Source organism: Passer montanus, unplaced genomic scaffold (genome assembly GCF_014805655.1).
Source record: "Passer montanus isolate IOZ18808 unplaced genomic scaffold, ASM1480565v1 scaffold18, whole genome shotgun sequence".
NCBI lineage: Eukaryota > Metazoa > Chordata > Aves > Passeriformes > Passeridae > Passer > Passer montanus.
The window spans coordinates 8,780,676-9,014,944 of record NW_024365381.1 but is presented as its reverse complement, the minus strand read 5'-3'; the positions used below and the strand labels follow the sequence as shown (position 1 = coordinate 9,014,944).

The 234,269-nt window shown below is 41.8% G+C and overlaps 6 protein-coding genes across 9 annotated transcripts; 5 read left to right on the top strand and 1 right to left on the bottom strand.

Annotated features, from left to right (window-relative positions):
* Nucleotides 1-18,197: 18,197 nt before the first annotated feature.
* TTC9 (tetratricopeptide repeat domain 9) lies at nt 18,198-47,096 on the bottom strand. The gene is made up of 4 exons (XM_039704921.1): nt 47,048-47,096; nt 46,503-46,853; nt 24,895-25,077; nt 18,198-19,354 (listed from the first exon to the last, which is right to left on the bottom strand). The coding sequence occupies exons 1-4, from the start codon at nt 47,094-47,096 to the stop codon at nt 19,275-19,277; spliced, it is 663 nt and encodes a 220-aa protein (XP_039560855.1). The 3' UTR covers nt 18,198-19,274.
* A 16,341-nt stretch (nt 47,097-63,437) lies between these two features.
* On the top strand, nt 63,438-75,543 carry MED6 (mediator complex subunit 6). The gene is made up of 8 exons (XM_039705209.1): nt 63,438-63,560; nt 68,956-69,115; nt 70,132-70,223; nt 72,431-72,513; nt 73,205-73,313; nt 73,771-73,886; nt 74,623-74,650; nt 75,029-75,543. The coding sequence occupies exons 1-8, from the start codon at nt 63,539-63,541 to the stop codon at nt 75,154-75,156; spliced, it is 738 nt and encodes a 245-aa protein (XP_039561143.1). The 5' UTR covers nt 63,438-63,538; the 3' UTR covers nt 75,157-75,543.
* A 171-nt stretch (nt 75,544-75,714) lies between these two features.
* Nucleotides 75,715-84,849, top strand: LOC120500394 (disintegrin and metalloproteinase domain-containing protein 20-like). Its single transcript, XM_039705208.1, has 3 exons — nt 75,715-78,411; nt 79,655-79,945; nt 80,615-84,849. The coding sequence occupies exon 3, from the start codon at nt 81,287-81,289 to the stop codon at nt 83,492-83,494; it is 2,208 nt and encodes a 735-aa protein (XP_039561142.1). The 5' UTR covers nt 75,715-78,411; nt 79,655-79,945; nt 80,615-81,286; the 3' UTR covers nt 83,495-84,849.
* Nucleotides 84,850-88,237: 3,388 nt separating this feature from the next.
* On the top strand, nt 88,238-97,030 carry LOC120500235 (synaptojanin 2 binding protein). 2 transcript variants are annotated; one of them, XM_039704812.1, is made up of 5 exons: nt 88,632-88,768; nt 89,849-89,939; nt 92,352-92,488; nt 94,012-94,107; nt 95,546-97,030. In XM_039704812.1, exons 2-5 carry the CDS (start codon nt 89,873-89,875, stop codon nt 95,684-95,686), a joined length of 441 nt encoding a protein of 146 aa, XP_039560746.1. In that variant the 5' UTR covers nt 88,632-88,768; nt 89,849-89,872; the 3' UTR covers nt 95,687-97,030. The 2 variants fall into 2 exon arrangements, with proteins under 2 accessions (XP_039560745.1, XP_039560746.1); XM_039704811.1 differs by lacking the exons at nt 88,632-88,768; nt 89,849-89,939 and adding an exon at nt 88,238-88,473.
* Nucleotides 97,031-105,986: 8,956 nt separating this feature from the next.
* Nucleotides 105,987-179,936, top strand: LOC120500234 (deubiquitinase DESI2-like). 3 transcript variants are annotated; one of them, XM_039704808.1, is made up of 6 exons: nt 106,207-106,252; nt 125,753-127,047; nt 157,798-157,870; nt 159,141-159,234; nt 160,232-160,373; nt 176,851-179,936. In XM_039704808.1, the coding sequence occupies exons 2-6, from the start codon at nt 127,009-127,011 to the stop codon at nt 177,091-177,093; spliced, it is 591 nt and encodes a 196-aa protein (XP_039560742.1). In that variant the 5' UTR covers nt 106,207-106,252; nt 125,753-127,008; the 3' UTR covers nt 177,094-179,936. The 3 variants fall into 3 exon arrangements, with proteins under 3 accessions (XP_039560741.1, XP_039560742.1, XP_039560744.1); XM_039704807.1 differs by lacking the exon at nt 125,753-127,047 and having other exon boundaries at nt 105,987-106,252; XM_039704810.1 differs by lacking the exons at nt 106,207-106,252; nt 125,753-127,047 and adding an exon at nt 140,120-140,152.
* A 1,819-nt stretch (nt 179,937-181,755) lies between these two features.
* On the top strand, nt 181,756-227,280 carry LOC120500236 (cytochrome c oxidase assembly protein COX16 homolog, mitochondrial). The gene is made up of 4 exons (XM_039704813.1): nt 181,756-181,884; nt 194,244-194,321; nt 212,644-212,706; nt 226,902-227,280. Exons 1-4 carry the CDS (start codon nt 181,825-181,827, stop codon nt 227,016-227,018), a joined length of 318 nt encoding a protein of 105 aa, XP_039560747.1. The 5' UTR covers nt 181,756-181,824; the 3' UTR covers nt 227,019-227,280.
* Nucleotides 227,281-234,269: the final 6,989 nt, after the last annotated feature.

Sequence of the window (234,269 nt, the reverse complement as noted above, 5' to 3'; positions counted from 1 at the left end):
GGGAGAAATCGTAATCCCACGGAAGGAAAATTTATAAGAAGGATGAGTTGAGGATGGAGAAAGGAAGAAGGAGATGGGTAGAATTGCCAATTTACATGTTGAAAGTGGTGTGATTAAGGGGCACGGGAAGTGTGGACCACCTTTTTTTGAGTGCACTTAGTACCTTAAATCCAGGTCTTCATGGATCATTCAACAGTTTGGAACTTGAGGCAAAAGGAGGTTAAAAAACATCTTTCCAGATGTGTAAGCTCTAAGCAGAACTGGAAGTAGGTCCTAGGAGTCCTGCCTCTTAATTCCCTTCTCTGGCCACAGCTCTCTTTGATTTTCTGCAAGTGTTTTTCACTGTAGCTGTACATTAGCTTGCTCTCTTGGACAATTGCATTCAGCTGTTAGCAAGGATAATAATATTAAAACAAAATGGCTGAATGTCTCTAGAGGTCTACAGAGCTCTAATAAGAGCAGCACTAGCAGGAAAGAGATGAATACAGCACAAGAATGAGCCTTTTAATGGCCCATTAAGAAGAAAAATTGCATAAAGAAGTTGAGGCTATTTTTTTTCATTTTGGTAATTGTTTCCTAAGATATTATGTTGCATTCTACGCAGAGGATCAGTCAAATGTTTTGTTGAGTTTTGCAGGCTTTAGTTAATAAAGGAAGGTTACTGGTGTGTGAATGAATAATGCTAAAGCATTTCTCTTGATCAAAACTTAAAACACACAGTGAGTGTCAGCATCCCTCAGCAGTGGGGTATGTTACACAAAGCGTTGCTCAGCAGCAGTGCTGAGCCCACACAGTCCAAGCCATGGGTCCCCTTATGCATGCCACCAGAGATGATCCCTGAGCTGTGTTTCTGTCTGCTGACCTGTTGGGGTGGCAGGGTCTCCCAGCCCTTCAGATAAATGCATCAGGCTTCCTGAGTCTCCCAGGTGCAGGGATGCAGGCAGGTGCTGACAGTGGTTATCTGCCACACAATCCAGCAGGCAGGACAAGCATCATTAACACCAGTGAGTCCTGAGGGGAACCAAATCATTTGGGCATCAGAGCACATGGGGTCTTTGCTGCTTCTACTTTTCACTCTATGTGCTAATACTTTTTAATCCCTGTTCCCATTCTGGTCATATAAAAACAAATAAGTCTTAATGACAGTCTTCTTTCCTCCCATTTTGCCCCTTATTTTGCTGACATTTCAGGGGGACAATCCTCAGCTTACAGAAGATGCCTCTGCAGAAGTCAGTATTGGTAGCCCTGCATCAGTGGGTATGGAGACAGTGAGACAGGTTGGGAGGTTGCCATAGGATGTATACGGAGAGAATATAGAAAGTCTAAAACTTTGCTGGGAAAGAGCTGTCATTTTCCCTTTTAGTGCCCACCAGAAGGCCACCTATATCCTCTCATCCTCTTTGTGCTACAGGATAGCTTTCTGTTTGATGAGATCTTGAAAAGCCTGGGCTCAAAGTGTCCTTCTCAGGGCAGGTACAAGTCCTTCAGTGTATGCTACTGGGTACTTCTTACAGTAGCGTGCTGTGCTGGTGTCCTGGGGTCAGCACCCAGAACCTCTTCTGAATAAGCACTACGTTCAATAACTTAGGTAGAGCTAATGAGATTGGATATTCTGGGAGGTAAGGAGCTATCTAGCTGGGCATCTCAAATGCCCATTGCAAATACAGGCTGGGCACATATTTCAATTGAGAACATCTTCCTTCCTGAGGATTTGATGTGGTTGTTATCAGAGCTGCATAAAGGACAAAGTAGGGAAACACCAGCCTTTGAGGGGAGGGGAAAAGTATGCAGATGTGAAATCTCTAAGATACAGAAAAGGTGAGGAATTGATGACATCAGGTTTGGTGAAACTAAGTGTGATTGAATGTTTTGACTCCGTGCAATATTTACCACTTGCAGTACTTTGTCCCAGATATAGGCCATGGTCTGGAGTTCTTCACAGGCATTTCAGAATACAGTTTCTATGAAAGATGCCATCCTAAATAAAGCTGTATTGATCCAAAGAAAAGGAATAAACTTTACATGACATGAAAGAGAGAAAGGAAATGCTGGTTGAGAATCAGGACCTCAGAAAACAATTTGAGGCTGGAAATAGAGTTACCTGTGGATTAACATCAAATGCGAACATAAAAACAAAAATGGCAAAATAACTTCTGGTGGGGAAAGGAACAGAACTTTCCTCATAACTAAAGGAAGAAAAGTCCTGGTGCTTTCTCTACCCCTTAGGACCCAGCATAGCAACTAAAGGATGTGAATGATGGAGGAGACATGAAGTCCCAAGCTGTCATTGTATGTTACTGTCCTCCACTGAGGGGGAAATGAGTGAGGGGACAGGAGCCCAGAGAACTAGAGGTGCTTTTGCCTTTGTGTGTAAAATATCCTGGAATTGCCCTTACCCTGGGAGTTTGATGCTCTTCCACTCATTTCACTTTGTGAAGTACCAGGTGTTCCTAACAGCTACTTGGTGCTAATTTCTTAGTCCCATTTAATGGCCCTCGATTGGCATTGTGGGCTGAATACATCTTTCTCATACCCAGTCTTTGCTGTTCTAGCTCCAGTGGCAGACAAGGAAAGGAAAGTAATTTCTGACCTCCCCTAAGGTAGGTGATACAGATGACATACTCTCCTGTCCAGGTAAGAAGAGGCAAGTCAAGACCTTGACACAACTTTAAATTCCTTCTCTCCTTATGCTCCTGCCATTTCCTACCTATGTGTGCTCGAGACAAATTATATTCTGGGCATCACTCCAATTAACAACCTCTTTGTACCAAAGAACAGCAAAATGTATGAGCTTTCACATGCAAGTCATATTGCCTGGGGTAACACTGAGAGCATTGGGAATAGCTGAGCTGATGAAGAATAGCCAAAGAAGGATGTGATTTGCTGAGCTGACACCAGGAATCTCTTGGTGTCAGGGGGTCACCTATGTCAAAACAAAAGTTGATGAAGTTAATCTGCATGAGGAGAAGTCTGATGTAGAATTAAAATCTGTTTCAGTGAGGGAGAAAACAGCCAGGGAAGGGCTGGAATAGCTACGCACTGAGCTTCAGAGACTATTATTCAACAATCTCCTTTGGCAAGTGGGATACAGTTGAGGGGAATATAAAATACCCCTAAAGTGTGTATGTGCCTGTGCATTCATGTCCTTTCTTACACATGCACCCAAATAGGTGTGATCTGGGGGAGGCACCCAAACCCTGCTCAGAAGAGGACATCCATTCTTTGTAGTTTCCAAGAGGGTGTTACAGCTGGCATTGCAGCAGTCACTGGAGTACAGCACAGAACAACTGTGATGTGCTTCTCAGCATCATGAAATCAGGAATTTAAAACCAAAACATCTCCTCACTCCTAATGATCTTAGCACTTCTACTAACATTTGCTTGTTATTGAATATAGTTCTAAAAAAGGCATTTTACTTGTGCTGAATTACCTGCAGTTCTAAGGAATATCCGGTTTTAGGCTGTAAAACTTGATTTAGATTAAACGTGGCGACAAATGAGAAAAATAGAAGTAAAATATTTACTGCTGTCTGATGCAGAGGCATCTCCTGTAAGCTGGACCATACTGCAGTAGATTGCTTTCATGAGATGGCAGATCCTCCTATAGCTGAGAAGGTGCAGAGAGGATATGACACAAGCTAAGACAAATTCACCACATCTCCCTTGCTCCTGCTAAGTCAGTAGGGTTCAGGCTAAGCATGAAATAAAAACTGCTGTCTATTTTTTTGTTCAACTGTGGATATAATACAGAGCATGAAATCTGGGAAGGAGGTTACAAACCTGATAGAAAGCCCAAGGTACCCTTCCCTGTAAGAAATACTCCAGCAGTGGAAGGAGAGCTTGAAGGCTTTTGCTTTAGAAAGGAAAGGGCTTTGGCACTATAGGCAAAATGTGCAAGGGGCCCAGAACATTTCTGTATGAATGAAGGGTGCTCTGAGAAGGAACATGTCAGGCTTTCTGCCCTAAAGGCTGTGGGCTGCAGCACTTCAGGGAGCACAACCAAGCTATGATCAAACATATTCCTTTTATTGCAACAGATCACAAGATGGTTTTTAGCAGACATTCAATTATTGCACAAAATAGATGGTTGAGCATAACGGGAAGGTTCTTTTTTTAGACAAAGCTACTCTTGCCTTGGAACTCCTGTAATCAGAGAACATATTTGTAGCAGCTGGCTACTCCTGCCTCTGCAGGCTTTTTGAATCTACGTCAGGCTTTCAAAGGTACAGGTTTATTGAAGTGTGTCTGAGATACTGGACTCTAATGTGAGACTAAAGTATGTAAGGTATTGCAGTGCAGGTAAATAATAAATAGTGCCTTTCCAATGCTGTCACCTTCTTAAGAGGAGCACTAAAATAATGGTGTTCCTTTCTTTCTAAATTTATTGTCCATCAGTGACTGCCAGGTGAAATCCATTGGTTATACAAGGAGTGACAATTTTCACTCCCACTACCCCTTCCTCCTTCCCCCCTGCTACTCCAGCTGCCGCTGCCAGCTCTGGGCTCTCTGCCCTGGGAGCAGCCACCATCCTGGGGACTTCTCTCCAGTGCTGGAGCTGCCACAGTAGAGCAGCACACCCTCTGTTGCTCTTGACACTTCGCACTTTGGCACAGTCTGTGCGCTCGTCAGTCACTTTCAGGCTTCTCTTAAAATTTGGCAGTGGCTCTTTTTCCCATGCTGAAGCCTCTGACTCAGGGAGCCATGTCCCTGTGCTTTGAAGGTCACACTGGGATTGCCTGCCTGTGCTGCTCCAAGGGCTCATCTGCTAACCCATCTCTGCCCTGGAAGAAGAACCCTGTTTTCTATGGTTAGAAAAATGAAAGAATTAACCTTTTCTTGGTAATTCAGTTTTGTGCACCTTCCTTTCTTCAAATATGTAGTTGGGACACGGGGGATGTCCAAAAGCTTCATGTCCCATAAAATGGCCCATTAACTTCACGACAAACCTCCAGGGATATGGCAAATCCAGGACTAAATGCAAGTGGGCATCAGGATGAACAAGTACAATGACAGTGCTAAGCAAGGCAGATGAATGTTGATCCAAGAAAGCAAGGGACCTGCGAGGTTCCTGTGTTAAACAGTGAGGTGTTTTAAGTAAAAGTCTCCAAAAAGAAGTAACTGAAAGAGAACTAATGCAAAATCTTTCCAGTGATGGAAAATACAGAGGTTCTTGAATTTGCTCTATTGTTTGTTGAATTCAGCAGTAGAAACTGGTGTAGAGTTCGCATGGAATTGAAGTAAAAAGATGTTTAAAGTTTTTCCTGCAAGCCAAATCAAACCAGATTATTCATTATAGTTATCATGCAAGTATATGTGTGTGTGTGTGTGCCTATCTCAGAACATACTGATAATATCTGGAATGTTAACATGAAAAAATATCATTGCAAAAGAAACCTCACTGCAAAGTCAATGTTTGTGTTCAACCTGAAATATTTTGCTCTGCTGATAGACTCAACATGGGCTGAGTAGGCAGTTCTACAGCTGCTACTCCATGTCTGCATAGCTTCAGTTGTGCCACAACATAGGTACAAAATGTCTCATCTGCAGCCATCCTGAAAGACACGTTGGGAAGTTAACTTGGGTTCAAGTGTCAAGGAAATAAAACCATCACTGTTTTCTGAGGCAGGGGCATTACAGGCAATGGTGTGATAAGATAATTTTCTGTTGTCTCAAAGGTGACTATAAAAATGCTATCAGAGGGTTTCTGGCTTACTCTTTCTCACTTTGTATCTCAGGAGGTGAAAAGTTGTTCAATCTGTCTCTGTCATCAACAATACAATTTCTGCTGACATTTCTTATGTGACCATATAATGGAGCTAAATCAGGATGTTGGAGATCTAAGAGTCAATTTACTGTGTTACTGACTCTACTTCTGTTTATTGCTACTGTACTGATTCCTCCAGGTAGAATCTCATCGAGGGTTGTTTGGATTTTTTCCTATTTAAACACATACACAGGTAAGAGTAAATGGAATGGATTTTCATCCTGCTGAGTAAACCCATGCCTGCAGAAGGGCCTTTTCTTTCTCTTATATCTAATCCTTTCCTTTGGCAAAGTAAATAATGAGACACTTCTACAGATCTGATTAGGCCCTGAGACCCTTTTTAAACGACAGAAGATCAATACCATTACTAGATCCGTTAAACAGTTCTTCACATTTCAGCTGTGCTCTCTAGGATATATGAGAAGGAACAGAAGGGTATTTTGGCTGTTATATAGGAAACGCATGATAAAGCCTCTTCTCGTGTTCCACTTTCTCTCCCTGGCTCCAAGCCATCCATATCTTCCTAGCTCCCCATCCCTTGAATCTGGCTCACAGGTCAGAAATAGCGAGAGACCTGGGATACAGGAGGGATTTTGTCTTTCAGTCTCCCATGCCAGGCTTGAATCTGTCAGTAGTATCTGGAAGTTCTGGTTGTTTGTTTAATTCTGATGACAAATTGGCTGAAGTAGGTCTCAGTTTCTGGTTTAGTTTTTGATTTAGTGCCTGTTTTTTTTGCTGATGCTCCAGCCTTCTGGTCATCTTCATGGTCCTCCTCTGGAGCTGCTCCAAGACATCCATGTCCTTCTTATACTGGGGACTCCAGAGCTGGATGCAGTACTCTAGGTGGGGTAGTAAAGAAAGCAGAGTAGAGAGGAATTCATTTTCTTCCCAAGCCTAGGCAGAGAAAGCTTTTCCTGTGTGATTTGATGAAAAGCAGAGACAGCTCTAAAGCTCCCACACTGCAGGCTGGGCTCTGTGAATCCTGCTATCTTTCTTCAAGCAGCAATCTGAGGCACAGAATCTCCTTCCAATTTTTTTAATTTGCTGCAGAAAGTTTTGGTGTCCAAACATCTGTGGGGAATTAGCAGCCCTGCCCATTCCTTCTGTCAAGAAAACCAGTATAGATGTGACAAGATAGTGCCTCCCTGTCAGCAGTAATTACTACTTCTAGAACCTTATCAGTAATGGTTGAGTACTAAAAAACTGAGAATACTGAATCCTCTTTCTCCATCAGAAATGGTCCCTCCAAATGAGGCAGTCCTCAAAAGGCAATCTCAAAAATTAAAGGCAAAGTGACACAATCATTCAGAAAATGAAGTATGCAACCCAACACGCATCTGTGCTTGTCCATGCTCTGATGTCACCAGCAACCAACCTGAGAGCTCCATCTGCATCCTGCTCTCCTCAACCACTCTGTAATTATGTCTCATTATACATCATTTTTGTTCAACAACTTGCTGGCTGTTTTTCACATCAAATGAATTATTCAGCAGCAGACTCTGTTCTTAATCCTAACAACAGCAGCAGTAATACTTCATGCTCATAGGGTCCTTTCAAAAGTGTGCTGGAACTGTTATTTGTTGAGTTCTTCCATGCTCTGCAACAGAAGATGGGGCTTGTTCAATGAAGTAAGAAGTGAGGCTCTCACAGCTCTCTGACATGGGCTAAGTGAGAGTGCAGAACTAGGAAACAAGTCCAGCCTCTACTACCCTACACAACTTTTCTTCCCCTCTGATCCACTTTCAACGCTGTACCAAATCTGCCAGATCCTCAGCTAGTCTAATTAGCATTATTTCCTTCAATGCCTTGAGGAGATACCGATATTTGTTTCTTACATGTTGATTAAAGACAGAAGCACTGGAATCTGTGCATTCCAACCCATGACCTACCAAGCCAAGTCCTTAGCTGCACACACTTTGTCTTGCTAGGAAAGAGCAAACAGCAAATCAGACATTCAGAATGTCTTTCTGGATGTCACTGAGTGACTCACGACCCATAAGTAAAGAATAAAAAATTATAAAGAGAAGCCAAGCCATAATCTTTGCTGAAATCAGTGCAAACTTCCATTAACTTCCATTAGTATTTTCTTCCTTTTTTCTTCTTTTTTTTTTCTCCATCTTTCATCCTCAGTTTTCATTTCTGTTGAGCATCACCTGGCTTTCTGTTCATGGTCAGGTGCATGAGCTGCTAAAAACCCAAGACACACAGAAGATTTGGAAATTCAAATCTGTGGGCTGCACTGCCTGTGGCCTTTGCTTAGAAGGTTTTGAAAGAAACATGAATCTTCTGCCTGACTGGGATATGTTGGGGAAAGGGCTTGCAAGGTGTGGTGAATAACACTTGATTTTTGTGCCATTGGTTCTTCAATGTTCCAGTCTCGCTCAGGCATTATTAATCCTGCTTATTTTGGAAGATCTGAATGTGGCTGACTCTGCAACTTAATTTAGAGGAGCGAGGAGTTGCTTTGCATGATGAAAGACACTGTGAGTGATGATCCCAACAGCCTGTGACTCTCAGCTCTAAGTGTTTTTTGTAGCTGCTAAAAGCACTGCTGAGCTTGTGCAGCAGAACTTGTTAACAATGGTACAGAAGTGGAACAGGTATAATGATTTTTCCCCACCCAAAACCTGGTACTTTATGCTGAATCTTACTTTTGCTTCTTAAAATTTGGCCACATGCATCCTTTAAAAAGCAGAGATGCAGATCTGTTCTTTCAATGGAAAAGGAATTGTGATGTCTGATTTTGCAGAATCTGACTGTTTCTCAGTCACATGGGATGCAATTCAGTAAGGAATATTGGCTGCAGAAATACAAAAGGACATGACGACAACATAGAAGAAAAACTGGAGTGAGTCAAAGCAGCCTGGGGTGAGACTTGAATGTGAGTCAATAATGTCTTGATAGTACAGCAGATATGGAAGGTGGCCTATCATATATCAGAAATGATTATCTGAGAAAATGCTTCCACTCTGTCTTGTGCAGGAAGGCCAGAGCTAGAGAAATGTCCTGCTTTCAGCACTGCACTCCAATAAACATGTAAACCACCTGGAAGAACTCCAGAGGAGAATGAGTAGAACAAGCAAGGAGCCAAAAAACTTGCTGAGTGTAAGAAATCTGATGAAAGCTGAAAGATCAGTCCTAGAGAAGAACCTTTCACAAACATAATGACTTACTGGAAAGACAGAGACTTTTTGATAATATCTGCTGCAGCTGAAACAAGAAGTAATTAGTTTAAATCACTGCAAAGGAGACAATTAAGGCTGTAGTAAGAAGTCTCTTAACTTTTCATCTATGAAGGCAATGATATTCTGTCATAGGAGGCTTTTGAGAACAGGTTAGATAAACTAAACTCAGGAGCTGTTTAACTTGATCTGACCTAATTGCCTTAAGGTAGTGGGGTGATGTACATGCTCTCTTGAGGATCTTTTCAAGTCCTATTTTCAGAGCTGGTACTTCCTCAGATTTATAGTATGAGATGACATGGCTTGGTTTGGCTTGCTCATTATGAACAGAGCTGTGAAGTCCCTGCAGGGACTTTGTGTTTATACTGCTGCTGAGTGAAAAGATCTTATCTTTTATTAGACAGCCATCTTTCATTAGTGAAGTGAGTCCATCTGACATCACAAAGATGTAAACATCTGGGATCCCTAGAGCTCCACATCAGTCTGTAGACTAACAACAGGTGAAGTGGGACATGGCTATCCCAGAACACAGAAAATAAGAAGGATATCTCTCAAGAACAGCATATGTCTTAGAAGGAGATTCATTGCTTGAGAAGAAAAATGAAGCTCATGTTATAATCAGAACCAGTACTGTTGCTACTGTGGGGTACTTAATTTTTCTGTTGATTTGAATTTTGACTGTGTGTCATGGTTTAACCCCAGCCAGCAGCCAAGCCCCATGCAGCCGCTCGCTCACTCCCCCATCAGCAGGATTGGGAAGAGATTTGGAAGGGTAAAAGGTAGAAAACCCCTGGACTGAGATAAAGACAGTTTAATAGGGAAAGCAGAAGCTGTTCACACAAGCAGAGCATAACAGGGAATTAACTGAGTGCTTGCCATGGGCAGGCAGGTGTTCAGCCATCTCCAGGAGGGATGGGGCTCTGTTAAGCCCCATCACATGCAGCGGTGACTTGGGAAGACAAACACCATCACTTCAAATGTCCCCCTCTTCCTCCTTCTTCCCCCAACTTTATATACCGAGCATGATGTCATATGGTCTGGAATGTCCCTTTGGTCAGTTGGGGTCACCTGCCCTTGGCTGTGTCCCCTCCCAACCTCCCATGCACCCCAAACTTCCTTGCCAGTGTGGCTGTACATAAAGCAGAAAATGCCTTGCCTCTGTGTAAGCCCTGCTCAGCAATAACAAAAATATCTCTATATCATCAACCCACTGTTCAACACAAATCCAAAACACATCCCCATACCAGCCACTATGAAGAAAATTAACTCTACCCCCACTAAAACCAGCACACTGTGTATTGCTGTAAGTTTCAGGACTTTCCAAACTGAGAGTGTTGCATTCCCAACCCCTGATCCGAGAGTCAAGCTATACACTTACCTGTAAACTGCAGATTCAGATTCTATTCCTGTGTACAGCTTTTTGTCTTCTGTCATATGGAAATAATTTTCCAGACATCATTCAAATCTCCCAGACTGACAGCCTGTGGAACAGCAACTTGAGCTTGCCAGGTTGAGGTGATAACTTGAGTTTCGGTTGCTGTGACATGCTGGTTTGTGATGCTCAAGGCATGGTTTTCTCTTGCTCAGCTCTTCCATTTTGCTGGGCCACTGACAAAATAACTGTTTTTCTATGTTTATATGGAAGCCCAGGCCTGTGTGACACAACAGCAGGCAGGACTGCCTGCCACAAACATTAAGAACTGATAACCTGAGCCATTCTGAGCTGCAAAAAACTTCATGGACTTTTACAGTTTATTTGCTGATGCTTGAAGTCCTTAATACTGAGGTTTTAAAGTGCTTTTAGAGAGTCCTCAGGGTGACAGTGTAGACCCAGCACCAAAGACTGGGATAGTCAAAGCCCGTGAGGGTTGTTAGCAGTCATGATGTGCCAGCTAGCTGTCAGCCCTGGCTTTGTGACACCGCCCTGCAGCTTGGGGAGCTGATGTGAGGGCCTGGCCTCTGGACCACGAAAGGGTCACACATCTGCTCTGCACAGCTGAGGCCAAGATCTTGTTTTTGTGAGCACCCGGGCTCATCCCCCGTATCCTGCTCAGCTAAAGGCCATCCAAAGGACCCCATGAAAGGGCTGGCATCTTGGCTTGTGTCCTTGGGCTCATATGCTCTCCCTGAGTCAATGCTCAGAGCCTGCCAAGAGGCAGCTGAGCCTCAAAGACAACCTACTGAATTCAGCAACTGTTACTTTGGATCTAATTCAGCCCCAACAAAATGCGGGAGACCACCTCTGAGTGAGGAATATGACATTTGTATGTGGCCATTTCTCTAACCAGAAGTTTGTAGGAGGTAATATGAAACAGCTTGGGGTTTATCTGTTGCCAAAAGTTCTGCTGCAACCCTGTACTGCTGCTGTGTGAAGTGGAGGAAGCCTGTAGAGGCTGTAGCTCTATCACCTGCTCTTTTCAGGGAGCCAAAAAATACGGTCCATCCTGCACATGGCTTTCCCTGGGGGCTGTTACAGGCCATGCTAAGCTGCTTTCTTTGGGCTGCCATCACAAAATAACACTGGCAGCTAGACTGGCTGCCAACCATCCATTGCTGGATAAGAGAAAATCCTTTGTTCCCAACTGTAAATTCCCCACGTGTCTTTGCTAAGCAAAATCAGGGAAACAGTACATCTGTTTCATCCTGGATAATTTGAATATGTACTTTTTTCTTGTGGCCATTAAAACACACTTTAATTTTAGTATCACATGCTGAGCAACATTTAGAACATGAGTCAAAGATGCTGCTGCAGGAAGAACCAGGTGCAACTACATCTGAGTTTGGACCAGTGCTGAAGCAGAAGCATTGACAGCAATAGCTCCCCCTACCAAACTGGAACAGCAGCCTGATTTTATGGACAACTTTGGTATAAGGGCTGGAAATCGAAGTTATCAAGAAAATACCAGCCTTGGAAAAAAGCTGTCATTTGCTTTGTTTCAGGGCTCAGAATAACTCTGTCATCAAAAACATAATGAAGGTGGCTTACCATTTCCAGCTAGTATAGGTCTTAAAATTATGACCCTGCTACCCCTGTTCCCCCAGCCCTGATGCTGCTGTCATGTGTTAATAAATACATCAGGATAAGGCATTTGGGCTGTTCACGACATTGAAAGCAATACAAAGGCAAAAGAAAGGGATCAGGATTTAAAGATCTAGCAGACAGCCACTCCTGAGGTCTCCTCCTTGTGTCCCCAGGATGATACTGTCCTGTCCCCAGGATGATACTCTTCCTCCCTCTGCCTCCAGAGTCAGAGCTATGGTAGGGTCTGGTTACCCAGATGCCAAAATCCTACTGGGGTCGGAAGATTTGCTATCAACTCTATCTTTTAATTTTTCTACCACATTCTGTTTTTCTATTTCCTCTTGCATTTTATTCCTTGTGTCTCCCACTCCAAAAACCCCTCTTCTGCCCTGGAGTCAGAGCTTCTGACCTGAAGTCAGGCCCTTCAGACTTTCAGATATGGGTATTGATGTCTCTTTCTCCTGTTCCTTTTCCCACCTAAACTGTCCTTTGAGATACTCTCATTCTGCTTTCTTGCTCAAACAGGATCCCAGACTCTGAATTGCATGTGCTTTTATTGATTTGTCATGAGAGTTTTAACTCAGGCTGGCTTTCACATTCAATGAAGCTCTCACTTCCCTTGGAATACCTTCTCCTTCCTCTCTCTCCATGGGGAGCATGTGTAAGCCACTATGTTCACGGCAGATTCATGGCCAGAGAAAATTCTGCAGAACGAGTAACTGGTAACAACAGCAATTGGCAACCAAGCATTTGCCCTGATCTCATTTCAAAAGAGTCAAGTAGTTGGGAAGAACAAGCCAGGACTGGTTGACTGGTCCTGCTGTGGGATGGACTGGGCAGCAGGATGTGGTCAGGGTCAGCTTTGCCTTGTACATTTCTCCCCCTAGGGCTGCACCCCATGACACCCTTGTGCACCCACCCACATGCACATTGACATATGCAGAGACTGAGGAATGCCTCCATAAATGTTGGGAAAAAAATTACTGGTTGAGATGATTTAATATTAAATAGCACTTCTGTTATTAGTAAATAGGTATTTTTCCTTTTGTTTTGAAATTATTTTTTCTTGGCAGAATTCTTTATAGAAAGCTGTTCTGTCATCTTCAGTGATAATATTTTGCATTTTAGATGTCAATATTACACAAAGTTAACAAAATCTTTGCAGTACCGAGGTAAACTGGATCTAATACCAAAAATGTACAGTTTCAGATTAATCACAGTTTTGATTTGAAGCTCTGACAATAGACAAGAGGATATATGCTCATATGCTTCTGATAGCTCAGCTCTGAGGAGAAAATAGTACAATGCAGAGAGTACATGGGTGATTCACCCTTCCTCTGAGCTCATCTGCAATCTCCTCTGTAGGCTGCGGAGCACAACGGGGAGCTCTGAGTCCTTGTGGATGGATATATGCTGATCCCGGGCATTCTGCACCTGGGCATGTGGAATCACTGAAGATCTGGTGGCAGTACTTGTATGAGAATCTGTGGTGGTCCCAAAGCCCCAGCCAAATTCCTTTTCTTATTTCCTGATGCCCTTGCCAGTTCCACCTGGCTGCATTACAAATTATTTCCTAAGCAGTGATGGGGAGCTGCCAGAGGTAGCTACCAGCTGGCACAGGCTCATGTTCCCTCCAGACAAAATGTGGTGAAGGGGAGCCCTGTGGAAGGAAAAGCTGTGGAAGTAGGTTTTGCAGAGCTGCTGCTGTGTATAAGACTTGGCTGGCAGTAAAGGAAAAAAGGAGGCTGTGGTAGGGCCTGTGAAGCCTCTCTTGGAGAGCAGCTTCATTCACCATGGCTATGGCTGACTATTGCCATATATGCCCCCTTGTTTGTCATGTAACAACAGATGCTTTCCAAAGGACAAGGAGTGAGCATGAAGGTAGAGTAAGAAGGTAATTTCTTGGGTACTACACAGTCTATTTATTTCTGATTTCAACCACAACTGCTACTGGAAAGAGTTTCTGTAGGCACAGTTCTCTGGGCTGAACAGTTTGAGCTGGCCTGTGCTGTGACAGGTGGAGCACCTGTGTCTGGGAAGCAAAGGAGAGGGAAGGTTTTCCCTTCCCTACATCTCTGGGACCACCTATATGCCCTTCCATCTCACAAGCTGCTAACTGCCTCAAAGTTACATACTGCCACGGGTTTCTTCTTATGTTCTTATCATGAATACATGAATTTGCCTTCCTTCAGTTGCAGCTGTGGGAGGAGCCACGACAGTGCCTTGTCTTTTTGTCACCTTCACTGAGGCAGCATCAAAGCTGTTGTTGGCAGGGGAGGGTGGTACAGCCTGCAGTACCTTAGTAACCTAGGAACTCCTCAAGAACAATCTCTGGAATCCACTTCTTACCAGCTGCAGTGATCTTAGTAATTGGTTATGCAAATACATGGATAGTATTAAGAAACGTGATCATTTACTGCACCCTCCCAAGCATCCCACCTGGGGGGCATGTTAGCTCACCACTGTTCCTCCTTATTTAAGTAACTCCTGCCCAATACTTTAAAATACTGTTCAGATCAAGACACTTCACCATAGAAACTTGGGAAGAGCATCACTGTCATTCAGGGTGCAGAAGAAAAGGTGAATGAAGAACCAGAGAAGATGGATAGTCAGCAGGACCTGCGTGAATTTAGTTTGATTTCACCTTCACCCAATATATACCCTCTCCTTTCCCTTCTCCTGCTCCTAGGAAAAAGGTAAATCAAAAAGGTATCATAATGGGACTGAGCATAAAGAAAACAGTGCAGATAAACCCTCTGGAGATGTGCTGTGAAGAATGACAACACAGCCACTCCTGGGTCTAGTCAATGTATTTTGGGGATAACATTTACACAGATGAGGCTTGCAGAGGAATTCTGGGGAAGCTAAATGGAGATGTACAACTAAAGGAGTTGCTCTGCACTCAGGACTCTCCTTTTCATCTTAGAGGCTCCTGGATTTCACTAGTAAGCAAGAACATCCAGACCTTTGTTTCCCATCTGTTCCAGAAAGTAGTCATACCCTTTCCCTAGTTTAAACAAAGATTTCTCCACCCTGTTCAAGCCACCTTTACCAACAGCAACTGCTAACACATATTTGGAAAATTTCCACAGCCAGCATCTGTTTGTCCTCTCTTTGCACTTTCAAAAATGATTGTGCAGCAGGAAGGAAGCCTCCGCCTCTTTTGCCCCCTCCAAGTGGAAAAATCACATCTAATCTTGCTGTCTTTTTTCCCTGCTGTATATCCTGCCAAAACTGGGTCCTGTTATGAACTGCAAATAGTGTGTCTAAGCCTTTGGTCACTTTTTTCCAGTTCAATTATCATTTTGCCCATGAACCTGGGTTTGGCTCATATTTTGCATCCCGTGATCATCTCATCCTTCTCTTTTCAACCTCATTTCCTGCTTGCTGTCCTACTGCTCTGCATGGCACCTGCCATTTTGTTCCTGCTGTTTTACCATGAGGTGGATGAATGGGCTCACTTCTCATTGCACTGTGGACATTTTAGCCCTGCTGGGTATAGGTAGAGGTCTGTGTTCATTTCCCTGTGTACTGCATGTTGACATACAGTTCACCACCTGGCTGAGCTAAAGCTTTGTTTACTTTTTTGGGGTTCCATGATGTGTATCTTCCCATTGCTACTTGACTGCTCTGCAGAAACATACCATCAACTTGTAGTGGACATGGCTACCTCCAACAATGTGGCTCCAACTCCCTACAACAAGGTCTTTGTAACTTGGGTTACAAAGAGGGTGTAAAAAGGGTGTACAGAGAGGTTACCCAGGGTGGCTTCTGCCCACACCTCCACATCTGGCTAAGGACCACTCACTGGAAAAGGTATGTCCATAATTCTCTCAAACTCAGTGTCACTGCATGAAACAGTCCCCAACCCTGTTCCCTCTATGGTGACATCCTTCTTCCAGCCTCTGATGCGAGTGTCACTGTTTACAGGTGCCCTGGCTATGTGTCAGTGTATGTAAGGACAACAGTTTTCTGAAAGAAAACAGGTTGTTGTGTAGGGTCTCTGAAATATTTTTCTTATGCACATTCAAAAACTTCCCTCTTTCCTCTACCCTTTGCAGTGCTTCTGGAGGGAAAGATGCTTAAAACTGTGGAGATTGGAGACTGCTGTGCCCTTTTTATATTACTATACACATGGCACTGATGCAGTGACAGTACGTCAGTGAAGCCACTGTGAGGGCTAAAATTGTTCCCAGAAAAATGACAGTCATGGCCCTACATCTCCAGTGGCTGGAGAATGCCCTTTCTCTTACATTAAGGTCATGAGTAACAAGCCTGCCTCTGCTTGCATGAGCTTTCCTGGGGCAGAGACTGTTTGCTTAGGTGGTGTCCTCTTCTGCATTGCCTGCAGGATGAATCCTCATTTCACTCCTAGTGAAGAGACACATGCAGCTGCAGGATGAACTGTCATCAGCAACATAAAGTAGGGGAGAGTCACCTCTATTTGAATTTTTTTGTGTGCTGTGATATATTTAGGAGATAGAAGACTGCATGTGCCTGAGAACCAGAACCTTACTAAAGCTGCCTTTTAAGCAATACTAGGTACATCTTAACTTGCACCCAAGCACATCTCTGCCTAACCTTTATTTTCTGGTCTGGTTAACAACAGAATTTCCCGCATTTATCCTCTCTGTCTTTAAATCATCTTCGTAGCAGCTGTAGTTCCATTTATTGTTTAGATATCTGTAGTGATGGGCAGGGGTGCCTGCTGTTTGTGACCCAGATGTGTGAACCAAGGGCCATCTGAAGAAGGTGGCAGTGCTGTCTCCAGCAACCCTTTCCTTTACAGTAGCTGCACACTGTTCCTGATTTTGGGAAGCAGATGCTCTCCATCTCCCACCTGAGTAACATGAACTTCTGGTGCCATCTCAGTTGATCTTAAGTTCTACACAACTGAGGTAAGTCTGTTTTATTTCAGGGACTTATATGTGACTTTTAGATGGTCTCTTCCCCACCACCAATGTGAGCTGAATGTGTTCCTGTACTAAATAATACAACTGAAGTTTTTTTCAGAGACAATGACAGAGATTTTATAAAATTGTAGAATCATAAACATCCTGAGCTAGAATGCACCCATAAACATCATCAAGTCCAACTCCTGGCCCAACAGAAGGCAACTCCAAGAGTTACACCAAGTGCCTGAGAGCATTGTCCAAAAGCTTCTTAAACTGTGTCAGGCTTGGTGCTGTGACCACTTCCCTGGGGAGCCTCTTCCAGTGCCCAACCACACTCTAGGTGAAGAACCTTTTCCTAATATCCAACTTAAACCTCACTTGACACAGCTTCATGCTGTTGTCTTGGGTCCTGTCATTGGTTACTAGAGAAAAGAGATCAGTGCCTGCCTTTCTGCTTCATGTTGTGAGGATGTTAAAGGCAACAACGAGGTCCCCCCTCAGTCTCCTCCAGGCTGAACAGACCAAGTGATCTCAGCTACTCCTTATAGAGCTTCCCCTCAAGGCCCTTGACCATCTTTGTAGCCCTCCTTTGGACACTCTCTAGTAGCTTTGTACCATCTTTTTATTGTGGTGCCCAAAACTGCCCCCAGCACTCAAGGTGAGGCTGCCCCAGTGCAGAGCGGAGTGGGACAATCCCCTCCCTTGCCCAGTTGGCAATGCTGTGCCTGATACACCCCAGGACATAGTTGGCTCTCCTGGCTGCTAGGGCATACTCTTGGCTTATATTCAATTTCCCTTTTCTCTTGATGTTTCTCTAACAACTCCCTTGAATTTTGGCTGGAGAAAAATATGGCCAGATACCACAGCTGGAATGTGAGATGCCACAGCCAATTGTCTGCAGATACCATGTCTGCTGGAACCAAAGCACACAGCACTTGGCCAAACTTTGTCTGTTTAGCTTTGTTTCAGTTTCTGTGTTTCAGCTGAGGGCCAAGTGAAATAACTCTGGCTACACTCACTTGACACTGACCACCATGGGATGAAACCACTCATGTATATCCTGCAACTGGGAACATGTCCCTTTGGGCCACTGTTGGGGCAAGTCACACTGAGAATATGTTTGTGGCACTTACTGATCCCATTATTGGCAGTTTCAGAAAAGGACCTTTGAGCCAAGGAGACAGAGCTCTCAGAGAAGATCAAACTGCTGGAGAAGGTCTAAACAGGCCCTCTGGGCTGCCAAAATAGGCTCCAAAGCTGTTGGTCCTGCCCTGTTGTCAGCACCACACTCTCCTACAAAAGAAAAAAACAGGACACAGGAAGAACCAACACAAGGTGGGAGAATCAAGACCTCAATCCAATGTACTAATAATACTTAGCACTGTACATCACTGTACTGTTACTTACAAACATTAACTGATACATCCTCACAACACCCCTGCGAGGTAGGGAAGTATTATTATCCCTAGTGTACAGATAGGGAAACCGAGGCACCAAGAGGCTAAAAGTGACTTGCCCAAGATCACACAGCAAGGCATTGGTAGAGCCAAGGTAAGAATGGAGACGTCCCTTGTTCCCCACCCCATGCTGCCCCTCCCTACATAATGTTGCCTGTCTGGACATGGGGAACCGAAGAGGCTCCTTTGAAAAGCAATGCCCAGACTTGTTGCCTATGAATAATTTTTATTTGCCTTTAATGAATTATTTCACAGTTTTTCCCTCACACTGTACACCATGCTTTCACAGTCCATTCAGCGCTCTGTGGTGGCCCACAGCCTTCTCCTCTGGCACCGGGACAGCTCTGCAGGGGGTTCATAGGGTGCTCTGTGCTTTCATCAAGAGGATGTTTAGAAACAGTTTTCACTGACATTAGACTGGGAGCATGTGAGCTCTCACTGAAGACCAATAACACACACTGGAGAAGCAGGCAGAGGGAACTGATGGTAAAAAGGCATTTGCTGTTCCCTGTGGAATGACCAGTGGCTCTCTTGGTTTCTTAGCTCTTCCAAGCTCCAGTGATCACTCAGAGCAGAAACCCTCTGTCTTCAACTTGCCTGGTCAGGAAGTCGTTGTTCTGGGGGTTGTTTCCCTAATAGGTAATAGGCAGTCAGTTCAGGACCAGACAGGTCCCCCAGCATTGCCTACTCCAGGTGTGTGACACTGTCTGGGAACAAGGCTGGCTGTAGTTGTTGTGCTCTTTTGCCACGGGGAAGGGGTATTACCATGGCTGGCAAGCAGCCATATCCAGCGTCCAAGTCTCTTTCATTTCAAAACTGGTATTCAATGAAGAGCAAGGGAGAGTGGATGGATGAGGAGATGAGGATGAGGCAGAGCAAATGGGAAAATCCACCAAATGAGCTTCTAGGAAGGAAATGTTCCCCCTTGGGCACTTCAGCTGAAGTGGCTTCATTTTCACAAGGTTTCCTTCTCTCTCTGGGAACATCTGCTGAGCTTCATCTCTGTCAGCTGGATGTATCGTATGACATTGGTATCTGCAGGGAAAGAACACACAGAGGTATGGTGGTTACACAACTCCCTGTGGCAGACAGACAGAATGCACCTTCATCCCTGGTACATCACAGGGGAGCAGCATGGCTCCAGTGCTGTGTGCTGGACAGCACCATTTGGAAGGGGCACTGAACCAAAGCCGGAACCTCTGGTTTTGGAGAGCGTGGTCTGAGTTGCACTCACCATCCCTGTTGCTCACAGTATTGCCTCAGCTAGTTTGTACTTTCTGCCAGATTATGCTTGGTCAGCACAGTTGAACTCACACAGCTGGAACTATCCAGGTCATCCTTGCCTTTATTTGTGGAATGACACACCTCTATTGCTTCTCTTCCCTGCAGTACCTGCATGCAAGCCCCTAAAGGCATTTTGTGTACAGTTACACTATGCCTTTTCACTCTCCCCCTCTGTTACAGCCTGTTCCACTCTTTTCACATTTTTCCATGATGAATAGAATTGGGAAGAGCATCCTTCATATAGTCTTATACCCCTTCTTCCCTTAAATTTTCTGCTTGGATATCCTTCCACCATTACACTCTTTCTGCAATTTCTGTCATATGCTATATGGTGCATACTGCCTTGTCTAATGAAGTTCCTAGAGGTATTAGAGGTACAGAACCACTGATCCATCCTAGTAGAAAGCTGTGATATCCCAGCAGCATGCAGGTGATATCTTTCTGCAATTTCTGTCATATGCTATATGGTGCATACTGCCTTGTCTGTCTTGTCTAATGAAGTTCCTAGAGGTATAGAACCACTGATCCATCCTAGTAGAAAGCTGTGATATCTCAGCAGCCTGCAGCTGAGCCTTCTTGTTCCTTCCAGAATTTCAGAGCATCAACACACCACGCAGACTATGTGTGGCCTCAGCCCTAAGGGAACCTGATTCACCCTGAATCACAGGTAGATCTAAATGAGTACATGTCTCCAGACAGAGCCAGTGATTCTGAACTCATGGTCAATCCTCTCTTAAATCAAGCAGATAGAAATATCACGAGGGTAACTTCACACACTCATGGAACCCACCAAGTGGCAAAAGCCATGTAGTACCAGAACCAAGCAAGTAAAAACACAGCCACTTTCACTTTTATATTGACTAAAAAATGGTTCTTTGCTCAGAGCCTTGCTCTGACAGCCAACCAGGGTCAGTTTGGTCCACTGAAGTTATTAGATCCTCAGACACCAATCAGAAGTGCAATGCAGTCCAGAGGACAATCTTGTCTCCTCCCCATTCAAACTGCAATGTGTTCCACACCAGCTATGGAAATGAGAAGTGCTTCAGCTTTCAAAGTGATGAGCAAATTACTGGCAACATGTCCAGCACTAGTGAGGGTGAGTATTGTACCCCCCAAAGCAGTTGTGGGTGCAAAGCTTCCTTTAAAGATGAGGACATCTCTGTTGTGCTCTCTGCCAGTGCTGAATTAGTGCCAGACAGATCAGTTTTCTGCCAGACAGAGCTATCCACAAACATGCCATGGGGCATCTGAGGGCCATGGCCATGTTGTTATGACTTTTCAAGTTGTCTCTGGTGAGGTGGGTCTCCCTGCTGAGTTTTCTGCAGGTTCAAGTACATCATCCTAGGCACTCCAGAGGGTGGGATTTGATGACTAAGCTCCTTGACCCATTTGGCACATTTTTAATGAGCTAAGAATTCTGTTGTTGCTTCTGTCAAACAAGATGCACCAGCATCCTGGACTGTTTATGCATTAGCACTTTTTACCAGCCTAGCAAATTTTAAAGCAGCTTTTTAAAAAACAGAATTATTTCAGTTGTGCCACCTCCTGGAATGAAGAAATTCAGTTGAGGGGGTAGTCCTGAATTTTACACTTAAAATGAAATTACTGCAGTTGGCTGACTTAAAATGAAATGAATGCTGGGCAGTACACACAGCCTGAGCAGGGTTCTGCCATGCTGCCTGCATTTCACTGTGACCTCTGCTCTGTGGTCTTCTAGGCTCTGATGGGCTGTGCTCTGGGTACACATCCCTACCGCTGACACACGTTTGGAATGCCTGCCTGGTGCAGGTGAGAAGGGATAACTGTGGGCATGTCAGGAGATCCCATCTGCCTGGGCCCGCAGAGACCCAGCATCTCACTGAGGGGGCAGAAGTGGGCTCATAACTGGGAAAAGTGGCACCCTCCTTTGGCTTTCAGGTAAGGTAGTGACTGCTGATGGCACAGCTTCACTCACCTGGGAGATTTCGACATACCTGGCAAGCCATTGTGGGTAGATTAAATGTAGGAGAATAGAGATAATGGTGAAGGTAATCTGGCCCCTAAGGAGTTCCAGCTGTGCCAATTATCAAGCATTAAGAACAAGCCTGCCCTTAATAGGCCACAGCTGGATCAAATTAAGAGGGGTATTGTAAAAGAGCAGGTTGGCTGGTTGAGATGTGGCATGGAGTTGGCTGTGCTCAGAAGAAGGAGTCAGTGCTGTGAGGAGCTGCCCATGAGAAATCACCAAGAAGGTTTGAAACCTTTGCAGCAAGATGGCAACAAGCCATGGGCAAAATAATTTGTAGCCCAAAAGAGGGTGGGAGACGCTCCCCTTACAAGCTATTTACAGATTTCTCAGGCTGGTTTTGGCATGTTTTACTTCCTTTGTGAGGACCATTATTTTACTAAGGAAGAATAATGAGAGCAGCACTCTGTTTACAGGAGTGGAGCCCTGTCTTTGTCAAGTATTTTTTACTAAATAGTATTGCACCATACTAGCTCTGCCTGCAGAAGTATTTCAAAGTTATGTGGAAATGTTAATGAGAAGACAGATCCACTGATCTCTCAGTGGAGAAAAAGTGATGCCCATTGGCTGATGTGGAAATAAGTAAGAACAACTCAGGTAAGGGGTCACACCTATGCAAAGAGGTACTCCTAGAGCTCCAATGGGAATGTGTTTCCTGGCTCTTAGGACTGTGCCTGTATCTCTCTGCAGAGTGGCCTAAGGCTATTTCAAAGGTAATTTCTGCTTCCCCTGTGGGTTCAGAGCCCAGTTGCTTTTCTGCTGTGCAGACACCATGGTCTGGGTTATGTTCCTAGGATTTCTGAGCCGTAGGGGTGCAGGAAGGCAGTGCCTGAGTGCAGCTGTGAGCCCGCGCTGCACAGCACAAAAAACATCTGGTCCAGGCAGCCCACAGGATGTCTGAACGGGGGCTCCCAGTGCAGGGACAGCAGGGACCACTGTTTGACATTACTAGGCCATTCCCAGCTGATGGTCTGGTCTCAATCCCAGTCAGTCCCTGCCGTGACAATGCAGCCCCAGAGGGAAAAGGCTGAACAAGGCTTGCAGCAAGGTGCATGTTTGGCTGCCTATGCTGCCCCAACATCTGGACACAGAGCTCATGGAGGGTCCATGCATGCTGTACGTGACTTAACAGCAGCTTCCCTCTCCCTTAGCAGGAGGGTTATACAACTATCTTGTGTTATTTCGATCTGCTTTTGTGATTTTTGTTTGGAGGTGCACAAGAAATCAGTCCAGATCCAACCTTCCTTCACCCTGGGCAGATAGTGAATAGCCAAAAGGGATCTGCTGTTCTGACAGCCCTTTAGAACACTAAACCCCTTTGCTAACTAATTCCTCTTTACCATTCAAAAGCTCTCCCATCAAAGAGAATAACTGCCAGTGATTTGTGCCAAAAACATTCCTTATTAGAAAAAAAAAACCACACAGAACATGACTGCAATAATAACCAGTGAGCCTGGTGAAACCTCAGATAAAGGAAAACAATCACACTTCACAGATGGAGACATTTAAAATGGAGACACTGACTTATTCCAGGTCACATAATAATTCTTGATAGTGCTGCCTAATTCCTATTACTGCATTTTAACAGACACATCCTTTTTTACTGTGCATATTCAATTCTTTCCCCCTGAATGCCCTTCAAGTTTTCCATAATAATAAATAAAACAGTGGAACAACAGCCTTGAATGGTCTGCAAATAACAGGAAAGAGTCTGATGCAGAGCTGAAGGCCAGAACTGGGTTTTGTATATGTTAAGGGCCTTTAGGGACACTTTCTGGTATGTTTTTGTAGCAAGTGGTATTTGAAGTTGTTGCTCTTGAATAAATTAGTATGTATTTCAAGAAGCAATGAGGAATACCAAATAAATAGTATCACGAGGAGGGGGGTGGTAAGGGAGCACAGAAACCTATTTAAAAAATGGAAGCTAGGCTGTTCAGCTAAAAGAAATTTTTCACATCTAAATCTAGTCAAAACTTCAAGGTTAGGATAACTTATTTTCCACTGACTACTTTTCTCTTGCATATGCTTCTCCATTTCCTGGCTCTGGCAAGGGCTGAAAGCAGAAGGGCACACTGTAAACTAAAATAGGCTAAACTGAGCTTTGAAACACATTTGCTCTGGGAGTGTGGGGTGCACAGCTGTGCTGTCAGACTGCATGGAGCCCATGGCCAAGCACGGCAGATGGGACCAAGCACCCTTAGGGGAAGTGGAAGAGGAAGGAGATCCCAGCACACTCCCAAGCACACCCTCCCTGATGGTCCCCCAGGGCACAGCCACTGCAGGAGCCCTGCAGGGCCAGTGCCTGTAGGACATCAAGCACAGCCAGCTTCAACAGCCTCCCTTCCCTCCTCTAGTTCAATAATTATCAGTTCCACCATGCTCCACCAGGACCCAGGCTTGCCCCTCTTTCCCATCCAGTTCTCACTCCTCTCAGATTCATATGAAGAGCTGCTCTGTAGGATTTTCTTTGCACATGGCTTCCATTTTACTTTCTTGAAATTCTTTAATGTTGAGTTCTGCAAAATTCCTTTCTATTTAAAACCACAGTGTTGTTTTATCTCCCTATGATTTCTGAAAAATAAAAGCATCAGCTCTGCCTCACCCTCATCTCTGGCCTTTCACCCACCTTCTGAAGCTGGGCAAGTTAGCATTGGAGATGGTTGCTCTGGCAAGGCTCAGTTGTTTGGATATATAATTTTATTGCTGTCCCCAAATGAACTGTATGGTTTTGACAGATGGATGACAGATAGTTAACAAGGAACTGGCTGATTTCATGGCAGAAGCTGAAGCATCCTGATGAATGCTTTGTGGGTAAATGTCTGTCTCTTTGATTAAAGTAGAATACTAACCCTTTACTGAGATGCCAGAAGGCTACTGAGGATAACAAGTAGTCTCCTGGCATTGCTAAGGGGAAAAAGTTTTTTCTCAGAGAGTCAGAAGATGTAATGGTTGGGGTACACTCTTTCCCTGCCCTGCTTTCTTCTTCAAAAATAAGTTAGTGAGGAAAAGAGAGGCAGGATCCCTTCCACACCTCAGCATTCCAGCAATACTGTCTTCTTCCAGGTCATGCTGCAGCCTTGGCAGCAGTTAATCATTGGGCACTGTGACCTTGCTGCACTACCCACGAGTGCTTGAAGGGGAGTCCAGGCAGGACATACAGTGAGTCATGCATGCTCATCCCTGTGGAAATCAATGCAATCAAGTCAGGGGCAGATGACATCTCATGGAAGAAATACAAAAGCACAGCACTCAGTGAAAAGCCACATCCCTGCTCCCTTCCCCATACCTGTTGGCTGGCGGGATCTTGCTTCTTTCAGGTAGTAGAGTGCCTTGTTGAAGTCACCCAGGTGGTAAAATGCCACTCCCGATCGATAGAGCGCCTTGAAGTTCTCACCTTCCTTCTGCAGCACTTTGAGGCAGTACTCCTTGACCCGCTCGTAATTCACCAGCTCGGCCTGGAGCAGGCAGGCTGCAGGGCATGGGGAGGACGGCAGACAGACAGACAGGAAAACATTAGTGCTGGAGTTTCCCCTGCTCTTGCAATGTTCACCGGAGAGCAGCTTAGGTGAGGGAAATGACTCAGCCCCGTGATGCAGAAAGGGATTGTTTGCCAAACCCGATTGTTCGCAATTTAAATACCAATGCTTCTATTTTTGGTATTCCAAAGCAAAGGGATTGTGTTTACTCCCGGGTGACATAGGCACGTGAAACACCGGGGGAGAGAGGGAGAACATAAACACCCCTCCACAGCTCTGGAACGCCACAGTCTCGTGGCAGTGGCTGGCTTCATTTGTTGTGAAATCACTCCCGGACTGAGCGCTGGAGCTCTGAAAAGTACAAAAAGGTGGACTAACAGTTATCCGACAAGGAAAAAGGGGATAAATTGGATCAGATTTCGTATTTGGCTTCATCCAGGGCTCTTAGGCTTAAAAATAATATGTAATTGCCTTTTATCCATGAGATCCTGTACAGAGTTCTGCTATAGGAAATGGCAAGGGGTTCTGCCCTGCTGGAATGTGCTGTCAGCAATGCAGAGACACCTGGAGCTGTAGTACAGGGAATAAATGTGCTATGCTGCCTGCTTTCTGCTAAGCAGAAAGTTACAAGTTCATTCCCAGAGGTGAGTTCTACCGACTTCCTAAAAGAAAAGGCAAACAGTAAATAAACAACATGCTGAGGGTTCTGTGTGCTGAAGGACAGTTGCTGCATAAATGTCTAGGAGCTGAAGAAAGTGGCCGTTGTGAGTTTCCCACAACTAGGAGTGAAATAAAGAGGAAAGGGGAAGATCCCTGAGCCACACTTTACAGCCGTGCTCATGGTTTTCTGTAGGGCCCACTCCAGTGGGCTAAACCTCATACAGGTGACCTGAGCATTAAGAATGGCTTGGGGAACACTGACAAAAACAGGAATGGTGCTGTCACAGTTCCAGGGTGCTGCAACACAAGCCCATCTAGTGCTGCAATCCAAGGCAACTTCGAGAATTACACAATTTGGGGAAGGAAGGCAGAATGCCACTGCAAGGATCAGTTCAGAGGCTGGCAGTGTCAAGTGCCAGGGCATGGGGAGAAATTTCCCATGGCAGGTGGTGTTACTCAGTGTGTCTCTGGCAAGGAGGAGACTTCAGTGCTCCTGAAAATCCAAGTCATCACAGGTCAGGTGCCACCAATGAACAGCCAGACTTCATTTCTTACATGGTAACTGCAGCTGAGAGGATGTGGTGCTGGGTCAGAAATGTGATGCACTCCTTCATCCCCTTTCCCCATACCCCTAGAGTAAGCCCTACGACCCTTTCTGTATCACACTTTGCTTTATGAGGAGGCTGGCTAGATGACTTCCAGAGATTCCTTACTAACCTAAATTAGTCCAAATCCACAATTACTTAATGTGGACAAAATACATTTCTAGCACAAGGTACACCTTCAAAACTTAAAACAGCCTACTGGGAACAATCATAAACAGAGCACTGATGCTAGAGACTAATTTAACAAGGACTGCAGAAGCAGTTCCACTGCAGGTAGGTTGTTTAATGACAGAGCCATTACTAACAAGAGCTGTGTCCCATTTGCTTTAATAATGGAATGTCAATATATTCTAACAGCTCCTGCCATTTTGTGCATAGGTATTTTGAAAGATTCTGATTTTTTATTTGATTGCCAGTTAAAAAACATATATTTCTAAAACCTTAGTGGCATTTCCTTATCCAGAGTTTGTCCCTTCCTATTTGTCACACATTGATTTTTCTCACTCTGTTTCTAATGGAGCTTGAAATGACTGTGCCTTGTTTTTCTTTATTTTTTAAATCTATTGAAAAGATGGCTGTGTAAATTTACTGCTGGCTTCATTGCCCCAGAAACAGGATTGCTTTGTTTATCTGCTGGCCAGTAACATGTACAGCAGTGGCAGTAGCTTTCTGCACACTGCCAATCTGAGCCAGCTTTTCACGTTCTGCCTTTCAGAGCAGCTAGGGGCTGGATTTCAGTTTCTCTGTTCATTTGCTTCTTGGTATTTCCAGTGAGAGTCACAGAAACGACTCTGGGAAAAATGACAGGTGGTCTATTCACGTATATTAACTCAGTAATTCCATACTGTACTTGCTTCACGTATTCATTGAAAAGGGAAGAAAAACTCTCCCACATCCTGCTATTTCATAAACCCAAATGGATTTCCAGATATCCAGCTGGGTTCTTTCTGTGACTCATACTCACAGTAAAGCTTCTGCAGGGCATTCCCGCTAACTGTGCACGTGGCGGGGAGAAGTCAGCACCACATGGCCAGCAGGAGAGACGTGTGTGTATCTGAACAAACAGAGCAGATGGATGTGCAGGAAGCAGTTCTGCTGGAAGAGCTGGCCACTTGGAGAGCCAGTGTTGGAAGCGGCTGTTGGAAATGAACCTGAAGGGAGTATCTCCCTTATAAATATTTAGACATGCGTGCTTCCGGTTCTTGGTGGCCTGAAATGATCTTAATCTACTGTGATCCAACAAAAATATTGAGGCTGTTAGTAATTCAGCTTTCAGAAATGGAGGAGACATGGACTCTTTGTACTTCTTACCTAATTCAGTCAGGGGAAAATTGTTTTGAAAATGTGTTGTTTTCCTAAACAGATGTGTAACTCTGGCTGGGAGTGTTTCTTTACCACATCAAACACCTTTTCACACTCCTTCTAATTTCATAATAGGTCCCCGGTGAATCCTGCTGAGGAACAGAGCTCACTCAGAGAAACCAAATCTAGAGGTTTATCCAGACCATCCTTCTGCTTTCTTGAAACTGAATGGGCTGGATCCTGTACAGCACCAGCTCTAGTAACTCTCTGGTGATTAGAAGGGTGCTCTTTACTTGCAGAGGCAAACTACAGTTGCCCATTCCCTGCAGGTCTTGTTGTCATTGTAATACAGCACCTGGTGATTACATCTCCCCCACTCAGAAAGGCTGCTTACCCTGCTTCCAGCAACATGTGACACTTATCCATCATATTTGGTTATCGTTCTCAATTTGGCAGCTAATTCATAGTGTCAGCTTAAGCAATAAGTAATTCTTAACTTTTAAGCCTATGTATGTCACATAGTGATGAAGAATCCCCATCTGCTGTAAAAAAAAATCAAATAAAAGCCATCTTGAAACTACTGGGTGTAATGTGCCTTGGGAACAGGGAGAAGGCTAATACTATTAGCTCCAGAGGAGGGGCCCTGTCCATCACACTTCCCAACTGCCTGCTGATGTTTAAGCAAGCAAATAGAAAATTTGGCTGTTTTTCTTCTCAAGAGTAATGTTAAGCCTAGATTTGTACATTTTAATTAGTGGATTCAAATCTATGCCATCCAGCTCCATTTTAGAGGTGCAGTACAGATCTGGTACCAGTAGATAAGTGAGCTAGTTTGTATAGCCCTATTCAGCACAAGGTTGAGCAAAACAAAGATTAAAGCACCTGTGGAGCCAAAATACATCTACAACTTTAACATTTACCAACAGCTGTTGTGAGCAATGATGGGAAGTTATAACTAAAATCCTGGCAGTTGAGGGGTTTGGATTCTCCTTTATTCCACCCTGAAACAATTTTGAATTTCAGAGTATCTTTCAGGACATTTTCTAGGCTTGACAGGTACCAGTGAGAAGGGATCCTTGACAGCTTTTTTATTTCTAAGGCTAATAACTTTGTTTAGGAAACATCACTACATTTCTATACTGATTTTTGTTTAGCTTCAATTTGGTAGCTACATGTTACCTTGAAAAGCCTAGGTAGCTTGTTGTGTTGGTACTTTGAGACCCTGATCAAGTCCTTCATCTTCTCTTTATTAGCTTGTATAAAGTTGCATCTGGAATCTCCTACTAAAAAAAAAAAACCAAAAAAAACCAAAAACCTTTTCAGCTTTCCTAACTTCTATAGCATTCTCTGAACCCTCAAAATGAAGTTCAACTGAAAGTGCTGTCAGTTAGCATCTTAGTACAGAAATCTCTTCTGTGAGAATACCTCTGCAGGTTATGCAAAACACTCAGTTTGGCCCTAACTTTTGGCTTCTAATTTTGGCTGAGCTAAAAACTAACTCTGGGAGTAGCATGTCCAGGCTTTAACATGGACATTTTGAACAACAATATTAAGAGACTTGCTTAGCTGGGAATGTTCACCAAAGGGCAAATCTTCATTCCAGAACAATTGTCCAGACACATTTTATACAGGCTAAATTCCCACTGTAGGTAAAGCTCAAGGCCTATCCATGGTACAGAATGCTTAAGAGAGTGGGCTGAATTGCTGTGCAAGCAGTATTAGGGCTGTGCAAGCATCCCTACTCTGTGGCATGTTCCTTGGGCTCAGCACACTGGCATGAAAATGCCTTTGCCTTACAGGAAAATATTGGATTGCAAACTCATGTTTCACAAACTCCTGTTTTGTTTGCTTTCACTCAGGTAAGCTGGTTGCATTGCCTATTTTTAGGATTTTCTTGTGCCTTTCACTGAGAGAGTAATCTGCTTATAACTTTGCTGGTCTTTTAAGTTTATGACCTAAAATATTCCATATGTGGTATCCACCTTTGATATCTGCTTTTGGAAAATGTTGGACAAGACTGTTCAGGCATTTTTGAAAAAACAGGCTAGGGAAACATAGCTTATTTTTCCCTTGTTAAAGATCTCTGGTGACTGCCTCTTTGAATGCATCTCATGCCCTCTCGTTTGGCTTTGCAAACAGAAATCTGGCAGATATCCTTTGTGTCAAGCAACTGCCTTCTGTTATCCCCAAGGTAATCTTGAGCTGACCAACTGGTAACCTTCTGAAAATAAAAACAGTATGGTACTGCATATAGTACTCTGTAGAGGTATGCTTTAGAATCTGGTACCCAAATCCTTTGAATATTCAGTCCATCCTGGGCACAATCTGACCTAGAAAAATGTTGTGATCTGAAAACTTTGAGATCATAAAAATCCTCTTTTTGGCTCACTGGTCACGGGAATAAAGAGCAGAAAGTGGAAACCAAGCTAAGAGGCATTGCTTCAGTTATGACAGAAAGATGGAGGAGCAGAGGCACAGAAAGGGATTTCTGGTGAAAGCAGTGTATGAGTGAGAACTGAGGTCTATTGGGGAGGTAAAGTCTGGGTGGAGATGTGAAGTTAAGAGTTTGGGGCATTGTGCTAAGGACATAGTACACAGTGCAGCCAGCCTGGAGACCAAGAGGAGCATATATAGCAGTGAAATCCAGACAGAAACCAGTCTTCCTAGCTGTGTATGACAGCAGCATCTCTAGCACATCACTGAACCACATTCCTGCTCTGAATCACCTTTTTCTCTGATGTGATATCACCAAGGGACACTAACCAGCACTGCTGACAGGCTGCCCTTGCAAGGAGTAGGTGTCCTGCACAAGAGTTAATAAGTCATGTGGTTGAACCACTCTTAGATACCTGTGCAGAAAGGTCTGAATCCAAATGACCTTTCTTTTCAACCCTTAGAAGGAAAAAACAGCCTGTATTGATTTGTTTAGTTGCAATGCAGAGAGAAGTAGCTAAACTAATCACTGCTTAAACCTGAAGTGGATCTTCCCTCTTTACTGTATTTATTCTTGATTCCACCACTAGAATTTAACAACATACGTGGATTGTTCCTCTTTAGCAAGTGCTAGGTACTCCAGCCACTACAAACTCAACCTGTATTTCAGAAATTGCCAGTGTCATTCCCAGAAATAACCACAGTTAAACTCTGCAAAATACTTCACTTTCGGATATGATCTCACCTTAGGTATAGCAGCCAACAGTTCACTTAAAATCTATTTAATTGCAGGAAGATGGTTCCTATTCTTGCTCTGGGGTTCTACTTTGGGAAACATGATTGATACTTTAATATAATTCCTTCAGGGTTTTATTCAGACATTTGATTAAGACCTTCATATATCATTGAACAGGCTTTATTCTCACATCTCTCTAAAGCTCGAAATAACAGGGCAGACTAAGAGAGTCCTGTATTTCAGAAGGCTTGGTGATGCTTTCCCTCAGAAAAGAGAAAACATGGTAGTGGTAAGTTCTAGTTTAAGCATTTGGGAAGAGAAATCATTGGAATATAACAACAATAATAACAATAACAAAACCCAAATCAAACAGGAGGCAGCGGGGGGGATAGGGGATATGGAAAGAAAAAATATTTGTCTTGGATTAGACAGTAACCTGCTAACCATGCCACTAATGCATGTATCATTAATCTCTGTTTGCTGCAGACTGTGTAAATGGTGTTGACAAAAAGCACATGGAGTTTATAATGTTCACTGGAAGAATTAAAATGGATACCATTAATATATGAGACTGAAAATGTCAGTCATGTATTCGTAATTTGAATATAATTAACTTCTAAAATAAATCAGGTAACATGTGACTCACAAGATGATGCTGAAAATGTAAAGGGTTATTTTAGATTTAAAGTCACCTTGGACTTAAATACTGTAATTTTAATATACAACATAAAAAGAACTGGCTACTGGAATGCTTATCCAAATTTCTCTGGATTTATTGATCCTGAGTTTATAAACTGCACAGGCTACATGTAGAAGGCACAGCCCAAGCTTTAACCTATGTTTTAACTTGTGTTAAATTTTCAATAGATTGGCACTAAAAGAAACCATATAACGTGTGAATGTAAGAAGCCTGTAGTAGAGGAACTGAGAAAAGCATCCATATCTCCACAGAGCTCCATGTGTGCTGTGCCTTTCAAGAATGCAAACCAGCATTCCTCAAAAGAGGATGCTTAAAATATCTATTTTTTTTCCCGAGAAATGCTGCATGCAGTTTCCCTACTAGACTGAGAAACTAATTAGGATCTACAGTTTCCAAACAATCTCTTCCATTAAATATTTCTCTTCTTTCTCTATAGTCCAAGCTTGCAAACAAAGAGAATTTTCTGGCTTCTCACCAATAAAAAGCTAATTATAGACAGCTTGATAATGTCTGACAATAATCTGATCAGCTGACTCCTAGTTCCCAAACAACCTTAATGGGATGAAAAGGGAATATCACAATGGCAGTACAACTTTCCAGCCAGTGGCTCTCATTTACTCTTCTCTAGATACCAAAAAGCCCTAAACATACCCGTATGTTTCTGCTTGCAGGGAAATGGGTGGAAAATTAAAATCCAAACTGTATGACAGGTTGCCTCTCTCCATAGGGAGGGATTAATGCTAAATGAAGTGTGGATCCACAAATGTTTGTAGAGCCCAAAGTGAGCCACCTCTTCCAAACAGCCTTCCCCTTCTTCTCAGCCTGACTCAATTTGTGAACAGATACCAACTGTTCCTCCCCCTCCTGCCATCCTGGCAATGCTTTCCTGTCCAATACATAGCATGGTCTCTTTCAGTTGTCTGCTGCTCCTGAGTTCTTCATACCCCTTCAAGAAGAAAGATCCCAACTTCATCATTCCAATTAGCTCTTCTAGGAGAGAGACAGGCAGTAGCAGTGACTGAAGTATGCTGGTGCTTCCACCATGGTACACATTAAAAGGTATTTAGTAGTTCTCAAAGGAGCTGCTGAGTCTGTGTGTCAGGCTTTTTGTGGCTGGCAGCCTACCTTAGGACTAATATGAGCTGTCAGAACTGATCAGTTAACTTCAATCTGTGATAGGATGATCAATCTTGATGATAAAGGAAAAACAGTAGCTATCTTGGCTTTTACGCTAGTCAAATGACAAATTTTAGTACATTTTCTTAAGCAAGTTGAAGGAGCGTAGTCTAAATGAATAGACTTAATTCTGTTAACAAAATGAAAGGCAACGTTAAGTAGTTTGCACTGATGTGTCCTAGGCCCCATGGCATTTGGTATTGTCAATACAGACCTAAATGACAGACTGCAGACTGTCTTGTCAATTTGCAGATCACTTCTGGATGTGAGAAGCTAGTATCTGTTGGAAGGTAGGGGCAGAATTCCAAAGGATCCCCACAAATTGGTGGTGGTGTTCTAACAAAACAGGATGTAATTCGATAGCAGCAAGTTAAAGGTCCTACAGATATGCAGGAAAAGACCCAACTATGTCCCAACTATGTAAGTCAAGCAGAGGAACAGATAGTTGGAAAGCAATTCTGCTGAAAATCCACAGGAGGATCCTGACAATAACAAGTGGTCCAGAGAGGACAGAGCCTCACCAAGACAGTGAGGGAAGAGAGGCTAACCCTATTCATCCACATAAAAAGAAAAAAAGCAACTCAAATAACCAGGAAACTATCTGTTCTCATTGTACTCTAAAAAGAAAAAAAGCAACTCAAATAACCAGGAAACTATCTGTTCTCCTTGTACTCAGAAAGTAAGAAGAGGGCTTGCATTTCAGCTAGGAAAAGCTCTATAGCAGTGAAAAGAGTAAACCTTTGAAAGAGACTGCTTGGGAAAATTGTGAAGGTTCATAGCTTTGCAAATACTTAAGAACAGGTTAAGCAAATGTTACTTGAGATATGTCTTATCTGTACGCTTGTACCACCCATGGGTATGGACAGAAGATTCTTGACAGCTCGTCAGTCCCATTCTTGATTGTCCTGAACACTCAGAGCATGAACATCCTGGGCTGCCCTTGACAGCTGCCATTTAGTTCTAATTCCTATCTGAAGGTCCTGTTGGAGGATGTCAGAGCAACATCCTGGCCAGACACTGGGACAGGTAAGCATCTAAGAACAGCTGGCATGACTGCCAGCCTTTGCTATGTGATTATATGCCACAGTCTCATACTTGTGTAGGTTTGAAGAGCCTATTTAAAAGTGTTCATTAGTTCTGTATGATGATTCTTAAGCTACTTTAAGATAAGTCTGTGGTGCTTTTTGCTTCCTTTTTGTCATAAATTCAGTGATGTAATACTGCAGTTTTCCTTCAAACAGCCAAAGGCTTTGAGAAGCAAGGGATTTCAGCCAACTTTTCATCTGATCCCCATAGCTTCTGTTTTGTAAGAGTATTTTGGCCTGCCACTTCCTGTAGTTACTAGTCCTTCAAATCAACACCAGAGGCTTACTGAAAAATCTTGGCAGTGGTAATATTAAAGCAGTAGTTAAAATCTAGATTTTAAGCAAACAAGAACTATCTGAAGCCAAAATCTGCCTCTAGTTATGTACCAGCAAATCTTTATTTTACCAAAATAAAGAGCTTCACATGGAGATGATCTTCATGTTGCACTTTCATTTTTCTCAGCCAGGAGAGGTAGGAGCAAAGTCCTATCAAAGCACTGACAGAACAAGAGATTTAGTCAGGTTTTAACTACTATGACATTTTGATTCTATAAATTCTAAATTCTATAATTATATAAATTCAATAAATAAATTCTATTCTATAATAGCTCCCACTGCAGCACATTAGAAGAGATGGAAGTTCCTTCTGTTTGTTTTTGCTGAGGCTGTTATTGTTGATCTGCCAGTTTAAACACCCTGAAGGTTTCCTCCACCATGACTGTCTAGTAATCTTTATCTTTATCTTTGTCTTTATCTTTTAGAATCAGTGTTCATCTAATCCAGTCTAGTCCAGTCAACTAGACATGCTTGTCCTTCAGATCTGTTCCAGTTGCTATTTATTCCACAGCCTCTTTGGTGCTGTTTGCTTTTGCTCATGTTGTGTTGCTTTACTTTCTCAGTGTGGCACCTTCTCTACACTGTACACTTTCCTCCTCTGGCCTCCTGTTGCTACTGACACCCACTGAAGGAATCTTGTCTCTTGACTTGTTTTCAAAAAGGAAAAGTACACAGAATTTTACCAAAGATCAGCTACAGCAGACAACCATCTAGTAAATGTCTGGTGTTCAGCAGCAATCAACTCCAACAACTGCTATCAAATATTTATAATTCTTACTGTAATATATTAAACACTGAAATTAAGGTCTTAATGGAATTATGGTATTTTTTTCAAAACCCATATGAGACAAGAAGGGTCTTCTGTAAATAGGGAAGCACTTTGGAGGACATGAGGGATTTCAAGCTGCTTTCTCTGCTGAAGAGAAATGCATCCTTTTCTCATAGTAGGTCAAACAACTGACAGCACTACTGTGAAATGCAGCTGGAATAGCATGAAGGCTCTCCAATGAAGTCACAGACAGTTGTGCATGCCATGATGGCCTCAAGCCTGGCTTACTGCAGCATGCTCAGTTTGGGATGAAAGCTAACACTTTATGCTGTACCATGAACAAGGCATGACGACGTGGCTGGATAACATCTGTGTGCTGTGCCCTGTGCTGCCTCATGGTTCACCTCCCAGGACACATGAAAGAGCTGACCATAGAGTCTGCTGAGGAGTGGAGGGCAGGTAAAATTGATTGGGACTGAAATGATTTTGGATTTTCCTTGAACTCTCCCTAGCTGAAAAGATTCATCTGGCAAGATGGAGATGTCAAATGAGGAGGAATATTTCCTTCATTAAATTAATTACTCATTCATATGTTTTATCCAGATCCGGTGTAGCCTAAAGCTTTTCCATTTTAATGATGTTTTGAAACAGAGAGAAACCTTTATGCTTTGTGGGAGGCACGGAGAAAACAACTGACAGAATCAAAGAGGCAAATCAAAAGTTAACTGTTTTCTAACTGCAGAGAGGTGTAAAACAAAGTTCTCAACCTAATTTTCCTTAAAAATGCATTAAACAAACTTACTGAGAAGAGTGATTTGTCAGCAACAGCGAACTAACCCTGCCTGTACCAGGCTGTCACCTGCCTGAGCTTTGACAGGCCACGTAGAGGCAGTTAAAGCATCACCCTGTCATGCAGTGGAGCCTCTAGTGTCCCTGCTTCTTCCCTATCTTCCATTTATATCATATTAGTTTAGTATCATTGATACATCTCTCTTCCTATCAAATTGAGCTGGCCAACAGGTTTGAAAGTTACTGAGAGGGGACTGACAGGCAGACAGCAGAAAACATATGTACTTATGACTCATTTCCTTTGGAAATCAGGCTGAAAACAAATAAACTAAAGACCAGGGGGATGATTCAGAATATTATTTTCTTGAAAAAGTCAGGGTTTGAACTATGCAAAAGCATAAGCCAGTCCTCTAATAAGATGTTTGCTCTTTAATATAAGCTGTGCCAAAGTGCTTCAGGTGAAAATCTCAGATCACTCCCAAAGCCTTCATAAAGCACATCTATGTAATAATTGCCGGCTGTGGAAGAATGAGGCAGGAGTGCACCTCTGACTGGGGGTGACTTCCACTCCAGTAGCCGCTGTGTTCAGGCACCAGGAACACCAAAATCATTGTACTGAACCAATACAATTCTCTGTCTTGACTGTGCCTTTTGGATTAAGCTAAGGAAGCAGAAGAGACAATGTAACAATTATGTGGTGAATGGGTTCTGCTGAGGAGGACACTGGTCTGAAAAGAGATCACTAGTAGAATATCTCAGGAATAATTTCAGAATGGAGCTTGTTTAGCGCTTTATTAATAGCCTTATGCCAAAGTTAGTGTGACCTACTGACTGTCAAGTTCAAACATACGGTCAAAAGGGGTGAGAATGACAATGTCATATATAAAGAACTACATGACCTGACACACAGAAGTAAATTTATTTGCAATAGAATTTGGTGATACAAACTTTAAAACCATACTAAGAATTTTTTGCTAAAATTTTTGAGCTCATGAGTTGGAAAAAAATGAAAAGGATGTGAATACACCAGATGATCAAAGAATGACTGAGTCACTTATGTGACATGGCCATAGATGGGGAAATTAAAATCTTAGAGAAGTTTATTCAAAAATTCAAACCAGTTAGCAGTGGTTCTCAAGCATGAAAATGTAATATTTGCTTTTCAATTTTTATCCTATTTAATAGGGCAGTGAGTGTTCTGATTAGCTATATGTTTAAGCCTTCTTTTCTAACTGTATTAGGTTCTTTAACTCCATGATACCTTCTGGCACTTTACTCCCAAGTTAATCAGACCTGGAGCTTAAAAATTATTTTGTATTAATCTATTAATTTAATTTACTACCCCACCCCATGAACTGCCTCAGTTTGAGCTCCATCACAGTAGTTAGGGAATGTAAAAAGGAAAATTGATCCATTTGCTTTGTACTTCCAGTATAGGTGAGGATCTTACACTGTTCTGGTTTCCTTGCAACACGTATACTCTACTGTGTCTTAAGCAAGCAATCATTGCAAAGCATTTAAGAGGACAGTAATCTAGGATTTGAATTATGTTAGTATTAAAAATACATGGTGACTAAATGAGTTGAGGCTTAACTTTCCACCACATTGTTTGATAAAAGAATGATTGTTTCAGGTATGGTACAGAGATTCTGATTTGATCCTTTTTGAATCACTAGACAGCAAAAAAGGTGCCTTTGCAGAACAACAGCTAGGACTGACTTAGGATGGTTTTCCAGAGCACCCTAAGATACTCCTCTCATTCTTTCAGCTGATCTTGCAGTTCTGCTTCTTTATGATCAGCTAGGTGGTGTGATGTTCTCCCTGGGAAGCTCCTGTTTGCTTGGATTTATTCTCTGAAAGTGTGGACGAAATAAAATCTTTCTGCCCTCTTCCTCTCTGGAAGCAGGAGTGAGCAGAGGAATGTGAATTCTCACAGCTTCTTCCCTGCAGCTGGTTGAAAGATTCTTAGATTGTCCTTTATATCATAAAGATGCTTTTCATACCACAGTACATTTCTGGATTTCATGGTGACTGCAGGGATAACACAGCACACCAGGGGTAGATGTTTGTTAGTCACATTGGTCCAGGAATAGACAAAGGAAGCACTAAAGGTCTGACACAAATTTTCAAGTCCCACACATGTCCTCAGCTTTTAATTTACTTCCAGAAGTAAATTTCCTCTCCCATACACTAGGGAATCTGTGGGGTAAAGGATACCCCACTTCTTGTTTTCTATTCTCATCTTCTGCTTCAGGTAGAAGTAAACAGCTTTGCTGTCTAGAGTGGAGTCTTTCAAACTGGAAAAGGCTGAAGATAAGCAGCATCCAACCGAGCTGATCTGAAAGCAGTCTTTATATATTAGGCTAAACCTTACAAACACATCAGATGGGTAGCAAATTTTCACCATTGCCTGATTGGGTTCTACCAAGAGGGACCTGAATACACTTGCTTTACTGAATAAGGTGACTAATAGCAAGAATAAGGTCACTTGCACTCAAGGTAACTCATCTGAGTTTCATCAGATAGGAAATGAGCTTTCTGTCAGATGTCTCTAATGTGGCCAGGCCAGAACAATGCCAGGGGCGTGGAAACTGACAATTGTAATCAGGGCATCAAAGGAGCTTTGAAATCAAAATTTGAGGAACACTAGTTTGGTGGCTCTTTGCTTCCTGACCCAGCTGTTTCTTTCCAGCAGCTCCCAGGCAACTGGATCGACAGCCAGATTATCAGAGTTTTGCTGTCTGCCACTCTGATATGAAAGGAGTTGCTGTTGCCATCGATGTAGAACAATCTACATGACAGCCCCCTAAACTGGCAGCACGTAAATGCAGTGGGCAGTGTTCCCACTGAAGAAAGAAAGGGAATACTGAGCAGTGGCTATAAAAGTAGTTGCTTTAGTAGGGCAGAGATTTGATCTGTCAAACACAGATGTGCTGGAGAAGGGAAAATGCTGTAGCCTTGCAAGCAACAATCAGTGTTCTAGGTTCTGAAAAGCTTATGTAGCAATGTAGGGATGGTTGTTTTCTGCACCCAAGGACATGTACAGGGTTGCAGTTCCTGCCTTGTTGGTGGTACGTGTGAGTGAAAAGGACTGAGATATCACCATAATCAGGACCCTGAGACACAGGACTTGTCAGGCAATTATGTTTTCTGGAAAACATCCACAACTACTAAAGGTGCAAACAGCATGGGATTGCTTTTTTCCCCCACACTTCTGGTGGGAAACTATTGCAGAACTATTCAGTGATGGTGACTTACACTGCCTAAGGCTTTCAAGTTAAGTATGTGTTACTGTGATGGACAGAGTTGTGGTCATGGCCACACAGGACAAGCCTGTGTTAGAATTTGTGGCCCTGATTGGAGGAGTTGGTCATTTTATCAAGGTGAGTGACACAGCATGTAAAGATAGGGAATAGAGTCTCATGCTTGCACACATACAGTCTGTTGTAGAGAGGTCACACAAAAACTGGTGACCAGCACCAAGTGACTGGCTTCCTGTAAATGTCACATCACCCATCGAGGGGATGAGAGGACCTCACTGGCATAACAGAGATGGGGGGTGTCTGACAGGGAACAAAGCTTTGTGTGGGTGGTCAAAAAGTCTGACATAGCTGTGTTGCAACTGGGACAGCAAGCAAAGGAATTCAAAGGGTAGGGGCATGGACTGTGCAAGCAGTCCCGACTTCTGTGCTGAGACGTATGATGGGAGAACAAGGGACAAAGACAAGGAGAAGCAGATGGTGCTATCCAGCCTATGAGCCTCAAGGCAATGGCATTTCAAGAATTTTGGGAAGTGGGGAAAATGGAGCAGATTTTGAAGTTAAGATCAGTTATTGCCTATGCATAGTAATAGATGAATTCTGGCATGTCAAGCTATGACAATTAAAGACCACTGCTTCCAGCTGCCACTTTTGCCATAGGTTATCAGAGAAAAAACATGACTGTGCCTAAACCATTTCCATGAACTGTCTTAGTGCTGTTGCTGGCAGTGTCCTAAACTCCAAATGGCTATCCTGAGATGGATTTTTCTGCTCCAGCCTCACATTCAATGGTTATCATTTTCAGCTGCCTAGGCAAGTGTAGAAAAGCAATACTACCACCTCTCAGCTTCACTCAAGCAAGTGCCCCAGCTGTATTTATGTTCAGCAATTCCAGCAAAGCTTCCACAAACTGCACTGACTCTACAATTTTTGTTAGAGAGAACAGAATAGTAGCACTCCATGCCACCACAAGATTTTCCTGCATTCATCCATCAATGTCCCGAGCCTACTGTTTCCCATCCAAGATGCAGTGCAGAAATGAACAAAAGGAGAGAGATTCCTGAGCAGCCATTACTAACACCTTTCTAGTTAATGATAGTTAATTCTGACTTATTTTCAAAGCATTTTTAACCCTCAATATTAGTCACTGGTGTGGTCATTGGAGTAAGGTGAAACCAGAATTAATAGCAGTTGTCTCCCTTCTCTATCAATTTCTCATCCATGAAGCAAGAGAAAAAATAAATAGCCAGTAATTTTTCTCAAAAGTTTATTAAGTATTTTCTCCCTTTCTTCATTTTGTTTCTTCTATCCACAGTCCTTTGTATGTTACTTTCTGAGACACAACACAATGTCAAGAAGCTGGCAACATTTAGACCTCCCCTTTCATTTACACGGTTTAGTTTTGTTGTTCCTTTCTTCACAGCAGCTCCTTTACCATCCTAAAATCCTAATGTGTGAATTCCTGATCATCATATTCCATTCTTGGAATATCTGTTGCAATGCCAGAGGACAGTGACAAGGAACTTGGGATGTGCTGCTGAACTGATAAGCAGTTCTAAGAGAAAGGCTGGAGAAAGGGGCCTGGAGCTGGGTTAAACATTCCTGGGCCTGAGCCCAAGTGAACAGCAAGAATAGAAGGATGTTCCACCTGCTGAACCATTCAGAAATGGCCCAGCTCACAGAAAAGGTGGTAACTATGGAGCTCATGGGTATATTTGCCAATTGACTGGGACCCAGCTTTAACACCAGGTTTTACTGAACCAGCTGAACCATCTTCAGCACAGCACTGATGGAAACCTGTGGAGGTGTAAGAGGCTGTGACTCATTGCATAACTCTTCCTGAAGGAAACTCTTGGACAACATTTCAGAAGAGGATGGAGTAAAGCTGGAAAGATGTGCTACTACAGAACTCAGAAAACAGCAGCTTTCTCATGGTGGAAAACAAGCAGTAATCTTAGGTAAACAAATTACCACTCTGTTCTTGGAGAGCTTTGTGATTTTCAGTATCTCCTGTTTCATCTCCCATAGCAAGCCATAGCTAAACTTTGAGGGCTCTCAGGTCATCAAGACTGCAGCTCCTCTGGACAGTCTGGCTAGGGGACACACACCTTCTCAGTTCTCTGTTTCAGGCAAATGCTGACAGGGTCAGCTGGGATAGGCTTCTCCTCATGCAAAGGGAATTAAACTTGTGGTAGAAGTGACTGCAAAAAGCCTGCAACCCACAGAGCCTTAAGTTTTGAAAAGGCTTGGGATGAATAGTGACATATATGGAGAAAAACACATCTTCTGCCTTAGCAAGAGACGGTCTCAGACACGTATCACTTAAACCAAGGTTGGTGGCAGCTTGCTATCCTTTCTCTTCCCTCCCTCATGCCCCCCTGGCATCTGGATGTATTTCCAGACCGCCCTTTCAATGCACAATAAACTCTGTGAACAGGGGAGATCTTCATTATCCTAAATAAAAAGGAATAGGTGAATACTGAGTATTTCTAAAGAGCAATTCATGACAATAGCTTTAAATTCTACATCTTACTTAAATACATGTCAGAATTTGGGTCTATCACTAAAAAACCACACACAGTCATTGGTGCTTATTCTCTGCTGCAGTTGCCCCTCCCTCCTCCCGGAGCAGTAATTGCATCAGTCCTGTAAAACAAGGAGTTTCCAAGCATTTCAGGCTGGTCAGATGCATCTAAAACAAGAGTGTCAGGAAACACCCCGTGCCAAGAAGTGAAAATGCAGACCACATCCTGCTGCTCTGTTCGCTGCTGCCCCTCTTTCCCACTGTATGACATGCTTGTAGAGGGTGTTTTTGTTGATGCAGTACATTTAAAAAAACCATCACATCAAGCAACAATCCAAGACTGCTTTAACACCCACAGCACCATGTGTCCTGGTAGAGTCTGTACTTGCTAACGGCTATATACTTGGATGGGCTTTTAGCAGAAACTCCTTTTGACGTCTCCTAGTGGGTGGTCAGTGGAAAGTTTTACCAGCTTTTCTCGAGCTTAGTTACATTTTTACTTGGATTACATATCATAAGTATTTGTATTTGGATTTCTCACTGGAACTACTCACAGAAGACCACACAACTGACGGTAATTGGAAGTAGTACCTACACCACAGCTTGAGGATGCTAGAAGGTTCCAATGCTGCTGGACGTGTCATGTTCTGTGGGACTGTCATTGTGACCTTCACATAGCCATTGGAATGGTACCAGTGCAAATTTCTGCCAGTGTAAGAAGCCAAACATCATTTTCCAGACTGAGATGTATCTAGGAGAGCTAAGTTTTTAATACTCTCTCCAGGCATTGGTGCTCTTCTGCCAAGACTCCTATAGTAAACTACAAGTACCTGAATGGGAATATAAACACTCTACATCTATTTTACATTCATGTAATTAACAGCTTTACAGTACTCCCAGGAGGTCAAAAATGCAGACGGATACAATGAAGTTTACGTAAGATTTGGTGAAGATAATACAGCTGGTTAGCACAGAGAGGGAGGATTAGCAATCAGATCCCCCAGTGCCACTCATCATCCCCAGATCTCTCTCTGGTTCTGTTTCTCCTGTCAGAATTAGCTCTAAAATTTCTCCATGCTTAGGAAAATCAGCAGAGGTTTGCTTATCACACTGCAACATTCCCTCACCAGAAAAGCTTAGAACTATGCTTACCCTTAGCATTTTGCTGCTTTGGAATGACTAGGACTTGTTTCTCTCTGCAGAGCAGACATAGTGCTTTTAATCCTGTAAACTTTTAGGCAGTAATGGTGGCATAAAATAATCATTGCATTTAATGGTTGCATTTGTAGTTGATAAATGACCCCCATCTGCATGCAGTACGTAAAGCATTTGAGCTTCTTCTAAATATGCTGTATGAGCGGAAAGGAGATCAAGACCTGAGGTGTGTTTGGCCCGTTCACTTTTCCACAAGCATTCTTTGTACATCTATCTGTTTTTTAAAAGAACATAAACCACTAACTTGTAGAAAACTCAATCAGCTGAATCATCAGGATGAGATTGTGGTCCTTGTTCTTTATGTTTCAGCAGGCTGAGAGAGGCAAAAAGAGGTCAAATGACTTCCTCAAGGTCAGAGACGGCCAGTGAGTCATAAAGAAAGGACTGTTTGCATTACAACCCTGCATTCATTCCGCAAGGCTCTCCGCTGCTGGTAGGCTTTTGTCTTTGCCTACCCTAGCACTTTCTGGGAGCCTTGGCCATGCTGCTGCCCTTGCCTCTGGTGACATTCATCAGAATGACTTGTGGTAAAATGATGGGGTATTGGCAGGCCCCTGCAAGAATGCAGCAGCACAGTTGTGAAGGGCAGTCCCTTTACAGCAAAACTCTTGGAGCTTAAAATGAAGCCCAGCTAGCAGCTTAGTGAAAGAAACATGAGCAAATCTGCCAATGGCAAGTTCTGAAAATCCTTGGCTGATTTAAAATAGCAATTTTTTAAAAATCACAAGAACTTAAGATCCAGAAGATCTGGGATCCTTTGAAATGGGCTAAATAATTTAGGCTGTGGGTGTGCCACGCAGCTCTACAACGGCAGACCTTGGAAAACACACTAAATATTGGGGGGCTTTTAATAAATATGTGAGCTGGCCACCCCATCTTACAGTAGAATTGCCTGTTGAAGGTGCTCTACAAAACAAGTGGACCTAAACAAGAATCTGTATGCACATCTCTGCCTAAATTTACCTTCAGCAGGCAATGACAGGCACTGAAAACCGTTTAGTATTTGCCCACACGTGCCTACTCATGCAATTGGTCAGATTTAAAAAAAAACAAACTAACAACCCCTGCCTTTACCCATGAGATCACACAAAATCCCCTCTGGGTTTATTTCTCACCTATGTGTATATTACCTATAGTTGATGCTCTCCTCTAACTCTCATGCTGCATCTAAACAAGTCAATGTGTGTGTGCATCTGTAGCTGTGATGCAAAGCATCTCTGACAGGTGGATGTGTGGTGCCCACATGAAAAACGACAGTGCAAAAGCAAGGTGGGCTTCTCAAATGCCAGGCTTAGAGAGTCAGCGGAGGTGCTAAAAGAACTTGATAATAAGGACACTCAGATGACAGCTGGTAATGCTACTGGCTATACTTCAGAGCTAAGTGAAAAGCTGCCTTCTCCAGAGTTAACATGTACTGCTGTTATGCCTTCTGCACTATGCACATTTATTTATTTTAGAAACAGCTCTAGGCAGCCAACAGTGCTCAGAAGCAAAACTCCCTGCATCTCCTCTGCTCCCCATGTCAAGTAACACTGATTTCAGCTGTAACAGTACGTGCTGGTGCCTCTGCTAGAGCCCACAGTGTAAAGAAACTGATGTCTTCTGCTGCATCACACTTAGAAAATTAAGTCTCACTGCTGCACGTCTTGAAGCTGCTATGAGAAACATATAATTACTGTTACATTTCTGGGGAAACTCCCTTTCCTCTCTTTTTTTCTCTTTCAACATGAATTCACTGACCCTCCTGCTAGAACGGGAGATCTGTGACTGGGCTAGGAATAAAAACAGTGCAATTCCAGCTTAACTGCACGCTCCCCTCTCCAGCATGCAGGGAATTTCTTTAAAATTGCTTGCAGATCGCTCAGCAGACAAACACAAAGCTATGCATTTCTGAGACAAATGCTGTTCTCTGCTCTGTGCATGCCATCTACTGAAAACATGTGACAACCGCCTGTGCAAAATGACAGCTTGACCTGCTGTGAGGTTATCCCAGGAAAAGTACTGCTTGTAAGTCCAGGGTTAATTATACTCACCTCCTCCTGTGTTCATACTGGTTAAATTTAGGGAAAAATCTGTTCATATCTAGGATAAAGATGGAGAATGTTTCTCACACCAATTGCTACTGCTGACAAGATCAAATACAACCAACAGCGACAAAAATTCCCTGCACAAACATGAAACTGTAAAAAAGTGAGCTGGACAATGATAATGACATAGGACAACTCCATCAGCAGGAGTCAAGACATTTCTAGCAAGTGGAACTTGTGTACTGGCAGAAAGTGCCTCAGAAGCAAATTCCATTTCTCTCTCCCACTTCATTTACTGTCTACCTACCACGTCTCATTTGTATCTAACAGAGATAGTGCCTGTGAGCCCTTTTTCAAGCCCAGGAACTCACCAAGCTATATTGTTCAGAGTATTACGGGCTCTTTGTGTAACCCTGCCAATCTAAGTGATCCTTGCCAAATACAATCAATGGATTTTAATAAACCTGTGAACAGAAATTTGTAGAGAGACAAAATTACATCTGTGCAATTATGGTATCACTCTCAAATCTCACTTGCCTCTCCACCTACGAGATTTCAATAGGCTTTCAAAAGAAGAGTATTTGGAAACATGATGAAAAGGAGCTAAATCGTGCTCCCCATGACATCCCAAAGGCATGTTGAATGTAAGAGATTGGCATGCATTATGATAAGAGGATGGTGGCTTCAAACCATTCACTTTTCACTTCATACTGCATCTTTTCCAGTACTAGAGAACAGGAAACAAAGCTAACCAACTGTGTCTAGAATGCCAAAAGCTAATGTCCTGATTTGTGCCATTTTTTAACCCCAAGGATATAAAGGGTGATGAGTGACCCTTCAATCTTCTGGAAAACAGCAGAGCTTTTTAATGCTGTTATTTTGTGTATCTTGTCCAAGTTATGACTGCTCTCTTCCTTGTACGTACCTAGGCACAAGTTATTGTTGTAGAGATGCTTTCAGCTTTGAAAATTAAAAAACCATGTGCTGCTGGGGACCAAAAATAACATCTGATCCTGCACTTGTTTGGATAAAGCTTCTTGAAGTCAACAGGATTTCTGTTTCTGTAAGGACTTCAGAATCAGACTACAAAGTAGTTAAACCCCTCACCACTCCTCTCCATCTTCCTGCAGCACTTCTAAACAGATGGCAAGGAGCAAAGGGAGGCACGATCAAATGTCTACTGACCACAGTGATGACTGGAAGCTAGCGAAAAGCCAGGACTGTATTGGCTTTCAACTTTCAGTGCTAAGAAGCCAAAAAATTGTTTTTATATCTGGTAGAACTATTTGGAGGTACTGCAGTTGCACCCAAACCCTTTCTCTTCCTTACATCAAATGTGGTAGTAGTCCGTCTCTCTGTAATACCATTAATTACAGGCTCCAGAGCCGGAGCTGTGGCGAAGGGACTGAAGGACATCGCGGGCTGAGGGTACAGCGCAGCAGGCAATCTTGGCCATTTCACGATCCACGATTTCTGTCAGCCGGAGCGCCCCACGCACGCACTGCCGCCCTGCCACCTGTCTCCCGGGGGAGGAGGGCACGGATTCATCGGGGGCGGATGGAGCCGCCCGGGAAAAGGGCTGGGGGTCGCGGCAGAGCCCGAGCGCCAGGAGCGGCGGTGCGCCCCCTCCCCAGCGCTGCCCGGAGCAACACGGCTGTGCCCAGCGGGAGCGCGAACGCGAAAATGGAAGCCAGCGGAAGGGAAGGAGATGCGGCGAGCGGAGCGCTGCTCTGCGGAGGGGGAGGGAGGTGTGCGCGGCGCAGGTGGGGACCCGCCGCCCCCCGCCCGCGGCCCCGCTGACCTGCCAGGCTGTTGTAGCAATCGACCTCGATGGCCTCCACCGCCTGCCGCTGCTCCTCGCTCAGCCCCGCCGCGGCGGCGGCGGCGGGAGGGCGCTGCCCGGCCGGCTCCTGGCTCAGCAGCAGCAGCAGCGCCTTCAGCTCCAGCAGGGCGCGGTGGTACTTGCCGATGGCCTCCCGGAATTTCTTGTCCTTGTAGCACTGCGCCCCTTCGCTCTTGAAATCCAGCGCCCGTCCGATGAGCTCGCCCGGCTCGGCGCTGCCCGCCGCCCGCCGCGGGCACCGCCGCCTCCCGCTCCGCTGAGACCCCCGCCCAGCGCGGGGCGGCGGGGGCGAGTCCCGGCAGTGGGGCACTTCCGGCTCCGCTCACCGCTCACCGCTCACCGCGCCGGCCCGGCAAGGGGCGAGCATACGCCGGGACACTGAGCTCCCCGGACTGGCTGACCCCACAGCCCCCCGCCCGCCGTCCTGCTCTCCCTGCGCCTGAGCTCACTCCAGCCGCCACAGTCGCGTCCCTTCTGCTCCCCTGTGCCTTGCCCTCCCGTACCTGAGGGTATCGCCTCCCTGTCGGCAGGCTGGGATTCCACCTCCTCCATTCCCCTCCTCATTCCAGTTTACCGGTTCCATCTCTCCTCTCCCAGATCCCACCAGTGGCCATCCACCATCAACACCTGTTCATGGTCCCTCGAAGAGTCTCGGTGTGTACACTCTGTATCACTGGGCAAAGAAGTGCCCAATCATGAAATCTCCTGTGTGCTCTGCATCAGGGCAGCAGAAGCCAAGGGCCAGTAATTGCCCTGGCATCAGTAACTCAGGGACTTTGATTTTCCTGAAACAGATTTTCCTATGTGCTGCTGAAAAATGGGTCAATGCTCACTGATGCCTACAACATGTCCTGGTCTGGGCGTATCAGTGGTGAGTGACTCTCCTGCTGCAGACCAACGGCAGAAAAACTGTATGGAGCATGAGGCATTGTTTTGTTAGGCCCAACACCATGTCTGCATTGATGCACATTGGATGTATTTGCATGCATTGTTGTGCCAAGATATTTTGTAGGTCTTACCACATGCTTAAAAACTAGAGGATGGATGAAAAAAACCACAGTGATTTTTTTTTCTCAATAATATATGGGCATGCATCTTTTCATTACCCATGCAACTCTTACATGGTAAGGCTGCAGCTGTGGTGCAATGTGTTCAAGCTTCTCTCTGCAACCATGAGAACATTTTAAAATGGAGACTTGAGTTTCTCTTTGGAGTATGTACAGCCTACCGTGGTGGCATGTGGTGTTGCAGTGCTGGGCAAACTGGGATAGCTGTGTGGCATAGCTCCATGTAAAGGTATTAATGCAGGTCTGCATTAATAATTCTTGTTAGCAGGGCCAATGAGTTGTGTTTTATGCATTGGTAATGTTAGTCCCTGCTGCTAAGTTTCTGGACCTTGTTGAGGTTATGGTCACAGTGTGGGACAGACACTCACTTGAATTCAAAAGTCAGAGCCACAAGGAGAAGCAAATAGTATCATGCTGATTGTGATAGAAGTACAATTTTGAAAATGCTTTCACAAGAGAAATTATACCTAAGGTATTCAACAGTGATTACATGATTTCAAGTGCTTTCATTTTCAGGTGCCCTACTAGCTACATCTTCAAGAAATCTTACTTTATGAAAATGGATGCTCAGCATTTTCAGGAACCTCAAGCCAAGAGTGAGATAAATTACTTACAAATCTTGCTCCAAGTACATGTGATCTAAAATCAGGAAATCCTGGGGGGCGGGTGTGGCGGTGGTGGATATTAGTCACAGTAGCTAGAGTGGAATTGATGTGTGGAACCTAAATATTAAGGAAGGAAAATTCCTGTTGGGATATTGTTTTAATCTGCTAGTCATATTACACAAAGTACGTTTAAGTAATTTCAGAGGTTTCATTGTACCATTATTGATTGCTGCTTGGGAGAATTCACAGGGACAACATATATCTCTTGTGCTGGAACGCTGACTTTGCCAGAGGAAAGGAGATTGCCACAAAGGATTAATTGCTGAGATCTGAGCAGCTGCAGAAGCTATTGAAGAAGGAGCTGTTTTCTTGGAGGGTGATGTAGCAAAGTGACATTGGGAGTAGTTGCTTCCCTTTTTCAGCATTTGCCTGAGCCCATGGAGTTACATGGCATAGGGGGCACTGAGACATACGTGACTTTTTCTCCTCTCCCACCCCCTCTACTTAAGGGATCTTTGCGATTTCTTCCTTTGGTTACTGATCAACAGTGGTAGACTGAAACAAGCTATGAAAAGTATAAAAGAGTTTGGTAGTGGCCACTGGCATTATGGTGGCCACTGGTCAGAAGTGGTCACAAAATAATGATATTGCATTATGAACTATACTGAACATACCAAACTGTGGCTTAGTCCCAAATGTTGCTTAAGCACCCAAATGAGTTTTCCACCTTGTAGTTCTTCCAGAAGTGTCCAAAATCTCTTCCTGACATTGCTTAGTGCCTATGAGGATGAATGCCCCAACCTTGTAAATCCCAAAACATACCACAACAGGAATGTCTGAATGATTGCTGTTATTGGCCAACTTAGACCGTTTGTTGATAGCAAAGAGTATCCCTCAGCTGAGAGCTGGATCTCTCAGCCAGAGAATTCAAACCTGCCACAAGATGTGCAGGATGACTGGCAAGGTCAGTTTAGTCCACCAGATCTTTCTTCCTGGAGAGAAGTAGTGTTGGCTGTACTAAAATATTTAGGAAACATCACACCAGACATAGGATCACCACACTGACCACAGCATAAGAGACTGCTTTTGTTTGTTTGTTTGCTTTTCAGGAGGAATATGCTTGGAGGAAAACATGAGAAGCTGTAACCTTTCCAAGTCAGACAAGATTTGTGCTTGGGAGGTACCTCACATTTCATTTAACATATGGCGTGATATTCAGGTCTAGATTTCAGCTGTCTCAGGCCTACTAGACTCCTCATACAGGCTTGCCAGTGGTCAATACCTTTAGTGATACTCAGCTTGAAAACATGACAGGAACCTGAAAGCATCAGGAAGAGTAAGTTTATATATTATATTGATGCACTGAACTGTGAAATAAAGCATACATACATTCAGATAAAATTAAGCCAGTTTGCAGTCATTGCCTGTGTGCCATGAGATGAGGTCATGGTATTGGTCAGTATTAGCTATTGTGTCTGTCTTTAGCCCGATGGTGAGGGATTTTCTGACCATAGAAGCAGAACATGCTTATCTCTCCCATTCTGTAATAGATGAGGTGTACCTGTCTATCTGGATGCCCCCAGGTGCTGTGAGTATCCAAAACTGCCTGAGTGTGCCTGTCTCTCCTCCTCCGCACTGAGCTTTCCTTAGCATGTTCCAAAAGCATACACTTACATTGCTTAATTATTATTAATAGTAGTATTATGCAGAGGTCACATGCTTCATAGGATATTTTAGGATCTGTGACTCACTAAACCATAATTTCCTGTTCACAAATTACCTGAAGAAAAAAGTCTTTTTGGAGTCCTATTCTTGGCTGGAAGATGTGTGGGAAATGGAAAATATTGTGAAAAATACTGGATCTTACATATCTGTGAGCTGTCCCAGCCTTCCTCCAGGTACAATTGTTTCTGCCTGCACATAAGACAATTAATTTACAGGCATATGGAACAGATTATCTGCATTTCAGGATATTGCTGTAAGGAAATTGGAAAGGCTCCTGAGACAGTTGAGGAAGCTGGGCATTTGGGCTCTAGTGAGACATTGAAGGTCTGGAGAATCTTTCCTATGAAGACAGACTGAAGGAGTTGGGGTTGTTCAGCCTGAAGAAAAGAAGGCTTGGAGGGGGGGACCTTATTGTAGCCTTTCAGTACCTAAAGGAGGCTAGAAAAGAGCTGGAGAGGGACTTTTAACAAGGGCAGGTAGTGTTATGATATGGAGGGATGGCTTCAAACTGAAAGAGATAGATTTATTGGACATAAAGAAGACATTTGTCTTTGGTGAGAAGGGGTGAGGCACAAGAACAGGTTGCCCAGAGAACCTTCTAGAGAACACATTCCTAGGAGTGTTCAAGGCCAAGCTGGATGGGGCTTTGAGCAATTCTGGCTAGTGGAAGTTGCCCGTGCCCATGGCAGATAGGTTGGAACATGGTGATCTTTAAGGTTGCTTCCAACCCAAACCATTCTATGATTCTTCTAGATGGATATGAATCCACTGTAGCATTTATGCTGTTAGGTGAGCTTTTTATAAATTGGAACTCTAAAGGCTGCTATGAGGAAGCAAGTTTATATATATTGAAAACCAGGTATCAATTTGGAAAGCAGTATAGCATATAAGGCTTCAGTCCAGTTCTTGTGCATTCATTCATGTTGATGGGACTGCTGACTATGTGAGAGTTGTTTCATCAAATCCTTCCTTCCTGCCAAAGCACAAGCCTCACCTATTTCCTATTGTGATGAAAATGGTGTCAATTCCCTGTGAACAGAAGAGATCCCTCATTGCCTTAATTCAACTGCAGAATTCCCAAACAGCAGCAAGCCTCCAGCATACACAGCTGCTGCTGCTGCTGCTACAGTCTGTCACCAGCTTAGTCAATCATCCATTATTTATTTCTAAACTGTATGTAAAGCTCTGCAGCATAGCCTTTTATGTCCATATACAGGGAAAAGAAGAGAAAGAACTTCTGAAAGGCTAGGAGAACAAAAATAGAGAAGCCTCTGAAATCCTTTGTTGGGGAAATTGTTTTATGTAGTTATACCCAAGGACGAGAGGAAAGGGAAATAAAATGACATTTAACAGAAGGTAACACCTTGGTACAAATTTCTTTGATCTCTCTGTATCGTTTGTTGCAGTCAAAAATTCCTTTTTAAAGATAAGATCCTTTGTTTACAAGTGTCCATCAAATGCAATGCACTTGGAGAGCATTGTGCATGTCTTCTTCCACAGTCTGTGTTCTGTGTTGGGTCAGTTCATCCTGCAGGCTCTTTGATGCCTGCTGACCACCTGGTTGAGAATGGCTAATCAGGACTACAATGAATCTCCCAGGAATAGTATACAATCAAGGAAGAATAGCCCACAGAAATGTTTGCAGGCAAATAAGAGAGTCTCCATGACAAGCCGTTGCACGTGTGCGTATATAAGCAGCATCTTTGTCACAAAAAATGCTTGCTGACAATACTAAGAGGTGGATGGTTATACAGAGCAGCTGTTCAGAATTAAAACAACTGTTCCAAATTCTGGTTTTAGCATTCTGGATTCTTTCCTTCTTTTTCATAAATGCGGTAACAAATTGCTTACTAAGAGGTTTACCCATGAACCCAGGACAGGTCAAATCACAACAATTTAACATCATTCCCAGTGTTTCTTTTTGCACTTTAATTAAAAGTGCCATAAGTAAAAAAAATTATTTAATTAAATTTAATTAAAAGTGCAAAAGTGCAAAAAGTCTCTGATTTGCAGAACAGTCATAATGGAAGGAAATGCTGCAAAAAAATAAAAGTTTGAAAAACACTTTTAACCTCTTAAAATCGGCTGTTGACATGAGGCTACAGCTATAATCTCTCAAGTAAACTCCAGTGTCCTGGGTAGCTCTTGCACTTTACTCAGTCTGGACTAAAGAGCAGAAAGGTTGATTCCTCTGCTGTGTGTGAAAAGAGTAGATTGGGAAAAAATCACATCCAGATCTTGCTTATCAGATGGATATTAAGAGCCACAAAACAGGCACTCCTATATCTTTCAGCCCTCATTCTTCCTCTATCTTATCTTCTAGCATCCAAAGATGTCCTGATTCTGGAGGCACATCTACAATGAGCAAAGGGGTGTAGTGTGAGGTTTTTTACTTAGCAGTGACCTAGATCTGACTTGAGAACAATGCTTTTTGAGACCCTAAGGAAGCAGACCTTCGCTCCACTGTCAGTTGGTACTGCCCCAGGAAGACCTACAGAGCTGCCTAATGCTGCACCACAGCATTACGGGCTCAAGTTACTGCACATCAGCTCTTCCACCAGGCTGGCAGCGTGCCTGTTCCAATCCTCCATGGAGGTGAAGGCACTCGTTCCCGTAATGCTGAAAGACTGCATATTGAGCAGCATTAGTGGGGAATAAGAGACTTCACAGAAGCAGTTACTGCAGATCTGTTCATCGCTGGCATCCTCCTACTGCCCAGGTAAATGGGCACATAGTTCAACGTTAGTAAAGATCACTTAACTCCAAGAGTGACCAGGTGACACCAGGTGCTCAGATCTGTATGGGAGTACAAAGTGAGTCACTTGGGTTCCAGTCTAATGAGACAATATGTGAGTGTAACTGGAAACTGAATTACTGAAAAACACAAAAAAGGATCCTAAAATGCACTGACTCTCCATGAACTTTGAATTGCTGGTACCCTGAAGAGAAACGCCATCCAATGGTCACCAGTAGTAAAGCATGCTCACTTTATGTTTCTACATAAGGACTATTGCCTAGTCTTTACACCATGCTTACATCTTCAGAACCAAGCAGTGATTGCAACTGCATTGCAAGATAAATGCATATTTATCATTACTTGCCCATTACCTGAAGAGCTCACACCAGCAACCTTGGGTTCACGTTGCACATACAGCTGTAACTCACACAGCTGAATTCTTCCATGGTGTCATAAAGGCACACATCAAAAGTGCATCTAACTACCTCTAACCATCCTTCTCTTAGTTTTGTGGCTTAGTCTTTTTTATGAGATTAAAAATGACACATGGGAGCAAATGGAAATGCTTATGCTTCTAATTGCTTGCTTTGTGTGAGACATAGCTATTCCCAACTTCAGCTGAACTGCAAGAGGAAAACTACGAGCAGTAATTTTACAGAGAAAGCAGACCTGCTAGAGAAGTGTCTGCTTTTTTAATATCTGGCCTGGCAGTGTGAGGAGGAGTTAAGATCTCACAACAAGCAGAGTTATCTGGCAAGTTCCTAGCTTGGCAATGTCTTTGAAAACCAGGACTTACAAGAATTGTCTTGCATATCCCATCCATTTTCATTGTCTTATGTCATGGCACAATCTTCACTAAGGTTCAATGCCTACTAACTTTGTCATCCTGAGGGGTACCAAACCCTGGCCTCTTGGAAGTCTCTTGCTATACTAGACATACTTGATTGGGCTGATGTCAGAGAGTTTGTGCTGTTTTCCTGTCTGGTCTCAAAAGTTCCTGCAAGTTGTTCATGGTGATTAGAGTGGCCTCTGAGGAGAAACAGGCTATTTCAGGAAGTGTGGTTCACAATACAGTAAATGGTACTGTCCCCTCAGAGAGCACTTAGCCACTCTGTCGGCAGACTGGCAGGCCCTGCAGCTTAGATAGCTCTGCTATCCTTGGAAGAGAGGTGAGACAAAGGTGTTTTATGGTCCTGACCTTTAACATGCCTGTGCTGTTATTGAGTTTGAAGGGTAAACTGCACGGCCTGTGTCAAATTTCAGTGTAAATGCATTTGTACTTGCTTTTCCAGTTGGATGTAGTTATTCTGCTTGCTTTTCTCTCTCTCTCCTAATATGCTGAGGGTGCTGCAGTGCACAGCTAAGCAGATGGCTCACTTCATCCTAGAGACAGATCCATTTCTGAGCATGGGGATACTTGTATCTAAAGTGCTCAAATGAAACCATTTGAGTATTTGAGTAAAAGCTGCATGGAGATAGTTAAGCTCATTTACCATATATATGGGTGATTTGCTTACAAGAAAAGGGAAGAAGAACTATTAAAGAGGAATGCTTCTTGCTGTGTCTCCAACACTTGTCCTGCAGCATATGGGGTTTTCTTGAGGACGTGCATTCCCAGATTTCCTACAAACAAATTTGTGAGGTCTGGTGAGCACAAAGCCTCAGGCAGTGTGGTCACAGACTTACCATCTGTGTGTGATCCCAGTAGCATCAGCCCTGCAGTTTACGTGAGGTTCTCATCTTTCAAATTTTATTGCAAAAATGGTTCTGTTTCCCATCCAGACAGCTTTTCAGGCTAGGCCTCATCTTCCAGGACACTGCAGTGATGGAAGGTGGCCAGCATTGCATGGTTTCAGTATAAACTGTGTGTACTGAGAGCTTAAATGAACTTTGAGTGAGGAAACATCATTGCTTCATCCTACAAAGAGAAGAGAAATTCGAATGGATCTTGATGTGTGAAAGACTTTCAAACTCATTTAGTTGGTCCACATAATATTGCCAGTGTAAGGTCTCAAGTGTGGACATGTAGATATTAGTACTATCCCTATTTAATTGAAGCTCACTGAGGATTTCACTGCAGAAAATGTATTTAGTGGTTCTTGCAACACACTGTTATTGCATTGCTAGGCTGTTTGAAAGGTATTTCTTTCCCCATAAGCTGTCATGCACAGCTTACATTAACAATATTGCCCTGAGGAGAGTCAGATGAGCAGTCCTTATGGACCTACTTGTTTGTGCACACCTGTCACAATAATTTCTTAGCCCTGAGCAGGAATGTCGTGGCAGCTCAGCAAATAAAGATTTCCTTGTGTTGAAGAGACTGAATAGAATCAAAATGGACTATTTTCCTCCAAAATGAAAATATCTGTATTAATGTAGATTTTTGAAAATTACTCATTGACTGTGCCTCTACTTGATTCTCTGATTGCATGTCCTGTCAACTAACTACCTAATGACTGCAGTATCCACACTTCATTTAATTCTTAACCCACTGGTTTTCAAGTAAGTATGGTTTGCTTATGAGGATCAGCCTAGGTTAATCTCTCATTGAGCTGTTTCCTTCCTTTGTAAAGTTGTAGAATTATTTAACTGCTTGCATCACAGTTCTAGGCTTAGAATACCAGTGCTAAAAAATGCAGAGTAGTTAGAAGAATAAGCTATGCTTGACCTTATTAGCAAGACTGCTTATTCTGTACTGGAAGGGTTTGGGAATTTTGTAAATTGTACTGAATAAATTTGATTAAAGAGAACTATGAAACAGATAAACATGTGCATTTTAAAAAATGAAATTTCATATAGAAAGAGAAATATGGGATGAATGCAGCTTTCTATGCCCACTTTCATAAATGTTCAAAGACAGAGGAGAATTTTATCTGCCATAAAATCCAGTATGGATGAGAAAGTAGAAAACCCATGAACAACACAAAAATTTGGGCTACTGCTTCTGTGTCCTTGATATTCACCTGAGAATCAGTTTGAAGTGATCAATTATTCTGCCCAGAATAGAGTCCAAGGTTTCATCTCAAAGGCTAGTAAGTCATTGGCCATATAAAGTTCCTCTCCATTCACCTTTCCTTTTTAAGAAGGAAAAACAACAGTGAGTTGAATAGATGGATAATATGGATAGAAAATATACTCCAGTAATCCTGGAGCTAAAATCTGGAAGATATTGATTTCACCACTGGTCTGATAGTAGATCTACAAAGGCAAGAAAACTCATTTAACCTACCCTTCCTTAAATCCAAATCTTGTTATGACTTGGGGAAAAAAAAATAGAGAGAGACTTGGTAAAGTGTCAGACACCAAACTAGGATTATTTTGGGGCTGTACAGCTGTATAAGACTGCATAGCTCAGTAATGCTCAAGCTGTCCTGTCTCAGTACAGAGCCCCAGCTGATTATATAAGGACATTTCCTGCTGGGCAGAAATGCAATTTCCCACAGACGCAATTTTTTACAGATGCAGCACTCTATAGGTGAAAGAAACATTTTGCTGCTGATTTGTCCCATACTGGGGAAGCCCATCCTGGAGAAACAGCCCTTTTGATGAAGGGTGATCATTGCCCTGCCTTATGGTTTTTTCCCTTGGACAACAGTATACGCTTCATGGCACTGAATCAAGCTGTGAAGGACAGTCATGTGGTGTATGCTGATGGCAAATGTAAATTTTTGATTTCTAGGTCATACATTTTGTCTGTATTCATCTACTGATGTTCCTATTATCATTATTTATCACTGCATTATGATAGCTTCTGAGTCCCAGTGCACCCCACTGTGCTAAGTACTATAGAAACACATTCCTGGCTTTGCTGGTTTGGCTTCACTCCAGTAGATCAGCTCTATTAATGTATCTCCTGCCTTGCTACTCTAATTTTTTCCTGTTCAACAAAAAGAATGTTTAAAACACTGGGTAGGAGAGACTGGGGGGAATGATCAAATAAGATAATTTGATTTTTAATCCATTAGTGTCCTTGCTCTAATGTCTATTGCACTGATAGGAAAAACATGACTAGTTCTTTGCTGGATGTGCAAATACCCCAGCAAGTATCATGTTCTGTAAGTTGCCACATACCTGCTGACTTCAGTATGATCTGCAAAGTAAAGGGGTGCTATGGCTCTTTCCATTGTACAGATGAGGCTCTGGTATGTGTGAGTTCATCACTTGTTTGGAGCAGATGCTGAATCCCTGTGATGTGAGCTTAATTAATTTAACCTATTCTTTCCTACCAAAGCCTAGTGTAAAGTATTTACAGCTGGCTCACTCTTGGCTGATGTGGTTGAGAGAATATCCCAGATGGAGGATTCTCACATGAGCAAAATGTACTGGGCAGTGCCCTCCTGCTAAGCTACTTTGTCCCAGCTTTGTACATCCTGAGCTCAGGGTCTCAAGTATGGGCTCGGGAAGTTTCTGTGAAGTGGCATAGCAGCTCTGATCTCAGTCTCTGATGATGGACAGTGCAGCACCAGCATGACGGGCTGATACTGTTCTGATACCCAAGGGATCTACCTTGCTTCTTTGGGACCCTACTGAAACAAAGTATAAGATAACCTCTATTTGGGTAGGGGAATCTGGAATTTTTTTAATGTAGCCTGTGATAGGAATTTTGTTAGTCCTGCAGAAGAAAGGATAGGTTCTCCTGAGAGTGGGATTTCTCTGTAAACTGTAGATATCAAAGCCCATGCTGATCACCAATTTACTAGTAATTTCCCATAGAGGACTTTGCACCTTAGAGGTTATAGGGCCACAAAGTGAAGTCTATAATGACACTCTCTGCAGCCACTTCTGAAGGCAAAGGAACACACATCTTCTCAGCCATATTTGCAGTGACCAAGGAAATCCTCTCTCTGAAAATACCTTGATCAGACTAAGCAGTTAAAAGGCCATGTAGCTGTTGAGATGAAAGGCCCCATAAACTCATGCCACCTCTACTAAACTGGGTATGTTGCCTTTCCTCTCTCCAGAACAGTGTCCAATTACCTTTGATATATGCAGTATTATCCAGCAGGGAAGAAACACTTTGTTATAGATCATTTTTCACAGGCCCAGCAAATAGGCCAGGTTGCCCAACTCAGATATTAGTGTCAAATTCCTGCTCCTCCCTGGACTCAGGGATGAGCAGCCCTGGCTATGCAGACATTACCTGGGCTCAACGCTTGGGCCACTCGCCTGTGTTCAACTTTGGATAGTGTGGAGGCACAGATGAAGAAGAACAGTGCAGCCAGGATGGAAATAATATGGTTGTTTCCACTACCTGTTGTGGGGGAGACATGTAAAATTCCTCTGAAGGAAACAAAGGTATTAGAGTTAACAGGCAACCAACACCAGTAAAAAATGATGCAAAAGGAGAGAAGTAAAAAAGACCTCCAATTAAGGACCTGTCTGGCCCATTAGGTAGCTGAGACAAATGATGAATTGTTCACACTAAGATTTAATGGTAGGTGAGGATATCTGTTTTAGAGAGATGGAAGGTGTAGAGAAAAAGCATTTGTGACTCAATGGACAGAGCAGAAATGAAAATTTTTCAGTGAAGTGAAATAGACCCCTTTTAGCTTTACGAGGCCTGCAGTTGTTGAAGCAGAGATATTGCTAGACAGTTTTGTTAATGTTCTGCCACCATTACTGCTTGCTGGATTTTGTAGCTCTCTCCAATCGTGAAATATAGAAATTAAGTCTTTCTTTTCACTTCCTGATCTGGTCAGCCTGTCCATGTTTTGCATCCTCCCACTGGAAAGCACAGGGCTCACTGCCAAACTGAAGCCCTCTGTTTTTCAATAGAAAATAGAGTAAATCAGGAAAATAAATCTTGATTTCTTCATCAGACTAGAGAGACTCTATTTTATTAAAGAGCTTTTTCAGATCAGTTAAGTGCCTGACTTAAAGGCATAAAAATCAAGGTCTTTGCAATTTGGCCATATTTGGGGTTACAATGCACAGTAAAATGATAGCATTCAAAGCTTGCTGAGAGGTATCCACCAAATGCCAAGGCTGTGGTGCAGCCCAGAGATTGGGAATATTAGATTGCTAGACATGTGCAATAAATAGGATGTATGGTGAGAAGATTGTTTTGCTTTTTCCCCCTTCCCTGTCCTGGGCAAGCCTTCATTGTCAGCAGACAGTGTTTGCTTGCTGGCAGCAAGTGGGCCACGGCTGTACTCCAGGGCCCTGATCTGCCCTTTGGAAACTGGGGGGAAATAAAACATTGGTTGACTTCCAATCCAGCTGACAAATGCACACAAGTAGAGCTGTATGGGATAGAGGCTGTGCTCCAGAATTGCCTGACAGCTTCATCTGCCTCTATGGATATTGGCCTGTATGTGACCTGTGAAGCTCTGGGGACATGGGACATTTCCACTTCTCCCACCAGTCCCCTCTGGGTGATCCAACACCTGTAGATTGTTCTTGCTGCGTCCTTCTTTGTCATGGGCTTTTACACTGACAAAGCCAATGCAGCAGCAGAGATGCTAAGGTCAGAGATGTCTGCAGAGACACAAAAGTCAGCATCTGCAGTTGCTGGTTTTAATACACGATCATATGCAAGATGACATTGTTTGTGCTTCTTTGCTTGGAAACTCATTTCCCCTCTTGCCTGCAGTTGTTAGCAGCCATGTGGCATCCTGACATTTCATCTTTATTAACTTCTTGACAGATAGCCTTTTGGGGCTTACTGGGAGATTAATTGTTTTCAGGAAGCTTTTAGACTGTTAGCAGGGTTTCATCTTTTCTTTCCCCATTCTTTCAAACAGGAGACTCTAATAAAGCACTATGAGATTTATTAAAATGCTCTGAGGATGCCAGGGACATTACTCCTAGTGTCCCCCAGTTCCTCTGCTCTTTGCAGCCCAGAGCTGAGAGCAACAAGGGGCGGTGGGGGGACACAGTTTTGAGAAGGGCACTGGCTGCAGCCATCATTGCAGCCACTTCTGTTAGATTTTCCCAGTGGCATTTTTCCATGGGAAAAAAAAAGCTTACAAGCCTGGCTATTTTTTTTTATAGTCAATGCATGTGATTAGCAGTATTTATAAAAACTGTGCAGAAAACAGCATCTCAGGAAAAGGAAAAGAACACGCAGATGCACTGAGCGAAAGGAGAAATTAACAGACTTTGAAGTCAGCAAAAGTGCCTGATTAAGGATTTAAAAATCAGAATTTTGCAATTTGGCTGTGCTGTGGGTTTCTAAAGCATAATTCAGTGACGGCATTTGAGGCCTATGGAAGCTATTTTGTAATTGATTGCATGTGTAATGCCATCTGAAGATACCAGCAACATAAGTGTTTTCAGGGTGGAAAGAGAGAAACTTCACAAGCAAAAATGTTCAAACAGAATATGGGTGATAAACTCACGGCAGCTCCCTCAAACATTTCCTTTCCCTCCTTACACATTTTGTGATTTCAGCATTTTCTTTGCATTGCCCATACATTTCTCTCTCTGGTTTGTTTACATGTCTTTCTCTCAAACCATGAGATAAGGACTTAAAAGAATATTTTCCCATTCCTATTCATTATAAACAAATAGCAAATTGCTCATTTCATAAGTAATTCAAGCCCAGCAATTTTTCATTAGCATAAGAATTTAAATTTCCCTTGTGCTTCATTGCAGAGCTAGATTTAACGGAACATAGAATGGGACTTGGAGATATTTACTATTGATCTGTGAGTTCAAATGCCGGTGGGCAGAATCTGAGGTGCTGCGATGATATCCTTGTTCAGGAGCCTCTACTATGTTTTGGAAACCACCCAGAGTTTAATGATAAGTATTCCTAAACAATACTTTTCACCCGATGGCATATAGCTAGCTTATTTGTTCAGTCTCTGCAGACTGTTAAAAATGTGCACAGAGATGGTTTTCCATCCTTTTTTAGATGTAGTAGTCTCAGTTTAGCTGTGCTTATTTGTAACTATAAAGGGACTCCTTGGTAGTCTCCCTGCTGTACCCATAATGTGGTTTGGAGCACTCAGCGCTAACAATCCTGCATCCACTGGAAATAACAAACACTGTAAATCAGAGACAGTCTGTTACACCCAGGGGAACGTAGTAACATGAGACTCCTCATTAGCTCTGACCATAGAAATACAGAAAAATAATTCCACTGCAGGGAGAGTGACACCAAATGACATCTGAACACCAGGACTTGAAAAGGTGTCAGCTTTTATCCAAGTGTTTTATGCATTTTTAAAGCACACAAATGGAACAAATATGTCTAAATATTCATTGCTTAAGGTGCCTTTCTCTGACATCAAAAGCTGTGTACATAAATTCCCCATTTTATATGATAGCTTTCATTATCTCTCCATCTGTAATCCATATCTCCTGCTAAGAGGGACAGAACTCCAGTGCTCATTAGGACTCTCCCTTTAGAGGAAGCCAGGTGAAAAAGCCCTCATCTTTTATGCTATAGCAGAAGGTGAAAATGTTACCAGATTAACAATTCTTTCCAGCAGTGCTTTGGCTAGTCTCACCATGTAATTGAAAATTCATTGTCAGCAATCAAGTCCCATTATTTCCCACCCAGGAATCTTTACTTTTCAGCCCCTTGCTCATCTGAAGACATACTTGCTAAGGAGAGGTGCAGAGTCAGCAGGAAAGATGGGCAACATGAATAATTAAAATAGAGGTCACATTTACATTTGCTACTGAAAAGAAATGGTTTGCACAAAAATAGAATGAAATAGGGCATCAGAGATGCACCAGAATGATGACTGTTATGTCTGGTGCCATTTTTCCCTCCAGGAGGATTGTTCATGACAGGATCATAGAGGTATTTGGTTTAGAATGGGAACCTATCATAGTATTATTTCATAGTATTATTTTGAAACATTCTGGTGTGGATAGCACTAGAGAGATGTGTTTGGCAAAGGTAGAAACTGCTAACCAGTAGCAGCTAAATAATGAATGGGGATCTGCAGTGTGCACACATGAGAATTACCCCATGGAAAAGCACATATTACACAAAATATTATCTAAGTGACAAAGATATGAACCCAGGAATCATGAAATTGAAAAATTAAGGTTAGATTTGATTTTTAATCTAGTTGTGCTATTAAATGATACCAAGTACTGTGTTTTCATGTCTTCTTCTGAATTCAGTATTACAGTTGGACAGTGCACTTCTGTTCAGTACTTTTTCTTTCACTGTTCAATCTTTTTTACTTATTTTTACTTACTTTGACAATTAAACAAATCTTCTTTTGAAAATAAGATTAATTTTCTCAGAACACTTACCATCCCAGCCTCATATTTTTGCAGATATTATTAAATTTCTTTTCATGAACCACTCAGAGCCAAGGGGCCTGTTATCACCTCCCTTGTAGAGATGCAGCTGTGAGACACTGAGATTACAAAAATCTTATTTTGAATAATAAACTGTGAGAGATTTTACAGACCTTAACTTCTCAGTGTCCAGGGAATTACAAAACACACAAAGCATAACCAGCATTACTTTATTTGTATCGAGGGTTCAGCACATCTATAAATCCGAGTCTGAAAAAACTTCATTAATCTAATGCATGACTATACTACTGACAAGACTAGAGTCCAGTTTTCCAAACCAGCATTTTTCTGTCTGACCTTGTCACTTTCTGTAACCTTCACTTGGTACCTTCACATCTTTCAACACCCAAAACATGTAAAGCAAATGTTTTGCAGGCACCTCTTCTTCACAGAAAACAAGCCCAGAATATTCTCAAACGATACAGTGACTTTAATACATTGAACGAGATAGGAATCCTGGGAAGAAAAGAATAAAAGACTATGTGGTTTTGCAATTACAGTCTGTCTCCTAATGCATTAGTATGAGAGGATTGAATAGAGAGCAAATAAGCAGCATGATCTCTCTTTTGCTCTAACTTCTTGATTGCTCTCGGGATTGAATAGAGAGCAAATAAGCAGCATGATCTTTTGCTCTAACTTCTTGATTGCTCTCATACAGTAATAATATCCCTTTCCAGTACTTCATACACAGTAAAGTACTTCCTATATTTTTTTCACACAGGCCTCTAATGGAAGAGCAGTTATGATCACGTGCCATCAGCAAGGTGGTAATGCCAGGCTGTCTTAGACTCTGCTACTGCCAGCAAGGGGACGGCTGATCTTGGCAGCAAAGGCTCAGGCATGTGAGTCCCTGGAGGTACAGCTAACATGACACAGGGATATTGGACACTCTGTACAACACACTGGTAAACTGTAGTTGTCAATCTAATTATGGAGCTTATTAATCTACAGTTTATGTACATTCCTCCACCCACTGAGTGTTGTTCTTCACTCTATGAATGACTGATGACTGATGATTTCACTTAAGAGCCAAAATGGCAAGGACCATACCTCAGGACAGGAGGTCATATCATCAAAACACAATACAGTGTTTTCATGATGTGACCTCAAAACATCTATTATTCCCCCATGGCTAACTAAATTAGGGCTATCCCAGCCACTCAAGCTGAATGGATGTGATGCTGAGCAGCAACCGGTGACCGACATCTATTTCACTTTGAAAGTGACCGGCAAATACCAGCGGGCCAAGGTCAGGTGAGAACGACTGCAAAACCTGGTATCTCCCCTTTTGAGCAAACAGCTCCGAATGAGCGTGTCGATTTTCGGCACTGGCGCCGTCGTTCTGGTTATGCACCACTCAAGCGAAGAGCAGCTCACTTTACTTGCGGTGGGACGCTGGGGCAGCACAACCCTTCGCTTCAGGAAGGTGTTTCCCGGGCCAGCGACGGCGTGTCGGGACGAGGGGCGTTCTCCCTGCACACGGATCCCGCCCGGCCCCCTCGGCCGCCCGGCCCCCTCGGCCGCCCCGCCTCCCCGCTCCCAGGCCGCTTCCTGCGCGCCGCCCCGCCCGCTCCGGATGTGCGCGGCGCGGCCATGGCAGCTGTGGATATCCGAGGTAGGCCCGGGGCGAGGGCAGTGCTCGGGGCTCTCTCCCCGCGGTTTCAGGGCTCGCTCCCCGCGGTTTCGGGGCTCTGCCCGCTGACCTGGGCTCGGCTCCGCCCGCGGGCAGAGCCCTCCGCAGGACGGCCGCAGGAGGGGTCGGTGTGGTGCTGTGACGGTCCTTGGAAGCTGGAATGGGCGGGCGGAAGAGCTGCCCAAAAAGCAGCTTTCTTGCTTGTGCGGCAGGCTGCGAGCGTGTGCTCAGGGCCGCCTGGGGAAAGCAAGCTTCCTTCTGGTAGATTCTGCCTTTTCAGGGGGAATAAAGAGGTGCTGCAATGAGATGGCGACCTAAGGGAGCGGCTAAAAAAGAGTTCCAGCTCTGAAGTGTGGGGGAAAGTGGGAAGCGCTGGCGTGTGTGTGGGACTTGCACGGGACCGGAGCAGCGAGTGAGGCTGGTAACCTTAAGAGCACTTTAGGTGGATGTGGTGAGGCTGGCCAGGTGTTAGGAAAGCTGAAGTAACAAAAACCATTTGGATGTGGAGTCAGGGATATTAATAAAAAGAGAAGAAGAAGTGATATTTGACTAACGTGTTAAATAATATTTATGTTGTAAACAAAGTAGAAGTTAAATTGTTGTGAAGAGGTGGAGCTTTGAGAGAAGAAGTGGGGGTTCAGAGGCCACAGGAAAGGAAGTTATTTTTCTCCATGAGAGTGTCTGAACGGAATAACATCAGAAGCCTGTGTGGTGGAGTCCCAGAGTGAACAAGAGCAGGTATTTAAGGAAATCTCATTAAGGGTTAGTTTTCATAATGCCACAGAGGTTCTCTCCTTTTTTGTCTTCAAATTCTTAATGATTATGTGTAGTCCTGTGTTTTTCTGACTGCCTTGTTTGAGATTGCACAAAAGAACTAGGTAGACAGTTGATGAAGGAGTGCTGTATTAAGTTATTAACTGATGTGAGAACCTTCTGTCTTACTCCAGATAATTTAAGCTCGCTCCCTCAAAGTCTTTAATATAGTTCAATATATTAAGTAGATTTTGAGGCATACTTCTATTTTTAATGTATCTGCAGTGGATTAACTGGGTGGTGCCAGGTACCCACTAAAGCCACTTTGTCACCCCCCTTTCTGAACCAGACAGGTAAGAAAGGCTATAATGAAAGGCTTGTGGATTGAGTTCAGGGCAGGGAGAGATCACTCATCAGTTACTGTTCTGGGCAAAACAGACTTGATTTGGGGAAATTAATTGAATTTATTACCAATTAGATCAGAGGAAGATAATGAGAAATAAAACCATATCTTAAAAACACCTCCACCACTCCCTTCTTCCTGGGCTTAACTTCACCCTGAAATTCTCTACCTTCTTTCCCCCAAGCAGCAAAGGTGAACAGGGAATGGGGTTGTGATCAGTTCACGCATGTTGACACTGTCGCTCTGTCCTCCTCACCAGGAGGACTCTTGACAGTCTTCACTGCTCCATGGTGGGATCCCTCCCCCAGGAGACAATCCTCCATGAATTTCTCCAATGCTGTTGTTCTGAAATGGGCTTTTTCACCTGGTTGAAGAAGCCCATCCACACAACAGAGTTGAGGTATCTGATTTACTGCTCTTAAATCCTGTACCAGCCTATATGCCTGAGAACAAGGCTTCTTTACAGGTATTCAATTCATATTGATACTCTGAGCAGCAGTCAGTACTATGTCCAGGAGGTCCTTTTCAGGTTCCTTTGAGGTCTGGTTCATTGATAAGCAGATTTGAGTTTTCCATGCCTTTTTCTGTGAGATGCATAGCTATACACAGTTCTCAAAAAAAGTAACTTGAGCATTCAGTTTGCATGGTAAGTCTTGTCCTGACAATGGCGTATGGATGCCTATTCTGGCATATAGAAACTCATGAGTCAGTTTAGTATGTCCAGTTGGGACAGTCCACAAGCTCTAAGAATGGCCATAAAACCCTTTTTCCCATTGCCTCAGCAATCGGTATTGTAACTTTACTTTAAAGTAGGGCCTTGCCTCTGTTTGTTCCTGAATATGAAGTCTGTTGTTTCATTTTCTGGTTGTACTGGAGCTACAAGGTCTGCCAGGAATGCCTTGACATTTTCCACCAGTCCCCTCCTCTCACAGTCAGAAATAACGTTTACATCTAATTGTCCCTTCCTGCCTAGCAAGAGTACATTGATTCAGGCCACAGGGTGGGACCCCAGTGCCCCCTGCCCATTGCTCTCCTTTCACCTTCTTTAGTACCATTCTCTTCTTCTTCACCATAAACAGGTATTCAATATAGCCTGCATAACTCCCCCAATTAGGGTTCTTAGTCAATATGATATTTTCCAAAAGCTGACACATTCCAGTAAAACAGATTTAAGCCTAGTCACTTTGGTTAAGTTTTTAAAAAATTAACGGGACTCAGGTAAGGGTGAAGCTGATAGTAATCCCTGAATTTGGGGAACAGAAAGGTTAGAAATTAAGGGAGAGTGTTGGATAATCAATGGGTCTGCCTATGAAAAACCATCCCAGATTCCTCTGCATGACACGTCAAAACTGGTAGTGAAAAATCCAAAATTTTGCAGGCCTGAAAAATGGAATTGTTGGTATAATTTTACTGTGTATCCCTTTGGGCCTACCATCCTGTGGGACTATCATTTAAATTCAAAATGGATATTTCTGAAACTACAATAACTGCATTTTCACCAATCCAAGAGTATTAGAATATTTTATCTCCACAAATCTTTGAAATTTTGTGTGGTCTAAAATACTGGTCATCAAGAAATTCTGTTCATCATCTTGGTCTCTGAAATTGGTGGAAGTTATAATGCTGATCAATATTTGGCACTTAATCCAACCTGCTCACAATTTTTAAGTACCTTCTGTGCAGGATGGTTATCTTGCCTACACAGGCAATCCCTCACTTTTCCAAAATTACCAAGATTTTTGCAGCACCCAGCGCAGGGTCAGGATGGACAAGTGCCCATGGTCTCTGACCTGCCTTACCCTGTGGGCCAGCTTTGAGGCTGCTTTGCCCAGGTGAACACAACTGGCAGCTCTGCAGGGCCTGGTGACTCGTGGGGCTGCTTGGCGTGCTTGTATTGCACCCGGCATCGGGAGAGATGTGAGCAGAGGGCTCCAGCATGGGTCCCCCAGAGGGTCACGAGTCCTGCCAGCAAACCTGCTCCAGCTTGGGCTCCTCTGTCCAAGGGACCAGACGTCTTGGCAGGAGCCTGCACCAGCGTGGCTTCCCATGGGGTCACATCCTCCCTTGGGATACACCTGCTCCAGTGGGGGGTCCTCCAGGGGCTGCAGCTGGATCTCTGCTCTGCTGTGGATCTCCATGGGCTGCAGGGGGACAGCCACCTTATCATGCACTGCGCTTGTCTCTGCAGGACATGGGGGAGCTTCCAGCAGCTTCTTACTGAAGCCCCCCTGTAACTCCACCTGCCAAACCTGGTCAGGCAAACACTGTCAGGTTACTTTACTGTTCCTCTTGGTTTGTCAAAGTGTAGTGCTGGGCTACCTGGCCAACAAGGCCAGGTTCAGCACATTGTGTGAATTACTCTTCTTTTTTTGCCATGGATTGCTGGCTTGTCTTCCAAATTGTCTTGAAAGCCATGACAGATTGGCAGTAATGTCACAAGCACTTTGCTTTTGTATTTGTGATGCAAATTCCACAAGAAATGCTTTGCACAAGATGTCCTGTTTTTGAAAAGGATGGCATTCCTGCTTCCCTGTTCTTTCTTATACCCAAAATAAACAGTACACCCTTCAGTATGACAGCTATGTCAGGTTCACGGTTTGTTTTATTCTTCCTCTCCTCTTTCCAAGAATAGTTAAAAGAACAAGAATAGTTAAAAGTCTTGCTTTTAACTATTCTTTCCAAGAATAGTTAAAAGTCTTGCTAGTTATAAAGGCAATTATAAATACTGACACTAAGCAGCTGTGGATAATTGAGTCTTGGAGTCCAACTTTATTCCATTTATATTCCATTTTATGATAGATTTATCAGTCTATATACAGCATGATAGCTATATATCTCTCTCTCTAAAGTTCACCTAACAATCCTCTGAGAAATGCAGGTATTGTTAATCATACAAAGAAAGTTTGTATTTGAAGTATAATGTGAGAGCTTATTATGAGAAGAACGCAAGTGCTTAAGATTTTAAGATTTTTTGAAAGGAGAGCTCTTTTGGATTTGAATGGCATTTGGAATAAACAGCATTACCACAACTTGAGTGCTTAATAATGGATCTTAGTGCCATGTTTCTGAGATTTCCTTTTCTGTAGTGAGGAGAGAGAATAGCCTATGTGAAATAATTTGAATGCCTCTAGACTTCTCCCTCCCTTTCCCTGCCCTGCATGAAACAGTTGGGCTAAAAATTCTGAGATTAGGAAAAATGGTTTACATGTAGTTATTTCTGTTGAATTTTTCCTGGTTTGCTAAGCAGGTAGTGTTGCTTTATAACTCTTCCTCAGAGAAGCTGCTGGTAGTGTATGAGCTGATATTTTTGACAGTGATCCGATGATCCTTGAGCATGCTGAATTGTCACAGAAGTAAAATATTCTCATTGGAATGGTAAGTGGGAGTTCAGGGTATGTATATAATGTGTGAACTTTAGGGAGTGGTTCCCGTGAGTAGGGAATTTGAGATCTTCGATCAGTCTTCAATGACTTCTCATCACTTAGGGTTTTTTTAATCTAAACAATCCATGTCTCTTCCTGCTTTCTTGTGTCTAGAAAATTCTGTTTGCTGCTGCTGCGATTTAAAATCAGTGAATTTCAGGGTTTTTTTCCAAGGTTCCTCCTGGATCTCCAGTGTTAGCAATTTGTTGCCTGTGGAACTGGTTGTTGACACTGATTTCTTTGATGTGCCTGAAGAACATTTTACTGCAGCGTGATAACAAAATGCAGGGACTTTAATTCCTATTTCCCTAAATCTGTAAGAATTTAACTGGCCTATTATGACTTGTAGGTTATAAAATATGTTAATTTTAAAAGCTTGCTTTTCTTTTTATAATTGTCAGTGTTCGGTAGTTTGATACCTGTAATATCCACTGAATTATGGAACAAGTAATTTGCTGCAGGCAATTTGGCAGATTAATTTTTTAGTCAGGAGTAGAATCTCTTGTTCAAGATTACAGGGAAGCATCTGCCCAAAAATAGCATCTTTGTGTTTACTGTTGGTTTTTGGGTTGTGTTGGGGGTTTTGTTTGTTTGTTTTTTGTATACTGCTAAAAGACCTGCAGAAAGTTAAAGGTTATCAATTCTTATTTGAACTCTATGAAATTCTTTCATGTTAACTGGTATGTTTGTGTTCCATCTCCTTTCTCTGCTGTAATTGTTAACTGCTGTCAATTTACTCTTGGATGTAATTGTAGTGGTTTTGATTGCTTTGGTACTCAATGTAGATTTATTTTCCCAGATAACCTGTTGGGAATTTCCTGGGTTGACAGCTCCTGGATTCCAATATTAAACAATGGGAGTGTGTTGGACTATTTCTCAGAGCGAAGTAACCCTTTCTATGACCGAACATGTAACAACGAAGTCGTCAAAATGCAGCGGATGACCCTGGACCATTTGAAGTAAGTTGTAATTTGCATCTGGTTCATGTGCAGTATCCCTTGTCCCTCCATTCAGAGGCTTTGGTGACTGAATGGAAGCATGCTGGAAAGCTCATTCTGTTCTGTGCTCTTTAGTCCCACCGCTTTCCAGTGGGCCAGCTTTTTCTGTATTTGGATGTTTTCTGCTGCTTCTTATGCCATCTCAAGGAGGTGTTAAGCTTGAAGGAATCTGTGTATCTTTTGAGATTCCAGTAAATCACCCTTTAGATATTTCTCTGACATAGAAAAGCTGTCTTCTCTCATCCTTCCTGCTCAACAGCACCTGAGTAGTGTAATGTAGTTAAATGTTTCTTCTGCAGTGAATAGAGTTTATGTTAGGGGATACTTTGAGTTCATAAATAATGTGTGTTTCCATATACTGCTGGCTGTGTGCCATAATTAGTACATAATTCCTCCTAAGAGCTGGCTTTTTAGTATGGATAATAAGAGTAGCGAGTGTTGTAAATAAACTGATCACATATGGTTGTGTATTGAGATTGCATGTGCAAGTTAACTTTCTTTTCAGTTCCCCATCTGCTGTGCTGAGCACAAGCGAGTTGTGCTATTTAAAGACTCCACAATATGATAGGGAGTTTGCGAGCAGAGCTAGAAGTCCATTGGTAAAGTCACTTGTGCTCAGTGTTGTTGCAGAGAGGTCTTTACATCAGGCACACAGATGGTCACATCATACACCAGTTCTTTGTATTTAAATAACATCTCCATGACCATGTTGATAGATTGTTATCTTTCTTGCTATTTATCTGTTGGTAATATATTCTACTCATGTTGTGTCAGGTTGTTATAACTCCCCTTGTCTATGCACCTAGGGTTTGATAGCTAACTCAGGAAATCCTTTGCCTTTATTTACTGCACATTATAAAGAAGAATTTTCAAAGCATCAGAACTTTGTTGCTTTATTGCTGGCCCCTTTGGTCGCTCTTCACATCCTACAGATTTTACTTGGAGGAAGATACTTACTCTGGTTGTTTCTTTCTCAGCCAGATGGTTGGAGTGGAGTACATCCTTCTCCATGCTCAAGAGCCCATTCTCTTCATTATCCGAAAGCAGCAAAGGCAATCTCCAACACAAGGTACAGTCTCTCACTTCTTGCCTCTGTTGAGAAGCCAAATCAGTCAGTTGTTTTATCAGTTCCTAAATTGTGTCTAAGCATTTCTGCTTCCCCTTTTCTGTCCTAATCTCCAGTCTAATTGGGAGGGTATGATGCTTTGTGGTGGGGAGATCCTTTCTGCGGCAGTTCCCTGCAGTGTGCCAGCAGCAGGGAGTGCCATCTTGTGGGGAAATGGGAACAGTGAATGAGAGAGTGCTGCCCTGTGCTACATTTTCCTACAGGAAATTGCTAATAGCATTCATTCCATTTATCTGTTAGGCCATGCAAGAGTGTCCATGTCTTGCTGGGATGGAGTCTTGTGGTAACAGCACGATTCCTTCCTGTAGTGTCACTTCCCAGTTTTTAAATCAAACACTTTAGCTTTTTTTTTCCCCCATCTGCATGCAACTGGCTTCATTATTCCTTTTTAACCTTGAATTTGTTTGTGTATGCGTGATTTAGCAAATATGTAGCCACATTTCAATAGTTATTGGATTGTCTTATCTGCTTACTACATGTTCATATAACGTAATTTAGGTTTTCTCAGAGTAAGATTTGTAGGAAAGAAAGGCAGGGTTAGTGCTAGTTATTTCTTAAATTCTTTTTCTTAGGGCTTTAGGTTCTATATATGCATTTTGGCCTTTACAGGGCTTTGCCTTGTCTTGTAATGTTTCTTGTTTGCTTATATCAAATAATGGTCTGTTTACATTGCAGTTCCAAATTGAGAAAACATGTATGATTGATTCTTTAGTACATTGTTTATTTCTTTATTAGAGATTTTCAACATAGCTTCTAAAAGCAAGTATAAAATTATCATATAGCCCTTAATTTCTGGCTTTGACACCTTTTAGATTGAGACTGGAGTTGGAGCTGCCACAGTATGTGTGTTTATGCTGTAAGGCAGATGTATGTTTGGTGGAACTTAACTGAGACTTGTTTGGTAATGTTTTTTCCTGCTGTGACTGTAAAGTTTGTGCTGGGTACCTTAATTGAGTTGCAGAATTCCCTAGCTGAGATGTTTCCATGCATTTATTTCATTGTGGTACAAAAATTAGTGTATCTGAGACATAGGAATAGGGATGTAAAGGTGAAATTTAATGAGTTCATAGCTAGTGTAGAATACTCAAATACAACTGATGAAGGCCTGTCTTATGACTTCTGTGTGTTTTTAAAACATATCTATTTATATTTGAAATTCTTGAAGACAGGCTTTTGCCTGTTTGAAGTGATATTATAAAAATCTTTAGATTAATGATTAGGGAGTGTTGCCTGTCTAGGAGAGTAACTCCTGGTACAGAGCTGTGAGACAGTAAAACTGCAGTTCTGTGTCTTGCTCCATTTGTGAAGAAGTGCTAAGCATCCTTTTTCTCTTGAGGAGAAGTGGGTACTGGCTGTAATACTGTCTGGGACTGCTAATTTAGGCAGGTGTCCAAGCTTCATAAAATGGAAGTACTGGGTGACTTGTCAGTAGAGATGGAGGACCTGGAACACATGTGTGCACAGGTCATGTCCGTAGGAATGTGAAGCTGGGAGCATTGCTATGGTTTCTCAAATGAACAGTGTTTGGCAGAGTTACAGAGGCAACTGTAATGTTCCTCTGCACTGCAGCTCCAATGAACAAGAATTTTTGATTGGTCAGTAGAAGTTCCAAATCTGATTTAGCAAATGCCTTTGGAAGGTAGTCTTTTTTTAGCAGAATGTTACTAATTTAGAAAAGCACACTCTGTGTGTGCTTCACTCCATTGGGTCTGGGAAATCTAGCTGAGAGGACTGTAGAAGTTAGAGAAAGCTGACTCCAGAACAATGGGATCTTACATTATAGTGGGTTTCTACTGGTAGCCAAGGCTGGTAGAATTACTCCAGAGCAGTTCACTTGACTAGTAGTAGCTCTAGTGTACTCTGAAAACCCCAGTTCTGTAAAGCAAATAATTTGCTTGCAGTAGGACAGGACTTCACAGCACATACTTTTCTGTCTGTAAAGCAGACATTGGTTTTTCTCTCCTTATCAGTCTGTGCCTAAGGTGCAAATAAGGCACCTTGAAGAAGAAGGTTAACAAGAGAAAATTTTGTGATCAGAGAAATATTGCAATTTCTCAGTTCCTGCTATGACTGAAATTCAGCAACAAATACACAGTCTTTGGCCAGAGCTTTAAATTGATCCCACATCTTTCTCCTTTTCCTTTCCACAGTTATGCCATTGGCTGACTACTACATTATTGCTGGAGTGATTTATCAAGCACCTGACTTAGGATCTGTCATTAACTCCAGAGTTGTAAGTGTTCTGTGCATTTGATGTGTACTGGTTTATAACCATTTTTACTTTTGGTTGCCCCCCAGGCTGTTTAAATATCTCTTCACCATTCTGAGGAAAGATCTTGTGTAGTAAGGGTGCAGTAACTTAAAACAAACACCACTGGTTAATCCCCACGTGAAAATGCAGGATCCTGTGAGAGTGCAGTATTGCCCAGAAACTAGGATACTTTTTTAAGGATGAAGGATCAGAATAACCGAAGCTACACAATTGGCAGAACAGCATGAAGTTGGAATGATCAAAATTTTTAAATTATTTTACATATGTATGTAATAGTAATTAATCAGTGAAGCTTGCTTTGGAAAGCTAATCTTAAGATAATGTAATATTTATTTTTAAATGAGGCATATGTTTTCAATTGATGTGGTATTTCTTCTCAAATTGGATGCTCAAGTTTGTTTTCATTCCTTCTGTTCTCGTAAACTATTGGTTTTTTGCAAGTTTTTCTGTCAGTTTAGGAAAGCACTTCAGAAGAGCCTTGTGAGAACCTGTTAAAGAAATTACATTCTCAGTCCAAAACTGGATATTCCAAGTTCCCTTTCCAGAACAAAAATGAATATAGAATATTAATTTTAAAATACCTATTTTCAAAAATTTACATTGTGTTTGCTCCTTGAATTCTGAACACTGCCTTGCATCCTTGTTCTGAAAGCTCACTGCAGTGCATGGAATTCAGTCTGCTTTTGAAGAAGCGATGTCCTACTGTCGCTATCACCCATCCAAGGGCTACTGGTGGCATTTCAAAGATGAGGAAGAACGAGGTATGACTGCTAGTTTCTCCTGCATACTTTGGGAGAGGAAAGGAACGTAGGGAAAAGCTTGAGGCAATGCACAGTGATGGTGGAGAGGTGAGATGAAGTATCTGAAGGGTAAGTTAGGGCTCTCTACCAGCTGAAAGGAATTTTGCCCTTCTGTGCTAGTGGGAATTAATATCAAGGCACGGGTGGGAGATGAAAATAATGAACTGTGTGTCAACAAAGTGGGCAACTCTTCAACCCACTGGGGACCAAAACACATTTTCAGAAGCCAAACCAGTTTTTCAGGAGGTAAGAATCATCCTTAATCTGTCTTCCACAAAAAAAACCCACACCTTATGTCAGTAAGAAAATGGAGGTGAAGTTCAGAGGAGAGACAAATACCAACTTGTCATACAACAAAGAGCTGATAAGAGAAAATAAATTTTAATACATCTTTCTCTAATATTTCTGTGACTTGCAGAGAAAACTAAACCAAAAGCCAAGAAGAAAGAGGAACCAAGCTCTCTTTTCCAAAGACAACGAGTAGATGCTTTGCTTTTAGACCTAAGACAAAAGTTTCCACCCAGGTTTGTTCAGGTATGACACTCAAAAGCTACAGTTTTACTGTAACTTAGAACTTAAAAGACAGTCATAGGTATTTAAACAGGTGAAACTGAATTGGAATTTTGTGTATTTCTGGAATAGTAACATGGATTAGATTATGAACTTGACATGGAAGGCTCATATCAGAGTGTAGGATCTCTGTAATCACTGGAGTCATTAAGACCTTGGCAAAACTATGACAGCGAATTTTATTATACACCTTCCTTATCTTCCTTATCTGATCACAGAGGGTCTGCTCTCAGCTATCTGATGTTGCTGCTGCTTCCAGTTCCTTTGTGAACTCAATCAAGCAATCACAGTATTTTTAGTTACTCCATTGTTCTAGAGACTCATTAGTTAGTGTGGAAATTCTTGGCATTCTGTGAAGTTGTTGTGGTTACCTCTGATTGTCTTTGGTAGCCATTTGTTCCACCAAGTCTTCTGCTTGGGAGCAAAGGAAATTGTTTACAGCATCTCACAAAAGTGCTCCTCAGCCAGTCCTGGGAAAGACTAGCTAATTGCATATTTTTGTCTTTAATGTTTTTCAGTTGTCAGAGAAAAAACTGGATGTTATAAAATATTAACTGGATTTTGTTTAAAGTGTATTTAGTGACCCATGCTACCCTCACCTCTTACATATGAGTGCATTGCTTGCATTTAATTCCTAAATTAATGGCAAGAAGGATTGAGAATTACAACTGATGTGTTGGTTTTCTTTCTTCCCTCACAGCAAAAGCCCGGAGAAAAGCCTGTCCCAGGTAAAACTGTAATATTTTTACAAGACTTAAAAAATAGGCTCTGTATGCAGTATCTTTCAGTTGCCAAGTAAGCTCTTGCTGATGCTACTGTGGTTGTTTAGAATTCTGGCATTACCTAATTGTGCAAAGTAATGGATAAGAGTGAAGACTTTGAGTTGATCATAGGCAACCCTCAAACAGGAAAGGCATGAACTGTATCACTTCAATCTCTTCCACCTTTTAACTGATATAAGTATGAATTTATTCTCTGCTTATTATTCTTACACCTTTGAAATTAATGTTGCCCTTGTGACATTAACAATATTTTCTAAATATTCTGAAGAGTGTTTTAGGAATGAAAATCAGAGGTTTAACTTTCTTTTGTTGTTACATCTTTAGTGGATCAAATCAAAAAGGAACCAGAACCAGTCCCTGAAGCTGTCAAGACAGAGGAAAAAGAGACTGTAAAGAATGCTCAGAGTGCTGGTGCTAAAGGACCACCTGAAAAACGAATGAGACTCCAGTGAAGGGAGAAGCTATTGCACATCTGGATTAGTCAGAACCTGGAAAACAGAAGATTCTTGCTCCCTTTTCTTTATATTTAAGCTCTTCCACTGAGACTGAGAATTCAGGGACTGAGATCCCTATAACAGCTTTTTCCGTAGAAACCTCTCATGCAAATGTTAATGTCAAGATGTGAGTTGCCTCAAAGGAGCTGTTTTCAGTCTTCATCTTAATTTTGAATGCTGACTTCTCAGAATGGTTTTTACATGGACATGTTCAGCAGCCTCCTGAAATCTTTACAAACTCTGCATCCTTTGTGTCTAGGTTTCCTATGTAAAAAGAAAAAAAAAGCCTTTTATATATAAAAAAAAATTTGAATTCTTGGCAAATAAAACTCCTGGCTGCTGGAATGCCTTTCTTAAATGTATGCTTTGTTAGTAGCAAATATGTCATATATGCTGGCAGCATTTTTTTTTTTTTTTGCTTGGACATTGGAATATGTTGTCTTCTATTTTGAGGAGGAAAGGTTAGGTTACCCACTGCAAATTGCTGTGCCTCTAGTTTGCTTGGGATAAAGATAAAAGATTTGCTAACTGGACCCTCAAATCCATGTAGTTAGATGTCAGAATGGTCACAGTTTCTAGATATTCTTGGACACGGGTTGTACTTAATGGTTAAGCTAATAGTTTTATTATAGAAGTAAGTGTTTTGGTGAGAGATTTATGACGTAAAACAGGCTAAGATCTCTTGATGCTGCACACTCAGGGAAGCTGTTTATATTTCTAATTTTCCACTGTAACTCAAATGTATCAATCACATCTCTTCCTCTGTGCTCCTGGCACTTCCTTGCTCCATTAGACATGTGCCTTTTAGACTTGTGGAAGTGGGACAGAGGAAGAGAAACATCACTAACACCTATACACTTATTTAAGCATGTTGCTTACATAAACCTTTTTTTTTTTTCCCTCAGAAAAATTAGAAATCATCTGTTGAAAAGAAATTACCATTAGTTTGGTTTTGCTTTTTCACCAGTAATGGAGTAAACCTTGAAATGGTTTGCTTTCTTTCCACAACTGTTACCCATTTTCATGGAGTAAACCGTAGTTAGCAAGAAAAAGGTTTGTACACAGAAAGACTAAAGTATGCTTCAATACATGTGTCAAATTTATCTTCAGGTTACAAGACACTCTTTTCAGTAACTTAGCTCTCCAGTCAGAGCTGTTTATTACTGAATGCTAGAAAGACCTGTCAGGGCTATTTATCCGTGTCATTTTTGTTGTGTAATCCAAAGCTGTAATGTTAAAAGATGCAGATATGCCAATAGCTGTTCTCAGTTAACGCAGATACAGATCTGAAATTCATATATTCATGTACTTGAGTGTGTATTAGGTTTATTTCATACCTGGATCAGGTTTGAACAGCCATTTCTCAAAATGTTGATAAAAGTAGATAAGAAAATAGTGTGAACTATTAGATCAAGTGAAAATGTAGAAAGCAGTTACTCTGGGATGTTCAAAACCAGACAAGGTGGTGTGAATATACTTAGAACAAAAGCGTTTTGGTTCTTTCTTGTATTATAGAAATTCCTTTGAAAACAAGTAGTAGAAGAAGCACAAAAGCCATTCTCTCATCCACCCCCATGAAGGAAATGCAGGATTTCCAGAAAGGAGACATGAATGGTGAGGCACCTCAGCAGTCCTTGCTGTGGATGGCCAAAATAAATGGAAATGGCCATTAAATGAGCTGAGAACCTGTATGTAATTTGGAAAAAGTTACCAAGACACATGACAGACTGCACTTAATGAAGATCTAGGGTATTGGGCTTTCGTTGTGTGTGGGTTTTTTGGTGGTGTGTTTTTTTGTGGTTTTGGGGTTTTTTTTGTATCCTGTTTTTTTAATGGAGAAAATTATCTATTCATGAATCTAAGGAAGTATTTAACACTACTAGCAGAAGAAAGCTTACTTATTGCTGAAGGCACATACAGCTGTGGCAAAAAATGCATGCTGCAAAATAGTGTGAGCAAAATATTCTATCAGTCACTGGATTTCACCTGAAATAAAGTGTGTTGTGCAATTCAATGTCTGAAAAGGAATTTCCCTAAAGTAGAAGGGTTTGAATAAGGGCAGTAAAATGAGTAGGACAGAGTTTCTCCTATGATGGCACTGGGAAGACAAGTATTAAGTCTTTATAAAACTGAATAGTGTAACAAATAGTAAAGTAGAGGACTCTTGTTCTGTCTTGTAGTACAAGAAGAGAGGGACATGTAAATGAAGGTGAATTGGAGTTACATTTGGACTGAACCATTATACTGCATGCTCAGAATTTGAGCTGATCAGAGGTAAGGATGGAACGTGAAGGGGCAGATTGTCCTCACATTTATATCTCAGCAGCCTTTCTGTCTTCTGCAGAAATGCCTGATGTTGGCTGGTGTCAAAGGGCGTTAAAAGGGATGGATTCCTGGTCTGATCCCATCTGAGTTGATGTGCCAGCATCTAAACTATTGAGAGAATAGCAAATGGCTTCCAATCATGAAACAAGCATTTGAATATGATAAACCTTTTCCAGGGGAATTATCTTTCCCTGAGCAAATTACATTTTAAAACAGTAAGGGATGTTACCAGTGTGTTGATTTCCTAGTAGCTGTCCAGTGCTGAAGGTTTGCTATATGGGGAACTGAAAGATCTGATCCTGTTAATTGCTGACCAGATATTCTACAATAATTTCATCAGTTAAGGGAGCTGAGATACTAATTTACTGAAGTGACATTATGTCAGATATTAATGTTGAAATGTTAAGCAGATTATCCTGTAGTCAGTAATGTTTTTCAGTGCGTGAAAATCTAAGCCCTTTTTCTCTTGGTGTAGAGTCTGACTGTGACATCCAAAGTGCTTCCAAACGACATTCAGTATTTGTAGCTTGTAGATGAAAGGGAAAGAAGCAAGCACTTCTGAAATTTGTTTGTGCATCACTTTCTTCTGTGTAAAGGAGAGATTTGGATGAACAAGAGAACTATCTCTACGTTTTGCTCTTAGATAATAACCATTCAGACTTCAAAAGGGCTTTTCTTTGCCTAAATCATGGAGTAGCAGGAGCTGAACATTACCTGGAACTCTAACAGAAACAATTCTCCTCAAAGCCTGAAAGTACATATAGATGTTTGCATACCTATGAACAGCTATGTATAATTGTATGTACTTGTGTATATATGTACATATGCCTGCAAAAATCCAGCTAGACTGCTGCCTCAGTTTACTGTGTAAAGCTAACGGTGTCTCAGGTGCAGCAGAAATACCATCTTTGTCATCTTTTCATTAAGTAAGGTCTGACCAGGCTATATGTTGCTCTCACACATTCCTCTTTGCCACTCTGCCCCCATACTTCATATTTTGGTAGCCCTTTCCTAGGAAAGAAAGATGCCATCTGGTCAGCCATTACCAGAGCAAGATGTTCTTGGAGCAAGAAGGGGTATAGGCAATAGGAGGGACAAGGCAAAGGGGATAATTAGCTTCATACTAATGCTTTGAGACCTGAGTATTTCCTAGTCTTAACTCTATAGCTATGTTTATATTAAAAGAGAAAGTAAGTAGTAGGCAACCTCATGTCGAGGGATGGAAGGGGTGGTAAGACATGACTCTTGCAAATTGGCAGAGTGATTTAGTAGGGTCTTTTGCATAAGGAGTGATCACACAGCAGAAGCTTGCATTTAAAAACAGCACTACAGACTGCATGCAGATTAGGTAACAGGATTTTTCCATTACTCTGGTCTGGGTTATATTTATTTAAAGAGACATAATCTGATGTAGTTCTCAATACTGAAATGCAAAACTGATAATTGAAAAATAGTGGACAAGCATTCAACAACTAGCTGCACATAAAAGACTTCACCAGAAACAGTTTCTATAATTCTAAAACCAATAGGAAAATAAATGTAATGCTAAAATAGATAGGTCATGAGTTTGGATGGATATCCAGAAAGATCTTCCTAGATGGATCCTAATAGAAGCAGGCATCCTGTATTCATTCCTTTAATCTGAGTGTATTACAAGGTCTGTGCTGCTAATGCTGGCCATGCTTGCAAGGTACCAAACCACAGAATCTGCAGCACCTTTGGGCAGTAGTTGGTAATCTCCACAGCTGTTAGTTAGGCCTGCCATGTGCACAGCATAAGGTACCAGCCCTTCCAGGACCCTGGGGCATAAGGCAGTAGAAGGAGGCTCTGAGCATTCTGCCAGCTGCTTCTTTCTTTCTTGCCCAGCCTCTGGAGGGGCAGTGCCTATCTCCAGCAGTTTGAAATGTTAGGTGTTGCTGCCTGTGCCAGGGTGATGGCCAGCACACAGAAGTTGGTGACAAAAAGCAGGATTCCTGATATGGTATGGTAGAAGGATACACCTCCTGCAGTTGAGAAAGATAAGGGCCATAGCAGCTTGGACTTCATCCCAAACGTGCTTGTGGTGCTGAAAAGAAATTTGTGAAGAGTTCCTAAAAGGTAAGAGCTGTGGCTATGTTGAATCCCAGCACAGGTGCAGCAGAAATACCATCTTTGTCATCTTTTCATTAAAAGATGACATTTTCATTATGTGCTAGAAAACCAGCATGCATATCTGTGTTGTACGGGACATCCTGTCTTACCACCCTGATCGCTGTCTTATGGTTGTGTCTTGCCAGAGCTGAACGCAAAATGGGGATAGTACCAGTGGTAGATGTAAGTGTTCTCTTTCCAGTGCTATGAAAACACAAGTATTTAGAGAGGACATGATGTGGGAAAATTGCTGCTGCATAAGTGGTGTCTGTATTAACGTGCATTGCTGTAGGTATGTAGCAGCTGTGGTGAATCTGCAGCACCTTTGGGCAGTAGTTGGTAATCTCCACAGCTGTTAGTTAGGCCTGCCATGTGCACAGCATAAGGTACCAGCCCTTCCAGGACCCTGGGGCATAAGGCAGTAGAAGGAGGCTCTGAGCATTCTGCCAGCTGCTTCTTTCTTTCTTGCCCAGCCTCTGGAGGGGCAGTGCCTATCTCCAGCAGTTTGAAATGTTAGGTGTTGCTGCCTGTGCCAGGGTGATGGCCAGCACACAGAAGTTGGTGACAAAAAGCAGGATTCCTGATATGGTATGGTAGAAGGATACACCTCCTGCAGTTGAGAAAGATAAGGGCCATAGCAGCTTGGACTTCATCCCAAACGTGCTTGTGGTGCTGAAAAGAAATTTGTGAAGAGTTCCTAAAAGGTAAGAGCTGTGGCTATGTTGAATCCCAGCACTATGTGCTAGAAAACCAGCATGCATATCTGTGTTGTACGGGACATCCTGTCTTACCACCCTGATCGCTGTCTTATGGTTGTGTCTTGCCAGAGCTGAACCCAAAATGGGGATAGTACCAGTGGTTCTCTTTCCAGTGCTATGAAAACACAAGTATTTAGAGAGGACATGATGTGGGAAAATTGCTGCTGCATAAGTGGTGTCTGTATTAACGTGCATTGCTGTAGGTATGTAGCAGCTGTGGTGTTGATAGGGTTGAGGATTTTATACTTAGTACTATTAGTTTACATCTATATTATGGAACGTAGTGGAAGTGAATTCTCCCCTGGTTCCACCTTTTTTCTTGGAGGGTATGTATGCTGTAGTAGGGATGTACTAAGGTCACCACAGGGACTATTTCTGTACTTACTCATTTCTAACTCTAACCCATAGCCTGTTTCTGATGTCCACTTACAAATTATCCTGTAATAAAAACTGCAAAAAAAGCAAAACCCAACCCTTTGAGATTTTAAAACAGATTTTCCCACTTGTGGTCTACCCAAATTGCTCAACACAAACATCTGTGACAAGGAGTGTGAAGCTGAACTGGGGCTTGTCCTTGCTATGTCTGCTCAGAGGGAGAAATACTCTTTAATGTGAAATGAAAATTATTAAACCTGAGAACATGTTTGTGAGAGGCAAATTTACTGATTCCTCCTCGCGAGGGCCTCTGTTCCGGCTCAAAGAGCAGGGTGGGCTGTCTGGAGGCGCGGGCAGCGCTCGGCGATGCCGCAGGTGCCGTTTCCCGGGGAGGGGGCCCGGCCCGGCGGCAGTTGGAGCCTCGGGGCGGTTCCGCCCGGGCCGGGCCCTCCCAGGTTCTCTCCCCGCTCGGGCGGGGGCGGCCGGTGCCGGCGGCCGCCATGGGGCCGCTGCCGGGGCTCCTGCTGCTGCTGCTGGGTGTGGCGGGGTGCCCCGGGGCCCGGGGGGCCCGGCCCGCGGAGCCGCGCGCCGCGTGGGTGACGGTGCCGCGGCAGCTGAGCCCCCGGGGCGACGAGGACACCCCGGCCCTTTCCTACTGGCTCAACGTGGCCGGGCGGCCGCGGGTGCTGCGCCTGCAGCCCAGGAGGGGCCTGGTCTCCCGCCCCTTCACCCTCGTCACCTACGGCCGGGATGGGGCCCGCCGGGAGGAGCACCCCTTCGTGCGGGACAACTGCTTCTACCAGGGCGACGTGGTGGGGAGCCCCGGCTCCCTTGTGGGCCTCAGCACCTGCGGCAGGGGCCTGCACGGCATGCTCTGGGTGGAGGATGATACCTACGAGATCGAGCCCGTCCCCAATGATCCGGCCTTCCGGCACATTCTGTACCGCATGGAGGAGGACCACAGCCCCGAGGGAACCAGCTGCGGGCTGACGCCGGACGTGCTGCAGCAACAAAAGGCTGTGCTGCCGTGGTTCAAGGCTCCCAAGGCAGCGGAGGAGAACGAAAAGCTGAAGGACTGGTGGACACACATCAGGTATGTGAAGATGGTAGTGGTCGTGGACCACGTGCGGTTTGTGAAGTCAGGCAGGAGCAAATCCCAAGTCTTGAAGGAGGTCATGCAAGTCATCAATCTCGGGGACATTTTGTACAAACAGCTTTCTGTCCGGCTCTTTCTTATAGGACTGGAGATCTGGACTGAAAAAAACTTTATAAACATTACTAACTCTATTCCCAAGGTACTTAGTGACTTTAACGCCTGGAGAAAGTCAAACCTGTTGCCTCGCATGTACCACGATATTGCTCACTTATTTGCATTCCAGTGGTTTGGAAGCAGCCTGGGATTGGCATATATAGGGGCAGTGTGTGATAGCCACTGGGCAGCGTCTGTTGTTTCCTTCACTACGCTGAAGCTGTCTTCACTTATTATCACATTTGTCCATGAGCTGGGCCATAATCTTGGGATGGTCCATGATAAACCAGAATGTAATTGTAAACGCAAGACGTGCATTATGTATGAAAACAATGCTGAAACGGATTCGTTCAGTGACTGCAGTTACAAACAGTACTTTGAGCTGGTTGTAAATGGTGCTCCGTGCCTTCGTCAACCGCCAGCACCTGGCACTTTCTACACCGGGAGAAGTGAATACTGTGGGAATAAGATAGTAGAAAGTGGAGAGCAATGTGACTGTGGTTCAGCAGCAAGCTGCCGAAGGGATCCTTGTTGCCGCGCAAACTGTACATTTACTGCAGGTTCAAACTGTGCATCTGGAAAATGCTGCAAGAACTGTAAGGTCCTTCCAGCAGGAACACTCTGCAGAGCAAGTAGTGGCAGCTGTGACCTGCCAGAGTATTGCAATGGGATTTCCCCTCAGTGCCCAGTGGATGTATACCTACAAGATGGAGCTCCTTGCAATGATGGTGTTTATTGCTATCAAGGAAAATGTTCTTCCCACAGAGAAAAGTGCCAGCATCTCTTTGGCAAACAAGCCAAGGTTGCCCCTTTAGATTGCTTCAAAGCAGTGAATACTCAAGGTGACCGGTTTGGGAATTGTGGTATTCGTGACAATATCTATTTTGAAAAATGCAGCATGAGGAATGTCTTATGTGGTAGGATTCAGTGTGAAAACATAGTCAAAATACCTTTCTTGCAGAACCATGTAACAGTAGTCCAAACTCCTGTTCGAGATATAAATTGTTGGGGTCTCGACTATCACGTAGGTTTGCCAAGAGCAGATGAGGGAGCTGTGGAAGATGGCACACCATGTGGCAGTGATATGCTTTGTATCAACAGGACGTGTATGAGTGTATTGGTGCTGAACTACGACTGTAACATGACAAAGTGTCATGACAGAGGAGTGTGTAACAATCGCAAGAACTGTCACTGTGAGTATGGCTGGGCTCCTCCGTATTGTGAATTGGAAGGATATGGAGGTAGCATTGACAGTGGACCCCCTCCAGCCAAGAAGACCGAGAGAGCAATAGTAAGACTAGTACTATTTGGTTTTTTTTCTATGTGTATTGTTGGAGTGGCCCTTTCCATCCGTTATAGACAGAAAGTAGAGGGATGGCTTGCGAAGATAAAAGCCCAATTTCGTAGAATATTGCAGTTTTTTCAAAGACAGAAAAAAAGACAAGTTCCTAAAGGATAGTCGCCTGCTGGTGAGTGAAAATCCACCAAAGATAAAAAGGCAATATCTTTGGATTCTCTTGAGGAAATGCTCCCCTTTAGCAGAGCCATCTGATAACTCATCAAAATAATTCAAGAGGTTCTGAACAGCTCTAATCTCAATGTGATATCATTAAATGCAGAGTAAATCTTATCTCTGTATATTTTCTTTTAAGTTAATAAATGCAGGCAGTAAGGCATGATGTTCTTTGTACCCTGAGCTCTTAAATTGATGTAATTGAGTAAACTGCAGGTATTGTGTTTATGCTTCATATCAACAGTATAAAAATGCAAACATCTTAAAATAGGTGTAGATAGATGTTTGATGTGGTAGGATTCAGTGTGAAAACATAGTCAAAATACCTTTCTTGCAGAACCATGTAACTCTAGTCCCAAACTCCTGTTTGAGATAAAAATTGTTGGGGTCTCGACTATCACATAGGGATGCCAAGAGCAGATGTCAAACTACTTGCTACTCGCTTCAATTTCCTCCTTCACCTAATATTTTCCTCAATTCAGTGAGAGAGATGTTTGTGAACATCTTTTGTCACTGGTTAACAATCAAAGAGAAAAAATTGCACTTGCAGTCTCCACCGGCTCCTTCCAGGCAAACCGTTTTGTGTCTCTGTGATTTAATTTACATCTGTGACACACAGACAGGTAAGGAACAGGTATTGCAGTGAGATACAGGTGTCTGTTTCACAAATGCTTCCAGCTGTTTACAGGGAGTAACCTTCAGGAGGGAGGTAGACCACAGGGACCAGGGTCTTCCTTTCGTGGAAGAGTAGAGAAGGATTATCCAGATCACAACCAGAAAGCATTGCATTTCTGAACCATAAAATATGTCTCAACAGTGTAGTGACTCCAAATCTGGCATTGCACAAGAACAAACTGGTTTTATTTCCTGGAAATTTTCCAGTGTCTTGACTGCTGACTGCTTCTGAGAAGTGCTGTGTATTTTATTGTCTCTGAGTGGAGCTGTCTATGGGACTCCCCAAGTTAACTGAATTTCTAAAGTATTTGGAATTATTCTGCAATTCTCCCCTACCTAGAATATCTGCAATATATGATACCGACTTTATCTGACTATCTTAGGGGGTTTCTTTTGGCTTATTCTCTGATTCTTTCTTCAGCTATAACAGAATGTGTTCTTAGCTCTATGGAGTGCTACACAGAACATTGTAATTTTAATTTTTTAAACATAACATAAAATATGCCTAATTTCTGAAAAATATTAGGGACATGGAAATACCATTCAGTACGTTTTATTGTTATTATTTGTATTACAGCAGTAATTACACCGTTCTATCAGATCAGCATGAAGAGGGGTCTGTAGTCCAGATCACAGTTAATCCTTTTTTTTAAAGGTGTTTCAGGATAAAGAGCAAGTGCTATAACGTATAATGCACTTGTCTGCTAACAAAAGAATTACTTGTATTTAGAAAATAAAGAACACGCTTTTAGCAAACATTCTGTAAAGGAAGGGTTCCCAACACTTGGGAACATTTGGGAAGAAGGATATTGGTGACTCTGCAAATTATTATGGTCAACTCTTGCTGCCTCCCAAATATTTAATATATGTTTTTAGAATATGTATTTTCCTGTAATTTTTAATGTGTATTTTTTTGGTGTCCTGTATCCAAAAAGGATAATTACATTATGATGGGATGTGAAATACAAAGCACATGATTCACAGTTTTTCCCAGCTTTTTGTCTAGAGCAAATCGGTCCTTAAATATTTATCTAGGCTGTCTGCAGAAATGAGGTAACACATTGTTTGTTTAGGCTGTGCTTATTGTCATGATAGAACATGGATGGTTTTGATTAGATGATGAAAACTTGGTCCTGCATTTATGCCAAAAGGCAAGATAACTGTCCTTGACTAACACCACATCTATTCCTCATAACCAGAGACCTCTTTTGGGGACTGGGGGAGTGGGAGGGGTGTCCTCTGAGAAATAACAATTGTAATTCAGGTGTTGCAAACAAGGGATAGAGGACAGACAAGAGAGATGTGAATTAACTGAAAGATGGAGATAAAAAGTAATAAAAGCACTACACCCAGCACCTTCCGACTACCTATGCACATCTAGTACCTACTAAGACTTTTTAAATTTTGCTTTTTAAATACAAAAAGAGTGGCAGAAGTTTCAGGTTGCCACCTTGATGGCCTGCCATTGTTGATCAATAGTATAATATAAATTCCCAAGTATAGATCTATTCTGAGACAGAGAAACACCGGAGTCAGGGAGTTCTTGTTTACAGACCTGCATACTGAAGAGACAGAGGTGTAAATTAAAGCACATTTGGCCCAGAAAGCTTACTTGCAAATGCAGTTTTGGGAAAGATAAAGTAATAAAATCCTGTGGTTTCTGTTTTTCTGTGTGCTTAAAGATGGTTCTGCAAAACCAGGACGTAATTGGGAGGAGGCTTTCAGTGAGCTTTGGATAAGAGTATTTCTGTATACTTTTCTTCCATTTCTTCTTGGGCCCTATGAGCAAGACAAACATGTATCTAACAAACCTACTCTATGTTTCAAAAAATGTGTAAGCTCCCTTTCTGAGATTTTCTCCTTGAAAATATTGTTGTTTCTGATTTCAACACAATGAAAAACTTGATGTTTCTGGTGGTTTGTTAGAAATGCCCCACTACTCTGAAGGTGCTATGAAGGTTCAGGTCTAAGTTCAGTCCTAACCTTTCTGGTTTCCCTTTTTTTCCCCTCCTGGTTCTAACTGCATTTTAAAATGCTTTAAATGGATGTGAGCACTTGGTTAATATGTAAGCCATTTGTACATGAAGAGGCAATTTGCAAATGTTGCTGCACCATCTCCCAGGAGATGTGGGTCACTGTAGTACATGAAATGGTGCTGGAGGAAATAAGAAGACACAAGCTGGACTAGTGGACCCCATTGCAGGGGGATTGGAACTAGATGATCTTAAATGTCCCTTCCAAACCAAGCCATTCTCTGGTTCTGGGAAATGGTCTGTGCCAGTGCAGTGAGGGTATTAAGGCTTAGGTAGCTGTTAATATGTGGCAGGCCAGTCATGATAGGTGATGCCTGGAGCTGCCTAGGACTAAGTTGCAATATACCCATGTTTCCTGTTTGAAATCTCTTCCTGGTAAAGAAAACTTTTAAAAACACTTAACATTGCAGTTATCTCAGATCAAGATAAAATTTGTTTTGTTCTAAGCCAAGGCTGTCATCTCTAAAATACATTAAATTGCTGCTAAGGAACACTGTGTATCTTGAAGGAGTTTGCCAAGTACCTTGCAGCTGCTTGCTCACTCTCCTCCCACCCCTCCCAGTGGGAAGGAGATTCAGAAAGAAAAGGTAAACCTTGTGGGTTGAGATAAAAACAGTTTAATAATTGAAACAACTAAAATAATAATAATAATAATAATAATAATAATAATAATAATAATAATAATAATAATAATAATAATAATGGTGGGAGTTGAGAGTAACAGAACCCAAGAGAAACAAGTGAAGCACAGTACAATTGCTCACCACATGCTGCCTGATACCCAGCCTGTCCCAGAATGTGTGGGGCCCCCTTACAAATAACTTCCCCAGCTTATATACTGGGCATTCTGTGCTATGAAATATCCTTTTGTCCACCTGTCCTGGCCATGCTCCCTCCCACCTTTTGTGCACCTCCCCACTGGCAGAGTATGAGATCCTGGGAGGTTCTCAACTTAGGGTGAATGCTACTTCACAACAACAACAAAGTCGATCACACGAGTCATGGTTTTGCTCATCACTGCAAGTGTAATTGGACCTTGAATGCCTGTCTCCCACCTCTGAGCAGGTGTTATAACACTCAGATTAGCACTAAGCATTAATGTTGTAGCAGTAAGATCCAGTGTCCAGGTTGTCTCTCCCTATTAAATTCAGGAATCTAGAAGTGCAGATAATCTTGGAATGAATGCAGTCAAAAGCATCTTATCTTTAGTGCAATACCACACAAATAAAATGGTAGTGTAACATTGAGGACCAGAAAAGCTGCTCCTCATTTTCATCCTAGAGCTTCCCGCAGCGGGTAGATGGGGCTGTCCTCATAGTGCCAGGCAGTCAGGTGGTTCAACTGACATTGTTCCCTGTTGTCGTTGTCTGTATGGACACACTTGTAGCCTGTGCTGAAATAGATAAGGATACATTTTTCCTTGCTATTTCCCGATAATCTATTGGGTCAATAAACCCTGAGGTACAGAGTCCTGGACTCAAGTGGCTCCTCTGTTACCCAGCAAGTTGAACTACTTTGCCCTTTATTGCTAGGTAATTATCTAGAGTTCTGTAGAGTTCTGAGGAAAATTCTCAAATCCTCAAACTAAACACCTTCTACAGGATCTAGTTAAGTATTTCTTGCCCCAGCAGTGGCACGGTGTTTCTATCCACCGTTTGTGTTTCTGAATTTAGATCACTTTATTGCACCGCAGGGTAACCGGCGTTGGCATGGATGCTCTCTGTGCTACTTGCCTGTGTTGGGCTTTCGTTCCTGCCCAGCACGGTCTGATCTGTTTTTAGTTTGCTGTGAGGACAGTTAAAAAGGCTGGGAACAGGTCATACCTCTCCCTTCTTTCCTACGGCTACCCCAGACAACTATGGCCTAGTCCTTGACCTTCTCAAGGAAACCAGCTCCAGCCTGGGAAGCGAGGCAGGGCGAGGCACAGATGCCGCGCAGGGGCCTGGGAAGGTGCGGGGGCAGGAGGCCGCTGTGCCGGGCTCCCCTGGGCCCGCGGCTCTTCCGCCTCTGCGGCGAGCGCCGGCGGCGCCGGTGGGAGCAGCCCCGTCCCGCGGGGACTACAACTCCCAGCGCTCCGCGGCGCGGCCCGGCGGCGGCCCAGGAGGTGAGAGCGGCTGCCCCGGGAGCCGAGTTCTCCTGCAGGCCGCAGCATGAACGGCAGCGTGGCGGGCGGCGGCTACGCCGAGGAGATCATCAGCCTCACCCGCAGACCCTCAGGTAAGGCGGGGGCGGCCTCTCCGCGCTGGGTCCGCGGCCCCTCCCGGGCCGGGGCAGCCGTGCCGAGGCCTGCGCAGCCCCCGGCGAGGCCGGAGCGGAAGCCCGGGGTCGCGGCGGCCGGCGGGACGGCCGTGGCGGGCACCGGAGCGGCGGAGGGAGCGTCCCGGCGGCGAGGATAGAAGCGCAGCGCCCAGAGGTGCCGGGCCCAGGGGCCTCCCCTGGAGAGAGCCGTGGCTCCAGCCTGGATACGCTGCTGCGGGAAGGCTCGTGCGCTGCGTGAGGGAGAGCTGGCTGGGTCAGAGTCCGTGCTCTGCGCGAGCTCCGGGAGAGGCCGGTGGCCCTGCAGGCAACTCGCCTCCGGTTTTCCCTGGAAGCTGCCGTCTCCGGTGGAGCTGTTGCTTCCAAGTGAGGCGGCAGCCGCTGAGCGCCCAGCCGCGTTGGATCCCCTGAGTCAGGGGCCCTTTGAAAATCACGTGCCCGAGTGGCCGTCCCGAGTTGTCACCTTGGCGCTCATTGTGCAGCGTGCCTTGCGATGCTTTGGGGTGGGTAGGGAGAGGGGCATAGGCTGGAAGGAAGAGCGAATAGGGCAGTTCGTGGGGCATTTTTTGGCTTTGCTTTTCATGTCTGAACAGCAGGTGCGCTCATGGAAACCGTACATTTTTATAGGATTTATGGTGCCATGCAAATGACACTTTCAGAAGTGAGGCAAGTTAGCACGAAATGTACAGTTCTGGAGCAAAATCCTGGCTATAGAGAATGGCAGGCTCCAGGAAGGCTTTTGGAGCTAGAGCTGTACTTTGGTGTTTGAGGCCTTCTCTTTAATTTAAACGAGTAGGAATGAAAGCGTGGCAGCCCTTTTGTTGTGCACAACTGCTGGCTGCAGCTGCTGGCCAGCCTTGGCTCCAGGGGCTCCCCCGAGACCCCAGCACCCGCCTTGTTGGTGTGTGTGTTTCCTTTCCCTGGGGTGGAGGTAGGCCCTGTGCAGGGCTGGTGTTGGTCCCGGCTCTCATGCCGGTGATCAGGACCCAGAGGGTGTGAGCAGCTCTTTGCTTCCCCTGCTCGCCGGATTCACCTCTGGTCTGAAAGATCTGTAGCCCTACCTGCATAGCCATGAGCTTAAACTAATGAAGCTGTGCTGGTCAGGGAAAATTGTGCCAAATGAAGCTGGTTCCAATGGGAATGCTGTTTCCATACATCTGTAGTGCTAAAATTTTACGGAAAGTGTAAGGGAATGTTAAAGGGCAGAGTTGAGAATGGTCTTGAATGTGAGCACTGTGATTTCAGTCTCAATTACCATGAGCAGCGTTTGTCCAGTCTTTGAGATGGGATGTGCATCTTCAGATTTAGGTTTCTAACTATGTTATTTGATTTGAAGGTCCTACATCCCCTTCTGGCCTTGATGCGCTTGCCATGTGAATTATACTCATTTCTGTGGAAGGAACAAAACACCTGTGAAGTACAATTGGGTACTGTAATCTCTTGAATTGGAGTTTTGACTGCAACTTTTAAAATAGGTCTGATTCTAAACATCTCTGGCAAAAGTTTGCATTGGTTGTGAATGCATTTCCAGTGGCAGGACAGTGTATATTTTTTCTTTTTCAAATTTTCTTGTATTATCTTCTATATCAGTCTCTCATTTCCTAATCTCGCCAGTCCTGTTTTTTAAGGCATTTTTGAGGGACTTTTTTAGTTCAGAGAGGGTGAGGCACAGGACGGTCTGCAGCCTCAGGGAGGGTCGGTAGTTTAGCCCAGTGCCTGCTTTTAAAGCTCTGCCATTCTGCTTCTGGACCATTACAGACAACAGATTTAGTGCTATGTGCTCTCTCCCCTTGTTCCTTTTCTTCCAGTTGTGCTGTGTCTCTTTCCTGTGGCTGCATGAACTGGAAGGAAGAGAATAGCAAAGATCTTGAGGATTGGTAGGGAAGATATTTTTAGGCAGAGTGCAAGTCTGAGTGCTGGAAAGGAAAGACACAGTGAAAAAGCCCTGTGAATACTTAACTTGGTCTAGCACAAACTGCTGCCTCTTTGTCACAGAGATCTGCCACTGCTGATGGAAGCTGTGAATCTTGATTATTTTTCCAGTTATGGGTAAAAAGTTGCAAAATGTATACTTTTTTCATTTATATATATATCTATATATATATTTCAGAGGTTTTATATATGAGAGAAAATCAGTAGAAAATCAGTGTGTTCTGAGATCCTGATTCCTTCTTTCTGGCTTTTTAATAAATCTTGATTTTTCTGTAGTATTGATTTCCCCTTTCCTAAGTTATTGGCTTTATGGCAAATAATTTTTAGGAGTGTGGATTTTAATTTTTTTTTTCTTTTTATTTCCTATTGAAAGGTGTATTACTGTGCACAACTGGTTCTTCTTGGAATAGATATTATTCTAGTTGAAATGTCAGTATTTTTTCAATTTTCTCTCACTTTCATTTTTCCCCCACTTGTCTGAAGCTACCAGGAAGGGAAGGAAAAAAAAAGGTGTGGCAAAATTGCTGCTAATATTTCTTTACTTCCCAGCTGTAGATGCACACTTAAAATACCATGACTCATTTTGTAAATGCTTTGATCTCCTGTGACTAATTTAAAATGCTGCTTCCCAGCAGGCATAAAGTGGTTTTACTTTCATTTGAAGCTCTACTTCCCAAGGTTTCCAGTCCCAAGTTCGAGAGAAATTAAGAAAGAAAACGAAAACAAATAAATCAGTCTGGCTGAACGTGGGCAGAAGTTGCCCTCAGCTGTTCTTGACAATAGGTTTTGGATGACTGGTTCATGTCAGAAAAAAAAGTTGTGATTTTTTTCCATTTACTTTGATTGTGTATTTGATTTTTTTCTTCTTTTTCCTTGGCTTTTTTTTCTTTTTTCATTGCAAGCCTCTTAGGGAGTTTTTCCTTGTCACACATTTTTATTTAGAGAGGAATTTAGCTGCATGTACAGTGGGGAATCTTGTAATCTTTAGGTTTCCAAATTTTAAATTCAATTTGTTCTTCTGGGTTTCAATGAAACAAGAAGTCTTAACTTTAAACCAGAAGCTGGATCCAGTTAGATATCTGTAACTGAGGCTTCCTTTAAAAAAATACAAAATGGCAGAAATGTATAGTGAACATCAGTTTTAATAAATGTATGTATATTCCTTTTTGTTTTGCATTAAATCTGCAAACTTTGTCTTTATTTCCTATCGTGTTTGAGTTCATGAAGCAGAACAAAGTGATTGTGTATAATTTGAAGTAGTTTCATGGAGCCTAATCTTATTCTTAGAGGCAAAGCACACCATTTCCAGTTCCTGGGATGTAGAAGGGGAGTCTTCTGAGCTCTAGGTGCTCTCAAGTTGGTAGCACAGTTTTCTTTGCTTGTTTCCTCATCTGTAGACAGGGTCTAATGCTCCTTGCCTTTCCTTACCCTGTGTCCTAGCTCACAAAACACTTGTCAGAGGTGATTTCTTGTGGCTCAAAGGTAATGATTTACTATAATCTCATGTGCAATGCAGAATACTTTCATTTGCTTTCATGTTGTGTTGAATAAGTTTATTCCTGCTGAGGGCTGAATCAGTGTCTCAGAAATGATGGCAGGCTCCTCACTGTTCCCCAGCACCCACCTGGAACAGCTCACAGGTGTTTAGTGTAATGAAGCATTACACAAATGGGGTCCTCAGGCATTTAGTGTCTCTCTGCTGCTTTCAAGACCAGTTTTATGTGAATAACTTTTCTAGACAATGGAAAAGTGGTTGGAAAGGATAATGCAGATTTGTGTGCTGTGAGTTTTTGTATGGTGGAGAAAGCAAGACAATGTGGGAGAATTCTGTCCCCAACAAGCAAGATAGCAAGAACATTTGAAGCTTTGAGCTTTTTCTCATCAGCTTTCTCTTTGGCTTGCCTTAGGGTTGGGCTTCAACATTGTTGGAGGGACAGATCAGCAGTACATTGCCAATGACAACAGCATCTATGTCAGCTGGATCAAAAAGGATGGGGCAGCTTACCTTGATGGCCGGTTACAGGAAGGAGATAAAATTTTAGCGGTAAGCGCTTTCTTCTGTTGTCCCCTGTGTTCTTGATCAGTGATGCGATGCGAGAGGCAGGTTTTCCTTCACAGTGCATAGACAGGAGGGATGTGGTGAATGAGTTAGATGATCCCAAGCAAACTCGGTGGAGGAGTTGCCTTGGGGGTCTGGGGAGAGCTCTGAGCACCAGGGATGTGAGTGCCTCTACCCAGGGGCTTAGCTCCTCTGCCATCTTGATTTGCCACACAAGTGCTCTCTGGTGCTGTGCTTGTGTTTCCTCTGTGACTTGCCTCCCTAAAGTTTTAGAATCCATCAAGCATTCTCTTGCTCACAATGGATTATCATTTACACACATGCAAATAAAGGTTTTCCGCCTCTTAAATTTCCATTTTTTGACTGGTAATCCATGATTTCTAATCCTTTTGCACAGGGGGATTTTTAGACGATAAAATTTCTAGGTCATAATATTTTTCTGTTCATTTCAGCTCCTCAAGAATAACATAGGCTGTTTCTCTTTTTAGAAAATTGTTTTCAAGTGTCTGATGTTCACACCCACTGGTTCTACAGATAGCTGGCAATCATGCAAAAAAGCTTTACAACGTGATGGGTGAAGAAGTAGCCTCTCCTAGTATGATACACAACCTTTTTGTACTCCCTAATTTTATTTTACACTTATTTATTATGTTCTACATGTGATCTTTTTAACCTCTATAGACTACCTTGCACTAATTGGGGCCCGTTATTGATCCAGAAAGTGATATTAAGTTAAACAGAGAATATTATCTTTTTCCTGACAGTTTAATATTTGTGTACTTGTGTTTGGGATCTCTAATTATGAAGAGAAGGGAGGGACTGGATATGATCTTAGGGGATACAGTTAGGGATAATGGGGGTGAAAATGAAAAGGTAGGATGAATTCACTCAGTGAATGAAATCAAGTGGATTATAAAACCCCGTGCCATTATATATTATTTTAAATTAAGAAAAATCCTAACACTTGCAAGTGGATCAAGTGGATGCCAAGAAGTATGTATGTAATTTTTTTTTTGGTTGGCTTTGCTACATCGGTGTGCATATAAAAGTGTGTTTACTACACTTTCAAACAGAGAGATTTCAAAGGTACACCAGTAGATGAAACAAGGGAAGAGGCTTAAAATAATAATTTTGCTGTAGCTGCTCTTTTATGTTCATTAGCTGTCAGAATCACACCTTTGATTTGTTTCCAGTAAAGCAAGAGCATCAGAAGCTGCTATTGACACAACTGTGGTCTTTTATTCTTATTTTGCTTCTAGGTAGTTTTTTTCAGTACCTCTCTGTTTTCACTTGGAGTTTCTCGTGTTCTTTCTCAACATATAAAAATACATCATAATATTAACTAATTAATTAATTAGGATCTTTATGATTATAGTATCATGCCCCAAATGCAGAATTTTGTGTAACATGAAGATTTTTATGTCGTTTCCTTCATATGCTAGCCTGCACCATTAAAAACTTGCTTTCTTTACCTTCAGCATGTGGCTCTCCTTTTCCTTTTTTGCTAGATCAATGGCAAAGACTTGAAGGATTTGCGGCACAAGGATGCTGTGGAGCTGTTCAGGAATGCAGGCTATTACGTGTCTCTCAAAATTCAGCGCAGGGTATGTTTTACCTCTTTCTTAAGGTTATTTCTGGCTCAGTTTAGACTGGTTTCTATAATTGGTGGCTGTTTCATGAGGAAGAAGAGTACTGTGTCCAGGTGCTCAGTGTGATATGTGCATATAAAAATTTTGTTTGACCTATGACCTTCTCTCATTGCCTCAGCTGTAATTGTCTCTGTATAACTTGGTAACCAGTGTAACCTTTGTATCAATAAAAAGGTGGGTTTGGAGATGTCCCAGGTCTTTATTTTGCTGGAGTATGTTGAGTTTGCTCGCTGTTCTCCTTTCTCAGAGGTAAAACTTGGTGCCTGAAGACAGAATCTCAAGTTGCCCAGTTTTATTTCAGTGGCCAGAATCTTACTGGAGACACAACTCCTTTTGTTTCAGGATCCATCACTCAAGTTAGTGTTGCACTGTGTGTGCAGCCCAACAGGCATTGAGGTGCTGGAGCATGTCCAGAGAAGGGTGATAAAGCAGGTGAAGGATCTGGAGCACAAGTCTGATGAGCAGCACCTGAAGGAGCTGGGGGTGTTTAGCCTCTTGTTTAGTTCAGTCATCACTGAACAACTGCCTGGAAGGAGGCTGTATCCAGGTGGGGGTTGGTCTCTTCTCCCAGCCAACAAGTGACAGGACAAATGGAGACATCCTCAAGTTGCACCAGTGCAAGTTTAGATTGGGTGTTAGGAATTTCTTCACTGAAAAAAGGTTGTCAAGCAGTGGAACAGGCTGCTGAGGGAAGGGGTTGAGTCACCATCCCTGAAGGCATTTAAAAAATGTGCAGATGTGGTGCTTAGTTTAGTGGTATACTTGGCAGTGCTGGGTTAATGGTTGGACTTAGGGGTCTTTCCAACATAAATGATTTTACAATAACAGGAAATACGGACTGCTGTATTTAAATATATTGGCACCATTTTTGATGTAAAAAGAGATAAACCCTTAATCCCCAGATAGCATGGAAGTTGACAAAAGAAATACTGATCTACCCAAAGCATGCTGGGGAGAGGTGGCTTGAGATCCCTTTTCTACTCCCTTAACAAAGGAGTATGTCTGCTGGACCAGTGTATAAGGCCGGTAAGAAAACCAGAGAGAATTACTGATGCCTTTTTCCTGGTAAAGAGAGCAGGAAATTGTGTGGTGGCAAGTGCATCAAGGGGTGACTGGGTATGTGTGTGTCATTTTTCTGCTGTGTGAGGTGTGTCCTGCTCCACTTGAGTCCTAGTTTAGAAAGTGGCAGAGCGACACGAAGGTGCCTGGTAGTGACTGGGTACCCTGCATTTAAGTTCAGTCCATCCTAAGCTGTTTTAACCCTCCATGTGTGGAGTCTGCAGGTACCTGGGGAAACTATTTTGACCATTCTTACAGAACCACCTGGTCCAGACGCAGAGCTGGGGGCTCCCTTGTTATGGGTTCTGACATAAATAATTTTTTTTTCTTGTAGTTGCAGCCACAGAATGGCCCTGTGGGTCATGGAGGAGATGGAGAATCAGGTGGGCTTCCTCTGGCAGCCGTTCTTGTGCCAGGCCTGGCGCTTGCTGCCGCAGCAGTCTGGATCTTGCTGAGGTATCGACAGCGGATGTGAAGAGTTCACGGCTGGGAAATCACTGCGTATTTTACACAGCTATGATGCAATTTAAAGATAGAGAATCAACAATCTTGTCACAGACTGATGCCAAAAAGGATCATTGCCTATCATCAAAGTTGCTGCTGATGTTCGTATATATTGATTTTGTTGCAGGGTAAATAGAAGCAGAGAGAAAAAAGGGAAGGGAGAGGACTGTGTTTATGTAAAGAGTGGGATAGCTGTATTTTTTGACAAATCTGAGGAGGATTTGCCATCCTCCTCTATTTTGCACCGTGAACTTTCAAGCACACTCATCTATTCCACATTTTAAGGTTTAACTTTTGGTTAAAGGGAGTGGGAGTTGGGGTGGTTTTAAATCAAAAACATTTTCTAGAGGCTTTGCCTTGTTTCCACAGAATTTTTTCTTGAATCTAATGAATTCTGTCCAAACCACGAATAAAGAGAAGCAATGCAAAGGGTATATATTATTTTTCCCATTGAAGTTTTGTTGGTTGTTGCTAAATAAATGCCTTAAATGTGTAAAATCTGATCTGTGTTTTCGCAGGTAAAATCTTCAGTGTAGCTGCTGATTTAACAGCAATATGCAGTATTGGTGAGACATTTTGCCAGTTGTGGAAAGATAGAAGATAGCTTGCTGCTAGAAGAAGATTTTGATTGTCAAAATGATCGCTCATTTTTGGGTCAGAGTTGTAAGAGAAAGCTTTCCACAAAATGCTGGCATACTGGAGAGAGACAGACAACTGAATCGCAAGGATAAGTGCTGGCAAGAGATTCAGGCATGCTGAAGCTGCAGAAGAGTTTAAAATTAGTAGTGAAGCAATAGTTCCTCCATTCATCAAGTAGGTTGAAGTCTTCATCTCTCAGGTTAGAGGTCTGGTTTGGGGGTTATTTTTTGCACAGGGAATACTTCAGATAAAGTTTTCTATAGCAGCTAACTTGCTCTCTGCAGTCAGGAGAATCTTATGATGATTGAAAGGGAGAAGCTGAGAGCAGGCTGGGATTGTTCTGGCTTTTGCTTGTTTGTGAAGAGAAATGTGATGTTCAGGAGATGGGCAGTCAGCTTTAAGCCAGGGTAAGCCTAGCAGGTAAAACCAGGGGGAAGAGACCCTCCTCTGGAAAGTATATGGCTGAATTTACCTCCAGGGTCTCATCTCCTCACTGTGATTTGAGTAGTTTTAAATGCCCCAGCTGATAGGAGTTCTGTGGGTAAGACCTGTTTCTCTTGTCTCCAAGAAATCAATGTGTTTTGTTGTTTTTGTAAAAGAAAAGCAAAATGCATGGTCTGATCTGTATGATGCCAAAGAAGAAATCACATATGCAATATATGTTTTCAAAGAAAAATTGGTGTCTTGGTGCTTTACTTATCTCTATTCTCGCAGGACATTGCTGATGTATTTGAAATTATGTTTGCTCAGGGCTGTGTTCCTGCTGTCTGCTGGAGACAGAAGTGGTTATGCTGTTGAACATGGCATTCCTAAATCACCTCAGAGTTTCAGAGCACTTGGATCACGTGAAATCTTGCTTTGGCATATAGACTGCTCTAGCGTAAGGCGAAGATGAAACAGGAAGAATTTTGCTCCATGTTCTTGGGGGACTTTGGGAACAATATTGATGTTGACTGGCCTGGGCTAAGGCGTGCAGTGACTTGCCTTGGCCTACAAACCAGTTGTGCCTGATAGCAGCAGGGCTGCTGTGTAGACAGATCTTTGCAGCTATAGCATGAACCAGCTTGTTTGTGACCTGCTCTGCATATTTGGCTGTGGTGTCCATGTGCAGCACATGTGTGTATTAAGATGAATGATTAGAATTGAGGCTGTCTTGTTAGCTTTTGCCTGAGTTGAGTTTCTGTGATGAGAAGTAGTATGTGGAACAGGATAGGATGAGAATTTATGGAAGCTAATGGTTAGTTTTAGTAGTTTCTAGACGAACCATTGAACATTCATTTGAAGTAAGAGAAAGCAAAACCTTTGGAATTTTTTGTTTAACCTTTCAGCTTTGTGACTTTGATACTGTTCAGACACGATTTCCATCTATACTGCAGGCAGTTTATTAGGGAGGGGAAGGGTTCTCAATGCTCAGATAATTGATGTGGCTTATTAAAAAGAAAAGGCCCTTCTGGTGCATGGTGTTCACAATTATTGAACTGCCACTCAGTAGTTTTTTCAGAAGTCTGGGTAGTAGTTTTTACTCAGGATGTAAACCATCCAGTCTAAAAGTAAGTAACACCTTTGTGTACCTGCCTGGTACCAAACAATCCCTTTTGCAGTCCCCAGCCACCTCTTGTCCAATTTACTGACAGAACCTAAGTGGAAAATACTTCAGCCCCAAACTCTCCTGTGAACTGTGGCTCATACTACTTTCTTACTTTCTTGCAGCAGCTGGACTGTCTTACCTAACCTTTCCACAATTTTCCAAAGTATTTTCCACCATGTGGTTTCTGAAGCCTTGAGTTTCATCTTTGCATTAGATATTGTATATCCATTTTCTATCATTGTAGAAGATGCAAATTTTTAAAAATCTAGTGAGGACAGCTTGTAAATACAAGTGATCAGAAAGGGCTTTTTACCTTTTGTTACAACTTAAATCTCTGGGTTTTTTTCAAAAGATAAGTTCAAATCCTGAAGACAAACGGAGAGCATCCTAACTGTAATTTCTCTTTGTTTTGTTTAAGAACTCATTTGCCATTAATATTGTGGGCAGCTGAAACTCTTTCTGAAACATGTTTCTCTCCCATTTCTTTGAGAAACCTCAAATGTATTGTGAATGTGCTGATTGCTGAAAAATGCATTTTCAGGTGTATAATTTAAAGACAAATCTATCTAGTTTGACTTTATGTATATTCTAAGCATTTGTGTCTCAGTCTTCAGAATTGTATGTGCTAATAATATGTATTTTACTAAAGCATAACAGTGAGAGAGAGCAGCTAAACTTGATCTGAAGATTGGTAGATGCACTACTTCTGGCAGTTTTTAATTAACACAAACTAGAAAGCAGTGTGTGGGAGGGAGAACTGTCTTGCTTTCAGTTTGCCTTTAGGTTCCAACAACTGGTTTGTTAAGTTATTCAGTGCTAGATTAAAGAGGCCTCTAATAACTGATAGTCCCTCCCTTTGAGGGGATTTATGTGTTGTAATTGCCTTACCTCTCACATTATTTTTAAGAGCTGAAGCCAACTGAGCCCTTTCAGATTCTCTGTGTAGGATACTTTCTCCCTTGTAGTAGTTTCTGTGGTTCTGTGTACCCTTTCCAGTTTCTGTATTGCTTTGTAAAATCCAGACACCCCAACCACATGGGACTCCCACTGTTAACCATGCTAATGCCCCATACAAGGAGCTTTTAATACCATATTTGTCTGCAAACTTTAATTTTTTTGTTAAGGTATGGATAAGCACAAAGCATATTTAAGCCAAATCCCAAGAGCTTACTTTTTCTTAACAAGCTTTTCCAAGTCTCTTAGGAGTGGCATACAGCTTTGCCCTTCTTCATGTGCTGTCTCAAGTGCCCTAAGGAGTCTGTAAAAAAACCCTTGCTCCATGAGGAGTAACTTATCTTAGTTTGTAGGTCAAAAGAGTGATTCCATTTGGTCATAGTGGAACACTAGAAACATGTGTTAAGCGCCTGTATATTCCAGCTTCTAAATCCTTGTCCATACCCAATGTGACCTGCCTGGTGTGAGGGAAGGTGTCTGACTTTGCATTTTATTGAATGACTGCACCTCCTGTTTGCATTCACTGTGCGCTGACCAGCCAAGATTACTGTCTGGTTTTGCCTTCTGCTAGATCATCAACAAAAATAGTGAATGGAGTTTAGTGCAGGGGCAACTTCCCCCCACAGTTAGGAGTTTTCAGAAGCTGTGGGCATCTCCTGATTTTGGGATTCTTTATCCGTTTAACAGATGTGTTTTGATAGTGTATGGCATTGATTTTTTTAAAAATACATATATTATTTTTTTCAGCATGTTGCATAGTACTAAGTGGATTATATCTGAGTGGTAAGTAAACTTCATCTGTTCTCTTGCTGACAGAAGCTGATACAAGAGTAAGGATTAGGTCAGGTAAGTTTTATGAGCCAGTGTTTTTCCCCATCCTCTTTCCTAACTTATTGATGTGGGCTTTACTTATGGAAGTCATTTTTCTATGCTCATGTTAAAGGAAGGAACAGATAACTTACTAATAGGACAGTGCCCCCTGGGCTGGGGGCCCCCAGGAAGGCTTACACAAAGAATTCTGAAGGAGGGCCTTGACTACACCCTTGTCCTCAGGGTGTTCCTGGTGACACTGAGGCAGACTCTTGCTACATCAATACTGCTGTGGGTGGTACCTGTCATCTCTGGAGCTCTGTGCTCTCTCTGCCTGTGCAGCTGAGGGGGACTCCAGGCCTTTCAAAGCTTCATTCAAGACAGGGCCACATGTGATGAGAACATACACAGGTGTTAATGAACAGCAGTGTTGAGCAGACTCAAAACAGCTTTCCTTGTCATATTTGACAGCTTTTCACCTTGCTTCTGTGGCTGTAACTGATCATGGGCAAACTTCACTGCAGAGTGAGTGTATATTTCCTATCTGGCTGCCCAAACGAACTTTACTAGACTGAAACTCTTACTAAGGAAGAGTAACTGTGATGTTTATGCAGGGTAATTATTCAAAGCAGTGTGTGGATGACAGGAGATTGTTCAACAAGCTGGTATGCTCGTGTTTGTGTCCAAGTCTTCCAGCCATGTTTTCATTTGGTAAAGTTCTCTTTCATCTCTTTACCACCTCTCAGCAGCCTAGCATTTGTGCCTGGCTTGCATTTTTTTGCCATGACACAAAAGCAATTGTTATAGAAAAATTGCTGCTTTTGCTTAGTGATAGCAAGTACTGATACTTGTTAATTCAACCGGGTTCCCTTAGTTAATTTGAGCTAGCTGTTGGCTTTGGTGTCATTTGTTCATTTTCTCTTCCATTTGGAACATGAATGTTGACACCTAATTCTATGACTGCCCTTGTTCTGTCTGGTTTGTCAAGTGTTGGAGGACAGATCACCAGGACAGGAAGCATGAGCATGTGTGTGAGGTAGGGAAGGCTGTACAGTTAGAGCAGTAAGAGGCTCTGGTCAACACTGAACTGAGCCCAAAGAAGCCCAAAGAGCTTTACTCCATGGATATGGATGCTAGAAGGAAGTAAGTGTCTTGCTAAGTATCAATATCTTAAGCAGGGTAGTTTGGTTTCTACAGCAGTGACAGCTGGATTCCAGTTTTGTGAGTGCTTCTGAAGACCTCTGTTGATGTCGTGACAACTCACAGCTTTAGGCCTGCCCTTTTTTGTCTTTACCACCTGTCTGTCTTACCTTTCCAAGTTCCTGAGCATGGTGGTGCTGGGGAATTGATGCTTGCCGTTGTTAGAGCTTGGCAGTTGACATCAGACCTGTATATCATTTCTTGCTATGGGTTGGATGTGCAGGATAGACAGCTCTTAGAGCTAACCAGGCAGATGACTGTATCCTCCACTTGGGGAAGTGCAGCAGAAGTGCAGTTTGTGCTAAGCTTGTCATTCTTCTGCTGGGACAGACTATTTCCAGGGAAAGAAGGAAGAAAGAAAGTTCAGCAAAGGTGAGCAGAGTTTTGGAAAGAAGGTGTTCTTGTGCTGGAGAGCAGGGTTATCTGTAGATCTGTGGCTAACATCCTCGGAAAAGCTTTCTGGGGAAATTTCAAGTGGATAAAAAAAAGGGCTGAAGAAAGCCTGTTTGTCCTTGCTCATAGTGAGTGTGTGAGGAAAGTGTGCTCCTAAAGAAAAGAAAATCAGATCTAAAAGAAATGATGGCTTAACCTGGCTCAGTAGGACTGCTAGGGCTGGGAGGGGGAAGTCAGCTGGGGCTGGCTGGTTTGAACTCAGTGTTTTCTGGGAATGCAGACATAGCAGTGTAAAGGCATAAACTGCTGTGTTTTCACCTTTGACACAGTAGCTGCCTACTTCAGCTACCCTAACTAGTAATGAGAGCTTGATGAGCCTCAGAGCTACTCTGGATGTTAATAGCACAAATTGACTAGAACCTGTTTCCCTGAATCACTGGAAATTTATGGTTCACAGTTTTCAAGGCAGTTTGCTGATATAAATTGAAAGAGACCAAGTTGTTAAATGGGAAATAGTCTAAATTAGATGATTCTGTGTATATTAACATTCATTCAAGCAGTAAAAGGCCTGGATCCTTAAGGATATATTTTAAATTTAGAAAATTTGAGGTACTAGCAATCTGGTGTTAAGTTGTTAGTATAGAGATTCCTAGGGGAACCAGAGACTGTATGAAAGAATTACTTGCTTAATTAGTGAGATATTTGCTGTCCCACTTAAGTACATAGCCTGTATGGGAGTCAGATGCAATGTACGAAATAGCGAGTTCACAGTTACCCCAGACGGTCTATTGCACTCATTGCTCCTCAGCATGTTTTAGTGAACTTAAAAATAATTTTAAAAAATAATAAGAAATGGGATAAAATAATTGTAACATTGATTAACTTCCTCATTTTTAAATATTGCAAGTTAATACAAAGTTTTGGAATATGGCTCAGAAACTTAATTATTAAAGGCAAGTATTAATCCATGATTATATGGATGTTTTTCTTCTTTCATTGTGTAAATAATACTTTTCAAAAGGGGCTGTAGGGCTATAGTGAATGTCAAGAAGACTTTGTGCAGTTCTGCTTATGGTCCTTCACAGACTGTTGTCAGCTGATGCAGAAAAAGGTATGCTGGTCACACGTTCTGACAGCAAAGGTAATGCCTTGGGCTGTAAAATGCTCTTAGACATATTGACAGTGATTGATAAAGAGATGGGGCATCTCTTGGGTCATATGCAAGAAGAAGGTGTTTATTCTTCGTGTAGAAGGGTTTATATAGTTTTACATCAGCTGCTAAAATTTTCCACTACTAAACAATAACTACATCATTCATGTCTCTTAACTATGTTGCTAAACCACAGTTCTGCAGGTGCAGTTCTACCTGGCTACTCTAAAACAACGTATAACATTCCTTTCACTTCCCCCTCACACTCTTGTTCATTGTTGCCATGATTTCTGTCCCACCAAGGGTAGCACATCTGTGTTGGTTTCAGCCCTGCTCCCTAGCTGAAACCCCACATATAGGAAGTATGCATGTATCCTTGCAAAGTATCCTTGGCTTTTCTGTGTTGGGGTTGCATGGGAAGGGAGCAGAAATGGGGTATGAAGTAAAGCCAGAAAAGGCACAGAAGCAAGGAGTAGGACACACTGCAGAAATGAAACTCCTTGGCCCCTTCATCCCAATCCCTGCAGCCATGTAGGCCTTCCAGTTTCCAGCTGAGCTGTCACATGGCTGAATTATGGCAGGAGTACCACAAAAAGCCAGCTTGTCTGCCAGGCCAGCACTTGAACATCCCAATTCTGCAAGGAAATATCAGTCTGGAGTCCTTTTTTCTTAAATTGCTTTAATTATTTCCCTAGCAGTGGTTCCATTTTTGCCAGTTAACTATAAACCATTAGGGAGCACTGTGTAGGTCAAGGAATCTGATAAAATCGTTAATTTTCTTCTGATATTAACTAGAAGAAAGTGTTTGAATCTGTACTGAAATTACACAACACAGTGTTTTATGGGCTCCACTGCATTTTGCTCAGAGGTTGAAAAAGGATGTTAGATGTTCTTGCATGGACATTTAGACATGCTGGGATGAGGAGGAGAAAGCCTTCTTCATTCTGTATTCAAGTTCTCTATGCTTCTCAAGCTTTACTTAATCTTTCCTTCAGCTGCTGGTATATCCTATTTTTGCTCCTGAATTTGTTCATAGTGCATAAATACTTCTAAAAATCCTAAACAGGGGATGTAAGAGCACTGATCAGCTGAATATGTGGTTCTGAAGCTGTGGTATGAAGCTGGAAAACAAACTAAACACAGTCGTGCACATGGACTTCTGTGGCTGTGGTTATAAAACATGACAACTTAGCCAAAATGCTGCTTCAGAGAAAGCACTTTGTTACTGCTGTCTTTAAATGCTGTTTGAGATGCTGGTGCCAGAATGTGTATGCTGGTGTTCAAGGTGAGCAGTGCAGTATGGAGATGTGGGCTGGTGTGAAAGGCCCTAATGATGGAAGATGGGCTGGAGATGGAGGAGGGTTTGCATAAATCTGAGGATTCCACAGCTGCTGCTAAAGGACAAGGTTTGTGCTTCTGTCGATGACTTGGAAGCATCTGTGCTGATTCTTTGCAAAGCAGGTCCTACTTGCCCAGAAGGTTTTTATGCATTTTTTTTGCATAAGGCCTTGGTTTTGAAGCAGTTAAATTTAAAGGGATTTGTTCTCAAAGGCTTCAGTTATCTGAAATAGATTCCAATAGTTATGACATTTAAAATTTTAGAGGTGAGATTGTAGGCTGCCCTTTAACAGGGGCAACCATTTCTGATGCAGAACTAAACAGCAGAAGATGCAGAGATTCAAAATCTAGCATTGAGAAAAACCCCAGTTTTAAGCTGGTGTGCCCACCATGATTCCCCTGGCAGTGGGGAGGGGTGGGAAGAGAAGGAGGATGGCAGATAGTTGTCAAATGGCTGTTACTTGTCAAGTGCTGATCTATTTTAAAATCACCAAAATGAATGCTGTGGGACAGGGATGAGTTAACAGGAGGGCAATCCAAGTGTGCCACAAAGCTGTCCTGAGATTTTGATTCCGAGAGAAACTCAACTTGCTTGACGTGCCTTTTAAAGGTATTCCATACATCTCCCATATGGATTAACTCCTAAGGTGCTGAAAGTAGAATGCTTGCTTTGTGAAACCAGCAGTGATGGCATAGTTCTGTCATTTAACAATTGTCCAGGTAGATGCTTTGCAATGCTATGTTGCTTTAGCACATATACTTTTCATGAGGGTGCTTGATACACTTAATCTATCTGAACATAGCTTGAAATATGTAGCAAAGTATGGATGAAAATAATGCAATAATACTGTGTAAATCCTGTCTCTACAATCAGTGCCTGTTGAAGATACAATTACTGAGCATTAGTGATCTATTAGCAATTCTCAACCCATTGATTTCCAAGGTGGCAATATCAAATTAGTGCAATGTTCTCGTTCTCTAAATACACATTGGTGGTTGTTGTTTTATAGGGAAGGGTCATACAAATGTTCCTGCAAGTTGGGAAACATGACTGCTAAGAAGAATGTGGAGCAAAGAAAACGAGAGATTAGTGCAAGTGACACATAGTGCAGATGGTGAAAGGGATGAGTCAGACTCGGATGTGCTAATAGCTGTTATTGATGAGAAAGGAACTCTTTCTCAAACAGTTGTTAGCATGGTTTATCATTTGGGGACCTGTGTGTTTATCCCCAGTCTTTAACAACACAGACTGTTGAAGAGCTGACACACATAGCCACTTGCTCACAGCTGCTTGCACACATGGCTGCATGGAGATCTTCTCCAGCAAGATGATCTCTGCCAGAATCAGGAACTGGCTGTACTGTTTTCCCTTGGCTAAGGGGATACATGTCAATTATTGAAATAACCTTAAAAAGGCAGGAAGAGGGCCTGCCTTTAATATTTAATATAAATATTTAATATTAAATATTAGCTTTAATATTTCACCTTTAGCTTTACAAACCATAATAAGTTTTACACTAGAATTATCTAGTTACATACAGCAGGAGGAAAATCTGCCATCAGCGGAGTTATCTGCGTCAGAGGGGATGTTCTTCTTGCCTTTCACTTATTTCACTGCCTAAACACTTCCCGACTTTTAGAAGAGGCTGCATTGGTTGTGCTTCTTTCAGGAGGCTATTAATGAACATTTGCATGGTAGGGACAATTCCAAACAAGGGAACTGGGTCCAAATGTCGTACAAAGTCAAATAGTCTTTGGTGGACCAAGTGTTTGTTTGGAGTGGAGACAATGCCATAGCTCTCTAAGTAATAGTTCACAGGCACCAACTATTTTCTAGGAATCTGGTCTTTTTCCAAATCCCTGGTTTTGGACTTGGATTTGCAGAACTTCTTGAAGTTCTGTCCTCTCTCTGAATGGAAGAAACCTTCACACAGATAACTTTGCCTCTGGTCAGCTATTGCAAAAGATGCCTCAGATGGTTATAGGAACTCGGTGAAAGGCACAACTGCCCCACAACATGAAGATCTGCTCTCATGTGGAAAGGAATTTGACTATGAGCCATAGCAACTGTATCTGGCCACAAATCCTGCTACAATAGCAGCCTTAGAATACTGAAGTCATGTAAGAGTCATCAATATGAAATATATATTTAAGTGCTCTTTTGCTCATTAGTAGCAAACCTATAAAAACACCATGAAGTGTAGGCACACAGTTTGTGGTAATTGGGAGTGGGGCTGTGCTGAGCCTCATCCCCAATGGGCTGCAGCTGTGAGCAGCATTGAAGGGAATGACGCCTGGAGTGCTGAGATGCACTGACCAAGCACCAAAGAGCACACAGGTGCAGTGCATGAACCATAAGGGTATAGAAAGCTGGCCTAAAGAACAAGAAAGAGCAGATGCTTGCAGCCTTCTGAAGTGCCATGATGGTACTTTGCAGTAGTAGGTGCCTGAAGCCTTCTGATGAGGTAGGTGTTACTCAGTTTGGGCAAATGCTTAAAGCTTTCTGAATTGGTATGGCGATAGTCTGTGTAATGTGGCTGTCTCAACTTTGACATATGCTGTGGCACGAAGATCTAGAGCTTTTGATGTCTTCTGGGCAAGTGTCTTGCGTTGTCTTCATAAGACAAGACAAGACAAACTCTATCTTAGTACCCTTTGCATGAAACTTTGCTTTTCTGCCTGTGGAGGAGTAAATTTTTATTTGAAGTTAAAAAGAAATTTGACCACTAGCTTTTCTACCAGTGTAATGCTGCAGGAAGAGGTATACTTGGCTTCCTACATGGTTCTTGGTTGCAACCTTTGCTATTAACAGTATGAAACTCTTGCATTTTTTGGAAATTAATGAGAAAGCCTTATCAAACATCTTGGATATTTGAAAATAATTTTCAACAGGCATCACTAGTGATTGAACTAGATAGGTGATACTCTTTACTAGACTAGAGGCTTAGCACAAGGGAAAATTAAGCCACTAACTAGAAAACCTGCTAAGACAGTATTATATTTTAAGTTAGTCTGGTAAAGGTCTCACATCCCTGTATGAAACCTACATAATGATATAACTTAAAATACTGTTATTGTATTATTAGTCTTCTCCTCCAGTTCACAAATTTTACCAAAATACATACAAGTGTTAAAAGTTTATGGATCCTGCTGTTGACCTGCTGTCATTGAGGGAAAATTATTCATTTATTCCCCTTTTTCTGCCCTCAGTCATGAGTCAGAATAATCAAATTTTACTTCTTGCAACCCAAATAAAAATTATTCATTACTGCACCATGAGCTGCTTCACTAGCTGCCTCTGAAAGATAGGAGTTGTTCCCTTGTTCTTTCCTGCTAAATATTTTATTGATTGAATCAAAGATTTACAATAGAGGATGCTTTTTCTTTGTACTGTAATCCTGTAGGGTGTCCTTAGGATTCTGCTTTCTAGGAGCCATTCAGCTGATTTATTAAGAAAGTGAGCAAGGTCTAACTTGCCCGGATTATTATTGGAATCTTTTGAAATTAGGTAAAGCAAGCTTGTTATCTAGCTCTCTGTAGGAGTTGCTGCTCTTAATAAGGCTGCATAACTGTGTGTGTAGTTACTTAAAAGTTCAAAATCTAGGCCTCACCCTTTGCTGCACACAGTCCAAATCCCTTTGGGTTGTTGATACTAAAGAATGTGATAATAGAATTTAGGAAGGATAGGAACCTTTCAATTAAAAAAAAATAAGTCCTTTTCTCATCTAGTACAGCAGGTAGTGTTTGTGCTTCCTCTTTGTCTCTTTTAAGGAGTTACCCAGATCTCACCCCAACACTCCCTGAATAGATCTTCAAGCTATATCTTCTTGTTCTGTTGGGGGTTTTTTCCCTTTCTTCTCCTACTCTCCTGGTTCTTGTGGTGTTTCTCCTGACTTGTGTCTCACTCTCTGCAGCTCTGTACGTGCAGCCCTCTACCAAAAGCAATGTAAGCCTTAGCCCCTTTTCTAGAGTGCCTGAGTGATCCCAGAAATGCCTTGGCTTTGGGCAGTGACGTCTGTTTATGTTTGGAGTGCAGACTGCTGAAGTCGTTCAGAGAGCGTATTAAATAATTCCAGCTTTTCTACTAGTTTCAATATGTACTATGTTGATTATGAGGGATTCTTACCTTTGTTATCAAACTTCAAGTCAGCTGAACTTCCACATATGGAAGTAGGTTTCAGGGTGTTGATGTGAGCTCTGGGTAGAGATTCTTGTTGTTTCACTCCTCCATGAACTTCAGTTTTCCTATTCCTTCACTGCTCAAATTTACCAGAAATGAAAGTAAGACTTTCTGCTTACACTTTTCCAGATTGCTTCCTGTGCCTTTTTGTAACAATACAGTGTTTTCTATGCTCCTGTCCTTCAGAGCGAAGCTGGTCTTAAGAGATGGTACGATTTTTGGTTGAGATGCCAGTGGAAAGCTGTATCAACTTTCTAGTCTTTTTGCTGATACTTTGCAAGTCAGAAAAGTGCCAACCCAAAAGACTGTCTGTGGAAGGAGTTTCTCTTTAAGGGACTCCTCTGGGAAGCTGTCAGCTCTCAGCTCATCGAAGAGTCACAGACTGGGTTGCGCCTCCCAGAAACTTTGAAGCTGTATAGTGGTTGGAGCCAGTCCTCTACAGATGATAGCACTGAGAGAGACTCAGGAAGGGATGATCTATTAATATTGCAGTGAAGCAAGTGGAAGATCTCCCAACAGGTAGTGAATTGCTTTCTGGGACAATTTAATGAGGCTATAGTGACTCTGTAGTGTTGAGGGAGGAATACTTGTGATCATTAGAGGTAGTTATCTTATTTCTGTGGAGAACCATGTAATTAGTGGTGTTCTAACAGCTGCTTTCCATTTACAGGTTGTTACACTCTTGTATCTTGTTCAGAACTGAAGATCACTTGAGGATATTGCCAGATAAGGTTCTTTTATCTACAAAATGCCCTTTCCTTTCCTTGGCTTTATCTTTCCCTCTTTCAAGCATCAACTGTTATGGCAACAGGAAGGTGGGAGGCAAATAAGCAGCTGGCAGTCTTCCTAATGGGCAGAAACGTAGGCTGGAATCCCTCCTGAATTCAACAGCACAGTGGTAGAACTGCACTAACATTGCTAACAGTGGCATAGAGTGCATTTTGTGCTTGCAGGGTAGCTGGATTTAATGAGGTGAGATACTGCTCATGCTCAACTGTCTACCAAAGCTGAACAATGTGATGCATGCAAATGCAGGAAACATAGTTTAAGGTTTTAAAATGGCTTTCCTTATTTGTTTTTCAGAACAAAATGATAAAACATGGTTTGGGCTGCAAAACTCTGACCTGGTTGCTTACTTGTTGATTCTGGACTACTTCAAGAAGGAAAAAAGAGGGACATTGTGGTTGCCTCTCTTAATCTGGCTTTAATGCAATGCCCTTCTTTTAGCCTTGCAGGTTTTCCACAAATGAGAGGAAGTGTGTGTGGGGGGAAGTAGGTTTGACAGCTATGGAATTAATACTGGTGTTCCAGGGTTTGATTTCCAATACTACTTGTATTTAGTCCCATCTGCTGCTAGTGTCTTTTGTTGGACCCTTACTCTGCAGACAGTTTTTCTGACATATTTCTATTGTGTTTGAATTATTTTCTTTTTTTTGTCTGCTGAAAGTTTCCTTAGCTCAGACTCTTCCCAGTTACAGGATATAAAGAAGGTAATTTTACAATCAATTTGCCAATAAAATGACAATGTTTGGTAACTTACCTTTATTTGACAACACATCTGAATTTTGCAGAATTACCAGGTTCAATGTGGCAGATTGTCTTGATGTGATTGAAAGGCTGAATGTCCATTGTTGTCTGTGAATGGAGGTAAATGCATATTTCCAATCTCAGTCTTACTCTCTTAACTTTGATTGAAGTGCCAATCCAAACTCCATTGCCTGCCATCATCTGCTTATTAACTTGAAATGAATCCAGAGTTTAAACATTCTCCATGCTTCAGGGCAGTTCAAATTTGAATTTCCAGGAAGAGAAGGATCTAGGGGTAGACTGGAGGGAAAGCCGGTGGGGTTCCCTAATTACTAGAAGTGTTTTAATTAAGTGGAGTAGAGCTACACAAATGTGATAATCTGAGTTCCTCTTCAGACTACTGCTGTCTTTTTGGAGGTACCTGCACTGGTAGTTCCTTCTCACAGCACCACTGTTGTGAGAGCCATTTTATCCTGCTGTTTTTAATGGAAGTTAAACCAGGAGTGATAGTATTTGAAGGCTGTCATGTCTGGCTGACAACTACTTCACCTCCATTTTCATGCCCTCAGCTTTGTTTCTAAGCATCCCCTGCAAAAGTACACCTTAAATATCCAGACTTCTGCATGCCTGTGTTAGATATGAACTACCTATAAAATCCATTTGTCTGAGAGCTATTCAAAAGTCAGCATTTAGACGTGTAAGGTATGAGAATGTGTGTCTGTGTCTGGTGGCAGACTTTGGCTTTAATCCTAAAATACCTTCCAGGTTGCAGCTATAAATAGAACTGCTGTAAGCAGCAGTGGGTATGGCCAGCTCAGCATGTGTCGAGCTGTATGGTGACAAGTGTCAATAGAACAGCTCTTCTGGAGTCACTACTACTTTTAGTGCTGGGACATCTCAGAATACTGCAGCTGCTGCCTCTTGCACTGAGATGCTAAAAACCTTATTTTGGCCCCTGCTAGCTTCTACTCCCAGCCATCTAGAAGCAGAGCAGAAGGAATTGGAGCCATTACAGCACTCTGGGGTTGGAAGGGTGGAGGAATCGGGGCCAGGGCTGCATGAAACCATGTGGCAGTGAAAAAGTACTGAATTAACTGTGGTGCCCAGGGCAAGCTGTGCCCCAGCTTGTCAGGAATGAAAAGGAGTTTCAGTCTCTACAAACTCCCCTAGAAAGTGTGGTAGTGCTGCTTGCATAGAGCCCATGAATGAAAGCCTCCTGGGAAGCATGTTTGCAGTGTGGGCATCAGTAGAGGCAGTGGTAGGGATCTCCTCTATGGAGCAGCATGTGCACAGTGATGCAGTCCTGGCTGTGTGACACAGGGGCTGCTGCCCAGGGCCTCTTCTGTGTTGGCCCCCTGGAATCATGGTCACATCCAGACTCTGCTGCTGTATCTATGGTGAGTTCAGATAGGATAAATGGGCATCAGCCTGTGGGCATATATTGGAAACTGTAAGGAGGCCCAGCAACAGGGTTATCCTTTCTTTTTCTTGTGGAACAAATCACTGGCAATTCCTTTTTAAAAGTATTATAGGAGCATTTAGGCTTTAGTGAACAGAGGCTTGGCACCACAAGTTTTCCTCACTGTGAGCACTTTGCAGAATTGGGCTGCACCTCATTATGCAGGTTTGACTGGCACATTAACATTCCTTCTTTCCCTACACCTTGCCTTGCTCTCCAGGCATGGTTAGGACCCTTCCTCTTTCCCCCCTGCCATGATTCCCAAACCTGTGAATTGCTCTTGTTTCCTAGCACTGAAATCTGTTCTCCCTGTGTCTTTTGGATCCGATTTTGCTTCTGAGTTCGGCTTCTGTCCATAGTTTCAATATATTGGGAGAAGGGCATTGTTTTTTAAATGCAAAGCAACTAACATAAATTCTGAACAGGGAATCCCTTTTAAAGTGTAATTAATTTTAAGGCAAAATGCTTTCAAAAACAAAGAAAAAGCCTAAAAAATGAATCATTCCAGGTACTTTTGGCAACATTCCAGGGCCTCCGAGCCCCCCAAGGGTTGTCTCGGTAGCTCTGGACGTCTGGAGTGATGTACTGAGTTCCCACAAGCCTGAAAAATGAATCCTTTAACTACACAAAGAAAAATTAATTTGGCACATTGAATAACATGTTAATAAGCATCTTTAAGACAGATGATGGTTTTGATTTTTGAATCCTGTGACACAGCTGATGAATTATATATATGGTTATGGCACTTCTGAATTATAAGTCTCGTCACAACTGAAGGCAAATGTCAAAGGCACCATGTGTTAGAAAAAGGTTCTTTGTTTGGCAGGTATGGCTTATTCAGGAAGCAGCCTTCTGTTTTATCCATACTCTGCAGTGCTCAATTGGGTGTATGTCGCTATAGGACATGAAACAACACGACGCAGACATGCTGCTGTTCTCAAGGGGAAAAGGGAAGTTTATTTTCTGACTCCAACATTTATAGATTTCCAAAGGTGACAGTGGATTGGAGGGTGAAAGTGCTACCTCTCCAATGACACTGGACAAACCAACAGTCCATCAAATTTCTCCTCTTCCATAAAAGAATGCAAAACAATAAGTTGTTTACAGAAAGTGTGTGAGAAAGTTTGCTACAAGAATGCAAACATCAGAAGGCGTAGAAAATCTTAAAAAATCAGGGTGGCAGGTGTATTCTTTGAGCACCCATCCTGTGGCTGAATGCCTCCTCCTCATTTAGGTAAATAGTGTTTTCTTTGATAATGGAGAAGGAAGAGAAGGTGTGATCAGTGAATCCTTTCTCTTTGGCACTCTTCTAGTAAGCAGAACATGTCTGTCACCTCTGCAGTTTGGAGGTGCAACATGAGCTGGGTTAGAACTGAGTTGCTGTAAGGAAAAATGTTTGTGGCCATGTCCTCTCCTCTTGCTGACTTTGTCTTCCTGAGTGAGAGCAGGTTTCTCCTGTCAGTGCTCAGAGCTCTGGTCTGGCCTTTTTCCAGCAAACAGAAGACTCTGACATTCAGGCTGAGCAAAGGACATCTGATGCTAAGCTTATTTCTCCTGATCTTCCAGGGATTCTCTGAGAGGCAAAAGCTTTCCTAGAAGACCTGGCTCTGAAATGGTTCCCTGTAGAGTTTTCATCTGGTCTCTTTTAACCTCTCACTTCTGTCAGTGCAGAGTGCTTATTCTGGGGATAAATCTAACAACCTTGGTGCTGACTTTTGAGAGCAGAGTGAAGTGTGTCCTCCCCCACTTTGAGCAGAAACAGCTGCAGTCTGCAGACTTTGCTCGTGAGTGGGTGCTGTGCTTCTCAGGCAGTGTCTGTGTGAATGTGAGCTGGTCAAAAGGGAAGTGGGAAGATGATTGCAAACAGCATCATGCTTGCAGCACTGATAGTAGAGCACCCTCTAGGAAATATGTTGTATCCACCAGAAACCCAAACCAGAATGTTTCCTGCTGAGCCTATGCATGTTCTCCCTTCACCTGAGAAACTAGTGTAACTCAGTGAGACTGGGAGTCTCCAGGCACAAGGACCATCATAACTTTAAGGCCTGTGTATTGTTAGTGTTTTACTGACTGGGAAGGAACAGAGTATGGTTTGGGCCAGCATGCTGGAAGGATGAGGTTGGTATGAATGAGAGCAGAGGTATTAATTTCCTTATAGATTGACCTGAGCGAGTCAGACACTGGATAGGGTATGACCCTTGTTGAATAAATCTAAAGATGAGATTACCAAAGAATTTTGACTCTGTAACTGTTCCAGTAGAACACACATCAAGGAAAAGTAGAGCTGCCACATGTGGCAAGCCCTTGTACAAATATTGTCCCTAACAATCCCGAGTGGTTGGAGATGCTGTTGTGCACATGTGAAATATACCTCTGATAGCACCTTGATTCCCATAGCCCTGTGTCTCTTTCTCCTAAATCCTCATCTCTTGCCTACCTTTTTACTTACGCCCACTCGCTGCCATTTCTGTGCTGTTGTGGTCCTTAACCAATCTCTGTAAACTCAGGGACTCTGCTGGATGGTGGTTTTTGAAATATTTGTTTTCTGCTTTTAACTATTTCCTACTTGCTTCCTTCTGGATGCTGTCTCCTTCACAGATTCTAGAGCTGTGATGAGGCAACACAGGGCAGTTTACAGGGAGCTCTTCAGCTTATGTTCTGTTGTGATTCTTCAGTTCCTACAGAAAAGATTGATTCCCTCTTGCATTGTAGTTCCAGGAAGGCAGGCTCCTCTTTCACCAGTGATGAGTAGTGGAGTAAAGTACATACAAGGGAGATGGGGATGTAGCCCTGATGAAAATGCTGTTGGAATGGAAAGTAGCGTTACTTCTTTGCTGTTACACACCCTATGGATATCTGAAAGAACTCACACATGAGAGTTTCCTTTCTGCTAGCAGTAGGTTTCACAAATGGGTAGTTCAGGTGTTCTCAGCTGATACAGGAGTATCTTGGCAGTAACACAGCCAAGCTGCAGCAGAGGATATTGTTTACTGTTCCTCAGCTGCTGGGGTCAGGATGCATTTCTGGGTTGGATAAGTTTAACTGAGTGGCAGGGACAGGAGATGTCACTAAGCAGATTTTAAGAAATTTCATTCAAACCAACAGTTTTTAGAATCTAGCATCTGAATTTCTTTTCCCATACCAGGTACAAGGGATATGATTAACACAGATTTCAAAAGCAATTTACTTCAATATAATGGAAAACACTGACCTGTATCTGATTCCATTTGGGATCTTGGTAACCATTGCAAATGTGGCCAAGCTGAATTCCATCAGCATAGCAAGATTTCAAGAGCCCCTCTGGAGTGTGCCCAGAATATAAAACACAGCCAACACCCCTGCATTATTAGCATTATGTCCCTCTGAGAGAGTGATGTGGATGTGTGTGATTTGGTAGCTAAAGGGGGAGTAGCACTGCTTGAATTTCTAAGGATTAATTAATTGAGACCTTGATGCTTTTAAGCTGGGGAAGGAGAAAGGTTGATCTCCTGCTGGAATTCCATTTTGCAAGGAGCTCCTTTCTTTGTATTGATAAGAGTTGTTCTATGTGTTTTTAGTAAAAACTGTGTTTTTCATCCAAAAGGCTAGTTGTTTGGGATCTTTTGCTTGTTTGTTTGTTCTCCTTTTCAGGGCAACCTTTTTCCATACAGTCTCAGTGGGATTTACCAAAAGAAGCAAATTCCCTTCTTCTCCATTTTCCAGGGAGAGACTCAGGGCAGTGAGCAAAAGAATTCTAGCAAAGTGTTATACAGAGAATAACAGTGCACTGAACTCTAGTGAAAAGTTGGTTATATGTATGTGGTTCTATATGTAGATGTGGATATACACCTATTTGCATATATAGCTCATGAAAGCCTGAGCACCTTTGTGGAAAAATGTCCTTTCCAATATTTTTAGTTTCATTAGACTTTCCTTTTCTGCTCTAATAATCCATGTTCCTTTGAGAATAATCAAAATCTGTACCTGTAGCTTTACCCTTCAGTTAGTTTCAGTCTCTATGTCGTATTAAACCCAGTCATTGTCTGACTGCCCTCTCCCTCATTCTCTGGTGATGTTTTTGGCCTATAATCTCTGAATCCTTGTTTTCTGAAATTGGTACAGTCTCTGCCATCCCAGAGAGGCCTCCAGAGCATTTCAGATGGTAATTTCAGGGCAGGATGGGTGAGGCCTGATGAATCTTAATCACATATTTCTCCTTCATTACCCTCTACCCACTCATTTCAGCATATCTTCACATTGTGTCTTTAAAAATTGTTTTCCTTTTCTTTTGTTTTACTTTTGTTGAGGCCATATCCTTGGCTGAGTCGCTCCATAGTTCTATGTCAGAAGCATGCCCTTGTGTTACAGCAGAACCTTGCATGGCTTAGTTCTGCTGCTTTGGCACTGGGAGAACTATCTCTTCTTTTTCACTCAGTAAAGTTTCCCTTTGGTATAAATAGATTAATTGTGGTCTCAGTTGGTTCCCACTTAGAATTGTGTCCCAGACATAGCAGGCTGATGTGTCTGCCAGCCAGGGTGCTCTGATGGTAGTGCCAATGTGATGTAAATCTCATTTGCTCCATTTTATCTATTTGGCACATCTAAGCCAAAAAAAGCGTTTGTGCTGGGCTGCTGCTTCCTGCCAGCCATTTTCATCTTTCTTATTAATGGTGAGCAGAAAATGTACAGGACACACTATTTGGGTCTGTTTCTCAAAGAACACAGGTGGTGCTGCTGAAGTGCTGTAACTGAGCTTTGTAGCTGTTGAAGAGTACCAGAAGCAGTTGCTATTTCCATGGCTACTTTGACATATTTGGTTTCTAGATCAACAAGGGCTTCCCATTCAACTCAATTGATTTACAACCCAGTTGATTTATTTTCCCACCAGTTTTTTTATCACTTCTAAAAATAAAAAAATTCTGCCAGCAGCCCAGTTAGTTCCCTTTCCTTCATCAAATAATAGATAGTAAGGACTCAGCAGAGTTCATAGTGCAAATCAAAACAGAGACTGGGAACAGATAAGAAGCTGAGCCTGGTGTGGATGCATTCAAGAAGGGTCAGTTTTCAGCTGCTGCCTATGCCTTTTTTCCAATCAGCTTCTCTGTACATCATCTCCCTCTTCTGGCTGCTTCAGGGTTACAGAAGCACAGGGGCTGCCCTCTAGCCTTGCAGAGGATGTTGAAATCATTGTATCAGCATGACATCTTTGGCCAGTGTTTCCTCTTGGACTCAAAGATGTCTTCTGTGGAAAGAGGAAACTGAGAGGAAATTAGATAAGACTAGAAAACACAAGCTATTTTCTCATCCTGCTGGCGAGAAAAGGACCATGCTGCTGGTTCAAGGGTAGGGGTGATATGTAGAGGCTGTTTCTTCATGCACACTTCTTATTCCTTCTGCCATTCCCCACCTCTGCTGGGTGACATTAGGAGTTAGAAAGGAAGAGAGGTGCTGGTCTGGGAATTCACAGCCCTCTGACAGGAGAAAGGGAGAGGGCTGAGGAAGTGGTTAGTACCCTTCTGCTCCAGTAAGACATATGAAGGACACGAGTGCAGTTTGGCTATCACTGGTGTCTTTGGAACTTGAGCTTAAGGACAAGCATTTTATCTCTTTAAGTGCAATGATGTTAAGTTTCTACTAAATATTCAGGTGTAACTGCAACAACAGTGCATATGAAATCAAGGTAGCAGGTGTGATGTGCTTTGAGGATCACAGCATTATCCTGTTGGAGTAGATAGCATAATTTAAATTCCCAGGTTCTTTAGACAAGGTCTACTGGAGACTGAAAGGTACAATCCTCATGTGATTTTACAGCATGTTATAACGTTCGATTTAACATGTGACAACCAAAATATTAGTCACAAAGCAGGAAAGAAAAGTTACACTATAGGAGTAGATGTGTCATATCTGAGAAGCTGGAAGATTTTTTTTTTTCTGTGTCCAGCTATTATTGGCATCCAGTGCTGTGGCTTGTACTTACCTCTGTTAGAATACTGCTAAGACTGTTTTGGGCTTTTCAGTAAGGAGTCATTTTCTAAGCAATAATCCTGTAGGAGCTTGTATTCTGGAAACACCTGTCCTTTAAACTAAGATCTTCACCCTTATTCAGAGCTGCAGATTTTTCCTTGCTGTTATTTTATACATGAGAATTATTGTTGCTATAGAAGGTGAATGTGATTATTGCTGTGCTAAGATGCCAGTAAGGGCAAGGCAAGATGCTTTTTGTTTTTTCAAGATGCAGAAAGATAAATATCTTTGTGGTATAAAATAACCAGAGTCAGGGGGTGGAATCAACAGGCAGTAGATTCTAGGAAGGGGCTTGAACAAGGCTAAAGTGTTTGGTCTTGGGAAGTCTGAAAATGCAGAGAACTGAGGATGCATGTGTATGGGTAAAGCACAGGGAGGAGCAAGCCTGCTTTGGGGTTTTTGCTTTGTTGGTGGAAATAGACTCTTGTATATATGTTTTTTGAGCCAGCAGGATGATATGTGCATAACATCTTTACTGATAAAATAATTTTTTCTTAATAGGAGCATAGATTGTCCTCTGATACTGACATACTGCCTAGGCAGCGTAGGAAGAAAAATGCTCCGTTATTTTATTTTTAACTTTATTTAATTTTTTATTAAGCTATTTTTTAACCAGAAAGAAGCAAATATCACTCTCTTTGTTAGGTTATGGCTGTGGAAGTGCATGTTCTTTAGTGTTTGTGATCCTTATATGAAGAACTTGCACAACAGGCAAACTCTGATATATGTCTGAAGCAATGTTGACTGAAGCAGTATTTTTATATCCTTATTCCATTACATCAAGCAAAGTTATGAGAGTGAGCAGTGTGTTCTCTCCTATTGGCTGTTCATTCCAGAGCTGGCCTTAAAAAATTATGTGCTGAGGCCCATTGCCTTCAATTTCTTCTGTGACCGAGGACTGACGAAATCTGTGTTAGCTATGGAGCTTGTTGAGAAGATCACCAAACTCAATTAATTCCAATAATAATAAGCTAGTCCATTAGTCTGCAGTGCCACCTAGCCTCCTTATCCTCTGGGCAGAAGGTAATATGGCAGGAATATTTAGGAAGATAAAAACTACTAGGAAAAACATTCATGAAATGATCTTTCCCCCACGTCATTTAAAGATAACTTCTCATGAAAAGATTTTATTCAGCAGTCTGAAAATTATTGCCCTGGTATTAGCCAGTGGCAGAAAAAACCAGGGAGAATAAGAGATTATTTTTCTTAAAAATGTTAGTTCCTTGTTCAATGCAAGTATTACTCATAATTTGTAAGGAAGCAGAAAGCTGGTGCATGACTATTAAATGTTTGAACAGTCTGATTCATCTCAAAATGATTCAGAGACTATTGATAGTAGTCCTGTCAGGAGTTGCTATCTCTGTGGTGAAGCTAGAGTGGTTAGTGACATACCAGTAGTGCTTTGTGGCATTTCAAAGCATTCATGAGTTAGAAATATGCAAGGTAGTGAAGTCAGCAAATGTAGTTTTGCTGGAATGGTGATATTATCATCTCTGCCATCTGCAGAAATCATGTAGATTTGGCATCTGTCCTTGGGTGGGTCACAGGGCAGATTGCTGGGAGCAAAATTGCCCTGGGAAAGGGGAACCAAGACTCTGATGCCTACCCTGTCCATGCATGTCATCAGGAGCCAGGGCTGTTTCTTTCCCATTCTTCCTTCCCCGATTCTTTACTGGGTGGAAGGAAGTTGGTGTGCTTGGGTTTGGAGAGTGGCTACTGCAGCATAGCTGTTTGGCCATGTTTCATGGAAAACCATGGTCCTGGAACTGCAGGAAGAGACGAGACATTAGCAGGGATGCAGGGTAGGAACAGCATCCCAAAATCTGGCAGGATGAATTAGGTTAGTGAGGGGTAAGAAACACATCCTCCACCAACTTTGCAAGAGGCCTTTGTACTTCTCCCGGCCTCTCTGCCTTACGTCCAGTTGAACCTTCCTCATCACTGTTGCAAGACAGAATTGTTTCTCCTCACCTTTTGGGTGGCTGGGTTGACATTTTTTTTGCTGTTCAGATGATAATCTGACTCGTGTTACAGGATTGCTGATAAATGTAAAATGGGGAAGATCTATTAAAATAATTGGTTTCTGACCAATACATACCCATGACATCTGTGATAGCTTCTGTCTTCCTAAATAACAAATGTATTTAATCTGAAGCTTTGGATTTCAGTAGCTCTGTAGAAACAAACACAGCCTTTTGCTTTGGCACAGTTAAACAGAATCTCCCTTCATTTAGACTTGTGAGGGATTAACAGATAGGTCCTTTGTGAAAATCTGGAAATGATGACTGAGCATAGGGCCACTCTCATGATGCCAACAAGAATAGGCAGAAAATGGAAAACATGCACTGCCACAGGCTGCCTTTGTGCAGTGGGCTCATTTGCCATTGCCAAGTAAGGTCATGGACTGAGCTCAACGAGTGTGGGTGGGGTGGGATGGGACATCATTACTGGTTTTTTTCGGTATGGATTTCAGCTTATATTATAACAGTGCTCAAAACCACTGGTACCTAGAATGTGTACCACAGAAGGCTTATGTGTTAATTTGAGGGTGGGAGTAATAAGAGGAAAAATATCTACTGAGTTTCATATTCCAAATCGTGCTAGATTTTCTTCTTTATCAGCAGACTTTCCTCACTGTTTATGATGCTTTTGTACATGAGTTTTGTTTGAGAAGGCACTGCAGTGGGTTTTGGCTTGACTGAGTAATTTGAGAAGTGCACACGTCTAATGGTTAGGCACAGCCTGTTTGCTCATGTGGATTTCATGAAGGGACCTGTTAGAGTGCTCTGGGCACATCTTACAGAATTTATTGGGTTAAACAAAACCCATCACTAAGCCTTGTAAAGCTGTAAAAAGCTATCCAGATTCAGAGAGCAAATGAATCAACTTAAAGGTCTAACACTAAAGCCATACCTTGCTTTTCTGAGGGAATGAACTGCCCAGTCTCTGTATCTAACCAAACAGGAGATGAGGTACTCCTGGGGAGTTAGAGAGCTGCCATTTTTGCTTAGGCATAAATTGATAGCTCACTCTTTAAAAATAACAGGGATTTTTAAGTGAGGGGTTAAAACTGGTAAAAAAAACAACCAGCTAAAGCTGGTCATAGTAGTATGGTGTTAATAGTCGTATTGAAACTATCAAAAGGCACTTGTGGGTGCACTTGCTGTCAGCTGAGGTGTTTGTTTTATTCTGTAAGCTAAAAGGTTCCTTATATTGTTGGAATGCCATAATAGCCCCAGAGAATCACAGCACTCCATGTGCTGGCTAATCATCCAACATGAGCAGCAAGCAAAATAAGGAAAGGGAATTACATTGCAGTATTGTGAAAAAACCCCAGCAACCAACCACAGTGATTTTTAAGGGAATTCATGCAATCAAAGAAGACAGTGGAGCACCTGTAAGTACTAACCACTATTAACAAGCTGTAAAGACTAGCTCTTGCAAGTTGCATTTTACCCTACTTTGAACATAACAATTTAGAAAAATAATAGGAAAGCTAAAAATTAGGACCAATTTTGAAATACCTTTCAATACTTTTTATTTCTTTATTTTCTTTTTAAAAGTCCAGGTTCTATGAAAGGACTGCAAAGAGAGGTTTAGATATAGAAAAAGGAATACCTAAATTCTGTGAATGATACTGTGATGAGTATATGCATCTCTTTAATATCCTATACCACTAGCTTTGATCACTTTTCTGCAGAATATGACTGAGAAAGAGACCCTGGACACTAATCCATAGACAGCTTGGGAGTGCTGGAACAGTGTCACTTAGTAGCTTAGTAGGAACAAATGCTGGAGCTTCTGTCTCCTTTTCTGTGAGTTGTCTTCACCCAGTGTTAAATGCATAAAACTCTTTGGGAACAAAGCCCAGGCCTCTTGAATCCTTTGTTGTGTGGTGAGCAAGAAGGACGTAAGGTGTTGTGAGAATGTAAGACCGGGCTTCCAGTTCCCTCTAATCTAAGTAACAGGTGATTATACAAAGGGGATTCAGTGGCCCCAACAGGGTGTTTTTGAAGGAGCATGGCCTCTTTTACAAGATTCTGTGTTCAGCACAGAACCAGCACAGTAGGATGTATCAGAGCACATCAGGCAGATTGAGTGATCTGGGGGTATCACACGCCACCATGCTGATTCCTGGGCCTGTGTCACTCAGCAGGAGTGAAGAAGCACAGTGCCTCAGCTGGGGTAGCTCAGGGCAGGCTCAGCAGCAGAACAAATATTGTCCTGGTCCAAGAGGGAGGCAGCTTAGACACATTCAGGGTTAAGCAGATTGTGGGTTTTTGGATTGCATCTTATGACATGTGTTCCTGTCTTCTTTACAAGAGTGGCATTGCACCTCCCTTCAGTTCTCTTTGGTCCTGACTATACAGCAGATTATGCTGTTTGGCTGAAGTCTGATCAGTTTGCTTCCACACATACTTCTGTGATGTGGGGTTAATGATGTATCTTTTCTCTTGCCATTTGCCTGTCACATCTCTTTAATTACCACTTTTCATTGAGAAGGTGCACTCTTCTCTGTGTTCATCTCGTGTCCAGTGCATGGGTCCCTGCCACAGCTTCCAAACATTATTATGACATAATGCAAATAAATAATATGAAGATGTTGTTGTGGAAAAACCCTCTGAAACTAAGCCTACTTTGCTTCCCAGAAATGCAGCACAAATTACTGTGTACTGTTCCTTTTAACTGCATCTATTGGCTGCTTTTGACCCATCATAGTTTGTGCCGTGGATTTTTAATAGCAATAATGAGCACAACTACTTCCCTAATCCTTAGCATAGGAATGTTTGGCATTTTCATCCCTGTTTCCAGGTTGAAAGTCTCTGTGTACATTGTTTGGCTCTCACTTGACAGTGTTGCTTTATGTAAACAGAGGAGACAGTCCTGTGCTCCCCTGGGGCCTCTCCATGGCCCAGGAGCACCATTTCAGCCCAGCCTGGGGCCATAAGTCCCTGCCCCTGTGACATAGATGGGATCCTGGTCTCCAGCTCTGCTCTGCTGGGCCCAACCCATGGGCTGATGTCCTGGCTTGACCTTAGACCTGCCTTATTCTTATAAACTTGCCTGATGGTCTGGAGTTGTGGCTGAATGTGGTGGCCATCTGCAGGCCTGCCCTGCACACCGTGCTCATGGCCTGTAGGACAGAGACCTGGACAGGGTAGAGACCCTGCCCTATCAGTCACGTTAGGAGCTGTCAGCCTTTATTGCTTCCTGACAAGGAGCTTTATATTAAAAAGTTGTGAAGTGTAGCTGCAATGAAAAGGGAAATGAAATGTAAAATCAGGGTTGACTCAGTGAGGAATTAAATGCAAATATTAACTTTGTTTCCCCCTTCTACTAACATGCACCTAGCTTTGAGCTACAAATCCCTACAGTCTTGGATGAAATCTTTTAAAGTATTAAAGTAATCCAGTTTGAGTTTGCTTTTTTTTTGTCTTTGTGATGCAATAAAGTTAAATGTTTCACATGCTACCTTACACAAGGAAAAAGCACATTGCTGGCATCCTGTGCTGATTTTCTCTCCCCATTTTTTCCCATAGCCCATACTCAGGTCTGACCAGAATCAGTCACATCCTTGCTATATGCAAGTGCCTCAGTTAGAAGATTAAACTCCTTAATCAAAATACCTCCTCTCATACACACAGAATAAGGTTACAAAGCTCCAGCACCTATCCAGGTGATGATTTGTTCCTGTAGATGGGAAGCAGGAATTGCAACTCCCTTTTCATTCTTGCATACCTTCCACCATTCTCAAGGATCTGAGAAAATTCTGTATCTAGTTTTTTCAATGGCTGTTTTATATTTTCTTTAAGGAGGATACTCTTGCTAATGTACTCAGAATGGGATAATAATGACAACTTGACATGCATAGAAGCACTTTATACAATTCAAAATGACAAGTTGTCAAAAAATATAATGGACAGCCAGGGGTGGTGTACCTGATGTGGAGAGACCATTAAGTGTCTTGAATTTAAACTGGGCAGCCCTGCTGTGAAACATACTTGAAAGCCCCATTGTCTGCTGGGTTGCTTCTGATTATTTGAAAGTGCATGAGGGTAGATTAAAGAAAAGTGTTAATTTAAACTAGAATTCCTAAACAGCAACACAAGTAGACAAACTCACAGATAGGCCATCACCTCTGATGTAGTCATTATTTCTCTGTTGCGCTGCTGTTCTTTTGTTCTTGCTCCCAGTGGAATATCTCAGCTCTGTTTACAGTGCCCAGCAATGCCAATTTTGTGATTGCAGCCTGGAGGAGGTGGCTGAAGTTCTCAGCTACTGACCTACTGCCTTGCTTAATGAACTAGGTAATTCCTTAAAGTTGGACCTGCTTCTTGTTTTTTTTAGTCCATGCTGGGTAGCAGCACTAATTGCCTTTAAACTCTTTTCACCCCTTTTCTAATCACAGAACACACCTAAGATTACATTGTCTCCTCTAGACACCGATCCTTGGGGATGCACTCATACATATACCATAATAGTAAGTGGGGATGAGCTCAGATAAACATATGAATCCCTTTAAAGGGACTGCTAAGCATGTAGAGAATCTGAGAAAGTTTGGGCTTGCAACAGGCTGCTTAAATGTGAATGAAGGTGCTGTCTAGCTTTAGGTGTATGTATGGGGAAAATGCACTCGCTTTGTCCTAAAACCAACATAAGTGCTTAAAAGAAGAATTCAAAGCACAACCCAAAGCTCTAGTTCCAGCTGCTCTAATAAGTAGTAAGAAGAATCTTCATTTCCCCTATATTTGCTGTTCATTTATATTGTAATGTTTTTACAACACAAGATATGGGCTCTGGTGCCTGTAGGTAGCAAGGCTGTCTGTGGGATTGTACTCATGCTCCTGAAATAGACCAGTTCACTTTCTCAGCTGGCATCAGCCTGAGCTCTTGATGAAATGTTTCGACACAGCCCAAAGCAAACCAAGCCTTGTGAAGAGTTTATGTGACTGTGAAACAACTCGTAGTAATGAGGTCTTTGAATTCAGACTGATCCCTTCTATTTGGAGGTGAAATAAGTTGTCTAGAGTAGAATGGCATAAAAAAAGGAATTTTCAAAGCATCACTGAAACACTGATGAGGCTAAGTCACAATGTGGAACAGCTTCTTTCTGTGAAGGGGCAGAAAAGGGAGCCTGAAGCAATGACATTTGTGATGTAGTTCTCACAGTTGTTTCAAGTTAGAGGAAAGAATCCACATCTTAATGTGCAAGTGACATTTACTGTCTCTCCTACAGCAGAAGTCCTTTAAATAACAAATGCACATTTAGACTGGCTTTGATCTCTTGAAGCAATATGATTAGTTTAAAGACATGTTTTGGTTTTAACTCCCCCCTTCTTCTACCTCTAAAGTTTAGAATTGGAATTCTAGTAATCTTTTTTTTCCCCCTCCAGGTGACTAATTTTGAAATGTTTACAGGACAAAACATTGAAGCTTGTGGCTGCCTGTCACCTTTCCCAAATCCTAAGTGTTTGTAGATGTCTGTCTCTGGAATGTGTATCTGATTTAAGTCTCTAATTGATTTCAGTGAACTCTGAGCATAGCAGTCATTGGAGTTAATTTAGCAAATAAGCATGTGGGTAAATGTGGGAAGACCTTGTTGTGCTGCTTTTCTTTTCCAGTTAACATCAGTCTAATGTCTGCTATTCCCTCTCCTTTCAAGTCTCCTTAAAACATCACCATCTCTAGAGTAGGACACATAGCCAAGTGTGACAGTCTCAGGGTATCTGTGACAGTTTAGCAGGAGCCTCTGGGTTTCAGTAGGCGGTTTGTCTCACAAGTTAGGGCATGAACCATGCGGCTTAGTCTTTTGCAGAGGAAGATCTCCATTGCTCCATAGCCTTTAAAGTGACAGCCAGGGCTCAGTCTGTCCTCTGAGGAGTATCTAGACTCTGAGATGGTAAGGAGGAGGAAGCACCTTTACCCACCTGCACAAGCTGCTCCTTCAGACAGGCTGCTGAGGTGCATGGGTAATGGCACAGTTTGAATTGGGGGGTTGGAGAGCTAGGGATGGGGGGAAGTCAGGGTGCTGGCCAAGTCCCTGTACCATGTGTGTGAAGTTATCCAGCCCACCCATGGAATGACTACTCCAGATGAAAATACTGTGCTGGGGTACCTGCCATGTTGCATGTCATCATGCCCAAGCCTGAGCTGTGGTTTTGAACTTTCAAAATGCATGTTAGGGTAAAGCAGTTATGGATCTCCTTTAACAATGTCTGGAGAAAAAAAACTGTCTGACTTTGTTGGGCTGGTGCTTAGCTATGCAGGACATGGACTCGCTTCCTTTTCCTACTGCCTGCTTCATCTAGAAATTCTCCTGCATGCTGTTTAACAAGTGTTTTACAAGGCTGCGGTTCTATGGTCCTGTCCTTCTGCTCCTGACAGAGGGAGGTGAGCCCTTCTCCGGACGGGATGGTTCCCATGTGGCTGAAGGCAGGGCTGAGGCATGCTGGGCTTTGCTGATGTAACAGGCTCCCTGCAATTTTCATTCAGATCTGGTTGGCTGTGAGCTGGCAGAGAGCCTCAGCCTCAGATACGCCTCCACCTCAGATGAGGTCATCCCTGCTTTTTTTTTTTCCTCCCGCTTCAGAAATCTGTTGTGTATGAACGTTTAAGGTCAGAGTGCTAGTTTCCACACCACTGCAAATCTCTGGGAGCAGGAATTCCCTTGTCTCTCTCCCAGCTGCACTCTTTCCCAGCACCATCACAGACTCTGCTCTCCCTTTAAAAAGAGAGGAGGAGCAAAAGGAAGATGAATTTACCGCAGTGCATTTTATAATTGATTCTAACATCCAGGTCGGAGGGGAGTGTTTGCTGGCAAGACATTGCAGAGCTTCACGGTCCTAACACGAGTGTAAAGTAGCTCCAGGAGGAAACTCCAGACCCTGCTGCTGCCAGAAGTGAAACTACTCGCCCTGCCCAGTCGCTTGGTCCCTTCCCCGCCCTCCCACCGTGTGCCATGCAGCGATGCATGCAGCCAGCAGGGGACGGGGTAGGTTCCCTCGGCTGTCAGTCAGCAGGAGCTGCCCGGCTCGGGACGAGCTGATCGCGAAATAAGGACCGGCCCTGCGGAGAGCAGAGCACAGACAGCTGGAGTGTCCAGCCCTGGCTCCGAACCCTGCCTGAAAGCATCGCCTGCTCGGCATCTTCCTCCCTCCAGCCCCAGTCTGGGGCCTCGTCTCCAGCGAAGAACTGCCTTCTAACTTCGGCGCCGACGCCAGGTCTGCCTGCACGTCGTGGGCAGGATGGGGATTGTGGCATCCCCTCTCTGCCCCGGGGGCAGCCAGCCCCCTCCTCCTCTTCCTCCCACCGCCGAGCCCCGCGCTGGAATCCCTTTGGCACAGCCTCTTCACCATGTCCTGCCAGCGGCGGAGAGCCCTCAACCGAGTGCCTGAGCGGGACCGGCCCCAGCACCGCGGACAGATCCCGGCTCGGAGCGCAACGGCCCCAGCACCGCGGACAGATCCCGGCCCCAGCACCGCGGACAGATCCCGGGGTGTCTCCGGCGGGGACAGGGAGGTTGCTCGGCGTCCGCTGCAGCCCCGCTCCGTGCCTTGGTGCCCCGGGCTCCTGCGTGGTGCTGGCAGCCCGCTGCGGTAGCGGCACTCGCTCTGCCGAGAAATCTCCCCGCACGCACTGCCACCCACCTTGCTCACGGCGCCAGAAGAGGGCTTGTATTTGGGCTCCGAATCTGTCTTCTGTGGATCGGGATTTAAGAGCTCGGACGGTGCCTGGTTACAGTGGTGTATGAGTCTACAGACCCCGAGGTGCACTACAGAGTTAAAAAGAAACCTTGGATCTGCCACGGAGTGGAGGGCTAAAATAAACCCTATACAACTAGCACACCCAATCCAGGCCTTCCTGCCTCCCTGCAACCAACTTTACACACACGCACCCAACCGTGAGAATTCCCTCCTTTCCTCCTTCCTTCAGCGACTGTAGGATGAGGCATTTTCTTCTATCTGGCTCAGGGTAAAAGCATACCCTGAGGGCATCAACACACATCTGGCAGGGACTGAAAGGTTTTAATCCAGCCTCTACTGCAATCAACAATGGCAAATGAACCAGTGATTCTGAATGTTTATGACATGGTGAGTATGAAATACTACTGACTGGGGGGCAGTGGGGCTGGGTGGGAGTTCATGCTTGGAGGGCAGGCACTGTACAAAGAGGAGCCAAGTACAGATCCCCAGAGAGCCTGATTCCCTCCCCCTCCCTCTTTTCCCTGGCCCAAACTCCTCATCCAAGCTTGTCAACCTCTCATGTCAGAGATGAGGCTGACCCTGCCTTTTTTTTTTCTCAATGTTTAGCATATTCAACCAGATTACAGGTATTGTGCCAGATTTTCTGCAAGATTTTTCAGAAGCAGCACTGGGTGAGGAGAGGACTTTAATTTCCACTGCTCCACTTAAGGAAGAAAATGTGATCACCTCTGTATGTGTTAGAGATAATTTTCCTTTAATATTAAGTGAACAAGCATTACCAGGCTGTGGGGTTGGGGTCCGGATTTCATCTCAGAAGGAGAAACAGCTGTAGAGTTGCAGTAAGAACATAATTTCCAATAATCTGGATCAATTCCTCATATGCATAAGATTGTAGTTAATAATGTTCTCTGAAGGTTCATTGCAGCAATAAGAGTAAGAAATTGTCTAGTGAAGTTTCAGCACAGAAAGGGGCATGGGCACATGCTGCTCAGCAATATTTCTTGAAAGTTCACAAGGTAGCAAGTGGTTTTCCTTGACCTCTTCTTGCAAGAGGGAATGTGAGTGGGTGTTTTCTGTGCTAGCAAATCAGAAGGTCCAAATCTTGGCACAAACCCCCAAGGAGAAGGCGGCTTGGCACAGCCTATTTGCTTGCTGGTCTGACAGAACCTTAGGAGACTCATGTTCACATGAGGAGTGTTTTGATGAATATGTATTTCACCTTTGTTTTTTGATTACCAACTAATGATTTAAAAAATGTAGTTTTCAGATCTTCCACAAATTTTATAAACCTTTCTGGGGAAGATATGACCTTAGAAGGCCCAGGTGCTGACTGAGCTCTAAATATCCAGCTCCAGACCTTTAAGATTACAGCATACGTGTGCTTTTTATCATCAGGCAGTGACAACTTTTACCAGGAAGCCCACGGAACAGTGTGGGTTTCCCTGTTGGGGAAATCCAGAGAACAGACACCAAAGAGATTAGGAGTGGGTTGCTGTAAAAGTCAAATGTCTTTTTATCACAAGAATCAAGGGATCTTTTGTGAACTAAAACAGGTGGGTTGTTTTCTGAGGGAAGAGTGAGTGATAAAGGTTATTTAGGTTGGACTGTATCTGTATTGGTGAGCAGTCCAAAAAGCACAAGTACAGTGAACTGAACTGCCTCTTCCAGAGCTATTATGGTCAAATTGAGTAAGTTGGTGTAAAATCCTTCCCAAGACTGGTCTTGAGTGTTTATTGGTCATTTGCTTAGCAGCCTGAACTGTGAACTCCTCTAAGAAGTTCTTCAGCTAACAGGTTTGGTAACCCAAATAGGTGGCAGCTAGTGCCTGATAACAGGGGACTCACATTGCAAATGCACATGCAAGAGATCATCATTAATTCTTTGAGGAAAATAAAGGAGTTGTGTTGTCCTTTTATAATATCCGCTGACTTCCCTGCAATTTTTTCAGTTTGTTCTGCAGCAGACTATGGCCTAAGCTTTCTTCTCTCTGCCCCGTTGGTCCATCCCAAACCAGTGAATGTTTCACCACTGAGCTGAAGAGATCCAAATACTGGATGGACACGGTCTTTACCTTTTTATTGATTGACACCAAAGATGAAGCCTAAAGTAATTAAGGCAGAAGGAGCTTGCTGTTCATGGTCACTGTGTTCTGAGATGGACACCCAGACACAGTGAACAGAATTGAGGTCACCAAATTACTTCAGATTGAGTAGTTTTTGCTGCTTAGCAAACCATGGAAATCTTGATGTGTAAGTGCTAACTCTATGGGTTAACCAGTCTGTATACAGAAACCAATCTATTTTCATACAGCATCTGTTTGACTACCACTGAGTCACCTGTAGCTCAAGTCCTACCTTATGACTATTGCAGCTCATGCTTTTCCATTGCTGCTATGATTTTAACACCACGAAGCCTGGAATGTAGCCATGCAAAATCTGCACTTTGTTACACTGTGGTGGGGAATTGCGGGGGAACTGGGAAATGAGCACATTTGCTTGAATGACTGTTGGAAAACTAGCCTCAGTGGAAAAAACCCAACAACAACAACAACAAAAAGACAGCTGGGAACAACAATTAACTCATATAAAGTTCTGCTTTCCTGACAAAGAACATGACCCCCGTATGGCAACTGGAAGCACTTACACTGCAGGAAAACTTGTCCCTAGGGCAGAAGTTCAATTATGAGCTTTGTGTAGCTATGAAATACCCACTCTCTGTAGTCTTGTGTATTCAAAGATTATAGCCATTTATCCTTTTACCCATTGGATATGAAGCAGGCTTCTTCAGGAAAAAAAAGTGCTGCTATTTAATGAGGTGTTTTGCACAAATTGCTGAAGCAGGTAGAGCTATTTGTAGGCTTGTTTTCTTCAGCATAAAATAATGGAGCAAAAATCACTGGGTATTCCCAGTGTTCTGAATATTGCCATCAAAAGTAACCTTTCTTCACCCTCAGCACACAGGGTGGTTCTATCCTATCTCAGCCAAAGAGCTTGTACATACCTGGACATTTGCAAAACAGACAGCGCAGGTGGAGTTTGCTGCTCAGTTAGGACAATTTAAAGAGTAGATATGCAGGACACTGAACTCTGATTTAATGTGTAAGTGTGAACACAGAATAGCAACATGGATCATGGATTTGGTCACTGATGAATCTTTTTGCCAGTCAGAATTCAGCTCTTGCATGGACTTAATCTAAGCCATCTGCTGGTTGGAGACCTGCAAGAAATAACTAGGTCTATAAAATTTCTGACAGAGTTTGCTCAGATTAGTCAGTTACCACTTTGCCTTCAGAGGGACAAATCAAATTCCCTTTTATAACTTGCAGCTCTCTTCCCTCCAGTCTGCCTCAATAAGCTGTTTATCATGGAACAGATCTTACTTAGACCACAGGCACAGGGTTGACTTTTTAAAGTCAGGATATTATCCTGTTCCCTCATCACTTTAAGTTTTTGTGGCTTGCATTGGAATTGTTTATTTAGTCATTGTACATTAATAAACGTTGCCTACTTCAATCAGGCAGAAGAGTAACTGCAATTATTTCCTGGGTTTAAATCTTTAACAAGCTAAACATATTCCACTAAAAATAGTTTGCCTGGCAGAGATTCAAGCTTGGGGGCTCTCATATTTTCAGCTTATTGCTTAGCACATTCATGCTATCATATTAGAGGCAAAGATATTCATATCACTATTGTCCCTCTTTTATTACAGCTGAGGTTGTCCTGAATTTCCCCTGTCTTTGCAGTTGATAGCATACAAAACTGTTTTGATCTACTGGCATTTTTGTGTACTCCTTCTGCTGGGGAAAATGAGCCCCTGAGATGTGCTGCAGAGGAGAATGGAAGCCCTGGTCAGCAGGGAGCCAGGGAGCAGAGATGTAGAGTCTGTTTGAATGAGAGGGGGGCTCTCCTCAGCCTTGTCCCACAGTTATTCCATTGATTCCACTGACACTACTTGTCATTCCCTCTGGAGAGGGAAATAACGTTCAGGTCACTGTAGATGGGCTGAAGGAAGAGAGACACTTTGTGCCTCTGTCTTCAGTACATAAGGGCTTTGAGTCTATTATAGAAACAGTAACAGGATTGCAAGCAAAGGACTTCATTCTGTGAAGTGATTGTTTTAAAGCATTGACTAGATCACGGAGCATGTCATTATGTCTCTGGAGGAAAGAATGAGTCTAGTCACTCCAAAGTGTGAACATGTTTGTGCTTACTGTAGGTGAAAGTCTCAGAGGCTCTTAGCTCGCTTAGTCAGAAGAGTGAAAAATCCTCGTGCAGGTGGTGGCCCCATCTCTGCACTGCTTGTTAGTTGTTTGTGAGCTGCTGTGTGTGGGGAAGCATGGCATCACCTATTGACTCTATTTGGTATTCCAGGAAGCCACATGGAGAGAAAGGGGAATTTTTTGTCAAGTAAGTTGATAGCTGTGAAATTTCTTGCTGTGATGAGCTGAATGGTTGCTCTAAGTCAGTAGTAGAACTTGTGGTCTTCAAAGATTAAGTATTGGACAGTCACTAGGATTTTTTTTTCCTGTTTCATATGTTGACCACATGTTTATTTTTTTGTATTTAACAAATAGAGAACAAAAAGCAAAATATTGCCTTTGGGAGATGTTAATTAAAAATTCTGGCAACTCCATATATATATGTGTGTGTGTGTGTCTGTATGTATTTATATATGAATATATATATGTGTGTATATATAAAATTAAATGCTTTGATTTTCCTTCAGATATTTGTTAGTCATCTCTGGCTGAAATTATTAGTCAAATCTGAATAATTTCAGTTCTCCAGAACACACTGTTTACTCAAAGGTTTGCCGTGTTCTTGGGAGGGCATGGCAGGTGTACCCTATTCTTATTTGTTCTGTGACCAGTCACAAAACTCGTAAGAATTCCCTCTTCTATGAATAAGAACTGGCTAAGAAAAATCTGGGGTGTTTTAATCTTCTTCACAGGCTTGTTGTGGAGGTAAGCTCAAAGATTTTGTGTTTAGCATTTTACTCTACCACTGACTCTTTGATTATTCAGATTCTTATTCACTCTTCTATCTTTAAATCATATCAAGCACGGGGTACTGGATAACAAAGCAGAATGGAGAGCTAACAGGGGCCTGGAAATGGGTTCCCCACAGTGCTATAGTGTATCCCACAGGAGTGCTAAATGCTCCTTTTTTTTCTAGGAGTAGTCAGACACAGTGCTGCTCAAAGGGGGTAGTGTGAGGGATCAGGCACCCCTCAAGCCCTCAGGTGCTTGTTTTATGCATCTCCCTGGAGCTTTGAGTTGGCCTTCTGTGCTGGTTTTTTGTTTGGTAGGATTGTGTTTAGATAATTCAGCTATGCATATGCTGCATAATAGGTTCAGGGTTCATAATCACTCTTCTTATACTATGATACTTTCTGTTATGGGCCCAAAAACTTTCTGGGAAGACTCTTGGTTAAAGGTCAGAGAGCCTAAATAGACCACTGCTGAGAATGAGGGAGGAGAGCAGAAAAAGCTGCTCTTACTGGATAACAGAGTCCTAAGTCCAAGATATGAGAGGTGTGTCCAGACTGCTTCAGTTTTCTTGGATACAACAATTCCCAGTGCAAATGCTCTTGACTTGGGGGGGGGGAATAATTTTTTTTTGAAGGTGTTATGGCAAATCTGATGGCAGTACATTAGTGGTTTCAAACAAATCAGGCTGAGCATCCTGGCAGTCTGTGCAGGTGAGGAAAACTAGGCTTTGTTTCTGCTTCTCTGTTTCTCCTAGACTGCATCAATTTCATTTGAGTGACACCAGGCTGACCTCAGGCAGGGTAGCAGAGTGGGATTGCTCCCTTGTCCTGCTTGAATGCAGGAGCAGACGGACAAGAAAAGCAGTTGGGTGATGCTGAGCACTGTTGTAGTCAGTGCCTGCTTCAAGCCTGTGAGAAGATGATGAAATGTAACTAGACATCCCTCCCCTCTTGTGTCTTTGGAGAGAGGAAATCAATTGGAGGAAGAAAAGATTAAAAAAACTATTACACCGAGCTGCAGCTGAGTCCTTTCCTCCTGGAAGAAGGAATTCAAACGTGTCATCTGATTTAAATCAATTAAGAAGAAAAATAGGAAGTGGCATGGCCCAAGTTAATAAGTCCAGCAATGAAGTGTGCCCATTTATGCATAATAAGTGAATTTTTGTTGTCTTAGCAACAGCCTGGAGATGTGTTATCCATTGGGGGAACAGTCTGTTTGCATGTTGTCAGGGTGACAAGCCGGCTACCTGTCCGTGTTACTGCAGATCTTCCCCAGCACTGCAGCCCTGTCACTGGCTACTGTATGCTTATGCATGAGGTGTCTAAAGAGCTGTCTCTTGACTGCACACAGGGCATTGCTCTCTCCAGCCCCAGCATTTATCCCACCAGCAAGCTCGCTGAGCCAGTGCTCTGTTGCCCAGAGGACTGGCTGCAACTGACTCATCCAGGGCAACACGGGAGTTGTCACTTCTTCTAGTCCTGCTTGCCTTAGGAAAACTGCTCCACAAATGCTCTCCTTTACACCAGCAAATGTAAGAAACCTGAGGAGAACCTAGGAAAGCTAAAAACAGCGTTAAAAACTGTGTGAACTCTGCTTCTGGAGCAAAAGCCTCACAGATGCTGTCATTAGCCCACAGTTCCCACATCAGTGCTCTTGAGTTGGTTCCTGCAGGTGACAGTCTGGCTTGGTGTCTCTAAAGCACTCATTTCAAGGCAGCCTGAACTCTTGTGGGGTCAGGAGACTCCTGTGCAGGATTTCAGGTGTAAGCCCAGGGGCTTAAAGTAAGGTCAGCTGTAACCCAGAGGTAGGGAAAATCCAGAGTTACTTTAGATGTTACTGGAAGCTGTTCTTTAACCCCATCTGCAGGCAAAGTCCCAATCCCCTGGCCTGGCTCTGAGCATCTCTGAGAGAAATGATTGTTTCCTCTTGAAACCATATGGAAGTTGATTTCCAGTGATTTTTCTCTGGTGCTTTTTGGGCTTTCCCCTTACAGAAAGGCAGATTCCTTTTAGAACATGACACTTCTGTCAGCAAGATTTAGCTTCTGGCTCTCTAGGCTGTCAAGGCTCCTAATTTCACTTGGATATTCCTTAAAACAAACAAATAAGCCCCCAAACCAAACAAACCCTTCTTTAGTATTGATGAAAGCTGATGTGTTGACAGTACTGGAGATTGTCATTCTCCTAACTAATAAATTTATGCTAGCAATAGGAAAGCAGACCCTTCTGGCTCTTGTACCTCATCCCTAGTGTAGAGGTTGAGCTGCTCTGGTGTCATGGCTCAGCTGGTCACCCAGCTTCCTACTCAGGCAGCCCACAGGGAATAAGTCATACATGCAGTGGGAGCTTCTGCAGGGGAGAGCTGAGCATTAGTGAGCTACTAAGTTGGAACAGCTGTCAGATCCATTTCCAAGTGTGGTGATCAGCAGGTATATAGTTGTGCATTAGTGCAATGAACTGAATTTAAATGGGTGTCTCAGGGCTGAAAGCTATGTTAGTGACCTGAGCTGCCCTTATTCTAATTCTCTGTTTGTTTCAGTCGCTCTTGTTCTTGTCATTATGCCAAGATGACGTAGCTGGAGCTGGGGAGGGAGGCAGAGACCAATCAATACCAAAAAATCTATATTTCTGCTGGGGAAGATAAAAACCAATATTCTTAAATCTAATGATTCTTTCTCTAACAAGTGGACTCAAACTGTTAGGAAAGAAAAGAAAAAATATTTGCTACCATTCTAGACAAACACTGAATGTTTTTGACTATCCAGAGCAGAGAAAGCTCCTCACTTCAGAGCTTTATCTGTGAGCATGTGAATCTGTGAGACTTCTCATCTCAGAGGAAAATATGAGGCTGCATCCTAAGACTGGAAAATTGTTTTAATTGGTAACTTAATTTTTGAACAATTAATCTTTAAATGTCTGGAAAAGCAATGGTAAGGGAAGAAGAAAATCTGAGAGAAATAAATGATCTCTGATAGGTAATAATGCTGATTTACAGAAGCAAGTGTTTGATGCTAGAAATGCTTAAAGCATTTCAGCCTGTTTAGTGCCTTCATTGTGTGTGTCAACATATGAGTTGAATGCCATGTGACTCCTGATAGATCCACATCTCTGGGAAAGGGAGGACCTGGCACAGTGTCAGCTCTGTTGATTACATGGTTTGCTGAACTTTCAACCTTGGATCTGTTACTTTGCTTTCCATATGGTCATACTTAAACCTGCAAGGAACTATCAAACCCTTTGCTGTTCTTTTCAATATCTGCTAGTGAGTGACTTATATTGCATCCTGATGCAAGAAAATAACCTTCCTAGATACTGAGTGCTGCCTCGGGGTTTAGAATGTACAAGGAGCCCAACGTAGCCTTCCAGAGTGAATTACAGGCCTTGCCATAGGTTAGCTTTCCCAAGGTACACAATGTTCTCCTAGACATCTGTTCTTGGCTCATCTGTATGTCTTGCTCTGTTTGGGATTGCTTGGAGCTGATGAATTTATAATTGCCTTGTATTTGTCATCTCCCCCAGCTCTGGACTGGCCTGGTGAATGTGAGAACTGACAGAAAGAGAGGAGCAAGAGGTTTACCATGGGATTAATCTGATAAGTTATAACTGCTGTCATTAACCTCTACTTTCGGGCAGCACTGGGGCAAGAGCCTCAGCTATCTGCTGTAGTTCCATAAGAAGGGGCTTGGGTTGTGGGTATTTTCAGGCACGGCTTGGCTGCTTTCTTAGCAAATCACTTATCTAAAAAATGAAAGGCTCTACCTAGCCAAGCATCAATATAAAAGGACATTTTAGGATTTTTGGCCGACCTCTGGATTTCTCTCAGGAAAGGTTGAGGTATTTGCCCTCATTGATCCTCTTTCATAGCTATCAACTTTGAAGAGATGTCTTGACTATTTCAGGGCTTTTGAGATGGCATGACATACCCAGAGATTCTGTGGTGAGTGCTGCTTTTCTGCTGGGGCAGTAACAGTACTAGTTCTGCATTTGGCTTCTACCCCTTAGTGTGCTGATGCATCTGGGCTGACAGAGACCAGGTTAAAATCCCTGGGGGTCCCAAATACAACTGCCTCTTCACACAGGTCTGCTAGAGAATCAGACAGCAGGAAACTCTGGATTTGCTTGTTCTGGGTGTCTTGTGTGAAAATATTTCTATATTGTTTGAAGTGCTCACTTAGCAGAAGAGTGCATATTTCCATTGAATCCTAGCTGTTCCAGGAGGTTGTCCAGGCTGGAGCAAAGCTTTAGTGCTACTCACACTTGTTCTATGGCCCACTGAGCATGTATTTTATATGAAAGGAATCTATTCCCTACTTTATACAATTCTAAAACTGCTTCACCACAAAGGAATGAGAAAGCTGGACTCCAGATACACTAAGATAGGTCAGCCAGGCTGCTTCTCTCTGAGGTAGGTGGAGAGTCAAATTCCTTCTGCCAGGCTGAGGTTGTTAGAAAGTTGGTTTGTACCCTTGGACAAGTGTCTGGGCTCCTGGTTATTAGGTATAAGCAGAGAGCACTTGCTCCTCCTGGGAGTTAAGAGGTCATGCTTGCTCTTCCCTCATCCTACTGGTTTGTTTTCAATCAGGGCATTTTTAGCCAGGTGCTAGGCTTTGTTGTGCTGAGAGGATCTTTTCTGCCCTTTCTTCCTTACCTATCTACCTAGCCTGCAGGTTCAGTTACTTGTGGAGCTTTTTTTCCGAGTCTGTCCCAGCACTAAGAATTCAAGGGCTGTTATACCTTTAGAGCAACCCTGTGATGGAGACATTGGGGAAAGGGGGGAAGGCAGTGCTGAAGGTTTCCAAATCAGTAGAGGCCAGAGCTAAAAACACATGTCCCGGGCTGAAATCCACCCACCATCTGTCTCCAGCTCTAACATTCATTGTTCTTGATTGCAGTACCATTTGCTGTACTTTTATTCACTCTAATTTTTATGGCTGCTCGTTATCCAAGACAGCTGGCTATCTTCTCTTTGGCAGCTCTTTGGATGTGGAATAGACCTATTCTCTATTGCTGGAGCACTGTGCCTTGTGTGCTGGCTACTGCAAGAATACACTGGGGGACAGGGCATTGAGGAATGGGTTGTACTGAATTGAAACAGAACTGATGAATTCCAGTGTAAGCCAAGAAGAAACAGGGGCAAATTAAATGGGTCCAGTTCAAGCTCAGGTGTTCTTGGGACCAGAATAAAGAAATACTATAAATCCTTTTATTTCCCCTTGTGTGTCTCATAAACAAGAGCTGTGACTTCTGCTGAGCAAAAGCCTCTGGAAGGATGAAAAAAATGCAGACCACATGAATTCCTAAAAATTTCAGTTGTTTTGATTGTCTGGGTCAAATTCTGTCTCCTCCCCTGGGCAGAGTGCTGCTGGCAGGAGGTGTTCTATATCATGGTAGCCAGAGGCCTTGGCAAACAGGCAGGACACCCCTGGGGGGCAAGGGAGGACAGACAGGAGCTGATCCCAGCACTGTGCTAATTAGATTGGTTATACATCCCCCTGACTGCTGAGCATGTACTCTTCTGTCCCTTTAATTCAGGCAGAGCTAATAGGAAGGAACATGTCACCAGAATGGGTGGTGTCACTGAATTGGGAGGTCAAAAACAATGGGCATGGGGAGGAAGAGACTCCTTACACATCTGTTTTCCCGTTTTTAACTGCACAGAATCAACTAAAACTTTTTCAATACTCTTTTAAGTGTCCTCTACTCTTGAGAGAAAGGCAAGGAAGCAGGAAGCAAGCTGGAGTAAAGGTGATATTCTACAGCTCACACATCCATCTGTGGCTTTTCAAGTGCTGTTTGTAATATGGCATGTTATTGAAATGCTTCAAGGATTCCCTTTGTAACGTGTAATTACTCTGAGATACGCAGTTCGGTGCCTGTTGCAGCTGCTGTTCTGACTGATTTTAATGTGGTTAAAGCCATTCGTGGATCAAAGACATTTATGCAGATGAAATTTTAAAGCCAGTGTAAAGAACAATTTAATAGTGTCTAACACATCAGGTACTTAAAAATCCTGTACTTGGTACCTCTGAACTTGGATTTTACCTCTCATACCCAGAGGACTTTGAAGCATATTTCTAACTGTCTGTTACCTCTCCTGAGATTTCAGAGGTGTCTCATTAAAGCTAGTGTTCAAGCCTATTAAATACATGAATGCAGCTTCTAATGATGCATCTCATTTAGGTGAGCTGACACCAGGAACTGTCAGGGATCATCGCTGCCCTGGTCCCCCAGTGCCTGGGATAGTGAAAGCCATCTGGACAAGTGCAGGGCAATACCTTCTTCTGTGTTGGAAGATACTAGTAAAGTATCTTGAAAAGGCTGCTGACTTCCGGGGGCACACCAACCTTGTCACCTTCTCACCCTACCAGCTCCCCTACCTCCCTCCTGAAAAGTGCAGCCTCAGCTCCAGGGGATTGCAGATGGGGAAGCATCTGTCCTTGTGCTCTCAGTCTTTCCAGACAGTTAATTATTAATCATCACAATATCCCTAGTGTCAAGCATCTGAACTGCCCATGAAGCATGGAGAAATGTTTTATCAGTCAAGTAAGAAAGCTTTAGTGTTCTGCCACTCATTATTGTAAAGCTGTTCTTCTGTCAAAGAACTTAAGCCCCCAGAAATGATTGTTATCTCATCTGAGCCCACACCAGATGACCTGGTACTAGCAGGGGAAATAAATGTGCAAACTGGGAAAACACAAGAGAAAGTTAAGATTCTTTCATGGGTCTGGCAACAGAACTGGTGCTGTAACCATTGCATGGGATGAGAACTGTAATGCTGCTGCAGCTACAGGTATATTGCCCATTATGAACACCTACTCGTAGGAACATACCTCAATACTTGGCTCCCTAAAAGATACCTGCTGGGCTGTTAAATCCTGGGTGGCACAACTAATTTTCTGTGACTGTTGGCTGGCTGTTGTGCCTCTCTGTGGTATGCTGTTGCTTGCCATTTGCTTCGAATCGGAGAGACACCTGAGGTTGTATGGAGCTCTAGGACTTACCTGTGCTCTGATTCAGCTTCTGTGCTGTTCTAAAAGAGAGACTGAGAAGAGACACACCAAAGAGTAGGCGTGAAAGAAGAAAATCACTGAACTCCTCTTAAGGTACTTCTTACAATTGGGAATATTCAGACATGAGAACCTGACACCCAACTCCTTCTAGCTAGGACAATTCTAGTGGAAATGGAATGGCAACAGCACTTTATTTCTGCTTCAGGCAATATTCCACTTTACTGCTACCATTTAAAATCCTACTGTGGGAAGCCTTGGTTGTTGCATCCATTAAGACAGGACGATACACACAGCTTAAATTGTGCTCCTTGGGATATCATTAGCTCCTCAGGTACCTCTATGTTCCCCTCTGCCCTTCCTTCCATCCCAGGATGTCTTCATGCAGAGTGAAAGAAATTATAGTGGATCTGATAGGGTGCTTTTTTGTCCGAGTAAATTGATGGTAGAGTATAAATAATTAGCATAGCAAGGGTCAAACTCACTCTTCCTTCATTCTTTTTTAAGATCTTATGTAGAAGACCAACTCTTATTTACATGTAATAATAGATGGAGGTTTTTTTCATCCTTTCAATTCAAACATAACATTGTGTTCAATGACACCACAATGTTTTGTGGAAAGTACAAGTGCTTTGAACACGTGGGAATCAAAAAGCTCTAAACAGATTGTTTCATGCTGCCAACAAAGCATGTCCTTGGACTCTGGCCGAGAACAACCAAACCTTCATTTTGAATAAAGCACTGGATGTTGAGAAAGAGAAATACCCAAACTTTAGTCCCCATCTCAACTGCATTTCTAGCAAACCACTTCAATCTCTTTGCCTTGAGTCATCTCACCTGTAAGATACCCTATTTATGGGATGCTTAGGTGTTTAAAACTGACTGCTTTTTGGCACCTGTAGCTGCCTGGGTGGGAATGATTCCTATTGGAATGGGAGGCAGCAGCAGGATTTCTGGGCAGTGAGCTGAGGAGCAGCAGCCCTGCATCCTGCTCGCTGCCTGACCTGTGTCTGGGTGAGCACATGCCCTCCTGCTCCATCCCTCCTGCCTGCCCTGGCAGCTCTTCCTGGCCTTCCTGTCAATCAGGGGCTGGTGGTCTCAATCCCTTCTCACCAGAGCCTGCCTGGTGAAGATGGGGGATTTTCTGAAGCAGTCATCCACCACACCTGCTGCTGGTCTTGGCCTTTACTGCTCTGTGACCACAGGCAGCAGACGAAGTGTTTAGAGACAGCTGCTGTTTCTGTCATTAGCATCCAGACTTCCTAGGAGAAAACTGCTGAAATCTGTGACAGCTGAAATCTGAGTCAGAGGAAGCTTTTTCCTTCAGCATGTACAAAAGCAAGGGGAGAGTGGGGGAGGGAAAAACAGAGCTCAATTTGCTATTCATTTAGTTCTGTCAGGAAAGCCCAGGCAAATCGAGATGATGGTGTGCGAATTGCAAAGGCGCAGGTTGCAGCACGGTGGATGTTGTTCCAGGGATGGAAGATGCAGAAGAGGTGGGTAAGAAAACAATGCAGCATGAGGGGGCTGTGTGCTGTGCTTTGTGACAGCATGCACTAGCTCCTCCTGAGCAGTTCTGTGCTCTGGACCTTGCTGATGGTGCTCGACAATATAAAGCAAGTGTATCTCTATGCTGTGTTGCTGTTGCAGGGGGTGGAACAGGATACCCAAGGGATCTGCTTAGCCTTTCCTACTCCAGGGCATGATCCTTTCTCAGTCTTCTCCAGTGTACTTGCCATTAGTTCCTGGAGAAGGAAAAGGCTTTTATTCCCAATCTGCAGCTGAGGCACTAGCTTGCAGAGAGGCTGGCTTGTCTGATGATAGGACATGAGGAAGGGAGTGAAGCTGTGTCAGGGGACATTCAGACTGGACATTAGGAGAAAGGTTTTCACTGAGAGGGTGATCAGCCACTGGAAGAGGCTCCTCAGGGAAGTGGTCACAGCACCAGCCTTGCATGGTTCAAGGAGTGTCTGGACAACATTTTTAGTCATTATAGTTTAGTTTTAGATAGTCCTGAGAGAAGCAAGGAGTTGAACTTCATGATCCTCATGGGTCCCCTCCAATTTGAGATATTCTATGACTCTATGATTAGGTAACTTGTTGTGCAGTCCCTTGGGTTTTGATATGGAGTTAGGACTGTGAGACCATTCTTATAGTGTAGCAGCAATTCTCCAGCTGGGGCTGCTGAAAATGGGCTGATTTCTTTCTAAGGACTGTGATAGATGTTTCAAAGCAAAGTGTTTTATTGAGGCTTCCCAGTTTACCCGCGCTCTCCTTTGACAGAGTTCAGATAGCTTCTAGCACTGAAGGGAACTGTGGGTCAGAATCACTCTTCCAGCACTAAGTCTTTCCAAGATGAAAGTGCAGGCCCTCTTGTTACAGTGATTTCCTGTTTGAAAGAAAACTCCTAGGATTTAATGTCGTACTGTGACGCCAACAGGATCAGAGATGGTACTTTCCAAACCGATTAATTTACAGAGCATCTCTGGTAATACAATTCAAGAAGATTTCTGAAAAGGTGTCACTTGATAAACAGGGGTAAATGAGCCAGGACATGAACAATTAGTGCTCCACGTTTTCCCCTGTGGCTCTGTATAAGCTTTGGACTGAGATAGGAGGAGATAAAGGAGAAACAGTCAGTCCCAGTTCTGCCCAATGGCTTGACAACAGGATTACATTCATGCTAATCCACCAAAATTTATCCTCTGCTTTAGAAATTAAAAACAATTGCTCTAGACAAGCCTGAAGTCTTTATGCTGATCTGTTTACACAGGTTATAATTTAATTTGATGGCAAATAAATTTGAAAATATTCTTGTTGAACTTGGTACTGGACAAAATAAAATGCTACCTAGGATTTTGGGGGGATAAGAACACAGGGGTTACAGGAGGTGATGTGGTTAAACACTGCACGCTCATATGTGCTCTGGGGACAGCTTGACAGACTTCAGGCTTTTGGAAAGAACTAGTTTAGCAAAGGAGCAGGGGGGGAGAAAGCATCTGCCAATAAATAGGTGGATAAAGATGTTTTGTGCTGCTTTTAAGGAGCACCAGTCATGTTTATAACTTTGACAGGTGGCAGTGGGGCAGGAGGGGAGGAAGAGAATCAGAGAATTGTGTGGGTGGTGAAGAAATTAATCCTAATGAATTGGAAGAGTAAATCCACAGTGGGCAGAAAGCTTTGGATTTCTGCCCTGCTGGATATGAATAAATAGAAGAGAATCCCTTTTGCACGCAAGAGCTAATTGGGCAATTACAGAGTAATCTCAAAACCTTTGCTTAAATGTATTCTGACTACCAAAGTGTGAGGCAGAGTCTCTCCCACAGGTTCACAAGGCTTGCCCAGTCTTTCAGACAGGTGAAAGCCCATCTTTGAAATACCTCTCCTCCTTGTATGTCCAAGATTTCCTTTCCATGTTTTTATTCTTATTCACAGAAAAGAACACACAAACATAGGAAGGGCCAGACTGTTTCAGACCAAGGATCCATCTAATCCAATTTCATTATTCTTCCCTCAATGCCTGCTTGTGGCCACAACTGGGAGATGGAGCAGCACAAGCATATATGGCACTTCCTTCTAACACATTCACACATTTTTAGCTCTGGGGCTTCTCTGAGCTTGACCTCTGCCTCTTTACTAGGCCTCTGTGGCTCTTTCTTCCATTCAGTTTTCCTGAGCAAATGTAACCTTCTGTATCAACAGCCCTTGCCAGTAGCTTGCAGGCCTGGTGGTGAAAAGATAAGTCCTCTTCTGATTTCCTCACTCCTCCTACTTCTACAAAAATAAAAGTAGGAGGTTCCAGAATGGGCATCTCACCAGTTTTATTCTGGTGGAAACAAGAAAATTCTGATGGAAAGATTGAATTAATTTTTTCTGTAACATGGGTGTCCGGTTTGAGTTCTCCTTTTACAGCTTTGCTATCACTAAAGACTTCTCTTCTGACCTGTTGGAGGAACGGTTGAAAAAATAAGTGTTACTGGAGAGGTTATTCTTCTATTTTTTTAGGTCTGTCTAGAAGTTAAAAGTGAAAATGTTTTCATCTACTCTTGAAAGGACAGGGTCCTGAGATAGTTTGAGTGAGGAATGATCAGTAAGTGTGCTGCCTGCAGTGCTCTCTGCTGGACACTCAGGTTCTCCCACCCCTCATTTGTATGTTCATGATGTCTAAATCTTTATTGTGACTGCACTTGAACTAAGATTTGAGTGCCACAATGCCAAAGTTCCACATCCCAAAGAAACAGAGCATCTGAATGCTTCCAAAATCTTGGCTATTCTTAAGGCTTTAAAACTCAAGACTGATTCCTGTTTACTTGAAGCATCTTCCAAATGCTCACTCGTGACATGAATCATGTTATTCTCCATCCCATCTCTCTGCTGAACCTAGCTGGTATTCTTTGTCTCATGAGAGTGATGTTCTTTAGGACTGGCACCAGTGCAGCAATTTGGCACCAGGCTGGTCTTGCTCACATCCATTCTGTGGTGCCATCTGATCAAACAGATGAGGAGCACGTGCCTTGCTAGCACTGAGCTGGAAGGGAAAGCAAAGAAGGTATTTGCAAACATGGGTGCGCAAACCCCATGGTATTAGTGTTCAAGTGAGGTAGAAACCACAGCTACACAATTACTTAAAATAGAAATGAAGGCCATGTCACAGTAGGTGGTCTTTTTTTTTACAAAGAGAGAGGAAAAATATGTGCATTGCTGGCTATTTTTCTCTATCCAGCACTGTTTTCATACTTGGTTACCTGGACATTGCTGCTGCAGGGTAGGAAACCAAGCTGTGTGTTTGCTCTCATTGTTTACCACTTTCAAATGCACTTCGGAGGATAAAGTAAGTTAAGAATGAAAAAAATTGCTTCTTCTGTAGTTGACTTGCTGAAGAGGGCTGTGTTCTGAGCAGGCTAATTATTGCCACAGAAAGCAGAGGCATTCCTAGGGATTCAGCAGCATGCTTGTGTAAGTCACCATGATCTGGAACAGGATGATTAGGAGAAAATTATTCCTATAAGGAGTTTTGCCAAGGACCAATCTGCAGTGCTGCACCTTTGGTGCAATACTTGGCTTGTTTCTAGGCTTGATTACTAAAATAGCATGTGTGAATGGAGACTGGTCGTTGGATTTGTGCACAGTCTTGAACGTGTTTGCATATTGCTAGCTAGCCACCTGATGGAAAGCAGAGGGTTAAACCACTGCTGTTCTCCAAGGCTTTGTTGTACAGACTGTATTTATGTTTGCATATGTGGTGCATGAGCAAATATGTCCTGTTTGCTTGTGAAGATTTCTCAATGTTCTCCTGTGGAAGGAGGTAGTACTCTCCTGCTTACAATATGCTGCCGTTTGCCTTGTTTTGCTGTTCATGATTCATTTGTGATACCAACAATGAGCCTCAGCCATGAGCTGGGATTCCATCATATTTCACAAAGACACTTTGCAAATAAGAGCCAGAGAAAGATTTCTGGCTCCAAAGAGATGATGAGCTACTTCTCCTTTAGATCTGACAGGAAGCATGAGAAGAGAGATTGGTTTATGAACTCCATCTGGTGACACTAGCCCCTCCTGAGAGCTCCTAGTCATGCAAGCAGTCTTTTGGTCATGATGCCCAGTTTTATATTATTTTGGGAATTTTATTACTTTGTGGTCTCTTCCAGTAAGAGAAGCTAAACAAGATTATTGTGGTGTTAAAGGGAATCACAGTAAAATTAATTACAAAAATGCTACTGAACTTGTATTTTATAGAGCAAATGGAACTTTCACATAAGATGAAATATATCAGGCTGGGCTGCTGATCTTATTTGTTTGATGAATCTGTTTACCTCTTGCATGCATCCATCTAACTTGGAAGAAGGCAGATATATGGATGGGAACTGAATGGTGTCAGACCTATCCATTCATCACCTACATGACTTTCATTGCTAGAGTGTCCAGATCACTTCCCTGCTAGTTAGGAATATAAATATTTTTTCCCTCTTGTTTTACTGGATAATTAGCTTAATTTATGGCTTTATGACCATTTGTATTCCTTAGTTTGCATGAATGAACTTACAGAAAAGCAGCTCAAGGGAACTGAAATCCACATGTGCTGCACAATACCCTTAATCATTTATGCAAGTCATGTCTGTATCAAAGCTGAGACCAACTGAATGGGGTTTTGCCCTTGTTCTGCACTATGGATCACTCTGGAAAGAGGGTGATGACTTTTTTAGGTCTCTGGTTCTCTGAGAATTTCTGGGTCAGTATTGAATATGAATTGTGTATAGTGTCCTATTAAGAGCATGTGCTCCTATTTTAGATAGTAATCAAAATGGGGGTGTGCTTGGAGTGTGCTTCTTCACTTCTCGATCTAAGTTGCAATCTGCTTTTGAGAAAGTTGACTGACCCCCTAAGGCTAAATAAGGCTTTGATTTTCTACAATAGATATCTAGGCATGTAGAAGTGTCCAGATATCATAGAATACTTTCTTCTTAGAAGAGCCAGTCTATGGAAACAGCTTAATCTGAGGGCAGAGGTCTTAGATATTAGAGGATGTTGTGAGCTAGGTGAGGCATCACAGTGCTTGCCTCTTTTTCCTACATCAGCCTGGCCACAGTTCAGATTAGATGTCTGCTCTGCATGCAGGAAAAATATTTGGCAGCTTTCTGAGGGATCTGGCAGACAAGACCATTTGCACTCCATGGTACAAATATACAACCCTTTCTCTTTTCACTGAAGCAAACAGGAGCCAAGATGTAGTCGCAGTATCTAACGGATTTTTATAGAAATAAATACTAATGGGGGTGGTGAGGAGGAGACAGAGGGAGGAATATTCCCAGAGAAACTTGTTACATAACGCAAATTCTCCTATTTGGTCTTATTCAAGCACTTCCTTATCTTACCTTTTCTCCTTCAATTCCTGATCTTACTGGGTACATTTCACATGTGGAGATACTGTAAGATACAAGTCCGTGAGGGAGGCAGTTGTCTGAATCTCTTGGGTCATTTCAGATCTGTTTCTAGATATATGCAACATACAGCAGACTAGCACAGAAGATTTGCTTTAATACAAGTGTAAAATCACTATTGTGCCCAGAAGAAAGGAAATATTTAGGGCAGCCTGAATGCTAGTCTAACACATGCTGTGCTGTTTATAAGGTGGGGGTAAGGAGAAGAAAGAAAGGACAACTTAATGTTTTCCAAAGAAGCTTCACTGTCAGGTTTGTGCCTCTCCCTGTGCCATGGTGTGTGTGACCCTTGGGAAAAGCAAGCACAGAGGCTGTCCCTTTGAAGGGACAAACACCTGCATTTTAACCTGGTTTGCACACAAAACAGTATCTTCATAGTACCAAATGCTGTTGACTCATTGCCAAGCACTGCTCCTAACAGCCATTTCTGTCTTTCAGCAAGGGCTGGCTATTAAATGCATTTGGAGCTGCACATCCAGTGCTGCTCATTAAATAAAGACAGAGGGAAATCTTGGAAAAAACAACAAACAAACCTCCTGTAGCCTACATGCAAACCAAAGCAGCGTACATTACATCAGAGTTGTTAAGACACTCCCACAGCTTTTTAATTTGTTCTCAGCCACAGTGGCATGCTGCACATATTAATCATTCTGTTGTATCTTCATATGGGGGGAGCAAAACTATCCCTAAAACACTTTGTCAGCATCCAATAGGGAAATTCCAACAATAAGAAATTTTCTCATTTCCTAAGGTATTCATGTTTACTGTCTTTGGTAATTTTAAATAGTGTTGCAATCACTCAGCACAGAAGACCTTGGGTCATGGGTTATAAACTATTTTCTGTCTGAACTTCCCTGATTGATGTTTCTGTATCAGTTTTGTGCCTTGTAGATGATAATTATTCCAACAACACATTTTGGCATTGAGCTAGATTATACACTTACCCCTTCTTGAGACCATTCCTTTCTCAATGAAATGTTCCTTGCTTTACTGTTTTATTTTTTTTTTCCTTCTTCAGACCAACAGAAGTGGGTTTTGAGGGAAGTGTTTGAATCTCCATGGCACAGCAGCATTTTATCATTGCTGTATTCAGGTTCCTTGTTTTCTGTTTTATTCCTTACATTCTAATCTGGAGATATCACCGCAATGCGATTCCTCAGTAGCTGTGCTGGAAGAGCAGAGAGAGAGAGTATACAATTATGGCAAAAATGCACACATATCCATTTACCTGTATGAAGTGCAGAGAGATGAGATGCTGTATGACATTGGCACTGTATTTGAAGAGTTTTATCCAGGACAGGACAAATGCTGTAGGATAAAAGGACAGGTTGTTAGCTGCAGGAATCTGTATTTCCCAGTATTTTTTCTAAGCTAAGCTGGTTAGGCACCCTGCCAGCCAGGCAAGGGCCTTGGAACCTCTCCAGGAAAAACCCTCAGCTCACATTGTGAAAGGGTTTCCCTCATCTATGCTGCAGAATAGATTCTCTTCTCAGAAGCTTGGAGACAAATATTGATTTTTTTTTTTCTTTTGTAATAGCAAACTATTGTTAGTGGCACACAGTCAGTTTCTCTCATGGACACTATGAGGTATTTTGAATGTGTGCCACCAAAGCCAGCATGGAGTATAGATTGCTTAGTGGAAATAGGCCCTACCCTGCTCTTTTCTGATCTGCTCTTGGCTCACAGGACAGACAAAACTGGTTTTGGCAGAATGAGACTGAGTGAGAATTCACATGCCTATACAACACATAATTTAGATTCTACACAATCCTTGCACAAAGAGAAAATCTGGGGAATCTTACATTCTTTTTTTACTTTCCTGTAAGGATCTAGATTCACCTGTGGATAGGTTTAACTCCTGGCTGTGAGGTGCTAATGCTGCCATTAGGAATCCCGGTGAGTCCTACTTTGTGGATCTTCATCCTTATTGGGGATTCTCTTTACCTGAGTGTGGAGCTCACACTGCAGTGGAATGGGAAAGTCTTCCATTCAGATTGCTGATAATGATGGTGTTAAACACTTCAGGATAAATGGGAATTGGAAGAAGAATTTGAAGGATCACAGTTTTGAATGTAGTATGATTTCACCTGGTCTGGAGTAAATCTGTGTTATGTCCATAGCAGAGCAGGGAACCCTCTCAAATTCTTGTTTGGCATCCTAGCTATGGAAACAGCATTGTGAAGGGTGTTTGAAACTATACGGTAGCTTGAAAGAGATTAGTGTTTTTCATGTTCTCATTAGAAATCCAAGAAGAGATCACAAGAAATCTGCCTTTGGTGGTCAGGTATGGACTGTTGGTTTGCCTGGGTTAACCAAAAAGTAGGTATTTGTGTTTGCCCAGGCAGGAACATCCTGGGCAAAGAAGGACAAGTCAATAAGGAAGAATCAGTGTCATATTACCATTTTGCTATCATGGAAGAGAAATTCAGGAACCTGAGCAGGGGTCCAGACAAACCTTTGGAAGAAAAGTCTTAGCTGCTGGTTTATTTGGTGGCATGAATCTCTCACTGTCTTCCGCTGGGCAGTTTACATGTGCATGCATTACTTTGACTCAGAAGCTATGGCTGGTGATCAGGGTGTTCATCTTGGATTTGAAAGACTGAAGTTCAAATTTCTGCTAATAATCTGTCAGAGCAGAGATGAACTGTGCTTTTCAGCACAGTTTTTGAGGGATATGCTACAGCTGCTTGTTGATCAGCTGTTCTGTGGGGGACTTGGGGTGCATGGTACCTGCAGCCCAATACTCTGAACAAAGTAGATGCTTTGGCCTGGTCAGGACTGATGAGTCAACTGGAGTGTGTTTGCAAAGGATGCACTGAATGTTTTCTGTTTTCCCTCAGTACTGCTGGATACCAGGATGGGGTTAGCTGCTTCTTTGGAGAGAAACAATGCTACAGGTTCACAGAAGACAGCAAAGGATCCTTACCAACGAGGAAAGGGAGATGTTAATGTTTCTTGGTCTGAGCAAGGCCATAGCATTACTCTACATCTGAAAAATCATTTAACAGCCCTATTTGTTATTACAGTTCTCAATTGCATCCTTTCTGCAAGAGGAAGGACAGAGAGCCTTAAGGCCGTATTGCTGACACTACCAGATATGTCAGGGTCAGTCTGGTTCCAGAGCCAAAGCATCTGCACTGTGCTTCTGCAGACAGCTCCTGTCCAAGCTGTAGGGTATTTATCTCCCTTGCATTTTTTTTTCAGCTCATCTGAATCCTCTTTGATGGGAAGCCTACTTATTGACAGTCTGGGCTGAGGGCTCACAATGCAGATAGGTGTGTAGCATCTGAAATACACTCAGCCAAGAATGTGAACAGCCTCCTTGACATTAGCAGAGCAAAACAGTTCAGACCATTCAATACTCTGTCTTGCACAGGCACACTAAAGCTTTCTCAATATCTGGTTTTGAGTCATACAAATGTTTTCTTGTTCTTTTTTTGCTGTCAGGAATCTTCTAAGCACTTAGTCAAAGTCTCTCTTCTTTTTAAACTAAGTATGTTGCTCCTACTTGAATCTTTTGTATCATTCTTAAGAAGTATTCTCCCATAATTCATGTCAGCCTTTCAAATGTTTGCAGATTTGTCATTTGCAGTCATTGCTTTGCCAAGCTATTAGCACTTCTAAATTAATTCTTATATGTCAGTCTTGCCACTTCCCTGATCATGTTGCTGCTGTTCTTTTTCAATACCTCTCAATTTGTCATTGTGAATGCATTTGTGAATGCATCTAAGGCAAAGGTATTATTATTTCCTTAAGTTTCTAACACATGTGACTTTCTCAGGCACATTCCACGAGTGAATATATTTCAGTGTAATCCTGCAAATGGATGTGCTTTTTTTCTGGCTTCATATGCTTGAGATGAAGAGTTTCATAAAAGGTGTCCAAGCTAAGGGGATACAGCATATAAAGGGGTGTGCAATAGCATGGATTATCCTTCTTCAGGGCTGCTTATAAGATTACTGTGTGGGACAGGCTCTTGGCACTGGCACATGCTCCAGCAACCCCCCCTCACTGACTCCTGTTTGATGTCCCTGGTCCCACCCTGGCTCACTGAGCTGACTCCTTCAGGCACAGTCAGTAATGAAGTTTAGGGAAACAGGTGGAGGTTGGAAAAATGGCATATTGCTTCTTGTATGCTGTAAACAGTCTGCTATAAATACTATGTTTGGAACACAGCCAATATGGACCATTAGTGTTACGACTGGTGACAAACCCTTGGCCTGGTGGGCTGGCTTTGTGTGAACCTACAAACAGAAGAGACAGGGATGGTCATTCTGCAGGGACAGAAAATAGTTGTTTATTTCAGCCAGCAAGTTACCCCATGTCTCTGTTGGTGAGGCAGGTTCTCACTCAAGCCCTGAAACATGAGTTGGATGAGTGCTGGCTCTCCTCAACAAGAGAACTGTATTTAATGCAGAGCACACCAGGTCAGCTGCCTTCTGAGCAGCAGCTTCAGATGTGCGTGCCTTGAGGCCAAGGATGCACAGCAGTCAACTTGTAAACACCTCACAGATGTAGCTGCAGGAAGGAAGCTCTGCTCAGGACAACACCTGCCAGCAGTGTAACAGGGTAGAAAGTGTAAACAGTAATGGAAAAAAGAGACAATTGTAAGAGACTTCAAGTAATACCAGTATACTGAGCTAGAACTGTGCCTACCATTTATAGGATGAGGCTGTAAGTGGAAATGCTGGAGGTATCCCCTTGTCACAGCTAAATCTTGCTTGTGACTTTTAATTAAAAATATTCCAAATACACATGAAAGTTAACTTGTGAAATGCTTACTGTTTCCTTTCCACAGCATGATTAATATTTTCTTCTGTCCTCATATTCTTTCACTGAAATCGCATTGCGTCACAACATTGAAGCATAAGTAGATTTCCAATCTCTCTCAGCAGCAGCATTGGTTTTTAATCCACACACAGCATTTTAGAGGCCTCTAAAATAAGCTCTTTATGCTTCTTGATTGTAAAGGTTTTATTGTTGGCTCATGCATCAGGCAATTCAGATGCATATTATAATAGTGTCTAAAAAGCCACAGTAAACTCCAAAAAAATTCTTCCTGAGGAGACAGCCAAGGCATGTATTTAGCCCAGCCTGAGAAGAAAAGTTCCTTTGCAGAGCAGAACTTGGCTGAACTAGAAGACCTGCTGAGACAGAGTTGGCTGCTGCCAACCCACAGAGGCTTGTCCTCTCATTCCTCTCAAAGCTGCAATTGAGCATCCTGCCTTAGGTCTCCTCTCCTCATATCTGTGGGTTTGCAGGAGGGAATATGTTTAGCAGTATCAGTTCTAAGTATCAGGCTGTTGTTTCCCAAGAACACACAAGCAATGTCTGAGCCAGCATACCAGGCTAGAGAGAGCTTGGCTCTGACCTCACCTGGTGCTCTGATGTCCAGGTATGACCACACACTACTGTGACCAAGACACCTTTACCAGGGATGGGTGCAGATGATGAAACAGTAACTAGCTTGTTCCTGTCTCTTCTCGAAGCACCATCTGCATGTAATTCAAAAGGATTACTTCCTTTTCCCTGTGAGTTTACTGGCAGAGCTTTGCTTCTAGGAGAAATGAAAAAAAAAACAAACCAGTAAATAATGATATTTAGACATTGTTAGGGAGCAAGGAGCATGTTAAGGAACTTGTGTGAACACAAGTCCCATAAGAGACTGTCAGCCCTACCACCTGAGCTTGATTTTAATCCTTTCCTTCTTGAGGGCCAAGTCACACACTGTACTTGGCCCTTTACAGGGATGTCTCCTCTTTACAGGATGGGGAATCTGGCTTGCTGAAGAGACCCTTGGCTGAACAGATGCAAGTGGAGGACACCCAGGGCAGTGCTTGTCCCTGCAGTCAAGTTACCTAAGCAGCCGCATGAAGACATGCAAAGGACTGTGTGCACTAAACAAATACATTGCTCAGCTGTATCTCAAACACCAGGAGAATGCTCTGCAATGTTAAGTCTCAGCACAAAAGGCAATCTTTTAAAGGCAACATCAGATTGATGCAGCAGACCAGCTAGGGAACATCAAAGTAATACCTCAGCATTATGTCCTGAGATGCATTGATCCAGAAATTTGAGAGCACAAAAGATAAAACTGGAGGGGAAAGCTAGAGAATAGCATTTCAGGAAACCAGCCAGTAAAATCCCAGCTGTTTACAGCATACAGCCAGCAGCTTCAGAAGAGTTTGTTTCCTCTATATATCTCTTTAAATCAAGATCCAGAATCTTGGGCCCACAGAGGTGGAAGGAAAGGGTCCATAAAAGATCACAGATTATTCCCTAAGTAATGCTTGCGGGGGTAAAGAAAGCTTTATTTCAACTGCAGACATGCAGAACAGGGGGCTTCCTGCAGATCCAGGGCTCTTCAGTCACATTGCAGCAGTGCTCACTTCTGTTCCAAGGCTCCAGGCATGCACACAGTCCTGCAATATGTCCCAGTCCTTCTGCTGTTCACCCTTTCTGCCCTGGAGCTCTATTGAGAAAAACTCACTGTGCTGTGGGATGACATCACATTTTACAGCATGGCTACTATTAGCAGGTTTTCTTTTGCAATTGGGTGAGACTCAAGCTCATTTCAGTGAGACCCATGTCTCTTACACTCCATTCCCCAGGAGTCCAAGGCTTGTGTACTCATCAAGTCTGAAATGCTATTTTCCTAATACTACTGTGAACACAGATTAAGTGGGAAAGGTTTTAAATACATGTGGGCAGAACAGCAACTAAATAAAGCTTAACAGAGTATTGAGGAGTGATGACACAGACCTGTCTTTGCTACTTCACACCTGGGAAAAGCTACCTGGGTGGGTCTCACTCCAGCACACACAGAACATGGCTCTTCCCAGCTGGAGGATCATCTCCTGTGTCAGGTCCTCTTCACTGTTGGCAAAAGCTATCAATCTGCACGTCAAGGACATGGGTGTGAAAGCCCATCAGGTCACTCCCAATCCAATCAGCCTGGTGAAGAGTAGAGCTCTCGGCAAGGATCTGTGACACTGGGTACTCTGAGTTTGCAGCTATTTATTGAAATCAGATCTAATTAACAACTGGTGGATTTCTTTCCTATGTGTTTATACAGATCATAACGAAGGAGAGCTTAGCATCTGTTCGGTAGTGGATGGATCTGGTGGAGTGGAATATCCAGTCAGTATTGTGGTGATAAATGGAATATTGCTTAGGCTGCTCAGAGAAAGTATCGAGTGCTCAGAATAGCTGCAATACTCGTGGAAGAGGTCTCGTCTCCAGCATCTGAGGAGCTGTTTACTTAAACTGCTGAGCACGTTGATGCAGGAAAGATTTTGGTGACACACTATGGAAAGTAATGAAGTAGGTCTAAAGTAGGGAAAAGAGAGTTAGTGACAAACTTCAATGTTATAGTACAGTATTAGTTGATGGCAGAAGTTAGTGGTTACATGGATGGGCCTCTTCTTCATGTTTCTGGCACGAGTTCCTAGGAACTCCTGCTCTGAAAACCCCCAGGATGATACAATCTGCCAGTATCACATCATCTGCTTCTCCATTCTAGACCTAAAAGATTCAAGACAATATAATGAAGCTTTTTAGTTTCTTTCTTTTCTGGGAAGTTAGGGCCTGGTTCACTGTTCTGGTAAGTCTTTTACTTCTACCTCTGTAAGATGGATAAATGAAGGGAACAACACAAGAACTGACTCAGAGTATCCCCCAGAATCTAAACTATCTCACTGATCGTTACTGATCTCTGAACCAAACCAACAAAAAATCAGGGAAAACCTGAATAAAACTTGAAAATTTTCAAATTCTACTTCATCAGAGACCTTCATTAAAAGCTATTAACTGATACACTACAAACTAAATGCAGAGGTTCCTCTCTGGGTTTGAAGATTTTGGGCTATCTGCTGCTATTATGAAGTGATTATAGCCTAGTTAGCCTTCCTCCCTGCCTCTGTTATCATCTGAGCTGTTCTCTGTTGAAGATGGCAATGAGACAGAATGCTCTAAGTCTCTCTATGTATGGTTTAGGGCACAATTTTCCAGGCAGTATGCAATGCAAGCATGAATCATTTTCTAAACTCCCTTTAAGATATTGCTGTATTCAGTTCCCTGGCTCTTCATCTCACTGAACAGGCTGCCGATTTTTGTTTTTAATCTAAGCCATAAACAATTTACTCCAGAGATGAGCATTTGCTGACTGTTGCTGCTGTTCTTATGCTCAGAATTGCAAACCCCTTGGAAAACAAGGCCAGCTCGTGCATGTGTGTACCAACCTGGTTTCAAATCTGGCTTGGATTCTCTTTTCCAGCTCAGCAAGTGACTGACATGTTCACTTTAGCATAGCTTCCTCCCGAGACAAGCCGGGGGCTGTGCCAAAGTGCTGTGAGGCGTTCACTCTGAGTTCAGTCACACACTGCAGGCAGATTCTACAGCACCCTGGAGACAGGGGTGAGATGAGGACAGTACAGCCATGATTCAAAGCTGCCTTGCACTTCAGTCTTGCTAGTAGGTCATACCAGTATTGTATCTATTGAACCAAGATGCAAATCAGACCCCGCTTCAATAATAGCCTTGTGTGATTGAAATTATTTGAAAAAAGTATTAAATCAGGATAGCTTCTGTTCATTCAAATTTAGGTATGGTTGAGTTTGTTGCACTTCAGTCCATAATAGTTCATTTAAAGGAATTAATACTGAAAAATTACACCATTTAACTACAGAAATGTCCATGTGATAGTCATAATCTTGCCTGGTATCAGCCAGAGAAACACTTTTGCTCCTCTCTTCTTTATATCCGGAGGAGCCTCCTCTTCACTTCTGCTTTCAGAGCTGTTCTGAGACCTGTCTCTCTGCTCCTGGAGTTGGGCAGGATGCATTGCAGGGGGTGAAATTCTGTGCTGTGAAGAAGAGTGCTTGTGGCACAGGGCAGGCTTGTGATCTGAGAGTGCTCTGCATGTATGAGGTGGTCAAGAATCAGAACATTAACAAGTAGTCAAAGGGAGGGTTTTTTCTTGCTTGTTTGCTTATTGTTGTTTTGATCCAACATAACCTTTAATATGGAAGAATAAAAAGCTACAGTTGCAAGTGGCTTTCGGTGTAACTTCCTTGTTTGAAATAAAAAGCCTGATGTAGATGAGGCTCTGCACATAGCCCCGATTTTGATAACTGGCAAGAATATTTCTGATTTAAAAACTCTCCCTTCTCAAAGCAAAGCAGCTGGCGTGACCTAGGCATGTTTTGGTTGTATTGTTGCCCTAAGACAACAGCTCAGCCTGAGGGAAGAAGACAACCTACTTCCCATATCACTGGGGACTTGTTTCAGTAAGACTTGAGAAACCTGTGCTTCTCTGAAGCTCACTGAGACTACCTGAGACTATCCGAGGAGTTAGCCCATGAGTGCCCCTTCAGTCAGTTTGCAGACAAGGCCAGGTTGGACAGGAATGTTGATCTGCTTGAGGGTAGGAAGGCTCTGCAGAGGGATCTAGACAGGCTGGATCAATGAGCCGTGGCAAACCATACAAGGGGCAGTAAGGTGAAATGCCAGGTCCTGCACTTGGGTCACAACAGCCCCAGGCAGTGCTACAGGCTGGGGGATGAGTGACTGGAAAGCTGCCTGGCAGAAAAGGACCTGAGAGAGCTGGTCTGCAGCAGCTGAACATGAGCCAGAGTCTGCCCAGGTGGCCAAGAAGACCCATGGCACCCTGGCCTGTATCAGCAATAGCATGGCCAGCAGGGCCAGGGCAGTGATTGTGCCCCTGTATTTGGCACTGGTGAAGACCTTCAAATCTTGCATCCAGTTTTGGGCCCCTCACTACAAGAAAGCCATGGAGATGTTGGAGCAGGTCCAAGAAGGGCAACAGAGCTGGTGAAAGGTCTGGAGCACAAGTCTGATGAGCAGCTGAGGGAGCTGGGAGTGTTTAGCCTGGAGGAAATGAGGCTCAGGGGAGACCTGATCACTCTTTGCAACTACGTGACAGGAGGCTGCAGTGAGGTGAGGGTTGGTCTCTTCTCCCAGGCAACAAGTAACAGGATGAAAATTACCTCAAGCTGTGAAAAGGGAGGTTCAGAATAGATATTAGGAAAAAATATCCTCAAAAAAAGGATTGTCAAGCGTTGAAACAGACTGTACAAGGAAGTAGTGGAGTCACCATCCTTGCAAGTATTTAAAAAATGATGAGATATGGCATTGAGGACATGGTTTAGTGGTGAATATGGTGGTGGTGCTAGGTTGGTGGCTGGATTTAATGATTTAGGGGTATTTTCCAACCTTAAAAATTCTATGATGTGTGGGAGATTCAGGAACTGAATGGAGGGTTTTGTGTCCAGGGGAGACAGGCTTTTGTCCCATGGTATCATGTGTGGCCTCCACCTCTATCTTCTCCCCCAGTCAGAGTAGGGATATTCCTGCAATATGATTATTAGGCAACAGAGAACTGTGGGGAAGGGCAGCAGAAGGCAAAGGCACCTAAATACCAGGAATGGTGTTCAAGCCAGGGTTCACTGCTAACGTGCTGTCCCAGCTGGCAGAGGCTGAGAGCTACCTGACCCTAAAAACAAGAGTTTGCATAATTCAGGTGAAGAAGTAAATGGAGGTTACACAAGGTCTGCAGAGAGCAGTAGGCAGAGGTCCACCAGGGGTCAGGCAATTTGCTGCCCTTCTGAAACAATACATCATTTGTGATAAAAAAAATCACAAAGAACAAGAAGCATTGCAGCCTTTTCTGGAGGGAAATGGAACTGCTGTTCTGCCAGAGGCAAGCATTTTTGGGGACATGGTTTAAGGTATCAAGATTAGCCATACATTAAGTCAGGCTTGGGTTTATGGCTTTTATATCAAAGCTACTGTGTTTTTTCACAGTAGCAGTGGTTTTGCACAAAACATTTTCAGGTGATTTATAGAGCTACTGCAGTCATCATAAATACATGAGCAAGTAGTGCAAGCCCAGTAGTTGGAGTCTGCCAGACCTCTGGCTGCCTGACAGCAGAGGGGCTTTTACTCATACCATGGCAGCTCAGTAACACCAGACACAGGGAAGATGCAGCTTATTCTGGTTCCACAAGAAGCTGCTACCAGACCCAGAAGAGAATTTTAGTTTAATGAGCCTGTCATGTCCTTGTACAGGAACAAGTGAACAACACTCATTTTCCTCGCAGTGGTAGATTAAAAACAGAATTTAGTTGCTCGAAGTTACCAGAAGATGGATCTCCATTGCACAGCAGCTGTAAGTGAACTGCAAATATACCAGGCATGGGCAGTTTCCTCAGTGCCTGAAAACATCATTTCTGTAGCAGTGCAGCTCTGCAGCTGACCTAATAAACACTGATGCTGAGCAGGGCTAATTATCTCCAATGCAGCATTGCCCTGGCATGGCTGTACAGCCTCTTGCTCTGGAATGAGCTTAGCTGGGACTTGTTTGGGTGTCTGCACTGTCCTTCACGGCATGGTGGAAACAGGCCCTGCGCAGTGCTTGGCGGAGGAGCGTCACATGCATGCACTGGACTGCAGTGCTTCTCTCCTCTAAATGTGAGGGGGGAACGCTGGCTCCAGACAAAGGAGTCACTGCACAGCTCCTCTTGACAATTTCTCTGACCTTGGAGCAACAAAATTTCTCTGAATTGGGGCAACAAACTTCCATCTCTATGATCTCTTTGCCTAAAACCAAACTAATAATAAGTAGGGGTGCTGGGAGGTGATGTTACAAGGTGTGTGGAAAATAATGGGATTCTCTTACTGAAGATTTCATCTCTATGATCTCTTTGCCTAAAACCAAACTAATAATAAGTAGGGGTGCTTATTATTAGTTTGGTTTTAGGTGATGTTACAAGGTGGAAAATAACAGGATTCTCTTACTGAAGATTCTGAAGGTTAAATAAGGCAAGTGAATTGATAAAACTGACTCAGTGTCAGGAATTAGGTGAGAAGATAGATAAATAATCACACATCCTGTAGCAGCTGGGTTTATGCAGGTTCAGGTTCAGTTGTATCTTAATACAGGTTAGTACCTTAGGTGGAAAGGGTTAGATGAGCATTTTTTTGAGAGCTAATCCAGTCCAGCTGAATAAACACAGTGCCTGCTTCTGTTGGTCTGTAAGAGTCTCAATTTGTTTGTCTCAAGATAATTTCAAAATCTCTCTTCTCCTTATGAGGAGATGGGGAGATAGGGGAGGTAGCCTAGACCAAGATCATGTGTTCCTTTTCCACTAATGCTTCCCAATGTGGCTTTTCTCTTACTGCAGTACTGGATAAATGAATACACCTCCACCTTGGGGATTGGGGTTTTCCACTCTGGCATCGAGATCTACGGCAGAGGTACGAAGCATTTCCCTTTTACTACCTGCAGAACATGGGGACAACTGAATGGCTGGTCTGATATGGAAAAGCACCCCAAACTTACAGCTTTTGGCAAGGAATGTTTTGAGGGATAAAAACGGAAAAACTCAGCCAATTCTCTTTTCAGAGTCCATTGTGGAGCCTAGGAGGAACTCGTGATGTTCTGTTATGACCCGCATAGTCCTTCTTATTCTGTAACTGCATAACTGCAGCCTGTACAGCTTGTGCAGGATGGCAGATGGGAGCAGCACTGCTGGAAAGCCATACTGTGGTGAAGGACGGGGATAGAGAATGGGAGAAATGAGGGAGGGGGAAGAGAGGTGGATCGGGGGTTGTCTTAAGGCCTGCAGATGTGTTTGTGCTAATTCCCCGTCAGGAAAAATCTTTTCTCCATCATTTCTTTATCAATGTGGTCTAGAAATCTCAGAATCTGGGTTTCCAGATACTGGAAACTTGATTTGAAACAGCAGAGTTAAAAAGAAAGGAAAATATCATGTAAGACTTTTGAAATTGTCTGCATGGAGTACAAGCTGATTAGAGCCACCCATTTAAAAAGCCAAGGGATCTGGAAAACATCTGTAGTGTGGGGAAGGATGATCTAGCATCACAGACTTTGTTTCCTTTTTCAGCACTAAATGGGAATGACTTGGCTACACACTCATGGTATTTTTATGCAGTGCCTTGCAGTAGCCAGAACTCCTGTTGGTGCTATTTCCATCTTGAGCACACAGGTTTTCCCAGGCCCTGTGAGATGGCCTGTGTGAGATGGAGGGACTCCCTGGCCTGACCTGTGTGCTGAGGCAGCAGAGCACAATCAGCCTGGCTTTCTGCAAAGACTTCCCACCCACTGCCTGTAAATCCCTCTGGAAGATTTGATTTTTCCCTACTCTAGAAACAGCTTATTCCAGCTCCATAGTACCACTGGAAGCCTCTCATAGTTTAGCTGGATTCCTTCAGTGCAGGACTTTCCACTGAGAGAAAGCTACTTGGACTGGGACAGAGACAGACTTGGAGAGTTTTCCTGGTGCTGTGGGAAAGCAGTACTGCTGGCATGGAGGGAGGTGGTGAGGGCATCCTCCGGCCAAAAGGTAACTAGGCAGGGAAAACAGCTTTCAGAGTCTGGCTGAAACAGATTTTGGCAACAGCCCAGACCCTGGTGCTGATGTTGAGCCATGCAGACAGCTGCCATAGACTTTTTCCTGACATGGCGTTCATTCAATTACTCACAGTCTGTTTCTTCTCTTGTCAGAGTTTGCCTATGGAGGGCATCCCTACCCTTTCAGTGGGATTTTCGAGATCACACCTGGCAGTGCGGTAGAGCTTGGCGAGACCTTTAAATTCAAGTAAGGGCCCTTTTCTACATCTTCCCTTCTGCCCCTGGTAGCCATCAGTGTAGGGGGAGCAGGCAAGTCCTGTCCTCTGGATCCTCCTTTCACTCTCCTCATAAGTGCCCTCACTGCCATCCTTTCCATGATCCTGATTCAAAGGCAACCCCGCAGGGATTTTGGAGGTGGATGAAAGAATGTGTACAGCAAACAGGGAACAGTGATGAACTGTGTTTGTCAGGGATTAAAAGTACTCTTACGAATGAGTGCAGTTCACTCTTCTCATTTTATTCATCTTCTGTGCTCCCAGTTTTGCCTGTTACACAGAGAAAATGCACAGGGGGAAAAAATAAGACTTCTCCTTTTATGAGTACCCCCTATCTGTGGATACTGCACAGAGTACCTGAAGTCATTGCCTGTGGTTTTTGCTGCTGTGTTTTTTGCCGCTCATTCAAGGGACAGACTGGCTGTTACAGGAGCTTGAGAGGATGCTGCATTCTTGTGTTGTTTGAGATGCTTGGACTGTGGGACTGTGGCAGGGGGGCTTGACCTTGCCAGACTTCCAGTTTATGTTGAGGGCCATTTTAGAGGAAGTGCTACTGAGTGAATATTGGGAGAAGCAATAGGTTTCTGCATGAAGTTTTCAGTCTGCTCCTTCCTGGCCCAGGGGACCCTCTCAGCTGTGGAAAAAACATCTCCTCTCTTGTAATAGAAATTTCTCTTCTGGGATGATGGGCAGAGTAGAAGCAGATGCCCAGAGCTGAGACTTCCCTGGTAGTGAGCAAGAAGATCTCAGGACTGTTGTCTGTGTGATAACTTGCTTTGTGGAAAAGCTGTGGATATTATTGTGCCATTCTGTTAGTCAGTCTCTCTGATAGCCTCAGATATGCATGTCCATAACATTTTAAGCCTCTCCTTCTTGCTAATATCTGATTATTTCCTTCTCCTTTGGTATGTATCACACTTTTCACTGTATCTTTCTGTTTTTCCTGTTGTATGTTTTGTTTTTAACTAGAGAATCCATTGCTTTGGGCACTACAGACTTCACAGAAGAGGACGTGGATAAGATTATGGAAGAGCTGGGCAAGGAATACAAAGGAAACGCGTACCACTTGATGCACAAGAACTGTAATCACTTTTCTTCTGCTCTGGCTGAGGTTGGCACAAATAGGGTTTATTTATTAATTTTTTACTGCTTCAGATCTGTAGCAATGTTCACAGAAAGAGACCTGGGGTCAGCACACCCTGCCAGGTCAGAGCCCATAGCCAAATATTCTCTCTCTGCCCTTAACATTTCTGGAGGCCCTTTGCTGTTGAAAGGGATGGGATAAGGAGGTAGAGATGTGGAAGGTTTATCACATGTTTGGTCTAGACTGTGTGGGAAAATAGGAATGCTTGTAATTGGTTCACTGAACAGGCACTGAGCAGGAATTGAAAGGAGACAGACCTAGTTAGCACGCAAATACGCATAATTTTTATAACAAACATAAATAACAGTGTATGATCTGCAAAGGCATAAAAATGGTTTATCAGTGTTCTGGAAACAAAAAATTGTAATATTCAGAGAGCGGGAGTAATTTCTTTATCTAACCTGCACCATCCAAACCTATTAAAAAAGAATTGATTTTCTTATGGACCTCTTAGATGCTTATTCACTTCCATGTTCTCAAAACCACTGTGAGTTTTGAGAAATTATTATAAAAGAGCTGTTATTTCTATTCAGAGACAACTGAAGCACAGAGAAACACAAATTTTATTCCACCTATCTGCTGATTTTGTGGTATCTGAGTTTTGATTCCCAAAGCTGTGATTATTTTGGGGGGAAGTTGCCTTCCTCCTCAACTCCCAGATGAGCTGGTTAAAGTGTGTTTCAATTAAGATGAGAATATCCAACATTTGTGTAAATCTGATTTCCAGATTAACCCAGTGTCAGAAAAGATAGGAAAAGCACAAAATGGAGGTGACCTTCCATAAAAACTCTTTTCATGCTTTCCATATTTGCTTTATGGTAAACTCAAGGAGAGAATATAATTTCTCATGATAGGGTAAGACTGCTGTAACAGTGAATCCCTCTGGAATCCATCTTTGTAATTAATTACACATCTCTTGCCTTTCTTCATCATATGGGGCAAGGGTCCAATGCCAATAACCTTTTTTGCCACAAGTGTCATTCGTCCCCAAACAAGCCCATCACAGATCCCAAGTGAGATGTGTGAAAAAAGTACTGTACAATTTTGTAAGAAAAAAAAAAGTGAATCTGATAACCAGGAATTGATTTACAAGAGTCCTATTTAGGCTCTTAGGAACACCAATTCTTTATTGGTTAATCCTTATTAACCAATTGGTTCCATCCTTATTAATTATACATAGAGTCCTTTCTGCAAATGTTAGTAAATTAAAACAAGCAGGAAGGAATTTAATTGGTAGAAACAGAGAATGAAGTTCCAAGCAGTACAGTTAGCAGACCAATGTTAGCCACACTACTAATCTGGAATCAAATATCAAATTACTAAAACAGAAAATAGGAACTTTAATCATTATGAAAGAAACTGAGGAGAAAGCTGTGGGGTTATTATGAAAAGATAAACAAATACTTTACCTGCAGCAGTGAAATAAAGTCACGGCTTGCTATGTACTTTGAAAGGTAAAATGTCTGTCTTGTCTCTAAGCTATAAGCTCAAAGCCATTCTTCCTTGATTCTACTGCTACACATCAGTGTATCCCTCACTGCCCCTTCCTCATCCAGCCTTCCTAACACAAGTCAAGTAAGAGATCTTATAGAAAAATTAGTAGTGTATTTTGAATTTTGTTTTCAATATGCTTTCAGTGGGCATCTTTATAGGAGTGGAGATTAGGGTTAAGTTTCCCTGCAAGAGCTTTCTTGGTGGATTCAGAGCACTCATTCATTGCCCCGTAACCTGTCTAGATTGTAAAGCAAAAGCCTGAATGGCTGGTTCTGACACTTCTGCTCCCAGGAGCAGAATTTTCTCAAGATTTACGTCAGTTTAAATAAGCCCTTCATAGGCAAGCAGGATTTTTTGTTGCTGTTGCTCTTCACATATGCCTGTGTTTATCAACCCTCTCTAATGCATTACAATGCAAACCCGGAGGAGCTGGACAGCAAGTCCAGGAGCAAATGTCCTGGATGGTCTCTGGCACAGGGAAAATGGGAGCTGAAATTCTTATAAAAATAACATTAAGTAAAAAATGACACTTAGAAAAAGTCTCAGCCATTCTATAAGCCTCAGTCAGCAACATCAGGAATACATGTGGCTGCCTTACAATAGGTAGCCCCATCCATTCTGGTAAGTACAGTCATTTTGGCAATTTGGAGCTGAGAAGTAGCATAGCTTAACTTGGGTTACTTCTGACCTTTTGCAAGAAGTCTGCTTGAAACCTATTGAGACAGAACTGGAAGTTTCTGTTCTCAGCATCTGAATGCTTTCTTTACTTCCCAGCCTACATGATTTTTTTTCTCTTCTTCTTCCTATAGTCCCCATTAAAACTAAACAAACAAAAAATAACCCCACTGAGAAGCTCCAGTGCCTTCCACATAGAGCTACAAGATGTATCCTCACAGTGCACAGAACATGCTGACTACATGATGACTGGCTTACAAGCCTGTGTAGATATGTGTCACCATATAGGCCAGAAAACAGAAATTATATTTGCACCCAAAAATCAATTCTGAGATGTGTCTCTTTAGTATTTGTATTGCTCTTTTCTTCAGACTCACCATCTGTGAAGGAGTAATAATAACAATAACAGCAAAACTATTTAGCACCTATTATAGCATACTCACGTTATGTGTCAGTTAAAGACAGTAAACTGGAAAAATTATTCAAAAAATTAAAAGAAAAAAAGTAGAAATTTTGCTCAACGTAATGAAGCACTGGAACTAGGGTTTCATTCCAGCCACAAAAATAAAGACACCAAGGATTTTGTGTGCAAATTCTCCATCTCTCTGTTGGCTGCAGCCCATCTGAAAGGTGATGCTATAGGTACCACAATGTCCTTTCACCCCAGAGAGGGCTTGGGGTGGAGAATGCATTTTAGCATGAAAGAGGGAATGCCCAGCTCTGCTCCCAACAGCCCTTTAGGCTCTTCTACAGGCATAAACCATTGTGCACAGTTAAAGAGATGGTTGTTCTGAGCCTCCTGGTAATGCTAGGCAGGTCACATCCCTGTGCTGTGCCAAAGTATCCCCCTCCCCACATCCTGGGTTATTTGCTTCCTTCAAAAAGGGCTCTGAAATATTTTGATGACAGCTCTCTCATCTGCCAGTGTTAGTTACCTGGGTTTTGGCCTGTATTGTTCTGTTTCAGCATGCAAAACCAGAGACAGAGCTTTACAGCTGAGTGGTGATGTCTGAGTTAATGAGTGTTTACACAGAGCTGTCTGGCAGGCCTTGAGGGTTGTAGGCCCTGTGCTAGGGAGCTGTGCTCAGGCACCCTAATTTCCTCAGCTGGCTGTGAGCTTGCTAATTAGTATCCATACAGGGGTTGTCCCTGTGGCAGGGCCATAGGCTGGGAGGATAATGCCATCTGTTCTTATAGACTGAGGGTAAATGTAGCCATGTGTGCTGCTGGCTAGGGTCACAATTTTGCAGAGAGAAAGCAAAGGAGCTGTAAGATTGACTCTCCTTCCTGGATCAGTTTCCTCAGAATCATGTTGTAAGAAAACAGTCACATATCTAATTGCCAGGACTTGTAGACAGGTCCTTCATCCTCAGAAGGACTGAAACAAGTCCTGAAACAAGACTTTATTTTCAGAGTTTTTTTGTTTTCTTTTCCTTTACCTGTGTTTTCTCAACAAATAGAACATCCCTTCATAAATCTTCCATCTACATCTGTTTAGGAAACATTTTTTCTGTCAAATTTGCATTTAATATGATGATGCCTTGGGTCTCCCCATGATAACTGCTAACAGTTTAAGAGCTACATGCAGGCTGACTGCTGATAGTTAGGGGCATGTCTGGACCTGTGACTGCCACTCTGTCATTTGGCCATGCACCTTGAAAAATCCCTGGGCTATAGAAGTCCATCAGCTAAGCTGTACTTAACCACCGGGCATGCCTTTGATCTGCTATCTACCTCTGAAGAAATTCATCTTGCAGTGCAATTGCAGCCTCATTGTGTGCTGCTGTGGCATTGAGCCTCTCCCTAAATCCACACATCTCTTCTGAGTCTTCTGAACCTCCTGCCCACATCACTTGTAAGCTGCAAGGGGCATTCTTTGCTACTCTCTCATTGCCACTCAGCTCTGAAGTTTCCTTACTCCCTACTGCACACTGTTGAGCATATTTAAATTGCTCAAGACAGTTCTCTCCTTGCTTTGCCAGTTCCCTATGGACTTTTAACAAGCAGCCATTGGAACAAAGAGGTATGGCTTAGCCTACTCACAAAGTAGCTTCTCTGGAAACAAAGAATGCTGCAGTTTTAGGTGCAGCAGTTCAGACTTCATCTCTAATGTAATTTTATGGCAGCTTTCTCAGTAAGTGAACATGCTGCATGATCAGGAGTCTCTTCCTGTGGATTCTTTTTCACCAGGAACTTTGGGTTATTCAAGAAATTAAGAATACCAGAAAACACAAGGGTCTGCACAGCCTTTTAATTAGTTTTGAAAGAAGTTCTGATGTAAAGTAGGGCATAATTTCCTGATGGATAATCATAAGAAAGAAATCTGATGCACTCCCTGTGCATTTGCCCAGCTCCAATTTAAGGTCACTCTTTACACACCACTTCATACCCCTTTGCAGCCTCCCTTTACCCTCACCATCTATGTCAGTGCGAAAATGTGAGAGGCCCTGGAGTTAAGCAGTCAAAATCTAGTCAAGGTGGCCTCAGCCCTTGATTCCTGCAACATGATGTCATGATACCTGCATTTATAAACCTCTTCAGCAAATTGTTTGTGGTTTCAAATGAAGAGGTCTATCAACTGGGATTAGCAACTTGCCTGCAAGAAGCTTACTACTTTCACACTGTTTATGCTGACAGTCCCCAAAATCAAGCAGTATCATACTCTGAAGAAACTGACCAAGAGGATGGGCAATCCCTCTGGAGGACTTATGCTTACAAATTTTGCAAAGCAAAATCAGTGAAGCTATCATCATCAGATCTCAGTCCTATTCGCAGTTTATGTACTATTCTGTGCTTTAGTACTCCAGGGGGGTTTCATTCTGATTAAGTTATGCACGTGAGGGGAATTCAGTTAGGACTATGTCAAGACTGGAAAAAGCCCTTCTGTTTGATTAGCTGTTTTAAGTTACTTTGTTCCTAACAATCCCCTGCAATCCTCCCCAATGTATACCTACAGCAATATGTTCCAAGGGCCCTTTGAGTAATTGCAAAATATTTATGTTCTTTATGAGTTGTCCTGGCTGATGAAAAAGACTGTTTAAATTCTGCCAGATGGTAAAAAATACTGGCTTTTGAACATTAGAAAAGCATCTTAAAACAAAAATAAAAGACTAAAATAATTTGTTTCTTCCATAATGTGAACTGTTGAATTTCCTGATTTTTTTAGAACATGGAGATATGAGATAGAAAAACGACAGAAGTTACAAATTGCTCTAAAGAAGACATAAAGGCAAGGAAAAGACAAACTCAAATTCCTGTACTGTAAGTTCCCTTGCAAGGACCTGAAGGTCTTAGGTCCTATCCTTACCACTGCTTTGCAGAAGCACTGGTCACTGCAGCAGGGGGCCACACGAAATTATGATGTGACGTACCAAGAAGGACTTTCAGTTATACACTTTGTCACCAAGTCTGTTCTTTGGGTATAAGTTAGGGTAGGAGCATGCAGACACAGGGAACTGTGAAATTGCTGTCAGAAGTCTCTTTTCAGTGCAAGAGCATGGCTCATGGTTTTCCTGCAAACCTACAATAATTTGGACTTGTGGAAGGCAGCTCCTGGGTGAGGCAAAAGCATGCTTGGTACAGATTGTACTTCCAAACATGCATAAAGGTGGAAGGTTGACTGACAGGGTTTGAGTTCAGGAATATAAGAATCTGAGCCCTTTGGATGGGTGGGCATATGTGTGTACAGTGTACAGTGCCTGAGGACAGCTTCTGCACAGGAGATAGCAGCAACTAGAGGATCAGAAGGAGGATGAAGGTTTACTGCTTGGAGGTTCTTCTCCAGTCTGGTGATATTCCTCAGTGTTGAGTGTAAGGATCACACGTCACTGGATCTTAAAGACTCTGAAAAAGCTTTTGCTTCTTAGCCCATTCACAAACAGAAGACAACTCATTTGACTTCTCACCAGCAATTTTCTATAATTCTGCAGTTTGCTAAATAAGCTGTGGAGCTGTGTTCTTACCAGAGTGACGACAGTTGCTACAACACATCTCAGAAAAGGACAAACCACCACGGGAAGGGAGAAAAACACCTCTGAATCAGCACCATAACTGGAAGAGAAGTGAAATGACTCAAGGAAACCACTCCTTCTTCTTTCACTAATGTAATTACTGCCAAGCAACTATCCCTATTTAAGGAAACCCACCGGTACCTTGCTATAGGACCTACAGCAAATTATTATCAAAGAAGTGTGGCTCCTGAGCATCAGGGAAGGCAGCCCCTTTTAGTCCCCAAAAGCCTTACTAGTGGTGGGAAAGCAGTGAAGTCAGTGGGTCTTATGGGGTCTTTTGATAACATTTGAAGTTTATGCTCATTATAATTAGGAATTTAATTGAGAGGCAGTGATTTTTGATTTGCCTTAGAAATTGCTGATGCTGGAGCTTTACCTGAGGATGGCAGTGGCAAAAGGTTTTATTTCTTGTATGATATCTTTCCTTCATCTCCTTGAAAGAGGAACAATCGCTTTTTGATTTGTATGAGTAATTTATCTTAAGTACTGGAAAAGATCAAAACCCTTTGTATCCTCTGAGGAACACCTAAATGGTCTGGTATGAATTCCCTCAGAGTTTATGAAAGCAGAATCTCACTACACCACTGAGGGGTGGTGAAGCACTGTCAAAAATCCCTATTTTCTTCCTAAATTACCTCATCTTTCTCTTAAACCCAGAGAAACCTATTAAAAAGTATCACACCCAGCTGTGAAGCTAGTGCCCACATTTAATCATTCTTCAGAAGGCCTTTTAAGGTCATTTGGATATCAGGAATTAAAAACTATTTGGGAAAACAGATTGGTATCTCATTATCCAGCTTCCTTTTGTACCTACTGATCCTTTTCACCCCTTTACTGCTTCAAATAGTAAATGTTTCCTTATTGCTCAGCATTTCTTGATCCAAATGACTGGATCTAAAGGACAGGGCTCAAAGATGCCATCTGGACAAATGGTTAAAATTTGAACTCATTATTAGAGTTGAACTAGGATTTTTGGAGTAAACCAGGTATTCAAAGGCAGAGCCTTTTAGAAGGATCTGATAGTTTTAATAAAACTATTGCTAGGATGTTTTGTGGGTTCAAACAGAAATTCTAGCTGATGAGACATACTCATTCACAAATAAGTGAAAGACAGAAGATTGCTGAAGTGCAGGAGAGCAAGCTGAACTAAGGATTTGCCTTTTGTCCTACATTTCAGGAAAAGTTCTCTTGAATATCAGCCACAAGATGTTCTGAAGTAGGGAATCCCTCAGCCTCTCCTGTGGGAACTGTCCTACCTTAATTATTTACATAAACAGGGAGATAACACATTTCAGCATAAGAAGAGAGAGGTCTAAATTGTAATTTTTGTCCTTGTTGTTTTAGAAGCTCATTTTGAAGTTGTAGCCTTTTCAGAAGTTTCTAGAAAGAGAAGATTATTTTCGAGAACTGGTGATCTTGTCCTTGGGCTGAAGTGGCCTTGGAAAATACACCTGGAGGTTAACAAAGTGAGCTGGGCCTATTCCTTGTTGACAAAGAAGAAAAAGAGAGTCTTCTAAGCATTTGAGGTAGCTGAAATCAGCCTTAGAAAATTCTTCAGCATCCTGGATGAGGCTGGATTCTAGAAGGCAGGGATTATGAATTCTGTACCAATCAAATAGTCTGCAGTGAGAGTCCTAGAGCTGCAGCCCTACAAAGCTCAGCCAGGAAGGTAAGTAGCTTCTAGTCTCCTGAAGTCTCCAAGACTCTCTGAAATCAGCCTAAAAGGATGGTCTCCAGCAGGAACTACCCTGAAGATTAACAGATGGAGTCTGCACAGTGGATCCTGGTGGTTACCAAGGACTGCTGCAGGCATCTAGCACATCCATATTGATGTTGGCACCACAGGGATATTATTAAGCCTGCATGCCAGATGGAAATGCTTGGTAAAGCCACACACCTGAATCTCCTTGAGAGGCAGGGGATGATCCTGGTGTGATCAAGTTTGCTTGCAGGCAGATCACTGGGTCTAGGACGGGTGCTAGGGCTTCTTTACCCCTTCCTTTGTATTATTGGTAGAGATGTGAGTTACTGAAAATAGCAGAGGGAGGCATTGTCATTGCATGTCAATGTGATAGCAGGAAATATGCATCTCTTGTAACTGCAGTGCAGCAGAAGACATCTCTGTGATTGGCTGTACAGCTGTGTCTGGTGTATGCTTCCCTGGTGGTGTGGCTGTCCCAGCTGTCCTTTGTCAACGTGGCTGGAGTTTTGGTAGAACAGAGGGATTGTATTTTACGTGTGGAGAGAGTGGAGCTGTGCTGAAGTGACAGGAGATGGTAGTTAGTACGTATTATTTTCTCTTTGAATATTCACCCATCCTTTTTCAGCCACAGCAAAACTGACAGCACATAACAAACCTTCTTCAGAGAAGCTTGACTTTCAGCAATTCTCTGAAATAAGGTAGGTTTGCTGAATAAAGGATAAAATGAGAACAGTTTTAAAATAATCAGTGAATAATTCAAGACTAAAGCTTTTCAGGTCCATCTCCAGGCGCATGTGACTTCTTATCATAAAGTTATTAAATTCTAGGAAGCTCTTCTTAGCCTGAAGGCTATCATAGAGAAAGGATTAAACACCAGAGAAAGGAGGTTCAGGTGGCATTTGAGTCACAGTCAAAAGCAGCAAGAGCTGTTTATAAAAACCAAACTTTAGCAAATCCTAAGTAGACAAATAATGCTGATGTCTTCCTTAGTCAGCTGCCTCTGTTGCCGAGGAGGTAGGTGTTTTGTTGAGTGAAAATCTATGTGCAATTCTGTTAATGGCAGGGGAGACAATGCTCCAAACAGACATAAAAGACAGCAGAAAATGAAGAAACAAACAAATAAACAGCCACAGGACATAAAAGAACATCAGGAAAGCTTTATTTCCTGGTGCCTGAGCCAGTCCTCAGTGAAGCTGATGGAAAGACTTGCTTCATTGCAGCAGCCTTTGAATGTTGTTAGCTCCATGGAGAACAGGCTGTGTTTGTTTTCTGGTTTTTAGCTGCCACATATGTTTAAAAGAAGCTTATTTATAAAGATGCCCTGCACCCATAAATTTATACTCATGTTTTCAGATGGATGTAATTTTTCATCTTGTTTCTGCCTATATGCATGTACAGTTTTGACTGCATGCACTTAATAAATTGCTGTATTGCATTCCTGATGTGGTGTCTCTGCAGCAGTAAAACAACATTTCTAGGTGTAGGTTGTGTATAAGTTGAAATTTATAAAGTCTTTGGGAATTCCTCAGAATAAAGACTTCTATAAAAATGTTTTTCCCTCCACTGTTAACTTCTATAGCCTTACTATCCTGAACAGCCCAACAAAAATTGCTACTGGGATAACTTTTTATATGTACTTTTCAGCTCTCAGTCCATCTTCTTTCCCCATTTATCTATTTGTGCAGGGGAATAACATGAGTTGGCAGGTAACTTGAAACTGAAATCAATCCCCCTCCCCCCATAAATGGCAAGATTTTAGCACATCACTTCAATTTTTTGCAAAAGGTCTGATTTTGTTGCAATATATACCTCCGCAGCTATTTTAGGTTTTCCATATAATGTGATGCATAAAAGTGAAGATATTTTAAGAGGAAATTTAACAAAAGAAAAATATCCTAAGCTCTCTAGGGCTGGTGTAAATGTGATGGGTTTATCCACATGCTTTTGCATCTGTCTTAATAAACTGAAACTCCTGCTTCCTTATCAGTTATAAATGAGCATAATACCTTAGGACTAGATTAATTTACACTGTCTGGGGAGTTCATTCCTAGTTACACCATCATGGAGCCTTTGAGTGTGTGCAAATGCCTGAGAATGGTGCCTCCTTTCCATGAATGAAGATGGCAAAAAATACCCCTGTCCTTTTGACCACAGCCTGATGATAAATGTGTGAGGAGTGTAACGAACTGTTTGAATAAGTTGAAAGGCTTTTGAGACTGGAACCTTTTGCTTAGGAGTCCTGCCAACACTATCGTACTGAAGAACTTTCTCCATTTCTCTGAGTTCCTGTATTTTCCCTCCTCATTGTATCTCCATCTGCAGCAACCTGATTCTCACTAATGTTAGGAAACAAGGCTTGAGACTGAAACACAAGATTTTTCTGGTTAGCTATGCAAAAATAGAAATAGCTATGGAAAAATAGACACTCTTAATATCTGTCCCTCTATGCTTATGGGTTGGCCTGGTCATGCTGAGCATGTCCACAACACTTGAAAGGATGACCTTGTTAAGCAACAGCTGTTCTCAGCCAGTGGTCTTGAAACAGCATCTGCTAGGAGAAGGCAATTCCTCTTCATGCCATCACGCTAATAGGAATGAATCACAGTTGTTCATTCATTTGGTGGGAGATTCTTTATTTTAAATGCCATTAACACGTCCAGGCTCAATTAACTCAGTTTTCCCCCAATAGTCATCTGTTATGAGGCCACTTGCTATCTACCCTGTCACCCTGAAGCTGTTGGCTGTACTTACAAGTGCTTGTTACAAAGACCTTCATGCTCAAGAGGGCACTGCCATGCTGCAGTGTTAGTACACGACTAATCAGTGGTGCCACTCAGAACTCAGCTCTGAATGTGGTTCAACAAGATGTCACACTTGCAGCCACTGTCTCTCCACTGGTGGCCTGGCCAGTGAAGCTGAAACAGTGCTGTGAGTGCTGAGGTGCTGTGAGCCAGCTGTCTCATTTGACCCAGAGCTACCTACCCCATCATCTGTGCATGCAGACTGCTGCAGAAAGACAACTCTGTACTTCTACCACATGTCCACAGAAGTGACTGTTATGCTTCTAACTAGCTTCACAAGGGGAGCAAGACCATAGGTATTGGTTTCTCCTTTCAATGCTTTCCTTTTTTCTTCACTCCTGGCTAGTCTCAGATAGATGGTGCAGATGCTACCTCTACTTTACGACACCCATGGTCCTGGAGAAGACCTGTAGGAGTTGCAGGACAAAAAAGGATTGCATAGGAGAATGGGGGAATTTCAGTTGCTTAAAATAATTTAAAATTCCTTTGACTTGGCTCTACCTTCCTGACTTTGACTCAGGTTGCTATCTCCCAGAACACAGCTTCATTACTGAGCTCATTTATCCTCATCTACAGTTTCTCAGCTATAGCCTTTCCTCTCTAAGTCACAGGCCATTCCTGTCTCTGCTGAATATGTGCTGCAGGCAGCTTTACAGCCCAGTGGCACTTCATCTATTCTTTATTCCCACAGGCTACTTAAATTCCTAGAGTAGAAGCTGTAATTTTTACACAGTAAGTATACTTAGTAAGTATACAGTAAGTATATATTACAGCCCAGTGGCACTTCATCTATTCTTTATTCCCACAGGCTACTTAAATTGCTAGAGTAGAAACTGTAATTTTTACACAGTAAGTATACTATAAATCTGTTTCAAGCAATTGACCCTAGCATGCCAAGTCCACCAAGGTGAGACTGTACCTTCAGGTGTGTGGTGATGTCTGTTCTGTCTCAGAAATGTTATTTTCAGTGTACACACTATGTGCAGCAGCTGATTGGGGTCTAGAGCTATAGGTATGTTCCTTGTTGATGCACTCAAGTTCCCTTAGCTCTGCCAGCACTGGGCAGTTATGCTGCCAGGTTAGTTTTCATGAGGTGGCAAAAAAGATGCCCCTGTGCATTGGGTTACTGGTTTATTCAGGATGTGTCAAAGAACTACATGGATTGAATTGCCATTTTCTCTTTCTACATATGTGTTTTGGCTGCTTTAGCATAGCCTGCAGGCCTTGCCTGGGTATATGCTGGTGTGCACCTAATGGCCTTATTCTGAAATTCTGCTGAGGATACCCTAAGCTGCATTGTGTAGTCCTTGTAGCAGCAATTTTATGCAAATACTGTAATGATTCCCAGTGAGTTCTAAAGTCTTTGCTCTTAAATTGCTCTGAGGTATGTGTTAGACTCCTCAAGCGCCAATAAAACCCCTCTGCATTCTTTAAGAGACACCAAGGGGAATTCTGTACAGTAGCTCAAATGGATACATGCCCCATGTGGATGCCACCTCATCTTTAGCAAGTCTGCTAAGTGGAAGAGGCAGTGGGTGGTTCAACAGATGTTTAGTGCTGAACTCTCCAAGCCTCAGTTTGAAGACAAGAATTGAAGTAGTTAGCTTGTATTGTTTGAGGAATGTTATGTTGTTCTGTTCATCATGATTTTCATGGATTGGAGCACCACATGGTGCCCCTGAGAGGGCTCACTTACAAAAATATCCTCAGTGCCTTGAGTTACACTTCTGTGCATGGTTTGAATTGCCCCAGTTGCATCATCCAGCACAGCACAGAACGTATTACATTTGAGAGTTTTCTCTTAGGATCTACAAATGATCAGCCTTTCTCTATATTTTGAAAGGGGCTCATCCTATTAGACTATCAGATAATTAGTATATGCCCATAGATCCAAAGCACTCTCAAAATGGAGCACATTGATAACAGTGTCTTCTAGAAGGCAGGAGACTCAGCATACTCCATTGCTGGATGGTATTTCAGCCCACATTGCCCAGCTGCTAGGCTGTTCCCCTGCCCACTGCAAAGCTTTACAGGGAAATGTTAAAGCCCTGCCCAGCAGGGATAGGTAGCTTCTAGGACACTTAGGGGAGGGGAGAGGGTGCAGAGCAGTTTGTACATTTTAACTGGTTTGTGCATTTGCCTGTTTAGTGCAAAATGATACAGCTTAAGATATTTGGAGGATATTTCCATATTCCAAATCAGTTGTTTATTGATGAGGTGAAATCCTGGTGTGGGTTTGGCAGCTGCCTAGAAAAAGCACCCAACTGTCAGGTCCAATTTCTGCTGCCCATTTGGCTTCAGCCACGGATGGCTGAATGGCTGTTCCCACTTGACTCTGCAGGTGCCAGCTGGGTCACTCACAGCTCTTACACAGAGTCCCCAGAAGATGCTGCAGCTATGGGAGACTTGGCTTTCTGTCAGCAGGTGCTGCTCAGTGGAAGCTGCAAGTACATGCAGCCTTTGTCCAAGTGCCTGAAGCGAGAACTGGTCTCAGGCAATCAGAAGCTGTGCTTGCTGCAATTTCTGACCTGTAACAGTTTATTATTTATTTACATCTCCTGCCAGAGTTAGTACGTGACATAGCACAGACAAGTTAATCCCCTTCAACAGAGAAAACCGCACTTCTTCAACAAAAAAAAACCCATGTGAAATCTTCAACTCTAAAAACATCAGGAAAAGGGTTCTGCTGATAGAAACAATGGGTGGTGACAGCATTCAATGAATTTATCATTCCAGGGAGCGGTTTTCAGTGGAGAATTTCTCAGAAGAGCTGCAGTAGGTAGATTTTTCTGTGACTTCATATGCAGTTGGAAAACACCCACTTCATCTTGCTTTTGCTGTTTTATTTAAACTCAATTGGCTTAATCCCATGGCAGCCAGGTTCATTTGGTACTTCTCCATTAGCTAAGCACTGCTGGATGCTCCAGCACAATATGCTTTATGTCAAGGAGTGAAAAACACAGAAGCAGATTGTAGTGTTGGTAGCATTCCCTGCCATTGCCCTTTTGTTCCTATTGAACATTGTGTTCTGCCACGGAATAGTAATGAGGCTACACTGACAAGAGGTGACATGACAAGCAAGACTGAGGTAAGAGAAACCACTTTGACTTCATCATTATCCTTGAGCTCTGCAAACTGCCCTTTGTTGCTTGGTGGCCCAATGCCCACACATCTTCATTCTTTTTCTGGCTCTTCCTTGCCTTATTGATTCATTCTGGGTGAAGAAGCTCCTGTAAAAAAAGGCAAACACCTCAGCATTGCTTCTACATTGGGAAGTGCTATTTCAGTTGCTAGGGGATGTGCTTAGAAAATAAATCCAACTCTTAAAAACAGTATTTCCATTTCAGGCCATCTTATGCTGTTCTGTTATTTCAGCTAATTTTCCAAAGAATCTTACCTTGGTTTCGTTGTTCTATCTATTAATATCTAGGAGGAAGTCTTAATTAAAACGTTAAACTGCTTGATAACTAAACTCACATGCATGCATACATCACAAGGAGCCTGAGACATTTTCTATGGCAATATGTTGCCTAAGTTCCTGAAGAGGAAGAAAGAGGAATGCTACAAAATCTGAGGGAAATTGTAGTGCAACTTGTGATTGGCTGAGGTCAAAGTAGTGTAGTGTAGGTAAAAAATGTTTGAGTAGAACACATCAAATGGAGTCTTAAACTTCAACAGCATTCTTGTGAAAATTGTCTGATATGTCTGGTGAGAAAATCAAATGGATCAGCAAATTTTCTATGAATGAGTCTCAAGCATATGTGGAGAGGTTATCCACTTAAAGGTTCAGGCAATAGCTCTAGCAATAGAAATCAGTGAATCTAGATGGAGATAAAAAATTGTTAATTAAGTGTCTCCAGATTAAAAACTTCAAAAACACAGATTCATATAGCTGTGTCTAAGGTTAAGTGGAATGCAGCATTGGTGAGAACCGAAATAGAAGTCCTTGGAGTGCATTAGGTAAAGAACAGTCAAAGCTTGCAAGTAATTTTAGCAGCTAAATGGCTCTGCTCATTCTCAGATACCTAATGATAATGTCTCCAATTTCACACATTGATTTTTAAACAATGCGTGTCAAAATAAAGTGAGTTCTGTAGTCAAATTAGCACAGTCACAGGTTTGCTGCCCTCTCCACACCTCACTGGAAATGCCACACTGTTGGAGCAAGCTAATTCCCTTATGCTCAAGGTGAGTGTTGGAGTGGAGCTTGGAGTGTTCTGCCCAAGCCATATGCAGGAAGGAACAGCTGCTCATCAGCTGTAACACAGCACAGCCCATCCTCTAGAAAATGTTCCATTCTCCCTGAAAACTTCTTGAAACCTCTAAGCTCTACATTACCTGGACTATAAGAGACTTTTCACAAAATCATCATCTTAGTGGACTCCAGACAAACACCCTTTGAGTTTTTGCAGTCCTTAGTATTAAATTAAGTGTGGTTTTAGTCAGAAAATGGGTGGCAGGAAGAGCAGAGGAATTTAGTATTGGCAAAAGGTACAGTATGGACAACCCTGGAACCACTGATTCATGTAAATTGTGGGACAAGGTCTGTGGGGTGGAGTTTCCTCTCTGTCTCTCTTGTTCCATTGGAAACAACGCAGGGAGGGAAGGAGAATTCAGGTATTATGACTCCTCAACATGCTACGGACTTTAGGCTCTAGTATACCAGTGTAGGGCCCTACACAGAGGCAGTAAATTTACTAAAGACAGGCTCCTGAGGCATGCCTGCTGATCAGTTCCCTGTGTCTCTTCTGTGCCTGGTAAGGAATATAGTAAAATGTAAAGGGAAACATATTTAATGTGGTCTAAGCCACACAGCTATTAAAATCTGGCACCCGTATGTCTGCGTGGCTAAATGCTACAAAATAAACGGTCTGCAGAGTAAAGCAAGTTGTTTCATTGTGCTGAATTTGATATGACCTTGGAAAACAGTATCCGTGCTAGCAGACTGTAATCCAAATCAGTGTATGATGGAACAGAGATACTTACAACCTAGGCTGGGGTTTTTTCTTGTTGCTTTCCCCCCCCCCCCCCCCCCCCCCCCCCACACAAATCCTGTCCGCCTCTGGATGCAGGTGTAGGAATATAGTTGCCTCAGATGACCACATGGCTTTAGCGTGTTATTGAAAAAAAATACTTTCAACCTAAGGTGGGGTTTTTTCTTTTTGCTTTCCCCCCCCCCCGCCCCGCCACATTAGGAAATACCATATGAGGAGAAATTAAGAGGGTGGTATGGTAGGATAGGAAAAAGATGCCCAGATACTGTAATTTTACTGAACCACTGTGTCAGCCCAAGGAAGAAAAGGGACGAACAAGAACAGCTTCTAAGGCATCTCCATCAACCTAGGCATACTCAGCTTCTGGGCTCCTCAAGGTCTGGCCAGCAACAGCTTAAATATTTTTTTCCAGACTTTTTGAGCTACTTGCTAAAGGAATGTCACTGTCTTAGTTGAGAAACAGCAGCAGGAATGTTCTTTTACCCATGGACTGCCTAGAGAACAGAGTCACCAAATCCGCTGAGGGCCATGAACTGTTTTTCCTGGTCTCTGTTATGATGCTGACAAAACCTACAGCTGGCACGGGTCCCTGTGCATGTCAGTGTGGAAGTTGGCAGTAACAGCTGTTTCTGATTGCAGGAGATGCTCCTTTCTGTCCTGAGCAACAGGGAATTCGCCCTGTTGAGGTGGTGGTGTGGATGGGGATGACATTGCCTCTACGCTTGCTTTGGCACTATTAACCATGCTCCCTTTTGGTTTACTCCACAGATATTATGTGGGAAAGAGATCCCCCGCTGGGTGAACCGCCTGGCCTACTTCAGCTCATGCATCCCCTTCCTCCAGAGCTGCCTCCCCAAGGAATGGCTGACCCCAGCAGCCCTGCAGAGCCACATCAGCCTTGGTCTCCACAAGGAGGAACAAGGGGACACAACGGATGAGGAGTCCCCCTCCACCTCTGCAGCCCCCTCAGCCTCAGGCACATCACGAACCTGCAGACATACACGGGTCTAAACTGCCTAGTTTGCCCCCAGATAACATCCCTGCACTCTTGTATTTATTTCTCACACCCTTTTGCATACACTGGTTTCTCTCTTCAACAGAAAACAGAGGGGAGAGAAGACCCTTTCCGCTTCAGTCCCTTTTCCAAGGACTGCCACTACAGTTGCTTGGCAAAATGACTGTGAACCCCAACACAGAACTGAGGATTGTGGTGACTAAACTGTTATCACCTCCAGGGGCCTCCATGATCCTTGACCTACAGAGAACTGCTGACTCTCTCAGGCATGAGAGCATGTGTATGGGCAGAGTGCACATACTGTGATGTTCCTTCTCTGGAACTGTTTTATCTTTTTACCTTTCCCTCCACCCATTTAAGCTCAGCAGTCTCTTCTCTATTTTGACTGGGTTTTTGCTTCCCCAATGACAAATCACCTGCCCACACCCAGTGAAGGAACCAGAGCCAGAACTCAACCTTCTCATCTCTTAGACCAGCAACAATCTCCACTCAGATCCATCCCTTTTGTAATTATCAGGTTTCTAACTCATGTGAAGGACAAATGAAAGGTGCTCCTGTTCTACAACCACCTGTTTTCAGTACTCAAATTTAAGAGCTTAAATGATTGTCCTACTCTTGAAAATAATAACAAAGAACCTAGAAAATGAATGTTTTACTGTGGCTTTTCTTTGGGGTCAAAAAGAGCATGGGGCTGTGGTGATTAGAGGCAGCTACTAAGTAGATGCAGAGATGACTTGACCATATTGGTGCTTTTTGGCACAGATCCCTCTGTTTTCCTAATCCTAGGCAGTGTTCCTGGTTTCCTTTCCACTTCCACCACCCCCCCCACACACACACACACCCCCACCCCCTGAGATTCCCCAGGGAGTCTCTCTCCTAGCTGACATTTGCTGGCTGTATTTGAGAAAATGGCCTTCCTGAGCACACAGAAGAGGAGAGTGAATCTGTTTGGAAGGTCAGTATTTCCTTCAGATTTTCCTCCTGCACTCACAGACATAAAAACATGGCTTCAGAGCCATCCTTCCCTAGCCTATTTTCGAGCCAACCCAAGAAGGTAAAAAACAAATGGTGAACCCAAAGAATGTCAACCTGTTCCTTTCTCCTCTCTTTTCAGAGGTGGAGGGGGAAACTTAGGGCCACATCTGGAAAGCACAAATGACCCTTCCAATGCATGGGCCACCATGGTGCCTTCTGCTGTGTGTGGAACGAAAAATGGACAGAGCTGGCTCACTGGCCTCTCCAAGCTGGCTCCTGACAAGAATCTGGTCCTTGGATGTATTTATGCTAATTCTGACAGCTGATGAGAAAGCAAAGAATGAGGAAAGGAGACATGTACACTAACTCTTCCACTCAATTACCTCACTAGGAATTCCAGTCAGAAGGTGTAGGAAAGAATGAAAGGGGAAATCCAGGTCCCCTCCCTCCCTTGCAACTTCTCTTGGCTACACAAAGGAGGATGAAAAAGGAACAGGCACTGTGTTGAGAGGGAGTTGCCATTTTAGAAATTGTGTTCTCAACAGCTACTACCAAGTCAGAACTTCCATCCTGAACCCAGAGGGAGCTACAAGCCCTTAAGATGTTGGTTGTTTCCTTTTTTTGGTCACAAATGCATGATAAATCCAACCAGCTGTTTCTTTAGCTCAGGTATACAGGAGTGTGTGCTTTCAGGGCTGAAGGTCTCAGCTATGACGTGCATCATGTCTGCACAGACAACATTTAATGGTTTGTTATATCTGCATGCCCTTAGTGAAGCAGGAGGCTCTGGAGAGATCTGCTGGATGGAAATGTAACTCACAGGATGGCCTTGCTCCATTGCCTCCTGAAGTGATGCGTGTTTAGGCAACAACACCTTTACAACATGCCTCTCCTTTTCATCCTCTGTACAAACTGCTGCAAGTTCTGTACTGAACTAAAGTCATGTTCCTTATTAACCTTGGCTACCCACAGCCAGTGCTGCATTGTGAGCAATTCTGCAGCTCCTGGTAACCAGTCCAATACTGACCTTGATTAGCATGGCTTGTCCAGGGATGTTTAATATGATTTCCATCATGATCTCCATGCCACTGCCCAGAAACCATATTGCACAATGTACCATTTCACTCTGTATTCTCCTGCAGCCGTGGCCACTGCAGCCTAAACCATTGCAGCACTGCAAGCTTCATTTGTCTGAAGTTCCCAGGGTTTCTGCCAACAGCCAGCAGCACATTATTTGCAATGAATTTTAAAGGTCCTTCTCAGGGGGAAAGTGAGAAGAGGCTTTCCCAGAGCATTTGTCTAGGCCAGGGCAACTGCAGTCAGAAACACCTCGTTCCCTTTGCTGTAACAAAAGCTAGTCAGCCATCACCCTTGTGTTTCTGCTCTGCACCTTCAGATGAAGCATCATGTATACATCTAGGAGATGGGCTCCAGAGTCACATTTCACACAGAAAACCCTCTCACAGTACTTCACAAAGTAAAAAAATGCTTAACTGGATGAAAACCTGGACAAGAAAACCACATTTAGCCTACTTGGGAACATAAATATGTGCTTGAAATATTGGAAACAACATTTGGGGCAAGCTGTGAATGTCATAAAGCCCCCAGACGTTTGTTTGCCCACTTTTATGTTTGTCTGTTTATGACAGTATCGGTCACATCAAGGAGGCATCAAACCTCTGCTGTAAATCAAACCCAGAATATATTCCAATCTTCAAAATTCTCTGTTCAAGGTGACTGATCAACCAATAATGAAAAGAACAAAGTGACACTGTGGAAATAAAATATATATTGATGATGGCTTTACCTCTGTAATTTAACAGCATTTTAGATTATTAAACAGTAAGACATTTTAACACCCTAATTTACTGTTCATCTCTGGCACAGCATGTTTGTCTTAGGCTTTTTTATTATCCTTCCAATTACTACAAAATTGTTATTACATAATTATATCATATTTGTATTTAATTACACATCTACTTTCTCTTGCTGCTTTCTCTGCATAACACCATGTGGAAAATTTTAAATACCCACAGCAGTTATCAGTGAACAAGAACACCGTATGAATCTTAACAAGAGCACCCCATAGCAGTGGAAGAAACTCTTAACCCTTCTTCTTACAGCCAGAACTTTTGGCATATTTTTAGAAGCTGGGATGAGAGGGCACCAGTTCTGCACATGGGCATCAGCAGCGGTGGGTTATATCTCTAGCAGTGACCTAATAGTATTCAGGTGGGACACTGAGACTGGAGGTGAGGTTAGCCTGACACTGGAATATTAGAGGGACAGAACAAACTGTTGCTAGGGAAGGCATGAAGGGAGGGAAACAAGTAATAACCTCATTTCTCAGCTCTCTCATGTCTTTATCTATAGTAGCAACTTTCTTAATTTCATGGCATTATTCTTTCTGGTTTCTTTCTGGTCAGTTGTCTTCCTCTTCACAAGTCTGTGATTTGAGGCCTATTTTTCTGAACCTCTTTACAAGGGACACTTGTGTTTTCAGAGGCCCTGGGTGTGCTGGTTTCCCAGCACTGAGCCTGTGCTCTGTGATGAGTTCATCCCAGCACAGCATGGGGATGGACACTGACAGACCTGTTCTCCTGTCTCGCTGCTCCCAGCTGAGAGTTTGCATCTCCATCTCTGGAATTCACACCCATGCTGCCTTTGTGTTACTGAGGTACTCAAGAAATAGTCACTGCCTGCCATGTTGTTTTTTATTCTTCAGTTCTGTTTCTTTCTCTCTGGATTGGTAGGGCTCTCAGAACAAGTCAGTGGATATTAGATTGCAATAATATTAGCTTATCTTATTATATGTGTTTGATTTTATTCTTATTTTAGTTTGTATATATGTGCCATCTAATTAACATGGTCAGAAAACTTTATTAAGTACCTCCACCACTTCCTTGATTAATGGAGAAAACCAAAGAAAGGGATCATCAATGTTCCATCTTCAAATGTTTTTAAATTACTCTTTGAGTTGAGGCAGCAGGTGTATCCACTTCGTCCCTGCCCTGCATGCCATCAGCAATGACTTGGGATGTGAAAAGGCTGTGTAGTGATTCAGAAGTATGTGAATGTAAAAGAGGACCTGACAGTCTCCTGTTTCCATCTGGCGATTGTCACAGGCTACCAGAACAGGGCAGAACCTCTGGCTACAATGATTTGTAAAAACATTGCCGCCCATGCCTGGGGAACGGCTGCTCTTGTCTGTATCAGGTCAGCGCTCCAACACGGTGCGTGTGGCTGTGGCTGAGGCGTGTTGGGGTGGATGGCACAGCACATTTCATTCCTAGCACATACGAAGGATTATTGGCTCTAAATATTAGAGTAAGGCTTTTCACTAGCACGGTTGTAGCCAACTTTGTTTTTAAAAGCTTCTTTTCGGTTCATTTTGACTGGGACAATGCAGAAAAACAGACGATCACGGTCATCAACCTTCTTTGCTTAGGAAAGCAGGCTGCAGAATGAAAAGCTGCAGCTCCTGCCTAGGCCCGCTCACTGTGCTCATCAACGAGCAGTGAAGGAAAGCGTGACGGGGTGTGTGGGATGCGAGCGCCGGGCGATGTGCGGAGGGAAGGGGGCCGGCCTGAGCCGTGGCCGAGCCCCAGCGCTGCCGCAGCGGAACCGCCGTGCCCGGGCGCGGTGCCGCGGCGGAGGGGCCGCGGAGGCGGCGGAGCCGCGTCCCGCCGGAAGCGCCGGGGCCGGGCCGGAGGCGGGAGGGCGGTGCCGGGCCCGTGGGGCGGGAGCGGGGGATGGAGAGGCTGCGGCGGCTGTGGAAGAGCCGCACGATGACCTTCGGGGTGCCCCTGCTGGTGAGCGGCGCGGCGGTGCGCGGGGAGGCCGCTGGCGGTGCGCGGGGAGGCCGCGGGCGGAGCTCCGCGGGCGCTCGGCTGTCCCCTCCTGGGCAGCGGCTGTGCGGGGCGGAGGGGGCGGTGGGAGCAGCGTGCTGCCCGGAGCTCAGGGACACGGTTGTAAAACACACTCCTCAAGATCTTCCTAACTGGGAGCTGAGGAAAATGCGTTTTGCGGGTGGTTTGGTTTTGTTTTGGGTTTGGGTTTTCTTCCTGTGAAACACCACTTGTGTTTCCTGTTTTACTTTCTTTAGCTTTTCATTAGATTTTAAACTGCAGTGGCACTGCTGATGTAATAATTCGTATATCTAAATAAGCGGAAAGATTTTGAGTGACGTGAGTTAGGTTATAGGTGGCAGCTGTGCTCAAAGTGACGAGTGAGGCATAACTTGGAGAGCAGTTGAGCTTAGGGGAGATCACTAATGGTGAAGGATTAAAACAAAATTCTAAGACTCTCTTACACACACTACCTCTGTGGATAGTGCACATTAGGTTGCACTTCTCTGTCCTAAGTACCTGTGTTCATTAGGGGGAAAATGAAAATTCAGAGGCACTTATGGATAAAAACTCAGGAAGTAAGACAACAGCAGCACCAAGGCCAGTGTGGTTTCTGTTTGTGCAATTCATGTCTCCTTATCCGTCTATACAGTTGGTTTGGTAAAGGTAAACAAATGTCAAGGTGGATAAAGAATAAGGCAAAGGATAATTCCAATTTTATAAAGCTACTGGAGAAATCAGTGCCATCTTCCTCAAATATTCAGCAGCATGCCTTGGAAAATGGAGTGGATCAAAGAAGGACATTGACACTTGTTAGAATTAAAAAAAGTTTAAGGCCATTATTTTAAAGGGATATTACTGGTGTTCTATAGTAAAAGTTACTGATGAAGTATCTTTTCTCGAAATATTGATGAAGGCATTTGTAAGAAATGGAAACAGTTAAGCCAAGCAGACCATCAAAACAGTCTGATAATACCACAACGACATGAAATCATTTGCATCAGCAGCTCCACGCTTGCTGTTGCACACAAACTGCCTACAGCACCTCTCCTGAAGTGATGATGCACAGTGTTACAGCCTGTCAGGTATCCTGCTTGCATGCATGTGTACCTGAGAGGCTGCCCAGAACTGTGCAGCTTTCATGCTTAAACCAAATTTATTTTGGTTTCGGATTTTTCATGTATGAGTGCTCTGACAATATTCTTCAGTTTAACAGCACCTTGCTTAGATGTTAAAGGTTGAATATAGTTTTAGCTTATGGTGCTTTCATTTATGTAATTATTTGGGGCTTGCTACTTCCAGAATCAGGAAGATCAGGCAGTTTAGTATTCTCTGGTGCAATTTTAACTCCATGGAAGGCCTGGGGAAAATGCTATGTGATTAAATAATAGATACTTAGAGGTGGTGACCTAGTGGAGGAAAAAAATCACCACTGCTTTTTAATAATTAGTATATCAGATTAACTAGTGTAGTAGGTGAGGACATTCAACTGATACACACGATTCTGATTTTGATAAAACTTTCTACATTATCTTCCCTGTAAGAATTTCAGAGAAGTAGGGCAAAGATATGTATCTTACCTTTTTAGTTCTCAAAAGAATTTAAAAGATACTATGAAATGTAGTTACCACATGCTTGCCAAATTAAAAGGCATCTTTGGAGGTAAGGTAGGTCCTGTAGAAATAATGTGGGCTGTATTATCGTGAAAAACCAGAAGTGTCATTGCAAGATGGAGGAACTTGTCAAAAGTAGAGTAAAATCATGAAACAGGATTCTTCCTGTGTACTCAGTCCTCAGCTGGAGTTACTTTTTAGCTCTGTGGTGCCATTCTGCCACGGTGCCATGTGGAGGTGATGAAGATGAACTGTAAAGTCTAGAGGAAAGCAACATAAAAGGTAAAGCTGACATTCTGCCTTTAAGGAATACTTGAAGGAATTGACTTAGTTTATTGTAAACAAGTCTGCAAAGTTCTGTACATTGTACATTGAGAGTGGTGATTGCCTTTCATCACTTGGGAAAGTCCCCCCAAGACAGGTGATGGTGTGTTAGGAAAATACTGCTGTTTTTTGACAAAGCTCTCTGATACGTAATTAGGGGTTTTATGGTGAGCTTGAACAACCAGCTGGCAGCAGTGGCATGGATTGTCTCAGTTCTGCTTCAGGGCTGGAGCCAGGACTTCAGCATCTCAGGCCAGACCTGTGGTTATACTTTTGGCCATCCCCAGTGTTTTTGCAAGATTTTCCATAGGTCACAGCAGGAATTTTTAAGACTGGTTTCTTTGACTTTGTACTGCCTAATTTCATTCTGTTCCTGCTGCGACAGAGCTCTTTCCTCCAGACACAATATTATATAGAGAAATATTCTATTATATTTCTTTCCAGGGTTTCATGTCTCCCTGCCTTAAAATTATTCTCCCTTGTGAATACTTCAGAATGTTTCTGACTTGCTGCCCAAAGGCTTCCCAGGGAGTAAGAAAAAGGAAAATTCATGCAATTGTCAGTTATCCAGCTGTCTACGGAGCTCTGAAGGCACCTCTTAAGCTGAACAGAATTGTACTAAAAGATCAATTACAGCAAAAATGACAATGAATCTAGGCAAAGAATCAGAAGGAGCTCACTTCTGCAATCCTTTCAATTCTGCTGAATTTGTTAATAATACTGAAACCAAAGGTTTCTGTTAGATTATTACATTCTGTACATAATTTTCTTCTCTCTAGACTGATGCAGGACTATTCTTCAGTACTGCTGAACTTTTCATCAGTACCATGTTTGCTTTATTGGCAGGAAAACAATCAAATGGCTTTAATTTCTTGCCTTTTTATACTGCATATTTGAATGAAAAATCCCTGTGCCAAAGTCGCTAAGGCTGCAAGGTCAAAGAGATTCTGATTCAAAGAAAATGGGTGTCTCATCATCCACCCCCCAAAATATATCTGTATAAGATTTCTTACTTTTTAGTGTAAATGATTCTGATAGTTTTTTATTTGTTCATTTGGTCTTGGGGCTGCTAGAATATTTCAGTGGAGAAGGAATTTTCATGATTGGTCTTTAAACCTCATACTGACACTAGTTTTCAGAGTAAGATGTGTAAATCACAGTTTTCAGTCATACTTTCTCAGTAGCTGAAAAAAGTGTGTCTTTGTGAGCAGCAACAAAACTGTAGGGGCTGGGACTTAAACTTGCAGGAGACATTGAGTTGTGAATTTTTCTGTAACTTTATAAAATTTGCAGATATAGTATCTCTGTGTGGCATGAACAGTAAGCATGCTGGAGACAGTGATGTAACTTGGTATGGAATGTCTCAGCAGCTTGCATGTGATCAAGTGAGTAGTCCCAAAGCATTTCTGAAGATGGTACCATCTGTAGATGTTGGGATGAGCTCCAGGAACCTTACAGGTGTATCTGAAATTTGCTGTTGCAGTAGAGGGCTGTGCCACCTCTGTGGTAACTTAAACATCTTTGTCACCTATATTGACATCTCTGTTTGCTGTTTTGATTACAGGAACTCTTTCCTGATCACATAAAGTTTAACTTACAAGTCTTCAGCATTCATGGCTCTATTATAAAAGGAGAGCTTCAGTTTCTGCTGCTTTATATTCCACAACCAACTCTACCTGAGCAAAAGGGATGTGTCTGTCAATGTCATATTGCTGCAGTGATGCTTCTGTAAGATCCTGAGAGAGCAAGGCTCCTTCTCTTCCTGCTGGTGCATCCAGCATCACACCTTCCTTATGGGACACTCAACATGTAAGGTCACCTCTCTGGTACACTTGGAATATTTGAAGTGTGCTGGAAGTTAATTTTTTTCCAACAGGTTTAAATGATGGCTCTGTATCATTAAGGAAACAAATTTGGATTTAAAAATTGCAAAGTAGTAACAAATGTAAAACACATGTTAAAACCCCCCCTATTCTTTCATATGCTCACAGCACTTCCCAAGACTTGCCTTTGTGGTTGTGTCTCCACCTGATTCTAGGCAAGGATTTTTCAAACTCTTCAAGCTGCAAAATGAATGTATAGGTGCAGTTCCAGTTCTGTCAGTATGTTGCAAGGAAAAAAATTATGTTCTGAGTATCTGAAGTGACATTCTAGCAGAAGGAAAATATAATTTATGATTCATTTGATGATTTTTATTGCACACCTAAAATAAGTATATCACACTGTGTGTATAGTAATGCAGATTTTCAGATTTGCACTATGTTACAACATTCTCCATACCTATTGCTGTAGATTTTGACTTCCTTTTCCTGGGGTTATGTGGGGTTTTCCCCCTCATCCTGTAATGACTGCTTTTACAAGTACTTTGCTTCTCCTTCTGGATCTTGTCTTTGGTGTTTTACATGTCGTGTCTAGTATTGCCAAAGCTGGAGGTACAGGCAGCTTGGAGCAGTGAAAGATTTTACTATGAATAAATATGATTCTAAAATCTATTTCCACCAGTGATTATTAGCACAGACTGTACTACATCTACGCTGCTGCCTTGGACAGTGCAAGTTTCCTTTGATAAACACTTTGTCAAGGGATGCCAAGAATGCATGTCAGGTACAGGACTAGGAAAAGGGTCAGATTAGATCAAGTCCCTAACAATGCTGCAGCAATGTGGTCAGTGCTTCTAGGCACTATTAGAGAAGGTCAGTGGCATCTCAGGCTCTTGTTAATGAGCCAGTTGTTTTGACAAACAAAAGCAGAACAACTTTTCCAGACATCAGGATGTGAAATTACATGTCCATGGATTAGTTTTGTTCACTGGTGTGAAGTCAGGGTCATCTGGGAGCAAGGACTGATGCCCAGAAATGTTTTGCAGATATATGAAATTATATTTTGCTGTCCTGTGAGTTACTTAAAGTCAAAGTTTGCAGGGTTAATGGGTTAAATTTTCATATATTTCTTTAAATTCAACATTTCTGGTTAATTTAATAAAAAACTGCTCAATTTGGAGGCCTAGAGCGTGCTAAATACAAGGCACACTTTTCCCCACAGATTCTGGAGGATCTGCCTGCAAAAAGATGATATGAACACTGGAAATACGGACAATTTTTCTTGGGAGTAATCATGATTCTGAGATCTTACTGTTGCTGTCAGTGTCCATGAGTAGAAACTGTTATTACATTGTGTTCTGATATTGTTTAAAGGAGGGTTACTGCAATCAGTATTTTTTATTTTTAGATATGTCAGTGTTATTGCTAACATCTTTGACATTATTGCATTGTACAATTCATAATACTGAGTTGCAGGACTTTTATTAATATCTATTACTTAATGTAACTTCACAATAAATTTTAACATGTGCAGAACAGTTGATTTAAATGTTAATATATTTGTGAGACATGAATAGGAATTAACATTCATCCACGAGAAGATAATTCTGACTTCTAGTATTTGTTGATAAATTGTGATTGCCTGTAAAAGTCACAAGTATTACATTTGCAGCCTAGAGGAGCAATAAATACAAAACTGATTTTAGAATTTAAAAGTTGTTGCTCTCAATCAGTGAATAGCAGAGTGTTGCTTTTATGCTTCAGTGACTGGTATTGTACATGTTGGGTCTCTAGGCCTATGATGAGACGTGTCTGACTTCGGCTGTGCTTCTGCTTTGCATCTCCTGTTCATCTGTGTGTGTTTGAATCCACAGTGTGGAGCTGTTCCAGACAAAACCAGCCCTGCAGCTGTTTGTGCTCGTGTGCAAGCCGGAGTGTTCAGGCTGAAGGGGCTTCTGTGAAGTCCAGTTTTTGCAGGCTGAATTAGCTGACTTCCATCTTTCAGTTGACTGTCAGGTCTTAAAACTTCTAAGCTCTCCTTTTGAATCAATGCCTTTCATTTTTAATTTTCAATCTTTGAGAACAGTTTTCCAGATATATGTAACAAACAGGCACTCTTTAGTACTTCAGAGTTTCCCTCTCTTTCATTTCAAAACAGGGTGCATTTGCATCATTTAATGCTGTTAGAATGGACCAATCTGGCACTTGGGGAGTCTGAGGTTCTCTGTTGAGCCTCAGAAGAGAAGTCCAGACTTGCCTGTTTTCACAGGCAAGCGTGTGTTTAGTCCTGCCCCAGGTCTCCCACTTCTTCAAGGGATTGTGATGGTAAAAGTGTAAGAATCACATTTATTCTACAGAATGTTTAATCTTCATTCCTTGCCCAGGATTATCAATAGGGAAATAATACTTATTGTGGTTTCTTTTTAAGTTCTTTCATGCAGGTTTCAGTTTATTGCAGTTTTGATCAGGGCCTAACACATCACAAGAATAGCAGCTTGCCACAGGATGTAAACACTTTCTTATTGTAGTTTAGCTTGGCGAGATTTGAACCTGTGAGTTGTGGAAATGATAATTTTAATAAGGAATCTACATTTTGTTTTTTGGAAGCTTATGGAGAAAATGAAGGTGGTGTTCAGAAACTGCAGCTCAGCCACCAGGACAGACTTGGATTTCAAACATCTGCAGCTGTAGAATGAAGTTCCTTTGCTGTCTGACCAGACCAAGCAATGTGTGTAATGCAAAATGACAATGCTGTGGCTGAAAATGCCCTTGTTTGCTCATGTTCACATTGAGGAACATGTGGGTTTTTATCTCTTCTGCATTATTCTTAGATTGGTTTCTATTACATGCATTGTCTTTGGTTTAAAACCTATTATGAGTTGGACATTTCACACAAAATTGTGAATAATAAAATAAGAATAACAGAATAACAAAAGTTTTATTTTCTCATAAGACATTGAATAGTAAGATCGAAAGGTTATGGACAGGACTTTTTTTTTTTGTTGTTGTTCTCTGCCCTGTAGCCATTCATATTTGCAATCTTCAATCATGGCTTTGAACATTTTCTTACTGAGCCAATTAACCTGATACCTTGGGCCAAGTTTAATATTCTGCACGTGTTCTACATGCTGTGCAAACTACACTCTGCTTTATCAGTCAGTAGCAATTGGTTCCAGTTTGTACCAGCAGCTGTGTCCTGAATGCCAGCATGGTATCCATGTGGTCATCTACTGCTGTATTTCACCCCTTTTTGAGTGCAGTTCAGCCTTTCTACAGTGTGAGATTCTAGCACATGCATTAAGTCAGAGCATTTGCTTACTTGATGGACCTTTGAATGAAATAACTCCTGATGGTGCATGGCTTTGGTTTCTGTGTTCCTTCAAAGGAGACCTCTGGTGTGAACTTAGTTATTTCCATTTTGTGTCGACAAGAAGTAAAGGTAGACCCTCTTTTTCTTCCACTGCGGGTGAGGAGAGGATTTAGTAAGTTTCTGAGAAGATGCTGCACTGTTTTTCTCTCTTCTCTGCAGTTTCAGTGTTAGAGCCAAATGCAGGAATGGCTGTGGAAAATAAACTTTTGAGAGTTAGAGCTGGCAGAGGGGGGCGCTTCAGGTTAAGATGACTTGCCTGGTATTTTCTGGGACTGGCAGTTTGCCCTGCTACTTTATTTAGGGAAAAGAAAAGAGACTTCAGTCTTCTGGACTGCCAAATTGCCATCTTTCACCAGCCTTGCACTGCACATCTGACAGTTCTTTATAAAGGAACCCCCAAAACTCTCTTTGCTGTGATCACTGCAAACTAAACTAAAATAATTCACTACTGCTCTAGTTTTGAAGTTCCTGATGAATAGCTGGAGAGTTTGTAGCAGAAGTCTTGAAGAAGAGGTTAGAAAATTACCACGTTCCTTCTTTGTATACATATCATAACATTTTCTAGCACTGCGTGGTTTGTGTTGGCAGCACTAAACATGGTGATTTGGTTAATTTAGGGATTTATGACTTTATAATTATCTTTCATGACTGCTACTGTAGTAGGAATGGCTTTCTCTAACAACAGGGATGCCTGTAACGTGGCATTTTGCTGGTACTGCCAGAGGGGCAGTTTCTTATAATTTTGTTAACCTGATGAGCTGAAGTTGGTTACTTTACATTATTCAGGAAACTAAAAGAGGGATCTGTTTTAAGTCCTAAATTCTGCTGTTATGAGTCCTCAATGACCACCCACTAGCTGGTGACAAATACAAGTATTTCCCATCCTAAGATGTGGTTCAGGGGATCAGTCTCATGCCATCTATAACTGATTGCATAACATACTTTCCAATGGAGACATGAACAAATAGAATTTTTAAAAGAATGTTATTAAAGAGAATTTTATGTCATTTTTTTACATAAAATGTTTATTGAGGTTGCTGAGTGTATGTGACAGATGGTGCTCTTATGTCACATCCTATCTTTCATTTTGTTTTGGAACATGCAAGTCTTCCATGCATGCATAATTGCATTACAGCATTGTAGGGGGTTTTTTGTGTACTCACTGAAACATAAAGGAATAATCCAAAGTGGGATCTTCCATGGGGGTTGTGCTAGCAGTGCTATTAAGCTGTTTGCTTTGGTGTTAAGTGCTGGCTAACTAGTATGGTTAATGACCTTTGCCTCCCTAAGTTAAACTTGAGGTGTAAAGGAAAAAATGGGAAGTGACTATAATTTCATCAATCTGCTGAGAGCATTCAAGTAACAAGGTAGATGATGCTCACTACATAATGTTTTTTTTCTCTGCATTCTGAAGCAAATAAAATTAATAGTTCCCTCACAATAAAAGAATGCAGGTATATATGAACTTTGCAGCTTGAATATCCTTCAGATGCCAGTGCCTTGATATTTTATCATGTATATTAAGTATCTATGATTCTAAAACTGTAATGAAAAAAATTAATTTTTATTATATGTGACATTACTTTTCTCTCTTCAGTTAACAGGAGAGTGAACTTGATCCTGAATTCATTAGAATGGTGCCAACCTAACTTATATTTATATTGCATCCTGAATAGCTTCTACTGTCTTTTTATGCCTGGACTAGTGGATGGAACATACTGGACTTCACTGTTGCTTTTGGGTTACATTGGGCAAATTTGTACGTTGTAGTGCTTTTTTAGCTGAAGAGTGTTTTGCAAAGAATGTAGGGATTATCTTTGTTTCACAGTTTGGGCAGTTAGAAAAGAATGTGAGACATAGACTATGCAAAGCCAACAAGCCAATAATGGTGCTGGAAATTGAGTCTTATTCTGCTTCTAATTATTTTGACTGGTGATTCTCGCTGGTTCACTGTTGTCTGTAAATACAGCCAAGTGAAATTAAGGTAGTGAGGGCATCTTCCTTCACAGTGCACCAGAAGAGAAAGGAAACAGTTAAAGCCAAGACTTAGAGTTTTACTCCATGCATCATGTCAGTCACCGAGTCCTTTGCTACCTTTAATAGTATTACAGTTGCATAAATTCATTTATACCTTCTTTTATTGGCTTTTGAACACAGTTCTCAAAAAGATAATTGACTGAATAGCTGTCCATAGCTGCTCTGGCTTGTGTAGATGAATGCAATTCATGCTCAGGGCTGTCAGCTGACTATATTGATATGCTGATGGTTGATTAAATAAGTGCTGAGTATGAATGATTCTGGTCTAGTTTTGCAGTAAAGTCAGACATCATTTTTGGTTCTTTAGTACATTGGTCATGTGGGCTTGTAAACATATTATTTATATTCTTTGTGTGTATCCTTTGCAAAACTATTTAATCTTAGTCCTAACCTTCCAGCATTATGCTGTGTAATTTTTCAGCAGCATTTGTACTTTCTTACAGCATCAGTGTGCTTTGTCTCTGATGGTGCTTAACTGATGTTTCATAGTAAGATAAATCAGCCATTGCAGTACTGGAAATGTAAAGGCAACCATACTGGTAATGCCTGATAAGCTAAATGTGCCAACTTGTTACGGTGCTTCTGCTGTAGGAAGAGCAAAGATACATCACAAACCAAGTGGGTTTTTCCCTCTTAGTAGTACCAAGGTGTTGTGAGTAAAACTGCAGCATCAGGCCAAAACCTGAATTCCAAAACAGGAAGTGAGAGGTGTGTGCATCAGCTTCTCTCCTGTGTGTAGCTGCCGATATAAAATGCACTGTGTCGTGGATGGGTGCTGTCAAACAAACGACAGGATGTGTTGAGACAAAGTGAGTAGCATGTGACTTATTTCATACAACAACCTTGCAAAAACTTGATTTTTCGTAGTTGCACAGTACATTACAGAGTTTTCAAACTAAAGAATGTAATATTTCCTCTTTAGCTTACAGCATCGCTTTGTAAGCCAAAGTCTTCCAATTATTCATATCGCATCTCATAACAGGATTTATTCCATGCAAGTTTATTTTTGGACAGATTAATTTTTAATTGATGTCGTATGTGATTGCTGCTTTCTGCCTGGTTTAATAACTGAACCATTTCTAGTGCTTTTGCCTTGCCATAGACATTCTTTGACAACATGCTAATACAAAAAAAAGGCAATAAGCTCTGGTTTGTAATAGCCTAAACGTGTCTATAGCATTTCAGATTTGTGTTTATTAGGACTTAAAGTTTATTAACACAGTGGCTGTAAATTAACATAATACTTGTTAGGAATTAAAGGAGATCAGCTAATGAAAATTTATGCTGAGGCATCAACCATGTTAAAATTCAATTACAGTCTGATCCTTGAGATTTTTAGCATTATGTGTTACCATATCTTCATCTGACAAATCTTCTGATTTGATTGAATAAATCTTGAATAATGTCCAGGTTCTTTTTATCCATTTAGAACACTTTATTTCCTGCTTTCTGTTATTTTTTTCCTACCATAATACTGCCACAAGGAAGACTTTTCTTTCCTTTTTTTTTTTGTCCTACTGAGTATTTTGATGATTCAATATCTGCAAGATCATTAGTCCCTTGAAACATCTATGGCACAAGTATGATGCCATCCAGTTTTTGGTCATTCATATTTCTAGTTGCTGGACTTGATACCATATGATGATTTTCTGATTGGCTTTCTGACACTAGTGGTCTGTGGCCTAGCAACTGGATGTTCATATTGCAAAATTGTTTTTATTATCTGCTGGATTTTAAGGCTTTTTGAAAGGGCCAGAAAGAGGCTCTGGAGCTTTTAACTCCTGGCTGTTGATGAAGGGTTTCTTCTTCTTTGGTTAGAGTCCATCAGTTCTGGGGTACCAGTCTGTACCTTAGCAGTGTCGAAGTGTGTGCATGGAGAGAGTGTTCATGTGGTTCTGAGTAATTTTACCTGCTTGGTGGGAAGTAATGCAATCCTGCAACTTTGAGAATGACTAAGTGTAGAAGGCAGGTTTTTGTTTCCAATTTCCAATTCTTTATGGCCACAGTGATATGAACTTCTACTTTCCAGAATGAACATGCGCTGTGACTACCTGCACATATTATAACAATTCTTGGACACTGGCCATTGCTGCAAACCTAATATGTAGTAAGAATTCAGCCAGCAGTGTGTAGAAAACAGCAGTTCAGCTACAGTGTGTAATTAAGGACTGTAACAGCAAAGGTGCATGATGAAGGAGGGTGGTGGTGGTGGTGGTGGATTTTGTTTGGATTTTTTTCCTATCTTGACTGAGGTCCTTAGAATTTCCTCATGCTTCCACCTTCCTTAGATGTGTGTCTCTAGATGTGAAGCCTTTTGGCCTCCTATGCATCTGCCTTAACAGAGAACAGCAGATGTGAGGTCAGAGCAGTAGCAAGGGACCTGACTCGTACACAAAGTAGCTAGATTTCTAAGCTAATTTTCAAGTCTCTTCTCTTTTTAAAGAATATTTGATCTTTGGATGGTCTATCCATTTCTAATGGTAAAAATACATACACAGTTTTGTGATAGCACTCTCTCATAAGAAAGAATAATATAATGATTTCTTATGTGGATATGAAGTCCTTCCCTTTCTCCCTTTATTATTCTTAAGCTTCACAGGCATGGAGGAAATTGCAGGATAACTAAGGAGTAATAAAAGGATAGGTGTACTGGATGTGATTTCTTAGCCTGGGTGATAATATGTTATTGAACTATAGCTACAGTCATGGTCTGTTCAGAAGCTTAATTAGATCTGTTACCCACAGACATCAGAGTAAGTCAGCATGGCACTGCTACTTCCCCACAGAGTTTGAAAATTTATGAGGATAAAACCTGTGGCAGTGAGGTAAAGGTTCCTTTGCTGCCATTGTGTCAGGAAACCACATAGGGAGGGAAAAGAAGGGGTAAGAGGAGAGGAAGTCCCTGGAAAGTCTGAGTCATGTAGCAGCTGTCTTTGTAAGGGGGAGGAAATGTGTGAAATCCAGGCTCAAGAGAGTGGAAGAAGGCACCCATACTTATTTTCTAAAGTATTTTTTTCTTCAGCTCCTGGTGTTTCTGTTGGAAAATTGTGTAGTCCCTTGGTAGATGAATTGGGTCAGTATGCACAGTATTTTTTGTAGGTGTGCAAAATGTTCTTTTCTGTAACAGTCCTAAGACATCTGTTTTCATTCTGTTTTCAGCTCTATCTCATCGGAGGATCTTTTGGACTCCGTGAATTTGCTCAGATAAGATACGATGTTCACAAACTACATGGCAAGGTAGTTTAATTTATTTTCTTTGCTTTTCATTTCCTTATGCCAACATGCTGCTTTCTAAAGAATTGATAGGACAAGCAAACGTGGTGTAGGAGATTTGCCTTTCACTGCTTGGCCCTGAGCTACAGCTGGGTCTCACAGGCAGTAGGCAGAGCAGGTGACAATAAAGGGGCCGACATGATGATGAATCCTTTGCCATCCGTGAAAAAATCAACATAAATAATAGAAACATTTTGTTTATTTGGTTCATTCTAAGTGGCAATTCTGAATCCTGAGAAGGAAGTGCAGCATGTCAGAAGGAGGTTATTACAAGGGTACTGTATCCAATTTAGACTAAGAAAACTGGTATTTTAAAGGGTTTGGTTTTCAAACAATACTTGGCAGTGAGCATATAATGTTAGATGGTTTCCAGGGCTTGGTTCTGCATTGACTGAGACAAGCAGGTACCTTTGACAATGTGCTACATCCTGTTCTTTAAGCCTTGTGAATGAAACAGGAGCTAGTCTCTACCCATTGTGTCAGAATGTCCTGAAGAATAAGAAGCCTTTTTAAAAATGAGCCTGAAACCTTCTTTCTGAGGGAAATAGCATGTTTACTAGTGCTATTTACCCCTCCAAGTTCAAAATTGTGTATGAAATGATCTGAAAAGAGTGTGTCAGTTTAGCAGTAATATTGGCTTGCTTTCCTTGGTTTGGTAATATGCAGGTTTGCTATTGCAATGCAGAGAGACTTTCTGGTCTCTCTGGTTTCTCAGAGCTGCTGACTTACAGGTTGCACAAAGCTGTTTTAAAGACTCTGTGCGACTTTATAGAAAAAAAAAGTCGTGCAGGACTCTGAATTCTGCAGCTTGCAACTGTGGTGAAGTCTTTGAAAAAGAGTGTGTCAGTTTAGCAGTAATATTGGCTTGCTTTCCTTGGTTTGGTAATATGCAGGTTTGCTATTGCAATGCAGAGAGACTTTCTGGTCTCTCTGGTTTCTCAGAGCTGCTGACTTACAGGTTGCACAAAGCTGTTAAGACTCTGTGCGACTTTATAGAAAAAAAAAAGTCGTGCAGGACTCTGAATACTGCAGCTTTCAACTGTGGTGAAGTCTTTGGGATCCTCAGCTGTTGAGAGTCAGGAGGAAAAAAAACCCTTTGTTTTGTCTTAGACACTTGTGGACCATGTAAATGACTTTAATCATTCCTCATGGTTCTCTGTGTTGCATAGCTGGCTATGGCTTCCATGCAGCCTGTAGCCCACTCCTGCTCAGAGCTGTGTATGACAGAACCTGTAGATCAGGGAGAGTAATCTTACAAACCTTTTCTCTAGTGCTGTCTTCTAGCGCTAGAGAATAGTGCTTTTTTTTCTGTAATTTCTAGCCCTTTAGGATCAGTTGGAGCCTTTAAGTTTTTCTCCAACCAGATGGGGGATCACAATGGGGCAAGAATTTGCCTGTTGTGTTTCTGTTAGTTTTTGGGTCAGATTCATACTCAGTGCATTGCATTTGACCCCTATGATCTGCACTGTGACAGCAACTCAGGGAAAAACACTGTTAATAGTTGTGCTAGTTCAGGTCTATGTGACTGTTTCTCCTATAATCAAGGGAAGCATTACTGAATCAGTCAGTAGTACATGAAAGCTCTGAGTGGAAGCTACTTCAACCTGGAGTTCTTAAACTCTGAAAAACTAAAAGAAGACTTCTGGTTTATGCTCTAGCCAGTATTACTTAAGTCTGCAGCATCTCTTTTGTGTTTTCTTTTTCTTTTCCTTATTCAGAAGTAGATGACATTGAAGTAAAGAACAGTGCAGTATTGGCTCAGAACTAGCAACACCAACTTTGGGCTTGTTTGTAGATGGACAAATCAAAGCAATGTGTTTCATTAATTTCTGCTTCTATGTCCATAAAAACAGAGCTGAAAGCCATTCTAATTCACTAAATAAGACAGCCAATGAGACTTGAATGTATTTTAAAGGATAAAAAATCTAGTTTAAAATGTACATGGAACTCTGGAAAAGAACATTAATATGAGTAATTTAAAAGTGCTGTTAAAATCCTGATGCTTTTCTCTTATAAGAGTTCTAGTATTGTAAATCCTTATCAGAACTGGGACAGATGGACTAGTGCTCTTATTGGGGGGTTGGATGCAAAAATGCAATAAGCAATAAAAGAAATAAGATTTTTTTTGTTACACCTTCTCCTTCAGCATAATAAAAATATTTAATCAAATAATAGTTTCAATACAAGGAGCTCAGAAGACTTTCACAGAATTTAAATGAATTAAGCTTCATAGTCCTACTGCCAGAAAAGGTAGGGTTATTATTTACATTTTACTGCTCAAAAAGCAGAGGTTGCACAAATCCTAAAGCAGGCTAGGATTCATAACACCCAAGTGCCTGTCTTTTTTGATTATTTTTTAAGGATATGCAGACTTGAGTATGTCACCTTCTGTAAGCATGATTCCTGAATGTTTTCTTGCTAATTCAACTGCTAAAAAGACAAAAAATAAACTTTTGTGGTAAAATCCTTTTGTGGTAAATCTGTAATACATTTCAGACGTCAAACTATGATCCTTTGCCTTCAAAAGTACCTGTTCTTTTCCTTTCCCACTCTTAACATCACACTGTGCTTAGAGGGAAACCACATTAGTAAGCATCTTCTCAGTCAAGAGTGATATTCAAAGGCAGCACTGCAGTGGAACTGCTGCTGTGTAGTCTGTGTTTCAGTGACTGAGGAGTTAGCTTCCACTTTGGATTCTTGTGCCTTAATGAAAAAAGCTGCGTTAGTAATAAAGACTATGTTACTGATGTCAAACTGACTTTTGAAGAACATTCCCTGACAAAGGTATTAAAATTCAAGAGAAGATGGTGGTTTGGACTTTGAGGGAGTATGATTTGGTTGTGATGCATTGGGCTGGGGTAGCATTAGGTTGGGAGGGAGACAGAGCCTACAGCTGTAGGTGGAGTGGGCTGAGAAGGGGCTGCAAAAGGAGTGTGCCTTCTTGCTCATTTGGGCAGTGTTTTGGGATCTTGGACTGCAGCTCAGTCAATGCAGAGGGTAGAGAGACAGCCTAGAGCTGCAGCTGAAGAGGGCATATTAGTATCTAAGGAGCAGATAGTTCATCCATTTAGTTCATCTTTGAGTATCAGGACCTCAGATATGGCCATCTCTTGCAAAAGCAAAAAACCATTTTGGCTACATTTTTATCTTCTCAGAATACCCAGATCAGTCATATTCCCTCAGCACAATGAATGCCCTGCGTTTAAAGGAAGCTTGCTGAGGCTCTTACTGATGTAATGCTTGTTTATGCTACTCAGAATCCTCCTGAAACTAACAGAGGATTTCTCCCTTATCTGTTGTTGCCAAAATGTCCATTAATGGAGAAATCATTAGGTTAGGTAATTGTTCACTTTCTGGGAAGAATTTATGCAAATCAAAATTGGTTACAGAAACCAGGTATGCTTATGGGAAAACCATGTGGAATTAACAGAGAAGAAATTAGTAGGTTTGTACGGGCATTGTTCCAGATGCCTTTATTCATAAATGGAAGACTAAGCTCTTTCATTGTCTTTCTTCTTGTGTATGTAACTGGAGATGTTTATTTAATTTATATTTTTTCACTGAAAATGTAATTTCTATTAAATATACAGAAAATGTTTTTTCAACTATATAACAATCAATTATTTTTATATGCTGTGCATCCATTGTTGTCATTCCAGGTGTTGTGTAGACTTGATTCAGATTTAGTTTTGGATATAAGAATCTTGGAACATGGGTTGTGGTCTGTACTGCTGGCTAATAGCTGCTGTAGAGAATTGAAGGGAAGTGATATATTAACTGCCTGGAAAAGTTTATGCTTTTCTCCCATGAGCAAACCTTTTAGAGAGTTTTTAAGCTCTAAATTGACTCTGTTGAAGAAGTATTATTGCAAGGCAGGTTTTCAGACTTTTGGCATAGGATAGGACTGAATGAGTTCCTCCAGGGTAGTGTGCAGCAGAAGCACATCTAAGAAAGCTGGAATCTCTATGCCATTTTATTAGGAAACAAAACATCAATTACCCTTTGAAGTCTGCAAATGTTTCCTGCTGTGGGTTATGTACAATAGTGTTGCTTACTTATCTCTTTACAAGCTATGTTCATCCTGTTCACTTTTTCTTTGTCCTGGGGAAAGTTAGTGAACCCCAAAAATAGAATGCTAAAAATAATACTAATGTTTTCTGTCTTAGTGAGGTAGAAGGTGGAGGCAGTAAAGAGTCAAAATGATAGAATTTCAATTTCTCCTCTATGAGTTTTACCCTCACATTGATTGTTGTGCATTTAAATGTGTATGACTGTTGCATTGTGCTCCAGGAGTTAAAATCCAGATGAAAATTAAGGTTCCTGACCTGTTCTTTCACCATTCTCTATAAGCAATAAGCCTGTAAACCCAGAAAGTGTATTTAAAGAATGGTGGTGGTGCATGGACGCATACTCAGCAATCACACTAGGAGTGTAAAGCCTGCTTTATGCAGATTGAGGATTGCCTTTAACATTTCTTAGCTAGTGTTTTTGACCAGTTGAGTGGCATGTAGCTACCCATGATGTATGGCATATTGACACCTGTAGAGTGTTATTGTTGCCATTGTGAATCTTCATTTACTGTATATTTGCTTTGTCTTAAGGTATTAGAAATTATGTAACTGTGAGGATCTCAGCTTTCATTTTACAATCCTGGACTTGAATTGAGAAAAAAGAGCATGTGTGTGTCGAGGCTGGCCATCCAAATGTGAGGACACGAGGCTTGACTCCATTTTTCTCAGAAGGCTGATTTATTATGTTATATATGATATTAAAATACTACATTAATAATGTACTAAATGAACAGAGTGAGAAGAAGGATCAGAAGGCTACCAAGACCTAGAGTAGAATGCATAACAAAATCCTGTGACTGCTCACAGCCTTGGCACAGGTGGCTGTGATTGGTCACTGATTGAAAACAATCCACATGGACCAATGGAAGATGCACCTGTGGCCTTCCACAGCAGCAGAGAGTTATTGTTTACATTTCTTTCCTGAGGCTCTCAGCTCCTCAGGACGGGAAAAATCCTAGCAGAGGATTTTTCATAAAATATCATGGCTACATGTGTGTAGAAGATTATTCTGGAAATCTTGCTGTCCTTTGAAAAATGAAAGAGAAAAGCAAGTTAACATGATCACTTAAGGCACTCTGACTTTTCTAGTTTACAGCAGTTCTCATAGTGGGGTTTGATAGTGATGGAAGCACATTGACTGGTTGGTTATACTCAGGATTACAGGTTTAGAATATTGCTAGTTGGTTCCTAGTGCTGTTCTTTAACATTGTGTCTTTAATCTCATGAGTGGTGTCAGGAGACCCACAGCAGCCTATGATTTAAATAACACCCACTGCTCTCACTGGAAATTTTATATCCATCTTGTTCAGCTTCTCTCTTTAGCTGCCTCCTGCCCCACAGAGCTCTTCTCTGCCTATCTCACTTACTTAGTCTGTAGAATATAGGTAATTAATGCTGCTCCACTTTACACAGGAAATAGGAAAGTTAATTAATTCAAATATAAGGAATTATTTAAATTCATATGAGTATTAAAAAATATTCTCAGGTGAGATCCATTACTTTAAGTGTTCTGGGTCAGGGTAAAATAACTAGGAAGAAATAGGAGCAGAGAGCTGGCAGTTTTCCATGAGACTTTATGTCAAGCAAGAACACATCAGACATTTGCCTCAGAAAAGTGTAGGAAATCAGTCCAGCATTTTCTTGTTGTTATAAGTGTATAGTTAAGAGGTGGTATCTGCCTATTAGAATGCTTTTGTGTTGCTGTCAAAACATTGCTCTGTTCACACATGTACTGCAATGAGTTTCACACTGTTGAGTCCAGTGGTTGCAACTGCAGCAGCACAGTGTTTAAATGAAGTTCGGCATCCACCTAAAAAGGGAATACATCTGCAGGTGACTGGACAAGGCTGTGTCTTGTTGTTGGCTGGCACATTCCTATTGCTGTCCTTATGTAAACTGCCTCAGGTGTGTCTATGGGAGTTGCACATATGGGCATGTCCTGGAGTAGTGCGGTAGAAACTGTCTCTTGGTTATTGCTTCCATTTTACTTGCCTATGAAGTCCATCTGGACAGGATTTCTGTGCCCCAGGAAAAGTTTGGTTTGTTTCTTTAGTTTGTTTGTTTCAAAAAAATAAGCATTACAGAATAAAATGTAATTTCAATGTTTAGTGTAATGTTAGTATGGTTTATAAATAATGTCGTGTTTCTATATGTTGCATCATTTTTTCTTTTAAATAATATATTTCATATGAGGTGAAAATTCTCAAACAAAATCGCTTAAACCTATGAATGTGTCTATAGTGTTTAAAATTACACAATACGTACGATTTATTTTTACGTAGATTTGTGGAATGCCAGTGGATGGTTTCCATCATGACACATATTGCAAGCTACTAGATGAATCTGGTTTACTGCAAGCTGACTTGTTTATCTTATTTGAGGACCTGCTTCTGTGTTAAAGCCCAGTATTTGCTCTATTTGAAAAACTACCAAAGATGCTAAGAATTTAACTGAAATAGGTAGCAAGATAAAAAGGTGTGTTTTTAATTTTCTTCCACAAACTTTTCTATTGACTGAAAACTGCAAGATATATTTACTGCAATTCTTAGTGGATAAACATCTGTGTTTGAAATCCTGTTACACTGTGGTGTTCCCCAAGATCCTCAGTCTGACCAAAACTTGATGGACTTCACCATTTCAAGGAGTAATGTGGATAGGACAAGCCACTGTGATTGGACTGGACTGGCAAAGTCCACAGTGTTCTAATAACAATTAGTGGATTTTACTGCTACCAGATTGTCCCATGCATTCAATTACCTTGTGTGTTCTGCAGGCTTTCTGCTTTATTTTATTCCAAATGGATTTAGATGGATTAAGACTCATTCTCTAAGCTTCCTGGTGTGCAAACACCCCCTACCAATGCTAAGGTCAATTTAAATTACCACTGTTAATACTGAAAAGACTCTGAATGGGCTTTTTGTATTATTAAAGACAAGGAAGTGAAATTTCAGTATCTACTCAGCTCAATCTGAATGTATGTTTGTGGTGCTATGTCAGGGTTTCATCTTGCTCATTTTTGCATTGCCTTAAGTGAAATGCCTAGTTTGAAATTGCTATCTAGGTAGTCCAGAAAGGAGGTTTGAGAGGAAATGCCCCAACATGGGTTTCATTCACTCTTAAAGTAGATACTTGAGAAATATGTTGTAATCTTTTGATGGATTGAAAAACAGATATTTAACTTGAGATTTTTTTATTATCCTATTGCAGTGAGACAATTACCTTCCTTAGTGTATGAATATGGTTATACTTTATTTGTGAACAGTGAACAACAGGTGACATAAACCTCTACCTAACTTCAAGGTGCAGACAATTTATGGTTTTGTGTATATCTTCGAGTGGAACTTAGTTTCTCAGGAAATGCCCTTCTACAGCTGACTGGAGGAAGAGCCTAAGTAGAGACTTTATGCTTCAAGTCAAAAGTACATATGAATAAAATTTGGTGAGATGAAGCCTGCCCTAGATTGTCTTTTGCTGGAGCTTCATTAGCAAACTAGCAGATGTCTTGAAGGTAGAGGAACTCTTATTTAATCTGTAGTTTGTGCCTGAGGCATTCCTGTATTCTGGAGAATCTGATTCCACAGGAGTTTGTCTTTAAAACATCCTGCTTGATTTAAGTCTGAACAAAATCAGAATATCTTCATTTGGTGTTTGGTGGAATATTTTGGATGGGAAAGATATCCTTTCTAAACCTGTCAGCCAAGGAATGTGGAATCATGTTAGCATCTGTCACTGAACTTGGCAGAATAATCAAGTCTTCTCATCTAGCATTTTAGCATTTATTTATTTATAACTACATCTTCCTGTGTTTAATTGGTTTCAGTAAGCTAATTACACAAGTGCAGCGTGGCAAGGAATTGATGTTGGTGATTATTGTTTTCTTCTTTTTCTTTTCCTTAGGCAGGTCAGGTTGGCCTGGGTCTCAAGTCTAATGATAAACTGGCTAATTTCCTTGTATAAGTAGATTTAGTTGATTTTCAAAGACTAAATGCATTTCTGAGCTTGGCCCTAGGTCATCCAAAAATTAAGAAAATAATACACTGAAATGTTTGGTGCTATAGAGAGTGTGATAGGCATACATTTAGGATAACATTATTTGCTTATAGGTGGGGAAAAAGTCTTTGTCAATCAGTTACCTTTATATCATGAAGCATATTTTACTAAATTACAGCAGACCTTGCTTTCAGGCATGGCCTGCTTAGTGGGAGGGTTTGGAATTGTATATTTAGGAAGGTAGATTGGCTCCTTGTTGATGGCTAAACAGGTATCCTTACAGTGACTTTGTTTCTATTTGCAGGCAGAATTTGGAACTTATGTTTTTTGAGCATGGTTCAGAACTATCCAAGGTACTAATTTCAGTCCTACGTGTGGCACAAAATGAAAGGGGTAGCAAGAGCTCTTCCAGTTCAGTCCAGAAGGATTGTATGGAAATGAGCTCTTTATCCATGTTATTCTTGAAGATTTTGAGGTTCAGCTGCTAGTGTTTGATTCAGATTTTTGCATTGATTTCAGCAAAAGCTAATCCATTTTACTTGAGCTCAGATGACTTCTCTACATTGTCTGTGAAGAGCTGTCTGCTGAATTTGCTATGATGCCAGACAGAGATGTATGTTTCATTTCTTCAGACATCCTTTCAGTTTAGTATATAAACCACCATTTTTCTGTAAAAGGCAAAAAGCAGAGTCAGCTCTGTGATTCAGTAAGATTTTTGTTGCCACATTCTGAGGCTGACACTGTGTGTATACTTTTGAATGGTTTCCAGTGATTGGATCTGGCTAGACCAGGTGCTTATTGTCACCAAAGACAGCTTACAGCCCTGTAGGATGACTTGGAGTTAAGATATTATCTCACATTATTGAGCCTCTCTGTAATGAAATGCAACATACTAAACAAGTACTAAGAGTTGTTTGTTTTAAACAGAAGCATTTTTTCAATTTTTTACTTGATGGTTCTGTTGTCAAATTTAGATTCAGATGAAGAGAAGGTTATTAACTGGAGAAACTCATTCTGATGCCATTGCAAGTGGAAGCAATTTCAATACATAAAATGTTGATAGCTTTTAGATATTTACATTTTATATACTACCAAGAATTCTGTTTGGTTTATTTAAATCCTGTCACTTTGCCAAAATTAATTACTGGCATTTTTGCCTTGCAGTTGAAGTGATTACAAGTGTGTAACTTAGCTTCAGGCAGTTTTTAGCCAAAGCATAATTTAATATCCAGCTGTTTTTCCCAGTGTCTCCCTCAAGCATCAGAAAACATCCAGCTTTCCAGACTCATCTAAGGAAGCCAGTAGCCATGATGTCAGCAGATCCCAGTTCCTGGGATCTTCTGGAGCTCTAGATCACTACAGTTTTTACAAAGAAAATGTTGAAAACCTTTTGGCCAGGCATGTGTCCATTTTAAGTGCAATTTCTTATAAATGGAACTTCCTTTTGTTCTCCTTTGAGTTTTGAGGCTTGCAGCCAAATGATGCTGTTGCAAACTTGAGCAATCTAAACAATCAGAGCCCAAACTCAATTACAGAGTGCATGTAGGAATTCCTTTTTGGATACTGCTTAGAGAAGAGGGATGGCTTGTCTTATTAATATCTAAAATGTATGAATTAATATATTTTGCATTCATAATTCCCATTGATTTTAGTAGAGTTGTTTTGATAATGTTCTATGTTAAGCCCTTAAAAGGAAAACCCTTTGCTATTCATATTTTGAACTTAATTACACCAGATTTTATCGTTATAACTTTCTCTAAACTACCCATCAGAATGTCTGATCCTCTGACAGGTAAACATGTTATTTATTAAAAATAGTGGCAAAATATCTTTCAAAAGAAAATAGTGTGTGATGTACAAGTGTGTTGCAAAGACTAGTTATTTAAAGTATAATGATTTGGGAAATTAAAAGCTTTTTGTAAGTACAAAGTATTAGAATATGATTTTTTTTCTTACTATAAAACTTCACTAGATGTCAGTGTGGAAAGTATTTTCCCTTAAATGCAATGGGAACTGTAGAATAAGAAGTGTTAATTTCTTCAGCACATGCAGATTTTAAGATGACAGTTATTAGAATTTGGTGGTCTTTTATTTGTAGAAATGCATTTTCAGAGCACTGAAAACAATTTTGATGAGTTCACACTGAATCCTAAAAATTGTTTCTGTTCAAAAAGACATAAAAAGTAAAATTTGTTTCATTACTCAGTAAATGTCTGTAAAAAAACAGATATGTACTGTAAATGCAAATGATGTTTTAAAACATAATTCAAACTATTTTTAGGGTTAAAAAAAGCAGACTTTTTGGTTTTGTTTTATATTCTTGTTTATTTTCAGTGAGAAAAAAAATGTTGATGTATATTTTCTTGCTGTTGGTTTCTGGGAACTGGAGTTGTTCATATGGGGGTAGCAAGCATATTTTCACATAGTTCAAGAGAGGGCTTAGGCACTAACTTACACAGTTAGAGAAGAAAAAAAAATGCATTTATATTTATAGATGCTTAACTCTGATTAGGGAAAGCATCCCTAATCTCTTAGTGTGCTTGTGCATTGTTTTAACTGTGTTGTGTTTTATATCATGTTTGAAGGATCAGACTATCTCTGTTCCTACATGAGAACGTTGATTCTTTGGAGTGCTTTGGGAACTGGGGTTTTTTTACCATTTTTGGTGTTATTTTATTGAAGCTTCAGTGCTTTTATTGATGGTTTAGTCTCCTATGAGATAGACTTTTCCCTTTAAATTAATTCCTTTGTGTTTCTGAGCTGACACAGCAAGTGAAAAATCGTGGTTTGGATATTGTAGGGTGCCTCTGGCTTCACGTTGGTTGAAGTGAGCTGCTGCCAGGAACATTTACAGGTGAGCCTAATTGAGCACCAGTGAGCCCCTGGACACAGGTGTTCCTGCTGGGGGACAGAACTAACGAGGACACCCTCTCCAGTCCTCTCCTGTCTGATAGTACAGCACTGAAAAGATTCAGAGGGGATGAGCACACACTGCTTCCGTGCTGCTTCAGCTGCCAATTCACGATTTCTCTCTTGAAGTTACTTGCTTTGAACAGAAACTTAAGTGACCTTTGTGTTTTTCTACCTCAACAAAAAGGTTGATTCTGTGCTAAGTTAGGATATGACTAAGGAAGCCATAAAGGAAAACAAACCCCTATAAATTATATTTACACTAGTTTTCCAGCTTGAACTTGCATAGTAGATATATAACCATTAAAAAGGAATCTTCAAAAAATATGACCTAAAAAGATTGACTCTGCTGGAGTTGCATCCAAAGTTGCATTTTGGATTGTTTCCAGCTGTTAAGTATATTCTATTTAAAGGCAAAAGGGTGGGGTTTTTTTCCTAAATACTGGCATCACAAATTTACACCTTTTTTTTATACCAAAAGGAACATTTTTTGTACTGAATCTTGCTGTGAAATTAAATTTATGCTAGCATACTTAGAGCCAAGGTTTACAGCACAAATTTGGTATAAATCATATAAATAAATGTGCAACTGAAAATCAAACTGGATGTGAAAGCATACCAAAATTAGTTAAGTTATGAGTACTTCCTGCTCAGAACTGAAAATTCTACAGTCCCTGTTAGTTTTATTGACCTTATATGGGAGAAGTCTAGATATACTTAAATGTTTGTGGAAGCATGGGATAGTTTGGCCCTCATATTACCCTTTAATTACATTTTCCATTACATTATTACATAAAAAGTCTGGTCCAGAGTTTGGGATTGTAGGTCTTCTTTTGATCAATCTGGAAGCAAGTACAGGGTTTGGATTTTGAGAGATCACTGGTGCACCGTGTACTGTAAGTCTGGGAGCTGCTGCTGTAACAACAATTTATATTGCTCCTTTGGAAATGTCTGCATCGATTTCTGTCAGAGGCTGGATGGAATGGGTTTTTTTTTGTTTAGCTGTCTGTATTCTGTGCAGATCATAGGAAAAAGTCAAAGGACACAAAGCTACGGGTTACATCTAGTCTCAGCTGTCTCCCCACTGTTTGTAAGTATTCTCATCCAGTCAATATTCTTGGATGGTATCCTGTGCAGTATAGAATCACAGAGTCATGGAGTTGTTTGGGTTGGAAGGGACCTTAAAGATCACCTAGTTTCAGCCCCTTGCCATGGGCAGGGGCACCTTCCTCTAGACCAGATTGCTCAAAGCTCCATCCAACGTGGCTTCAAGCAATTACAGGGATGGGGCATCCACTGCTTCTCTGGCAAGCTGTTCCAGTGCCTCAGCACCTGGACAGGGAAAAAGGTGGCCTTATGTAAGTGGTTTTTGTGTATTAAATATTTAAGTAATGTAATTGAAGGATTGTTGTGAATGAAGTTGCACAAAAATGGAATGTTTTGCCTTGCCCTTCTCTGTTACCTAAGACTGTATGCCAAAGAGCTTGGCATAAGTACAACCCTTGTTGTACCTTACAACCTCTACAAGCTTTGTTCCTTTAATTTCTTAAGTAGAACAGCACTCAGCTTGGCTGTAGTTTACACTGCATTTCCTGAGTCCTGGGATTTATCCTCTCCTGTCTACTGCTTCTCACTCTGCTCATAAACCACAACTTAGAATATTTATGACACAGATTTCTGTAGCAATTTATGGGAGTCTTCTCAAGGAAGATTAAAGTTGACTGATCCACTCAAGATTGCTGATTTTCCATTTAGAGGAGTTAGGCATATGATAAATGTTTTCAAAGAAGATACACTGTGGGAGAGCTGGAATTGGTGATTATGGTTTACTCTTAAGTTTAAAAAATGGGTGGGGAGAGCAAATTGAAAAATTTCATTTAAGCAGTAATTTTGTAGATTCTCTGTACTGTGGATACTGCAGGAAAATTGTGTCCCATCTATTCATGCTGAGAAGGACAGATGGAAAAATGAAAATCTCAATCCTAATTCATGTTCATTAAATTCAAGCCACTGTTTTCTCCCATTTCCAAAGCTGAAATCTTTTTCAGTGGGATATTATTTTGTGGAGGACAGGGTCAGAACAGAAACTTATGTTTTAGTAAAAAAACCTAGTTTTAGGGTAGAAATATCTTTTACTGTTTGTCTGGAAATGCTTGCTAGAGGGAAGGCTATGTAAAACTTTGGCATACAAACATTTGGTCAGTACATGCCAGGACACAAGTATGCAGTGTGCTGCACTGGCTGGTGTGAGAGGAGGCTGCTAAAAGCACAGTCCTCTTCTCATGATGCGGCTGTCTCCTGACAGTTTCCTTGTATAGTAACTGAACCCATCATTTTAGAAGATGTAATATATTCAAGTCTTGGTTTGCCCTGAAGCCCATGGCCACAAATAGTACCTGGACAAATAAACAGTAATGTTTATAGCAGAGAAAGGCTGCTTGTGAAGATGGGCTGTTTGAGTTGCAGATCCAGGCATATGTGTTCTGTGGACAGTTGGGTTGTTACCCTGAAAATGAAAATGTGAGTCAGCTTGGTGGTCCTCTCTGAATGCTCAACAGGAGTGACACTGCTATTCTGCTTTGCATTCTTGTGTTTAAGAGAACCATATAATAATTTGGGTTGGAAGAAACTTTCAAAAGTCTTTTAGTCCAACAGTCCTGCAAGGAGCAGGGAGATTTTCAAGTAGATCAGATTGGTCAGAGCGCCATCCAGCCTGACCTGGAATGTTCCCAGGGATGGGGCATTCACCACCTCCCTGGGCAACCTGCGCCGGTGTCTCACCACACTCATTATAAAAAGTTTTTTCTTATACCTGGTCTAAGTCTACCCTCTTTTATTTTAGAACTGTCAGCCGTTGTCCTATTGCTACACACTTTACTGAATCGCCGGTGTCTCACCACACTCATTATAAAAAGTTTTTTCTTATACCTGGTCTAAGTCTACCCTCTTTTATTTTAGAACTGTCAGCCCTTGTCCTATTGATACACACTTTACTGAAAAGTTTGTCCGTCTTGTTAGCCCCCCTTACTGGAAGGCCACAATCAGGTTTCCCCAAAGCCTTCTCTTCTCCAGAATGAGCAAACCAAGTGTTCTTAGCCTGTCCTCATACAGGGAGGTGTTCCATGCCTCTAAACTTCAGAATGGGTAGTGATGGTATTCTTTGGCTTCCCTTGTGGAAGAGCTATCCTTTCCTTATCCTGGAGCTAAAGTTAGTGCCATTCACAGATTTCTCAGTTCCTCTCTACCAGTATTATTTGTTTCTGAGCCAAAATGAACTGTGGTCAATGACTATCAATACAAAATTGTTAGTGGAGAATTTTTTTAGTAGCAGCACACTTTTAGGTTTATAACTGTACCAAAAATACTTGTGTCACAAACAAAAAATCCTCTTTACTGAGATGAGTGTATGTTTTTCACAGGGCACTGCAGGAGTCCCTGGTTTGGCAGGGGCTGCAAGCACCAGTTATTCCCTGCTTTGCTGTGTAATGATGCTTCTTGTCTGCCCCCCAAGGTGCACCATTTTTAACACCTAGAAATGCTGTCCAGTTTCTAATTGAAAAACTGAAAAATCAGCCTTAAAATGAGAAGTGTCAGCCTCGTTTCAAAAGTTTCTAGTTACAGCCTCAAGTAGCTGCCTACTAAGATTTCTAAGAATGTTTCTGTGCTTAACCTCTATTACTTTTAGTTGTTAAGAATCTTTTTTAAGTCTGTTTCTTTGAGAACCTTTTGAAGTTAAGTAAGGGTAAATCTGAAGGAATGGTGGGAGTGTGAAATGGGACAAAATTCTAATTTGAAACCTGGATTCTTAAACCTTTTCTGAGATTTTTCTATATTGCACTTGCCCTTGCCCTTTCAGTTGATGTAATATGAGATAAGCCTGTATAATGCAAAATATGAAGAATGTTTTATTCATTTTTGCTGCAAGTGCTAAAAAGGAAAAAAAAAGCAACCCAGAAAAAGAAAATAAGTAAAGCCTTTAAAAATTGTATTTATAGTATTGGTTTCAAAGCCTTGCAGACAGCATCGCATGAAGGTTGTCTAAATACTTGCATCAAGTATTTCAGTAGTCTTTTGGTAAGAATTTAATGTGAAGTTATGCTGTAATTACACATGCACACATCTTTGAATTCTACATATAGAGATAAACTCTGAATTTAAATGGATCTTAGAGGAGCAGCTGAGATTTTCCGAAAAAGAAGAGTCCTCTAGTCTAAAGGAATACCTTTTCTGTTCCTCCCTGCCTCCTAAATAGTGGTGGAGGGGACACTGTCAGGCTGTTACAGCATTTGGGCTTTGTCTGCTGCCATCATCATATTTACTAATACAGATTTGTATCCATAATTTAGCTGAAGATCTATTTGCCAGTGCGTAGCTGAACCCTTCTAGCTCATTTGGCAGTATGTGTTGGCATAGCAGTCATCATGAAGCAAAATGTATGTTTGTATTTGGATCTTGTGGCAGATGTGTAATACAACAGAGCTACTGCTTTGGCATGGGCACTTTGCTGGCTCTACCCCCATTTGAAGTGTTCCCTGGTTATGATCTGTGATTGTGGCTGATATTGATGTTTATCTGCCTCTTCAGAATGAAAATAGCATCATTCTCTTTTCCGCTTTTTTTGTTTTGTTTGGTTTTCTTGTGATGTTTCAAAGATAGCACAGCATCGTACAAGCACAGTGGAAACAAAACTTTATAATACACTTTTTCTCAACTTCTGTATGGGTTCCGAAAACCATTTGTAACCCACCTATCTCATTTGGTAGCTGAAAAGCTGGGGTTTGCAGTCAAGGCATTAGAAAATGCAGGTGACTGAATTACTGGGCAGGCTCAAGTATGTTTAATTCTTCTGTGTGAGTAAGTACGTATGTAGGGGAAAAAATGATAAAGAGAAGAGGAAATACATACTTGCTCCTCTCTTTTTTTGGTGGAAGTTGAGGCAAAAGAATGACTTTTACAGAGTGAGCTTAAGGTGTGTATGTAGTTTGCCCTCAAAACAGGGTTTAACTTGTCTTTTTTGGGTAACTAACTTAATTTCCCAAATAAAATTTCTGCTTCTGAAGAAGCAGCACTCTGTTCATTTTGCATTTACAGGGATTTTTTAAAAAGAAATTTCAACTAGGCTCCTTCATTTCTGCCTTTTGGTTAATATTAATGTTACAGCATCAAATTGGAATGCTGTGTCTCAGTTTTAGCTGTCTTTGTGAAGGCAGAGCAGGATGAAGACAGGAGAAAGTCTGAAGACAGGGCTGGAAGGAAGGAGAAGCAGCAGTAGCTTAACTGATTGTTTGCCTTTGCCTTACACAAATGTGGCCATGCAAACACCACACATTAAACAAACACGCTAAAAATTGGTAAAATGAAACTTGGTAATGGGTTATTGGACTGTCTTTGTAAGTTAAATTCTGGCTGTATTTAATTAAGTAAAAATGATATTTCAACCATGATACTTTGTCTTATTAAGTGAAGGGAAAATGTAGGATGAAATAAAACTGTTGCTGCCTTACTTACTGGAGCTTTTATTTCCCCTTATCCATATGTGTATTGTGAGAACACAAAGCATAACAAATAGTGTTTGCACTTAGTTCTGAATACCATGAGGTCTGTGATCACTCTTCTCTCTGTGAAAGCAAGCTTCAAAGCCTGTCTGGCTGCCCAGAGACTTTGCATTTCTGCACATGTGATGGATGGCTTCGTTGCTCTAATAAAGCATGGCTGTTGTTGGAGGTCGTGGTCACAGGAGAAATGCAATCCATCTTTAATGAGGGGCAGTTCTACAGAGGCCTTGGATGCCAAGACAGAGATGGAGCATTTCATTTTTTGTTTGATGTAGAGAGCCAGTGAAGAGCCACTATCTTGTTTTACAATTTCTTTTTTAATTAGTGAGAAGGTGGGAGCTGTATCCGGTACAAACATTAACCATTCTAGATATTTTGGCTTAGGTCCCATGTGTAATGAATCTGGAGGTTGCAAATGTGTGTATTTCTATGGCCAGATCGCTGATGAGGTAGGGAAATCAAACCTCTGGCCATGCACAGATGGTGTTAGACTTGCCTGTCTGAGCATCCATCCTTAGGAACTGAGGTCTCACAGGCTGCATGCTAACTAGCAGACAGTGCCTGTAATCAAGGGGAACATTATGGCCAGGGAAATTCTTCAGAGCAATTCCCATCAATTCACATAGTAGATGTGACTTTTGAGTGCCTCTGATAAGCAGGAACTTGTGTTAGGGGAGAATCTGAAGGTGGATCATTTCATTGGCCAGGCAAATGTATGTATGCCCTCCTTTTTGTTTTCTAGATTACTTGCAGATGTTGGACATTGGTTGTGATGAGGGTTACTGGGCCCTTTTCGTTCAGATCAAGAAGCAGCAAATTAAGAGTACCAACTTTTCCTCACTGGATCAGTTGTAGTTGGACTAGTGTACAAGGGATGTAGAACTACACACATTACCAGTCTCCTTACACATTTATTTTGGTTTTTAAGCTGTAAAAATGAGATCATTCTCTCATGGTGAATTTATTTGGTATTTTAATTATATTGCCTAAAGACTATGTCTGAGTGTATGTGGCTGTGTATGTGGCTGTTTGAGAAGAAGGTAAAATGCTTTCTCAAAGCGTGACGAATGCTAATTATCTTTTTCCCCTTAGCTTCTGCTCTTAGACCTGTGGGAGACAGACGTTATTTAGCAAAGGGAGGGACGAACATCACTTCTTCCAGGCTCAGAAGTTAAAACGTGATATGTGTCTGCTGTGGTTCATTGACATGTCTGTTCTCAGATTTGTTCTTTCAGTAAGCATCTCTGAAAGGTGGCAGGAAACACCAGCACTGTCAGTACAGAATCAAAACTAGGAAAGAGCTGTACATTCACAAGAAAATTGGAAATTCAGCTCATGCTTAGACTTTGAAAACCAAGATATATTGTATACCCATTCCCTGAACTCATCATTCAGGAGTATAATATATTCCACAATCCCAATTTTATCTTTCTTGTGCTTGTTTCATTTATTTAAGCGTTGTTTAGTTTAACAGTTTTAAACAAAACAGGTACAGATTTAAGTATCTAAGGTAATGCTAGTGCTGGGCTATAGTTAAAAATGTGTTTTCCTTTGGAATTTAATAATTTGGCAGTTGACCTGTTTCTCTTCAGACCGATTCTTGTGCTGTGTTCATCATCCTGGTATTGGAACAAATAGCACATAAACTCTTTTAGAGGAGGGTTTGCATGTACCAATATTCAGTTTATTTGAGGTTAGTAGTTCTTTAAAAATATATTCTTGAAAACAAACATTTTTGCTGTATTTTTATTTGTCTTTCAGGTTGATCCAGCTTTGAAAGAAAAATTAAAACAGAATCCTGTGACATTGGAATCTGAATATGAGGTAAAATAAATTTGTTGCCTGGGGCCCATAACCTTGGCTACCCTTGATTACCCTGGCCGCTGGTGGGTCATATCTGTCCCTAACTAAAATTAGATCAACCATCTGCCTTTGACTCACTGATGTCCAATAAAAATAAGGTTTTATGTAAAGAAAGGTTTTTGAACACGTAGTGCTTCTTTCTGAACACAGCTTTACTTTGATTTCCAGGCGTCAAGTACAGTGGTACAAATAAATTCACTGTTTCTGTGGTTAACCTGGTTTATAAATGTAGAGTTGATGTTGGCCTTAGAGGGAGTGTGTGTGAATGTAAGTCAGCACTTCTAGTGCATGAGCTTGGATGATTAGACCAAATTGCAGAACAATGTGCACAATGTACTTTATGTTATTTCTTGCTTCTGAAATTTATGTGTATCTTTGAAACAACTGTCATTCCTTTTACATGGCTTCAGAAAATTTTATAGAAAAATAGTTCGCTCTTCCATCAACACAGCATTTTCTTCAAATATTACTGAGTTCTGAAATATCTGTTTTAACCAGTTCAGTGTCCAGTCTCATAAATTTTCAGACCTACAAAAAGCCATGTTAGAAAAACCAGAAAAAAAGCCTCCCTGTGATCAGAAACAAAGAATATAGCTATTTAAGATTATTCTTAATGTTTTAAAATTATTTGAATCACATGTCCAACTAACACTTTATTTATCTCTGTGGCTTTTATACTGAACACAGATTTTTGTTTTCTTCCCATACCACATCTCTGTCACAAGCCTTTGAAGATCTCCATTACACCCATTGCTCTCATACTTAGGTGTCCAAATTGCAGTACCTGATCTTGATAATCAAATTTTTCTATTTTATTACTCTTTTGTAATTTGTCTGAAATAAAAATAAAACTTACTTTTTGTACATTCACAGGCCTAATTTCACAAAATATTTGCTAGTTTTTACCATTATTGCAAATAGTTTTGGGCTCTCCCCTGCTATAAAGAATTGTGATTTCTGATGCAGGGAATAACAAGATGGAAAGTTCCAATGGAGACTCAAAACTTACAAATCCATTAAGTTCTGATTGCTTCTGGGATTACTGTCTCTCAGATTCCATTCAATATATTGTAAGGCTGCTCTGATTTATTTATGTGGAAGAAAAAATGAAAAGAACCACAAGCAGTAAAAAGAACCACATCTCAAACTCAATATCTAACCTCAAAATCAACAGATCTGTATTCAGATATACCATACTCGTTCTTCAGAAATGAGTAAATAGGTTAAGGATAATATTTAAATAGCCATAATTCCATTATCTTTATGGATAAATCAATGCTAATAAAATACATCTGGCATAACAATATATTACAAGCCTTCTTAGGTAATGAGACTCTTTTCTGATGGACAGAAATGACAGAAGCAATCTTATTTTTTCTTAATCTAAACTGTAGAGAATTCCCAGACTGAAATTCTTCCAGAGTAGTGTTTGGGTGCAATAGAGGGCAGATCAGTTCAACAAAACAAATGGATTTGCATAATGAAAATAGATTTGGATTATTGTTTTGAAATCTAATATCAATATATACTTTATTATGCACACCAGCTTGCATGCACATTTAAATTTCTTTCTTCAGTGAAACTTGTGAAACTACCAGCAGTCATGCACATAGTTTGCAGGCTCTACACTAAGTGTGTGACAATATTAAGTCACTGGTGGATTCAGTCACCACCTCTGTATTCTGGTGGATGAAATCTAACCAATCACCCAGTTACAGCTGACATTTAGGAGAGTAGTTTTCTGTGGACCCCATCTTTTCCAGTCTAGAGGGGTTTGGGTGGACATTTTTCTCCTTTCTTTATTTTTGACTTGTCCAAAATACAGCTGTTAGGAGCACCTTCTAATTCAATATATAGGTCACATTGAAGGATTACACTGGTGGCTGTTACTAAATATGGTGTGATAAGAGATCAAGGGCAGTTAAAAAAAAAGTTGCTGTTTCGATATGTAAAGCCTTATTTTACAATATTATTAGCATTATATCTGCAGCTGTTACTGAGGATACCATGCCAGCTCTTTTGAAGCATGGTTGCCTGAAAAATGCAAATGTCCTTTGGCCCTCCCCAAGACTTTAAAAATATCTGACTGTCCTTACAGAAATGTGCATATTGAATTCATACTGGATTCTTCTAGAATGTCATAATTTCTTCTGTAAGCATACATATATGCCAATATTTCAAACATGTTGAAGGCTGCATTTTGTCTCTGATGTGGTGTTCATGATGAGGTAAAAAGATATAATCACAGACTTAATTTATTGTGAGGAAATTAACATGAAGACATTTTCTTACCTTCTCATTTACTAAATTATATCTTCTCAAACTATAAAAGGTTTATTTTGTACAGGAATGTTTCTGGTCAGGGTACTATGTTGAGGAAGGAAGAATTTACATGTGAATTCATACTGCATTTCTTCTATCTCAGATCTGTTAATAATGGTATTTATCTTTTGTCTTGGGCCATGCCAGAGGAGCAGCCTACCTTTGCATACACTCTCCATCGTTTATGCATTCCTCTCACACACTTTTGTGTCCTCATATGACCAATTAGTCCCTGCTGCTCCCCTTTGACTAATAAATCACAGCCCTGTCCACTAGTGATGCTGGTACTAATGTGAATGTAGTTCTGCTGCTGAGCTGGGCCTTGTAGAACACACTGTAAAAGATGTTGAGTGTTTGACCTGTGACAAAAGTCTGAGTATTTTATTTGAAAGGACAAATATTTGTTTGAAAAAGGGAGATAAAAAACCTGTTTAATATGATGAGTGAAAACCATTCTTGTGGTTGTTTAGCAGTCATAGTACATTCCTCTTCATGTGTTTAATGCTGTCTCAAAATAGCATTCCTTATTCTAGCACTTGGTTTTCGTACTTCTGTAAAATTAATGGTCTAATAAACACCAAAAAAACTGGCCTCAGTTACATCAGACCCCAAAATATAAAATTGTAGTTAAGGGGTTTTCTGGCAAATAAAAGCTTCCTTAAGAATTTACTAACACTTTGCTGTGAAAAAAAAATCATTTAAGTTTGAATCAAATATGTGATATTCAGTGGGAATCAATAGCAATTGAAAGTAGAGGAAAAAATATTCCAATAAATAAAAACTGTTTCCATTGCTATGGAAACACTAAATGAGTTAGTCATAAAGCATGGAAGACTGATAAAAGATGCTAAGGGCATCAGAGCTGTCTGATAAGTAATCTGACAAGGATGGGGGTAAGAGGATGGTGTTGCAGCAAACCAAGAATAAAATAATGAGGATGTAAAATAGTGAGTAAGCATGTTGGCAAAGTAGCAACATGCAAAACCTATCTGTATTTTTTTAGAAAAAAAAAGTCCTTTGTGTTCAAATCAGATGTGCTTCCAAATCCCTTAATAATCAAACAAGATGTTAAATACCTACTAGACTGTGCTGGTTTACAGCTATGTTCTAAGAATGGGCTTGGAAGACTTCAGTGGCTGCTGAAAATTTCAGTCTGGGAATGATGGTTCTCTGGGAATCATCACTAGGCAGGAAAGTGATACTATTAAAAGAGTTCTGGGAAATTTGGGACATACAGGCACTATTGGGTACTTTTTTCAGTGATGTGAAAGAAATTGTGAAATCATTACTAATGTGCAAGTGATACGAAAATATTCCAGTGGCAGGGAGGGAGAGCTGTTCATGTTATTTGCTAACATGGGCCTGTTAAACATGCTAAGTACCTTCTAGAGTAACTGAAATTATTTATTTAAAAACTGAAAATGCAGCAACTCTGAAAAATATTTAGGAGTCAGTGAATAAATAATTCAGCATGGTCTTCTAGTGTGATCTTGTGGCACAATAGCTAATTCAGTGTATGAATATGAACAGGAATGGTAGATGTAGGAACAGGTGATTTTACTTCTGAGTGTGGCACTGATGAGGCTGGGACTGAAATTCTGGTTCTCCTTTTGGTATCTGGGTTTTGAACAGGGCTTTAAGAACAGGTTGCAGAACAGGCTGACTGTACTAACTTAGGGCTCTAAAAATTCCTTAAAAGAAATTAAAGAGTTAAATAGTATTAAAGGTACTGAGAATAATGGTGTTTTCATATAAATATTTCAATAGGAAGGAGGTGATAGCAATTGAACGTTTTTTACTGCAGAAAATATAGTAAAATTAGAAGTAAGATCTGTTCTTAATAGCTGGGAACATCATTTGAATACAACAGCAAGAAAAATGAGTCTTCTGTGTTTCAGAATATCAAAACTGTAAAACTTTACAAAGTTTTTCTTCAACTGGTTGCAAGGATGGCATAATTGACATAATGGTCAAATAGTCTGCAAATGGTCAGACTAGAGAATGCTGCTTTCTTGACTTAAAGAGTATGAATGTTGAGAAGGTTTTGTTCCTAATAATTGTGATAAATCACAAAAAGTCAACAATAGCTTGGGACAGAAGTGTTTTAATTGTTTGTCCTGAGAATTGCAAGCAAAAGACTTGTAATTGCAGTATTAAAATGTATATTGAGGACAGTTGAAAATATAAAAGTAGGTATATGGAGAGATGTTTTGGGAATATAACCTATATATTTACTGTCTCAAAAGATGAATTTGATTAAGCTCTTCTGAAAAAGACTCAGGCCACTTATTGCTCATTTGACATAACTTCAGGGATTGTTGTGCCAGCAGAATGGATGAAACTTTTTTTTCAGGGAGTGACAATGTAGTAACACAGTAATTGCATCCAAGTGTGTGGACAACAGGAGTGCTCTAGAAAGACATTCCTGGATGCCAGTCATTGACATCTGCAAGTGTGTTGTTGCTGTCATTATCAGTACAAGAGGATTACTGATTTTGTTCAAGAATTAACAGATTAATGTACTGAGTTGATTTGCTTCAATGTCTGTGAAGATATTGGTGGCTAAATGCTTTGAGCTGTTTGAGAGCTGACAGAGATGTTGGGAAAATATCCCTCCTTAGTGACTGTTGTGACAATAAATAGGTTTAGATAAATGGAAGAAGTTGAGATTTTTTTTTTCTTCTTTTAACCACTCTTTTCCTTCCATGCATTCTTCTTTCTTGGTGCATTGTCCAGCCTAACCATTAGATTCCAACTGCCCTCCAGGTTGTGTCTGGGACAAGCTCAGTTTCTGTATTTCAGTTTATTCACGTGTGAAATGCTCTTTTATGTTTTTATTTCCTTGTGACTCTTCAACACGATGTTTTGTAGAGAAGTACAAAGTTCTCTTATTTTATCATCAATAGAAACTGCCATGGGAAAGGATTTTAATTCAAATAGTTTGTGTTAGGCATTTTATTCTGAGTAGATGTACAGTCCATAGCCAGCCTATAGTTTTGACCTTTTCTTCTTGACATCTCAGTAGTTTCCTGTACTGTAGTTCAATGTGTTCAATTTTTAAACGATCTTCATAGTTTTTCATAGAGAAACACAAGAAGGTGGAATTTGGTGATGGGTATGTCACAGGAAGAATTCTGGTGGAAAAGTCTCTTGCAGGAAGAAAGACAGCCTCCAGAGTGAAGTTCATAGGGTGTCACTTTTTACTGGTGCTGTTTCTGGAATGCATCTCTATTTAATAGTCCTGTAAATTCTTTTGTGGTCATTTCTTAGCACAGGATTTTTTCTTAACTGAGAGCTTTTTCTTTTATATATGTTGCATTTGCACTTTCCTTATCCAGTAAGAAGACACTGATGTCTAATGGACAACAAGGTGAGTGATTATCAGTCAGATTATCAGTCAGACAGCAAACATGGTTGGGAGTGTTACGAATGATCTCTTCTCATCACCCTTTCTCCTCTCTCCAACAGAGAATCCTTAGTATCAACTTGCATTCCATGTGTGTTTTCTTGGTTTTTAATGCCACATGAATTGACCACCTCTTGACCATGCTAGGGCCAGCACTGTGTGTTGTCTCAGTCACAAAAACCCCCAAAAATTTGAGTAGGGCAAGTTGTATGCACACATCATGGCTGAATTCTTTCATTTCTTGTGTTAAGGAATGCTGCTAGCTTCTGCCAGGCAGCCAGTATGGGGAACTTGTGCAGCTGGCTAGGTGAAAATGTTAAGCACTTCTGTCTTGCTAATGGTCCTCCAGTGGGGAATTGTTGGATCTTTGGTATGAAATATCTCTGAAGTAACTTTAGTGTAGTCTGTGGGAATTCAGCTACACAGCTGAGGCCGTGTATTTTCTCTCATGGTCTCCTTCTGAAGATGATACAGCAGAACAGATAATTTTGAAGGAAGTTCTTGTCTCACCAACCAGGCAAAGTAGCTTTTTGCAAGAATCCTGTTTGTTTTTCTTAGATTTTTTTCCTCTGTTTTTGGCCAATTTCAAAAACACTATCTGAAGTATTTTGTGATTTCCAGTGTACTTCCAGATGATGTCCACGTGGACAATCAAGTCTAACTGTGAAATGCTTAAAAAAATTATTATACAATTCTTGCATGTTCTTTGCTTCTCAAATTATTGTTACCCATCATAATTTAATGTTCAAAAGTATACTATAAAAATGTACTCTGCTTTAGCAAGTTACTGTCAGAGAATGAGTTGCTGCTTGTTCTAACAGGCTTACTGATCAAACAGAAAAATTATATGCAAGATTCTGGTGGAGGCTGACCATGGAGTTTGCATACTTCTTAGCTAAATAATCAGATTTCTAAAAATTGAATGAAGAGTTCCCTAGTTGAACCCCTGACTTCATTGTATGTCTGGTAAAACTTGGTATTTGCCCAGGTATGGCTGGGAGGCATCACTGAGGAGTTCACAGGCTGAGGGAAATGGTGTTGCTAAGTCAATATGTAATAATCCATCTTGCTCATAGCATCTTCCCCTGAAGTCATCAGAGAGCCAGTGTCCCCCTGTGCCATCTTACAGCTCTAACATAAATGGTCTTTAAGCACAATGTACTTCAGCTTCCAGCTCTAGAAGGACCCCAGACCTTACCTTCTAAAACTTCATGCTTGTAAAATTTTAAAAGATGCCTTGATCTTTCTAAGACAGAAGTCTTTCTGATTTGGTTCGAAGACCTGTTGGTTCTAATAGAATGACAGGTAGAGTTATCCACATATTATTTGTGACCTGTACATTCAGCAGTATTGCTGAGAAGTAGCTTTACTGTTACTGGCAGTACAGTATGGGAATAATGCTCCTATTACTGTCTTCATCAATTAGAAAGGGGATGTTAGCTGCAGAGAAGAAACAGGAGGATTTTTTTCCCTGTGAGAAATTGCCCAACAGCACAAATCAAACAGTAACCATTGATATTACTGAAAAACTATTTATGGCTGAAAGATTTGGAATTGCCCTGTTAATATTTAGCCCAAATCATAGTTTCTCAACAGGGAAAAGCCTTCTGTTTCAGCATACAAATTGATAAACAAATTCTGGAAGAGAGGTGAGTGGAAAATCAGCAGGGAAGTGTAGATGAGAAGCAGAAGTCCTAAACTACACTAACTGTGTGAATGTTACCTGAACCACCTGAGACCAGGGTAGAGGGGGGAGTATGTGAGAGGCAGGAGATTGGGCTCACCAATTTCAGAAGGGTCAACTGCTTGGTAAAGTTGACTGCTGATTTGAAGGACTGTGGTTACTTTAAAGTAGTTTCTTAATGGCCTGGATTTAAGTTTAATTTGACGCTGTTGTTGTAAACCTTCTCTAGTTGTTTCTTTTCTTATGCTCACACACTTCTGTTAGTAGTTTCATGGTGGTAACTGATCATTTCTTGTTGTGGTAATGTCTTAGCCCTTTGCTGTGGTGTTCATTGCAGCTTTTCCCTCTCACATAAGAAACCTTGTTTTTCATATCTCTTCAGAAGGAAAAACACCATGTGTGACTCATGGGTCTCATATTTTTTTTATCCTGGTACACCTCATCCTTTTTTTATTAGGGTATCTTTTTATCTTTATTAGAAGGACAGACTGTGCCAGATTTTATATACAGAAGTTAAAAAAAACTGCCCACACTTCGAAGTATTCATAGTCTTAGGAAGTCGTTTGAAGTAAACCATTTCATTAGTGTCAGGAGGGCTTTCTGGGCACCAGATAGGGATGTGCTGTAGAAATCTGTATGGTCTTCTTAGCAGCAACAGAAATGTCATTTTTTACTTCTGCTGGTCTCCTGCACTGTTAAAGATCACACATCCCCTTCAGTCAAGTTCATGTTTATTTAGTTGAAAAAGTGCTGCAAACATCCCAAAAGTCTGTCCCTGGCTGCTCCTATTTTAGAGACTTGTGCTGCAGTAACTAGGTCAACCCTTTAGAAAATTTAATACAATATAAACTTAGCAAGACCAAGCAGTCAGATTTGGGAAATTCCTTGGTCCACTTGACTTGGCTAGGTCTCCTAAGTAGTGAATTTAGACATAAATCTTAGTAAGCAGCACCTCTCTTTCTGGGGCAGAATAACCATAGCTTGATAAATCTTTTCTATATAAGGGAAATGAAAACTGTCCTAAATGTACTTAATTGCTTTGTTAAAAGTGGAATTTGCTGAATTTGGGATGTTTGATCTTGAAGTTGTACTGCTGCAATCATGCTATTATTTATGTTGGACCTTTCTGAGTTTCATTTTTGCTTAGGAAAAGAAGACACACTGAAAGTAAATGACCCATGCATGCATTCTCTTGACTTTGTCATAAAGCCTATGAACCTTTTGGACTGAGAAGTCCATCTTGGGTGATCTGCAAGTGTAATGCATAAATGGCACTGGATCATCCTCTGAGATTTATTGTAGTTTTTAAGAGATTTTGAATTTTAAGAAGGAAAACTGCTTGTAAATTAGGAGGAAATCATGGCAAGGGCTAATTCCAGATGGAAGTCTGTCTCATGTTATTTTCTCTTATGCTAAAAATGCAAGGCTGTGTAATCCTGCAGTTTTAACTGAGTGATATAATTGTTTAGTTTACTGAGCACCTTGTATCACTATAACACCTTCACATAAAGCTATGAGAGTACTCTGTGAACATTAATTAAAGTCTGTGACACCTCCGAGGTGGAGGCAAGTCCTGTTTGCACGCTTTACATAGGGAAAAGGTTGCACAGACAAACCGGTGGTGCAGTTCCTCAACACATAAAGACATCACACATCTTCTGTGACACAGTCACTCAAAGATGTTTCTCTTCTCTCTTCACCCCATGTTTCCTTCAGCCAGTTTAAGTGTTTCAATAGTCCAGTGCTTCTATAGGATTTCTTCATAAGCAGTATGGATTTATTTTCCTAAATTGTTTTGTTGTTTCTGGTTGGACCACAGCCCCACATGGTTGAATTGGCATAATTAAAGGGAAAATAATGCATGGGGAAGGTCTCTTAAACCAGTTCATCACAGCTTAATTAATTGTGCTATAGATGAATGCTATTGGATCCCACTGAACTAAGCACCAAAGCCTCTATTGGTTTTTGCCAGTCTTCAGTAAAGTCAAAAGGAGAAGCAGCTCTCTGGATGCTTACATGCCAGTCACCCCTCACCCCCCACAATTATTCCCTTAATGAACATAAGCCAATCTTATTCTGGCCATATTTTGCTGCTTACTAACTTGCTTGTTTTCTAATATCATAAAAACTAAACATTCTCTAATTGGGAAAAAACCCTTCTTTCTGAACTGAGGATTCAATCACTAATCACGGGCTATTAAATCGCAGATTATTAAATCACTAATTGCAGATATTAAATTATGTCACTTCCTAGACAAAGTAAGTAACACCCAGTTTATATTAAGAAAATGAGATGTCGGAAAGATGGCTCTGTGAAAGAGTTATATAAAAAACCCCACTAAAGCCATATCAATGCGATGATGAAGTTAAGATTTTCAATTATATACAAGACAGCAGATTCAATGTTAGCTGTAATTCTGTATCTCTTCATCTATATATCGTTATAGATCTCCTCAATATACCTTTTGTCTCTTCAAGCTTTTTTTGACACCTTTAAAAAGCAGACTGTTCAATTGGTTTAATTTACAGCCATGAGGATATTTTTCCCTGGCTCATCTTTTGTCTGCAAATGGGTTTGCTTACTATAATGATGGGAAATAATTGGCTCTGTATATCAGAGCTATTTCTTTCTCCAGTGTTCATGACAGAATTTATTTCATCAAGCTGTAAAGTGAACAGAATTCTCTTATCCCTCCTTTCACATGTGAGAAACTGAGACTAAAGCTAGGAATTTTTGCAAGTGGCCACCTTGAATTTACTCAGCCTGAACACTAATAGTTCTAAATGAATTTCTGCAGACTTCAGTTTGTGTATTGTGGCATGAAGACTATCCTGCAAGAGTAGAATTCAAACTCTTTTTTAAATTTTATCTTCTTTTAAGGCTGTCAGAGGCTTATAACTTGTACTTAAGGCAGGCATTTGAACCAGCAATTAAGAAGTGAAGATCTTTTTATGTCCTTTTTGGTATCTTTGCACCAGTCAAGCCAGTTAATAAGTCTTAAAAGTTAAGTGTGGCAAACAGTTGAGCATATTTTTCTTTTTCACTGTGCCTGTCTGAATAACTGCATTTTTTCCCTTCAATTTACAGCTTCTGTCAGTCCTGTACTCTTAAGAGGCAGTTTAGCTGATTTAGGGAGTGAATCAGTAGATTTAATGGACTATACTGGTCTTACTTTAAACAGCTAATTTTCAATATCCTTTGGGCTATTTGAGACAAGCAGAAAAAGTGCTGCTTATCTGATCTGATTACATTTCATTGTAGTCTCCAATGATTGAGTGTTTAGTACATTTGAATTGGGAGAAGTATTTTGGATTTTAGCCTTCTAGTTCATATGAATTACAGTTTAGTAAAAGCTGGAAATAGTTTAACGTGTGATGTGATGTCTTCATAAAGTTAGGTAGGCAGAGTCGAAGCGGCTCAAATGAAAAAAAGAAATAAGAAATTAAGAAGACCTAGCCAGATAAAATGAAAGATGTTGACTTCAGCTTCATCTGAGACCAGAACTAGCTGCTTGCCTGGATTCTCACTGTACAGCTCAGGCAATCTGAAGGAGCTGTGTAACTTTGCAGCTTGTGCTGCACCTAATTAAGTGGACTGTCAATCTGGTCTTATTCTCATCGCTAAGATGAACTTAAAATGTAGCTACATGCATGTCTTTAGCTTACATCTAATGTAGCTATTTATTCTGGGATGATTCTGTTGTAAGAATTTTCATGTCAGTGACTGAGCAAAAAGGGTAGGGTTTTACTCAGTTGTATGTGAGGTGGTGTCTTGGTTTAACCCCAGCAGCCAAGCCCCACGCAGCTGCTCACGCAGTCACCATGATGGGATGGGGGAAAGATTCAGAAGGTAAAAGTGAGGAAACTCATAGACTGAGATAAAGACTGTTTAATAGCCAAAGCATAAGGTGCTGGTGTAAGCAAAGCAAAACAAGGAATTAATTTACCAGGTCCCATGGACAGCAGCTGTTCAGCCATTCCCAGGAGAGCAGGGCTCCATCACATCTAAAGGTTGCTTTGAAAGACAGACTCCATCTTTCTGGATGTCCCCCTGTTCCTCCTTCTTCCCCAGTTTACATGCTGAGCACAGTGCCATATGGTGTGGGATATCCCTGTGGTCAGTTGGGATCACCTGCCCCAGCTGTGTCCCCTCCTGTGCACCCTCAGCTCACTGGCAGGTGGGGTGGAGTGAGAAGCAGAGGCAGCCTTAGCACTGTGTGAGCTGCTCAGCCATAATGAAAACGTCCCTGTGTTACCAACATTGTTTCCAACACAAATCCAAAACATATCCCTTTACTTGCTGCTATAAAAAAATTTAACTCTACCCCATCCAGAACCAGCAGAGATATGTGAAAATAGCTGTTCCATAGGAGAGCATTGCAGAACAGATTCTCATGTCCCCTTTCAGTAGTGATACTCCTTCTTATGCTTATCCACATGCAACAGGAGTGCTCTGTTATTCCAAAATTGGATATCATCAGTTCAGAAAGTTGGAATGTCAAATAATTCTGCCTTCTGATGACTGATAACTATCCCATAAACTAAATTTTTGCAGATACTGTCCCATGGTAGTAAGGAAGGTGCTTTCTTCTTGAATTGCAGTAAGATACTACAAAGAGTTTATACATGACACAAAATGTTAATGATCTCTATAAATACAGTGACAATAAAAAATTATCATCTTCTTGTATGCATTAGGACCTTTATTTCTTAATTGATTAATAGATCTTATTTGTCATCTCAGGCAGTGCCATTCATTGCACATAACCCTTGGTTGTTTTATTCTGTCAGTGTATCCCAGTGTGTTTTCTAGGTACCTTTATGATTTCTATTGGAAACTGCCAAGATACTTTCTGGTACTGGTTTGCATGGATACTATAGTTTTTAAATGCATCCTGGTTTTGACAAACTTTCTCTCTGTAAAGCCTCTGTGAAGTTTCAGGAGCAAATTAATATGAAATTTTGGTAAAGATCTTCAGCACTCATGTCTCTTTTGATAGACTTTTTTATGTAGCCTGTCTTTAGATACCACAAGTTTTGTTGTACTTATTTTAAAAGTTGATTAATGTTCTGGCTTCGGGAGACAAGCAACTTAGGAATAGTTGAGATGCTCACAGGTGTGTGATACTTTTGTGTTGAATTAAATCAGCATGCATCTCTTCAGTTAAAGCACAAGGTTATTTTAAGTGTAGTTTCCTTGAAGCCTCCATTAGAATCAGATGTTAAATTCCGAATTTGCAATCAGAGGAGATAGTCACTGATGGATGATGTGTACCTTTCCTCCTTCTCTCTCCTTTCATGTCAGTTCAGATCCCTTCTGGGGAAATGAAGTACCAGCTAAGCATAAGATGTATAAAGTAGTAAAGACAATTCTTCAGAAAGACCTATGCCAACTCTACAAAAAGTTCAGTTGCTCTTACCTTGTGAAAGTCTGCTGTGTTTGTGCCTGTGTTCTCATATATCTTCTGTAGAGTGTTGCTTAATTTCTTTTGATATCTGACTAACCTCATTGCAGTTTCCTCAATTGTAGAAGTGTCAGGAAACTTTCACATAAAATGAACTAAGCAGTAGGTCTATTCTGTTATAGCTGTTGAATTTTTCTGCAACTATTATTCAAGTCCCTGGGTGTTTGCCATTTATTTGAATAATTGATAGTAGACAAATTAGGCCACAGGCTTAGGGCAGGGTGAAGTATTTTCTGGTGTATTTTTACAGCATTTGCTGAGATGAGGCCTTGATCACAGGTCAGGTTTGAGTCCCACTGCAGTAAGTATCATTCATTACTGGAATGCAGTGTTGCTCTGTTTAGTAGCACCAAGGACAGCACTGATTCTGGCAGTGGTGCAGACCCTCTCCTCAGTCTCCCCACCATGTCCAATGTGCTGTTCCACAGCTGGCATGTGAGGCTTGAGGTCTGTGTCCTGGGAAGGGAAAGCTACACCTCTGCCAACAGGACTGTGGAGATGCAATGTTTGTGGTCTTTGCAGCATGCGGTAGGTGAGGTCGCAGGGCGCCTGTTCTTCATTTATGTTGCCTCTAAGTCATTGGTAGGTCTGAGGGGGGATGACAGGAGTAGGCAAAAAAAAGGTAATTAAATCCAGTTTTCAATACCTGACAGTTCAGTCAGGTAGCATATCTCATGTATGACTTAGTAAGAAGCCTGTCTGTGGTGGCTGGGTGCCATGGGAAACTAGTCAGCAGAAAGCATTGCATACCTCTCTCAAGTTAAAACCACATGGATTGGAGGGGTTTGCACTGTTGCTGTCTCTCTTTGTGCTAGATAATGAATCTTTTCCAGCATGCTTTGTATTTTTGCTGACAGGATACTTCAGCTCACTAATTTCTAATCCTTCTGTTTGAGCTATACCTATACTTGTCACTCCTGCTACTTCAGTGTTTGGCAGACTTGCAGTTGAAGAACAGATCAGGAAAACAACGTGAGAGGAGAAAAGTGAATACGAGGTATCTTCAGTCTTGCTCAGATGCTGCAGTGCTTCCTGTCCTTAAATGCTACTTACCTGCTGACAAGCAGATGCAGTAATGCCTACCTTAGTCATTTATGTAGCTATATGGATAACTACTAGGTTTTTCTTCCTTGTTGAACTTCTCATGCAGGGTAATTGAAAGTTCATCAACCCAATAGTGATATTGAGTTTCTTGTGAAAAGTATCAATTTGGAATCATATGTACTTTAAATCATGGATCCATCAAGGTGACCCTGTTATTTTTGCTGTTTGTCTGCAGAAGCTTGAAAAATCTAACTTGGATAACTGGGAGAACATCAGAGGACCCAGTCTGTGGGAAGATTCCAGGACGGTTCAGAAACAACGGCGGGAGGCTCTCCGTCTGAAGACTGAGTGACTAAGAAAGCCGCCTTTGGTGCCTCTGGAAAAAAAAAAAAGTCAAAAAAGTCTCAGGCTGGACTGTCTTAATTTTTAATCCAGTGTCAGGAAGAGACATGGGAGCATTTGCACTGTACAATTCAGCTGGTGTATATATAAGTAACTGTGATATCAGACCAAAAGGCACTGTATTATGTGAAGCTCTTTGTTTGCATCAAATTGCATCCAGGCTGTATATGTGAATTTTCAATTAAAAAAAGCTGATTATTCTACCGAGAATATCCCCTTGTTTTTCAGTCTCTTACATTCAAAACTGCTTCAGCAAGGAATAACATTTCAAGAGTCACTTGTCAGCACCAGAAGTTGTCATCCTAATGAGAACAACAGTGCTGTCATCTAGATGTGTGTGACCAGATAAGTGCTGCTTCAGGGAGCCCCTGCATGACTTCAGGCTCTTTAGCTTGGAAGGGACTCTACAGGCATATGAGCTGTTCAGAACAATGAGTCCCATTTTGGCTAAATAATACTCTTGTGTTTCATTTGCAGGGACTCCATAAAGGCATGTACTGAGTGTCAGCTGATAATTGGTCAAATAACATTTGTTTAGAGGTGATTAAATTTCTGTGATTAGTTTATCAATACCTTCATGCAGGCTGGACCTCTGCTCTGGAACGTCTCAGTTTGAATTGGAAGAACTCTTCCTCACAAAGAGCTGTGCTGCTTCTCTGTGAGTAAATACTGTAGCAGAATCTTCTTGAACCACTACACAGTGGCAAAGCTCATCTTACAGGTATGTTTGTGCATCTGCATAGAAATTTTTTATGTTCCAGTAAATTCTTGTGAAATGCTTTTCTTTTTATATTTGTCTTTGTGTGCTAAATCTTAGCTGTTAGAAGGCATTGTGCTAACATTCAGGAGCCTTCTGCAGAGAGAGTTCAATGAAGAAGCACCTACTCAATTTTTCAAATGAAATTAAGCTTTTGATAAGCTATGTAACAGGCTGGTGAAACTCCTCATAGGAGGAAAGGAGCAGTAGAGCACATATTGACAGCAGAGTCTCATTTCAAAACTCTCAGTGACACCTATTTGTAAATCCTTTTGGAACTGTCTTTGCAAAAAGTGTTGCCTTACTCCCCTCCACAGGATGTGTCAATTGCAATCTGAATATTCTTTTGGACACTTTTTTAGGGTAGCCTCCTCATGTAGATCTTCTCTCAGCACTTCATTTTCTTTAGACTGACTTTAGACTTTAGTGGTGAGGCCCAGTCTTTCACTCAGGAGGAAGAATTAACACTGATTTTTAGGGAGTTATAAAGGAATTCATAAAGCATTACATGAAATAGCTTAGTCCTGTTTTGTGCATGTTTTCTTCTGATAGAGTTGTGGAAACCATCAGAAAGTGGTGGATGAAATCTGGAACAAAGTTGGAGCTGTGTGTTAGTGTATTTCCCTGTTCAATGTCATAGATATGTCTGCTTCTAAATCAAGTATGAACAAATTAAACCACCTAGGAGAGGAATCAGAGGAACAATGCAAGAGTAGGTAATAATAAATGCTATAGGGAAACCAGTGAAAAGCTAAAATACAGAGGCATTAAGCTGTGCTCAACCTAGACAAGGAAGAAACTGGTTTAATTGTTATGTCATTAGTCAAATAAAATATAAATATGACAGCTAAGGAGTAATTAATACTGCATAACTTGTTAAGAACTTTTTCAGCTCTTAAATTCAAGTTCAGGTGCAGTGCCACTGACTGGAAGATTGATTATGCAAAGGACATCAGAGCTTTGGCTATCCTGACAGCATTCTCTCAGTTAGCACTCTTGCTGCATCACTGCTACTGTTACAGTGGAAGCCAGACCACTGGAAATGTATCTTTACGTTCCCCACTGGTGTGGACTCTGCAAATTCACTGCCTTTTTGAGAGGATGCACAGCTTCCTTTTCCCTGCTTTGATTGAAGATGGGAAGCTGCCACTGCTTTGCATATGGAGAGGCGTGCTCAGCTCCCAGCTTGCATGATGGCTCACAACATGGACCAGCACTGCTCCTGAAATAAACACATGGCTTTCTAAGAACAGCATGTGGAGGAGAAACAGCCCCTTTCTCCATGGGAAGAAGCAAAGATATTTCTCTTATATGAAGCCCTTATCCATTTTCTTGATGAATAAAACACTCACTGAAATATCCTGTGTATTTTTAGTAATTTGATATTCTGCGAAGATTGTTTTGGGAATGGTCATCTCATTTCAGCAGGTTTGGAGTGTAGTTGTAAATAATTACTTATGTGGAGCAATTTCTTCTGTCCTAACTTAGGACCCAATCTTAGTTGATTGCTTGTTGTGGGGTGCCCCCGCATTTCCGTTTTCTTAGGCACTAAATGTTTCTGAGGGCATATGTGTAACTACCTTTTTGAAGTGGAAACTACCTTTTCCTCTCTGGAAAGCAATGGATTTATCTTAGTATCTCTGAGAAAAAATGATATGCAGTTGGAAAACTTTCCAACTTGCCCGTCTCTTCAACTTACATTTTAGAATACAGCCTATATCTGTCGATTGTCCACTAAAATAAAAACCCACCATGTTTTTAATGATGACTTATTTTAATAATTTTTTTAATGTTGACTCATTTATTAATTATAAAAAATGCCAAACCAATAATAGCTGGTACAGAACCTGTACTTTTCATAAAATGGGAAGGGCTATTCCAGCAATTCATCTTCATTGCCATGTACTTGAACAATGGCTTAATGTTTTATGCTGTGCTTTTCTTACCCATTGAATTGGAAGTAATACTTTTGAAAGGCATGTTGAGAGGCAATTAAGTCTCTTAAGTTGTCATGCAACCTAGAGGAGAAGGCACTCCAGAAATGTGGAGAATTATAGTTCATAACAGTAGCAGGAGAGGCAAACTGCAATTAGTTCAGAACTCATGCTCAGTTTGGCTGCTTATTTGAACTATCCTTTTGAAAGCCAGTTAGAGCACTTGTAGTTATCTTGAAGGCTCCTGAAGACAACTTTGTTCAGCTCCTGAACAAAGAATTTAGAATTATTTAGAATAATTCTAAACATCTGTGAGTGGAGAGAGTCAGAGGTAATTAAGTACAATTGTCAGTCTGAGACACTGATTGACATTTTTGCATCTTCTTTGGTAACTGGCATCCACAGATCTGAGGAGAATGAAAGCAAGGCTTTAGTGAGAGATGTTCAGTATTATCAAGGTAAAAGAGAGGACTGAAGAAGCCAGATCTTGTAATCAGTGTTGCTGAAATTAGAAATAAAAGAAGCAAGCCTGGCTAGATGTCTGTGTGTATGTGGGTTGAAAAATCAGTTTCAAAATCCCTGTTCTGACAGTAAAGGAGAGGTGTTTATCTCTCTCATAGAAACTGTAGCAAGGTTGGTCTTTGGGATCTTCCATAACAAGAAAAGCAGCAGGACACAGAATTGGAGGAAATCTGGGGCACCTGTCTCCAGGGACAGGGAGAGGTTGCACCACAGATATGTGGGTATCTGCCTGGATGGTTCCTGGTGGCAGCTGTCTGCAGCTCAAAATGCTGCCCAGACCTGTGTGTGAGATGGATCCTGCTTATTGAGAGTTGTTTTCCTACTGTACTTTGAATGTGCAGATGTGTGGGTGACCCAAAATGCTCACTATCTCAGTTCAGAGATATTAACAGATAAAGGAGAGCCTTAGTAAAAACTGTAGCTGCTATGATGCAAAAAAGCTTTCAAAACTACTGAATAGCACAGCAGTTGAATTTTGAAGTTCCTAGATACATCTGGAGGAGCAGTTGGATGTTAAAAACTTACTGAATCAGAATGCAGAGAGCAATCTTGCTCATAGTGATCTTCCAAAGTCTTGAAAAAGGGTTCAGTACCCAAAAAAAGATAGGTTATGGTGTAATAAGACATGAGTGATGGGGGTTTTAGATCAGAATATAGAATGCAAAAACTTCTGAAAAGCAACTTAAGTCTATCCCATCATCCGCTGGGGACCAGTCCCAAAAAGCAAAGGAAGAAATCCATTTCTTTACAGAGAAGCAGCAATTTAGAGAAATTTGAAGGTCAGTGTTCATTGGATGTTTTATGTGGACACTTTGTGTTTCACTGTGCTTGCCTGTGTATGGGTGAAACTCAAAACAATAGTTTTCACTGTGTGAAATAACTACACAGACCCTTGTAGTTCTTGATGATTTTGCATTTGCTCTGACTTGCTATATTTGCATTTCCAGCTTGAATCCAGGGCAAGTGTCATTTTATATTCTGTATTTTCCAGAGGCACTTATTTCTGCAATAAATGGCAAAGCCTAATATTACCCTTTGCTACAAAGTATGTCCACTTGAAAAAAAAAAAAAAAGAAGGGCATGATTTGAAGACTTAGGAAAGCAGAATAACTATTTTTACATTAAGATGGTCAAAGAATTTTCCTTCAAGCTTTTATGGTTAGAAGGGCTGCTTATTGCCAGTGTTTTCAGTGGAAAACCACCTTTCATCCTTCAGTGAAGTAAGGTTCACAAAAAAAATTTCCACTCTTATTTTAGACTAGCTGAGTAGAAGCCTTTAATCGAGGGAAGGTAATTGCTTAGTTTAGGCCTTCATTTCTTACAAGGGCTTGTAAGCAGACTCAGCCAACACACAAATAGTCTCTAGACTTAGAAACAAAACCTCCATACAGATGTTCTTAAAACTTGTACTCTCCTCAGGAACCAAAAGCAGTCTTTCATACCACTGGAATTGGACTGACCATATTTTCTTGTTAAGCATGTGTTTAAATACATGTGTAACTTTCTTGCTTAACACAGGCAAACAAAGTTTCACCTCTCACTGTTTCCATGCTGCCTGGGACGTGCTAAAATCAAATGCAACCAAAGCAACAGGGGGTAGTGCTGCAGAAAGGACATATGAAATATGTTTATACATTGCAAATGTGAATAGTAGAATAGTGTATGTGTCATAGTCACAGGTTCCTTGATCAAGGAAAAAAAAAACACATCCAAAAAGTCCCCCAGAAATAAGGGCATACTGTACACTGCCAGTGCCTCTGTAGAAGAAATTCATTCCCTTTCACCTGGCATGTTTGGAGCTTGGCATGATGTGCCTCAGCTGGTGGAAAAAATGACCATAGCTTTTTAGCATGTCTGTTTCAAGGCAGTTGATGAGATCCTTGATGTTCAATACCAACTCCACTGTGTGTGTTCAGCATCAAATCCATTATGGTATCAAACTCAAGGAGGCCTAGTGGCTCCCAGGATGATCCCTTGAGCGCCAGGGGCAAACCCATCTCTCTGCTACAGATCCATCCTCCCTCCTCTTTCTGTCCTGTCTTCCAGTGTTCCTCCCAAAAGGTAACAATTCATTCTGTGAGCTGTTCTTTTCTAAGGTAAAAGGTCACCTTCTTTTTTTTTAAAGTTCACAGTCTACTATGAATTCTCCCAAAAGGTAACAATTCATTCTGTGAGCTGTTCTTTTCTAAGGTAAAATGTCACCCTTTTTTTTTAAGTTCACAGTCTACTATGAATGGAAGAATAGTTGTTTCTAAATGAATTTGAATTTAAAGCTCAATGTAAGCTCAGAACAGAGACCAGTATTACATCTCTGTAAGGATGGCACCCAGCATACACTGGGATCTCTTTTTATCTTCAGATACACAATGCTGTGCTCTCTATTTTATGTACAAAGGAAATTAAATGTACTTTTTTCTTTAAAAGATGAGATCTTCATCTATCTCCAGCTGTCAGTTCCTAATAATGTTGCCCAGAGAAGTGTTATCTGTGATTTAGTGGCTTTACTGGACTATCTTTTGCTCAACAGAAAACAGCAGAATAAAATTTCAGCTTAATATAGCTTTTTTCTTACTCCTTCTGAATAAACAGAGGAAAAGAGGAGAGCAAGAGCAAAGAATCTTCAGTTCCAGAATGAATTTTCTTCTGCTTTTTAGTAGATAGGACATTTTAAGAAAGGAAAGGAAGGAAAGTAGGGAGAAAAAAAAGAGAAATATGGAAAGCAAAAACGCTTAGGGACAAAAATAGTAATAGAAAACAGTATTTTTTCTGACTGGTCCCTCTGGATAGAATAGAAAGGAAAATTATTTTTGTCTCAGGAAAAACTACTGAGCTCAAAAAATACTCAGGTCCAAATGAAAAGTCAGGTATAGTATTTTTCAAGTTAGTGGCTTTAGAAATATTTTTATTTGGATGAAGTACAATGTTTTATTTGGTTTTTCATGTTTTTCCATTCTTGATTCTTCTTTGTCAAGTACCTTTACTCTGAAAATGAAAAACCACCACTGATCTTAAAAATGTAGTTTTGACTTAAAAGATTGACAGCACAAAATGCTTCAACAGTTTTCAAAACTTTTCACAGAAAGTGTTCTCAATAAGAGTAAATCTATCAAAAATAGGTCTTTCTCAATGAACAGATTGCAAAATGTCAATCAAGCAGATTTTTTAAAAAATATCTTTTTCAGGGTTCACCAGTCAGTTTCTCAGTTAGTTGGTGAGTGCTGATGCTCTTTACTGATGGGGATATGACTGCACACCCTTGTGGCTGTGCCTGCCAGCCTTCTCCTCACCAGATGTGCACACCTGCATTCAGAAAGTGGCACTCTTGTAATTCAACAGAGCATTTCACTGCTCAGGAACTTGTAAAAAAAGACCTACCCCATATTGCATTCAATATTCTGCTATGCCAGGTAATGACAATGTAAGTTTTACACCAACTGATAATTTTTGAGTTTCCTCAAAAATTAGTTCCTTTTCCTCCCTGCTTTTGCTAATTCCACATCCTAAATTTATTTGTCCAGTTTCTGTTAAATTATGTTGCTTTTAGATATTCAAACAGCATGCTCATATGTCAGCATACATTAAGAAGAAACACAAGATTTTTCACAGTGTAAAAAAAGACATCACTGCTGCTTACATGCTTCAGGGTTTCCATAATTTTAAGTTGCATGTATAGCAAAAAATAGGCAAAGATGGAAGTACTGCAGTCCTACACATGTTAAAGTGTATTTGAAGTGTCTACAGTCCATACAGTTCAGGACTCATGTCTTACCATTATTTGGCTATCCACCCCACCACCACAGATGCTCTTTTGCCTTGCAAACATCCTGACTCAGATGCAATTAAAGATGTGATTAAAAATAAACATATATTTTCAGCACAAAAATCTGAGATTACACACTCCCTATAATAGGCCTCTTGGGCTGAGTGCTCCCTGAGAAGTACAAACATCCTAATTGGCTGTGCTGGAATAATAGCAAAAATTGTAGGT

Excerpts from the sequence above, each read along its gene's own strand:
- LOC120500394 (XM_039705208.1), top strand. The coding sequence starts at position 81,287 with ATGGGGCCGCTGCCGGGGCTCCTGCTGCTGCTGCTGGGTGTGGCGGGG.
- LOC120500234 (XM_039704807.1), top strand. The coding sequence starts at position 106,208 with ATGATGGTACTTTGCAGTAGTAGGTGCCTGAAGCCTTCTGATGAG. Across the intron at positions 159,235-160,231 it reads GGCGAGACCTTTAAATTCAA|AGAATCCATTGCTTTGGGCA; the intron begins GTAAGGGCCCTT and ends GTTTTTAACTAG. Across the intron at positions 160,374-176,850 it reads TTTCTTCTGCTCTGGCTGAG|ATATTATGTGGGAAAGAGAT; the intron begins GTTGGCACAAAT and ends TTTACTCCACAG.
- MED6 (XM_039705209.1), top strand. The coding sequence starts at position 63,539 with ATGGCAGCTGTGGATATCCGAG. Across the intron at positions 73,314-73,770 it reads CAAAGATGAGGAAGAACGAG|AGAAAACTAAACCAAAAGCC; the intron begins GTATGACTGCTA and ends TGTGACTTGCAG. Across the intron at positions 74,651-75,028 it reads CGGAGAAAAGCCTGTCCCAG|TGGATCAAATCAAAAAGGAA; the intron begins GTAAAACTGTAA and ends TTACATCTTTAG.
- LOC120500235 (XM_039704811.1), top strand. The coding sequence starts at position 88,407 with ATGAACGGCAGCGTGGCGGGCGGCGGCTACGCCGAGGAGATCATCAGC. Across the intron at positions 88,474-92,351 it reads CCTCACCCGCAGACCCTCAG|GGTTGGGCTTCAACATTGTT; the intron begins GTAAGGCGGGGG and ends GGCTTGCCTTAG. Across the intron at positions 94,108-95,545 it reads CTCTCAAAATTCAGCGCAGG|TTGCAGCCACAGAATGGCCC; the intron begins GTATGTTTTACC and ends TTTTTCTTGTAG.
- TTC9 (XM_039704921.1), bottom strand. The coding sequence starts at position 47,096 with ATGGAGGAGGTGGAATCCCAGCCTGCCGACAGGGAGGCGATACCCTCA. Across the intron at positions 46,854-47,047 it reads CAGGGAGGCGATACCCTCAG|TGCCCCACTGCCGGGACTCG; the intron begins GTACGGGAGGGC and ends CGGAGCCGGAAG. Across the intron at positions 19,355-24,894 it reads AAGATCCCGCCAGCCAACAG|ATACCAATGTCATACGATAC; the intron begins GTATGGGGAAGG and ends CTTTCCCTGCAG.
- LOC120500236 (XM_039704813.1), top strand. The coding sequence starts at position 181,825 with ATGGAGAGGCTGCGGCGGCTGTGGAAGAGCCGCACGATGACCTTCGGG. Across the intron at positions 181,885-194,243 it reads CCTTCGGGGTGCCCCTGCTG|CTCTATCTCATCGGAGGATC; the intron begins GTGAGCGGCGCG and ends TTCTGTTTTCAG. Across the intron at positions 212,707-226,901 it reads CATTGGAATCTGAATATGAG|AAGCTTGAAAAATCTAACTT; the intron begins GTAAAATAAATT and ends GTTTGTCTGCAG.